The sequence below is a fragment of the Xenopus laevis genome, chromosome 4S, assembly GCF_017654675.1.
Source record: "Xenopus laevis strain J_2021 chromosome 4S, Xenopus_laevis_v10.1, whole genome shotgun sequence".
In the NCBI taxonomy this organism is placed as follows: Eukaryota; Metazoa; Chordata; class Amphibia; order Anura; family Pipidae; genus Xenopus; species Xenopus laevis.
This window is the reverse complement of record NC_054378.1, coordinates 121,733,227-122,021,584: the sequence shown is the minus strand read 5'-3', so window position 1 is coordinate 122,021,584 and position 288,358 is coordinate 121,733,227. Positions and strand designations below refer to the sequence as shown.

The following is a 288,358-nucleotide window of genomic DNA, read 5'->3' as shown; positions in this document are numbered from 1 at the left end:
GGTTCCCATACCTGTATCACTTCTGGCCGCTGGTCAGCTTTAAAATATAGATTAGTACAAGTGCTGACATTCTGTTGCCATATATGTAATGTATAACATGGGTCAGATCAAACCCGGTGATTTATTTCTCTGTTTTGCTTATGAATATTTATTTCCCATCATAATCTTATTATCTTTAACCTTGTTAATATAGAAATAACTTAACAGCATATGCAACGCTGCTCTTGGGATTTAATGGGCAGATGTGCACAGTCTATCACCATGGGAAATTATTATATGAAAATCCACGGGTAAAGCTTTATTGTAGGAAGGCATTTTGAGTTTCACCTGGCAGCAAAGTATATGTAGTGTGAATGATGCTTCTGTTAATGCCAGGGAGGGGATTTTAGAATGCATAAAAGCTCTGAATATGTCAGACTCACAGGAGATCCTGGTTTGATTGATGAAACCGCTGGATAACAGCCCTCCCTATGCCTCTCACTGGAAACTCTAATCTGAGAGTGATAATAACAGGTTGAACTCAGATGCAGAGGTGCCAGTTATGGAAAAGTTCAAAGGCTCTAAGTCACTAAAGGAATAACTTTGTGGAGCAGATATCGTATCCGTAAAACAGGCAGAGGTCAGGATGGGCAGCAATCAGGATAATAGTCAGGGTACAAGCCGAAGAATGATCAAACAGAAATAACGTCCAGTGTCTACTAGGAAAGAACAATCGCCTCACAGTCAACTGCTGGCCTCTGCGTCTATTTACGTGCTGTGCGCATGTGTCAAAACATATGCATGCTTGTCGAAAAGTGTGTGCCGATTTGCAAACCTGCACATGAGATAGCGCACATGCAGCGTGTAAGGAGCGCTCACAGGCGCTCAATATTCCTTCAGTGTCTTCGGCAAGATGGCGTGCCCAGGGGAGCCACGTGGGACAACGTGACATTTTGATGCCAATGAGTCAAAACATGCAGTGTCAATGCTCAATGTCAGCGTGTGATGCGTGACATCATCAAGCCCGTTTTTGCTGCAAAAATCTGTCTTTAAAAGGATGCCTGAGGCCTACAGACATTGTCCGATATTAGGTTCAACCTTGCGTGTTCCTAGGTGTGCTTAACTACTAATTCTACTGATTCTGATCCTGACCTTGGCCTGTTATTTCGTATTTTGAACCTTTGCTGCCTGAACTGACCCTTTTGCCTGGACTTGACTTTGTTATTCTCTTAAGCCCTTGGATACCTTGAACTGTGTTTGATGCCAACTGCTTCCATCTAATTCCAGCCTGAGCCTTCGGGCCCTGACACAGCGAGCCTTATATGAGACAGTAGACTGGAGTGATTCAGGCAGGATGATGGAATAGCTGGTATAAATATCCCTTCATAAGGATGCTTAGTGATGTCATTATTTATAATGTGTGCCTGAATTGGTCACCTGATAAACTGAATTGTTGTGTTATACAAAACAATATAAAATATGGAGATATTAAAAGTCATCTCAGTGTTCTGTTAAATCACTCAGCTTGCAGGCTGATGCCTTTATTTGTCCATGGAACTTCTCTACTTCTCCCAGCATGCATTTATTTTACAGCAGTCGGTGTCATTACTGATAAGAAGTTGATTTAAGTAAGTTCTGGTGCTTTTTAAATCCAAGACAACACAAAAATGTTCCTTTAAAGGAACATACATAAATGTTTTAATAACAGGCGCTCAGTTTAGGGTAAACTTTGTTTTAGATCGATAATACTCCCATACACAAAGCAAGATGTCTGCTGAGTTGGTGTGAAAGAACATGGCTGGACTATGCGGAGCCCTGATCTCAACACAACTAAACATAGTATAGTAAGTTAGGTTGAAAAAAGACACACATCTATCCAGTTTAACCCTTTAAGTCTATATACTGTATAACCTGCCTAACTGCTAGTTTATCCAGAGGAAGGCAAAAAAAAACAATTGAAGTCTCTCCAATTTGCCTCAGAGGTGGGAAAAATTCCAACTTGACTCCAAGATGCAATGGGACCAGTCCCTGGATCAACTTGTACTATGAGCTATCTCCCATATCCCTGTATTCCCTCACTTGCTAAACACCATCCAACCCCTTCTTATACCTATCTAATGTATCAGCCTGTACCACTGATTCAGGGAGACAATTCCACATCTTCACAGCTCTCACTTTAAAAAAACATTTTTGAATATTTAGACGGAACCTCTTTTCTTCTAATCGGAATGGGTGCCCATGTGTCAGCTGAAAAGACCAACTGGTAAATAAAGCATCAGAGAGATTATTATATGATCCCCTTATATATTTATACATAGTTATCATATCACCCCTTAAGCGCCTCTTCTCCAGCATGAACATCCCCAATTTGGCCAGTCTTTCCTCATAGCTAAGATTTTCCCTTTACCAGCTTAGTTACCCTCCTCTGTACCTTCTTTAATTCAATAATGTCCTGTTTCAGCGCTGGAGACCAAAACTGTACGGCATATTCTAGATGGGGCATTACCATTGCTCTAATCAGTGGAATAATGACCCCATCCTCCTGCAAATCTATGTCCCTTTAAATACAGCTCAAGACCTTATTTGCCCTTGATGCTGCTGACTGGCTTTGCTTGCTACAGACAAGTTTATCATCTACAAGGTCAAGCCAAGTTTATTATCTCCTTTTCCATTAGAGATATGCCTAATGCAGTCCCATAAAGCTAGGCCTAATCACACAAGACCAGTGCCCAACCTCAGTAAGGCTCTAGGTGCTGATTTGAAGCAACATATAGTGGAAAACCATCCCCAGCAAAGTAGAGGTTGAATCTCATATTTAAACACTGGACTTTCCAATGAGATGTTGGACAGGCAGGTGTCCAAATACTTTTTAATTTGACATACTTTAGCTCTTATTTTTACGCTTTGAAATGAAATCTGATTGCATTTTGTCAACACTACAACATTCCAATCAAGCTTTTGGAATATTAAAGGTTAAGGTGGAGAGATCCTTGGTAGATTTGTTTATTTGTTTGTCAGAAAGAAAAAAAAAATATTTCATGTACATATCTACAATTAAAAGATATCACAACAATGTTCCTCTATAGGAACATACATAAATGTTTTATTAGCAGGTGCTCAGTATAGAACTTCCTTGTCCATTGATTCCCCTGTTGCCCACTGTAAAGTTTGGTGGAGATGGAATATGGTCTTGTGATGATTCTTACGGTTTGGGCTAGGGTTCTTGATTCCATTTATAGTAAGCATAAGTGATACATACTTTGTGGCAACAGTATGGGGTCAACTTTGTTTCAGGGCAATAATACCCCCATACACAAAGCAAGATCTCTATTAAGTTGGTGTGGAAGAGCCTCCGTGGCCTACACAGAGCCCTGACCTCAACTAAACAACTGTGAGATGGAACCCTAAATCCAAGCCAGACCTGATCACCAAGATTGCTCAACCTCAGTAATGTCAGTAACCTCAGTTAAGGACTGATTTGAAGCAACATCTAGTGGAAAACCATCCCCCGCAAATCACAGATGGGTGGACCAAGCTCATATTTAGTCAGTGGGTTTTGCATTGAGATGTTGGACAGGTACATTAGCTCTTATTTTTCCTCTTTTTAAAAAAATCTGATTGTGTTATTTCAATATAACCATATAATTAAAAAAAGTCCAATCAAGCGTGTAGAATATTATAGGTTAAGGTGGAGAGATCCTAGGTAGATTTGTTTGTTTGTCAGAAAGAAATAAAATGATTCCATGTAAATATTTAAAATTGAGTGGTTTTATAATCGTATGCTCTGCATAATAAGAAAGATCATTTCTTTAGATAAGCAAGTAAATTAAATTACATATTGGTGCAGAAGAACGTTGGCGTGAAATGTGATTATGCGGTTCTTTTCTTCTTGTTTAATTGTGACAGTAATTCTCTATCTTTAATAGATGTATACACAGAATTAACACTGATAAATAATCCTCTAAAATAGAGATGCGTCAGTAAATAGGCATTGCTGTCTCTGTTGCATTGTACAGTCAGCTCCAAATAGATTATCTGTGCAATCAAGCAAAAGATTATTAGAGTTCTTTGGCTTACTCATGTGTGCTGTAAACTAATTTTGTACTGCCCATTGGCTTCTAAGATTGGATTGTATTAAAACAGAGAAGTAAAAAGATATAGAATAGATTTCTGATTTTTTTTTTTAGAATTTTTTTTCAAGCCATTTAGTAAGAGGACTAGTGATGGGCGAATTTATTCGCCAGGCGCGAATTCGCAGTGAATTTGCGCGATTCGACACTAGCGAATAAATTCGCAAAACGCCCGGGAAAATTCGTGTAAAAAAGTCAAAAACGGGCGCCGGCGTCAAAAACGGGCGTTTGCGAATTTCGCGTGAAATTCGCAAATTCGCCCATCACTAAAGAGGACCCTCTTACCCATAAAAGTGTTCCAAATTCACCCAAACTGGCACCCTAACTAAAATTAAGGCTTGACCATTCAGCAATATCTAGGACATGCTTTTTAAATACCAGACTTAATGATCTTCAAGGTGGGACATCCAGGAATATAAAGGATAACAAATAAACACTCCCTTCTGAAAATTACCCCAGGTGGCCTTCAAACTGTAGCCTTCAAGCTGTGGCCTTCCATCTGCAGTGATTTTGATTCTACAAAAGGTCTACAACTGGGATCCTCTTGCTCTCTCTCTCTTACTTTACATCTAACACGGATTGGCTAGAGCTTCTTCATTGGATCCATGGCCAATGCTTACTCTTTACTAGGGACTTATCTAGGGGCAGTTCACTAGGACATTCACCATGTGGGTGGCATGATTGTTACCCCCTGCAAAATGAGATCTACCAAAAAAATGGGTCTGTCCAAATTTCACCCACTATATCTGTTACAGCTGAAAAATAAATCCTGCAGGTTGCTTCTTCCCCCAACTTTCTTGCTACAGGGCACAATACTCAGCATGGATGTCTGTGTTTGCATTCATTGTATAGTTAAACACACAGTAAGATACAATTTCACTTAAAGGAACAGTAACACCAAAAAATTTAATTGTATTAAAGGGGAAGTAAAGTCTAAAATAGAATAAGACTAGAAATGCTGTATTTTGTATATTAAACATAAACATGAACTTACTGCACCACAAGCCTAATCAAATAAATGATTTATGCTTTCAAAGTTGGCCACAGGAGGTCACCATCTTGTAACTTTGTTATACATCTTTCCAAGACCAAGACTGTGCACATGCTCAGTGCGATCTGGGCTGCTTAGGGACCGTCATAAATTATCAAAACAGCACAAGTCAAATAATATTGGCCAGAAGACAATATGATTAATAATCAGAATATGCAGACTGCACTGGGTCCTGTTTTATCATGTAATCTAATGTGGATTTTATTGGTTTTATATTGTTTAATACAAAATTTCTCCAACTCTGTAGAACCAGTGGCTGCAGCAAAAAAAAAAAAGTGTATCTGTTTAAATCTGGCTCCATGATCTTTGTCCCTGCAGCTGGAGTTGGAAACAGTAAAAGGGATGTAAAGGCAAAAATAAAATCCAATACAAATCTCTACACAGTTGCCGGCTGCTCTACAGGGAAACAAACAAAGCTGCTTGAGTTCTGCATGGCTGGGAAGTAAGGCGGGGGCTCCCCCTGCTGTTCATAAGTATGATTGTTTCCCTGCAGAGTAGTTAGGGACCGTCTGACAATTCCTATCCACAGCAGTAAATGAAGGGAGAATTTCACTACATACAGGTTTCTTATAAAAATGATACACATTTTTTTAAATTAAAGTATATTGGAGATAGGTGGGATTCTTCAGAATGGATCTTTTAACTATTGTGTATCCTGTGCTTGAATGGCTGTCCCCATGGCTACACAGCAGCGTGTTTATATAAACTATAGTAGTACTTATCTGTTATCTACTGTGTATCCTGTGCTTGAATGGCTGCCCCCCCTAACACAGCAGCTTGTTTAAATAAACTATAGTAGTACTTACCTGTTATCTACTGTGTATCCTGTGCTTGAATGGCTGCCCAATGGCTACACAGCAGCTTGTTTATATAAACTATAGTAGTACATATCTGGTATCTACTGTGTATCCTGTGCTTGAATGGCTGCCCCATGGCTACACAGCAGCTTGTTTATATAAACTATAGTAGTACTTATCTCTTATCTACTGTGTATCCTGTGCTTGAATAGCTGCCCCCATGGCTACTCAGCAGCTTGTTTATATAAACTATAGTAGTACTTATCTGTTATCTACTGTGTATCCTGTGCTTGAATGGCTGCCCCCCCATGGCTACACAGCAGCTTGTTTATATAAACTATAGTAGTACTTATCTGTTATCTGCTGTGTATCCTGTGCTTGAATGGCTGCCCCCATGGCTACACAGCAGCTTGTTTATACAAACTATAGTAGTACATATCTGGTATCTACTGTGTATCCTGTGCTTGAATGGCTGCCCCATGGCTACTCAGCAGCTTGTTTATATAAACTATAGTAGTACTTATCTGTTATCTACTGTGTATCCTGTGCTTGAATGGCTGCCCCATGGCTACTCAGCAGCTTGTTTATATAAACTATAGTAGTACTTATCTGTTATCTACTGTGTATCCTGTGCTTGAATGGCTGCCCCCATGGCTACACATCAGCTTGTTTATATAAACTATAGTAGTACTTATCTGTTATCTACTGTGTATCCTGTGCTTGAATGGCTGCCCCATGGCTACTCAGCAGCTTGTTTATATAAACTATAGTAGTGTTTCTGAAGCAAACACATCCATTGTAGAAGTGCAGGGAAACATAACATTATATTGTCATTCCTTTAAGACAGTTTATTATTTTGGTGTTACTGTTAGAATGAGACTATTGGGGTAATGTAATATGTTTCGTTAGCACAAAAACGCACGCAAAGACCATTGCGAATGTTAGTGACCATGTTTGCGTCTTTTATGACTGATTACAAACCTCAACGACTTCCACGACCAAATGGCTTTTGTGAACATTCGTAGTTTATACAACACCATTTTGTAATTGCAAAGCATATTTTGCAACTAAATATTGAACAAAACTCCAGAGCAGGTGTTAACGTTAACCTTTCCTTAGCAATATAATATTCGCCAGCAAATGATTTTACATTGAGGCAGCGCTAAACACTTGCAAAAACACCATTTTAAATAATACTTACGATTTTTAATTACATTCCCCCTTATGTACTGCATATTTCCACTTTTGCAAGGTTTTGTTTCTTATTTTTTTTACATTATTTTGCATTTTTTGGTGCATATTTGGCTCAGTTCAAGGGGTATATCTAGTTTTTTCTGAGCCATTGCCCTGCACCTGCACACCCATGCTGGGAATGGAAGCACAAAGATCGCTGAGAACATTTGGAATTGTGTTACAAAGAGCCGAGTAGCTCAATATGAGGCATTAAGTAACCCCTCTGGTGCCATAAGTGCTGCCAAATGCTGGTCATTTTGGCAAAACCTGTATCAAACATCCTTTCAGCTTCAAAGCCACGGAGACCAGCAACTGTCAGATTATCTCTAGCCCACATGCACGTTTAACTCTTTCTTAGCACATAAATCACAAACTCCAATAAAAAGTCATTTGAGGGAAAATCACAGCAATGTGCACTATAAAAGCCTTATTCTCTGTACTGTTCATTTTAGCTGATGCTGCATAACAGAACGATACAGAGAGTCAATGATCCCGTCAGTATATTGCACCGATACATATTCATTTGCGGAAAGAAATTCTCATTTTGTATCAAGGAATTAACTTCTGCTGGGAACAATGGAAGCAATGGTTCGGACAAACAGCTGTGGGTGTATGTTTGACTTCACAAGAGGGTCCCTTAGCAGCCAAGAAGAATTTTGCTTTCATTAGTCTCATTGTGGTTGACCAGTGCCACCAGTTGCTGATTGTTTCTTAATGAAATTAGACTGTATCATTTATTTATGGATTTCTCTACCAATTCCTCTACAAATGCTGTTCAGTTACTGGTGGTCCTCTCCTCTGTCTCATACTGACCTACAACTGACAACAATCCGCCCCCTCTCCAAGAGTTGAATTGATGGGCTGCAGTTTGCAAGTAGTTCTTCCTATTTTGGATGTAAAGAGTGAAATTTGGGGGCTTATTACCCATACTAAATGAGTCTTAAAAATGATGGGAAAAGAAAAACATCCATAGAAATTGAAGCATTGTTAACATATAGCCTACACTGTGGGGACAGCATTATCTTAACCAGGGCAGCATCAAGGTTGTCAAGACTCCCACTTTCTGAAACCTTGCCACTTACCTTTCCCTGTCCTGAGTGGTACCCGAACCGCAACCCGCATACTTACCCACTCCGCAAGTACCTTATCCGCAACCTGATCAGCTGACCATCAAGAAACAGGAAGTGCTGTCATTGTAAACTGGAAGTGACATCATTAGAAGTAGGCCTGATCAGAAAAAAGGAGTAGAACTCGCTATTGAGAAGGTCCACGACCCGGCCCGCGACCCTCAAACCTGGAGAACCGCCAACCTGCATCTCTACCTACACCCGAAACTTCTACCTGCAACCCGCAGGGTACCGCGGGTACCCAACCCACTGCAGGACTCTACCCTGTACTCCCCAATAAATTACACACAACAGTCCAGGATGAATGTGAAATGGCCACAGCAACACTGTAAACAAGCTAAACAGGTTACATAACAATTGCAGAAACAAAATCACCACCCGGGAATGATTGCCTACTCCACTGGAGTGAATGGGCCACCCTGCTCCATTGTACTAAGGTGGGCAATCAAAGGCATATTTAGGCCTCACACTGAACTCCAACCTGCCGGGACCATTACCCAAAGAGTTTAAACCACACCAGAAACACCAGGGGGTAGATTCACTAAAGGGCAGAGTGGCTAACGCTAGAGACTTTTCGCCAGCATTGCCACCTGCAGCGACATCGGCAATTCACTAACAGGCTCAGGTGCCAATTCATTAGCGAACGGGACCGGCACTAGCGTTCATTCGCACTCTTTTGCCAAGCAACTTTTCACTCCGCAAATCCACTAAAGTGCGGATTTTACCGAACATTACCTCTCCTCTTTCGCCAGAGTTGACTTCGCCATCTCAGACCAGGCAAAGTGCTAAAAAGAAGCTAAATCTGCCTCAATCTTCTGTCACTTACATCATATCCTGTCTGCCGAAAATGCATTAAAGTTCAAAAAACACTGCAAAAGTCCTGACCTTTTTTTGGGTAAGCGTTTTTTTCTACACATTTTCTAACATATAGAACATTCATTTTACAGTAGGCTCATGTGTTGGGCATTATATTAACTCTCTTGTCTTTATTAAGGTTCCCTGGACATGTGTGATAATAAAGACGTCCATGAAACTTTAAATTTCCCACCACATGCAAACTGACCTAAGCGCAAGATCACTAGTGAATTTTCGCTAGGCACAAATGAGCGCTAGCACATCTTCGCTATAAAATACTCGCACTACCAAAGTAACACTAGTGAAAAGTTGTTAGCGTTAGATGCCCAGGACGAAACTCCACATTTTAGTGAATTAGTGTATTCGTATCGCATTTGCACCTGGCGAAAGGGGCCCCTCTGAAGATTTCTGTGCAGGGGGGCCCAGTGCATTCTAGTTACACCACTGTCTACAGGACATGATATAACCAACTTTGCTGCACAGCTCTGTTGTTGGGGCACAGGTATGGGTGAATGAAGGCCTCTGGGTGATGTGGTTGGGGAGAGAACCCTGTGATGCTCATGAATGGTTTGATTGTCCTTGAAGCTTCCAAACGTCATTGTATATGTAGGGACCCATAGGGTTAACGCTCCCCTGTGGCTTTAAATGCCTACACTTCTTTGTACTCTGGTTGCTGGGCAAAAGCCCATGTGTCTACTTTTGCTCATTAGCATAATGTATACAGCTAAAACAGCAATGCGGTAGGTTTTAGCCAACATACAATAACAGCTTGAAATCCTCAGGAGCAACAGTTTAAGTTGTGAATATCTGCTATTCTATTTGCTCAGATACATATAGTATATATATACATGTGTGATATTATAGATATTTATCCTATATAATAAAGTTGAAGTGTCTCTTCGTCCAGTCCCTGTGTCCGTGGGATTGCGCTACTGCGCATGTGCCCCACGGACCGGGGGATTGGGGGACTCAGTAATGGGTGAAGAGAACTGGGGTGTAACAGGGGTCAGAAGAAGAGAACACAGTACAAGAGGGGGTACAGGTATAAGGAGTTTTGGGGAGACACAGGGGGATATGAAGGAAACAGCAGGTTGAGGAGGGGGCGGATCAGCTGATAGAGGCGCAGGGGAAAGACTAATACACCAGTGGGATAAGGAGAAGGTGTTTGGGGAGAGCCGCTGTAGTAACGGGGTCCCGAGGTTAGTGAGGGGAGTAGGGGGTATAAGTGGGCAAAGGACAGGCTACTGAATGTATTTTAGAGGTGCAGGCGGTAACAGAAGAAATTAGAATTTACCTTTCCGAGCATTTTCTTGAGTTGAGCTTCTGAGACAGCCATGGTGCCGCCCGGCTCTCCCTCTGACAGTTTGGACTTTCCCGGAAGCTCCGCAGCTGTCACTCATTTCCTGCTTTGGCTCTGGCGTCACTTCCCTGGATACAGCAGCCCGTTCTCATGGAAACTGTTAATATTCTCTCCTGTACCCCCTATATCCTATATAATCCTATATCCTATATAATAAAGTTGAAGTGTCTCTGCGTCCAGTCCCTGTGTCCGTGGGATTGCGCTACTGCGCATGTGCCCCACGGACCGTTTCTGGCGAATTTTTTTTAGACTAGAACAATTCTGTTTTTATAAATGTTTGACTACATATGTTCTAGCGCCCGTTAATTTAACGGGCTTAATGTCTAGTTATATATAAATGTATACATAAATGCTGAGTGGGTCAAAAAGTGTTTATGGTTAGTGATGAGCGAATCTGTCTGTCGAAATTTCGCAAAACGCATTGAAGTCAATGAGTATTTTTACGTGCAACAAATTTTATCCATTAAAGTCAATGGGCGTTTTTTCTTATGGCGACTTTTTTTCTCTAAGTGCATTAAAGCCAATGGGCGTTGTATCTCTGCAAATTTTTGCCGCAGTTTCGTGAAAAAAAAACGCACATGGCGAAATTCTGAATTTCACCTCAAATCCATGGCTGTAGAATAAATTCGCTCATCGCTATTTATGGTCATAAACAATAAACTTCATTACAATATATTTCTCTATGTTTTGATTCGATTTTAAAATCCAACTGTGAGACAACCGTTCTAGGGGAGAAGAGTAGGAAAGACATGTTTTTGCAGTGAGAGAACATCTTCCGAGACAGAAGACTTGTGTATAGAATTCACTGACAAGAGAAATGAATGTTTTGACAGCGATATTACCTTGTAATGATATAATTCTTAATGTCTTGTCTCCATGTCTTGTTTGTACAGTATATGCCGGTATATCCTTTGACTAAAGGATGCATGTATAGGAATATGCAAAGTGTGAGTACCAGTTACACAGAGTACAGGTATGGGATCCATTATCCAAAAACCCATTATCCAGAAAGCTCCGAATTATAAAAAGACTGTCTCCCATAGACTACATTATAATCAAATAATCCAGATTTTTAAAATGATTTCCTTTTTCTGTGTAATAATAAAACAGTAACTTGTACTTGATCCCAACTAAGATGTAATTAATACTCATTGGAAGCAAAACCAGCCTATTGGGTTTATTAAATGTTTACATGCTTTTCTAGTAGACTTAAGGAATGAAGATCCAAATTACAGAAAGATCAGTTATCAAGAAAATGCCTGGTCTGGAGCATTCTGGATAACAGGTCCCATACCTGTATAGAAACCAGCATTAGTTTAAAAGTAGCAGTTTCCTAACCGTATACAGGTATGGGACCTTTTATTTCCCAAAAATATTTTTTGTATAAGGCACTTATTTATTGGTACTAGGGATGAGCAGATTTTGTCACTTAGGGGCACATTTACTAAGCTCGAGTGTACTTCGACCATCGAATAGGCTACTACCACCTTCGAACTAAAAATTGTTCGACTATTCGACTATTCGATAGTCGAAGTACTGTCTCTTTAAAAATAACTTTGACTACATACTTCTGCAGTTTAAACCTACCGAGGTACAATGTTAGCCTATGGGGACCTTTCCCATCACTTTTCTAAGCTTTTTTTGATCGAAGAAAAATCCTTCGTTCCATCGCTTAAAATCGTTTGAATCGAACGATTTTTACTTCGATCGATCAATCATAGGATTTGCGCTAAATCCTTCAACCCTCGATATTCGACCCTTGATAAATGTGCCCATTAGAATCACGTAGAATTTGCGGCCATCTCCCAAAGAGTCCTTTTTAAGCAAAAAATTCTGATATATTTTAATTACTCCCATTTTTTCTATAATAATAAAACAGTATGTTGTACTTTTTCCCAACTACGCTGCATGTATCCATATTGGTAACTGGTGATAAGCTATTTTTTTCCGATTCGTTGCAAAATTCCACACTTCGCCATTTGCAAATTTTTTCGTGAAACTGCGGCAAACATCCACAGTGAAAATCTTCACCATGACAAAAGAGTTGCCAAGATGAACTTGTCACAGAGAAAATGAAATTGCCATAAAAAATAAAACACCTATTGACGTTAATGTAGTTGGACAAAAAAAAGTGGCTGAGACAAAAAAGTCGCCACAAGTAAAGCGCCCATTGACTTGTTGAATTGTTGCGCGTGTAAAAAATTTGGGCGCTTATTGATTTTAATGCACAAAATTTTCCTGCAAAGCGGAATAGGACAGATGCACTCATCACCATTGGAAACAAAGCAATTCTATTTGGTTTATTTAATGTTTAAATGATTTTTGTTGTTATGGTATTGTGATCACAATTACGGAGAGATCTCTTGATTGGAAAACGACAGGTCCTGATCGTTCCGGGTAATAGATCCCATACCTTTTGTCATGCATTATGTTTTGCCAGAAAAAAATGCTCCCAGAAAAAAACAGTTTTTTTTTTTTGCTTTCAAGAAAATAACAATATATTTGATGTGAGAAAAACCACAGAGAAAATTTCAAGAATTTCTGCAGTTTTTACAAATTCTTTTCGTGGGAAGTGAAATCGGGACGTTTTGCTCATGACTAACTACTAGCAATAAGGGATTTTCAGGATATGATAGAGTTTAGAAGAATAATATGTCATTGTGATTTAATTGTTTGTCCTGATATGCATCAATATAGTATTATAATACAAAAAAGCCATGAATATCTTGTAAATAATATCCATATAAATGCTGACTAGTGATGTCATCAGTTATAAACGGTGAGTAGTGATGTCATTTTTGTCACATGACTCACTAAAACTTGTTTATTATAATAAATAAGATGCCACCTGTTGGAAAATATGAGGATATTAGAAGTAACCTCGGAGTTCCAATATATAATATCCTTATATTTTACAATAGGGGGTACTTTATTTAGTACATTATTTCTATTTGAATACAGTAGATAAAAGGCTCCCTTGCCATATCAACCAATGCCAAAAGTTCTACTGAACCTTAAATTAAAAAAAAACAGTCAAAAAAAAAAATTGATATTGTTAAAGTACACAGTGCTGCCCATGAGGTAAGAAGGGAATATTAACGGTTCATTTAGCTTGCCTTTACTCTAGAGCAGGGTATCTAAGGACACAGACGAATAATTACATTCATCTCTAATGACTTCTGTAAATTTAAAGCCTTGGGGGATAGAGAGTTTTCTGAATAAAATAACTTTTGGATCTGCGTGATGTTAAATTTAGTTAAGAATTCATCGTGATTAAGTGACTGCTTAAGATTAAGAAATATATAATTGAACATATGAGTCCTGCCCTTAAGTTATAGATCATTGTAGTTTTTAGCTTTATTCTAGAATGTGTCACTGTCCTCATACAGTAATCATTCCTTCAACTTCTTTCATATCTTTAGCTATGAGAATAAATCAATTATGGAAAATTTATTTTTATAAAAAATCCAACCAGTAGGGATAGCTTGCAAATGTATAGGGGTCCCCTTATAATGTGTTAAGTTCCCTTATAGCATGAAAATCTTTGCATGGTTGGGAATTCCTTGCTGTGGCCAGCGAAGTGTTTGCCCTAAATTGGAAATGGGAGGGAGAGTTAGTCATTTGTCCATATTGAAGTGTGCCCTGGAAGATTCCCGATTTTGGCCAGAAGGTGTCATTGATGCGCAATTTTTTTTATAAAGCGGAATTGCCATGTTCTATATCTCTTTTACATTTCACCCCAGTTGGGGTTGGATGTGGCTGGAGCAGAAAGATGCCAAATGGGTGGTGAAACTATTGGTGGACTCGGGGATACCAATAATCCCTGATAATCTTGTGGGATCTTGACTAGAATGAGACGCCTGGAGCTTGAGGCAGCAGAGAGAGTAAAGGAGCTGCCTGGTGATGGATTGGCTTGGATGTGCTCACACTCAAGTGTTGGGCCTGAAAATTGCATACTTCTTTGAGATACTATGGATGCCTGTTCCAGCTCGGTGTGAGCCCTAGGTGAGTCTGCCTGAGGAAGGGTAATGGAAATGCAATGGTAATGGAATACTCCAGAGTGTGTCCCCTGTGTGAGGACAGGTGTTGATAGTGTGTCTGCTACATGGGAGAAGCTACCTCTGTCCAACAGGAGAGGTATTTGTGGCAGGTAGTGCTACCTGGGGTAAAGAGCTCTTGGGAATGTGACTGTGTTTGTCCACTAAAGGGTAGATTTATCAAAGGTTGAGGTAAATTTTTGAATGAAAAAATTCAAATGACGAGCTATTTTTTGTGTACTTTGACTATGGAATAGTCAAAATCCGATTTGAATTTTAAAAAAAAAATCAAAAATTTTGATATTGAAATTTACCATTTACTGTCTCTTTAAAAATTTTACTTCAACCATTCACCATCTAAAACCTACCGAATTGCTGTTTTAGCCTATGGGGGACCTCCTAGAACCTGTTTGGAGTGATCTGGTGGACTTTGAAAAGCCAAAGTTTTTTTGGGGAAAAACTTTAAATCGAATGTGCTATTCCTTCAATTCGTACATTTCGAATTCGGCCGAATAAGGACCTATTCGATTTAAAGTGGACCTATTTGACCAAAAAAAACTCTGACTTCATTTTGGTTGGTCTTTTTGAATTTGAATTTTAAAGTTTTTTCAATTCAAAATTCAACCCTTGATAAATATGCCCCTAGGAGTGGAATGTGCCAAGAGATGGCAGATCACATGGGTACCCCAGAGCAGTGTTGAAATTGTAATTGCATTTTGCCCCTGTTACTGTACTTGTGTGTTTTATTATTATTGTTTCCAGTGAATATTTTTGGCCAAAACAGATTTGATACAAAATTCACAGTTGTATAAGCAGCAAAAGTTCCATGAATCTGCTCTAAAATTTCCAGTGCTCATTTGGGTTCATTTATCAACACTGGGCAGATTTGCCCATTGGCAGTTACCTATAGCAACCAATCGGTGCTTAGCTTGTTAAAGCCAGCTGCAAGTGGAACAATGAATGCAGAAATCACAGTTGAGTTGTATAAGCAGCGAAAGTTCCATGAATCTGCTCTAAAATTTCCAGTGCTCATTTGGGCTCATTTATCAACACTGGGCAGATTTGCCCATGGGCAGTTACCTATAGCAACCAATCAGTGCTTAGCTTGTTAAAGCCAGCTGCAAGTGGAACAATGAATGCAGAAATCAGATTGGTTGCCATGGGTTACTGGCCATGGGCAAGTTTGCCCAGTGTTGATAAATGACCCTCAGTGACTCCAATGCATTTGCAGAGAATACAAAGTAGAAAACGAGCTCCCATTGCCTCTAAGGCGTTTGGGTGCAAGAAAAAAACAACCATTAACTCCAAAGCATTTGGCTCACGCATTTACTATTGTTTTGGTAATGCAAAACAGGGCTCATAATTAGACAAAATTATGATGCAATTGGTCTGATTTACTATCATCCAAGAGACAAGATCAGATACAGGTATTGGATTAGTTATCCTGAAACCTGTTATCCAGAAAGCTCCGAACAACAGAAAGGCCATCTCCCATAGACTCCATTTATTATCCAAATAATTACAATTTTAAAAAAGATTTTATTTTTCTCTGTAATAATTAAACTGTAACTTGTACTTGATCCCAACTAAGATATAATTTATCCTTATTGGAGGCAAAACCAGCCTATTATGTTATTTAATATTTACAAATATTTTTCTAGTAGACGTAACGTATGAAGATCCAAATTACAGAAAGATCTATTATCTGGAAAATCCCCGGTCCTGAGCATTCTGGATAACAGGTTCATTATCCAAGGGAAAGGATCAGGTATTTGATGTAACAATTCAACATACTACTTTTTTTTTTGATGGTCTGAAGCTCTTCTGTACTGTTGTTGAAAGATTCAGGAATAAAACCTTTTTTTTAAATTCTCATTATGTGAAAAAATTCAGCCTGCTGGAGACTCACCTTTTGTAGTCAAACAAGGGGAAAAAACTGTACCTTTGAAAAGTCTACGCATAAGATGCTGTTTCACTACAATGAAAAATATTATTCCTTTCAGTTGTGAGGCCATGTATATTGTTATATTTATGTGAATATCTCTCTCAAACATTTCTAGAAAATCTGACTTATAGGAAGCCTCCAGGAAGCATCAATGAAGTCTTCTCCTCTTGTGATCTACTGGTCACCAGCTTCCCTGCCTTATATATATTTTGACTATAGAAATTATTCTATCTATGTAGTCAATGGTATAAGGGGGAAATAATGCACCCTGCACTATAAAACATGGTATAAGCAGCCTGTAGATATATACATATGAAAAAGTTTGGGAACCCCTCTTAATTCTTTGGAGTTTTGTTTATCATTGGCTGAGCTTTCAAAGTAGCAACTTCCTTTTAATATATAACATGCCTTATGGAAACAGTAGTATTTCAGCAGTGACATAAAGTTAATTGGATTAACAGAAAATATGCAATATGTATCATAACAAAATTAGACAGGTGCATAAATTTGGGCACCCCAACAGAGATATTACATCAATACTTAGTTGAGCTCCTTTTGCAAATGTAACAGCCTCTAGACGCCTCCTATAGCCTTTGATGAGTGTCTGGATGTGGCTATTTTTGACCATTGGTCCATACAAAATCTCTCCAGTTCAGTTCAATTTGATGCTGCCGAGCATGGACAGTCTGCTTCAAATCATCCCATAGATTTTCCATGATATTCAAGTCAGGGGACTGTGACGGCCATTCCAGAATATTGTACTTGTCCCTCTGCATAAATGTCTTTGTAGATTTCCAAGTGTGTTTAGGGTCATTGTCTTTGTCAGCGTAACTTCAACTTTGTGACTGATGCTTGAACATCAAGAATTTGTAGATATTGGGTTGAATTCATCCGACCCTCAACTTCAACATGGCGATTTTTTTATATTCAATTTTGAAATCTGACATGGGGCTAGACATTTTGTCAATTTCCCAGCTGCCCCTGGTCATGTGACTTGTGCCTGCACTTTAGGAGGGAAATGCTTTCTGGCAGGCTGCTGTTTTTCCTTCTCAATGTAACTGAAGGAGTCTCGGTGGGACATGGGTTTTTACTATTGAGTGTTGTTCTTAGATCTACCAGGCAGCTGTTATCTTGTGTTAAGGAGCTGCTATCTGGTTACCTTCCCATTGTTCTTTTGTTTGGCTGCTGGGGGGTGGAAAGGGAGGGGTGATATCACTCCAACTTGCAGTGCAGCAGTAAAGAGTTATTGAAGTTTATCAGAGCACAAGTCACATGACTTGGGGCAGCTGGGAAATTGACAATATGTCTAGCCCCATGTCAGATTTCAAAATTGAATATCAAAAAATCTGTTTTAACAGCTCCCATACCTTTATGTTTCAATTATTTTGTTGGTATATTTAAGGTATGAAGGTACAGAGAAGAAACTATCAGGGGTGATCCTAGCCCCTTCACCACCTGCTGCCCCCCACCGCCGAACTCACAACTTTTGGAGCCGGAGGGGGTCCTGGGGGTTTTATAAGGAAGAGCCCTGGCCAGCAAAAAAAAAAAAATCTGATGATTTATGACTTTTAAACTCATAATTATGACTTTTAATCTTATAGTTATGACTTTTAAACTCATAATTCTGAGTTAAAATTATGACTTTTAACATTATGAGTTTAAAAGTCACAATTATGACATTAAGGGGCCCATTTACTAAGGGTCGAAGTGAATTTTCGAATTCAAAAACTTCGACTTTGAAAATCGAAGTACTGTCTCTTTAAAAAACTTCGACTTCGACACTTCGCCACCTTAAACCTGCCGAATTTCTATGTTAGCTTATGGGGACCTCCTAGAACCTATAGCCAACATTTGGCTAAGTTTTTAGAAGTCGAATTCGAAGTATCAAATTCAACCCCTAGTAAATGGTCAAAACTCTCAAATTCGAATTATGAATTATCCAAACTCGATTTGAGTTTTAATTTGAATTCAAATTTCAAGATTCATCATACGCTGGCCCTTTAAGAACTCAAATTTGACTATTCGCCATCTAAAACCTGCTTAGTTCATGTATAAGTGAATGAGAGAGGTCCAGTGACCATTTTTATGCTGTTAGTAGCCTTCCTGACATTCCTGAATTTTTTTTTTGTTAGTTTGTTTTATTTTTTTGTTCCAAGACAATAATATAAAATCTTTGCCAGTAGACACAAATGCACACATTGTGCTCATAATGCAAATCAAAATGTCAAGTAATGCGGGGATCACTATATAGAAAGTAACTTCAGCTGCTAACTGGCATTTATATCTTAAATGATGCGGAACATCTCTACTATTTAATTAAGAGTTGGACATGAGGATAAAGTTTGAAAATCTTGGGGGTTATTTGTCAAGTTCTGAATTTATCTCAGTATTTTTAATATCAAACTTCGTGCAACTTCGAATTCCCGAATGGACCTTATTTATGAAGAACAAAGCCCGAAAAAATAGGAACGGGCAAAATTTCTGAGCTTTACCCCGAAAACTCTAAACTGAATTGTTTGGAGATTTCTACAAAAACGATGATTTTTTCAGGGTTTTTTGCACCGAAACCCCAAAATCATCGTATATCGGTACGGACATCAGCACAGAAACTGGGACCTTCCTCACTGACTTATAAAGGACCTTGAGAGTTTCGGATTCTGGGTTTTTAGACCATCAGACTTTAATAAATCTCAAAAAAGCTGTCTTTTTTTTTTGCTCCGACTACTACTACAAATTATTCGAGGTTCGGAAATTCAGAGCTTAATAAATAACCCCCTTAGTGTTGACTACAGTTGGGTTTGTGTTGTTAGCGCATGGAGAATTCAACAATATACACTTGAAGTCTCCACTGTTACCAGAAAATGAGAAAGTGATCAGAATTTAAGCGTTAAAGACATGAATAGAAGAGATTTCTGTAGTCTCGGCTTTAACCTTCTATACTAAACTGGCAATCAGGCTTTACCCAGGGAAATCAAACGCTAATGCTCAGAAAGATCAGTAAAGTTAGTGGCTTAGAAATGCCTCAGCCGCTAGAACAATTCCATTTATAATAAAAAGACAAATGAACCAGTAGGACGGACTACCTGGGCTGTTAGTGCAATACAGGCGCTGGGCATAAGTAATACATGTACAGGTATGGGACCTGTTATCCAGAATGCTCAGGACCTGGGGTATTCCAGATAATGGATCTTTCTGTAGTTTGGAACTTCATACATTAAATCTACTAGAAAATTGTGTTAACATTAAATAAACCCAACAGGCTGGTTTTGCTTCCAATACGGATTAATTATATCTTAGTTGGGATCAAGTACAAGCTACTGTTTTATTATTACACAGAAAAGGGAAATCATTTTTAAAAATTTGGATAAAATATAGTCTATGGAAGATGGCCTTTCCGTAATTCGGATAACAGATCCCTTACCTGTAAACACACATGTCCATTTAAAGCAACAACTTGCAGTGTGCATTTACATGGACAGAGCCTATTTTAGAAATAGTGTTCCCTTTGGATGCCGCACCAATCACCAAATCTCCCCACTCACACACCCCGGCCCAAACCAACTTCCCACTCCCCTGTGCATACTCACATTTACCACTCACCTTCTTCTCTGATGCAGATGCAGTTCAGATGCAGCCAGGGGGCACTTTGCCTCCCCAGCAATATGCCGCCCTAGTCCTGGGCCTTTGTGGCTGCCCACAAATCCAGTGCAGTCCCAGTAAGGGTAAAAGTGGATATTTTTACATCCCAGGTGCATGACTTTACATTTATAAATATTGAATCTCATTTGCCACTTAGCTGCCCAGATTGCCAGTTTGTCAAGATCATGTTGCAAGTGCCACATCCTGGATGGAATTAATTGGACTGGATAGTTTTGTGTCATCTGCAAACACTGATACATTACTTACAATACCCTCCCCTAAGTTATGAACAAGTTACTAATGGCGGGCCAAGCCGGCTGGGTGTTCTAGGCAACCCAGCCGGCTATGTCGCCCCCTCCTTTAAGTGTTGGTGCGCGGAAGAGCACAAGTCCATGCCGAGGATGCTAGGGTTGCTCAAGCGCCCGAGCACAATAGCGTGTGCGTGGAAGAGCGTAGGTACGCGCCGAAGAGGAGAAACTGCCATTTGTGGAGGATGCCAAGGTCTGATCCAGGGGAAGGTGGAAGAAGAGGTATGTGCCTGGCGCCCCTCCACCTTTGGGCCCTAACGACGTGGCTCTTCTGCCTACCCCATCATTCCAGCTCTGCTAGTTACTATGAGCTACTGTATCTTCCATAACCCTGTATTCCCTCACTTGCTAAACACCATCCAACCCCTTCTTAAATCTAATGTATCAGCCTGTACCACTGATTCAGGTAGAGAATTCCACATCTTCACAGCTCTCACTGTAACAAACCCCTTCCGAATATTTAGCCGGAACCTCCTTTCTTCTAATCGGAATGGGTGAATCCATGCCTGGCAAAAAAATTTGGGGGCACTGTGAATGCACATATGTTCACAACAGAAGGAAGGGCTATGATGGCCTTGGGGTGGTACAACAGCTTAAAGATGGTGATTTTTCCTTCCAATTTATTCTTCTTTAATGTCTAAAATGACACTGTATTGGTCCATTCATACTCAATAATTGCCATTGCCTATTTAAAAACCCCTGTTGCCTATCTGGATACATACACACTCGTTTCCAGCATATATGAGGGGTCTAGAGTGTAGCCATTGCCTTGGTGCCATAACGGGGCATTTGATGGTCAGGTTATCATTCCAAAAACATAAATTGCAGCTTCTGTTGGGATTTTAGCATGACAAATATGTAAAGTCATCAGTAAGTGCTGTATTAAAACATTGCTGTGACAAAGTGATTTAAGGTATCTCTACAGCAGAGTTATTGGCTATTGTTTAATCCAAATGATTTCTACAAAAGCGCCATTACAAAAGCAATGAATGATCTTTCGATGCAGAACATTAGACAAGGAGGGATACATTCCAGCCATTTATTTTGGTGTACATGATGTCTTTCCTACTTTTACATTTTCATTATCTTGAGAGCCCAGAAGCAGACACCATACATTCTCTTTCTGATAACATTAAAAATGAGGATCAGCGCCATTATTCACACCCTGCTTTTGCGCTTGGAAACATAAAGGTACCCAATAAATTGAGTCCTATTTTACCACCACCACCCTATATATATTTATTGAAACATTTTGATTGCCCCTTTTCTCTAATTTCCCTAGATATTAGGTGGTCTGGAAAGCTGCCAAGGAAACAATCTATGTTGGCGGATTAGTCTTTTGTCAAAGGCCACCCCTTCAGACTAGAAGAAAAGAACATTCATTTGAAGCAACGTAGGGGGTTCATCACAGTCAGGACAGTGAGGTTGGGGAATGCACTGCCGGGTGATGTTGTGATGCTGATTCAGTTAATGACTATAAGAGGGACTTGGATGATTTCTTGGACAGACATTATATCAAAGGCTATTGTGATACTAAACTCTATAGTTAGTATAGATATGGGTATATAGAATTTATGTGACAGTAGGGAGGGGTGTGTGTATGGATGCTGGGTTTTCATTTGGAGGGGTTGAACTTGATGGACTTTGTCTTTTTTCAACAGGATTTAACTATGTAACTATGTAAATACCGATCTGTTGTAGAGCAAAGGCTGATGATTTATTGGAAGCTGCTCTTTGCCTTGCATTGAATGCTTATTATCCTGCTGCCTATTGCACTAGGAATGACAAAAAAGCTCCTCCTTATATAAAACTAATATATATTTTTAAAGGGCATGTAAAGTCAAAAAAATAAAATCCCATTTTTACTTTCTTTAATGAGAAAAGAACCTATCTCCAATATACTTTAATTAAAAAATGTGTACCGTTTTTTATAAGAAACCTGACTGTATGCAATGAAATTCTCCCTTCATTTACTGCTGTGGATAGGAATTGTCAGATGGTCCCTAACTGCTGAGCAGGGAAACAATCATACTTATGAACAGCAGGGGGAGCCCCCACCTTACTTTCCAGCCATGCTGAACTCAAGCAGCTTTCCCCTATGATCCCTAAGCAGCCCAGATCACACTGAGCATGTGCACAGTCTTGGTCTTGCAAAGATGTATAACAAAGTTACAAGATGGTGACCCCCTTGTAGCCAACTTTGAAAGCATAAATAATTTGTTTGATTAGGCTTGTGGTGCAGTAAGTTCATGTTTATATTTAGTATACAAAATACAGCATTTCTAGCCTTATTCTATTTTACACTTTACATGCCCTTTAAGAGGAGCATCAAATCCAGGATTTCCCAAATCTCAGCATTTTTTTGAGGGACTTGTATTCAGTAGATAGTGCTCAGACAGAACAAAATCCGAACAGTGATGGACGAATAAATTCGCAAAATTGCCGCAAAAATTTGCCATCGAAAATTCTGACGCTGGCGACAATTCCCACGCCAGTGACAATTCTAGTCGGTGACAATTCCCACGCCAGTGACAATTCTAGTCGCCCATTGAGTTTAATGGCCGTCAGAATTGTCACCAGCGTAAAAAATATTTGGACTCCACCATCAAAATTCACCTTTTGCAAATTTTTCCCCAAAACAGTAGAAATTCGCCCATCACTAAATCCGAACCCTCACAGGCAAGTGACTTTAGATGTCCAAAGGTTACAGTTACAAATTATGGACCAACATCAGTTCGTTACTCAGACGAATATCAGAATTGGGGTGCTGGGAGGAACAGTTAAAAAGAAGCTAGAGGTCTCTGCAAGTTGAACCTCATGTTAAATAACGGGACTAGTGAGGGGCGAATTTGTCCTGTTTTGCGTCACCGCGAAACTGGTGAAAAATTTGCGAAACGCAGATTTTGACACCTGTGACAATTCGCCGGTGTCAAAATGGGAGCCATCATCAAAGTTGATGCCGGCGCCTATAAAAGTCAATGGGCGTCCGTTTATTGTCAAAATTGGAGCCGGTGTCGGAACCGTCGCCGGTGGTAAAAAACCTTTGACGCTGGTGTCGGAACCTTCGCCAGCGTCAACATTTTTTCATCATCGAATTTATGCAGCAAATTCCACAATTTTGTCGCCGGTGGCGAAACGGGCAAATTTGCCGCAAATTTGCGCCTGCCGAATAAATTCGCCCATCACTAACTGGGACAATAAAAGCCATTTTTGTGTTAATTCACAAGTTATTGCCAAGGCATTCTGGAACATAAGATAAGATAAATGGTCTCCAGCATATTTCCTAATATTTGAATATTAAAAGGCAGGGTACTCTGTCTCTATTTCAGAATTGTCCTGTAAACAAAATGCTTCCTGATTTTTATGGTATGATATAGGAAAGCCCTGGAGCTTTAAATGCAGGGGCTGCATGACAAGGGATCCAAATGACCAGTAGCCAGATTATACTGGTTTATGCATACCTCCCAACTGTTCAGTTTTCTGCAGGACAGTCCAGATTTTGACAGCTCACCCTACAGTCTCTACAGGGTTTCTTACTGAAACTAGTATTCTAGTTAGAATACTAGTTGTTCTGTATGCCTACTTTTTTCATTCTATGTTAAATAAAAGCTAACGTTTTAACTTTATTATAGAGTTTTCTGGGATATTTTTTGTGTTTCATATATGTGCCCTGTGAACTGGGGGCTATATCCCAATAACTATGGCCCTTTAGACAGGCCTCTAGACTGCAGCCGACAAGCTCTATTTTTTAGATAAAGTTTATCGGAGCACAAATCACATGGATGAGGGCACCCAGGAAACTAACAACATGTCAGATTTCAAAATAAAATATTTAAAAAATTGGTTTGCTCTTCTAAAAAAATGTATTTCAATGCAGAAAGGTTTGATGTGAAATATGTTGTTTCACTAGTGGCAAATAGGCGACATTAACCTTCCACAACTAACATCAACCAATCAGATAGGAGTATGTTTAGGAGATTTAGAGACCTGAGCACAGGTCCGGACTGAGAATTAAAATAGGCCCTGGCATTTCAGGTACACAGAGGCCCAATCAGCCCACATAGAGGCCCAAACAGCCCCCACCAGCCCACTAAATACTGACTTTCTATGGCACCTTATAGCAGCCCCTCTGGCATTTGCCAGAACCCACAGATTGCCAGTCCGGGCCTGCCTGAGCAACTGGGAGAAAGTTTATCTAGAGGGAACAATATTGGTGGAGAAGTTGGTACCATGTTTGGAAGAAAATAGCCACATGAAAGCCTTTCCGTCATGTGAAGTATATTGGTAGCACAGTGGATAGGAACTACTCTAACAATGTAATATATATCCTACTACAGAGCTAAAACACTTTAAATGCAATGTGATTCCCAATGACTCCTAGGCATGCTCTGGTATCACAGGGGGGGAAAGTTTCCTTCTCTGAGTTAGCTGTACATAGCTTATTTACCCAGTGACGGTCACTGCCTGTGCCTACAAGTGCAATCCACGTACAGTTCATTTACAGCTCTGACTATTTACCTTTTCTGATCATGGATTGTAGCAAACCCCATGGTGCCCTGTCTGCCCCTTGCACATATTTCACTACTCGTCTGTATTGTGACAAAGTCCCCTGCTGCTATCCCATAATAATATTTCCTATTAGCTTTCTATTTGCTTTGAATTGGGAGTACGATGTGACAGATGGCAAATAGCAGATGATAAAACCTGTAATTCCCAATATAAAGCATTTTGAAGTTATTCCTTAAATCACATGGAGAATATTAAAATAAAGCTTTTCGGTAAAACCATTGCACCAGCACTGTATAATCAACATTACTGATTATCAAATACATCCATAAATGTTCTTCATTAAGGGTTTCTTAAAGGAGTTGTTCACTTTAATACATGTTGTATAGAGGGGAATTCTAAAACAATTTGCAGTTGGTACTTACTTTTTAATTTGTTTGTGAAATACTGTATATACTCGAGTATAAGCCTTCCCGAGTATGAGCCGAGGTACCTAATTTTACCTCCGAAAACTGGGAAAGCTTATTGACTCGAGTATAAGCCTAGGGTGAGAAATGCAGCAGCTTCTGGTAAGTTTCAATCAAAAAATTGAGGGTTTCTGCTCCCATTGGAGGTGCCGGCGTCTCGTTTTTGGATGCCGGATGACCATTCTTGGATGCCGGTGAATATTCTTGGAGACTATTCTTGGACGCCGGCGACTATTCTTGGACGCCGGCGACTATTCTTAGGCGTCTGCGACTATTCTTAGACGCCGGCGACCGTTTTTGACCCGACTATAAGTTTTTCAGCATATTTTGGGGGCTGAAAAACTCGGCTTATACTCCTCTCTCTAGAGGAGATAAATGTTATATCACTTTGTGTTGGGGCTACAGCACTTCTAGAATGCGGTCTTTAACAAATATGGGGGATCTAATTTAGGGATCTACATAAAGGCAGAGAAGTGCATTCATTTTTGGACTGAAGCACCTGGGTCCTTCTAGAGAACCTGACAAGCCAGTGATATCATCAACGATGGCTCCACTTGTACAAAAGAATTCTTAGAGTAGTGGCTGGTTCAATCCTGCAGGAAAAACTGCAAGCAGGGTGAAGACTAGTGGTGCCCTGCTGGGCATTAGGTGGTGGTGCATCTTTTGGAAAGAGGATCCACCAGACTATCCCAGATCCTCCACGTCTAACCAATGCTTGTGCCTCAGCAAGGGAACTTGTCATTAAATAACATTATGAATGACAGTTGGACAGGGGAGTTTTGTCCTTTACAGACCGACTGCTTTGGACTGATGGGGTGGACAAATGCCCCACCATGTGCAATTAGCCTACTACGCAGATTAATTACACTCCTTACATGTATCAGTCAAAAATGATTTTGTAAAGGAAGCCTGATACTAAATAATATTTAAAGACAATGTTTGCAGCTCAACAATGTAACATCCATTCTAATCTGGTGGGTTGTTTATTTAATTGCACCTTTTAATTTCTTGCTAATCAATGACGTGTCCCTAGCACGAGTAAGCCTTGCCCTAGAGAGAGTCATAATAGCTATAATATATTCACGGCTAATCTGATCTAACATATGAACTACTTCTGTGATTACTCAGCCTTGCTTAGAGCCATGTTGATGAAAGGCACACTACTAACTTCAACAATATTTATTTACTTCATTGTGACTAAAACTTGGGATGGGATATTTTACACGTTCTTTAATGTTCTCTCTCGTGTTGTACAGCACATGAGTAAATTTAAGGGAACGATTTTATAGGGGTCAATTTAGTGGTGATCAAAATTTTTCGCCAGATTTTACCCTAGAAAAGACTCCCATAGACTCTAATGGGTGAAAAGAAAAGTCAAAAGATTGTTGCACGTAAAAAGAATTTGTCGTGCTTTGGTCTTCAATGCATTAGGCAAAGTTTTCACCCCAGTGATGAGAAAATCTGACCCGTTTTGCTTCGTTGAAAACAGGACAGATTTGCCCATCACTGGGGTCATTTATGAATCAACCACAAGTGTGGGTGCTGAAAAATGGACACAAAGGAGAGCGCTGTCAGGACTGCCAGAAGTACCCGACCCAGAAGCACCCGACGGCACTGTTTACATTCCCAGCGTTCACAGTGAAGATCCAAGATGGCGGCGCCCATGCTGAACACATGGCTGCAACGTCGCTGCATGATGATGTCATCACTGGTGCCGGGATCTCGTCATAAAAGGGCGCCCAAAACACTATGACGGCGCCCAAGAATAGGATTCAAATCACTACTGATCCTGGGTTCCTGTACTGCTTGTTTTCCAGCCTTGATTCCTGCTCCCAGCCCTGATTCCTGCTTCCAGCCTTGATTCCTGCTCCCTGTCTGTGATTCCTATAACCTGCCTGTGTTATTGAACTCTGCCTGGACTTTGGATTTTTGCATCTGATCTGCCTGCCCTCGTTAACTCCTGCCTGTGACCACTACTACTGATTCTGCTTAACCCTTCGGATACCGCGACCTTGCTCCCACTAGAGGGCTTCCTCCTTGATCCTGACTACCTCCCTGGAGGGAGCTCCCGGCTCCCTGACAAGCGCATATTGATGCAAGTTATTAAGTAACTTGAGTCCAAACACACTCCTGCACAGATGGTATCTAATGTGTCCATCCTGCCTCTCCTGAATGGTGTGCAACTGCATTGATTGACATTGGGAAGCCTTGGAGCTACTACCACCTTGGACCTGGTGGTAGATCCAGAGTTTCCAGAGCAGGTTGTATCTATAGGTGAACTAGACTTATGCCTAGTGTATCAGATGCAAATATGTGGTGAACGCAATTGCATCTGTTTATCGATTAGACCAAGCAGTATTTGTTTATCCATTTCTGATCTCAGATTCTGATATATGTACTCACTAGCAAGTAAAAAGCTCCCTGAATGAGCTGTGCTCTACTTTTTGCCCCAGATTTCTAATTTCGCACAAGGCACAGAATGTATCCTGAACCCTCCCCCGGCACAGTCAAATGCTCTGTGTATGGACCCACAGGGCATAATTTTGCACGCCTTAACCCTCTATACCAGTGGTATATGAGCCTAAAAATATAAAATGTTACCATGTTTTACCATTAATTTGCATTCATTGCCTCTTACAGGTTACTGTTAATGGTGTTAATAAAAAGTGTACATGAATCCTTAATTGGAGTGCGTCCACCAGTGTTCAACATCAGTTTGGTGTCAGGTGTAAGGCCCAAAACTGCCAAAGGCCTAAAAATGTGTCCAAACAAAACAAACCACCAATGGTACTACTGATGCAGTTCAACCAGTGACAGGTGTTTATTAGATCATAAGAATGTGGCAAAGTTTCAGCCTTTACAGGGCCCTTTGTCAAACAAGCATGTTTTGTTTTAATAAAAAGTCTACAGACAGTGTTACTAAGAGCAACAGATCTTAGTTAAAAAAGGAAAAGTTTAGATGGAACGGTAAATAACCCAGTTCCAACTAGTTCTCATCTATTACAACCCTACAGTACAAGTTCTTCAGAAATTCAATTGTTTGTCTGAAATTATCTGTCCTTCTTCAAGTCATGCTAATTAATACTAATAAATCCTGAACATTATCTTCAATCTGACTCCTTAAAAATCCCTCAAACCTCAAACTTACCCGTAACAGATACTGTCCTATAATTGCCAGGGAGAGAATGTAATTCCTTATTTTGGGAAATAAATCAGATCTGATTTAATTTTATTTGGCACCACTCATATAAATATTGTTATCTGTTCGTTCCTAGTCAGTAATAGGGATGGGCATATTTTTTCGCCTTATTTCGCCATGGAAATGACGCCCATAGACTTGTATGGCGCCAGACGTCAAAAAAAATTACAGGCGTCAAAAAAAAATTGCTGTGCGCCAAAATTTTTGTTGACGCCCATAGAATTTAATGCCCATAGGCGACATTTTGCCGGTGACGATTTTTTGGCTAAACGAAACAGGTCAAGTTCGCCCAAGCCTGGTCTGTAATATCTCTCTTATTAAAGGAGAACTAAAGCCTTACTAAAGAAGTAGCTAGAAATGTTGTACATGATGTTTTGTGCTTCTGTACCAGCCCAGGGCAACCACAGCCCTTTAGCAGTAAAGATCTGTGTCTCCAAAGATGCCCCAGTAGCTCCCCATCTTCTTTTCTGCTGATTCACTGCACATGCTCTGTGCTGCTGTCACTTACTGAGCTTAGGGACCACTCACAATATACAGTACACATAGAATAGAAATGTCACTAGATAAGGCTGATTAGTAATTAATACAGATAATTACTACATGGCAGCACAGAAACCAGTGCAATTAGCATCAGAATTTAATAATCAGCACACCTGTAGCATCAGCTTATATTACAGCCAGGGAAGCTCATTTTCTGCTGGATAATTAGTGACGAGCCCTAAGCTTAGCTTCTCAACAGCCAATCAGAGCCCACTGAGCATGTGAGTGTCACAGACACTTTCCAAGATGGTGACCCCCTGTGACAAGTTTGAAGTCCTGGATCATTGCTGCTATTGACAAGCTGAAACTTTAGCCTCGTACAATAAGTTCAGTATATTAAATATGGCATTTTTAGTCACATTAATTTTTAGGGTTTAGTTCTCCTTTAAGCGATGCCTGTTATATCACTGTTTGCTCCAGGGATGCTCTTATCAAGAATAGAGGCAAGAGGTGAAATGATAAAAGGCTTAATATAAATGGAGGGGCTAGTTCTGCCAGGCACTGCTTGAGATTGCACACATATTATTTACCCAAATCCTTTCCCAGTAAGATATCACCAGTACCTTTTGATATATGATTTGCATGCTCAATTGTGTTCCCAAAGGCACAACCTTGCATGAATCAATATTGAACCTCACCTGCTATTTAATTGCCCAGTGTCCTGCTTATGCAAATCTCACCATAAGGTGGAAATACCCCAGTAGGGATCTTATCTTGCATTAATCCTATATCAGCAAACACAGCAACAGCTCTCACTATGATATCCAAGGTAATTTATGAATGCATTATATATGAAAGGGCCCCTGTGGGTAGAAGCTTGTGGGACTCCACTTAACAGTGGTATAACTAGAACTTGCCCTATTAATTCCCACTCTGCTGAAATGATCCTCTTGTCGCATTTAAAGGGCATGTAAAGTCAAAAAAATAAAATCCCATTTTTACTTCCTTTAATGAAAAAGAACCCTATCTCCAATATACTTTAATAAAAAAATGTGTACCGTTTTTATAAGAAACCTGACTGTATGCAGTGAAATTCTCCCTTCATTTACTGCTGTGGATAGGAATTGTCAGACGGTCCTTAACTGTTCTGCAGGGAAAAAATCATACTTATGTACAGCAGGGGGAGCCCCCGCCTTACTTCCCAGCCATGCAGAACTCAAGCAGCTTTGTTTATGACGATCCCGAAGCAGCCCAGACCACACTGAGCATGTGCACAGTCTTGGTCTTGCAAAGATGTATAACAAAGTTACAAGATGGTGACCCCCTGTGGCCAACTTTGAAAGCATAAATTATTTGTTTGATTAGGCTTGTGGTGCAGTAAGTTCATGTTTATTTTTAGTATACAAAATACAGCATTTCTAGCCTTATTCTATTTTAGACTTTACATGCCCTTTAAGGACCAAAACTTACGAAACAACAGTGAGGATGATGATATATTTTTTTATTTAATGTGCTCCCTTCACAATACCAAGAGAGCTTGAACAAAGGTTAAAGGTACCAGATTTACAACTTTTTGTGAGGTTCCTGGTGACTTTCTGGAGGTAATTATGAAGGAAAACACACAAGAGCTTGAGTTTTCTCAGGCTTAAAATCCACCCTACAGGACACAGTAGAGTCATCTAGACTCATGCAAGGATGATCTATTTAGGTAGAAAAGACAAGGGCACATTTACAATTAAACCATAGTTGTGGTTGCACAATAATGGGTGCAGTTGTTTTTAATTGACACAGTTCATTTAAATTAGATCCTTGCACCTCTCTATAGGTGCACTCAGAGATAATGCAATGGTGCTTCCATCCTGCCTGTTCTGAATCACATGCATATGTGTCTATTAGCACAAAGGTACCTGGAACGACCAACACTCTCAAGCTGATGGTAATTTCATGGTTCCCTGCATCAATACTGCATGGTTTTATGTCTGAATGAGCATGCACATGCCATTTTGATCATGAGAAGGTGCCACCAGAAGTGACACCACCATGACTTAATTTTCAGTGCAATTGCACAGGTTTTGACGCATCAGGTGCATTGCGCTCCTGCTTATTGTCATAGTGATGCTGGAATTGTAGGGGAAGATGCTACATTCTGGATAAAAAAAAACATGGTGAATTTTTGGCAAAATTGCACAATGCACAAGTGTCTGTAATTGACTCTCTTTAATCTATGAATAGAAGATGGCTTGTTGCTTGCCTTGGCCAAAAGAAAAGCAATTATCAACAAAATAGACACAGATTTGCTTACAATTACAAGTGCAATTGATGCATAAGACACAATTGAGTAGCATATAACCCTTTCCCATGGCTGCAATGATGTGGAATTGTGGGAAAGAACAGTACATTCTAGGTAAATGTTGACAATGGAAAAAACAAAATCTAAAGAAGAATTTCAGAAAATGTCCAACAATAACAAAAAATTTAGGTTTTCAATAGTTGACTATCCAAAAAAGTCCTATGAAGTGTGAGATGCGTATTCTTTCCAAACTGCACAAATCTCTATTAGTAGAAAAGGTCACCCCATTGGTCCTGGGATTCAGCATGAGAGAAATGTCAATAATTAAGTGGATTTCTATTATGTCTGAGAGATATCAGCCAGCGCTGGCACGAGTTAGGAGAAATAAAAATGTGAAACACTGAACTGAAAGGACAGGGGCTCGAGAGTAAGAGGAATGGAAGATCAAAGAGAACAAAAGATAAACACTGAATTAAAGATGGAATCAGAATGAAAACCCCGCAGTGCTGTTAATCAAGCTAACGACTGGCATTGATCCAATGGCAAAAAGACACACAACCAGCATTATTCAGCTTTGTGATCAACTCGTCATTGGCTGGTATTTGTCTCTCAATTTCTTTTCTTTATGTAATGACTGTTTTAGACACTGTCGGTACAGCTAAGGAATTGCTCTAGTTTAATGTAGATCTTCATATGTGTAAGGCTCTGGGCTTCTCAGAAACAGCAATTCAGTGTTGCAGGAAACTTGCCCTACTTTCCAGTTAAAGTTGTTACTATATATATATATATATATATATATATATATATATATATATATATATATATATATATATATATATATATATAGAGGGTTATTTATCAAAATCCATTTTTTTCTGATTATTTTAAATAAATAAGTCCAACCAGACTAGAATCTACGATATGACCTTATTTATTATTTAAAAAGCACAATTTAATCAGATCGGGGTCAAACATGATAAAATCAAGCAAAAACCCAAATCAGAGGATTTTTTCCAGAAAAATGGTTTTTTTGCGGATTTTTGCCCGAAAACGGTCTAATTCCAGCACAGACCACGGAAACTTCCAAATAGGGAAGGGACCTCTCCCATTGCCTTATATACAAACTCAGCAGGTCTGAGATGCCGGATTATTGGATTCAGACTTTTCCCATCCTCAAGGTATATTAAATCTCGATAAAATTTTAGTTTTAATAAATTTTCCGAGTTTTCACCATTCATACTTTAATAAATAACCCCCATAATTGAACGTTATGGGGAACTCAACAGGACTCAAAGTGCCACAATCTGCCATTTTTTGCACTTTGCATAGTGTGCTCTTCAGTTTACAAATTGCTGCAACACCTCCTGGTTCTCCCCTTGAATGAAGTGCTTCTTGTATCAAGCACAGAGTAACAGATAATGAGCCCTGAGGTCTTGTTAACAATAGAAAAGTGCAATTCTACGCTCTGTAGACTGTTACAGGCAGAGGAAGTAAGGTGGGATCATCATTGTATATATATAAGGTATTAAATGGAGGTGCTTGCTCCTCCAGGGACATCAGCTTTATAAATACATTATGCATGTCACTCTTAATCTGCCGGTGTGTGTGCCCTTGTGTGTGTTCAAGGCAGGATGTTTTATAAATGGCTGCCAGTGATTTTTGAACTTAAAGGCTTTATTAACTGGATTCACATAAGAGTCTTTGAGAGGACTAGGGAAAAGAAATAGGATACAATCAAAAATACTCACAAAATAAATTCAAGCATACAGTGCTTTATACATCGGGGTTAATCATGTAACAGTGGATTTTCAACTTGAAAGTGGAACCACGGGCTTTCCGGCATCTAAAGTGGAACACAGGCATGACAGTTCTACTCCTACATCTGTACACGTCCTTACTGTTGGGTAACGCACCCAGGACAATAATTTCTACTAAATCTCCTTGGTGGAGCTCAGGCTGCTCACTAGCTACCCTATTCATAACTATATATCACAATGAATACCATTACACTGTTTGTCTTACTAGGCTTACTTGGCATAGGCTCCAATCTTCTCCAACCTGCCTGCCAAGGGGGGATCCAGGAAAAAAAGAGACAGTGCTGATTGTGTTTTTACTTATATAGTATATAATATAACATAATATTGTATAACAGAACAGTGACATATAATGGCCAGTTATAGAACTGCCAGCTTCCCATTTACTTAGGACCACAGTTGGGTGCCAAAACTCTACATTTATATTTATCTGGCCAAACCCTTATGGGGATGCCTGAATAATGGGTAACTAAACCAGTCCCCTAAATAGATATAGAGAAAAATATGAAAAGCAAGGCAGGAGGTGTTGTTGTCATGAGGGAATGTGGTACATCATTGCTGATTAGGTTTTCTTTTGTAGGTACGACATAACCCATTGTGGGGGCCAAAACAATCCACTTAAGGGCTGCACTGTGCCCATGGATCTGTAGTTGGACAGTCCTGTTGTGCAGAGAGAGTTGAAAATGGTTTTAATGGGAAGAGAGGCTTGAGAAAGAGCCACATAGGAATGAAATGTGGCTTCTCTGTGTCCTAGTTGTTTAGGCACTTTTATAGATTATTTTGGTATATTGTCAACTGGAACTTCTGTGTACCTATAGAATCCAGAGAACAGGCAACTGTGAATAAGATTTGGCATGTGAATGAGTCAAACTAGATACTATTTACTTTCGGTGGGATGAGTTCAGGGTGTAACAAGATAGATTTTTGGTAATTCTAGGGAGAATAAAAGGGGTCATATAAGGAGTAAAGAAAAAATAATGGTACAGGAGATAGCTTCAGGGAGCATAGTGATCATTGGGAATGTGAAGAGAAAGATATTGTTGAACACTGTGTAGTGAACTGTGAAGAGATTAAGCAATAAATGCAGTGGAAAAAACAGGATGAGTTATAGGGTGAGAAAGTTAAGAGAAATAGTAATATAACATAGTACGCTAGGTTAAAAAATGATACATGTACATCAAGTTCAACCTCTTAAGTCTATAAATAACCTGCCTAACTGCCAGTTGATCCAGAGGAAGGCAAAAAAACAATTTGAAGCCTCTCCAATTTGCCTCAGAGAGAGAAAATCTCCTTTCTGTCTCCAATATGGCAATTGGACCAGTCCCTGGATCAACTTGTACTATGAGCTATCTTCCATAACCCGGTATTCCCTCACTTGCTTGAGAATTCCACATCTTCACAGCTCTCACTGTAAATAAAACCTTGCCGAATATTAGGCAGAAACTCCTTTCTTCTAATTGGAATGGGTGACCTTGTGTCAGCTGGAAAGACCTACTGGTAAATAAATCATTAGAGAGATTATTATATGATCCCCTTATATATTTATACATAGTTATCATATCACCCCTTAAGCGCCTCTACTCCAGCGTGAACATCCCCAATTTGGCCAGTCTTTCTTCATGGCTAAGATTTCCCATACCTTTTACCAGCTTAGTTGCCCCTAGTCTGGACCTGCTCTAATACAATAAGGTCTTGCCTGAGTGATGGAGACCAAAACTGTACGGCATATTCTAGATGGGGCCTTACTAGTGTTCTATACAGTGGAAGAATGACCCCCTCCTCCCGTGACTCTCTGCCCCATTTAATACAACTCAAGACCTTATTTGCCCTTGATGCTGCTGACTGGCATTGCTTGCTACAGCCAAGTTTATCATCTACAAGGACTCCAAGCTCCTTTTCCATAATGGATTTGCCAAGTGCAGTCCCATTAAGGGTATAAGTGGCTTGGATATTTTTACATCCAAAGTGCATGACTTTACATTTATCAACATTGCATCTCATTTGCCACTTAGCTGCCCAGATTGCCAGTTTGTCAAGATCCTGTTGCAAGGATGCCACATTACTTACAATACCCTCCCCTAAGTCATATAGAGGACATCATGGAGAGAGACAGGGCTAGGCTGTATAAAGAAAGGAAGAAAGAAGGGCTGGTCCATTCCTTGTAAAAGTAACTATGACAGTATGACTGAGGACTGAGTGAGCTAAGCCAAGTTCTGGGGTTCTTCCCTCTTCCATGATCATGCCTGCAGTATTTCATAGCTCATAGGATCCAAATGAACGACAACTTTTAGGAAGTGGTTTAATGATTTTGGCCAAACTCACAGCATCATCTAGTTCAAATAGTTCCGTTCTCTAGACCAATAGGTGCACTCCTTAAAGGGATACTGTCATGGGAAAAAATTTTTTTTCAAAATGAATCAGTTACTAGTGCTGCTCCAGCAGAATTCTGCACTGAAATCCATTTCTCAAAAGAGCAAACAGATTTTTTTTTATATTCAATTTTGAAATCTGACATAGGGCTAGACATTTTGTCAATTTCCCAGCTGCCCCTGGTCATGTGACTTGTGCCTGCACTTTAGGAGAGAAATGCTTTCTGGTAGGCTGCTGTTTTTCCTTCTCAATGTAACTGAATGTGTCTCAGTGGGACCTGGATTTTACTATTGAGTGTTGTTCTTAGATCTACCAGGCAGCTGTTATCTTGTGTTAGGGAGCTGCTATCTGGTTACCTTCCCATTGTTCTTTTGTTTGGCTGCTGGGGGGGAAAGGGAGGGGGGTAATATCACTCAAACTTGCAGTACAGCAGTAAAGAGTGATTGAAGTTTATCAGAGCACAAGTCACATGACTGGGGGCAGCAGGGAAATTGACAAAATGTCTAGCCCCATGTCAGATTTCAAAATTGAATATTAAAAAAATCTGTTTGCTCTTTTGAGAAATGGATTTCAGTGCAGAATTCTGCTGGAGCAGCACTATTAACTGATTAATTTTTTGAAAAATGTTTTTCCCCATGACAGTATCCCTTTAATCATCAAAGAACCATCTTATCTAAAAGGTCCATAGTCTTTTCCGGGTGCTGATAGGGTAAATGACAGTTCTGCAACATCCTGAGAGCTGAAGGTCTCCTGTCCTTCCATTGTATTAAGGGTTTGCCCCAAGGTTGTGATTCCACCACCTGCCCGAAATGTGGTTTAACAGGATTGTTTGAAATCTGCAAGTTTATTATTTTTCTATTTTCCTATATTTTTCAAATATAAACCCATGTAAAGCGAGGGCAGAGATTATGTAGAATGTGTTCTTCAAAATAACAAAGGCAAAGTCACCTTGGAAACGCTCCTTCTATGTTTGTGGACATTCCTGTTTCCTCCTCTGTTTTAACTGTGAATATTTATTTTTAGAACTGTAATTTTATGACTGCTAATTGCCTGGCAGGATAAATACTAATTATATTTTGAAGGGAGGGGGGGGGATAATGTAGTGTTTCCTAACTAGTCATTATCTTTGTGAAAGTGCACGGCGGCATCATGTTGGCGCACACATTACCTAGATTTAACTGTAACAACAAACTGTGATTATCAGCCACACAGAGCTTCTTCCGTACTAAATATTTCATTGCGTTAGATATTAACATGTGCTGAAATTAAGTCTCATTAATATTGATGGTGAGCATATTTCTGGAGAAAGTGAGGATTTGGGGCTTTTATTTTCCAGCAGAGACAGGGTAAGCACTAAATGTGTTTTTCCTCTATAAAGGGACATTATTATCCAAATACAGGTTTATATGTGTCTGAAAACAACATGATATGGGGAATTCTTTTCTGAGTTTGGGGTTCAGTGTGGGACATTCATTGACTAAAGAGATATTATACATTTATATTTTCCTGCAGAAATGTGCTTCATACAGGCAAGTGCCTATGTTGGCATCATTTTATAGTATCTCACTTTGCAGGGGTACCTAGGCTGGAATTATGTTTTAGTATCCCTTTGTATAGTCTGTAGTGCTGCAGCCAGGGCCGCCATCAGAAATCATGAGGGCCCAGTACAACTGGGCTAAAAACTCATTGGTGGTCAGGGCCCCCTCCCTTACAAGTTTAAAAAAAATCATTGGTGTCAGTGTCCCCCGTACAAGTTAAAAAAACAATAGGATCCCCATAGAAAATTTAAAAAATATTGGTGGCAATGGTCCTATAGAAGATTGGTAGTCAGGGGTCACTTGGAATTTTTTTTTTAAAAAAAAACATTCGTGGTCAGGGGCCCCATAGAATATTTTTTTAAAAAAACAGGGATTTAAAGTGGATCTGTCACCCAGACACAAAAATCTGTATAATAAAAGTCCTTTTCAAATTAAACATGAAATCCAATTTCTATTTTTCATTAAAGCATTTATAGCTATTGTAAGCTCATTTAAACATCTCAGCTGTCAATCAAATATTGTCTGCCCCTCCTCTATGCCCTGGGCATAGAAGCGGGGCAGACAATTACTTTTACTTTCCATTCAGAACTTTCTAGAAATCGCTGCTCTCCTCACATTTCCCCATTCACTTCACAGTTTAATTGTGTAGCCAGTACATGGGGATGGACATCAGGTCCCCCATTCTAGTGCACAAACAATATTTTGAGATGATACAAGACTTGTCTTAATAACAGTGTCCACAAAATGGCTCCTGCCTGCTTGTTATATTTATGAATTCTAGACTGGAGGAAACAAGATTCAAATAATTAAAGTTCATTTTGCTTGACTGTATAGAGCACTTGTAAGGCCCCATCTAGAATATGCCGTACAGTTTTGGTCTCCATCACTCAAACAGGACATTATTGTATTAGAGAGGGTACAGAGAAGGGCAACTAAGCTGGTAAAGGGGAAATCTTAGCTATGAGGAAAGACTGGCCAAATTGGGGATGTTCATGCTGGAGAAGAGGCGCTTAAGGGGTGATATGATAACTATGTATAAATATCTAAGGGGATCATATAATAATCTCTCTAATGATTTATTTACCAGTAGGTCTTTCCAGCTGACACAAGGTCACCCATTGCGATTAGAAGAAAAGAGGTTCTGCCTAAATATTGGGAAGGGTTTTGTTACAGTGAGAGCTGTGAAGATGTGGAATTGTCTCCCTGAATCAGGGGTACAGGCTGATACATTAGATAGGTATAAGAAGGGGTTGGATGGTGTTTAGCAAGTGAGGGAATACAGGGATATGGGAGATAGCTCATAGTACAATTTGATCCAGGGACTGGTCCCATTGCCATTTTGGAATCAGGAAGGAATTTTTTCCCCCTCTGAGGCAAATTGGAGAGACTTGAAATGTTTGTTTTTTTTACCTTCCTCTGGATCAACTGACAGATTAAAAAAAAATAACTAAAAGGTTGAACTTGATGGACGTGTGTCTTTTTTCAACCTTACTTACTATTTACTATGTAAAATAGGATTATGAATATTTTTTCTGGGTGACAGGTCCCCTTTAATTAAAAAAATAAAAACGTTGGTGTTCACTGGAACTTACCTTTAAATCTTGGCTTTCGATCTTCTTCATTCTCCTTGGTAACAGCAGCTTCTTCAGCCATCCTAGGTTTTCTTTGGCGGCTTTGGCTCCTTTCAGCAGTTTCAGAAACGTCCCCAGGGGGGGCCCAACTAATCTGGGAAGTGCAGCACAGCCAGGCACCCCTTTAAACTTGAAATATACCAGGCCCAGGACAACTGTCCTCCCTGTACCCCCCTGAAAGTGGACCTGGCAGCAGTGTTATAACAACAGCCAATGAGCATGTCCTTTATGATAGGTGTAGGATGCTTTGCCTCCTTTAAGAACAATTACCTTAGGGTGCATTTTGTTGCCTAGAAATGATTTTGCAAATTTAAGGGAAAAAAAGATAATACTGGTGCTGAACCAACAGAGACATACTTATCCATACGTTTTATTAGAATACTCTGGCAAGAAGTCAAAAAGGGGGGGAGCGGCTGAATGGTCCAGAGAAGGTGGTTAACAGTGACATTCTGGGGGTAAACACTGAATGTGGGGTTTATTGTGCTCATATTTATGTTACTTTATCAAAAGCTTCCCTGTAGAAAGATCACAGCATAGTTGAGGGCCACCATGTCGGGCCATGATATGTCCATTGTTCCCAGAAGTGATCATTGGTCAGAAATATCCACATTAACCTGATCAGCCAATAGTGCACATTCTTCTTCTCTGTGATCAACGCCAGTAGCTTGCACATTGGACATTACATGACCATTAATGGCATCTTCCAACCTCGCTCCACTAAACTGCATTCTCATTCCAGGTATGGGACAAAAAAATCATAAAGAGTTTTGTTCTCCTTTAACAAATATAAACTCAATTTAAAATGGTTTCTCTAAGTACTAGCTGTTACCGTATGTTAGTAAAGAATCCCTATAATTTATCTGAGGGATTCCCTGGACATTTTGTGTGGATTAGCACACATGTAGATAACTTTTGGTACGAGGATTTTATGATGCAATTAATTATGACATCCCATTACTAATGATATAAAAATGACACCACCAGTGACATCCCATATAGCGCTATAAAAGTCATCAACCCCTAAAATTAATATTCACAAAATCTATAATGTCATAAAGCATAGAAAAGAAATGTCAGCACAGTAGTGCCATTTGACTGGTGGTCCAAAGCAATGTTGGATCTTGAACTCCTCCATTCATCATGCCTGGGACAAGACATATCATTTAGTGCATGGGAAATTGCCCATTGCTGGTGGGTCTACAGAGTGCCTAAAGTCTGTCTTTATCAAGCAAAATCTCTCTTTAAGGAAGTTAGGGAGTCCCAATTACCAATGGACCCCATTAAAATGTATGAAAGTAGGAAGTCATAGCCTGTTCAAAAATCTACGCTTAGGTATTCCCCTATACTAAGCACAGGAACAGTCTGTAAGTTTGCTTAGCCTGCACAGAGAGAAACTATAACAGCATAGATATTTCCCTGAAATAATTCAGCAGGGACAGTGATGGGAACCCTAGTCCCACAGCATATCTGTAGAGATAGCATAAATCTATAGGTTGTTAGGGCTTCCATTAGGGTAGTAAAGAGGGCACAGCAGTAAAATGTACCATGGTGTGACTGGGGTGGGTTAGGATCTTGGTTATGCATGCATGGGCAGGGCTCATGTGACCAATGAGTCAATAACTGGAGGCCCCTGGGGGAGGACCATGCTAACTTAGATGATTCCTGATGATGATGGGTATTATTGTTTAAATTCAGCAGGAGCAGTCCTCTCAGTTTACTTATAGCCTGTATATGGATATATTACAACTTCTTCCCAGTATTAGTATTCTCCGGTACTGAGCAAAGAGCTTTGGATATATGAGCCCTGCTAGAGTCTTGTGCGAGTCCAGTTGGGTAGATCTGTGCCTGACCTGCAACCCGACTGACAGCCGACCCAATATCTCCTACCTAGACCCACCATCCAGCCTACAAATGGAAGTGACATCACGCTGGAGCCTCAACAGATCAGTAAGGGGACAAATTTCACAAACACCTCAGGGGTGGTAGCAGGGCCCTATCACACCTTATCCAGGTACCCAGGCAGGTTACCTGGCATGATCAGGGAAACTATCAAAAACTAGTGATGGTCAAATTTGTCCCATTGTGCTTTAGCAAAAAATTTTTAGAATTTCCTGTAAAATTGCAAACACATGGGCATCAAAATTATTTTGACGCGTGTCAACCCCCATCCGGAGCAGAAAGGTGAGTGCCGTGGGGAGGGGGGTGGCAAAACGAAGGTCGCCTCAGGGGGCAAAATGGGCAGGATCGCCCCTGGTAAATATCATGCAGCCAGTCAGCAATTTCTACTCCAGGACCTGGGCCAGAATCTGATGTAAGAGGAAGGGTTGCTCCCTTTTCTCTCACATTTAATATACTGTATCTGAAGCAGTCTACAAACTTACACAACATGCTAATTGCTCCCCGTAGCATTATCCGACTTCAGCAGATATCTTTTGGCAGAAAAAGTAGGACAAATGGTTACCTGATGGTACCTCGCTAGCAAATGCAAATGACTGTGTGTAGTCTTCCAAGCTTTGTTTTATGTAACAGGCATACTGGAACAATTTTATAGCAATAACCAACAAAATGAATTTAGAAAAGACAAAAGCTAAATAAACACGTTGTTCCTAAATGAAGGGGAATTTTGTAACCTTTGTAGAGAGGCTAAGAGACAGATGAGAACGAGAGAGATTTTATAACTCACTGGAATAAACGAATTTACCTTTACTCGTAATATAAAGGGTCTCTCTACTCACTCCCAAACTGAATGACAGAGAAACCAAAAAGGCAGTAATAATGCAGCCCCATGATACTAAGTAAGAGGGCCCTCCTAACTAGGAGATTCAAACTATTACCCCAGTGCCTGCCACACTCCCTGTGTACTGGGCCCTGTCAACTAAAAATTGTCCTAGTTGTTAAATCACAAGCTTCATTGCCAGTAAATTTGTAATTGCCTAAATTTCTCCCTGCCCAGTTTTGCCTCCAACCTGCCTATTTAAGTACTGAATCCTACTCATTCTCCACTCCCACCACAGCTGTCCCCCTGCACCTGCTCCCAGTCTGCCCACCTCTTATCTGTCCATTATCAGCCTTATAACAACAATTTTAAGAAGTGGGTGGTATGAAACAGTGGCAAAGGAGCCAACCCTATCTGAACCACCATGGTTATACTTCCAGTGTCGGACTGGCCCACCGGGATACCAGGAAAAGTCTCAGTGGGCCAAGGTGTCAGTGGGCCCTCATGCTGCTAGACATTTGGCATATTTCATGGTTATTCCCAAATTATATGAAAACAAAGAGGCTAAATAGATGGAATAATAGATTATAGTATGTAAAGGAAAGAGACTAAGAGAATAGAGGTTGAGGGAGGAGAGGAAGAACAATACTACTAAGAGTGGCTCCCTGGTCTAAGATTAATTGGTGGGCCCCTAGTCAAAGGTTTTTGGGTGGGCCCCTGGTGTCCCAGTCCGACACTGTATACTTCATTACTGCAAAAAATCGCCTGGCTAATAAGGGGTAGATTTACTAAACGCCAACGCAGCCATCGCAACACTTTGCCAGAGGAAAGTTCACTCAAACAAGGCTAATTTACTAAGTTGTGTCCAGGGCACGTTACTTCGGTGATGCAGGCAAATCAAAGTGAAGATGCGCAACTTCGTTAGAGGTCTTCGATCAGGCCAATTAGCATACGGCGGGAAAGTTGAATGGACATATATGTTGCAGAAATATATTACATTACACATGTCAAGGGAATCTTAATAAAGAAAATAGAGTTGTTATAATGCCCTACACATGAGCCCAGTGTATAGTTTATGTTCCATATGTTAGAAAATGTAGGGGGGAAACTGGTTACCCAAAGCAGGGTCGGTCTGGCCTGGCGGGACACCGGGAAAAAACCCGGTGAGCCCCGACCCTCATGGACCCCTGCCGGGCCAGACCCCCTCTACCGATATTCATTTTCTTAAAAAAAAAAATCCTTCATGCATGCGCACTGAGCGGCACGTCACAATAGGGGCGTCCTGGACAGCAGTCCTGGTGGGCCCCAGGCCCCCCAGTCCGACCCTGACCCAAAAAAAATCTTAAGGACTTGCAGGCTATCACTAAAAAATATGATGTAAGTAACAGAAGATTGAGGAAGATCTATACACTCCAATGCACTTCTCCTGGTCCGAGCTGGCGAAGGCAAATCTGGCAAAAGAGGTAACGTTCAGTAAAACCCACATCTCAGTGAATTTGCAGAATAACGTCCATTCGCCAGAGCGAAAATTTGCCTGGTGATAGAATGTGAATCACCGCTAGCTTCTATCTCCTTCGCTAGTGAAGTGATGCCTGCGTCCATTAATAAATCGGCAAAGTCCTTGAAAACGGTAACGCTGGCGAATCCTCCCGAGAATTAGTCACTTTGCCTTTTAGTTAATCTGCCGCTAAACATCCAATGCAAGTTCCATCTTTTATGCAATTTGTAGATAGGACCACATGCCCAGACCCCTTCTCCCACATTCTTCTGACAGGACTCTCACCCATTTCCCTTCTTATGGCAGTCCTGCTGCAGAGCATACAGAACGAGGGACAGGCAGAAGCAACCCAGAAGATAAATCCCAAAAGGGACTTTTTGGAGCAAAGAGGAGTAAATGCTTCATGACTGCAAAGCGCAGCCCTCACTGCTTCCAAACTAGTGGCTCTCGAGTAACATGTTTCTCACCAACCCCTTGGATGTTGCTCAAAGTAGGTGCTTATTTTTGAATTCCAGGCTTGGAGGCAAGTTAAGGTTGCAATAAACCAGGTGTACTGCCAAACAGAGTCTCCTGTAGGCTGCCAGTCCACATAGGAGCTACCACTAAGCAATCTCATCCCATAGTTTGCACCCCAGAAGCTTTTTGCATGATTATATTGCTCTTTTTTAAATTTAAATGTGGTTCATGGAAAAATTGGGGACTTTTGCTCTGTATAAAAAAGGGACAATTAAACAGGCCGAAAAAATTACTTTGCAGCCAGGACTGGTGCATCAGTCTCAAGCTATTCCTTTAGATCCTTACGTTCTATACACTGAAATCAATATGCATTATTCCAACTCATTTCTATAGCAGCAAATGGCTCCCAGGATGTGCCAAGAGAACATTGTATAAATATTTGTGTCAAGCCTACCTAACAGCAGGTACAGAATTCTGCTCCAACGCCAGCGTCAGGAGCCCCTTGCTTCATTTGCACAAAGTTTTCTTGCCGTCAAGCTGTAAAAGTTCTACTTTGCCTTAATAAATCAGCAGCCAAATTTATTCCTAAGGCTCTTCAACTTCTGTGGACTTGCAGAAAACTGCAGCAATAGCCATTATGTGGTATAATTTTATGAAAAGAAGCTGATCATGACAGGATAGAAAGTGCCCTTTATTAGCAAGCTGAAAACTTTGGAATAAGATTTATACCTAATGTCAGTTTAATTACTGGCGGTGCCAATTCCACGGCTCAGAAAAGACTGAAGTCCAACTTCTGATTTTCCTCTAAGTCGCTTATATTAAAACCTTATAGGAACTTACCAATGCAATGGGTATAGATTTATGGCAGATCTTCCTTAATGAGCAAAGATTCTACACGCTACCATTAATATTTGAAGAGGAAATACTGTGAGCTCTAGTTATACTGCCCCCTGTATAGTGCCACCCTTGCTTACCAACTGTAGAAGATGTGAATGATTTGTTTTGTAATGAGAAAATAAATACAAAACTTGCACTTAAGTGGTTCTGGGCATCACATAGGTGGTGTGTAGGCATATACTTACACAACTCAATCCCATGGGCACATAGAATAACGTGTGCACTGTATAGCACTACCTTGCTCCTCTGTGTGCTACATGCTGTGCAGTATCATTTAATGCTGGGAGTCACCGTATCATTTAATGCTGGGAGTAACTGTAAGATTAAATGCTTTGAGTTACTCTATGTTTTATCATTTAATGCTGGGAGTCACTGTATCATTAAATGGTTTGAGTCTCTATACCATTAAATGCTGGGAATCACTGTATAATTTCATGTTGGGAGTCGTATATAATTTAATGCTGGGAGTCACTGTATCATTAAATGTTGGGAGTCACTGTATGATTTAATGCTGGAGTCACTGTATCATTAAAGGGGTTGTCCACCTTGAAACAACTAGTTGGTTTCAGATAGATCACCAGAAATAACAACTTTTTCCAATGACTTTCTATTTTCTATATGTGACGGTTTTTCTAATATTGAAGGGTAAAGTGTAATTTCTCTCCTTCTGAAGCAGCTCTGGGAGGGGGGGTCGCCGATCCTGTAAACTGTTCTAAATTGATACATTTAGTTGATACATTTCTTATCTTTGTCCCTGCTGAGCAGAATCTCTGGGTTTCATTACAGGCAGCTGTTACAATTGATACAATTGTTGCTAATACTCCAGAGATGCTGCTGAGAAATGTATCAACCCAATGTTGCAAAATAATAACAGTTTAGAGTCTGCACCTGAATTACTGAGCTGCCAGACTGAAACACCAGAGACAGGGACATTCAACTTTAAACTTAGATTTTGGAAAAAACGTAAACAATAAATAATGGAAAGTATTTGAAAAAAGTCTTATTTTCTGGGGAACAATCTAAAAACAACTGAATTGGAAAAAGTGTTTGGAAGGTGAACAACCCCTTTAAATGTTGGGAGTCTCTGTGTCATAAAATGCTGGGCGTTACTTTACCATTAAATACTGGGAGGCATTGTATAATTTAATGATGTTAGTCACTGAATCATTTAATGCTGGGAGACATTTTATCATTTAATGCTGGGAGTCACAGTATAATTTATTGCTGGGAGTCTCTGTGTCATTTAATGCTGGGAGTCACTGTGTCATTTAATGCTGGTAACCACTGTATCATTTAATGGTGGGAACCACTGTATCATTTAATGGTGGGAACCACTGTATCATTTAATGGTGGGAACCACTGTATCATTTAATGGTGGGAACCACTGTATCATTTAATGCTGGGAGTCACGGTGTCATTTAATGCTGGGAGTCACTGTGTCACTTAATGTTAGGAGTTACTGTATGATTTAATGCTGGGAGCCACTGTGGCATTTAATGCTGGGGCCACTGTTATTTAATGCTGCGTCATTTAATTGTGCCTACTCCTATTTCCAGCTCTGGTAGGGGGGTAGTATTATTGTAGTGTCGCAGCGGGAGGGGCTCCCTGGGGGGGGGGTCGGTGATAGTGGTGTCAAGTGTAGTGTGTAATAGGGTTTATGTCTGGGGCCAAAGTGATGGAAGGGGCCAGGTGAAAGGAGTTTAAGTAATGGAGGAAAGCCGTGCCTAGGATGGACAACAGGCCGGTCATTCTTTGTTAAAATTGGTTGCAGCCTTCAAGCTAATGGATGTTAGAAGAAAGTTAATTGTTAAGTATTATATAAGTGTAATTGTTTACATTGCCCTACACTTAACTGATGTTGATATATGTTGGTCGTTATTTATGTAAATTTGTTTATAAACGTTGGCCTTTTTCACCCCAAATATGTCATGTGGTCTGATATGTTATCTCAAGGAATTGGATGAGTTTGGTGTTGTTGGGAAGGGCCCATCAGCTTGAGTCTGCCCCTGTCATGAGGAATGCGCTGGGGGGAAGCTCAGAAAGAAAGAGAGAGAGAAGGCACCTTATTTAAACTATATAAAAAATCTTAGAACTGTATAGAAATTGATTGTATAACATAAATCCACTTCCTTTCAGGAGGGAAATGACCTAATGAGCCCTGTTTCCAGCTCTTATAATTGCATTACATTACCCAGTGTTATTCTGCAGCTGCAGGGACTAGTGATGGACCAATTTGGGGCGCTTCGCCGAAAAATTTGCTAATTTCATGCGAAATTCACGACACGGTGAAAAATTCACATTTTCTCGTTTTTTACGCAGGCGTCTGTTTTTGGCGAAATTGCCATTTTTTTGAAGCCATGGAATTTTCACGGCGGTTTCGCAAATTTATTCACCGGCAGCGAATTGAGGGAATTCATCGCGAATTTGCGCCTGGTGCATAAATTCACCCATCACTAGCAGGGACTCTAAAAACCCGAAATACGCTTTTCAATTCGTCTGCACCTGTTTCCTATAGATTTCACTGTCGACGTTACAATGCTTTACTTGTGGCCAATGACATTATTTTCCTGATGGAAAAGTTCAGATTGCATATACATATGTTGGGCTAATAAACAAGTACCTTTTCATTGAAGTTTGTATTTTTTGAAACCTCTTTCATTTTATTGAACGGTTCTGTTTCCGCCTGGTATCGGAAAATGAAAAATACTCTCTGGCTAGAGAGGCTATTGTGGTATCATAATTCATATCCCACTTTGCTGTCCCTCTTTTATTTTTTCTTTTACGCATTTCTTTGGTCCACGGCTCGTCCAGCGGCACAGAGACCTGATTTTACCTGGCGGAACATTGAGATTAAGAAAGTGTCCAAAGAGCTGACACACTTTGTTATTAATGATCCCCTGTAACACCTCCAGGAACGCTCTCAGCGCAAGGACTAAAAAACTAATATTCAGAATGCCAAAACTTGACGCTGGCAGGAAAAATAGCCTTCAGCCTCCGATTGTCGTCCTGCGTTGGAGAAATATATTTGTATTATTTATATTACAAGTATTTATGTCATTAGGGTCCTATTTGTAAACCTTTAAAACAGGGAAAGTATTTTTTTTCTTTTTATATCCTGATTTAATGTTTATAGTATAGTTTTATTTAAACCCCCCAAGATCAATTTGAACAAAAATAAGGAGAATGTTTAACAGTGCACAGTTTCACCCTTTATAAATATCTCTAACCAAAAACAAGGGTGATCATTTACAAATGCACCAGCAAGTGTTCCTGCTCTAAAATCATTGCAACCAAGAGAGCACATCAAAGCAATTCATAATATTTGCACCCAAACACGTTCCAGCAGGGCTCATTTACATTCACAGTTGTTGTTGCAAAAATTTACCCCATTCATTAAAGTTATATGCATCCAAAGCCATGCCTTGCACAAAAACCCCATTAGAAGCCTCTCCAATTTGCCTCAGAGGGGGGAAAAATTCCTTCCTGACTCCAAAATGGCAATGGGACCAGTCCCTGGATCAACTTGTACTATGAGCTATCTCCCATATCCCTGTATTCCCTCACTTGCTAAACACCATCCAACCCCTTCTTATACCTATCTAATGTATCAGCCTGTACCACTGATTCAGGGAGACAATTCCACATCTTCACAGCTCTCACTGTAACAAACCCCTTCCCAATATTTAGCCGGAACCTCTTTTCTTCTAATCAGAATGGGTGACCTTGTGTCAACTGGAAAGACCTACTGGTAAATAAAGCATTAGAGAGATTATTATATGATCCCCTTATATATTTATACATAGTTATCATATCACCCCTTAAGCGCCTCTTCTCCAGCGTGAACATCCCCAATTTGGCCAGTCTTTCCTCATAGCTAAGATTTCCCCTTTTACCAGCTTAGTTGCCCTTCTCTGTACCCTCTCTAATACAATAATGTCCTGTTTGAGTGATGGAGACCAAAACTGTATGGCATATTCTAGATGGGGCCTTACCAGTGCTCTATACAGTGGAAGAATGACCCCTCCTCCCGTGACTCTATGCCCCTTTTAATACAGCTCAAGAACCTTATTTGCCCTTGATGCTGCTGACTGGCATTGCTTGCTACAGCCAAGTTTATCATCTACAAGGACTCCAAGCTCCTTTTCCATAATGGATTTGCCTAGTGCAGTCCCATTAAGGGTATAAGTGGGCGTACAAGTGTGAACATTAATGCAGGGGGTCCGGGTGCTGCTGCCCCTATCAATCTGTCAGTAGCTCCAGCCAGTGTCAAAATATGCAGCAAACTTGAAACTAGTTGCAGACATCATCTCTTCACACAGACTGGCATTCAGACTGAGAATGCATACCAAAATGTAATTTTAAAACATGCCTGCATTTTGATGCATTGGCTGCAAATGCATCTGATGCAACTCCCCATGGCAGCCTCAATTACCCTGGAGTTTGTGATACAAATGTGATGTGTGTGTCTATGACTGACTAATTGATTAGCCAGAATAGAAAGGACTGGGGTCAATATAATGAAGCATAGGCAATAGAGATAATGATTAAGGCTCCTGTAGGTTACTAAAAGTCAAAAGAACAATTCATATAAACATGTTGTTGCAAGCGTGAATCATAGTTATGAGACTGATATTTGCTGCCAAATTCAATAGTTCCTGTAGGTTACTAAAAGTCAGACTCGCCTGATGTTGTTGTGCAACATCAGGCCCAATCAGTAATTGCCTTGTGGGATCAACCCCACGAATGAAGTATAAGGTTTGAGATTTTCCCATAATAGCTAGGGACTTTGCCACTGCTGACGAGCTGTGTGATGTTGTTATGGTTTGCTGCCTCCAAAATCGTGTCCCCCGGTTGGAGTGATGATATAATATCTAGGTAACGTATTAATTCATTAACCCTGTATATATTAACTCTTTTCACTGATAAGTGTAAGTAATAAAAAGTGTTGCATGACAATTGATTTCCTGTTTTAATACAGTGAGGTGTGGGTGGGGTAGGTTAAGCTACCAATCATAGCAATACAGAGTTGAATAAAGAAACATGGCATTCTGGATGAAAAAACATGGCTATTTTGTGCAAAACTGCACTTTGCATGTTGCACTTGCGGTTGTAACTGACCCCTGCAGCTGGGGTCCCCGATTTGCCCCCCTCTCTACTTCCTCCACACATGGTGTTGCACTGGAATTGGTCTCCCCTCTGGCGACACTGACCTGTATATACAGAACATATTTACTTTTGGTGGTGTGTCAAATAAAGAAGAGGATCTGGAAGATACCAAAGCTAGTGAACATGGCTCCCCTGTGCTCCGATGTGATGTTCTGCATATACAGGTCATTGTCGCCAGAGGGAAGACCCATTCCAGTGCAGCACCATACGGGGAGGAAGCAGGGAGGGGGGCCAGTGGAGGGGGAGAACAGGGGCCCCCAGCTGCAAGAGGGTTTGGTTCTCCTTGAAGGTGGCAATCCTGCCTCTTCTGATGAATGGTGCACAATTGCTCCTTTTGATGCTGGAGATACCACCACTCTGTATCCTGCAGTAGCTCCAGCATTCCCACAGTAGGCCGCATCAATTGATGCTCCAGACTTGCACCCAGTGGAGCAGGTGTTTTTGTATATGGGCTCTGAACAGGGTTGGACTGGGCCGGCGGGGCACCGGGAAAAAACCCGGTGGGCCCCCGACTTTTGTAGTACTAACCATGTGCCCCTAGTCCATCTCCGCTTGTCGTCACCCCCCCCACTCGTCGCTTTATTTGCATGTGCGTCTAACTGGTATGGCATTGGACATGGGAGCAGTGTCAGACTGGCCCACCGGGATACCAGGAAAACTCTTGGTGGTCCCAGGTTTCAGTGGTCCCTCTTACTTTTAATCATTTAGTCTATTTCATGGTCATTCTCTATTTCTTTATGACAACAAGCTTAATAATGAAAGAATATAGTAAGTAGACATAAAAGACTAGGAGAATAAAGAGGTTGAGCGAGGAGAGGAGGAATAATAGTTTGAAAAGTGGGCCCACGGTCTATGGTCTTCTGGTGGGCCACTAACATCCCAGTCCGACACTATGCTAGAGATTCGAAAATCAGTAGCCAGTCTCCAGTGCTCCAGCTGCCCCTGAAATTCTGCCCCCCTAGGACTGGGCCTTTGTGGCCTTGCCACAAATCCAGGTCTGAATGTGCAGTTGTGGTGGGCAAAACTTCCTGCCCTTTGCAATAACGGGGAGAAATGTTGCATTACAGGTAAAAAATTACAATTAACATCCAATCATGAATTTGTAACAGGATCAATCCTTTCTGGTCTATTTGTGTGGGTGAGCAGCTGTACCCCAGAATCGTATGTATCCTAACACATTTCTGTTCAGTTTTCTGTTCAGTTCTATTAATGTTCCATCACTGGAAGCATAAGGAATGTTGTGCAGTAAAGCAATTTCCGATGGAAATCCGCAGCATAGTCGCCGCACTGCCGGCACGGATTGCATAATTATATCTATTTCAACCCTGGTGTCGATCTTCTCTTCCTGATTAACTGTCATAACCGGCACCCAATACCAGAACAAGTGCCAAGTACCCTAGTCTCGGCTAGGCTTCACCAGTAGTGTGACCACCTTTGGGCTTCGGGAGGAGCCCTCAGCTTACTTGGGTGCCACCTGGACTTAACGAGAGGTACAAGGCGAGATGTTCTGGCTGGCAAAGGGGCACGGCTGTTAGCAGAGTCTTTTTGGGCCGAAGGTCACGGTACAAAAGGATTAAGCAGGAGGATGGTCAGACAGGCTGGGTCGAGGCAGGCGGATATCAGAATCGACTGGCAGGCAAGGGTCAAAACCGGGTAGTTAAACAAGGGGTTAAGCAAGAAGAGTAGTCGTAGGCAGGCAAGGGTCAGGATACAGATTGGAGAGTAGTCAGGAACAGGCTGGGTCAAACACGAAGAATCAGGATCAGAATCAGAATAACTGGAAATGGCACAAGGCACAGGAACCACAGAACAAAGTTCTATCACGGGCAAAGGGCTGTACAATGAATGGCCCTTAAATAGCGTTCAAAATTCCCACCAAAACGTGCTGGCGCAAACACGCCTTTAAGAGGCGCGCCGCGCGCGCCCTAGACCCCGCTGCACAGGTACTTTTATTACATTAACATTTCCGAATTCAAATATGTCACATAAACATCTGCCGACGTGTCAACGTTCCTCTTCCGGAAGAATTGAAAACAGGTGTAAATATTATACTTTTCCAGCCATCAGTGTTAATTACACCCATTTGCATCTTGGAAAAATAAAGTGCGAAGACAGTAAGTAGGTGTCAATCTTGACAACGCAACTTGTTAAACAGTGACAGTTCCCTTTTCCCATAAAAGCCAACTCTGAGAATGAGAGGGAATCTGTTAAATTCCATTAAATAGCACAGTTCCTTAGCAGAAATATCACTTGGGTAATGATATCTTCTCTTTAAGTGCCAAACTATGACAAGCGTGACAAGCATTATAGTAATCTGTTCCTACTGATAACTTTGTTTAAATAAAGTTAGATAGTGGGCTCTATTATATTCTGAAAAGCCTAAGGGCAGGGGCACACGGGCAGATTCGGGGAGATTTAGTCACCTAGTGACTAATCGCCTCTTTTTCGGGTCAATAATCTCCTCGAACTGCCTTCCCCCTGCCTTCCGCCTGCTATAATGAGAAAACACCAGTGCAATGGCACTAGCGGTGCTTCAATTTCCGAAGTTGCCCGAAGTTGCCTCACTAGGAAACTTCAGACGACGTCGGAAATCAAAGCATCACGAGTGCATTGCCGAAGGCGATTTTTCATTTTAGCAGGGGGAAAGCAGGGGGAAGGCAGTTCGGGGAGATTGTCACCCCGAAGAGTGGATTAGTTGCCAAGCGACTAAATCTCTCAGAATCTGCCCATTTGCCCCTGCCCTAAAGAATTGCTATCAGGGCAGAGACAGGTGAGAAGATTCAAGGAGATTTAGTCGCCCGGCGACAAATCGCCTCTTCTTCGGGCGACTAATCTCCTCCTCACTAGAAAACGACTTCGGAAAAAGAAGCCTTCTGAGTGTCATCCTGCTTCTAACTGCCAGAGAGGCAGTTCGGGGAGATTAGTCGCCCGAATGAAGGTGGGATTTGGTGATTGGAGACTAATCTCCCTGAATCTTCTTGCCTGTCTCTGCCCTAAATGTTAAAATCCCTGCATTGATATCTTTTTTTTATCAAAATTGGATTAAAGCCCTTTGCAAATTAGATTAAAGGTCTCCAAGCATTGTTTAGTATTGCCTACCATAGGCAGCTGTCATCCATTATTTTAATGGCACTCAAAATGTTTTTTGGGACAAATATGGACAACTGTGCTCTATTGGGCTACATGTAGTGGCAGGTGGTGTAACGTAAGGTATCTCAAAACCCAGAACAAACCCCCAAGATACCGGTCTCGGCTTATGCTTCTGCCTCTATCAACCTCCTTTCGCTTCGAGAGGAGCCCTCCGCTACTCGGATGCCGTAAGGACTTAAAGTGAGGGGACCAAGGGGAAAGTTCTGGGCAGGCAAGGGAACCATAACATATTCAGGAAGGAGTGTAGTCATGGAACTAGCTTGGTGAGTACCAGTCAAACCAGGAGCCAAAAGTGTAATCAGGATAAACAGGCCAGGGTCAAAACCAGTCAGTAATGGGGTACAGAGTCAGGATTCAGAAGAGTGGGCCATAACAGGCAGGGGTCAGCAATACAGCAAAGGTCAAAACAGGCATCAGGAACAGATAATCAGACACAAATCACACCCAGGAACTATCAGGAATAGATCTAGGCTGGTCAATGCAGAGTAGAGGGTTTTATAGCCAGACTAGTGGCTTATACAGATCACCTGTGCCTACTTCCAATTACAAGGATACTAATACTTAGCTAGAGCAGTGGCAATGCACAATGCACAGAAACAATGGTCCCTGGTTCAACTCCAGGCAGGTTGTTACGGATGGTTTCCATACTTGTCAATATCAGAACAAAAGGGGCATCAGAAGCTCCTCCACCAGCTGAAATATAACAGCAGATAAAAGCTATGTATGTCATTAGTCTACTTTTCCTATCTAGGGGTTTGCTCAGGTTATATAATATTGGACTATTGCAGTCAAGAGCCATTTTTTTTGTAAGAAGAGCTTTAAACCAATCAAAAGCAACCCAAGCAGATGGGGCCTAGAGCCCAGTGGTAACATATCAGCAAGCCAAAGTTAATGTTTTACAGGAACTTTCCATGGGAAAGATCAGTGGCTCCCAAAAGATAGGTGGCTATAGTTTGCCTTGTGGAGCACCACACCTGCCCATTCTTCCACCAGGGGATCAAGATCTCAGCTTTGCTGGAGGACACTATCTTGTGGCAACAAGGAACCATGTCATCATCCAAAGGCCCTTTAAATTCAAAATTGCACCTTGTATCAGTGCCCAATAACAGGCCTGCTTAGCTTTAGTACTAGCTATGTGTGCTTTATTCTGTATTACTTCCTCAGCTTCCTGATTATTCTTTATTGTCCTTACCCTGACTCCTGCCAGATATCTGGATTATGGTCTTACCCAAATCTTCTGGTACATTGAATTGGACTTCGAACTGGCTCTTTATTTTACTAATTTCTAGTACAGGTATGGGACCTGTTATCCAGAATCTTTGGGATCTGGGGTTTTCGGACAAGTCTTCTAGAAAATTATGTAAACATTAAATAAACCCAATAGGCTGGTTTTGCCTCCAATAAGGACTAATTATATCTTAGTTGGGATCAAGTACAAGCTACTGTTTTATTATTACTGAGACAATAGAAGTAAGTTTTACAAAAGATTGGATTATTTGGGTAAAATTTTATCTATAGGAGATGGCCATTCTGTAATTTGGAGCTGTCTGGGTAACAGATCCCATACCTGTCTCAGTTCCAACAGCCTTCTCAATTGCTGAGGTTGGATAACACTGCAGGTAGTCCCTTGAGCAAAATTTCTTACGGAAGGCGGTAGCTAGGAAAAATAATGGTGCTTAAAGGAAAATTAAATCCTTGAAATGAATATGTCTAATAATGGCATAGTTTATAAGCTGAACTTATTGCACCAGAGTAAAGTTTGAGCTTGTCAATAGCAGCAATGATCCAGGACTTCAACTTGTCACAGGGGGTCACCATCTTGGAAAGTGTCTGTGACACTCACATGCTCAGTGGGCTCTGATTGGCTGTTGAGAAGCTAAGCTTAGGGCTCGTCACTAATTATCCAGCAGAAAATGAGCTTCCCTGGCTGTAATATAAGCTGATGCTACAGGTTTGCTGATTATTAAATTCTGATGCTAATTACACTGGTTTCTGTGCTGCCATGTAGTAATTATGTGTATTAATTACTAATCAGCCTAATATTGTGACATTTCTATTCTATGTGGACTGTATATTGTGAGTGGGTCTCTAAGTTCAGTAAGTGACAGCAGCACTGAGCATGTGCAGTGAATCAGCAGAAAAGAAGATGGGCGAGCTACTGGGGCATCTTTGGAGACACAGATCTTTACTGCTAAAAGGCTGTGGTTGCCTTGGGCTGATACAGAAGCACAAAACATCAGGTACAACATTTCTAGCTACTTCTTTAGTTAAGCTTTAGTTCTCCTTTAATGCTGCACCAGGCACAAAACTTCTTGTGAGAAGGGAACATGGGTTTATTCCATTGGAGCATGTTCTTTATAGAGCCCGGATGTTAGTGATTAATATAATCCCATCCCCTTCTACACACATCCAACTTGCACTCACTCAGGTTTATACACAAGAAATAACGAAATGCTGCATTTTTTTCTTTTATTTAAGAAAACACGTGCAAATAAATGATAGGTTGATAATGCATTGTGAAATGCATTAAAAATTGCCGTCTGAAATAGAATATATTGGGCTAGTAATCACATTCTCTCAATGCTGTCAATTTAAAAGCAATTTTATTTCGCAGTGGAAAAAAATCGAAGACATTCCCTTGGATGGAAATAGTAAATGACTTTAAAATATCAAAGTTAGAAGTTCTAATAACATCCAAAAGGCAAATTGTCCAATAAAGAGTCACTTCCAGCAGATCTTTACATCCTCTACCTGGAAATGAAACTGATGAGAATGTCAGCTTTTCAAGATCATCAATTTATCTTCTAATTTATGGGGGAAATTATGTCAAATATCGAATATCAAAAAATGGGACTAGAACGATTGAAACAATATATATACTATTTACTAAAAATTTGATTTCAATGTTCATTCCAGCCACAGTTCTTTCCCAGAGACTATTATCCACTGTTACTATAGGCACCATCTCTCCCTACTATACCTGCTATCCCACAGTTACACTCCCTTCCCAGAGACTATTATCCACTGTTACTATAGGCACCATCTCTCCCTACTATACCTGCTATCCCACAGTCACACTCCCTTCCCAGAGACTATTATCCACTGTTACTATAGGCACCATCTCTCCCTACTATACCTGCTATCCCACAGTCACACTCCCTTCCCAGAGACTATTATCCACTGTTACTATAGGCACCATCTCTCCCTACTATACCTGCTATCCCACAGTTACACTCCCTTCCCAGAGACTATTATCCACTGTTACTATAGGCACCATCTCTTCCTAGTATACCTGCTATCCCACAGTTACACTCCCTTCCCAGAGACTATTATCCACTGTTACTATATACACCATCTCTCCCTACTATACCTGCTATCCCACAGTCACACTCCCTTCCCAGAGACTATTATCCACTGTTACTATAGACACCATCTCTCCCTACTATACCTGCTATCCCACAGTCACACTCCCTTCCCAGAGACTATTATCCACTGTTACTATAGACACAATCTCTCCCTACTATACCTGCTATCCCACAGTCACACTCCCTTCCCAGAGACTATTATCCACTGTTACTATAGACACAATCTCTCCCTACTATACCTGCTATCCCACAGTCACACTCCCTTCCCAGAGACTATTATCCACTGTTACTATAGGCACCATCTCTTTCTACTATACCTGCTATCCCACAGTCACACTCCCTTCCCAGAGACTATTATCCCACTGTTACTATAGGCACCATCTCTCCCTACTATACCTGCTATCCCACAGTCACACTCCCTTCCCAGAGACTATTATCCCACTGTTACTATAGACACCATCTCTCCCTACTATACCTGCTATCCAACAGTCACACTCCCTTCCCAGAGACTATTATCCACTGTTACTATAGGCACCATCTCTCCCTACTATACCTGCTATCCCACAGTCACATTCCCTTCCCAGAGACTATTATCCACTGTTACTATAGACACAATCTCTCCTTACTATACCTGCTATCCCACAGTCACACTCCCTTCCCAGAGACTATTATCCACTGTTACTATAGACACAATCTCTCCCTACTATACCTGCTATCCCACAGTCACACTCCCTTCCCAGAGACTATTATCCACTGTTACTATAGGCACCATCTCTTTCTACTATACCTGCTATCCCACAGTCACACTCCCTTCCCAGAGACTATTATCCACTGTTACTATAGACACCATCTCTTTCTACTATACCTGCTATCCCACAGCTACAGTCTGTTCCATGTTGGACCCAACATGCAGTAGTATTAGTGTATATTAATGTCATTGTTATGTAAGTTTGATCGACTTTAGTAATTAGTGTTGATCAGTTCAGAAAAAAGAAAAGAAAAATGTAAAATCCCTTCACATATTAATAGTTTAGAGCTGAGTTGTAGTACTAGTAAGATACACTAAGCAGCGCAGTAGGAAGTCATCTGGGCCTTAATACATGAAGCCCTTATACATGACCATGACTCTATTTATCTTTGGTTGCAAAATCTGGTGGAAATAAACATCACAACTGACAAAACTTCCATTTGAGGTCCAGGGAAGCCAGCTGGAATTTTACAGATAACTGTCAGTTCTTCCAACAATCATTATTGCAGGAGAGGCCTACATCTTTCCATGATCTCCCAGCGAATGTTGTGTTTGTTTATATCATTTGTTTGATAAACAACACAGAATGCAATAAAGCAAACATGCACCATGGAACCTCATTGGCAGCCGAGCTGAAACTCGGATCTGTTTTGATGAAATTGACTAATTTAGTGTGACACCAAATTGAGCAGAATACAGATTGGCTGTGCTTTTTCCAAGAGGGTTCTGCAGCAGCTGTGGTCCTCCTGTCTCTACAAATTCCCTGGCCAAATACTCTGGTTGGTGTTTCCATTGTATGTGGCATACACGTTTAAAACTATTAACCTCTTGTCTGCCGTTGAACGTAGAATCTATTAAGCTGGCTTTTTAAGTACCTAACTGTCAGCACCATAGAACCCCCCATTGTTCTTCAATTGTACAATGATTGAATGCTCAGTTCCCATCATGGGAAATGTTCTGTTATTCAGAGGGTTAATGCAACTGACTCCTTAAAACTCATCTCACTACAGCTTTTAAATGTTCCCAAGCCACAGGTACAAAGAGGTTAACTTCTCAAATCAGGAATGACAGCGTTGGGCGCATTCATTTTAATGTAGCCAAATCGAATTTCCCATCCAGAAACAACATATGCATGTTGCTTTTCATATAATATAGGTTACTGGCATATATGAAGATATTATGTTCCTGCCGAGTGTTTTATTTCTGAGAAACCAAACAACTTGCCGGTCCCTTGGAGACCAGCCTGTAATTATATTGTCTTGCTAAGAACAGCATTTTTAGAAAACAACTCACTTGCAACTTCTCTTTTTAAAATGCGATCGTATGAAGAAAAAAAAAAACGATCTATATGAATTATCCACGGCGCGGTGGATTGTAATGCTTGGATATGGCAAATTAAATCAAAGTTATTCAACTCTGAGGAGGCCTAATGTTGACAAAAGTCTCATATTACACAGATGGTTGAAGGTAAAACCCATTATTTTTCGGCATTCATCATACTCTCCTTTCATGGGCATTGTTCTCTCCAGTGATATGATCAAAAGTTCACAGTATCATGCGACTAGCTGCTGGGAACTGTTATAAAATTTGCTGCTACAATACACACTTGGATGAAATTACTTTTTAACAGTTATTTGCCTGGCAATAGAGGCAGTGGGGAAAATATAAGGGGATCAAGCCCCATGGAGGAATGAAGAGGTGCCCTGGTTATGTCCTTCAAATAACCCAAATTAACCCCCTGCCCGAGTGCCGCTTGGGTAAGGCACAAACTAGACTTTGCTGCAGGGCCAAGGAATACAATTTTTTATTGCATCATTGCTACCCAACATAAATCCATTCATTTCCCAGTATGTCATACAATTATTTATCCATAGCTAAAGCTGGGGACTTATTTCTACCTGTATGTTTTGGTCAAAGCAATCCAATATCAACAGGAATTGGCTCAGATATAAGAATTCAATCAATTTTTAGCCACAGTGACCTATATCTACCGGCGTGTAGGGATAAAACTAACCAATATCCAATAGGAACATGCTCAATCAATATCAGTAGGACACAATTTCCATCAAAAATGGACTCAAGCATTGATAAAAGGTACTTGAGTTCAAAGATGCTCCTTGCATTTAACGTAGGGGAACCACTGTCTAACCTTCAAGCTGGGAGTAATTCCTGGAGGAAACACAGTGTTAGGGGCACTAGCAAAATTAGCCAGTGGGAGCATATCTGCTGTCTAACCCCTGCACACTGAAATCCATTTTTCAAAAGAGCATATTTTTTACATTTATTTTTCAAATCTAATATGGAGCTAGACATGTTAGTTTCCCAGGTGACCTCAGTCATGTACTTAGAAAGTCCCAATGTAAAAACCTAAAAAAAAAAATATTGTCTCACCAGTAATAGGTGGGTGCTCATGCCCCAGACCTACAGCTCGAGGTGGATTTATCCAATCAAAGAAGAAAAATGGCAGGCACTCACAGATTGCACAAAAAGGGTTGTAAAAGAACTGAGAAATTAGTTCACAAAAATAAATAATAACATAACCTTACGCGGTTTTGTACCAGTGGGCAGCAGCCCATCAACAGAGAAATGATAATTTAACAAGATATCTCACTGAAGCAAAATAACAGCTCCCTGGTAGATCTGAGAATATTACTCAATAGTAACAATCCAAGTATCTCTGTGATTCCTCCAATTACATAGAGTAGGAGAAACAATAGCTTATCTGAAAGCAGTTTCATTGTGAAGTCCAGGCTCTTTCCGAAAGCACAGGATCAGGTACATTGATCCGAGATTGCTGCCTACAAACCAATATTATACCAGAATGATGACAGAAACAAAAATATTTAATAATAATAAAAACTTAAAAAAAGACCTCAATAAATAATGAGCGGTCAGAAATACAAGTCCAAAAACAGCCAAGGATCTTAGCAGGCACTAATCAAACAGGTCGAGAAACAGGCACTGTGTAGCCACGGGGGCAGGCATTCAAGCACAGGATACATAGTAGATAACAGATAAGTACTACTATAGTTCATATAAAAAAAGCTGCTGTGTAGCCATGGGGGCAGGCATTCAAGCACAGGATACACAGTAGATAACAGATAAGTACTACTATAGTTTATATAAACAAGCTGCTGTGTAGCCATGGGGGCAGCCATTCAAGCACAGGATACACAGTAGATAACAGATAAGTACTACTATAGTTCATATAAAAAAGCTGCTGTGTAGCCATGGGGGCAGCCATTCAAGCACAGGATACACAGTAGATAACAGATAAGCTTGTTTATTAACAAATTCAAATAAATAACAACCAACATATATCAACAAAAGTTAGAGCAATGTAAACAATTACATTACATGTCTTGCAACATCTGATATAGATGAAATAATTGTACCCAAGAGTGAGGGAACCCTCTGTTGACCCTCTTAGGTACAGCTTCTTCTGTAACTCCTGCCCCTTCCATCACTTTGGGCCCAGACATAACCCTACACTTCATCCCACTATCAGATTAACACCCTCCACCAGTTCCCTACTTCCTAGACCTGTTATTCCCAGTTCCTGGCTCACTCCACATTCTGGACTAGAGATTGGTGAATTTTTTTACACTTTTTTGCCTTAAGCACCCATAGACTCAAATGTATAGTAAAAAAAAAAGTTGCGTGGTTTGGAAAAAGTTAAAAAAAAAAACATTGACTTCAATGGGTGAGTTTTCACTAGTTGCAATTCTGCAACCCCCCCACCCAAAATCCCTTTCATTAAAGGTACATGCATTAAAGAGTTTTCTTTGGACTTCTGTATATTTGTGCTTGGCCTGCTCAGAATCAAGGACAGTTTTGCCTATTGATGCAGGACTGCCACAACACTGGAATTCTGGGGAAAAACACAGCCTCTAAATGTCAGTTTGCTCACAACAGTCGTAAATGAACCCTATTAACCCCAATAACAATAAATACTTGTCTTCTGTGATGATATTGACTCTGATTGGTTAGGTAATTACTGGCTCATTTGAAAATCAAATAGAAAGCACGGCATTTTAAAGCTCACAACCGTAGATGATCAACATTTCAGAGAAATAGAAAATTGCTCTCCTACGTAGATAGATGAGGATCTGATAAAGACATTTGCACGCTGTAAAAATGAATTACATTCTGTGCAACGAGCCAAGGAGAATTCCCACTGAAGTTGTTTTTCTCACGATTTTATACTGTTTATAAATCAAGATTAATGAGGAAACAAACAGATAACTTGCACTTGGTTGTAAATCTGCTGTTCTCGGCGTGGAACGTGGTGGGGAACTGTGATCTTGAAGGCTGGAATTCTATAACATTTCTGTTTATTTTCAGAAAGGTGGGATACTTGCAATGACCACAGCAGGTTATCACCAAGTTTACCACCAAGGATCTTACCATTGACCCTTTCCATTTGTAATGTAGATTTCCTTCTTGGGCTGGTCAAAGAATGATGAAATTCATTAATAATTCGATGTATAAGATTTCTGAATGGATGCACCCAGTCCTTTCCATAAAAGCTATATTTATTGTGCCCAAAAGAACAGGAGAAGGGAGTTGCCATAAAATAGAGGTACCCAATTATAAAATATTTTCCCAGCCGCCATCTTGGAGTTGTTGACATCATTGTATCTGCTTCGAACTTCGAGACTTGATTGTGCACTGTATTGGCAAGAATATTGGGAGGGCAATCCAAAATAAGCAGTGTCATTGAAGGTGCAAAATATAGCCAGGTGAAATCAGGCTTTCAGTTGTACCATCATGTGCCCCACACCCAAGCCTGTCTAGGAGAACAGGTACAATTTCCTAAAGTGATATGGTCAATGGTAACAAAAGAGGGCAAGTCTATGACAGATTGTGGGGGAAATGTTTGCTGGCCTGGAGGATTGAATAAATGTCAATGCCTTCTTTTCATCAGCCCTTTTAAAGTATTAAAGAGGTTGTATAAACCCATGTACAACATGATTGCAATGAAGAGGGCTTGTGCTGAAGATACTTTTTGCCTAAACGAAAAAGTTTTTGTTATTTCTTAAGCTAAAAATGGAAATTAAAGCTACTTCATATTGGGTCCTTGCGAGGTAGGAAATTAGATTACCATTATAAAACACCCTCCTTTTACTCTGTTGTAACTGTTTTATTGTCAGAAGTCCAATATGAAGGGGGATTGTGTGTGCCCTGGAAATCAAATGTTGTACCTCGCAAGGGCCAAACATGGAGTAGCTTTAATTTCATTGTTTGCCCTATTTAGCTCAAGAAATAACAAACCCATTTTGCAACTAAAACAATAGGTGAAAAGTATGCTCAGCACTAGTCCTATTTATGGTACTCATGTTGAACAAGGGGGTACCTTTAAGTTTTTCTGTGGTAGAAGGGCTATTTACCAAAGCCAGCAGGAAGACAATAGAATGGAATTCCCCATAATCTACCTTCATTATTTTATTCTTCCCAAATTATCCTACAGTCCTTCCAAACTCTTCCTCTTCTTCTGCATTAACATATGGGTATTAACAGACTGTAAACTATAAACCTTAAATCCAGTTGAAAAAAATTAAATTTCTAGTGGTGAGTTAACAAAAGAGGATTGGAGGCCTTGGGTTGAGATGGTCAAGAAGCAAGAATCGCTTCAGGATCAGACTGGCCTACTGGGACACCAGCAAAAATTTTGGTGGGCCCTTATCTTTTTGGGCCCTGCCTACAAGCCAGCTTCCCACTTTCCTCTGTGGATTGCACGGCCATCTTCAATTTTTAACAGCAAAGTAGTTCTGGGAGCAGGAGCAGCTTTGGCTGGTGGCAGTAGGGTTGTGTGGTGTGCCTTTTGGTGGCTGGGTGGTGTGCCTTGGAGTGGTGGGGCTGGGTGATGGGCCTTTCAGTGGCTGCGTGGTGGGCCTTGGAGACTGGCTCTGAATTATTTAAGCTTTGATAGCATATCGAAATTTCTTTCAAACATGGTGGGTTAGAATTTCAGATGTAGGGCCATCAGTGGAGGAACCTGATGAAATGAAAGGACACTCAACATACAGATAAAACAGTTGTCACTACTGGGGTGGTCACTATGGTGAGATCTAGTAGGGATATACCATTGCTGGTGTGTAACAGTGGCATTGAGTGTTTTTGCTAGGTGTAAAATCTCCAAGGTCACTCAGAAAGGCACAAAAATATTGTAAGCAGCACCATCAAGTGAATAGACATGCTTTATTGGAAAGGTTGCAGAAGAGAATATAAGCTTGAATGCTCAAAGTTGCAGGCTAAGAACTTTATCCGCCTAAGTTCACTTCTTCAATCGATGGGTCATGTTGTTGTTCAGAGAGCAAAACGCCTGATATCAGCATAATGGTGGCTCTGACATACTGATCAGGCCCAGATGAAAAGAAATGAAGTAACAATATTAATAGAGAGTTCAGTGGATAGTGATCCTTAACCCTGCTAAATACAATCTACCTTCCAAACACCGCCGCAACAAATCAGTCATTAAAAACCATTTGATGGCATGAAAAGAGACGAAAGAGGCTTTTCATTAGAACTTACAGAGAGAGGTGACCTAGAAACACAACAGCTTTGTGCATTTCTTTAAAGATCTTTTCTTCCTGTCATAAAAAAATATTTGCAGATTAAAACTGTTGAATGACAAGGAAGATTCTACATTTTGTCATGGGAAGCCAAATACCTAGAGAATAATGGACGGGGAGCAAGGTATGATAATGTTTTTTTCCATGAACTGGATTATATTTGCAGGTGGTGAGGAGAGGTTTGACTCTAATCCTCAGAGGTAATTTGAATGGGCAACAGGGTAGACCTGGACAGGTGGAAAGTCTCAGATGGGAACTTTGTAAGGAGGCAGCTTTATGTTGAGGCTCAGGGTTGGTCTTGGAGTCATTGGTGGCATTGTTTTACTGCTGTTTATTGTTTGTTGTTACAGCAAGTTATAGCTGGTCATGTTATTATTAAAAGTTAACTACAACCATCTCTTTGCAAATGTGACTTTTTGAGAGGGTGTTTTGATTGCAATGTAAAAAAGTTGAGGGATATACTATACTTGTATATGCAGAAAGAGCCCCACTATAATTGGGATACCAAACTAGAAAGAAAAAAATTCATTGCACACATTTCAAAAAATTTAAAACAAAGTCTGAAAAATCTTTATAAATCTTTAAACCCCACAGCCTATGGCCTTACGCGTCTCGTGCCTATGACTAAGTGCCATTTTGGAGCGAAATGCATAAGGCTTTGCATAAAAATCAATGAAATCATGCAGAAATTTGAAAAATGTTTAAATATCGCTAAAATTTCGCCAAATGTATTGGAGTCAATGCTCTTGGGGGGTTGCAATAATTAATATCTTGACGATTTTATCGTACAATCGTTTGATTTTCCTTCGAATATAAAAAACTCTGAAAATTGCTCTGGAAGGTCCCCATAGGCTAACATATCACTTTGGCAGGTTTAAGTTGGCGAAGTATTGAAGTCGAAGTTTTTTTAAAGAGACAGATTATCGAATGGTCGAATATTCTAACGTTTTTTACTTCAAATCGAAGTCGAAGTAAACTTGAAGTCGTAGTATCCTATTCGATGGTTGAAGTATTCAAAAAATTATTCGAATTTCAGTGCATATATACATAAAAAGTATATTGCAAAGAAGACATACATTAAAAAAGAATTGCAGAAACAGTAAATAAAATAAAAGGGAGTAAAAACATAAAGTAAACCCTAAGTACTTTACCAAGTTTAGAATTTCTTGTTGTGTCCTCTGAGGGAAGAGTTAGGAAACAATGGGCATACAATCCACGGGTATGAAGTCTCTTTGCATGGGCGATTCTGACCCATTTCACTTCGCCAAAAATTTTCACGGCAAAACTTGGTGAAACATTTTGTTCATCACTATGTAATGATAGCCAAAGGCTGACAACTCTGATATTTGTATTGGGCCCCAGACTGCTTTAAGTAACAAATCCCATCTTCTGTAATACAGAAAGTTCAGATTCCACCACAGTATCAGAATGATTTTATTGTCCAGGACGTCACTGCAAAACTACAGTGAAAAGAGTTCTGCTTCCGCTAATTGTAATCAAAACTCCCAGTCTCAGCCACGATATTTGTCTTACACCACTAATCTCCCCAATTCTGGGCATCGTCAGATAGTGGCACTCGTGCCAACAAGTTAATTACAAAGCCAAAATATGGCAGAAAAAAAATCAAATAATACCCGCTCATTTTGTGTAATTACTTTGCATTTAATTGAATGATGCATTGCTTTTTGGGAATTCAGTCGCTATTATGAAATAAAATAACGTTTCCTTGCCAATTCTCGCTCATGGTGTCAGAGTCAATTAGAGAGTAAATGGGAGGTTTTTTTTGTACATCCACTAACAGGTGGAGATCTGACTGTGTAAAATGTGAATATTGTAGAAAAGGGAAACATTTACGGCATTGATTGCTCCCAGATTAGGGGAAAATAATCAGAATCAGTTCTTAAAGGAAATTGAGAAAAATCATGGTACTTAGGGGCAAATTCACTAAAGGACGAAGCGCCCAACGCTAGCGTTAATTCACTAGCGTAGCGCATTTTCGTTAATTCGCTGATTCACTAACGGACACTTGCGTAAATTCGCTTGTGTTACTTCGCACCCTTACGCCTGGCGAATTTGCGCAATGGACGTAACTCCGCAAACGCGCGCATTTTCCTGAACGCTACCTTTTACGCTAGACTTCCTTCGCCACCTAAGACCAGGCGAAGTGCAATAGAGTAGATAAGGATTGCTTCAAAAAAAGTTGACATTTTTTCAAAGTCCCAAAAAACGCTGGCGTATTTTCTTTCTTTATGGGTGATAGGCTGAAAGAGAATTTTTTGGGGCTCCCCTCCTTCCCCCCTACATTTCCTAACTCATGGCACCTTAACTATACAGTGGGCACATGTGTAGGGCAAAATAAAAATTGTATTTGATGTTTTGAAGGTTTCCCAGGCATTTTTAGTGCAGCTATGTATGCTTCCATTGTAAATTCAATTTGGCGCTGTATGCAAATTAAGCATCGCTAGCGTAACTTCGCTTTGCCTGGTGAATTAACGCTAGTGCAACTTCGCAACCTTTAGTTTCCCCTGAGCGCAACTTCGGATTTTAGTGAATTTGCATAGCACTGGCGAAAATTCGGCTGGTGAAGTGCGGCGAAGCGGACGCTGGCGCAACTACGAATCTTAGTGAATTTGCCCCTTAGATTGTAAGCTCTTCAGAACATACAGCTATATTGCAGTGTAGTGGAAGTGGCGTCACATTGCAAACGTTTATTTAAACAGAAGATAGGAGACTAGAAAAAAGGACTGCTACTGCTCCCCACAGGTACTTGTCCAGGTGCTCTGTCCAGCAGTATCCGACTGCTAAGGTACAATGAATGGAGGAACAAATTGACGGCACTTCTGGAGAAGATTTATTACTGCTGTATATCCTGACGCGTTTCGGGAAATGATCCCTTAGTCATAGGTAACAGTGCATACCAAACAGCCACATTTTATACAAGAAATGACAGTGACCCCTAGTGGGTACTCAATAAAAACATATTATTTTTTTATTTAAATATCTTTAAAACGTCTTGCCTGGTAATGCTGTTAAAAAAGGTTAAAACCCAAACAAACTATGGACATAAAAATACATAATGTGTTTTGGTCTAGTTCGGTTTACGGCTGATTAGAGGTGATGAAGTGGAGGAGGTGGAAGGGAAAAGAAGGGGGGGGGGGGAAAAAAGAGGGGGGGAAGGAAAGGGGAGAAAGGAAAAGGGGGGATATGGAAAAAAGGTGTGAAATGACCGACAAGTGGAGGTTAACACCTACTCTGCTTAAGGTATTATAAGGGTAACGAGTCTAGTATAGATAACTGATGTCATGTTTAAAGTTGAGACCGTTAGGGATTCTGGTATCTAATTTAAGAATCCAGAAGGCCTCTCTAAGGTTTAATGCATGGATGACATCTCCTCCCCTATTGGGTATTTTTACTTTTTCAATTACCTTAACTTTTAGGTCCCTGATGCCACCCCAGGGAGCATGTCTTAAAGTGCCTCCCTACAGGGGTGGTTTCCTCCTTATTGATTATGCTCCTGATGTGTTCCCTGACTCTCTCTTTTAGAGTGCGGGATGTACGGCCCACATATTGCTTGTTACAATGATTGCATTCAAGGAGGTATACTACATTTTTAGTATTGCAGTTGTAGAACCCTCTATTTTTGTACACCTGTCCTGTGTTATTGGATCTGAAGTCGGGGCCTACAAAAATAACTTGGCATGTTTTACACTTATTGGCACCACACTTGTAAGTGCCTTTCACTGTTAGCCAATTGTCAGCTACATTATTTGGGTTAGACGAGACCTGACTGGGGGCTAATATTTGCCCAGGGTAGGGGCCTTTCTTGGTACATATTTGACATCAGTTTTGCCCAAAATTTCCGACAATTTGCTGTCTGCTTCTAATACGGGCAAATATTTTTTAACAATTCTGCAAATTTGAGCATACTCCTCACTGTATTCAGTGACAAAAAATAGTTTTTGTTGTTGTTGTTGGGTCCCTCCTTCCGCCCCATCCCCTACAGTCTGGGTAGCACAGATATTTTCTCTTCTCGATTTAGGTTCTGTTTTCGCTTTTTCATAGGCGGTTTTAATTAATTTGTTGGGGTACCCTCTATCCTTTAATCTCTCCCCCAACTGCCTCGACTGAAGATCAAAAGTGGCATCCTGGCTGCAGTTTCTACGAAACCTAATGAATTGGCTATAGGGTATACTGTTAAGGGTGTGTTTCGGGTGGCAACTATTATACTTTAAAATAGTGTTGCCTGCCGTTGGCTTCCGAAAAATTTCAGTGTCAATTCTATTCGTATGTGAATTCCCTTTTAGGGTGAGATCCAAAAAACAAATTTGATTCTTGTGGTGTTCAAGTGACAATTGAAGATTATAATTGTTGATATTGAGGTATCGATGAAATTCTTCTATTAGGCCAATTGGGCCATTCCAAATAAACAATAGGTCATCGATATACCTTCCATACCACACAATATGTGATCGAAAGGGGTTATCACATCCATAGACGTGGCACTGCTCCCACCGACCCATATAAAGGTTGGCGTAAGAGGGGGCAAAGGATGCCCCCATGGCAGTGCCACGTCTCTGAAGGTAGTAACCCCCGTCGAAGTGAAAAAAATTGTGAGTTAGTAAAAATTCCAAAACCAACAAATTAAAGTGAACAAAGTCATGTGTATAGGTATGTGCTTCTTGAAAGGTGTTCGCAATGGACTCTAGGCCCATGCTATGTGGGATCATGGAATATAAGGATTTTACATCCATAGAGATCCAATGATACGTGTCCCGCCATGTGATACTCGATATTTTCTCAATGAGGTGTCCCGTATCCCTTATATAGGAACCCAAGAGGGGAACCAGTGGTCTTAAATTTGAGTCAAGCCAATCCGAAAGGCCCTCGTTGGCCGATCCAATGCTAGCCACGATGGGTCTACCCTCTGGGTTTTGGATCGATTTGTGTATCTTTGGGAGATGGTGGAAGATCGGAATGGTCGGTGTACGTCTAACCAAGTAATCCCGATCCCGTCTATCCACCACTCCCAAAGAGATGCCATAAGATACCAATTCTTCAATAGCCTTAGAAAATTTCTCTTGTGGGTTAAAAGAGAGGTGGGAATAAGTTTCTATATCATTGAGCTGTCGCTTCGCTTCCGCTAAATAGTCAGTGGTGTTTAAGACCACCACACTGCCGCCTTTATCAGCCTGGCGTATGGTGATGTCGGTAGTAGCCTTCAGTGATTCAATGGCTTTCCGTTCCTCAAGGGAGATGTTCCATTTTCTACGGAGGGGAACCTTAGTGTTGAGCTTTTTAAGCTCTTGTTCCACCAAATCCTGGAACATGTCCATTGAGGGACATCTTGATTGCAAGGGATAAAACTTAGAGTTATAGCTTTTGTTCAGTTTTGATCTATTAATCAATTGCTCGTCTAAGGGGCTTTCCCTATTATTCTCATTTTCTAATGCACATAAATCAGCAAGACAGGACTGTTCCATGAACGTGTCTAGGGAAATTGGTTGGTCAATAGTCTCCTGTGCCTGCGATTGTGTGCTGTAATCTCTATGGACTGAAACTGATTCTATACCCTCGCCCCCTGGTCCAAAATGTCTCCTTAGAGTTAGTTTGCGGACAAATTTATTCACATCTAGTAATGTGTTAAAAAGACTAAAGTGGTGAGTGGGGGCAAAAGATAGACCCTTACTAAGGACTGAGACCTGTGGGGGAGACAAAACGACAGAAGATAGATTGACAACATTTAGTATGTCCTGTCTTTCCTCTTGGGGTTGGTTCTCAGTTGATAGGGTTTTTCCCTGGAATCGTTTCCCTCCTCTTCTTGTCTTTTTCCTGGTCTGTCGTTTTTCCTGTTCCAGCTTCCTTTCTCCTGTTTTTTCCGATTTGTGTATTGATTCTGTCCGTGGTAGTTTTTTGACTTCCTATTTGTCTCCACGGTTTCAACATCATCGAGGTCAGCCAGAGTTGGAATACGTCTATCTTGTCGTAAAGAAGTCATGTCATCCGTGCAAAAAGAGGTCTCTTCCCCTGAGTCACTAGAGAAAGAAACTGCTTTATTCCGGTCACGTTGGTAGTTTTTTGACCTTAGAATGGACTTTGGTTTTTTCCATAGATATACTGCATTGTTTTCGTAGTCCATTCGGTCTCTATTCAATTTTCTTTTCTTCCGTAGGCTAACCGTATGTTCTAGGCTGGAGAGGTGTTCCTTCAATTTCATATCCAGATCACTCAAATCTGGTAACTTTTCAAGATTAGATAAAAGCAGTTGCGATTCATCTATATTTTCCCTAGTTACAATCAGTTCCTGCTTTTTATGGTTAATGATTAGTGCCATTAACTCAAGGGAACATCTCGACAGGGTATCGTTCCACTTATTAATAAACATCTCGTCATCTCGGGCAAAAGTAGGAAATTTCCTCATCCTTAAACCCCTCGGAATTCTATTGGTAGCAACGTATTTCTCTAGGGTGACAATATCCCAGCAGAGTAGCAATTCTTGTGACATGTATTTTTCCAAATTATTAAAAATATCCTGGACAGTACCATCATCCTCCTCAGCGAAATTTTCATTACTTAAAACCGTTTCAAATTGACTAAACCGTGTAACCCTGTCCTCAAGTTTCTCGAGGGCATACAGTTTGTTTGGTGTTAAAAGTTCAGCAGGTCTATTGTTAGCCATTTATTCAATCAATGGAAGATTGATTGGCTATTCCCCAACCTCTTGTTTATATAAATTGTAAATCACCCCTACACTGGGGGAAAGAGGAAATGGGGAGAGAAAAGGATGTATACCCCTTTACGAGTCACGAGGTGTAAGCTGACAGCGGTGACACTAAACAGAATATAAATTATATATATTGATTATATGGTGGTCTGTTAGGTGTATAAGGTTGGGAGGGTGAATACAGTAGGGTCCCGCTGGAGGTTGGATCCTTATGCACGGTTGCCAAACACTGACATTCGGCCGAATCTAATGGTATCCGACTACTTGTATAGTGAGTCCAAAGCCAGAATCCTAGGGCCAAAAAGGGGGCCTATCATATAGGCAAACCACGTATATTCCCCTCTCAGTAGATCGGAGAGCCTCAAGTATTAATGAATACTCCCAAATGGATGAAAACTCCTTGCTTCAGGGCCTTATCTTCATGTCAGAATAGAGACCATTTCCCAACCTCATATATATTATACACCCAGACAATAATCAGTATTATATCTGTTTGCTGTATAAAAGTAAACGTCCCAACAGCCCGAAATGTAGTAGAAACTATAAAAAACCAGAACGATACCTTTGTCCAGGCCGTTTCTCGATGCGATGAGGGCTGAGGGTTTGTCACCGCTGAATCTATACTAGACTCGTTACCCTTATAATACCTTAAGCAGAGTAGGTGTTAACCTCCACTTGTCGGTCATTTCACACCTTTTTTCCATATCCCCCCTTTTCCTTTCTCCCCTTTCCTTCCCCCCCCCTCTTTTTTTCCCCCCCCCCTTCTTTTCCCCTTCCACCTCCTCCACTTCATCACCTCTAATCAGCCGTAAACCGAACTAGACCAAAACACATTATGTATTTTTATGTCCATAGTTTGTTTGGGTTTTAACCTTTTTTAACAGCATTACCAGGCAAGACGTTTTAAAGATATTTAAATAAAAAAATAATATGTTTTTATTGAGTACCCACTAGGGGTCACTGTCATTTCTTGTATAAAATGTGGCTGTTTGGTATGCACTGTTACCTATGACTAAGGGATCATTTCCCGAAACGCGTCAGGATATACAGCAGTAATAAATCTTCTCCAGAAGTGCCGTCAATTTGTTCCTCCATTCGTTTATTTAAACAGCTTTGGGTACATAATCAAAAAAGAGTCACTTAATATAAAAAAAACATTGCACAGTGACCCAGGGACTTAGCCCTGCCCTTATAATGTCAACTTCCAACAGAACATAAACAGAAGCTTTAAGCGACTTTTGGCAATAAGTTGTGATAAATGGAACATTTTCTAATTAGACTAGTGTTGTTGTTAATGACCTGAAGGTTGTTATGTTATGTGCAGTTTGTGTGAGTGTGTGGAAGGGTTAGTGTGAGTATGTGAGTGTGTGTAGGTTTGGATGCTGGGTTTCATTTCCGTTGGTTGAACTTGATGGACTTTGGTCATTTTTCAACCCAACTTAACTATTTAAATTAAGTGCCGGCAATTATAAGCTTTTTCAACTTGGTAGTGATTTCTTTCCCAGAGACCTCCACAAGTTTAATTAATTTATCCATACCAAACAAATTCTTAATTAGTGGCATTTCTCTAAGGGGCAGATTTACTAAGGGTCGAAGTGAATTCAAGGGAATTTTCTACTTTGAATTTACTTCGACTTCTATTCGAAGTAAAAATCGTTCAAATATTCGACAATTTGATAATTAAAGTACTGTCTCTTTAAAAAAAACTTTGACTTCAATACTTATCAAATTAAACCTGCCAAAGTGCTAAGTTAGCCTATGGGGACCTTCTACAACATTTTTCTAAGTCTTTACACATCGAATAAAAATCCTTCGATCGGTCGCTAAAATCGTTCGAATCGTTCAAATTTTTATTTGACCACAGGATTGCAAACTTTGATGAAAAAACTTCGAATTCGATATTTGAATTAGAAGTTTTTTAATTTGATGGTCGAATTCCGAATTTTTTTGTACTTCGATAAATCTGAAGTCATTTTTAACAGGGCGTTATCTGTGGAGCACTTTCTCTGAGTGTTTTCTGTGTCAATGATGAATGAGTGCTACAATGCTGAGATAAAATAAATCAAAATTGCCGCCCCAGAAGTGTCTACACATATATACGTAAAATTTACATACAATAGCTGTTATTTGTCTCCCGGTGGCCATTCTGTTTGGAGATTTCAATGGATTGCAGTGGCAATTCTATCTCTGTGATATCACTCAGAAAAGGAGCTTTGTGCGATTCTTGACAACATGCAATTTGAAATCGTATCATTATTGTTACAACTGGCGATTAATATTATTCCTAATTGAGAGACAAAACAAAGCCTTTTTGTCAAAACTCGCCTTAAAAAAATCATGGTGACTAACCTCCTCATCGGTCAGTACTCGTGTAACTATCCCTTTAAGATAGAGGCCCAAACCTTTGAGCATCTCCAGGTGTTCACTTGTCCTTTATTTTTATTTTTTTTGGCTTTTTCCCAGTGGCCATGAACTTTGTTTTTATTGACCAAATGTTTGGTTTCCCTCATTTCTGGAGCTAGCATTTCCAGGAGGTCTGAAGGCATCTCCCTCCCCTACTTCTTGGGTTCAAGTTACCCTTTATGATCCAACAATCGGCCAGGCCACCCAGGCAAGTAGAAGGTTACAAATTCATGAAAACAGAAAATTAAAATTTATTGACTCTGTATGCTAACGTCTTACTCCACTTCTTACACACCAGCCTCACATTTTCAGACCAAAACAGGAAAATAGAGAAGTTTTCAAATTACTGTCAGTACTCGTTGTATTTGTAGTATGCAATTGAGACACAGAAATGTTCACATTCTGGCATGTAGTGTTTTTTTTTAGAGTCTAAACACCACAGAACTCATGAGACATTTAAGCTTCACTAACATCAGTGACCTCTTGGCCTAACATGACCTAAGTAATTTATATTTGACTATAGATCTGGGAAAATCCCACCAGGTGAGGAGAATACCTGCCCATAGATGATGTCCTTCGCTTATGGGCCTAGAGCCAATTTGTTTGTCCCAGGGCAAATTTATCGGACCAATTGGTGGCTTTACCAAACAATAGGATCTACTCGTTTGCAGTAATTTTAAAACATTTAGTAGAGTAAACAGTCTGCACAAGTTCCAGAAATTCAAAACAGCCAATTAGACATTTTCTTACAACCTGCTGATGTGTTGGGTTTCTTTACCTGGTGACAACTTTGTGACTTTTATCCCATTGTGACATTCATTTTTAGGCAAAGAAATGGTTCACCAAGTAGGAACTCAGACAACTTTCTAGATTAATTCTAGGTGAAGACTTGCTATGGACTCATGGATATCTCCATCTGCTGTTCTTAAATCCAAAAGGTAAGGAGAAGTGGTTGAGTCCCAAAGATGACAAATGAATCATTTCAAGGGCCTATGTGATTCATCACTCATGTAAATAGCCAAATAAATCTGATGCAATCGAAAATGTAAAAACATGGAGGAAAAAACAGCATTTCAATCGCATGTGTGTGCACCACATACAGTCCCTATGCCTCGCCAATATGAGCAAACATTGAACCAGTATGTTGTGCTGCGGGAGCAATGAAACATATCTCATCATCTTTCACAGGCAAAAATCAATGTTAAGTAGCCTGCCCTGAGCCCGATTCTGTAACAAATCATATATTATTAACACAAGTCTTTTGTAAAAAGTTCCTGCCGACAAGGTTACTTTGTAAGTTAAAACGTTTCCACATACAGCTCTATGGCATAACAGCTGCTGGTATTTCCATGATAAAGTTGATGTATATTTTGACGGAGCATCTGTCATTGTAGCCTTTTAAGCCAGGAGGTTAGAGAAGCACTTAGTACAATCAGGTGGACCATTAGTGATGTTAACAGAACCTACTGTATGCATTGTTTATCTGCTGGAAAAAAGGATATTGATGCCTATTAATAATACCCTGTTAGTGGGCCACTTTGCCTTTGTTTGATTCCCTTTTGTATTAATCTAATTAAAACAGTAATAGGAGGATGTATAATGATCCCTCTTGTTTTATTTCCTCTAGTTTCTAGTTGAAGGTGAAACAAACCCAAAGTGCAGTTTCTGTCTTGCTTAAGCTGCCAAGGAAGGTTGGTTAGACGTCACTCAACAGTTGACCAAGTAAAATAAGTCAGCAGTAGCTTTAATGCACAACAATATGGTAGAGTGCTTCCACCCCTGATCATGTACCCTTTGTGGTACCAGGTGCTACACCGGAGGACCCACTCCTGCCATGCGGGTCATGTAGGTACATAGAAGAAATTCCACACTGAATGCTGAAAAAAGTGTTAAATTTATTCACCCAAATACATACGTTGCCCTTGTCTGTATGTACAGATGCAGCCACTTTGGTTTGTCTGTTTGACACAGAATAACTAAACACAGATATCCCATTTATCTCATTTAACACAGAAAACTGTGTCACAACAACCCATCTAATTAAAGCATTCACCATTGTGAACAATGGAGCTTTGGTATGCTAATGAAAAGGTTAAATGCATTAAATGAGTTAAGATGACTTAAGATAACACAGTTTCTTCAATTACCCCTGAGTCATGACGCATTTAACTCACAAATCCAAGTGGCTTCATCTGTATTTGGGTGAATAAATTTAACACTTTTTTCAGCATTCAGTGTGCCACTGGAATTTCTTCTAAGCAGTAGCTTTAATGGACCTAACTTTATGCCAGGATCAATGACCAATCCTATTGGTTAATACAGGAATAGAGCAAAGGAGCAACTACCATGCACAGCTTGACCAGCAGCAATAGGTGCCATTAGCTGTGGACATTGGCATCAGTTGAGTTTTAAGGTTTGAATATCACGCCTAATAGGTTTGCTTGTGTTGCATCTAGAATTCCCTGATCCCTGGAACCTAGAGGATAGAATGTCAGCCTGTCTGTACTCATGAGGCCTAGGAGGTGAGGCTTAGGTACACCACTGCATGCCCCTAAACAATGTTCAGCAGGATCTGTACGTTCATAACCTATACAAAGAAACACCATAAAGCTGTGCCAACATAGGAATCCTCTGTACAAGGCATAATTCAGCAGGAACAGTCCCTTATGTTTAATTATAACTACCATAACTTGATGCCAACTTAGATGTCCCCCTTCCAGGAAAAGCCCCCAAGTTTGCCCAAGTTAGTTTTCAGCTTAGATATTGCCCTGTAGACTTTCTGAGCCTTCACGCATGCACTCCAGGCCATCTCACATATCTGTCATCACTAACCTGGGCATTGACTATTAGAGTACAACTAATCTCAGCTAAATAGATGTTTTCTTGCATTCTTAAGGCATATATTGTTTACTGTTCTTTACCCCTAGTAGGAGGCAGGATGTGTTGGAGGTCATTTGAACACAATTATGAAGAATGAACAGAAACTTTTCTTTGCAAAAAAAAAAAAATTCAAGGTTCAGCTTCTGACAAAGCAAAAATCAAGGTAACGTGCATTTCAAACCTTGAATAAAGATAAATGTCATGGGGAAGAAAAACAAAATCAAAAAAATAGATGCTTCCATCCACATCTATACTGATGGCAATGACATTAACACAAATGTAGGTTCAAGATGATGACATTTAGTGCTCAGCCTCTAGGGGGACATTTTTATACAATGTGCTGGGGTGACTCAGATCCCCCCTAGTCAGATACCAAAAAAAAATATGTGAAATGAAATTATCCATATGCTAAGCAGTGATTCAAGACACAGAATAGATTTACTGGGTTTTCATTATTAATGTTTTCACCTATTTCTTTATGCATTGAGTCTACCGTATCCTAATATTCACCAGAATTGCAAAGTCCTCTGTACAACACACCAGCAAGGGTACCGCTGGAGAAATGCCCTTACAATGATATTTTTATGTTCACCCGCCTGCTCAAGGGGTCTGTTGACTAATGTGATACCGTCATCCAGTGTTGGACAGGGGGAGGGTCCTACTTGAAAACCAGAGACTCACCTCAGCTAAGAGGGGCCCTCTGTCACTTCAATTGACCATACCCACTTCCAGCACTTTTATTTGCACTGCCACTGATTGATCGCTGGAATCCAGACCCCAGCACTCCACCAAGGCACTTTATAGACTTTCCATTTGAGCGGACCATGGGACCAGGACCAGGTCCCACCGGATTTTCTCCCATTGGGCCAGTCCGACACTGCCATCATCTCACAATGTTTTGGCCCCTGTTAGGGGCACTGTCTCCATGAGGCGAGTTGAGAAACTCAACTCAGGTGGCAGCAGCCCTCAAGTTAGCAGGGGCAGCAAAAAAGCAGCTCCTGGTAATTTAGGAGCTGAAACTCAGATTTCTTTTCTGTGTATTTCCTTTACTTTTACAAATCAAACGTGTTTGTGTATTTCATGTGTGGCCCCAGGCAATTTTTATTTTTCCAATGTGGCCCTGCGAGCCAAAAGTTTGGACAAACCTGATATAAACAAAGGAATAAATGCTTTTACGTAGGGCTATCCCACTGAAGGCCTCCCAGCTTTATGATATTTTACATGGCCTTCAACCTGCTCAAGGGGTCCATTGGGTGAAATTAGAAATACAATGTACACAAGAGAAAGCATTTGAAGAATAAGCAAAGCACATTCTGAGAGAAAGGATGTGAAAGATGCCCCATGCATCCTCTTGGGCTCCACAATAACACTTCTTCATAATTATATGAGAACCCAACATCCATTCGTTGAGGTTAAATGTTTAGTGAATGTTTTAAGGGTTTGCAGCAAAATGTATCTAACAAAGAAGTATCCAGAACCAAAATAATTGAAATAAGAACACAAAGAAAGATTGCTTTATCCATAACAGACCTGTAAACTTACTAGATAGGTCTTAAGTCCAAAGGCTCTTTTGCTCATGATTTTATACATATGGTGCTCAATGGAAACTCCATGGTCCTGGAACTACCACCTGCCCTCATGTCATCTCTTTATATCACTGGTTCAAGTTTCATTTATTGATTACATTCCGTGCCAATGTCTCAGGGGTTATGTAGCTGAAGAATGCACCCATACTTATTGCTTCTCTACACCATAAGTGGTTTGAAGGCACTTTGCAAGCTTTCATCCTCTTGACCCATGGGATAATCCAATCCACTGTTTCTCAGAAAGGCCGCACTCTTTTACCCTTCCACCAGTCAATACCAGATGATCAGTGTAGTTATAATTGGGCCAAGCAGGCTGCAGATGGTGCTTGTTCTCTTTGAGGTGGATGTTGGTGGCAGGTGGACATAGCCTGACACATCTTTATGAGTGCAATGGTTGCATTGGCTTAAAAGTTATGGACTTCTCCGAACACGATGTGCCCAGAGGCAGAACAAGAGTTTCACAAACATATTAAAGTTGCTTCATCCTGAGGACAATCCTTACTGAAGTACTTGCTTCCATACAGAGATATCCAAGAAGCGTTTGCAGCGCTGCAAAAGAAATGCTACTGTTCATCATATCAATTGTTTCTGTAGAAAGTAAAAGAGAATCAGCCATGTAAGAAATGAAACTCAATAATGAATCTAAGTGCATCATTGTTATCCAGAGATAAAGGAAATACATGTTATGTTCACCATTAAAAGTGTAAAAGGCAAATATACACATCTGTATCCAATGCCAGTCAAATCAATATGGTTGCACTAAAAAAGTGTTTTATCGTTGGGTTTATTGAAAGGAATAGTTTACTTCTTTATTAACTTTCTTGTTATAATGTAAAGCAAGAAAGATAAAACAGTGGACAGTGGCTCAATGGGGTATATTTATCAAAGAGTGAAGTTAAAGATCTCCAAAGTCTGCTAGAGCAAAATTCCGCCAATCTCTTTTCATTGCTATGGGATTTTGAAAGGTGTATTTATCAAAGGATGAACTTTCACTTTCACCGATTGATACTCTTTTAAAAATCCCCTAGAAATTAACGGAGAGAGGCGGAATTTCACTCTAGAGGACTGTGGTGATCTCTAACGTTACTCTTTGATAAATCTTTGATAAATATACCCCTTTGTCTCTTGAAGAGGCAGTTAAACCCCTTTTCAACACTATTTCATTATTAGTTCTTCATTCTTATGAGGTAAAGTCTTCAGGTGGAAGATGTGAAGGGATTGTTTATACAAAGGGACAGCATGAGAATTTTCACCTAAACCTCACCCTAACTGACCTTTAGGTTGGGCCTTGGAGAGGAAAAACTCATTCCCCTCAATGCTCACCAATCACCATAAATGGTCTTCAGGCTGAGCCACTGTCTTAGATGGGATCACTGCCTTAGATGCATTCTGAAAAATAAAGACCCAGCCTTCTCAAAAGAAACAGAAATGTATCTAGTTAGCCAAAGGACCCAGTACACAAGGAAAAACCAGGGCTACAGTCAAAAACTGGTCAACAAGGTACAGGTATGTACCCATGGGAGACAGGGGGCACAACATTGATGCACAATTCCAACACTAATGGATGTAAAATACACCAAGAAAGTGCAAAATGTCTTGTTGGGTTGGGTTGGGTTGACAGGCTGAGCCAAAGGTGTGCATGGTTTTGACCCAGATCAACGTAAATTCAGGACCATTTGCAGGTACAGCAATCTGATAACATGGCGCATCTCCTTCCTAATCAGTGATATGGTGCATGGACAAGTAGAATGGATACAATACTTTTAGATAATATTCAACATTCTCCTCTCCATCTGTTAGAAGAGTATCTTACAACATAGCTTCACATTTGTGTCATCCTTATGACTGTTCTGTGTCATGAATGTTGTGCTTGTACGCTTTTGTTCCATCTCTTCCTTCAAATGATTCAAAATTGAATATTACAGTTAAAAGCTTTCTTACCCTCTGCACAATTTGTTATATTTGCGATTGCAGATATGTCGGGAAGTTGTGTCTGACAGAGTCGCACCTGATGTGTACAATTTTGCACAAAATGGATGCAATAGTGTTGATTTGGGATTGCATGATTTTTAATACTCTGCAACATCATTATATCTGCGACTGATACTTTAGACCAAATCTGCTGAGCGTATTAACACAACCCCTTTAGGTAGAGGTAGCTCCAGGCCCCCTGCATCAATAGGGGCACTTACACATGTTTTGGAACAGGAGGAGAGATGGACACACTGGCACCAAAGTGCAGAACTGCAAGGATCATATTTGGAGGAAAGTACCTTTAATGATGGCATCAAAGCACTTTACGACAAGTGCATTTTTGCACAGCCACAGTTATATATGACCTCATTGTTGTGCTAAGCACACACATTTGTTTGTTATGAAAATTGTGCACCTATTGATGCAGGGGAACCCTGGAACTACCCCAGCCTGAACCTGGTGGCATTTCCAGCTTTCCCTCAGCGGGCTATTCAATCGGTGCAACAGATTTGCGCCCAGATGTGATGCCATCCCCTATAGAGCACTGCAAAATAATCCCATCTATGTCAGTGCTACTTGGCACTCAAATGGTACAGACAAGAGGAGTAAATAATTATACCATGATAAAACAGGATGGAGAATCTGGCTAAAGTCCTTCAACTCATGCCATACATTTTATCCACAAGCAAGGGTCCATACGTAAATTCAGTAAAACGAAATATGCAACATACTGTAGAACAAAGTAGAACAAAGTATCAGATTCAATAGCTAAAAACATACTTTAATATATAACCAAAAAGGATTAATGTAAACGTAGCCCAGAAAGCAAGATAGTTTTCTTATTGGAAACAAGGACAACAAATTGCCATAAAGATCTGTCTGTATTCTTAAAGAAACCGCTATTTATGCAGAGTGATAGAGTAAATCAAACACAACGATAAAACTAGACAGAGATGCTTTTCTTCTACCTTTGCTTAAAAAACATTTTAAGTAACGCTGCTTTCTCTCCGCTAATGACAAACTGGTTCAGTGCAATCGTCTGAAAAAACATGAATGTGGTGGACAGAAAACAAACTCATTATTATTTTTAATTGGCCACCGTAGCAGATCGAAGTCTAAAAATTCTGCATAAGAACTATTAGAAATTAAATGGAAACGCAAGCTTTTTATTACACCATCAACAGAGAAAATACGAAGAAAAAGAAAAAAAAAAGTCTTTGCTTATTTACAGTTATTTTGGTTTTAGGCCAATGTCCGATGGTAAGTATTGCAAATAGGGAACAGAATAACGTCATTGTCCATCATGTTGCCGAGAAGGGATTGGATTTTTAAAGTCTGGTTTGTTGTTCTCTCTGTAATGTTCATGTCCATCAAATCCAAATTCCGGGACATTGGACTCAGTCTGCTTTTCCCCTTGAGAATCTTGATATTATGTCACTGAGCATTTAAATCAGGATCAGCTTATATATCCGAACAGGTCTCTTTTCAAGTTATCAGGAAACCCTGAAATATCCTCAAACAGGAAAGACAAGAGAAGATGTAGTCGTAAAGTCCAAAATCTCTTTCATCTGGCGAAAAGTAATTGAAAATAAATCCTAATATCAATGTGTTGATAATCTTCAGCAATCTGATCTTGTACCGATATAAATTTCTTATTTGCTACCGTGTTACCTGGAAAAGAACAAGTGGAAAAAATAAGTATGGAAACAGATGAATGAACTGTATAATATGTTTGACTTCAGAAACAGTTACAGTAGACTTTGCTCTGCTAGAAGTCAATAGAAAGTCTGCTCCATCAATACCATAAATATTATCAGTTAGGTCCATGAATATATCTAGGCTTGGTGTTGTTATTATACTGAGCTGTTGCATATCTTGTACCATCGCCAAAATGTCTGCCATTCTCTACTTATCTTTGCAGGCGACCTGCCGAGTAGAGTAGACACCACAACTCTACCTTCAGCTCAAGCTCTCCAAATATGAGCTGATCTTTCCATTATAATTGCCTCAAGCCCTGACAGATTAGATCATGGAAAAAGGGAACACAATTGTCTCTGCATTTCTTGTGAAAAGATTTTATAGAATTAAATGGTGCCCTAACAAAATGTGGACACTAGCAAGTAGCACACGCAGCACCAATGGCAACATAAACTTTCATTGGACCGTCAAGGTTTCTTTTTTGCTTGGGGCATTTTTGGTTGTGGTTTCCTTTGCTGCATGTCCATTCTTTCCAAATATGATAGCTGTCATCTCTGAAACTAGGTGCAAATACCCTCATTTTTCAGCACAGGAACACTATGAGATGCCAAGACTGTCAGGCAGTCTTTAAACTGAAGATTGAGGAGCAGTTGAAAGAACATCATCACTGCACAGGGAGACTGTATATTTACGTTATAGATGCAATGTCTTGTAAATAGGTCGTTAAGAACAAAGTACTTGTAAGCAATAACTGCACATATTGTAGCCTAAAGCTGGCCATAGACGAGATTTTTAAAAGATCAGATCCTGATTGTGAGACCACGATCTTCTCAGAACGATTGTACGATCGTACGAATTTACCATCAACTAAAAAGACAGGAAAACAAAGGGGAGCTGCCTGCTTGGCCCTGCAAACATAGATAGATTGCACTGGGACCGATTAAGATTTTTTAACCTGGCCGATCAATTTTCTGACAGATGTCGGCGGAAAAATCTTAAGATGTACGATCGTTCGAATACCACTAACCGCACGATAAATTTTGAAGGATTGGTCGGGCTTCCCTAAAATCGGTCGTTCGGCAAAAAGAATCATCGCGTCTATGGGGAGCTTAACCAGCAAAAGAAAATTATCCTGTAACTGCAAACGATTAAAAATTATATGTTTTTATTTATAACTATAAATATATTATAAATATATATTATAAATATATATCTAATATTGAAAAATACATACAGATACTTTGCCTTATGCCTTTCCTACCCTTCAGTACTTAGTCATAGGCATGAAGGGAGGGTATAAAATGCATAAGTTTTGTATGTATTTTTTAATATAGAGTTATAAATAAATATATAGCATTTTTAATTGTTTCAAGTTACTAAATCATTTTCTTTTGCTGGTTGAGAAAGGTGCCCTTGGAACCGAGGGTTCATTCCTTTTTACTCTGGTACTTTGTTTGACTGGCCACACACACTACCCTAAAGTAGTTTCTATAATATTTAACAAATTGTAGCCTCACAAGGTAACATTTCTGGTTGGTATTGGGGTTGGTATTGGGGTCAGTGACCCCAGCAGCAAAATAACATTTTCATTTGCAAGCTGCAGAGAGGCAGAAAAGGTAGGAAACTAAGTAATCTGGAATGTGGGCAACGTTAGCGTGCATCTCTGGTGGGAAAAATATTGTTTTGCTGATTGATGCCCTTTAAATCAATCAGAGGACTCGACTTGAACACAGTCAAGGTTGCGAGTTCGCAAGCTTTAGCAAAAATGGAAAGTTCGTTTCGCATAGATTATTATAAAAAGTTGGTTAACAATTTCTGAATTCTACTCTCAAGGGATGTTGAAAATAATGTGATTTATGGAAATGTAAGGTTACGGGTTGATGAAGATGGGCTTCTAAAATCAGTTTCAGATACATTGTGAACTTTTCCAAAACACTCATCTGGAAACTTTGCAGGAAGCGTGCGCAATGTGAAATGAACACACACCTGCTCACTTATTATGCATTAAACTATTTTATTGCGTGCATGTAGATGCGCTTGGGCCATTTCTCATAACTACGAAGTAAGGAACAGACAGCGGAGTTAAGGCTTATTTTTCTTGTCATATCAAATACGGTGCATTTTTTTTTCACGCAAAGCTAACGTCTCTGTAAATTCATGCGCATTTACAATGAAAGAGAGAAAGAAAAGGAAACACACACAGAATTTTAAAAGTTGCATTGCTGTAAGAAAAATGCTCACAGTGCAGCTTTCTGATGGTTCGATATCTTATTAAAATAGGTTTGTATTGTTGTTTCTGGGAGAGGAGGCTTTACATCATCACAAATTCATTAGATTGTTTGCGTTGTCAAATACAATTTCAATTCTGATCGGTGATCACATACATAATGCTTAAGAACGCATAATTTACGGATGCGTTTAAATTTCCCTACATGGCAAGGCATTGCAGAGCGGGAAGCCTACAGAGAAAGATATGTACAGAGGGGAACCATATTTGTATTACAAAGAAATGGAGACGTTGATGGGAAGTGAAAACCACTTGAGTTGAGTCTGCCCATTCATCTAGTTTATGAGAGGTTAAATAAACTAATATAATACACAAAAGCCATGAATATCCTGTAAATTATATCCTTATAAACGGTGAGTTCTGATGTCATCAGTTATAAACGGTGAGTTCTGATGTCATTTCTGTCACATGACTCATTGAAATTTGTGTATTATAATAAATAAAGTACCCCCAGTTGCAAAATATGAGGATATTAGAAGTTACCTTGGAGTTCCATGACCTGTATAAAAACACTCGGCCTTCGGCCTCGTGTTTTTATATGGTCATGAAACTCCTCGGTAACTTATAATATCCTTATATTTTACAAGAGGGGGTACTTTATTCACTATATATTCTGGTTTAGAACTTGATTGGCTCCATGAAATTGTTCATTAGTTTATAAGTCTCGGGGGCACATTTACTAAGCTCGAGTGAAGGATTCAAAGTAAAAAAACTTCGAATTTAGAAGTTTTTTTTGGGTACTTCGACCATCGAATAGGCTACTATGACCTTCGACTACGACTTCGATTCGAACGATTCGAACTAAAAATCGTTTGACTATTCGACCATTCGATAGTCGAAGTATTGTCTCTTTAAAAAAAACTTCGACTACCTACTTCGCCACTTTAAACCTACCGAGCTTCAATGTTAGCCTATGGGGACCTTCGATGGATTAAAATCCTTCAAATCGTTCGATTCGAAGGATTTAATCTTTCGATTGAACGATTTTTCCTTCGATCGTTCAATTATTGCTTCGATATTCGAAGTTGAAGGATTTTACTTCGAGGGTCGAATATTGAGGATTAATTAATAGTGATGGGCGAATTTGCGCCGTTTCGCTTCGCCGGAAAATTCCGAAACACCGAAAAATTCATGAAACTGCGCCGGCATCTCGTTTTTGACGCCGGCGCCCATTTTTGTTTCGATGCCGCCGAAATATTTTTTTTTGACGGAGACGAATTTTTGCAAATTTATTCCCTGGCGGCGAATCACGCAAATTTGCCGCGAATTTGCACGTGGCGGATAAATTCGCCCATCACTATTAATTAACCCTCGATGTTCGACCCTTAGTAAATGTGCCCCTCAGTGTATTCCATTGCATTCCTATGACAAATTGTCTTTCTTTAGGAAGTTTATGCTGCTCTAAACCCTCATTATTGGTTGCATCATGGCTACGTAGGACTAAAACTACCAAGTTTACTCACAAGGATGCCATTAACAACAACAGAACATTATTATATAGGTGGCACAGGAAGGACTTGCTCCCTTGAGAGACAACAGAACCATTACTGGCGAGGCAGTTAGTGTTTAGGGATGTAGCGAACTGTTCGCCGGCGAACTAGTTCGCGCGAACTTCGACTGTTCGCGTCCGCCGCAAGTTCGCGAACGTCGCGCGACGTTCGCCAATAGGCGTTCGCATCAAAATCGTTCGACCATTCGATCGTTCGAATCGAACGATTTTCGGATGTTCGAAGTTCATGAACAGTTCGCGAACTGTTTGCATTTTTTGCCGGTGTTCGCGAACGGCGTTCGCGAACACATACTCGGCGGTTCGCTACATCCCTATTAGTGTTATCATTTTTGCAGAACATTGTCATTTGCTAGTACCTGCTTATATAAAGGTATATAATCTCCCCTGTAGACCATGGTAGGACTTCTACATACCTATGGATACATGTCTACCATACAAGAGCATATCAGTTTTTCTTTTAGGGTTTTCAGTATTAATAAATACAAGCAATGGTAGTTCCAATGTCTAAGACAACTATAGCATTTAGCTCATGGCCAAAAGACACAGCAGAGCCTTAGGGTGACCAATATTTTTAGATTTTCACATTCATAACATGGAAAATAAACTCCTTACAGAGGAATCCAGGGATGCAATTACAGAAGGAAGGAGCAGCAAAAGAGATGCCAGTGTATGTGGGTCCCAAACTGGTGGGTTATCTGGCATTGCTGATCGTTGGACATGAATAAACAGACTTTCCATGATTTCTCCATCTTTCATCTTCATCAAAGCCCTAGAAACAGCACTAACCATAGACAACACTCAAGCCTCACTCCTCTACTATTTATAGCAAAAGTTATGTGTTTGCATACTTATGTTTATTATTTCATTGTGTGTGAGAACTACATGCCACACTAGATGGGGGTGCCACAGTCAGCTGCTACTCCTTTATATAGAAAAATTACATCCACCACAAAAAAATGAATGAAGAATGGTCCACTAAATAATAACGACTGCCCCAGAATAAAGTAAAATGTTTGGGGTGCCATTTTATATAGAATACAACAACTTTGCCCACTCCTATCCCACACCCTTAAATACAATTTGGAGAATAATGCCAATGTTGGTTTATGTCACAAGTCATTCTTAGTATCTTTGGTGAAAGGTGGGTGACCATAGAATACTCAGGGTCCAACTAGCAAGCTGACAGTTAAATTGCCAGCTGCTAACTGTATCTAACTGCCAACTGTCTAGTGAACAGAATTGACTGTCTAGTGATAAAAGTTGACTGACTAATGGTGCAATGTAGGTTTTACACCTCTTGCCCTTTGGGTTGCCATGGCATCTATAGGATTAGGTAGGTCTGCCAGATATTCAAGTGGGCCTAGGCCATAGTGGTCCCCAGTTGTGGAAAATTGCCCTAATTTAAAGCTTTACCACTTGGCACTGTCTGTATTTAATGAAAGTGAGCCCTAAATGTCAAGTTCTCTAGCTCTTAAAGGCTCAGTCCAACATATTTTTTTTTTCTTATACTGCTAATTCAAAACAGAAGAAACTCTCCGACCCCAAAAGATGCCTGCTAATGAAATTATGGGTCCTTCAACACTTGCCTTGGTTGTTTTGATTTTGTTTCCGCTGATGCAGGACCAACCTGAAAGATTAGGCAACACTTTGCACTCTTCTCCTTCCATACAGGGATTCATCTGACACCACCACTTCTGGATCACAATAGAAGCTGGAAAATACACAAGTTTGCATTTTAGCATTGCACCACACTTCAGGCCTATAATAAATGCAAGATGGTTACAATGAAATTACCAGTTCGGAAAAAATAATAAGAAAAAGGGTTAAACCACTGTAATTATTATATACCAGCAATAGGTCTGCCTATAGGGAAGCCATTCAGACATTGATTTGGTACAGGGGGAAATTACAAGACACATCCTATTGTTATATCAGAATAATTACTAGTTTAAAGACGCGCTCCAGCGTATGAAAATGACGGCTAAGCACCAACAATGACATACACTACTGTAATTTTAATAGAGCAGAAATAGTTCCGATTTTACATACACACGAGTATTGCACAGAAGTGGTTTCATTTATTTTTCTCCCTCTGTAAATTAGTCATATTAAATGGAATAACAGCTTCCATAGGTTTACCACTTGTTTGCTCTATCGTGTGTCATTAAGAGCCGACTGAGCATAACGTGATGCTAATATGCAATGTGCACAAGATTAAAAGTTAATTGAACGAGAGCAGATTTCGAATATACTTCATATAATGACTATTAGTGTAATGGGACAATGGCCACTTAAAGGGACACTCCAGTTTTCAAGTTTTCAAATTATTTGTTTCCCTGTTTTTGTTTTAAGGTTTTTCTCTGTTCCTTAAACTTTATCAATCCCTCCATATTTTCCATTGAGTTATAATCAATACTTTAACAATAGCTTGAATGGATTGTATCTGGCAGCCCAAGGGGAGTGGCATGGGAACATTGTGGGTGTAACTGGCCAAATGGACCTCTCTATTAGGGATGGGTGAATTTTTTCGCCTCGTTTCAGCAAAAAAATTACGCCCATAGACTTGTATGGCGGCGTGCGTCCAAAAGAAAAATGGGCGTCTGCGACATTTCGCCGGCGGTGAATTTTTGGCGAAACGAAACGAGTCATATTCGCCCATCCCCACTCTCTATAGCAGAAACTGTAAACACTTTGGCAGATTGAGATTCCCTTTCATTTTCCTTTACCTCTTCCAACCGCATACAACAATGTTGTGCTTCTAGGCAAGCTTCAGGAAAGAGATTTCCACCATCAAGATTTATCCTGCTATGAGGAGAGAACTAGGTAGAATTGATGTGCTCAGTTTGTAGAAGGCAGGGTCCAAAAATGAGTCAAGTTAATATTAGACTGATGATGATTAGAGTTCATGATGCTCATGTAAGGAATGCTTTGTACTGGAGCTATAATTCAACAGGTCAAACCGACCCCTAAGCTTTATTCAAGTCACACATACCAGACTAGGTTTAAATTGGTGTAGAGAGAAGCCAAAAAAACGACAGTATTCTGAAGCAGTCTCTATTTAGTTAATAAAGGTAAAACCAATCCTAACTCATTATCCATACCACTTTACAACACTGAAAAAGAGCCACATGTACTGATGGGCGAATTTATTCGCCAGGAGCAAATTCCCGCGATTCGCAAAGCTGCAGCGAGAATTCGGGAAAGCGAAACGTCCCAAATTCGCCCATCAATAGCCACATGTAGACACCTGTACTAGCTAAAACCCAAGATCACAAGCCTTCATTTATCTACTAATATAACACGTGCCACTGCAAATCTGATTCCTCCAGTAAAACAATTTCTGGAGACTTTTGGTTTCCATATTATTTGAATTAAGCAATAAAAGAAATAACTGAATTAAAAGCATTCCCAAAACAGAGCCTTGGGGTACACCACTTACAAGTTTGGCCAATTTAGAGCAATAGATCTGTTCCAAGTCGTTTGAATCACCGAAAACTTCCTCATACAAAGTATGAAATTGATTTCTGAAAAAAATATATAATTTTGGGGAATATCCTTAAGATTTCTGGCTGCTGAAATTCATTTTAGGTTTGTAATGAAGCCTCTGTTCTGCTTTGCCCAGAATTGAAACCTTGAGCTGATTGGCTGATGCCTTTATTTGTGTCTGATGCCTTCATGGAGGTCCTGGAAGTTCTTCCCATTTTGCTGTATTTACAACTTCCATTGCATTCCCTTAAAGCCTCATTTAGGTCAATGCACACTAGGGTTGCCAGGTCTAATTTTCAAAACCAGCCAAAGTCAGCTACGAAACCAGCCCAAAACTAGCCAAGTGGCACTTCAAAAGTAGTCCAAAAATAGCACAATAGGTGAAAAAAAGGCAAAATAATAAATGAATATACAGGTATATGAAAATATGCCTTTTTCAAGTTTTCACTGTTTCGCAAATTTTTACAAGAAGCAAAATGGGACATAAGGTCCTAATACAATTTCAATAAATATTGGTCAACCTCTAGACATTTCGGTGGCCAGCAGATTTTTGCCCCAAAATTTGCTGAAATTGAGGAAAGTCACCGAAACATGAGAGTGTGACGGGAGACTGGGGTACAGAGCTCAAAATCTGGTAACTCCCGACTTCTACACACGTCAGTCCCATTGAATGCTGGGTATTGTAGTCTTAAATTAAACTTGGCAATTGGTAAATTGTTAAACAAAAACTATATTACCCAACATGCACTGGGAGACACAGGCTTGGCACATTACGGCAAGAAAAAACTTTGGCTGGTTTCCAAAGTACAAACCAGCCAAAGGCCCAAAAAAGTAGCTCAAATCCATACCTTAACTAGTTTGTACTATCAAAACCCACCTTGGCTTTAAATTAGTAGCCTAATTTGTCTGGAAAACCACCAACCTGGCAACGCTGACGTACACCATCCTTCAATCAAAGGGATGTATAATCCTGTTTGATGAGCTTGATTATCAATAGTTTTATGTGTGATCAAGATTCATCTTGAGCACTTGCCCTTATCCTTTAACAACTTTGATGTACAGCTCCATGGACAATGGTGGAGAATAGGAATAAGCTTTGTTCCCATCACAAGACTTCATTTACGAACAAAGGTGCTAAATTGCACAAGTGCAGTTGTCAGTCTTTTGATTTCAAACCTATTGGCTGATTGTAGTATCTAGTAGTGATAAGCCTGAAGCTACTAAGACTTATCACTGCTAAATACTGATACTGATTAGTGATGGGCCAATTTATTTGCCAGGCATGGATTCGCTGTGAATTTCCGCACTTCGTCACTTGTGAAAAAAGTTGCTCCCGTAAAAACTGCTGTACGTAAAAAAAAAAAAATTGACGTTAATGCATTGGGACAAAAGAGTCGCACGTGTAAAAATGGTCGCTTGCATAAGAACAGTAGCGTATCAAAATTATTTTGATGTCCATTGACTTGGAATCCGACAAAATAGTTGCGTTACACAAGTAAAAATTGATGCACTCGTAAAAAATTGTTGCATGTGAAAATTATTTTGACGGCCATTGCCTTCATTGCTTTTCTCTAGTTTTTTGGAGCTTCACAAATTTTTCGGCAAAGCGAAACTGGACAGATTCGCTCATTACTCATACTGATACTATATCAAGATGTGGGTGAGTAAAACTCTTTATAGACATAAATACTAATTTATCACCTTTGTTTATAAATGAACCTTCACACCCAAGTTGCTTCCAAGATGGGTTTCTCAGTTTTTAACCTGCAAATAGGCTCCAATGGGCATGTGCTCAGCATGTAATGCGTGAGCTAGGGGATGCAGCAAGTTGTCTCCATGCTAAATAAAATCCAATGCAGGATGTAGAAGAAGCAGACTCTGCATAAACATTGGAAATAACATATTTTGTATACACAATTACATGTGTGGATCTAAAGTTGTGCTTCTATAGCTATCGATGAGTGTAGCCTGTCGATGGGAGAGCATGGCCTATTGGAAGGACAATGCTCACTGTGCATGTGACTGGGACACCTGGAAAAACCCAGTGGGCCCCCTGCTCTTATGGGCCTTGCCAGCCAAGGATCGCTCCCATGTTTTGACTGCCCTCTGCCACAGAAAGAAAGAATTAAAGGTGCTCGATTTGATGCATTGTATTGCATTGCGCTTGCTGGGAGGGGTTTGAACGTTGGAAGGATGGGCCCTGGTGACTACGAAGAGGATTATTGCTGTCGCAGGCCTGATGTGCTCCCAATGCTCCAGTCTGATTCTGCTTGGAGATGGAAATTGTAAAACTGGTGTAATGGGGCTTACAATGGCAGGAGTGTGGTGGGGCTCTAATACTGGGTAACTCAGTTGACATGTTAGTTGGGGTTAAGTAAGACTCCTATGAGGGGCTATTGAAACTTGGGGATGGGGGGCAACCTAAAAAAAAAGGTGTGGGCATTGTTCAGTTTTGGGCAGATTGGGCGGCTCATGAGCGGGTATCTGAAAAGACGTTCCTCTTGTATGTCCAAGAGCATAAATATTACATGGGCCTGTACCATACTGGAATATTCTCATTACTGTTCTGTGCCAATCTCCCCGCTAATTCCCTGAATTGAATTTCATGCTTCGGACAATCACCCTACTACAAAGCTTTAAAGAACCTCCAAAACCAACCCAAAGTTATTTGCATCGGTTGCAAGGAAAAGAACATCAAATGATTACATGCAGGAATGTATCAAAATGTATTCCCAGAATCCTTATTCATCAATGATTTAGAATAGGGTTAGAAAACGAACACGGGAAAGGGGGGGTGAGGAGATGAATTGCCTTGTTTTATAATGGAACAGATTGAGAAGCAACATGAAGCATCATTAATACAAACATAACACAGTGCAGTCAGGCATAAGTTACAAAATATTAATTTACTGTAGTCGATGATGTTACAGGGTTTGATGCCGGGGAATATTATGTTCGGAATAAGGTTATTTCTGTGTAACTGCTTTAAATTCGTGAAAACCAAAACACAGGTTAAAAATCAAGAGATTTACAGTTATGGGGAAGTGAAAGCAACTGGCATGAGAGGCAAGCTCGCCCCCTAGTGGTTGATGCTGCAGCACATTTTGTTTAGCAGCAGCATTATATTGTGAGCTCAAATACTAAAGTAATAAGAACAATAACAGTAACTAGGAAGGCAAAAACTGATAAATGCCACATTTCATCCATATTTTATGCCCCTGAATCCATCACTAAGAACAGATATATTCCCAAAATGCTTTGCAAGCGGAGCAAAGGATGAGGCTATAATTTATTTATACCTTATGTCTCGCTGTACCACCAGTAGGATTGACCACCTATCCTAGCACTTGGTCATCCTCTATGTCAGTGGTGCTAAACTGGGTTATTCAAGTGCCGCTCTGCTGTCAGAAGCTCTGCACAAGCTCAGCGAGCTCTGGGTTGGTATAAGTGCATACTGATTAGCACAATCCAGTCTATGTTCGGAGAAATAATCCATGGAACTATAAGGACAACTTTGCATGGGTCTTTACAAGCATAGGGACCTCATTTCAAGAGCAGGGTGCCAGAGGGAGTCCTCCTCTTGAAGAGAGATGGTTGCATTTGAAAGGACAAGTAACACAAACTTCAGGAGGATCACTTGCCTCTAACTGCAGGATTATCTATCATCCCTGGTTCTTCATCTAAACCTTCTCTAGTGTATTAAGCATTGAGTTTCATTTACAGTGAGGAATATTCTTTTCCTAAATTCACCATATTTATTTACACTTACCCTCCACACAAGATGGTCGGGCTCTAGTGGTGCCGGCAACCTGCCCCGGGAAGCAAGAACACTTCACTGTTTGTGATCGTTCTTCAATTCGGTTCTTATTACAGCATCGATGAATTGCGACAACTTCACAGGTTCCTTGCTTTACTTGATATCCTAGATATAATATGAGGAAACAATGGATTAGATGTTGAGATGCAGCGTACCAGTCCTTACAATATATATTTAGCAAGACTTTATCATCATCATCATCATCATTTATTTATATAGACTTTATGCCTTGGAATAAGTTATACTTTAATCTGAATTTGTGCAAGTCACTTATTAATTGCCAGATGGTTATCTGAAATTGTTAATGACTTGAAATATTGAAATAATCAATTGAATAAGTCATAATACATTTTTTCTAATTATTTCACTGGACTTCACCTACTGTTTAGGAAGTTTTGGGTCTGTAACCTATGTCCTGTGCAATGGATGTGTTTTATATTGGCCCAGAAGGATTTTTTTTTGGCAAACCCTTTCGCCTAGTTTATATAGGGATCATATGGCTCATACTCTTTGTACTCCACTTAGTACCAGGGGCGGATGTGCCAGAAGCCTGGAGCCTAACCTTTAAGGTAGCCATAGACGCACAGATAATCACATTTTTTTTTTTATCAAAAGATTAACAAATTTTCATACGATATTTGGTGCATGTATGGTGGGAAACGAGCCGACCAATGTCGGCAGAAGACTTGGATATCGGTCGGCTCGTCGATCAGGCTGGACAGAAGATTTTGATCGGGTGCTTTTGAAAGCACCCAAATATCGCCCGTTGTTAGTAGAATTCTATTGTTTCTACCTGTATATCTGACGATTCAGCTCTACACGTGTGTATTGAAATGAACGATCTTTCTTGGAAAGATCTTTTCCAAGAAAGATCGTAATTGTTACGTATATGGCCACTTTTAGGCTTCACTACCAAGCTTTGAGATCTAATGTGACCAACCACCTTAGAGAAGTTGGAGAGCAGGGACCCCATGAGGAAGGTAAAGGTAGTGGAAGTCATAGCACTTTCCTCAGAGACTCTGAGATAGATAGACCAGCTTAGAAGAAGCAGCTTATGCTCCACCAAGGAGAATTAAGCTCCACAATCTAGGAAGGAACTACTCAAGCTATTTTCTTCCATGAAAGGCTTTCAATTCACTTTGGTGTCTCTATCCTCTATGGGTAAGGATGCATACATCTCTGTAGGTTGCTCATACTTGCTCAACCACTACAAATATGCTTTCACAACTACTGCACTCAGGTCTAGCAAGTGATAGGCTACTCAATGTAATAGATCATTCTAAGATATTTAAGCTATTTATCTGAACAGCTAAGGCTCCACCGAGGATTGTGGAGTGCGATTATGATCCTGGTTAATAATTGCCCAGGAGTAGGGACTAAGCATTAGAGTTTGCTCCATCATTTGGGGAAAAGGCTGAAAGCTGGGTGTACCTTTATAGACGTTGTGTATTCTATCGTCACTGGGGGTACTTATACTGACCATAGGTACTTATATGCCAATCCACTGTTGTTGTATTTTCCCACTTATCTCTGATTGAGATTGGATTGTATTTTAATAAATACTTTCAATGGTTAAGTTGCAAGAACCACTGGCACCCAATTATTGTGCATTGCGTACATTTACAGTTGGTCAACATCCTGCTGCCTCACCGTTGAGAGGGCTCAACCTCTGAGAATAAAGGTCTTATCTGCAGCATAATTTGGGGTAAGGCTAATAGTGAGAGTAACGGTGGTACTCATTTTACTATAGGCTTACACTTGTAACACCTCGCTGGAACCCAGCTGAGAAAGATCCCTATTACACTCTAGAGTAAACATAATTGGGGTCACAGTGAATGATAGTCTTTATGTCATGCCTTCACAATAGGATTGCCACCCTTTTAATTGTTTGAAAATCAACTGGGACCTAATGTGGGCAGGGCGTTGGTGTCACATAGGCAGGGGGATGATTCTTTGATGACATTAGGTTATGCAATATATGGGGGAGGATTTAATTGACAAAAGTGATTCAAGGTTGCAGCATGGAGTTCTAGCATCAGAGCAGTGAAACCCGGGCGGGTGGATTTAAGTAAGACAGTTTCAATCATAAATGAGAAGGTGCCATATCTTGGTAAAATCACTACACTGAAATGGTGGTCCAGGTGCACCGACCCCAAACCCTCAGGGTTGGAAAAACAGACAGCAATACAATTAAAAGCCTCCAGACTCTCTAGAAAATCCACAAGGCTATAAGTATAAACTAAAAACTGCACTATGCGTTTTGTGCCCTATAGGCACTTAGTTATGGGCCTATAGGGCATGAAACACATAGGGCCATTAAGAGATGCTTAATTTAAATAAACAGTTTTTTTTTACTTTATACTTTATACTTGTAGCCCTGTGGATTTTCTAGCATGTCTGAAGCCCTTTAATAGTATGGCTTTGAACAGGACAGCCAATGGAAAACTAGGCTGTCGGATTCAGAACCAGACAAGTGAAAACACTAACTTGCAAACCTATCCCTCGGCCCCTGTCTCCCCTGGTGTGTCTGTGTTTTTTTTTTAATAATGTTTTAGATCTGTAAATCAGATGATTTAACTGTCTATAAAGAATATATAGCATTCACCATGGAAATTGCAAGAGAGCAGGGATGGGAAAACATTGGGTTATGAAACAGCAATCAAGAAAACATTGGGTAATAAAGTATAGGAATAAAATGTAATAAATAAATATAATAATAAAATGGAACTGAATTTGCACAATGCAAACATTATTCTCAGGGACATTTCACAATACAAGTTTTGATTGTCCAGAGTCGTCGTTAAAACCCGACAATTCAAAAAAAAAAAAAACAGGCAAAGGTAATCATCAGTAATAAGTATCTCTATTAGTAAGTCATCATCTGTGAGCCTTGCAGAATAAACAGCTCAATATGGCTTTGTAGTATTCTCCGGACTGTATAAAGACCCATCTAATGATATCCTGTGCCCCTGCTGTTCATAAGTATGATTGTTTCCCTGCAGAGCAGTTAGGGACCATCTGACAATTCCTATCCACAGCAGTAAATGAAGGGAGAATTTCACTGCATACAGTCAGGTTTCTTATAAAAACGGTACACATTTTTTAATTAAAGTATATTGGAGATAGGTTTCTTTTTCATTAAAGAAAGTAAAAATGTGATTTTATTTTTTTGACTTTACATGCCCTTTAAGCACCTAAAAATATTTACAGGGTTTTGTCCAAAATAAGTTAAACCCCTAAGGCTATTGGAGGGTGGAATTACATTACAGTTAAGATGTTTTTAGCATATCTAAAGCATATGCCCTAAGAAAAGGTTCACATGTTCCCCGTTTCTTCCAAACCAAATAGAAAGGGGAGGGCTGGGTAGAGTTTTGATCCCATTGGCTGACGTGGAAGGCATGAGGCGCTTAATAATGACATCAGGGGGTTTTTTTCAGCTTTTTCCTGGCATAAAAGATCATTGTTTCCCCCTAACAATAAAAAAAAATGTAGCAAAATTCTAGCACATATTCACAAACAATTTTGCCACAAAAAAGTTTACTTATCCCTATTATCAGCCTTTAATAGTGATGTTGATCAGAGTTACTAGCACCACATCATTAGCATCATTACCCTATGATTAAGTGCCAGCAGAGCATGAAATGCGTAGGGCCATTGCCTGCATTTTAATTTAATCTCAATAAACATTTTTTTTTACTTAATATTTGTGGCCCTGTGAATTTCCTATAGAGTGTCTGGAGGCCCCCTTTTGTTTGGATTGCTCATTTACTGGGCGCAACTATTGCATGTATTTAGTGATGGGCGAATTTGGGGCCGCAAAATTCGCGATACGGTGCCGTCGTTTTTTACACCGGTGTCTGTTTTTTGGATGCTTACGATTTTGGCGAAATTGCGCCGGTGTCCAAAAACGGACGCTGCCGTCCAAAAAACGGACACTGGCGTCCATTTTTTTTTCCGCTGGCGAATTTTTGCGGCGGCTTCGCAAATTTATTCGCCGGCTGCGAATTGTGCAAATTAGCTGCGAATTTGTGCCTGGCGAATAAATTCTCCCATCACTACATGTATTGAGTCTCTTCATTACAGATGATAGGATCTCAAGATATTCCTTGCTCTCCCCTATAGTTATGTCTTGTTCAATTCAAAAATGCCCTATTGATGCAGGGAAACCCTGGAAATACTAATTCAAGGGAAAACATGGGTAAAACAAAGTTGGCAAATTTCATCGGAACTACACTTGTGCTTTTAAATAACCCCTGCTGAGGTTTTAGCCACAGAAATATTTCTGTGGTTCACATAATTATAAATGATTAGTGATGAGTAGTGATTGGCGAATAAATGCGCCAGACACAAATTTATGGAAAATTTCTGCGTTTCCCCGGAAGCCAATTAATTTGCGAAACTGCAGCGAAAATTTGCCAAATTTGTCAAAATAGTCATGTGTATAAAAATTGTCGCTTGCATCAAAAATGTTTTGACGTCCGTTGACTTCAATGCGTATCGCACTAGTGATGAGCTAATTTTTTCACCAGGCTTGGATTAGCGGTGAAATTTTGCATTTCATCATCTGCTAATTGTTTCACTAAACTTCGCAAAACATTTGGCCACGACATAATTGTCGCAGAGACCAAAAATTTGCCATAAGAAAAAACGCCCTTTGTCTTTACTGCATTTAGCAAAAAAGTCACTGAGACAAAAAAGTCGCAGAAACAAAAAGTCGCTAAGTTTATAAAGTTGCCACAAGAAAAACACAAGAAAAATGTCCTTTGACTTTTTCGATTATCTAGAAAGCTCTAAATTATGGGAAGACCTTCTCCCATAGACTCCATTTTATCCAATAATCCAAATTTTAAAAAAATATTTCCCTTTTCTCTGTAATAATAAAACAGTAGCTTGTACTTGTTCCCAACTAAGATATAATTAATCCTTATTGGAAGCAAAACCAGCTACATAACTACATAACTTTTTATCTTTTTTTCACAAATTATTTTTGTTTCAACGTTAAAAAAAAAAAAAAAATACATTCAGATTCTAAATAAAATGTATTTTTTCTGCCATAGTTCAGCGTTTCCCCCGTCTATAGTATTCTCAACATAGAGATACATAGGTGGCAACATCAGTAGCGCAGAACAGCCGGCACCCAAATGAGCTGTACCACCAAATGAATATAAATGAGTAGACCAATGAACCCAGAAGTGAAAGGAAAAAAGAAGTTGTCGCATGTTACCAATGATTCAGTCATCAGTGATTCCCTGGGACTAAATGCGGCTTTTTTTATAGATTCCATATTGTTTCTCCCCAGTCTTTGGCTTCGGTATTGTAAAGAAGTAGCCTCAGGCAAACGCCGAGCTGGTTGTTTTATGTATGATTTATGGGCTTTCTGCTTAATATTTGGGATTATTTTCTCATAATGTATTATTACTCAAGGTTTTATTAATTATTTTACTATTCACAAATTCTTCCTGAGTAAGCAATTTTGTGCCGCCGTCTGTTGGATCCCATCCAGTGTTCTATGCGTGATTACATTTGCATTCTATTATTCTTTAGATATCCTGTGTAATATCACTCAACGTCTAACCAACCATAAATCTATTCTTTCTTTTTATTAGTATTTTAAAGATGGTTCACTATTTTATAGAGTCAAGGCCACCTTTAATAGTGATAGAGCTGCATTATCTTCAGTGTCCAACCTTTGGGCCATCAGCTGCTTTTTGAGGCTTTTGTCTTCAGTTGGCAGAAGAGAGGAAGGGGCAGTCAATCTACACACACTATACACTATTAATTACTCTTGATTGAGACCTCCAATGCAAAAGACCCCCTTGACTGTGCTCTTTACCTACTATATGTCCTCCAGCCCTCCTCCTTATTGTGAGTGAATTTACTTAGTAACTGCAAGGAGCCAGCAGCCAACCGTAACAAAACCATGCTCAAAAAATGGAATCTACAGGGATCCACACAACAATAGCAGAAAAAGTTGTACATATATTGCAAGAATACTTGCTCCTAAACAAAGTCCTTGCATTTGTATGTAATTTTACCAAGCACTATTGCATCTGCTCTGTTTGTCTGTTAATTTGAATGGAAATGCCTTTACTGATGCAGGGGAACGGTAGAGCAACCACCATCCACAAGGTGACGACAAATTCCAGATGTCTACGGTGGACTTCATCATTAGGATCAGCAGATTTGCACCTAAAGAATTACGCACAAATGTCAATTTAATAGTACCAGATACAGCACACTTGTGAGTGCAACTGATGAAAAGATGAGGAAATGATCCAAAATAGCAATCTTAGAAATGTCTGATTCCAAAACTAGAAATTATGGGCAATTTGTGGGAAAAAAAAAAATATGGAAACAAACTTGGTCACAGTTTTCCATGAGGTGGGAGTGCTTTTTAAGACTGGTGTTCAACAATCACACTTCTGGGTGCTTATCCCTTACAAGCCCATATTCCAGTAAGAAACCTTTATGGGGTTATTTATTAAAATCCAAATGTCAAAAACTCAAAAAATATATATATACTATAAAATCTGAATTTTGGTGATTTATTATACCCCAAGGCTGCTAAAAGTCTGAATCTGAAAAAAAATCCATCTCCAAGCTGTCAGGGTCCTGTAGAAGTCAATGGCAAAGGTCCTATTTCAAATTTGTAGATATCATGGTCTGCACTGAATTTTGGCCCAAAATCCGAACAACTTGGGGGTTTCAACCAATTTCACTAAAAATTAGAGAATTTTGAGCATAAAACCTTAAAAATCCTGGAGTTTTTTTTCACAACAGATTTTATTGAGTTTTTTCATTTAATAAATAAGGTCAAATCATGGATTCTAGTTTGGTCGTTCTTTTTTTACTTAATAAATCAGAAAAAATGTATTTTGATAATTAACCCCCTTAAACTAGGGGTGTAACCACAGGGAAAACTGACACTGTCCCCATTGGAGGAAACCACTGAGGAATATTAGGCCACCAACCTCTAGGTATGCAACCTATGAAATTATTTTTATAATCTTTTATCTCTCGCCTCAACTCTATTACATGCTCTAATTAGTAATGGCAGGGTATTTACTGGAAGGATCTCAGAACCTGTTATGCAAATGAAAAGTCAACATTATGAGTTATTTAGTAGCAGAATTTTCATCACTCTTGTTTTGTCCCTTCACTTTTGTTTTTGTATTTTTTCTTGGATCTGGTGCAATAGACTTGAAATCTGGTGTTGGTCTAAACCAAAGATCTAGTGGGAGGTGTGCAATGGATCAGGCTTCTACTCCCTTCACCTGGTCTTGACAAAGGTTCATTACATTTTGGGATCCTTTGAGTCTGAAGACTGCCCTACACTTGGAGGCCTTCTGTCTGGGGTTGTGACAAAGGAACCCCCCTAGTCTTACGATAAAGGCGAGCTTGAAGACCTTGCAGACCTTCTGGCAAGGTGATAGAGGGCAGAGGGACCCTCTCTAGTTTTGTGAAGAAGGCAGTTCTGAAGATCTTGCCACTGAGGGCCTTCTAGCTGGATGATCAAGATTTTTGATAATCTCTTCCTTTTTTTAGGAGAGCCTGTTTGCACTCTCATGCACATTTGTGTGAATTTGAAGCACATGGCAAGAGAAAGACAGGTGTAAATCCTTCAATTCGGGGTTTTGAAACCTCATTAATACCCCATCAAACAGAAACTTGATTATTTTTATTACTCCAGATTGATCTAGATTATTTCATTAAATTATATGGACTAAGATAAAAGGAAGACAATACCAAATGTTTTAAGCAAACAGGGTTAGAGCGTTTACAGGTAGACTGGAGTATATCAATGTTTCATGCTGTTTAATTCAGTGGGAAATGATGTTTCTATTAAGCCTGTTCTATCTGTTTAGTTATAGAATTCAATACAGTTTATCTTTCTGATCACTAAATTGGTTCCCTTATGAACATAAGCATATATATATATTTGTGCTGTAACTATAGAGGTCGAGGCACCATGCCATCCCTTTCAAGTGATGATGAGGAGGGAGACAGTGCTGTAGAGCAAGTGGCTGTTGCATATATTAAGAGAGATGAGTTACAGAACATCAGATAATCCAATGAACCTTTTAATAAGAATCCCAAGGAGTGAAATAAAACAGATACATGACCTTCTGGGAGAAAGGAGAGAGGTATCTCTGAGAAATCTTGTAATACACTCTCTCTTTTGCTCAGTGTCAGAGGTCACATCCATATGGAGATTGAAGTCTCCTGGAATAAGTAGTGCAGGTGACCTATGATCAGACCTGTGCTTCACCGGGGAACCAAGAATTAAACGTGAACGGTCAATAAATCACAACACAATGACAGCAAAAGGCACAGAAAATGAAAAAAATGGAGAGGCGTGAGATTATGAAATAAAAGATGAGAGAAGCTGTATGGTAAAGAGGAATAGGAGAAATGTCAGTGGAAATACTTATCTGTAGCCAGAGGGATCTCCCTGCTCCGGCAAAGACTGGTGCTCACAAAAGTTAATGGCATAAGGTGTTAGTGGATTATCATCAGAAACAGTAATTATAAAGAAAGGAATGCGTAGGTGCTGATGATTGTGCTGGAAACGGCTGTTAAACAACATTTAACTAAGCACTTGGCTACCAGCTAAAGGAAAATGCTCTACAAAATCCTCTGCTTTTAAAGGAACAAACTCGGACGAACCACATCCATATCTTTTGTCATTTGATCCAGTGCTGAATTTTCCACAAAGTTTTGCTGGATAGAAAATGAAATGAAACGTAAAATCTTTGTGCAAAATTACATCTAACGTACCATAGTGCTTTTATACAGGTCATGGAACTCAGAGGTTACTTCTAATAGTCTCCAATTTTCCAACAAGGGGCACTTTATTTATTATAATACACAAGATTTAGAGAGTCATGTGACAAAATGACATCACTACTCACCGTTCACAACTGATGACATCATTAGTCATGAGAAATAACTTTTTCATATATATATAGTTGGGCAATGTTGTAGTTCATCCAGCAGGTGGAGCTAACCCCTAAAGTTGGCCTGTAAAGGAATCCCCCTGCAGGAGAATATATAAGGAAGTGCAGGAGCTGGGCACTTCCTCTTTAGCCTAAGAAGATCTCGAGGCAGCACCATGACCAACATGGCCGGACCATTTTTGGGAGACTAATTCCTTCAGGCCTAGCTAGTGGATGGAAGGGTGGGTGAGGGAACAATCCTGAAAACAAATTAATATATTGGGGTACAGCCCCCAAGGCGATTGTGCACCAGGTAGGGAAATTAAGCATTTATGTGTAGGTTAGAGAAAAACCTACATTAGAAATTTGGGCATTGTATATGCAGATCACCAAAGAGAATCAGGGGTGGAGTTAACCTGGAGCTACATTAGCCTTGCCACCTTTTCACTCCGTGATATCCGGGCAGGGGGCGGGACGTGGCAGGGGTGGGACATTGATGTGGTGGGTGCATGGCCATGACATCAGGGGTGGGCTGTGACACGCCAATCGTCGATTGGCCGGTCGCCGCATCAATTATAGGAAATCCTGTCCGGTTTTCCTGATTTGGAAAACCATGCAGGCAGTTTTGACCCTGGCAGCCCTTCAAAAAATTGGGCTGTCCTGGTCAAAAACGGGCAGGTGGCAACCCTAAGCTACCTCCACCCTGGAACTGGCACTAGTTTAAGGGCCCCCGCAGTGGGTTTATTCAATAGGCACACCAGGCTTTTGCCCAGTAAATTGGATGTAAATGCTGTTTGCAGTCAGTGACACAACCACCACTCTGAAAATACTGGGTGCTACGTACACCAAAATCCCATTAAAATGCAAGTGCAATTGTGTACATATTGATGCATGAGGTGAAATTATGCTGAAATTATGGGGAAGATACAGCATTTTGTTAAAAAAAAAAAAACATGGAGAAATTGCATTTTACACACTGGGGCTCATTTATCAACACTGGGCAAATTTGCCCATGGGCAGTTACCTATAGCAACCAATCAGTGATTAGTTTTTTAAAGCCAGCTGAATGTAGAACAATGCATGCAGCAATTGGATTTTTTGCCATGGGTTACTGCCCATGGGCAAATTTGCCCAGTGTTGATAAATGACCCCCACTGTACAGTATGTGCATTTCTAAATGACCTCTGTTCTGCAGATATAACCCATCTTGCTCTCAGCCTGGGCAGTTACTCTGAGTCACTTACTCTGTGTACAGAATAACCTCCTGGGAACCAAATCTATTCGCCTCAGTAAGGTACATATTAGTCATTTGTATATCTGTCCCCAATCACTAGAGACCTTGATTTTCCATGTGCAAAATCGAGTACAGGTATGGGACCTGTTATCCAGAATGCTCAGTAACTGGGGTTTTCCGGGTAACCGATCTTTCTGTTATTTCTTCATTTATTTAGTCTACTAGAAAATCATATAAACATTAAATAAAGCCAATAGGCTGGTTCTGCCTCCAATAAGGATTAATTATATCTTAGTTGGGATCAAGTACGAGCTACTGTTTTATTATTACACAGAAAGATTGAATAATTTTTAAAGGGGAACTCCGGCTTCCAAACCAAAATTTGATACAGAGGCGACATAACACTGAAACCCCTAATATACCCATCACAGGTGCCCGTTTCTTCAAAAAGTATGAATAAATATAACTTTATGCATCTGTTTAACAGTTCTTCTCTTTCTGCATTATTTGAAATCATGGCAGGGAAGGAGGGACTAAACACTGATGTTACAAATTGTAACAACTTCTCCACAGCTTACAGACAGCATGCAGGAACTACATAACCCACAATGCATTGCACTGGGATGTTCCTTTCCTCATTGAAATCACATGTGCAGGGAATTGTGGGGTTTGGAGGAGTCAGGCTGAGGACAGATGGCTGTTGACACAAAGTAACAGTAGTCAGCCAGCTCAGCAAAGTAGTCAGCCAGATCAGCAGGAGAGCAGGGAGCTAGGCTTAGGGAACTGTCAGAAACTATTACAAATCATGAAAAGTCTGCATATTTTTTAATTGATGTATATTGCAAATTTGCTTGAAATTATGTTTACTTTTCCAAAAGGTTAAATTATGTTTTTGTGGTGTTCATCTTTAAAGATTTTGATTATTTGGATAGAATAGAGTCTATGGGAGCCATTCCATGATTCGGAGCTTTGTGGATAACGGGTTTCAGGATAACGGATTCTATTCCTGTATAAAGAAATCTAACATATCTAAGGTATATTAGAATATGTTTTTTTAAATTGCAAATTGAATATGCTGTGTGTCATGCCTTCTGTGTTATCTACCAACTCCAATATCCCCCAGTAATTTTTCTTCTTTGTAAGTAAAACGGAAGGGGTGTTGAAAATCAACACTGAAAAACTTTGAAAAAAATGGTATTTTCAAATATCAAAAAAGGGGATTCAGTTATTAGACAACTCCTGATGATACACAGTTAATTGAAAATAAAGAGAAAGGTGAAAGTGATGTAGCCTGCCAGATGTGGTTGGTATACAATAACCAAGGGCAGCAGGAAGAGGACAATTAAATAACAAGACACATAAAAAACAACTGGTAACATATAAGGGCAAACTTGGAAATACTGTATATAGGAGAAAATTAAACTTCAGAACAGAGCATTACACATAAAGGATGTGAAATAATGGCAGAAAATGTTATCTTTTCTCCAGGCGAAACTAAATCGGGTTTTCTATTAAATGCGATATGAGTTCTAGCTGTAAGCTGCTTTTGTTTGTTTGCCCTTTAAATCGTTTATTTACTTATCCCAATCCATCACTTCTGTGCTTTTTATTGCTGAGCACACACTTTGAAACATCGGGAAACATTATTTTTATTGGTTTATGACACACTGTGAACATTACATCTGCTTCTGGCACTTGGTGCAACTGTCTCTTGGAATTACGGCTCTCCCAGCTTTAACCGCACCATTTAAAAACTCTCCAGCGCAGAAGGGATTTCTTTGTGTATGAAAAAGTCTATTGGTATCACGGCAATCCTGTAAATAGTGGATCTGGCCTGGTCGTTGCCTTCTGTGATGTATGTTTAAGGCTGGCAAAGGTGAACAACAATTTGCTTGATACTCTTTTTTAATCTATTTTTACAGCCACGTAGGTTCTAAGTCACTGCTCCCATTTGTGGCTTCTTTACAGAATATCCCTTTGCCCTTGGGAGGTGACAGGCCCTTGGCTAATATGATACTTTCAAAGACCATGTTACTAACATTTTTATTTTCCTCCTGTCTATAGGAGACTTTAAAAACTGGATGTTGTAATTATTTCCCTTTTCTTTGTTTTTCGGAACTTATATGAAAGTTTCACTGGCCTAAACCTTTTACAGAAATGGGACTGTTTATCTGGAAAGGACCTGGGGTTTTCTGTATAAACAAATTTTTCCGTAATTTGGATCTTCATACCTTACTCCTTCACTCCTGTAAACAGTAAATAAACACAATAGGCTGGGTTTGATTTCAATAAGGATTAATTGTATCTTAGTTTTGGTGAAATTCAAGGTATTGATTTATTATTATAAAGAAAAAGAAATAATTTAAAAAGAAATTGGATTATTCGGATAAAATGGAGTCTATGGGAGACAGCCTTTCCGTAATTCAGAGCTTTCTGGCTAACGGGTCCCATACCAGTATATTATTCCATTCACTTTCCAGTTATAATCCTCTTGCAAGATGCCATCATGCAGGCATAGGGAAGCACAGAAAGTATAGTCTAAAACAGTGATCCCCCAACAACCAGTGGCTCATGAGCAACCAAGCCTTGGACTTTGCTCCCATTGGACTCAAAGCAGGTGATCATTTTTGAATTCCTGGTTTGGAGGCAAATTTTGGTTGCATAAAAACCAGGTGTTATGCCAGTTCACAAAAGGGTTACCAATAGCCAATCACAGCCCTTATTTGGTACCCCATGAATGTTATTGATGCTTGCATTGCTCCTCAACTCTTTCTACACTTGAATGTGGCTCATGGGTAAAAAAGGTTAAGGACCTTTTTGTAGACACATTCAGCAAAAGATAGTATAGATGGAAATATAATCATGCAGATATTGAAGATTATATACAAATGCAGCCACAAGCTAGTTCATCAAATGTTTATTCAGTTCATTAAAGGTACAGGTATGGGATCTGTTACTAGGAAAAACATTATCCAGAAAGCTCAGAATTATAGAAAGGCAGTCTCCCATAGACTCCATTATAATCAAATAATCCAAATATTTGCAAATGATTTTCTTTTTCTCTGTAACAATAAAATGTAATAATGTAATAATAAAACAGTAGCTTGTAATTGATCCCAACTAAGATATAATTAATCCTTATTGGAAGCAAAACCAGCCTATTAAGTTTATTTAATGTTTACATGATTTTCCATGGTCATGGCCAAGATCACCTGGATTTGATTTCCTTGAGGTGTCTCAGAGCCTCACAAATAAGACATAGGGGCCCATTTACAGTCAAAGTGAATTTTCGAATTAAAAACTTTGAATTTCGAAGGAATTTTTGGGTACTTCGAACATCGAATAGGCCAAATTCGACTTCGATTTGAATTGAAAATACTTCACAAATTCGACCATTCGAAAATCAGAGAACTGTCTCTTTAAAAAAACTTCGACTTGTCTCACTCAACCCCACCCCCCACCTTTTTCCCCTATCTTTTTTCCCCTTTTATAAGGAAATATTACAAATTTGTTAACACATTTATAGGTTTGTACACGTGCTATAATGAGATAGACAAGACTGTCTTTCAGTAAAGATTTTTATTGATGTATGTATAAACAGGACACAATATTGCATTCTGTCAAATTTTTGTGTTAACGTCAATAAACAGAAAGTTGAAAAAAAAAAAAAAAAACTTCGACTTCGCCATCGAAAACCTGCCGAATTGCTATGTTAGCCTATGGGGACCTCCTAGAACCTATAGCCATCATTTGGCTAAGTTTTGAGAAGTCAAGGGATTTTTTTTGTAAAATCATACGATCGAACGATTCGAAGAACGATCGTACAATCTCAAAAATCCTTCAACTTCGACTTTGAATGTCGGACTACCCTATTCGATGGTCGAATTTGAAATTTTTTTCACTTCGAAATTCGACCCTTGATAAATCTGCCCCATAGAGTAAGGCAGTATGATCATTCCAACCAAACCCTATATCTCAAAGGCATAAGGCTCCTTAATTCCTGCAGCTTGGCTATTACCTCTCAGAATTAATGGACTCAATGTTCTGCACACTATTAATAATTATTAAAGGTACATTTCCCCTTACTTTCCTTTTATAGCATGATTTATATAGGGACATTCTGATGGTAGATGAGAAGATTAATGTTTTGTTGAGAAAAGTGGAAGAAAAACTCAAGAACAAAAAAAAAAAACAGCCGTCACGACCCTTCCTCATTATAAATCATTTTAAAAATAAAAACTGGAATCATTAACAGACATTGCCACATAGTTATACAATTATGTATGCAATATTAAATTATATAAATAATGGATATTTTTGAATGTGATGGTATCTAGATATCTTTCCATATATCCCAAGGCTGCCAGGCTGTAAATAAATAATTACAGTGGCTACATACAGTTTCTATATATTTTTATAATTTTGGCTCCATTAGTGTTGGACTTCAATTGGGATCACAGCGTGGGATGGATGAAGGAGCCTAGGATGTGGTGCAAGCAAATAGAATGTAAAACGGTTTGGTTAGTGAAGGCAGGTAAGTTAGGGGTTACTGGACAGGTAGAAGGCTATAGGGCAGGTAGAAGGATGGTGAGCAGTCTCAGGAGAAGGTCAGGAGACAGGGATTTGTAGGGGCTATTAATTAATTGCTGGCTCAGTGAAGAGCAAATGGAACTTGCCATGGGGTGGAAGGCGGTTCTTTTATTTGTCAGCTTGGAGGAATTTATGCCATGGGTTGGGGGGGGCTTTGGGCTCTGCTTGATATATAATTGGGACAATAGTGGTGTATGGTCTACTTGGGCTATTATGATCACCTTCTCTCGCTTGCCCATCCTAAGCTGTTGCAGCAAGGCAAGTGGTCCATTGTGGTTATTCCAAAAAGGTTGAATGTATTGTTTATGTTTTTCACTTGATTATTATTATTTACTTGTTTTTATATATAAAATAGTTACAACACATGCTGTGGCATGTTTCATCCTTATCATTTTGGTCTCCTGGATGCGCTAAAGGGGATATAAAATGGGATTAAAGTGTAAGGTGGTAGACAGACTGACAGTTAGGAGGCTGAAGGATCTCCACTAGTTGTATTTTTATAAAGAATAAAACTAACCCAATGCTGCATTGATTGTAATAAGGCCCTTGAGAATTATCACTGTATTTGGCAGTTACAGATTCATTTGTATTTTTAAGGGCTGCCTGTCGATTCCGGCTTGTTCCATATGACGTTTTATTTTTCTCTTAATATTTCCACAGAAGGGCTTTCTTAATCACCGCCATTCAAATCTGGAGAGCTGACAAGAAATAAACACCCGGGCGAGCATGCTTTGCTGCGATAAGCAAGAGTCTGTTTAAGATTAATTTTTTTTCTCCTCTTCATTCTCAGATCAGTAACAGATCAGCAGATGGCCCGAGGTGATCATAAATATGTAGGAACTGGAAGTGGTTTCAGCTGAAACGCATCCAAGATATGCCAGCGCCGAACATGAATGCAACACGGCTTGTCTTATTATCTTATTATTATATGAGCTTTATGGCTATAGATTGAGCATTTTCTCTGTATACTGTATTGTTTGCAAAAGCTAACTACCATTCCCAAACACGACAAAACATGAAACACACACTGACAGCAACACAACACAAGGGCCTGGCCAGTAGATCTGTCCTCGTATTGCCGCAAATCTAATTTACATGTAAGGAGCTTAGTTATCATTTTAATTAGAGCAATGAGCACAATTATGGGTTAGCCTAGAAACTTGGCGCATGTGCACCCACAAAGACCGGATCTCAAAGAAAATGTAATGGTAAGATTGTTTTGGTTTCGGAATTTGTCAACAAGTCTAACATTACTGTTATTGTGTAATCTGCACTTCCAAGAAGGGATTTGCACTTTAGACAAGACACAAACAAAAGGAGAAAATAAACCATGCAATTGACTTTGTGCAGAAGCTTGTACAAATATATATGTGCAACTGCCAAATTCAGCTAAAAGCTCCAAGTTTCCTATTGTCTTTGTGCCCTAAACCTGATATCAAAACCAAAGGAAGGACGGCACTCCAATAAAGCAGAAGACTGGTTTATTGCATTGATCTGCAGTGATATGACGCCTAAACCTGATACTTAGCCCATAGGTAAGAGAGCAATGGCTAATTCAAGGTTGATTTAGAGCTTGGCTTGTACTTGAACATGTACTTTTAACTGCAACATTTGTATGTAGATTAGAAGTAAAAGAAGATGATGGAATGTTGTCTGGATGATAATAAAATGTCTAGGAAAGACCCCTTTGCTCATTCTCTGGTGTCTTCCAGGGTCTGCATTGAAAATATTTTGTGATCCTCTTGTTTTTTCAATAGGATACAAAAAAATTATGAACCTCTGAATATTCAGGATAAACTTTATTTAAGCACACATCGTGACATTGTGCCAATTATTCTGCAAAGAAGCTAACGCACTAGTGTCTTGACTAACCAACACTTCCTCAGAGCTCTGAGTCAAAACCTATCCCTTCCCTATCCCTCTATCAAGATTGTATCTAAGAATAAACAATTGATTTTTCCAGGGCTTAAATTACTTTAAAAAAGTGCAGATAAATATGGCCTTTGTTTCACATTAGCTGTGATGTTATTACAGTTTCAGGTTGCAGGGAATGGTTACCATGAAGGAAAAACAGTAGTTCAGGCCTGAGTACTCAACTATTAATAATATTCAGAAGTCTCAATCAAGTCCATATTTAGCGTGTGTGCACTTAGGACAATAGTCTGGCCTTTTTCTTTTTCTTAGGGCAATAGTCTGGCCTTTTTCTGGGCTCCAGGCTTTCTGAACCTACATGCCTTTAGCTCCAATACACCTGACAAAGAAAATAATAGGACAAGAGGCAAGAGTAGTCAAAGCACAGGAAATGGGCAGGTAGCAAGTGTTAGAAGAGAGGCACAGGGTCAAGACAGGCAACAAGTATCAGATCCATAGTCCAAAGACCAGGCAATTGTAAAAACAGGGCTCAGACAGACACCATCTTGGGCAGTACTATAAGGAAGCATGTTCATTTAAACATGTTTTGGCACCAAAAGTGCATTGGAACATGCTAGAAGTGATGTGTGGAGTGCACCCATAAATCTGGAGGGCTTCATAGGAGTGCACCCATAAATCTGGAGGGCTTCATAGGAGTGCTCCCACACATCAGGAGGGCTTCAGAGGAGTGCACCCATATATCAAGAGGGCTTCAGGGGAGTGTACCCATACATCAAGAGGACTTCAGGGGAGTGTAACCATACATCAGCAGGGCATCAAGGGAGTGTACTCATACATTAAGAGGGCTTCAAGGGAGTGCACGCATACATCAGCAGGGCATCAGGGGAGTGCACCCATACATCATGAGGGCTTCAGGGGAGTGCACCCATTCATCAGGAAGTTCTTCAAGGGAGTGCACCCATACATCAGCAGGGCATCAGGGGAGTGCACCCATACATCAGGAAGTTCTTCAAGGGAGTGCAGCCATGTATCAGGAGGGTTTCAGAGGAGCGCATCCATACATCAGGAGGGTTTGCTTGTTTATGATATATATATATATATATATATATATATATATATATATATATATATATATATATATATGTAACTAGATAGGTGCACTCAGATAGCCATGGTGATGCCTAGGTGCTGGAACAAAAATTCATATCTATAAAGCAAAAAAACTTCTGCACACATAGGTTTTGATAAGTGAAAAAAAGCTGGTAGATTTATTTCAACGTTTCGGCTTACAACTCAAGCCCTTCCTGATGACGGCTTTAGTTTGTAAGCCGAAACGTTGAAATAAATCTACCAGCTTTTTTTCACTTATCAAGACCTATGTGTGCGGAAGTTTTTTTGCTATATATAGATAGATAGACTTCAGGCTACTGTAAGCCAAGGAGGCATTCATTGTCAGAAATCATTTCTTTCTTGGACAGAAAAAATGCATTCAAGGGAATTAATTGGATTCAAGGGTATTAATATAAATCCAAATAATGACTGCCTATGAGGTAATGAGTGTTGATTGTTTTAGGAAAAGAGCAAAACCAGTGGAGCACTAAGGAGACCAGTATAAAAATATAAAAAATCGAAGTTTATTTAATATACATAAAACTCAAATTAAAGCAGCAAAGTATGGACCCTGGCTGCCCGCTTAACGCATTTTGTGGCGTCCTGCCACTTCATCAAAACATGATTGTTTTAAACTAGTTCAGATGCAACCAGGCAGTCTGTAGCATGAAATGTAAGTTATAGCCAACAACTCAAACATTCAGAACAGAACCATGCACTGGTGGACACTAATTGACCCTCCAACTGGGTTTTCAGATGTATCTAGGTAAATAGGTAGTTACCCTAGCTATAGCTTTCAGGCAGAGGCTCCCCTGCTAATGCTAACAAAACTGCCAAGGGAAACCAGACCCATTGTTTTGAAACCACTGAATTAAGGGGATCTGCCACCTCAAAATCACCTGGCAGGACATTTCATAGCCTTCCTGCCTTCATGGTGGAACACCTATTTTATTGCTTCAGTCTAAAGCAGTGGCATGCTAGTAGCATGTTACTAACCAACCTCTTTAATATTACCCCCATTGGCCTCAAAGGAGGAGCTTATTTTTTGATTCTAGACTTGGAGGCAAGTTTTGGTTGCATAAAAACCAGGTGTACTGCCAAACAGAGTCTCCTGTAGACTGCCAGTCCACATAGGGGCCACCAATAGCTAATCACAGCCCTTGTTTTGCACCCCAGGGGACTTTTTTTCATGCTTGTGTTGCTCCCCAACTTTTTTTTTTACTTTACCCAACTGGGTGGGGGAACCTGTAGTGTAAAGTCTGAAAAGCAAGTGTTTGGTCCCTTGTTCCTTTCAGGTCCCTGTACTGAGCACAACGCAGCAGGAACTGCCCTCTGAGTTTTTTTGTAGCATAAACTGAGAGATTCCACCTGTATTGAGCCTAGTTCTGCAGGAATATATGAGGATATAGTGTCTCTCTAACCAGTTTCCATAACTTTCCTAATATCCGGATGCCTGCTCAAGCAATGACAATGTTAATCTAAAGGAATTTTAGAAGAAACGTACAATGCAGTGGAAATGATAATCTGTCAGATAAACTGATTGTGTCTGAGCTTTTCTCCGAGAGGAGAACATCATATTATTTCGCCACATAAACCTTTTTTATTTTTCATCTACAAAAAGCAAATGACTTCTCGGGTTCCAGTTACAGAAATTAATACTTTTTCAAAGCTCTTGTCACTTCTAATTTTGTCTTGACTAAATTCAGTCCATTCTCTCTCTCTCTGAGCCGGTAAGCGAGGTTTAACCAAGTGAGGAACCGGCTCTGAGCTGAAGGGAAATCATAAATGATAGGGCCTGGAATATCCACCATATTGTAAAGTCTAAGCTCCCGAGTCGAGCAATCTTTTCCATGTCGTTTGAGAGGTCTACTGAGACCCAAGTTGATTAATGCATAATGCTTCATCATTGATCTTGAGTGTTATAATTCATTTCGCTATAGGATTCGTGCACAACTGTGCCGTAGCTTCTGGCTTTTCCGGAGGCATTATGCTGGGAAACATACCTTCTAATTAAAGGTCTATTCAAAGGGGGTAATGGAAACAAAAATGGTTCATCATTAAACAAATTTAGAGTAATCTATATCTGTTTTGAAATGGTGAAGACATCACTCACACAGACATGATTGTTTTGGTCTTCGCTTGCAGGGTACTTTGATATTCATGCAGAAAAAGAAGGTTTGGTTTAATCCCAACGAAAGTTACACAGAGGAAGAACATGCCTTGCAGAATTAAAGGAATACTGTCATGGGCATTTTTTTTTCAAAATGAATCAGTTAATAGTGCTGCTCCAGCAGAATTCTGCACTGAAATCCATTTCTCAAAAGAGCAAACAGATTTTTTTATATTCAATTTTGAAATCTGACATGGGGCTAGACATTTTGTCAATTTCCCAGCTGCCCCAAGTCATGTGAGAGAAATGCTTTTTGGCAGGCTGCTGTTTTTCCTTCTCAATGTAACTGAATGTGTCTCAGTGGGACATGGGTTTTTACTATTGAGTGTTGTTCTTAGATCTACCAGGCAGCTGTTATCTTGTGTTAGGGAGCTGTTATCTGGTTACCTCCCCATTGTTCTTTTGTTTGGCTGCTGGGGAAAAAGGGAGGGGGTGATATCACTCCAATTTGCAGTACAGCAGTAAAGAGTGATTGAAGTTGATCAGAGCACAAGTCACATGACTTGGGGCAGCTGGGAAATTGACAAAATGTCTAGCCCCATGTCAGATTTCAAAATTGAATATAAAAAAATCTGTTTGCTCTTTTGAGAAATGGATTTCAGTGCAGAATTCTGCTGGAGCAGCGCTATTAACTGATTCATTTTGAAAAAAAATGTTTTCCCATGACAGTATCCCTTTAATTCTGCAAGGCATGTTCTTCCTCTGTGTAACTTCCGTTGGGATTAAACCAAACCTTCTTTTTCTGCATGAATATCACAGAGAAGGTAACTCTTTAAATTGAGATACTGTATTATATCAGTAGCAAAAAATGATTTAGAAGACATATAATTGATCTAATCTCTAAAGCCACCAATGTACTTCATTTATCTTTTGGAATATATATTTAGAGATTTATAGAGAGTTGATCAATTTTAGGAATTCTAAATCATTTTATGGCACTAAACCTTTTTCTGGCTCCTCAATGAAAGGAGGGTCAGAATATAATGTCATGCTATGGTGATAGTGACATATGTCATGTGCTCTAAGCAGCTTGGAGCACAACAATCCAGTAACTCACTGCTGCATATATCTGGTATGTCATTTTCTTTTATAGCTGTTTTAATTATATTTTTAAATATCTCCAAATTTCCTCTGAGCTAAAACAGAGCCTGACCACAAAATGTAAAAAAAAAAAAAAAGTGTATGTTTCTAAAGGGTGGATGGAACTAATGTAAAAATTAACAAAGCCTTTGTTCTAGTGCATAGGAGAATATGTGACCAATAATATAGGTAAAACTTTTCTGGCACAAATCATGTTTAGATTTCAACCAGCTAAAGCAACTCATTATCTTCAAGTGTCAATTTCCAGTTGGAAATAATGCCTGTGCCTGAATCACTTGCCCAGCAAGAGTCTACATGCCACTATACATGATACCTGTTACTGGGCCTTCTCTGTGAAATGCCCTTTAGACTGTAAGTACTCACACAGCTATCAACCTTCAGGACAAAACACACATGCAACTGCCAAATGTAGAAATGATATAATTAATTTATAATTAGATTTATTAACAGGCCCTGTCATTTATATGCATCTATTACTTTTCTATTGTAACTCAATTAATTTGCAATCTGGGTTTGCCATTTAATCATGAAAGCAGGAGTGGATGCTCTGGCCCCTACAGAACAATGAGCCACTATAGAAGATAGAGATGGTGCCTATAGTAACAGTGGGATAATAGTCTCTGGGAAGTGAGTGTGACTGTGGGATAGCAGGTATAGTAGGGAGAGATGGTGCCTATAGTAACAGTGGTATAATAGTCTCTGGGAAGGGAGTGTGACTGTGGGATAGCAGGTATAGTAGGGAGAGATGGTGTCTATAGTAACAGTGGGATAATAGTCTCTGGGAAGGGAGTGTGACTGTGGGATAGCAAGTATAGTAGGGAGAGATGGTGTCTATAGTAACAGTGGGATAATAGTCTCTGGGAAGGGAGTGTGACTGTGGGATAGCAGGTATAGTAGGAAGAGATGGTGCCTATAGTAACAGTGGGATAATAGTCTCTGGGAAGGGAGTGTGACTGTGGGATAGCAGGTATAGTAGGAAGAGATGGTGCCTATAGTAACAGTGGATAATAGTCTCTGGAAAGGGAGTGTGACTGTGGGATAGAAGGTATAGTAGGGAGAGATGGTGCCTATAGTAACAGTGGATAATAGTCTCTGGGAAGGGAGTGTGACTGTGGGATAGTAGGTATAGTAGGGAGAGATGGTGCCTATAGTAACAGTGGATAATAGTCTCTGGGAAGGGAGTGTGACTGTGAGATAGCAGGTATAGTAGGGAGAGATGTTGCCTGTAGAAGAACTGAGATAATAGTCTCTGGGAAGGAACTGTGTGGGATGGCAAGTAAAGTGGCTACAAATCATCAAAATAATGTGGCTAACAAAGTCTGCTTTGACCTGGCCCCATAATATCTACAGACAAACCTGTAACAAAAACTGAAATATGCAGAATATTGTATTGATGCGGCTACTGATTGGATTTTCACAAGTGATGTGACACACAGGGAATGAGAAACCTTCAGCCCTACAAGGTTATCAATATTTGCAAATGATCATTAATGGGCAATTTTCAGGCCCATTTAGCAGCTGAATGTTGCTTAGAGCTCAGAACTCAGTAGAGATCTCTAAATGACCCGCTAAGTAGGTAATTTATTAAGAGCTGCAGGCAGATAATGTGGGCACCAAACTGATGCCGTTCAACCCTGAAAAGCTATGCCTCAATTTGGTGCTGTCATATTGTGGCACAACAGCAAAAAACATAATGTAAAATTCTTACGCATCGGGCCGACTCCTGTGTAATATGAATGAATGGGGAGAAGTGAGTGTTTTAAGTCCTTTGTGAAACAATGAGTATGAAATATTTGATCTATAAATCCATGTTTAGAAAATAATGTTCTGTGATGTTTATTCATTTTGATTTGGGGGACAATTTGTGCCTGGCGAATTTATTCGGCACGCGTGAAATCTCTGCGAATTTGCGCAATTCGCCGCCAGCGAATAAATTCGCAAAACGCCCGAGAAAATTCACCCGAAAAAATTTGACGGCATAAAAAAAAAATTTCGGCGGCGTCGAAAAAAACGCCCGCCGGCGTAAAAAAAACGCGAATTCCGTGCGAAATTCCCGTATTTTTCGGCGAAACGGTGCAAATTCGCCCATCACTAATCACACCTCGACCCTGGAAACAGTTCTCATTCGAAAAATCGTCAACGAAAACCTGCCGAGTTCATTTACAAGTCAATGGCAAAGGTACATTGAAAATTTGAACATGTTAAATGCCTTCCTGACATTCGATTCGAATTTTCAGGGTCGGCACTATTCGATCGAATATTAGACGTTTGAGTTTTTTCATAAATAACCTTCCATTCGAGTTGTGAGTACAGGTATGGGACCTGTTATACAGAATGCCCGGGACCTGGGGTTTCCAGGATAACGGGTCTTTCTGTAATTTGGATCTTCAGACCTTAAGTCTACTAGAAAATAACTTAACATTAAATAAACCCAATAGGCTAGTTTTGCTTCCAATAAGGATTAATTATATCTTAGTTGGGATCAAGTACAAGGTACTGTTTTATGATTACAGAGAAAAAGGAAAACATTTTAAAAATTTCAATTATTTGGATAAAATGGAGTAGATAGGAGATGGATTTTCCTTAATTCTGAGCTTTCCGGATAATGGGTTTCTGGATAATGGATCTCACACCTGTATTTGAGTAAAAACAAAATCACATATATTCGACCTTTGATAAATAAACCCCTCAATGTATAGTCTAAAAAAGTTCAAGTCATATTTGTGCTTACAGACTCCTCTCACTTCACAGCAGTTCGTTCATGCTTTGCGGATGAAACTTGTGACTACAAATATATAGAAGCAGACACAGGGCAAGCTGAATGGCACATACAAACTGAGTAGCCACCAATGTACACATACACTCACAGCACCTTTGGTCATTCTCAGTCCCCAGAGGGATGGGAACATGTACACAACAGCAGCTCGGAGTACAGCCAGCTTTCAGCCTTTTCCCTAAGTGGAACCTGAGGGGAATCTCTACATCCCTAGGTCTGTACACTTAGTCCCTACTTCTGGGCAAATAGTCATAATTCCACTTACAATCCTCGGAGGAGCCTCAAGCTGCTCAGCTAAATATCCTAATTATCTGTCACTCCTAGAGTGACCTCTTCAGGTGAGTAGCCTATCCTTACTAGACCTGACCTGTCTAGGTTCCACTCGAGCTCTGCCTGCCTGCTCAGGCTAGAGCCAGCACAAGATGGACCCTGAGTGCATATATACCCAGGACTTTATACTTTAGCACAATGCCATCTACTGGTCACTATTGTGAACACTAGTGATGGGCAAATTTCTCCCACGAAATTCGCAAAACTGCAAAATTTGTGAAATTGACGCAATTTTGGACGCGCGTCCGAATAGTCGCTCGAATTAATTTTGATTCTGGCGTTAAAATCAACGGGCATCCGAATAGTGTTGATGCGCGGCGATTTTGATGTGAGTGACTTGTCGGACGTGTGTCCAAAATTTTTTGACGCCAACGAATTTTAGTGGGAGTTTCACAAAATTTATTTGCCAGCGGCGACACATAGAAATTTGTCACGAATGCATACCAGGCGAATTTGTTCGCTCATTACTAGTGAACACCAAGGGGCAGAGCTTTAAGCAGGAATAGGAACAGGTCCCCCTCCTAACTGTATTTTAGGACCAAGTTAGGCATCTATAACACTAGGGAACTGCCTGCTAAATAATACTGGGAGACGAATTTACCAGTCCCCTACACTAGTAAATGTGTTGGTTGGCCCATTTTTGAGACCTGAAAAATAATTTGCAGTGGGGTCCAGCAATCTCTAGTTACACCACTGGATGGTGGTTAGCTTCTGTAAAGAAATGGCAGAATGGTTGATGGAACATGGAAAGGGTGCAACTCAATCGCATCTTGTGTGGGTGTGTGTGTATAAACAGGTAATGAGTAATAAGGATAATGGGTGGTTTATTACTTGGAAATAGCAAGGATACTAGGTGGAGCGCAGCTGTGAACGTCTTTGAAGATCAAGGTCAGTAGCTAAAATTTTATCCTGAATGGCAGTGGACACCAGTATAAGGATTGGGTGGTTGGTATGGTGGTAGAAGAACAGTCAGTGGGTGTAGGGTTGGCTCTCCAGTGAGGGTGATGGGAGTTGTACTTTATCCGCAATCACCGGTTGAAGATCCCTGCAGGGAGGCATTTGTATTCTGTACAATATGTATGGTTAGCACTGCACTAAGTCATCTTCTCGACCCTTTCTCCAAGACGTGGACCTGTCTTTAGTAGTAAATAAACGATGCTTCTATCTCAGTGCTCCATCTCTAATCATCGGAACGTGTTCCTGCTAAAAGCTTATGGAAATCTTGGCCATGAGACAAATAAGATGAACCTTTCTTTCACTCTTTCATGAGCGGCACAATATGTGAACTCATTTGGAGCCAGCCCTTTGCATGAGCAGCCTATCAAGGGGCTGTGTTATACCCAATATCTGTTACTCTAAGCAAGAAAGGAGTGTCAGTGTTTTAACAGAGTTCACACGATCTGAGATAATGCTTTTATCTGCCTTTTTCCCCTTCTGGGCATTCTTATTATTTATTATTTATAAAAAAACGTCTTTCTACATTCCGGCAATGCTAAAATCCTGTGTGATTCTTGCCCCTTGTGGGAAAGCCTATTGATTCTTTAGATAAAATCATCTCTTACATTTTATCCGGTGCCTTCGTGGAGAGAAATTCTGTATTCTGGATTCGGCGGCTGTGCCACTGGATTTAATCAGTGTGCGGGAGAATTGTCAGAACTGAAAACCAAACATAAGGAAAAAGCAAATATTCATTGAACTCCCAGAGGGTACATGAGCTCCGGATTTGGCAACTTCTTGTTTCACTCTTAGTCATTTCCAGGCCAACGCATGGGAGGCCAACAAAAGAAAAGAATTCTTATCCCCACTGCATTCTCTTTGAAGCTGTACTCTTATATATACACACACATATACAATAAATCATATTTCACAGCAGGAAACTCACACACAGACATACTTATGAGATGATTGTACTTATATTAGTTTTTTCATGTTTCATTCTACAAAAAGGAAATCTGGGGTTAAAACTCCTCAAAACCCATGGGCCCTACACTCCATAATATAGGGGTGCAGGGGTATAACCATAGTTATGGATAAATTAATTGTGTTAAAGGAACAGTAACACCAAAAAATGAAAGTATTTTATAGGAAAGACAATGTAATGTACTAGTGCCCTGCACTGGCAAAACTGGAGTATTTACATCAGAAAAACAGCTATAGCTTCTGTAGCGCTATAATAAACTGAGTGGCGCCATCTCTATTATGAGCTTACTTTCAAATATAATTGTGCCACGGATGAGACCTTTTTCTTAGGTGCAAGCCCTCGGAACGGTGTGGAGGCAGAGTGTAGTGCAACTGTAACAATGTGCTTATGCACAAGAAGTGGGCACCAGTGGTACTTTTATGCTTAAACAGGAACTGAGTTTATTTGCAGAACAATCCACATAGGAGTACAGAGAACATATAGCATAAAGGATTAGCTTATACTCACAGTACCAAAGAACAGTTTGATCCCTGCAGGCAAGGGAACAATTACAGCAGTAGTTAAGCAGCAGTAGAGAAAGTACCCCAGCTTTCAGCCTGTGCCTTAAGTGGAACCTAGGGGAAATTCTACCATCCCTAAGTCTATGCACTTAGTCCCTCTTTCTGGGATAATAGTACCTGGGATCTTAATCCCTCTGACTCTCCTCGTCGGAGCCTTGAGCTGCTCAAATATATAACCTATCTATCACTCCTAGAGTGACCTATGAAAGGGTATAGCTATCCACTTTACTAGGGCCTAAGCACCTAGGTTCCACTACCCATTCCCTTCCTGCCTGCTCAGGTAAGGACTAAAGCAAAGTGGACCCAGACAGTTTCCTAGACCTTTATACTATAGCACAGTGCCATCTAGCGTACACTGTGAGGGGCTTATATAAGCAGAGCAATGACACAAGTCCGTATTAGGACCCATTTAGGTGTCTAAAACCTTTAGGATGTGCCTGCCTATAATATGTGAGGGTATCTAAATTATCACATCCCTACACTTCTATAAACAAGCTGCTGTGTATCCATGGGGTCAGCCATTCAAGCACAGGATACATAGTAGATAACAGATAAGTACTACTATAGTTTATATAAACAAGCTGCTGTGTAGCCGTGGGGGCAGCCATTCAAGCACATGATACACAGTAGATAACAGATAAGTACAACTATAGTTTATATAAACAAGCTGCTGTGTAGCCATGGGGGCAGTCATTCAAGCACAGGATACACAGTAGATAACAGATAAGTACAACTATAGTTTATATAAACAAGCTGCTGTGTAGTCATGGGGGCAGCCATTCAAGCACAGGATACACAGTAGATAACAGATAAGTACTACTATAGTTTATATAAACAAGCTGCTGTGTAGCCATGGGGGCAACCATTCAAGCACAGGATACACAGTAGATAACAGATAAGTACTACTATAGTTTATATCAGTGATCCCCAACCAGTAGCTCACGAGCAACATGTTGCTCCCCAACCCCTTGGATGTTGCTCCCAGTGGCCTCAAAGCCGGAGCTGATTTTTGAATTCCAGGCTTGGAGGCAAGTTTTGGTTGTATAAAAACCAGCTGTACTGCCAAACAGAACCTCAAGTAGGCTGCCAGTCCACATAGGGGCTACCGATAGCCAATCACAGCCCTTATTTGGCAGTGCACCCCCAGGAACTTATGCTTGTGTTGCTCCCCAATTATTTTTACATCTGAATGTTGCTCACGGATGAAAAAGGTTGGGGATCCCTGGTTTATATAAACAAGCTGCTGTGTAGCCATGGGGGCAGCCATTCAAGCACAGGATACACAGTAGATAACAGATAAGTACTACTATAGTTTATATAAACAAGCTGCTGTGTAGCCACATGCTCCGAATTACAGTGAATGGCTGCCCCCATGGCTACACAACAGCTTGTTTATATAAACTATAGTAGTGTTTTTGAAGCAAACACACCAGTTTTATCAGTGCAACACAACAGTACATTGTATTTTCATTACTTTAGGACATTTTCATTGATCAATGCAAATCTCAGAATCGTTACCATGGGGTTTGGCAATAGGAGAAATGTACTCATTTTTGTAAATATGTATTTTTTGGGTTAGGAAGAGACTTTGAGAAACTCAAATTGTTGGGAATAATAGCACTCTGTGAGCCTCATATACTATTCCCATAGGTGCAATTACTGAAACCCTAAGGGGCACAACATTTCCCATCCATGGTGCACTTGAAGCCATTGGCTTTGCATTTTAATGGGAAGTGAAAAGCTGAGTCCACTGGACTATAGTATTGGCTTACTGCATTTATAGGTGGGTCTGGGTGCACCAGACCTTCAGCATAGGGGAGTAACCATTGGAAAACAGAAAGACAGGCACTGGTACAGAACCATCGGTGTTAAATCCATGAGCCAAAAGTTTAAAGAATACAAGTTATATTTTACAATTACAGGTATTGGACCTGTTATCCAGAATGCTCGGGAACTGAGGTTTTCCGGACAAGGGATCTATCCGTAATTTGGATCTTCATACCTTAAGTCTACTAGAAAATCATGTAAACATTAAATAAACCCAATAGGCTGGTTTTGCTGCCAATAAGGATTAATTATATCTTAGTTGGGATCAAGTACAAGCTACTGTTTTATTATCACAGAGAAAAAGGAAATCATATTTTAAAATTGGAGACAGTCTCTCCGTAATTTAGAGCTTTCTGAATAAAGGATTTCTGGATAATGGATCCCATATCTTTATAATTAAAAGACAACAGCCCTAAACTTTTCTTGTCACCAGGGGCAATGTTGCTGTGCACTTTGCAATAGATTAAAAAGGTGCGGAGTGAAATTCGACCCTTGATAAATACCTTTTTATATACATATAAGGATGACATATATATATATATATATATATATATATATATATATATATATATATATATAAAAATATATATCAACAAGCCTTCAGCAGGCAACGCTGGGACTGAGTTCTGAGCACTTTGGTCTCTTCATGGCACAGTCCTCCCCATAATTTAACAATTTTAAAGCACCACTGCACTCCTGCCAGCAATCAGTATTCCCTCAAAGTATATCGGTCCTTCCCGCTCCAGCCTTAAAACATTCGCTTCTGTTTCTTGACATAGAAAGAGTCAATTCAGAGCTACGGTGCGACTTTAAATTAACCTGGAAGCCTGGAACAAGAGCAATGCCAATCTGACGATATATAAAGTATGAAGCTGGCTTTTGGGTTAAAGGAGAAGGAAAGATACAGAGGCAGTTTATTGCTAATAGATTAGCTGCAATAGTACAGGCTATAAGACTATATTTATTCTGTAGAATGTTTTACTATACCTGAGTAAAAAGCTGTAGAAACTCTGTTTGTTTAGGATAGCAGCTGCCATATTAGCTTGGTGTGACATCACTTCCTGCCTGAGTCTCTCCCTGATCATTCATAGCTCTGGGCTTAGATTAAAGTAGGTAGGGGAGGAGGGAAAAGGAAGGAGGGGAGGAACAAACTGAGCATGCTCAAGCCCTAGCCCTGGAGGTTTAAGCTGAAAACAGGAAGTCTGATACAGAAGCCCATGAGTACACAATAGTAGGAAAGAAACGTGGCTTTTCTTTTGACAGATGATTCAGAGCAGAATTACTTTGAGGGTTTATTTAGATGGACCTTTCTGATAAGGCTTACTTAGTTTTAACCTTTTTTTTTCCTTTAAAGAAGACCTGCAATACATCAGATATACACTAAAAAGCAGAACTTGCTGTGTATAGGGAATGGTGTATCTCACTTCAGATTCATACAAGTTATCCCAGCTTTAAGAATATGTATGGAAGTGCTACGAAATCTTTTCTCCTACACCCACATGCAGTATACCCCCATTTCTATAGACTGTGTTCACTATTAGTGATGGGCGAATTTGTGGCGTTTTTGTTTGCCAAAAAATTTGCGAATTTCCCCCGAAATTCGCGAAACGGTGAAAAACTTGCGAAATGGCGCTGGCGTCTTGTTTTTGACGCCGGAATCCATTTTTTGGATGCCGGTGCAAATTCACTGGCAAAAAAAGACGGCATCCATTTTTTTTTGACGCTGGCTAATTTTCGAGAATTTATTCACCAGCAGCGAATCGCGCGAATTCGCCCCGAATTCGCCTGGTGAATAAATTCGCCCATCACTATTCACTATACATCTTGCTTATCTTTTTAAAGGGGTTGTTCGTCTTTACGTTAATTTTAGTATGTTATAGAATGACTAATTCTAAGCAGCCTTTCAATTGGCCTTCATTTTTTCACTTTTTCACAATTATTTGTCTTCTTCTTCTGACTCTTTCCAGCATTCAAATGGGGGTCACTGACCCCATCTAAAAATCCAATGCTCTTCAAGGCTACAAATGTATTGTTATTGTTACATTTTATTACTCATCTTTCTAATTAGGCCTCCTCTATTCATATTCCAGTCTCTTATTCATATCCATGCATGGTCAGTAGGGTAATTTGGACCCTATTAGCCAGATTGATAAAATTTCATAGGCCTATGTATTTCCACATTGCCCAGTAATAAAAAGCCTGTTTTTTATCGGAGTGCCGTTCATCTGTTGGTGTATACATTTGTGGCAGTGGGGACACTGCGGACTGAGTACCCGACTTCAAAGGGAAGCAGCTAAGTGGTGGTGAGTTGGAGCGGTCCTAATTGGTGTTGTTGATAAAATTTCATACTTGAGAGCTGCTGAATAAAGAGCTAAATAACTAAAAAAAATACAAATAATAAAAACCAATTGCAAATTGTCTCAGCATACCTCTATACTTTATACTAAAAGTTAATTAAAGGTGAACAACCCCTTTAATGCTTAACCCCTTCAATAAATAAATATCTGTGCTATTTATTTCATGCACTAAACAAGTCATTTAAATGACCTAAATTCTAAATGCCTGTCTTGCTTCCTCGTTTAGCCGAGTCACTGTTTGCAGAGAGGTAGGTAGCAAAGCTAAAAATCAGTCCAAAGATAAACCCTCTGCAACTCAGCTTCTCCTTAACATAAAAACCTAACAAACGTCTGCAGCTTTCTTGGGTCTTAGTTACCAGGCACTGATTTTAAAAACAGAGAGAGAGTCTGAATAGAAAGATATGGCATAAACAGTAACAATAATAATATAATTGTAAGCTCACACAGCCAATTTTCAAAAAATAATAATAAAGACCAGTTGCGAAGTTGCTAGGAATAACCTATTAAAATGAAAGGTCAACTAATTGCACACGGGTAGTTGCCAGTGAGTCGTTTACATAACAAACAAGTTCATCTTTTTTATTTTTTTTCTCTTGTGCGTCCTGCGAAGACCATCTTGGAGAAAACAAGTATTACCATTTTCATTTAAACCGGACAGTTCGGAAAGTCATTATTTCAACATGTTGGTTTGCTTTTCCTTTTTTTTTTTTTTTTCTCCTTCTTTTCCTTCGGCGATTGAGAAAACGACCTTGCTAATGCCATTTATTATTTAGCAGGGCTCTAGTCTAAGAGGTTTCTGTCACGTCGTATGATATAATATAGCGAGTGAGACCTAATGGACTGTAAATGTAAAGTACTTAGCATTCACAGCGAAAGATGCTAATAATACACCAGGAATGCTGTTTCTCCACGTGGCCTTTTGGGCAAGTTAGCTAATGGACTGGAGTTTCAGGAATAAGGGAGATTATTTAGACAGGGGATCTCAGAGATCATTTGTCAGCGGAGGATACTTAACGCAGGCAAGGAAATCAAAAATCTCCAAAGATAAATGTTGCGGTGAATCGAAGAATCATTTTTACAGCTCTTGACCCGAATGCGCTGCTATCTGATTGCTCGGCTCAGAGTTGGGTATTAGGTGTCTCCGTCTTTAGCATTTGTTAGATACAAGATAAATTTGCGGCATGTGGCTGAAATCGGAGACGGAGCAAACAAGGGCCTATTTTGGCTTCTTTAACGGAAGATGTGACATTGAAGAAAACAGCGGATTGTTGTTGAAACGACTCGAAAACCAGCAGGTTTCGACTCAGGGTTGAGGTGGGGGAGGGGGTAACGTTCTCTTTTTGCTGCTGGAAACAATTTGGCAAGTGCAAACGTTTCACAAACAAGAGCAGAAGTGGAAGCGATATCAACCAAATGGAACATAAGGGCCTAGTTAGAGAGAGAGACAGGCTGAATTCTATTTCAATGAAAGAGTTTGGGGGGAATGGAAGAGCGTAATGTATATATATATATATATATATATATATATATATATATATATATATATATATATATATATATATAGAGTCTATAGTGGTGCACTCGCAATACAGGCAACTGCCTGGGTGCTGGTTATAACATAGCTATCTAATCAAAAAATAAAACCGCACTCCAAGGTCTGGAAATAGTGAAAAAAGTGGAAAATTTTATTTCAACGTTTCGGCACACCAACTCGGGCCGTCTTCAGGAATGTTATATATATATATATATATATATATATATATATATATATATATATAACATTGAAGTGTTCTGTTCTGTCAGCAACATCTGTTGAACTGCAGATGGAGCCACTGGGATGGGTGCAGTTGGCACAAATGATGGACACGGCTGGCGATTCATTTTCAAGGAAGAGTAAAAAAAATATGAAGAAGCTGTGGTGAAGCCATGGGGGTAGCCATTCAAAAGCAAAGAGACTCAGGTTACAAAGCAGCCAAGTTCTGTAGAATATAATGGTGTTCTACAGTGCCTATCTTTTACCTTGTGCGTAGGGTTGCCACCAGTCTGGATTTGACCTGGACAATCCGGTTTTTGGGAGGGCTGTCCGGATCAAAACTGCCTGCCCGGTTTTCCTACTGACCCGCCAGTGCTACGTCACTGTCCCGCCCACAACATCATCGGCCCGTCCCTTTGATGTCATTGATCCACCCGTGCCCAGAGCTCCCGGTGGGGAAACGTGGCAACCCTACCTGTGCCGTATAGCTCTATTTTTACTTTTTTTGTGTTACTGTTCCTTTAAGGTGTGTGCCAGCTATTGACAACAACATTTAAATTACACTGAAACAGTATACAGGTATGGGAAACCCATTGTCCACAAAGCTCCTAATTACTGACAGGCCAAGTCCCTTCTCCATTCTAATCAAATTATTAAACATTTTTAAAAACTATTTCCTTTTTCTCTGTAGTGAAAAAACAATGCCTTGTACTGGAGCCTAACTAATATATAATTGATCCTTATTGGAAACAAAATAATCCTATTGGGTTTAATTAAATATTGTTGTAATAATTAAAATAATACTTACTAATATAATTTATAAAATACTTTTTAGTAGATTTAAGGATCCCAAATAATAAAATGATGTTCTACGGTGCGTATATGTTATATAATAATTAACCTGTGCCGTATAGCTCTATTTTAACTGCTGCCATTGCTAGACAGCAGTGTTTTATATACACAATAGTAGGCCGGTTTCTGAAGCAGACTTGATCAGTTTTACCAGTGCAGGGCAACCGTACATTATATTGTAATTAGTTAATAACTTGTCCATTTTTTTGTGTTACTGTTCCTTTAAGGTGTGTGCCAGCTATTGACAACAACATTTAAATGCCACTAACACAGTATACAGGTATCCATTGTCCACAAAGCTCCCAATTAATGAAAGCCCAAGCCCCTTCTCCATTCTAATCAAATAATTGGTTTTAATTATTTCCTTTTGCTCTGTAACAAAGAAACAATACCTTGTACTTGATCCCAACTATTATATAATTAGTCCTTATTGGAGACAAAACAATCCTTTTGGGTTTATTGTAATTAATAAACTAATACTGTGTTTATAAAATATTTTTTAGTAGACTTAAGGTATTAAAGGGCATGTAAAGTCTAAAATAGAATAAGGCTAGAAATGCTGTATTTTGTATACTAAATATAAACATGAACTTACTGCACCACAAGCCTAATCAAACAAATGATTTATGCTTTCAAAGTTGGCCACAGGGGTCACCATCTTGTAACTTTGTTATACATCTTTGCAAGACTAAGACTGTGCACATGCTCAGTGTGGTCTGGGCTGCTTAGGGATCGTCATAAACAAAGCTGCTCGAGTTCTGCATGGCTGGGAAGTAAGGCGGGGGCTCCCCCTGCTGTTCATAAGTATGATTGTTTCCCTGCAGAGCAGTTAGGGACCGTCTGACAATTCCTATCCACAGCAGTAAATGAAGGGAGAATTTCACTGCATAAAGTCAGGTTTCTTATAAAAACGGTACAAATTTTTTAATTAAAGAATATTGGAGATAGGTTTCTTTTTCATTAAAGAAAGTAAAAATGGGATTTTATTTTTTTGCCTTTACATGCCTTTAAGGTCCAAATTACAGAAATATGCATTATCAGGAAAATGCCAGGTTCTGGGTAATAGGTCCCATACCTGTAAGGAGCCCCCATTACTCTTTAACAGGGGTTGTCAGACTTTTTTAGTTCAAGCTCCTTGGGAGGTCCAACCTTTGGCCAGGACCTCTCTTAGCTCATAAACAAGGTTACAGATATAGTTACAGATACTGTATAGGGATACACTAGTGTACTAGACATTCAGCTATAAATCCAAAAATGTATTTTTTCACACCAAAACGCAACACCATCAAAATTCTAACTGGGCTTTCAGGTGTATCTAAATCTCATCCTAGCCGGCCTTCAGGTGAGTCTTTTTTTACAACTCACTTATAGCTCGAGTGAATAATTCGAACGAAAAAATATTCGAATTTCGAAGCATTTTTTTGGGTACTTTGACCATCGAATTGGTCAAATTCGATCTAATTCGATCGAATCGAATGATTGAAAGATTGGAAGAAAAATCGTTCGACCATTTGATAATCAAAGTACTGTCTCTTTTAAAAAAACGTTGACTTTATACTTCGCCACTTTAAACCTACTGAAGTCCAATGTTAGCCTATGGGGACCTTCCCCAGCACTTTTTTTTTGGGTTGAATAAAAATCCTTCGATCGATCGCTTAAAATCATTCGATTTGAAGGATTTTTATTCGAACGTTCGGTCGAACGTTTTGCGCTAAAATCCTTCAAATTCGATATTCGAATTTGAAGGATTTTGCTTCGAGGGTCGAATTCGATGGTTTTTTTAACCCTGGAAATTCGACCCTTGATAAATCTGCCCCTAGGCATTTCCATCAGTTTGAATAAATACGTTATAAAATATCCCCTTATAATAATGTCAAACGTGTCACATGACTTACTTCAAGTGTTCTGTAAGTTGCATTTCTGGTTATTATAAGCCACAGTGGAGTAAGAGGGTTGCAGAGTTGGTTTCACTTATTATGGCCGCTGGTCCCCTTATTAGATGAGCCCAGGGATTTTCTTCGGCCCTTGCATTTTCCTCCTCCTCTCCACTGAGCAAAAGATTAAATAATGAAGTGTACTGAACTTCTCTACCCATAATTCTTTCCACCTTGTCAGTTTTCTTAAAGATTGCAGCCATAAATGAAAACGAGAGTGAATTTTTGCTGCCATTCTCGCTGTTATATATCATTTCCCAGTTGATGAGAAGAGATTGGCCGGCTATAGCCGACGCACTACATTTCATCTCCAATTTTACCTCCTGCCTCTCTGTCACTCTTTTTATTTACTTATTTACTTTTAGAAAGGCTATTCGATAGCTGCGGCGAATGGCGACAAGGTGCTGCCCTTTGGAGTTATCTTTATGGATCATGTTTTAATTGTTTCCAAATCCTGAAGATTTATTTCGGAGACAAGGCTGTGCCAAAGGGATCCGGTCATTTCTCTGTGCCTATAAAATAAAAATACACCCTGTGCACCTTCGCGCTCTCAATTGCTGCTTGACTTAGTTTTACAAGAAAGAAATGACTTGTCCCGAACAAATAATACAGCCAGTTACAAATACGTTACTCCACCGCTGGCCTAGACAAAAATATCATTAATTATATTCCACTGATATATATAATTTTCTACATAACAGAGGGTTTTGTATACAGTGGACAGAAAAACCCGTTCCCTTCAGTGTTTTAAGGGGAAAGGAGCAGCAGATCATTCTGGACCTGCCTCCCTGCAAGAAGTTGTGATACTGTCATGAGAAAACGTTTTTTCTTTTTCAAAATGAATCAGTTAATAGTGCTGCTCCAGCTGACTTCTGCACTGAAATCCATTTTTCAAAAGAGCAAACAGATTTTTTTATGTTTAATTCTGAAATCTGACATGGGGCTAAATATATTGTCAATTTCCCATGTGCCCCCAGTCATGTGACTTGTGCTCTGATAAACTTCAGTCACTGTTTACTGCTTCACTGCAGCTCAACTACAGAACAATGAGAAGGTAACCAGATAGCAGCTCCCTAACACAAGATAACAGCTGCCTGGTAGATCTAAGAACAGCACTCAATAGTAAAATCCAGGTCCCACTGTGACACATTCAGTTACATTGAGTAGGAGAAACAACAGCCTGCCAGAAAGCAGTTCCATAATGCAGCACAGGCTCTTTCTGAAAACACATGACCAGAGATGGCTCCTACACACCAATATTAAAACTAAAAAAAAAAAGTTAATTTGTTGGGTTAAAAATTTTATTTTACATGGTAGAGTGAATTATTTGCATGTATTTGAAAATAAAACTACACCATAAAAATCATGACAGAATCCCTTTAATTAAGTGTGCCTTTGTTCATTGCAACTATGTGAGTATGTCTGCTTCCTACAATAAAGGCTGATCACAGGTTTCCACCACAGGTGGCCCTTTTACAAGTTCATGATTTTCAGGTTCATCTCCTGCCTCCCATTAATACTCCCCAAGTCTCTTACCCACACACAAGTCCTACTGTGACTCCTATAACCTTTACACTTCCTCCCTGAAGATGAGTTTCCCTTCTGAAGGGTTGGGTTCAGTTTCAGATATAAAGATACAGATGTAGAAAAGTGCTCATTAGCAGTTACACTGATTAGCAAGATTTTTTTCTTTTTGACATTTGTACATTTTGCAGGGATAAAAGGGAAAAATTCAATATTAAGGGCTGAGACAGAATCTAATTTCAGGTGTTAGCTGTTTCTAGGGACTTTATTTTGTATTTCTCCTTTAATAAAGGACAATGCTCACTCTCTACATCCTACTAAGGGTCACATTTATATAAATTTGAATGTACGTTTTTGCTTAAAAAATCAGGATTGAAATTCGAGTTTTTGAAACTTTCAAAATATATATGACGTGGAAAAAACTTGAAAACGAATAAGATAATTTGCCATCTAAAAACTTTTTCACAGTTTTGGCAAATTTTTCCAGTAAAGCATTAGACAGATTGACTAATAATCAGTGCTGGAGAGTCTGGGGTAGGAGTCTCAGGTCCCTCTAGGAGTGGCAGTTAGTAGAGCAGCCATAAGCTGCAATAAGAAGAGCAGACAGTTTAATGTGGCTAGTGGCTAGGCTCAGAGATCGAGAAATTCATTGAGTATGAACCACTGTGAGCACCCATCTACCCCTAGGCATCTACCTATACCTAGTCCTAAATCTGTTGTCCTACACCTATAACTATGGGTGTAATTCAGTGTGGTTAATCCGATCCTACAGCAAAGGCCCTCCAGAGAAAGAGAGAATCCCATGTAATGGATGATCTACCTGGAGTTGCAACTGGTCTAGTCTAAGTTGGGTAAGAACAAGTAAGGTCCTAGGTACCATAGAGTGGTCCATGATTGTTCCAAATAGCGTTACAAGTGAACAGAAATGGTTTTGTTCCCCCATTACCAACTTAATTCGGGAGCAGTAACTTGGGGGCAGATTTATAATAGATCGAACTGAGAAATTCAGCCTTTCAAGGTGTCAGTTCATCAGAACTTGTCAAGATTATGGTTTCCCTTCCTATTACAAAGAATTTATTGTCAAGGTTAGATTGTGTATTCATAAAATGACACAGTCAAGTCAAGAGACTAAAACCTCCATCTCAACTCCTTCCTGGCCAAGGTCTGAGAGGATCTTAGCACCAGGCAAGAGGTCAATCACATCAGCACGGGGAACACAGAACGATTCAGAGAATCAAATGCAAGTGACAAGAGAGAGAAAACAAGATAAAGATTGAGTTTGTGCTGCAAATACTTCAACTGATGCAGATAGCCAGGGCCTAACAAATGATCCTGCCCATGGAAAATGAACAGTCACTCAATTGGTATTAACGCTAAATTTACTTCGGTGCAGGGTCACCTTGCTGTTGTGTAGATTTCAGTCTTGCACCAAGGAGATAAATAAGGCCTGGCGGACTATTTATACGAATCAGAATGACACTCAGCAGTTCCAGAGCAACGTCTCCATTAGTACTGATGCTTTAGAAGCCAATAGAATGAGATGGAATAGGGGCCAGGGCAATTTTAGATGTAGAAGGGATGCAGAGTGATATTAACACAGTGAGAACAAGTACACAGCAACATAAGGGGCATGTGCACAATGGAGAGCATATATTGATGCTATCTACTAAGGTACATGCACCCAAATCCACTCCTAAACTTCCATAGGCCGCCAATGCCTCCATCCTGCCTCTTCGGCCTATTGTTATTGGTGAACCCTGGAGTTCCCACAGTGGGTTGTGTCAAGAGGCGCACCAGATTTGTGTCCACTGAATGGGATGCAGACGACATTTTGAAAGAAGTTTTCAGAAGTGATGCAACTTTGACCCCGATTTGACTCATTGTGCACAACTGTGGTCAGTGGCTTAACGGACAACTCCCCAAAAAACTTCAGAGAGTCCCAACCCACTGCAGCTCTTGAGGTGGACATACTCACAGAGATCCGCTCATTTGGCTGTCTCTCTCACTCTCGATATTCCCACAAATCCAGCAGGATTTTTAAACCTGCCCAATCGAAATCTGGATGATTTTCAGACAGCTATCGATTGGGGAAGCCTGTTGAAGTTCCCCATACAATGGCCAATAAACTTATATCAGCTCATGTATGGCCCACTTTACTTGGCCCTTGCTGCACCTGCCTGCCTGCTCAATTGTGCCCCCACATGGAATAGGTAAGAAAGCAGCTGGGGATTTTCTTAACCATAAAAGAAGCAAACCCTCCTGTTCAAATACAACCATGCCCCCCCCCCCTATGACTACAGGGTCTGCTTCCTCTATGGTCACTCCACTGACTGAGGTGGAAGCAATTACCCTTGGAAACTGCTGAATTGTGGGTAAAAAGGACCGTGATGTTGGTCTGAAATTGCAGTTTGTACACAACACTTGCCTTCATAAATAAAGGTTGTAGAGAAATGACACAAGCTCAGCCAAAACAAAGAAAGGTTGCACAACTACAAAGCAGAAAAGAGCAGAAATTTGCCACTTTTAAAGCAATTGCCCCATGTAAATGATCCCAGTGGCACAAGGGGTGTAGCAAAGCAAATAAAAGAAAGAGAGGATCCAATATTTTAGGAACCCCTCCCCCAGCAATTTTCCAGAATTCTAGGAACCTGTCCACCCCTGGTTCCTTGGCATTCCATAACATTATGGCAGTACGGCTAGTCCCCTGTACTAAGCACAATTCAGCAGGAACAGACCCCTAAGTTTGCACGTAGGCTGTACAGAAAAGAAACTTAAATCTATAGCGGCATAGGTATTCCCCTGTATTAAGCACAATTCAGCAGGAACATCCCCCTAAATTTGCTCAGTCTGTACAGAGAGATCCCATAAAACTATGGCAGCATAGGTATTCCCTGTACTAAGCACAATTCAGCAGGAACAGCCCCTAAGTTTGCTCATAGTCTGTACAGAGAGATCCCATAAAACTATGGCAGCATAGGTATTCCCTGTACTAAGCACAATTCAGTACTCAAGACAGTCTGAAGATACAGTGGCTTATTAATGATTGTTGGAGTTGCTGGGTTGCCCTAGTGTGTTCACAGCTAGAGAGAATAATGCAGATTTGGGGGGGGGGCACAGCCTTCCCAAAAAGAGATCAACTGTCATGAATCAGTCTTGGTTTAAACCCCTCTCATCAGAGCAGTGCCAAGTTATTAATATGTCCAACAGCTCCGCACTCGGCATCGCCACTTTATATTAAATGAAGCCCATTGTATTCAAAATCTGTGCAATTTACTTGTCCAACATGAAAATACCATTTGCTGAAAATGTCAATTTAAAGCCGAACAAAAACATTTTCAAGAATTATATCTCAACACTGCGATTGGTTTCCCCTTTGTTTCCATAGCCTACAGCCTGAGTTATCCCAGCTATTTCTATTGTCTGCTTTTGTTGTGTGCAATTCAGCGTGCTTAAACAATAAATGATACGGCGCGGGGCAAAATGCAACGGGAGCTTGAAAAATGATTGAAAATGAAAAAAAATAAATAAACTTTGAGAGCTGTCGGGCTTAATCCCAAAAGCAAAAGAAATGTTTCTGGGATTCTGCCAGGCTATCCATACATCAGCTATCGGCAGGTACCTTTATATTAAAGAACATAAGGCTGCTCCACAAGGATATCAGCTAGATGAGTTATTCAAGGTAAAGCAGTTTAGCTGATCACTTTTTGGCAGGATCTTTTATTTTATAGTTCTTTATACCAAACTGCCAGATCTTCTTTTTTGTCTTTAAGTGGAAAGCACCGTGATTAAACACTATATGAAATTAAGCATTTGCATGTACAGGGAGCTAAAAGCATCCAGCAATGAGACATATTGTGCTTCATAAAATTACAAATGACTCATAATTTTAATTAGCAAAAGCAGACTTATGACTTAAATGAGTGGACCATCTGAAATAGCTTCAGCTTGGAGATTAGTGGCCTGCTAGAGCCCTCTACTGGGAGGATATTGGGACACAAGAGAATCTGCTACGTGGAATTCAGTTTATTAGCTCTAAAGGTGCAGGAGACAACATCTGTACAGGGTTAGGGGAAGTCCCAGCAGCTAAAGGGCCACAGGCTGGACATTGATCCCATAGGTCATCCCTTTATATCCATTTTTTGCTCCAAGGTGTCCACTGTGATGTTTGGTAGGGATGTAGCGAACGGCGGAAAAAATGTTCGCGAACTTGCGACAAAACATGCGAATAGTTCGCGAACGTCGCGAACCCCATAGACTTCAATGGGAAGGCGAATTTTAAAAGCTAGAAAAGACATTTCTGGCCAGAAAAATGATTTTAAAGTTGTTTAAAGGGTGCAACGACCTGGACAGTGGCATGCCAGAGGGGGATCAAGGGCAAAAATGTATCTGAAAAATCCATTGTTGACACAGCGCTGCGTTTTGTGCTGTAAAGGGCAGAAATCACACTACGTCACTCAGGTGATGTTTCTGGACACGGAATGTGAAAAAGCTCACACAGCTAGGTGGCACTTGGTTAAAGACTGGGCAAATAATGCCTGCAAGGTCAACGTATACACTACAGCCGTTGGATACGGAATATATTATTGCTGCTTGAAAAACGTCACTCGGGTGGTGTTTCTGGAGACGGTATTATTATTGATATTTAGACAGCTAGGTGGCAGTTGTTTGAAGAACAGATGCAGATGAGAGATCAGCAGCAGGACAGACAGCTGCCCACAGCAGCTACATACAGAGCACTGCAGTAGAAGGTAGATTACTAGCCAGCAAAGCTACCTAACCTAAAATGTCCCTCAAATCCCTGCAGAGTTCTGTCCCTACAATACAGAGCAGTATCAAGTAGATTACTAGCCAGCAAAGTTACTATCAACTGTCCCTCAAATCACTAACAGCTCTCTCCCTACACTAGCTCTTCCAAGCACACACAGGCAGAATGAAAAAACGCTGCAGGGCTTCAGTTTATATATGGAAGGGGAGTGGTCCAGGGGGTGTGGGGGTGGTCCAGGAGGGAGAGCTTCCTGATTGGCTGCCATGTATCTGCTGGTCTGGGGTGAGAGGGCAAAAATAAGCGCCAGCTAAGGCGAACCCAAATTGGCGAACGTCGCGCGACGTTCGCGAACATTCGCCGAACGCGAATAGTCGATGTTCGCGCGAATTAGTTCGCGGGCGAACAGTCCGCGACATCCCTAATGTTTGGGACAACGTTCAAATGACCTTTCTTCTCCTCTACTATAAAACAGCCCATTGCCTGCATCAAAATATATTTTCATGTAGATGTATGTTCAGAATACATTTGGTTTAGACAAGAAACCTTCTTGGTTTTAAGTTGCTCTTTCAAGGTCCAACATTTCTTCAGGTCCCCTTAGTGCAGTAGTTGTCTTTTTCAGATTCACCCAAGGTCCAAACTTTGGTCAGGACCCCATTAGCTTGTGCCAAACTGGGTCGGCAGGGCATTGACATGAAACCTGGTGGGCCACCAACCCAGGAGTGCTGCCTTCATCCCTGATGGGCTGGGTCTGTGGGCCCCAAACCTCAGCTGCAGGCAACTTTGCTGGCCAGGATCTGTGACTGGGTCAATGAGTCCATCCCCGTGCTGGCTGAGAGCAACAGGCCCAGAAGGAAAGAGGAGGTTTGCGTTGAAGAGCTTGGGTGGGGGGGGGGGGTGGCGGGAGTTCAGAAAGTGGGGTGAGGGTGGTGGGCCCTTAAGATGACGGCCCCGGACAACCAGTCCGACACTGTACATATGTAGGAAAATGAACCATTCAGTCAAAGTTTCATGGATATCTAGGACAGATATTATATATACAGATACACATACTCTAATATCTAATTGATATTCAAGCTGGGCCTTCAAATATAATTACTGTAGGTGAGCAAATGCCTGTTTTCCACTATTCTCAATTCTCCTCTTGTACCATGGATACCAAATAAGCACTCACGCAAAATAATATTTGACTTCAGGCAGGGTTTCTCTTCCCCATAGTTTGAAGACATGCTTGTTTAGAGAGAGAGATGATATAGTCCAAGATGTTATGTCAGGAACTGAAACAATGTGTTGATGGCAACTCCCACAGTCATATTACATCCAGATTATGTCCCAACCGTGCCCTGTTGTGCCGCATCCACTCATTGCTCAGCCCCCTGCCAGGGTATAAATACAAGTGATTGCTGTATTGGGTTTGACATTTGTGTCCATATAAATGGCATTTAGTGAGTAGCTGCAACTGTCACTGTGCATTTGTGCCTATTAACTGAGGCCAATGGACATTGCCTTGGGCCATTCAACAGGCACTGACAGGGAGCTGTTACTGATAACTCCCTGATTCGCAGTTCCACCACCGATCAGGAATCAATCAACAATTCAATTCAACTACACTGTCATCAACAGCGCGGCTGCTTCATGAACTGTGAGGATTATTCTCGTATCAGCTACTGGGATATAATATTGTACTTTGTATTACAGCTCCTTTATTGTAAAAAATCCAACCAAAGATCCGATCACTTCTGACATGGGGCTATGTGATCCAGGGGAGTCACCTTAGGGCCCCCTGTCTATAAGAATCTAATCACTGTCCAGATCCCTCCAGCCAGTGCTCCTTCACCCAATAAAAATACAGCATCTAAGTGGACTAATAGGGTGATGTCCTACTGGGTGGCAAAGTTGCCCTTTATGACATGTGTACAAGGATATACAGTGGCTTCCATAAACCTATCCATTCCAGGCTCCGTAGGGCTATACTGAATGCATCCCCACATCACTACTAATAAGGCCTCTCTGTGCATTACGCTCTTTTGATCAGTTCATCTTGGTTCCTGTGCTGTTGCTTGGCAACCTATGAACAAAAATGAGCAGGGTGCCCCCTATATCCTCTTCTTTGCTCATCAAAATAAGGGCACTGGAAGGAATTTATAGGCACCGGAGCTTATTCTCAAGGGGGGTGCTGTAGCATTCGCTGAACCCACACGTTATGAAACAGCAATATCAGTGTAAAGCAGCCAAGTAGCATCTTAGAGATGAACTAGATTTAGCATTTAAAGGGAAAATATACCTTTTTTTTTATTTTACATTTGCTTCTATCCAATTGTATATTAGGAACTGTACTGTTTGTTTAAGGTACCAAACCAAAACATGCCATGGCAAGACTTGAGCAGAACAATCTAAAATGTATGCATACTCCAGTTTATATGGGTTCCTTTACTGACAGTTGGGCAGGAGGGCAAAGTGGCAAAATGAATACAGCTCTGCTAGTGTTCAGCCGCACTGTATTCTTGAGGGGCCCTACCTGTCCCCAAGTGAAGTGCAGGTCGAGAAAAACTCAACCCGCACCCGACCCTAACCCACTGCGCACCAGCCTGCACCCAACGCTAACCCAGCACGCTCCCCTCTTTATATACCCGCACCCACCTGTATTTACCATTTGCATCTTGTGCCATTGCTAGGGTACGATTTACCCTAGCAACCAGGCAGTGGTAATGCATGACTGTTGGATGAATAGGATAGGGCCTGAATAGAAAAATAAATCATAAAAGTAACAATAACAATAAAATTGAATCTTCATCATAGAGCAATAGTTTTTTGGCTGCCAGGGTCCGTGACCCCCCCCCCCCCTCCCATTTAAAACTGAATAGAGAGTGAAGAAGCAGTAAATAAATGTGAAAATAAAATTTTAAAAAAAACATTGAATTTTGTTAAGAATAGCCCATTCAATATCATACTAAAAAGGTGAATTTCCATATGTTTTTTTTTCACTTATTTCATTTTATTTTCCCAAATAGATTTGACTAAAGCAGAGCCCTGTATCTGTCTTGGGTGTCAGCCACGTAGCATTGAATCAAGGATAAGGGTTACATTTAATTCCAACATCATTCTTGGCACTGCCCGTTATGCCAAGTCATCTCCCGCCTGGGACGTGAGTGCAGAGCGGCTGCAGCCAAGATCATTACTACGAGGAGAGAATTTTACTAAATCATTCAATTTTCAGGGCTGATTTTACAGAAGCAACAGAATCTCCAAAAGGAAAACTATAGCAAGAGAAAGGGATACAGCAAGAATATGTGTTATATGAGGTTTTACTTTCCCTTTGGGGTATTGGATAACAGAGGGGGAGGCATGAATATAACAGAAGATGTTGAAACAAAGATCAAAGTGATAAAAAGACCATGAAATATTCTGAGCGCATAGAGGAGACACAGACCATAATGTTACCCTGGTACATTCACAAGAATCAGTAACTCATTGAACCAATATCAGCAGAGGTGGCACGGAATGAGTTTAGGGTTCCTACCTGCTTGTCCACGGGAATGGAGACTGGAGGCAGCCAACAATTTGCAGCAGACCATCAGTACGTAGGTCAGAAACAGCCAATGAGAGGGAAGTGAGACTTTTGCGTGGAATTTCATCCTACAAGGAAAAACAACAAGCCAAAGATTCGGCTATCAACAGAGCCAATAAATACACCAGACATTGGCATCAAAAGGCATACATTTAAGGAGTTGTTCACCTTTAAATGAATTTTTAATAGTATGTAGAGAGAGTATGTGGAATATGAATAGGAGAGGCCTGCATAGAAAGATAAGTAATAACAAAGAAGCAATAACAATAAATGTGCAGCCTCACCGAGCATTTTTTTATATGGGGTCAGTGGCCCCTATTTGAAAGCAGGAAAGAGTCAGAAGAAAAAGGCAAATAATTCAAAAACTATAAGAAATAAATAATGAAGACCAAGTTAAATGTTGCTAAGAATTAGCCATTTTATACAAAGTTCAGTTAACTAGACATACTAAAGTTAACTTAAAGGTGAACTGCCCCTTTAACATAAATCTTTTTTTTTCACTTTTTAATTAAAATCCGTATACCTTTGCCTTTAAATATATATATATTTAGTACTGGGCATTCAATGTGGTTAAAGGGCATGTAAAGTCAAAAAAATAAAATCCCATTTTTACTTTCTTTAATGAAAAAGAAACCTATCTCCAATTATACTTTAATTAAAAAATGTGTTCAGTTTTTAGAAGAAACCTGACTGTATGCAGTGAAATTCTCCCTTCATTTACTGCTGTGGATAGGAATTGTCAGACGGTCCCTAACTGCTCTGCAGGGAAACAATCATACTTATGAACAGCAGAGGGAGCCCTCGCCTTACTTCCCAGCCACGCAGAACTCAAGCAGCTTTGTTTAAGACGATCCCTAAGCAGCCCAAATCACACTGAGCATGTGCACAGTCTTAGTCTTGCAAAGATGTTTAACAAAGTTACAAGGTGGTGACCCCCTGTGGCGAACTTTGAAAGCATAAATTATTTGTTTGATTAGGCTTGTGGTGCAGTAGGTTCATGTTTATGTTTAGTATACAAAATACAGCATTTCTAGCCTTATTCTATTTTAGACTTTACATGCCCTTTAATGGTGTGCACCATATAACCTACAATATTTACATATCATTAGAATATGGGAACAGGCCCAGCGTTGGACTGAGGAGTTCAAGGTCAATCTGGGCTTCGGACACAGGGGGCCCCACTCCACTAGCCACAAGGGGACACAGGGGCCTCCCAGCCACAACCCCCCTCCGGTCCCCCATTGTGTATCTGTTCTCTTGATTGGGGCCAAAAAGGGGGAGAGTGACTGCGCATGCAGCAGAAAGGTGCAGGTCTGGGTCGGTGGAGTGCATAAGCACCGGGGCCCACCAGGATTTTATCCAGTGTTCCGCCAGCCCAGTCCCTGACCCTGAATATGCCAAGCCCCTTACATTGGATACAGTGGCATAACTAAAGACAAAACAGCTGAGAACAGGAGGGCCTGGGTCTTGGGTTCTACTTCCTCTATTGTTGTATAGAATACAGATTTATATAGAAATTCTCCCCAGCCAACCAACCCAGAGGTGCTAGATCTTGTGTGTCAGCGGCACTTCATATGCTCAGTGGGCTCTGGGCTGCTGTTGAGAAGCTAAGCTTAGGGGTCATGGGACATGATCAAGCAAAACATGAGTTTTGTCTCTAATAAGAGCTGATTCGGCAGGGTTTATTATTAATCAAATCTGATGCAAACTGCACTAGTTTCTAAGCTGTAATGTGAATTCATTACTAATCAGCTTCAAATCTTTATATTGTATATTTACAGTATATTGTGAGTCGTCCCTAAACTCAGCCCAGAGCGTGTGCTGGGCAGAAAAGAAGATGGGAGCTACAGGGGCAAATTCAAAGGCACAGATCAGGGTGGCCTAGGGCTGGTACATATGTACAAAACATTCTGTACAGTGTTTATAGCATGTGTGTTTGATAGGCTTTAGTTTTCCTTTGTTAGGAGTTTTTGACTGCCCCATCTTAAGGCACGGACTTCAGTTAATTTCAGAAATGCCCCTATTGACAGGTGGACACACTAGAAACATCAATACCAATCTGGCCACTCGCTCAGGCCAAGTGTGACATCCCAATGCCCAATAAACATGGTGCACGTTGCCTTTACCTTGGGGACTTGTCAATGATTTTGCTCCAGTCGGACACAGTGATTTTTGTATCTACTTCAACGTTGCTCCAAATTCCCATTTGCAAGTGCAAGCAATCGGTTCTGCATCTCATGAAATCTCTTCCCTGGCAGGGACCTGCACACAAAGCAGAAGAGACAGCAATTAGGTGACTCCGGCGTTGTGTTCGTATCCACTCTAATTGTCTTCCCCCCCCCCATCTGCACTCGTTTAAAGGCAATGGATTTGCTAAAGGTCATGAGAGCAGATACCCAGTGAATATACAGTGTGACAATCAAGGGAAAGTTGTGCTCACCACTCATTTTTAAAACCATTAAGCGGGGGTGCAATGAGGTTGTGACCACAAAATTCACATAAACAAATACAAGAGTCCTCTGCACTCAACCCATGATGAATATATTAAGGACATTGAGACATGTTGTGCCTTGAGCTACTAAGAATGCCTCACCCTTTAAACAAAACAGGGATTGTTTGTCCATATATTGCAATATATTTAAGCCAACTACGTCAAAGTCAATCCCTGTTTTGTTTAAAGGGTAAGGCATAAGTAATTAAGGCACAAAATGTTTTAATGTCCTGAATATATTGATAATGGGTTGAGTGCAGAGAACCCCCATTGCACCCCGGCTTAATGTTTTTAAAAATAAATGGTGAGCACAACTTTCCCTTGTTTGTTCTAGTTATACAGGAGCAGTGACCAGCTCCATGTTGTAGCTCCCACCCTTCCCAGCTATAGTCAGGTGATCCCACTGGTGTCTAATAAAAGGGCAGCCAAGTTTGGGAGTTTTACTTTGAAAGCAGCTAGTAAGTTGCAGGTAAAACTTAGTCCCTTTGTAAAATGTATAATTAAGCAATAGAATTCTTAATGAATCAGATGAAAATTGAGTATAGGACTGGCCAGATATGGGATGACTTTGACGTAGTTGTTCAGCTAAAATATATTGCAATATATGGACAAACAATCCCTGTTTTGTTTAAAGGGTAAGGCATTTTTTAGTAGCAGAAGCACAAAATGTCTCTGTCTTAAATATATTGATAATGGGTTGAGTGCAGAGGACTCTTGTATTTGTCTTTATGAATACTTAATGCATCTAATGGGGTTTTTTCCCTTTTCTAAAGCATTGTATGCCAAAGTATTCACATCACAGACCCAACAGAATCTGTAGTGCCTCCAACCCTAAAATTATATTCCCAAAGACCTGGAGCTGAAAGTCATACATTATTGGAGGGGATAATGGGGAGCCCCATAAACAGCAAGTGGAACCATTATGGGTTGTGACCATGTACCTGTTTTAAAGTGAGGCCAAATGATCAGTATCATAAGGTCATCTGTAGTTCCAATGGATCACTTGTGAAAGGATTAATAGTATAACTATAGCTATAAGTAATAGTTTCAGGGGTTGTCGAGGTGGGTGGGCAGCAGAGGAGTTAGGCCTGGGTGGGGTGCAAAAAAGGTAAATCTGACCCTGGGCGCAAACATTCTTTAACTGTAGTCTCTTCCAAGCAAAGCCCATGGTGTATTGAACTGCTTGAGATGATTCATATTTATGAATTGGAACAAAAAGCCATTTAACAACGCAGACATAGGAGAGTGCCGGTGTATTTGTAACAATGTTGACTTGCAGAGGTGGCAGATAAAGAGGAAAGTTTCCTTATGGACATCACATTCACTCAGGGTTTAAAATCCCCCCCGATTTAGGGTCCTTGTCCCCAATATCCAAAAACTGCTTCCCCCACTGAACCACTTTTTTTTGTTTTAAACCAACCAAGCAGCATTAATCCCCTGTTCCTTTCTGCAGTCAGACACAACGATAATAATTATTTGCACTACGGCCCCATTGCTATTCACAGCCACTTGGCAATTAAAGTGCTTCCTAAGGACACGCTAAGTGCTTTCTGCTGGATAGTCACCTCCAATAAGGGGAAAGTGAGATTAGCTTGAGCGCTGATCGGACCTCGCACTTAATAAAGTGTAATTAGTATGCATTATTATAGGCACTTGAGTAAAGTTGACTTATAGACCCTGTGTGTTACTCAATAAGGGATTTCATTCCATCAGTCAGAGATGAATAATAAAGATACAGGAAAGGAAAGTCAGAGGAGCTTGTGGGAGCTCAGTCTGGCCCTGATACAGCATGGGGGCAGGTAGTAACGCTAAGAACGGTTTCACGTTGTATAATGCCTTAAAAATGGGATCTGAACTCCAGTGTCTTTCCCACAGCAAGTCCAGAAAAGGGCATCAGTGGTTCCATGTTGGTAGGAAATGAAAAAGATACATTGGGGCTCATTTGTCAACACTGGGCAAATTTGCCCATGGGCAGTTGCCTATAGCAACCGATCAGTGATTGTGATTTTTGAAGCCAGCTGCAAGTAGGACAATGAATGCAGCAATCTGATTGGTTGCTATGGGATACTGCCCATGGGCAAATTTGCCCAGTGTTGATAAATGGCCCCCAGTATGTACAGGAAGGTAACATGGTGACAGCTGGGCAAGATCAGGGCAGTCCTCAGATAGCAGTCGTATGACAGAGGTGTCCTGGACAGGTAATATGGGAGCAAATCATTGGCTGGTTTGGAGGGGTAGATAGCTAAGGTTTAGGTGCATTGGGGGAGAAATCAGGCATGTTGTAACTGGATAAGCCTTTCTTTTGAATTGGGGTCCAACACTTAGTTATCAGTTTATCCCCATAGGGGTCTTGGGTGGGCAGTGGTATAATAACCTGGGGAGGACCATTCCAGATAAGTAGTATAGTGCTCCATGATTTCCAATGGTGGCCCTGGACAAGACAGAGACACTAACAATGTGTATCAGTGTAACCAGTGTGTGGCCCCTTAAATGTTACAGGCATGGGACCAGTTATCCAGAATGCTCTGGACCAGATAACGGATCTTTCCGTAATTTGGATCTTCATACCTTAAGTCTACTAGAAAATCATATCTACATGAATTAAACCCAATAGGCTGGTTTTGCTTCCAATAAGGATTAATTATATCTTCGTCGGGATCAAGTACAAGCTACTGTTTTATTTTTACAGAGAAAAAGGAAATCATTTTTCAAAATTTGGATTATTGGACAAAATGGAGTCTATGGGAGAGAGCCTTTCTGTCATTTGGAGCTTTATGGATGACGGGTTTCCGGATAACGGGTCCCATACCTGTATTAAAGTACAACTCAAAGCATCCATCAAAGGATGTTGGGGTGAGGGGTACTTTAACAACAGCTCTGGCTCTTGAGAGCGAATAAAATTATGTGTCTGCCCCTGACTTGGATAGATTCTGTTCTCCAGCTCGCCTTGGTCACTAGTACCCTGGCCTTGAGGGTAGAGTCCACTGTTTGGCTATATGAGCAGTCTTTTGTATTTCTGTGCTGTGGAGCAATATCTCAATGCTTTCCCACCAGTAACTCTCTTTTACTCCTGTGCTCTATAAAGCTCTGTAATTCTTTTGTTTGGGGTTCTTTGTGAGTTCATAATCCATGAAGCTCATGTCAAATAAACATTGGTTTTTTTCTCAAGTGATCGCCAGTTCCTGAATTTCCATGACACTCTCATATCTACAGATATTCTATGGCAGGGTCAAATTGGGCCAGAAGGACACAGGGAAAATCACATTGGCCCTGAGGACCCTGCTGACCCAGGTCTGTGTGAGGTGGTGGTGCTCCTGGTTATGGTGCGGACCCCCAGGCAGGGGGCCCAGACACCCCAGTTCTCCAGTCTTTGGGCAGTTAAGAGAGGGCCCTCCTTCATGCTCCCTACTAGAATATACAGCCGAGAGCTTTGGGCAGACAGAGGCATTGACTTTCATATTCATCAGGAAAAGCTCTAACGACTGTCCAAGTCCGATGTAAAATCATTTTTTAGCTGAGAAAGACACAATTATATTTCATCAGGTCAGTGGCTCCAACTCATGACAACCTAGAAATTATTAAATTGCTTTAAAAAAAATCAAGAGACTATAAATCATAAAAAAAAAACTCCCTACCCCCAAGTAACAACTCCACGGGACTAACTGGCCATCTTGTTATTCAGAAATACAGTAGAGATAAAGCACCACTGGGCCTGTATTTAAAGCCAACAAATAAACCCTAAAAACGTTGAAATATCCATTTAAATATGACCAACTGCAGCCACATAAATAATCGTCACCCAGAACTTCTGCCCAATGGAGCTTTTAATGGTACAGTTTGCAGGCATGATTGTCACTAAAGGGTTAAACACACGCTCGTAGGCTTTGCGATTGGTTTATTGACTTGGCCCGGGCAGGTGTTTGCTGACTCAAGTAAGAGCCTGTGCATCGTTGCATAAAAGAAAATTAGGGGGAAATAAACTCTAATGGTTCTTTGGCTGCAACTCTCTGAAGGGCCAATTAACATTATTGGTCCATTTAGCGCTAATTAGGCCAATGCCTAATTGGACTCTCACTTTCATACTTTTTATTTTAGCAGAGCATCAAAATCACAATAATTAGGTTATGTTTGGCACCTCGCGGAGTGACTGTGGGTCATTCCTGTCTCCAGGGCTGGTTTTAGGGCCTTCACAGACACAGGGGGCCCTGTGATAATGTATTGATTAAAGCACAATTGTTTAGTATGTTTGTTTTCATTCATAAGGGATAGCTCACCCGCCAGCTGCTGTAATTAAACACAGCGATTGGTTGTGCCAGATAAGAGCTTAAAGGAGAACTAAAGCTTAACTAAAGAAGTAGCTAGAAATGTTGTACATGATGTTTTGTGCTTCTGTACCAGCCCAAGGCAACCACAGCCCTTTAGCAGTAAAGATCTGTGTCTCCAAAGATGCCCCAGTAGCTCCCCATCTTCTTTTCTGCTGATTCACTGCACATGCTCTGTGCTGCTGTCACTTAATGAGCTTAGGGAGCCACTCACAATATACAGTACACATAGAATAGAAATGTCCCAATATAAGGCTGATTAGTAATTAATACAGATAATTACTACATGGCAGCACAGAAACCAGTGCAATTAGCATCAGAATTTAATAATCAGCAAACCTGTAGCATCAGCTTATATTACAGGGGAAACTCATTTTCTGCTGGATAATTAGTGGCGAGCCCTAAGCTTAGCTTCTCAACAGCCAATCAGAGCCCACTGAGCATGTGAGTGTCACAGACACTTTCCAAGATGGTGACCCCCTGTGACAAGTTTGAAGTCCTGGATCATTGCTGCTATTGACAAGCTCAAACTTTAGTCTGGTGCAATAAGTTCACTATATAAAATATGGCATTTTTAGCCATATTTATTTATAGGGTTTAGTTCTCCTTTAATATATAGAAACAGAGACAAGAGGAAAGTGTTGGAAGGGTTACTGCCTTCTCTGCTCTCATTTCCTACAGAAATATGGATTACGCACCTAATATAAAGGGACAGAGATTAATGAATGTGTTTTCAATGTATTTATACACATAGTGAACACCAAAGCTGAATGCACTGGATGTATTTCTGGTGTGATGTAGTGTGTTGTGCAGACTTTATAAGCAAAACAGCACAGGATCAAACAGAAAGAAATCAACAATCTGATTATACAACTCTAAACAAACTATTGTTCTACAAAGACTTGAATAGGAAAGAACAAAGAGAGGAGAGAAGTGTCTGAAGCTGATGAGATCCGATATACAACCTACAGAACCTATGGGATCTACATATCAAACATCTTAATACACAGCATGATACTGACGCTCATCCATAGTCTTTCTTTAATTGCATATGAGTATATGTAGAACCAGGTAATAATGGACCCCCTCCTGTAAATGATAAGGATATTAGAATTCACTGAGGGGTTGTTCTGTGACCATATAAAGGCACAAGGCTGCAGGCTGAGTTATACAGGGAACTTTGAGTATCACTCATGTATTATAAGGGATAATGTACCCCCTACTGTAAATGATAAGGATATTAGAAGTCACTGAGAGGTTCTGTGACCATATAAAGGCACAAGGCTGCAGGCTGAGTTATACAGGGAACTCTGAGTATCACTCATGTATTATAAGGGATAATGTACCCCCACTGTAAATGATAAGGATATTAGAAGTCACTGAGAGGTTCTGTGACCATATAAAGACACAAGGCTGCAGGCTGAGTTATACAGGGAACTCTGAGTATCACTCATGTATTATAAGGTATAATGTACCCCCTACTGTAAATGATAAGGATATTAGAAGTCACTGAGGGGTTGTTCTGTGACCATATAAAGGCACAAGGCTGCAGGCTGAGTTATACAGGGAACTCTGAGTATCACTCATGTATTATAAGGGATAATGTACCCCCTACTGTAAATGATAAGGATATTAGAAGTCACTGAGGGGTTATGTGACCATATAAAGGCACAAGGCTGCAGGCTGATTTATACAGTTACAGGGAACTCTTAGCTCATAAGCCCAACAATCCACCACATAGCATAGTACCGTGCTAGTAACCCATAGCAGATCTAGTAAATGCTATTTGCTGATTGGTTGAGGTGAACTTCTAGCCATATGAAAATATTTTGCCATATTTATTACATTTCTATGTTTGATCCTATTAAGGCATGTTGGAGTAGCATCAGTATAGCAGTCTCTTGCTCCATCTGCCTTGAAGAATACAAGGCCCATCCAAGGTATTAGGGGTCTTAGTGTTGGAAGGGGAGGGGGTTGTTTTACAGGCTCCACTACAGGCTACCACAGGTAGAGCCCCCTGCTGGCAGTAATTTAAATTAAAAAGCTGCAGCTATAAACAGTCTGACCCAGAACACAATTGTGCCGCCCCCTTAGTGCTCGTAGTGTTGCTCAACAAAACGCCAACAGAACTAAAATCCTTATTATTTAACTCATTTTAATTCCCAGTGGCTTCCCCTGTAATCTCCTTCCTTGGAACAAAGAGCAGCAGCGGTGTCATTTATGGTGGAAAAGGCCATTAGCCCCTCGGGTTTGTCTCATTACAAATGGGAGGAATAGAGAATGTATTTACGTGTGGATGGTCGGCAGGTGCCATAAATACAGATGAGGAAAGTTGTGTATTTGCTGTGCAGCAGGGGAAGCTGATCTGTAAAGCAATGGAATCTCCAGACTCAATTGTTTGGCTTTGCTGCCTACCTGTGGCCAAGAGCATGAGCCGACCTGAAAAATAAAATGATAATATCAGAGTGTACTAATCTAATGTAGGGAAATAATGCCTCTGTGAATATGAACCATGTGCATAATGCAGCCTTAAATAGGCTTAGCATCCCCATATATACAGGATCCGTTATCTGGAAACCCGTTATCCAGAAAGCTCCGAATTACAGAAAGGCCATCTCCCATAGATTCCCTTTTATACAAATAAACCAATTTTTTTTAAAAATGATTTCCTTTTTCTCTGTAATAATAAAACAGTAGCTTGTACTTGATCCCAACTAAGATATAATTAATCCTTATTGGAAGCAAAACCAGCCTATTGGGTTTATTTAATGTTTACCCGATATTCTAGCAGATTTACTGTGTAAAGATTCAAATTATGGAATCTAAATCTGATGCAAAACTGTTTCCCTTGTCAATAAAAGCAGAATAATAGATGGTCTGTACAAGGAGGAATTCCTTATTTTCAGCGTGCCAAGTTTGCCACCTTGTGGCGGCTGCAGGTAATGCTCTGCTGTACACACATTTTATTTTTGAGAATCAAATCGGTGGTTTGAAAAAAATTCCATTAACATTGTTATTGACCATTTGCTTTAATCTAAAGACAGAAAGAAGATATGTATTTATTGCATTTATTATAAAGACGGAATTTGTCATCTGCAGAGAATTTGAGGAGATCTTTACTGAGAGTGCCCATTATAACACTGCTTCTTTGTGTTGTTTCTGGGCAATGGGATGTGACTTATAGGGTGATGCCTGTTCTGCTGTCAGTGTGTCCTTTGCTGAACAGTTTTCTGCTGCATAAGAGTTTTTTCACACTTCAAAAAAAAAAAAACTGCTGACCACAACCAGCTTACTTTTCTGCTTGAGCAGCATTGCAAATACCATGCTGGTAAAATGGCCTTGTCAGCATATTTTTATTTCACGTGTGATAGTAATACTGCTAATCATGGCATTAGTCATTGTATCCATTCATGGCATAATGATACCATACCTCAAAAGTGCCTCCTATGTGTAGCAGGTATAGTAGGGAGAGATGGTGTCTATAGTAACAGTGGATAATAGTCTCTGGGAAGGGAGTGTGACTGTGGGATAGCAGGTATAGTAGGGAGAGATGGTGTCTATAGTAACAGTGGGATAATAGTCTCTGGGAAGGGACTGTGACTGTGGGATAGCAGGTATAGTAGGGAGAGATGGTGCCTATAGTAACAGTGGGATAATAGTCTCTGGGAAGGGAGTGTGACTGTGGGATAGCAGGTATAGTAGGGAGAGATGGTGTCTATAGTAACAGTGGATAATAGTCTCTGGGAAGGGAGTGTGACTGTGGGATAGCAGGTATAGTAGGGAGAGATGGTGTCTATAGTAACAGTGGATAATAGTCTCTGGGAAGGGAGTGTGACTGTGGGATAGCAGGTATAGTAGGGAGAGATGGTGTCTATAGTAACAGTGGATAATAGTCTCTGGGAAGGGAGTGTGACTGTGGGATAGCAGGTATAGTAGGGAGAGATGGTGTCTATAGTAACAGTGGATAATAGTCTCTGGGAAGGGAGTGTGACTGTGGGATAGCAGGTATAGTAGGAGAGATGATGCCTATAGTAACAGTGGATAATAGTCTCTGGGAAGGGAGTGTGACTGTGGGATAGCAGGTATAGTAGGGAGAGATCATGCCTATAGTAACAGTGGGATAATAGTCTCTGGGAAGGGAGTGTGACTGTGGGATAGCAGGTATAGTAGGGAGAGATGGTGTCTATAGTAACAGTGGATAATAGTCTCTGGGAAGGGAGTGTGACTGTGGGATAGCAGGTATAGTAGGAGAGATGATGCCTATAGTAGCAGTGGGAATAGTAGCCTGTTTAAATATCATTAATGAATTTTATTAATCTTGTGTGCATAGATGCAATAGCAACAGTGCTCCAAGTGGCCATAATAAGCGTTGCTTTAGGAATGCCCCAGCCTATATGGCAGCTCTTACCCATGAATAAGGGCAGATTTAGAGTGAGTTGAAGGGCGCAGCCCCAGTGCTTTACTCTAAGTATAAGGAGAGAATAGAGAATAGAGAGAGTATTGGCCCTTTCGGGTGAACAAAACAAAGGAGTCATGGCACATCTGTGGGGCCGGGACGTGGTGCTCAGGAGTGTCCCGCTGCCTCACAAGCCGTATATAGTTTTAGAATATTTACACTTCAGAAGTGAATCTGAGCTGCCACTTGGGAGCCGCTCTCTTTGTTCTGGCAATACACGGAATAGAGTAAACTGTGCCTCTCCTTCAGCAAACGGAGAATTTCCACTCATCTCCCGCCTTGGATTTGTATTATTATTTCACTCATTTCCTCAGGGTGACCTTAACACTGCGACTGGCGAGGAAACAGAAAAATGGCCGCCCTTCGCTTCTTATTTGGATGCGCAAAACAAACGGGAGAAGAGTTTATTTCCCCTTGGGATGGTTTCTCTACAAGGACATTAAATATTAAGATGGGGGATTAAAGGGCAATTTTACAGATATTTATGTTATTTAGAATGCTCAGGACCTGGGGTTTTCCAGATAACGGACCTTTCCGCAATTTGGATTTTCATACCTTAAGTCTACTAGAAAATCATGTAAATATTAAATAAAGCCAATAGGCTGGTTTTGCTTCCAATAAGGATTAATTATATCTTAGTTGGGATCAAGTACAATGTACTGTTTTATTATTACACAGAAAAAGGAAATAAGCTTTCAAAACCAGAATTATCTGCTTATAATGGAATCTATGGGAGACAGCCTTCCCTTAATTCAGAGATTTCTGGATAACAGGTTTCCAGACAACAGATCCAATACCTGTACTCTGCCTAAATCGGGAATGAGGGTTCCAGCAGTAGCCAACCCCACCGATGCTAGATGCAGCCGTTATGTTCTCCGCCGTAGAAATCGTGACTTTTTTTCTCCAGTTTTTACAATGTCACCTCTTTCACAGGATTAGGGCAATCTCCTATATCAGAAAAAAGGGGGTTTTATATGGGGACACCCCCTCTTGTAAAGTTGAATGTTCCCTATGCAAATGGTCACGCCAAGGGCTCTCATTATGGGGGAAGCCGGAGCAACAAACATGCAGAATGGAGCCTTGAGGGACACCTCGCCGTCTCCGGGGCCTCATTATAGAACAAATCACTTTGTTGTTTACTGGACATTTAGCAATACAAACTGCCTGTTTATTATACAGCCATCGGGTTGTGTCAGAAATGATTCCTGGTTCCCCTGGGCAACAACCCATCGTTGAGTTTAGGAAGGGAAAATCCTTCTTGAATGGGAATCGGTAATGATGCTTATTAGACCTGGGATCACTAAAACCCCTGTGCTCCCTCAGCCTAACATGTGTGACTCAAGCACGCCGCCCATAGAGCTTGCAATCTATGTTTTATAGCAAGAAATATAATTGACTGAGCTAAGATACGTAGTACCATGGACAGTTCCTGCCTAAGACTAAAGCTGCCCATAGAGGAAAGATTTATATATTCGTATGAATCAAAGTTTCTCAAGATTTTTGTATTAATCATTTGGTCGATGGGACAGGTTTATTAACGTAAGGACAGAGTTGTATGCTATTTTGCATGTTCCCTTGCCATTCACCAATAGCAACCTCACCATTAGGTTTTGTCACCATTGGTCACACCAGGTGGATTCTCCTGAAATCCTGGAAACACCCCGTTGTTGCTCCCATAGACCTTTATACACAAGGCCTGCCCAAGTCTTCCATCCGTTCCAAGTTCCATAAAGACCCCGGCACCAGCAGCAACAGGCAGTTACCATAATAGTCTACAGGAGGCAATTTTACCCTCCTAAATATTCCACCAACAGGGAGTTGGGGGTTAAATAAAAACACCTCATGGGGCAAATAACTGCCGCAAGGATTATATGGATCATCCAACTCAGCTCAGTGTATGAGACTCTGCTGAGCTCTGTGGAACCCTCAGCCAATAGCAAATAATATCACACCAGATTAATTAAAATTAATTACTCAAACAGTAGAGAGAGGAGAGACCAAAGCGCTGGTCCTGCCTGCAGAGAGGTGACTGTCTTACAGGAGCCGCTGCGTTTCGCTTCTGAAATTCACTATCTTTCATAGATATCCTGAGAGATATGGAAATCGTGACTTTTTTGTTGCGTTACATTTCCTTTTCATGTAACTCCTTGTGATCTCTGTCACTAACCCGGATACATTCCATGCTCACAATTAACTCATTGTTTCCCCCAGTACACTGCCAATACACACTATAGCACACTGTATATAGATACATACACACCCAGATACATCTTATCACTTATACTGAAGTCACTGAGGGGTTGTTCTGTGACCATATAAAGACACAAGGCTGCAGGCTGAGTTATACAGGGAACTCTGAGTATCACTCATGTATTATAAGGGATAATGTACCCCCTAATGTAAATGATAAGGATATTAGAAGTCACTGAGGGGTTGTTCTGTGACCATATAAAGGCACAAGGCTGCAGGCTGAGTTATACAGGGAACTCTGAGTATCACTCGTGTATTATAAGGGATAATGTACCCCCTAATGTAAATGATAAGGATATTAGAAGTCATTGAGGGGTTGTTCTGTGACCATATAAAGGCACAAGGCTGCAGGCTGAGTTATACAGGGAACTCTGAGTATCACTCATGTATTATAAGAGATAATGTACCCCCTACTGTAAATGATAAGGATATTAGAAGTCACTGAGGGGTTGTTCTGTGACCATATAAAGGCACAAGGCTGCAGGCTGAGTTATACAGGGAACTCTGAGTATCACTCGTGTATTATAAGAGATAATGTACCCCCTACTGTAAATGATAAGGATATTAGAAGTCACTGAGGGGTTGTTCTGTGACCATATAAAGGCACAACGCTGCAGGCTGAGTTATACAGGGAACTCTGAGTATCACTTGTGTATTATAAGAGATAATGTACCCCCTACTGTAAATGATAAGGATATTAGAAGTCACTGAGGGGTTGTTCTGTGACCATATAAAGGCACAAGGCTGCAGGCTGAGTTATACAGGGAACTCTGAGTATCACTCATGTATTATAAGGGATAATGTACCCCCACTGTAAATGATAAGGATATTAGAGGTCACTGAGGGGTTGTTCTGTGACCATATAAAGGCACAAGGCTGCAGGCTGAGTTATACAGGGAACTCTGAGTATCACTCATGTATTATAAGGGATAATGTACCCCCTACTGTAAATGATAAGGATATTAGAAGTCACTGAGGGGTTGTTCTGTGACCATATAAAGGCACAAGGCTGCAGGCTGAGTTATACTGGGAACTCTGAGTATCACTCATTTATTTTAAGGAATAATACACCCTCAACTGTAAATTTATAGGGATATGATCATTTCTACATATGTGTTTACAGACAGGTAAAAGAGTATATATATATATATATATATATATATATATATATATATATATATATATATATATATATATATATATATATATATATATATATACATATATATATATATATATATACTGTTTAATGTTCCAGCTGTATACAAAAGGTTACTAATTTTAACAGCTTTTATGTTTACCATTTTGTACCAACAACAGTACACCCAACAAATTCCTGCACTGAAAGTCTTTGGGATTTTGAATGCTTCTGGAAATGCAAGTGGTAGGAAGTTGTCTACACCACAGAATGCTAAGTGTATAATGTACAGAGAGTGCACGTGATGTGCTGCTGGGGGGGGGGTAGGTGAAAGTGCTTTAATACACCTTCGATTTCAGACTCACTGGGGACAAGGAAGGGGAGAATGTTTTTGTATGATGCCTTGCACAAACAGTTATATACTATCCAGATCCTGCTTGTCAGTAGCTTGATGGCTCTGTGCCAGGTGTTGTGCTGCTTTGGGGCAAATATGATCATTGTGTGGCTGGCAAATAAAACTCTCACAAGGCTATAACAGCCCTTGAATATAGTATAACCTATACACAAAAACCAAGAGCCACAAATGGAGTAAAAAATTATACTAGTGATCTCCTAAGATGTCATAGATGAACAGCAGCACTTTTGGAGATCTCTGGTCTTGCCCCAAGAGCCTGTTTGACCGTGAGTGGCCTCACATCTAGTGTTCACTGAATATTCCCTTACTGGTGGCTTAAAATTAAAACCTGCTCCAAATGTTACCTATTTTGCTGCCTGCCCTGACTCTTGGCCAGAACATAGATTACACGTTTGCCTTCACTGTTACTTTCATCCGGTGTCCAAAGAATGCCCTGAAATGGAATAGGTGAACACCAGTAGCCTTGAACCTGTGCAGGCTTGTCCTTAGAGCCACATTAACAAACTGATATTCTCAACTCTTGGTCTAAACTTCACCAGAGCATTACCTTACCTGAACCTTAGACCTAAATCCTGCTGCCTGCCCCAAATTCTGGCATTTCCCACCTACTTTGTCCCTTGGCCTTAAATTACATACCGGTAATTACATAGTTGAACAACTTTTTTTTGAAAAATGACAAAGTCCATCAAGTTCAACCCCTCCAAATGAAAACCCAGCCCCATACACACACCCCTCCCTACTCTCACTTAAATTCTATATACCCATATCTATACTAACTATAGAGCTTAGTATCACAATAGCCTTTGATATTATGTCTGTCCAAGAAATCATCCAAGTCCCTCTTATAGTCATTAACTGAATCAGCATCACAACATCAACTGGCAGTGCATTCCCCAACCTCACTGTCCTGACTGTGAAGAACCTCCTACGTTGCTTCAAATGAAAGTTCTTTTCCTCTAGTCTGAAGGGGAGGCCTCTGGTACGGTGATCCACTTTATGGGTAAAAAGGTCCCCTGCTATTTGTCTATAATGTCCTCTAATGTACTTGTAAAGTCTAATCATGTCCCCTCACAAGCGCCTTTTTTCCAGAGAAAACCCCAACCTTGTCAGTCTTCCCTCATAATGTAAGTCTTCCCTCCCTCTAACCCACTGCTGGAATTGGGGTGGGATGCCATCCCGCCACTTCTTTTTTTTTGACCAAATACCAAGATAGTGCATACTGGAGCTTTAATGCGCCCGAATATGGAAAGCATTTTAACTTGTAGAGAACACACCCTCCTGTGTGAGCTCTCGCTCTGACCTCAGCTATCAAGCCAGGCTGATGGCTGAGGAGGGACGGCTGAGGACGGAGCACTTCAACACTGAGACGTGTCCGTCCTATTTAAACCTCCCTCCTCCCCTCTCTGTACTTGTGATTTAATGCTCCTCTGCAAAGCACATATTTTACTTCTGTGCTCAGTGCTCCAACCTCCCCCTTTTCCTTCTTCTCCCTCCGACTTCATTCGCCCTTAGTTAATACTATATTTCACTGCTCATTTTCCATGTCATTTTAACAAATCGCATTTTAGCAGGTATTTCCAATTTTTAAAAAAGCAACTTCATTAAGTTTTTTTTATTGCATCCAATGATTAATAAATGGGAAGTACTAAGATTATGCAGACCAGAAATATTTAAGCACAAAACTTCACCAATGGAATAACCAAAGTAGATCGGTGTCCCAGGTGCTCCTGCCCCAGGCCCTGAGCTCAAGGGAGCGGACAATATGCAGACAAACAAATGTTGGTGCAAGGCATTCTGGTAGGCCACAGATAGATCAGACTGATAGTAGTTAAATAAAAATAGAAAACCTTTATTTATATAAACATCTCTTGCCTAACGCGTTTCATGTCACTGGGACACTTAGGGGGTTATTTATCAAAGTCAGAATTTATCTCAATATTTTCTTAAAAAACTCTGACCAAATCCGCACAGGTTTTTTGAGCTTATTTATTTATACACTTTCCCAAAAATTTTGTTTGCGGGAAAAAATTGTGAAAAATCAGATTTTCATGATTTTTTCGGATCTTTCATCCGATTTTCCTGATTTTGTCGGATTTTTCACCTGAATACTCCTAATTTTGCCCAAAAACTCTAAAAACTTCGAGGTATTGCCAAAAACCCAGCGCACATCAAAAAATCATTGGGACTTCTCCCATTAACTTATATGCAACCTCGACAGGTCTGAGATTCCAGATTCTGACTTTTCCATCCTCTGGGTTTAATAAATTGTGAAAAATGTGTGATTTTTTTGAAAGTCCTATTTTATAAAAAAAAATCATTCGGAGTTTAGTAAATAAACCCTTTAGTCATGGGATTACGATTTTTTTTTTAATTGCAGCCAATTTTTAATAAATGGGAAGTACTAAGATTAGCAATGCATACATAAAATTTAATAGGAACATAAGCAATTTAATGAACTTTTAAATCCAAATGTGAGACAGTATGGGCTTTGCCTGCCTGCTTGGCTTCAAAAAGATTGGAAATGCCCACTTAAAAGAGATTGGTTACAATTAAATAATTAAAAGGCTATTGGTTTGAAGTTCGCAGTATGATGTAAAAAATAATGGGCGGGAACTTAAAATGGGTACCACATGGAAAATGATCAGCGAAATATAGTATTAAATAAGGCTTAAATCTGAGGGATGAGAAGGAAAAAGGAGCTGAGATTGTAACTTGATTTGTAGCCAGGACAGAGACATGATGGGGGGAGATCAAAGCATGATATATAGCAGGACGGAGGAGTGACTACAGCTTTTTACCATGTGTGAGTATAATTCCTTATAGGTTTTCATTTATACATGAAATTGCCTCTGTCCCACCCTGCTATGGGTTCTGGGGTTATTTATACATGAAATTGTCATCCTGGTTTAGTTGGGGGTGTGGCCTCCAGAAAAATTTCCAGGACCTAGTACAGAGCCCTGTGGTACTCCACTAACAACATTGGTCCAATTAGAAAATGTTCCATTTACCGCCACTTTTCGTAGTCTATCTTTTCTCCAGTTCTCTATCCAGGTACAAATACTAAGTTCCAGGCCAACATTCCTTAATTTAACCAGTAACCTTCTGTGTGACACTGTATCAAATGCTTTAGCAAAGTCTAAGTAAATCACATCCACTGCCATCCCAGAGTCAAGGTCCCTGCTCACCTTCTCATAAAAAGAAATTAAGTTAGTCTGGCAAGATCTATTACACATAAAACCATACTGGCACAAACTCATAGTATTATGATTTGCTATGAAGTCCAGTATCTTATCCTTTATTAACCCTTTAAAAAGCTTTCCTACCAAGAACATCAGACTAACTGGCCTATAGTTTAGAGACTGAGAACAGGATCCCTTTTTGAATAGAGGCACCACATAAGCAATTTGCCAGTCTCTCAGCACTATGCCAGACCTCAATGAATCCTGAATAATTAAGTAAAGAGGTTTGGCAATCACAGAGCTAAACTCGCTAAGTACCCTGGGATGAATACCATCTGGCCCTGGACCTTTGTTTATATTAACATTTTCTAGTCTCTGTTGAATTTCCTCATGTGTGAACCATGCATTACACATTTGCTTTCATTGTTATGTTCAATTGGTGGCCCGAATGGAGTTGACTCTCTTTTGGTGTCACTGAATAAAGCTCCAAACTGGTATAGGTAAACACTAGGAGCTTTGGATCATTACAGCCTTGTCATATAAGATAGAATAGCTAGTGGAGCCCAAAGATGACCAGTGAATTAGGGCAATCTAGCAGTGTGAGCTCTCCAACCAGTAACCCTAGATTCTTTGTATTGGAGGAATCTACTTTCCTAATTCCAGTTTTGGATAGAAGGCCAACTGGCCAAATAGTTCTCTTTGTATAAGGATCCATTGCACATCATTCATGAAGCAAAAGGATGGATAGCATGAAAACCCCTCTATTTCTTAAGCAGATGTAAAAAAAAAACAAGAAAGTAAGATAACCATGTCGTCCAAATTCTTAGAACAGGCATAGATAAAGTGTAATTACATCAATTACAACCGAATGTAAAAACTCCTTTTAATCTCGAGGCTAGGAGATTATGGAAGAAAAACAATAAAGTACAAATGTGGTGGAAATTCGTCCACCTCCCTTAGAAATATTTATTTACGGATAAAGAGATCTGTATAATAAACAGAAGGGTCATTTAATGTGTGTGTGAAAGACAAATTAAACATTTGAATAACTTAACATCTTGATTATCTTACACTTTACCATTACTGGTGGCTTTGTACGGTGTAATCACAGTAATGAATAAACATTGCACGTTCCGCCCTAACAAAGCTGATCAATTGCTAATTCCAGAATGTAATGAAGACGTGAATTTACTATTAATCTCCGAATCAACCCCTAGCACGTTGTTTCAGTTACAAAGAGAAAAATCACTAATCAGTATTATACAATGAGAAGCCTTAAATCCAGACCAGTCATGACGTTCAACATGAACAAGTCTGAGCTTCTAATTGGGGAACTGGATGTCAGACCCATAACGGAGAAGCACTTCATTCTCATCATTTTGATGGCCCATAAATGTGGTAAATTTAAAAGTATTGGATGATTGGCTTGAACTGATTTAGAGAATGTTCCAACATCAAGAGGGTTGGATCCAAAAAATTGCCTTCACACATGTAACAGAAGGTCATTGCTTCAACCTCATCACGGATGTTGTTGAAGCAGAGAAATATATTTTGTCATGAGTTATTGATGGGTTTTCTAATTGTAGATGAGCAGCATTACTCTCCCTTTAACATGAGTTAGTAATGGATTCCCTACCTGAAACTCAACACCATCTCTCTCCTCATGTCAGTCATGATTTAGTCATGAACTCTCTAACTGTAGTTGTAAAACCTCTTTATCCTTTCATTCTAAATTGGGGCTGCAGTTCCATAGCATAGCTGTCCCCTTTCTCAGAAATTAGGAATGTATTCCAAACTGTGGGGATGACACCCTGAAGGTGAATGGGGGTGAGATTTGGGTCAGTGGATGTTCAAAATATTCACTGTGTTGACATTTGGGGTTATTTGTGGGTACCCCTGGAACTATAGCAGGGTGACTGTTACCCCAATGTTTCTATATATCTGTAACTTTGTTATGAGCTAAGGGGGCCCAGTCTGAAGGCCAGTTAGGGAGAGATTTGGGGTGAGTGCTTATTTGTATCCTGGGTACCCCTGGAACTATAGCAGGGTGACTGTTACCCCAATGTTTCTATATATCTGTAACCTTGTTATGAGCTAAGGGGGCCCAGTCTGAAGGTCAGTTAGGGGGAGATTTGGGGTGAGTGCTTATTTGTACCCTGGGTACCCCTGGAACTATAGCAGGGTGACTGTAACCCCAGTGTTTCTATATATCTGTAACCTTGTTATGAGCTAAGGGGGGCCAGCCTGAAGGCTAGTTAGAGGGAGATTTGGGTGAGTGCTTATTTGTGCCCTGGGTACCCCTGGAACTATAGCAGGGTGACTGTAACCCCAGTGTTTCTATATATCTGAAACCTTGTTATGAGCTAAGGGGGCCCAGCCTGAAGGCTAGTTAGAGGGAGATTTGGGTGAGTACTTATCTGTGCCCTGGGTACCCCTGGAACTGTAGCAGGGTGACTGTTACCCCAATGTTTCTACAGTATATATCTATAACCTATGAGCTAAGGGGGACCAGCCTGAAGGCCAGTTAGGGGAAGATTTGGGGTGAGTGCTTATTTATGCCCTGGGCACCCCTGGAACTATAGCAGGGTGACTGTTACCCCAATGTTTCTATATATCTGTAACCTTGTTATGAACTAAGGGGGGGGCAGCCTGATGGTCAGTTAGGGGGAGAGTCCTCCTTTAGATGAAGAAGAATGTGATTTAGATGTGGACCGTAAAATGTAATTGAACATATCTCTTTCTATTCATCCTGGTTTAGTTACAAACTGTCCCAACTTGCTTCTCTGAATTCTTATCATGTGTGCCCATCAGTATTATTCTATAGTACAGTGAAACTATGTTACTACATACAGTTCGTATTTATAAGTAAATGCATCTATGATACTCTCCCTCCATTAGTATTTGACATGCTACCGGGTGCCAAAGAAAGGCAACCCAATGATCCAAAGGATGAGCATCCTTATCATTATTATTCCTTTTCATCAGGTCACTACTAATGATGTTAAATTCTGTCTTTGAATCTGCTGCTTGATTGAGACCCTGGCAAATAGATTGTGGTTTAAATGCCAGACTGTAAAGCTTCACTTTGACTGATTAAAATGTTGCAACAGATGAACCTATATATATCATATTGTCATGGGAGTCATTAAAGAATAGGAATCATCTGACAATGCTGGAGGCATCTGCCTCTTGAGGAGGCATATACAGTATAATGTCCAAAGAGGGACCCTCAAACAGCCATACCCTAAACCTGGTCCTGCATATTCTACCTACTAAAATTTCATAATAAGGTGCACGTCTCCTCTAGGAAATATAAGTATTCCCAATAATTTTCTTTCAAATGTTCTGAAAAAAAAAGAAATTGTTCTAATAAGTAAACAGCCAGGCAAATCAAAAAGGTTTGCTTTGAATTTTGAATGGTCCATTAGTAGAGAGAGCCTTATGGCTAAATTAGTCTTATACCTGGGAGCTAATGATACATTGCCTTTTAAATATGCCTGGGCAGGTTATATAAACCAATATGGCACAAATAGGTTTTCTCTCTTCAAAAGAACAGCCCTGTCTCCCTTTGATATAAAATAATGGCTGCTTTTGTTCCGTTCATCCTTAGGAATATCATTAGATTTGCTATTATTTCACTGAAGGGAACACTGTCCTGACATTTAAAAACATACAGTCATTAGTAAGATGGTTCTTGCTTGCCTGAAGCTCGCCAATTAAATACAATGTTCAATTTCAAAGCCAATTTAAAGCGTAATATTGTTTTACATTGCGGTGTCGTAGGATCTCACATTAGCAGGAAAGGGGAAACTGTCGACTGTTATAATTCTAGATATGTCAGAGAGAGAAATGGCCCTCGTGAACTTATGGGCAGCTTATTGAAATATAACATGGAATCAAATAGCATGGAATGACCCTGATACTGTATATTAAGCAACGGCACTCTAACTTCATGCTCATTAATGCTAAAAATATAGAACAGGATTTCCAGTTTAGAATGGGAATTGGGCACTAAAGTCATTAGAGCAGGCAATAAGTACAGGACTCTGTTGCAGCATGCCCATGTCAGCAATCAGGGGTGTAACTTTGAGGCCCAGGCTCCCCCAAAAAAATCTGCACCCTCCTGCATAAAATGGCAAGGTTACTAGCAACCTATGCCATAAGGACTGGCACTGAGCATTAATGGAATAAAAACACATGTTAAAAATAATAATGATAATAATTCCCAATGACCTATGTTATAGTTACGGATATTCAGAATCCTGGATTTGGTTTGGTCAATTTCAAGCTTTTCTTGGCAGGATTCAGACAAATCCAAGTGCCTACCCAAAGCCGAATCCAGAACCTTTAAAATGATGTGACGTTTGGTCAAGAATTTAAAGAAACTGCTCACTTTTATTGGAGTGCAATACTTTAATATGCTATTAGGATTCGGATTCAGTTCAAGATTCAGGCTGAATCCTTTGTGAAACATTCAGTATTTGGACAAATCTGCAAAAAGTGGATCCCAAGTATTGAACAGAATTCAAGTAAGACCCAAAGTAGGGACATTTAAACTAAACAAGTTCGTTACCCTGCCTTATTTACCTGCTATACACACATTTAACACCCACTATTCCAATTGGGTTGAGTCCTCTAGTATTATTCAGCCACTAAGATTTAGGCACAAGGTCAGCATTTCTTCTAGGCTTAGGCATAACTGTATGGTCCACCTTTTATGGAAATACCATAGGGTTGCCTGGAAACAGGCCAGAACTTTAGGGAATGCAACTGTCAATTGAATGCAAAAAACAGGGGTAGAGCACACCCAGGAATATACACAAAACAGACCTGTAGTATTGTGATGAGCTCTAGCAGAAGACTAAGCTAAAGCTCTGTTACCATTCATTAGACCCAAGGTAATTTACAAGTTGCACCATCACCCACAGAGGTAAAGTGCTCATCAGCACCTAAAAGTCGAAAGGTTCTAAGTAGGATATACAGACCAGTACAGAATAGAAATAAGTGGCACTACAATAGAGAGCCATGTCAGCTACACAGAAAACCCTTGATCTCTCTGTTGACATCACAATCAAGATTCTGCCACATAGAGTTCATATCACATGAGATAAGGCAATCTATGAGCCACATTCAAAAATAAAAATAGTTGGGGAGCAACACTGGATGCATTAAGTTATTGGGGTGCCAAATAAGGGCTGTGATTGGCTATTTGGTGGCCCCTATGTGGACTGGCAGACTACAGAAGGCTCTATATAGCAGAACATTTGGTTTTTATGCAACCAAAACTTGCTTCCAAGCCAGGAATTCAAAAATAAGCACCGGCTTTGCGGCCACTGGGAGCAACATTCAAGTGGTTGGAGAGCAACATGTTTCTCATGAGCTACTGGTTGGGGATCACTGCTATAGGCCAAAAACAAAGGGCAGACAATTATGGAATTGTTTTGGGACCTTGTGGAAAAAGGATCTACAATTGCTGGGAGTGCGGAGAGGGAGACACCCACACTGAGTAGATAGGAGTAGTGGAGCCGGCAAGGCTCTTCCTGAGCTGTAGATCCACTGGAAAGCAAGGAGTGGGTGAGAGTACCAAAACAGAATTGGGCTTTTGCTACCAAAACGTGATATCTTCATGTCACAACTACAACATCTTGGTGTAGTTACATAATGCCTGAATTGTTGAATTGTATGCTTTCACTGCCACTTTGATGTAAAGGAGGCACCAGTTAAGCTTTCATCATCTCTATACCTCTATTTACTATTAAACACTTGCCGAGAACTGGTTGAGACTGAAACTCTATAGAGCATTCCTACAGTTGTTTTTTTTTTTTTGCTTTCTGTGTAGGTAACTGAATTCCTATTGAAACTATTCATATGCATGGACCCAGAGGCAGATAAGCGTGAATGGGTTTCATTCTGAATGTCTGCTTCTGATTGTGGGCTTGTGCCCAGGAGCTACTGGTAACACTAGGAAAACTGCAGAACTCATAGTGCAATCCCAGCTCTGGTGGACTCTGATCAATGGGCCAGAGCACAATGGAATATTTACTTGTAATTACAAACACACAAAAGAGATTTATGAGTTCGATATAAATTATCAATAATATTGAGTGGACGGATGCCGCAGCCTGGGTGTGACATGAGCCTCGCCAGTTTGCAAATATTGCAAGTTTACGTAATGTAGGTGATTTATCAATAATAACAAAAATAATCCTTTCTCATTCGGCATGAAAACAACATATATAGATGCTCACAGTCTTCTGTCTTTTGAACTACAATTCCCAGCATTCCTAGACACTCAATGACTGGACATCCCTGTTCCAATGGGAGCACTGAGAAAGATTGTGTTACACTACACACTGGGAAGGGACTAGCCCATTGTACCCCCATGGCACCCAATGAGACCCCCACCCCATCAAACTTTTGCAGTGGGTGTGATCCCACTGGGATTTTAGATTTAAAAACTCTGCATTGTTGGTAAATAAAAACATAATGATATTGGGTTGATTTTTCCACTTTTCATACCTGCATTCCATTATTAATATAGCAGTAGTGATAGACGAACTCATTCACCAGGCAGTGAATCTCTGCATTCCGCTGGCCACGAACGTTTTCAAGCAACAAAATTCACCAAAATTGTTGTGTGAGCGTCAAAATTATTGGGATGCCCATTGACTTCAATGCATTTGGACAAAATAGTCGGGAGTATAAAAATTGTCACTCATGTAAAAATTGTCGCACATCATAATTTTGATGACCATCGACTTCAATGCGTTTCACCTATTTGATCATTTTTTCGATGTTTCGAACATTTTTCAGCGAGGTGAAACGGGACAGATGCGTCTATCACTATATGACAGGCTTTCTTATTCCAACATGTTAACATATTGTTAGGATTTACATCAGGAATAACCAACATGGAGCCTTCCAGCATGCCATGGTCAGCAGAAAGGCATATCTTGGCACCCCATAGCATGGACTGTCACTGCATTCACTGGGGGGCAAAAATGTATGTAGAGTCCTGAGATTTAGGTATGGTTTACTCAGGCAGTCTTCCCTGTATATGACCACCTAAAGTGGTCCTGGTGGTTCTTTAATTCACCCAGGCAGCTATGTTCCTTTTTCCTGGGTCCATCATAGTTTAAGGTTTGCCTACTAGGTGGCAGTATTTAAAAGTATAAAGGGCTATAGCCCTATATGCTCAAGGTCTTTGCTGGGACCCCACTTCTCTGGGAGTTTGATAGATGCCCAGGGTCCAGTTATTAAAGTTTGGTTTAGGCCAGTAAGTGATTTGTTCGGTCTAGGAGCAAAAGGAAGACTCAGGGAAGTAAGTGAGCAGCTTCCACTCCAACGAGGATAAATAGTGGGGTTCAGACCCCATGGTGTATGAACCACTAGAACAGGGACATCAGCGGGTGAGTTGAGGACCAGATAGGGTTCCAAGAGACAAGACCCCAGGCTGAGGATCCCTGTGTGAAGGTACGTATGATCTAAGAGAGGAATTATGCAGAAGTGTGGTAATTCACTAAACTGTTTACTCAACCCCTGAGAGGGATTGACAATATCAGCCTTTGAATTTTCTTCTAACAAAGTGTCTGTAAATATTTCTACCACCTTGTTGCATGTTAAAAGGGGATTACGATCTCAGCCTGGCAATTATAGGCCAGTAAGTTTGACATCTGTGGTGGGCAAATTATTTGAAGACTTGTTAAGGGATCACATTCAAAATTTTGTCCTAGTGAATGGCATTATGAGCAGCAAACAGCATGGCTTTATGAAGGATAGGTCATGTCAGACGAATTTGATTGCTTTTTATGATGTGGTAAGTAAGATGCTGGACAGTGGGGGGGGGCAGTAGATGTGATCTATTTGGATTTTGCCAAAGTGTTTGATACTGTGCCCCACAAACGACTGCTTTCTAAACTAAGGTCTGTTGGGCTTAATGAAGTCGTTTGCACATGGATAGGAAACTGGCTACAGGATCAGGTACAGAGGGTGGTTGTTAATGGGACATTCTCTACTTGGAGTAAGGTTCTTAGTGGGGTCCTTGTTTATTAATGACTATGGCGAGGGTATTGTAAGTAATGTATCAGTGTTTGCAGATGACACAAAACTATCCAGCCCAATGAATTCAATCCAGGATGTGGCACTTGCAACAGGAGCTTGACAAACTGGCAATCTGGGCAGCTAAGTGGCAAATGAGATTCAATGTTGAGAAATGTAAAGTCATGCACCTGGGATGTAACAATATCCACTTATACCCTTAATGGGACTGCACTAGACAAATCCATTATGGAAAAGGACCTTGGAGTCCTTGTAGATGATAAACTTGGCTGTATCAAGCAATGCCAGTCGGCAGCATCAAGGGCAAATAAGGTCTTGAGTTGTATTAAAAGGGGCATAGAGTCAAGGGAGGAGGGAGTCATTCTTCCACTGTATAGAGCACTGGTAAGGCCCCATCTAGAATTTTCCCGTACAGTTTTGGTCTCCATCACTCAAACAGGACATTATTGTATTAGAGAGGGTACAGAGAAGGGAAACTAAGCTGGTAAAGGGAAAATCTTAGCTATGAGGAAAGACTGGCCAAATTGGGGATGTTCACACTGGAGAAGAGGCGCTTAAGGGGTGATATGATGACTATGTATAAATATATAAGGGGATCATAATAATCTCTCTAATGCTTTATTTACCAGTAGGTCTTTCCAGCTGACACGAGGTCACCCATTCCGATTAGAAGAAAAGAGGTTCCGTCTAAATATTGGGAAGGGGTTTGTTACAGTGAGAGCTGTGAAGATGTGGAATTGTCTCCCTGAATCAGTGGTACAGGCTGATACATTAGATAGGTATAAGAAGGGGTTGGATGGTGTTTAGCAAGTGAGGGAATACAGGGATATGGGAGATAGCTCATAGTACAAGTTGATACAGGGACTGGTCCCATTGCCATTTTGGAGTCAGGAAGACATTTTTCCCCCTCTGAGGCAAATTGTAGAGGCTTCAGATGGGTTTTTTTGCCCAACTAGCAGTTAAAAAAAAAACTAATAGTTTGAACTTGATGGACGTGTGCCTTTTTTCAACCTTACTTACTATGTTACTATGTTACTATGTTAATGAACAAGTTATGGATCCTTTGCTCCACAGAAGAACACAAGGTTTCAGCACATGTTTAATAATCTTTTTCAACTTGGAGGAAACCCATAAAACCATTGTTATTGCTTATTGTAGTGTCGGCAGTGTGGCTAATACAGATCGTTTCAGCAATCAGAAGACATATTGGGACATATTTGGTCATACAGTGTCGCTTGATGCTGCAATCTGCCATGCATAAGCTTTAGGAACCTCATTTAACCAATCATATGTACTACATGTGCCTGATCATTCCAGAATAAAGGCACCATTGGAGGAATGACATTTGCAACCTGGAGCATGTTGGGTATTTCCTTAGATTAGACCAGTTACTAGGAAGCAATGGAATCAATCAGCTTTATAATAAAGGCTTTTTCAGATTTAAAAATGAGGCAACTCCACTTCTCATGGAGCCTTTTTATACTTTTGGGGCTGAACTGGATACTCCTCCATTTAAATCAAGGTTATGTGAACTGAACACACCAGAAGGCTGATGACCACTGAACTTGGATGTATTTAAATTGCAGCAGGAACTTTGGTCATTCTGTTGAGTTCCTTTACCTCCAGCTGTAACGAGCAGGGGTGGCAGTTATTTTTAAGGGCAGCATTTTAACTGGGGTCCTAAACAAACCCCTTGACCTTCAATTATATTTGATAAAACAATATATTATAAAGTGTAAAGCAAAATGCAATTTTTTGCAGGAGTGGATCTGATCTCCAGTGCTCTAATAGAGATGTCAAGAAACCTCATATTATTAAGGAGATAATGATCTTTTCTGGGATTTCTGAGACCTTATTTCATGTTACCATTTAAATTTAAAGGGAATTTGGATTTTTTTCTTGTTTTTTTTTTTTTTTAATCCAGGATTAGATCCTTATCTCCGTTATGACAGAGGCTTAGCTGACGCCTCTGCTCCAGAATCTGGCAGCCGCACATTGGACATTCTTTTGTTTTTTTGTTTGGGAACGGGACCAGGAAATACTGTATACTGGGCAGCCCTGGCTAATGGCCATAGATACACCCATAGCATGGAATGATGGGAAAGACAAAGCAGCTCACTGATAAGGGAAGGCAGGATGAGGAATCTCAGCCTGACAGCCATGCAGTTAAATGCCAACAGAATAAATGCTAAATCCAAATCAGCCTGTTAGCCCAGTGCCTTTAATCTCCCTAATGCTGCTACATATCCTAATCATGCCGCCAGCATGTCAGGGATCGATAAGGTTCATGGCATCTATGGGATTTATTCAATGAAAACCAGGGCTGCATCATATGCATATTACACTCCTACAAGAAAAGCTACTGACTGGGCTCCAGTTACCTGCCGGAGCTGAAGGACCTAGTATATAAATAGAATGGGGGTAATTAGGCATTTAAATGTGGGAAGCTCATGTTAGGAAATATGTACCCTACAGACAGCATAGTTATTCAGCTGTTAATGTTCCACAACTCCCAGTCGCACCTCCTGCTGCAAAATAAATGGTGGCAGGCTGGACAACTCGGATATCTCCATTATTGCTGTTTCTAATACTGTGACCCATAACTTCCAGCTGTAAGGGTTGCACCAATTTCAGCCTGATGACATCATTGCACCAGCGCTTGATTGGTACCCAAAGTTGTCCCATTGTGACATCATAACATGCAAATTGTGGCTCTTTTGGAGCTAAATTCAAATATTAAGGGTCGTATGGATAACAGTTCAATGACAGGCGTGTGCTGTTATTGTGTCTCTGGCTTATTGACCTGTTTCCTAACTTGTTTGCAGCCTGCACACTCCCCGTACCTCACTGACGTCTGCAACCCCCAGTACCCCACTTCCTTCTTAGTCCCCTCATCCTGGTCACTGCCACTAATATACTTATCCTCCTCACCCCTTTGTCTCACAGGCTGACTTTAATATATAATTTATAATAATAATATAACTGAATAAGAGTTGGCAGTGTACAGTAAAAAAAAATGCCATGTTTTAAATTTGCCCTTTAACCAGAACAGAGATCAACATTGCCTCTCAATTTAGCAAAATTAATTTTTCCTCCCTATTTCCTCTTATAATGCAGAAAAGCAATTGCTGAATAAAATGAGATTTGAAATATTGATGGGTGACGATTGTTTGTTTTGCACGGAGAATTATTTGATACGGGACCGTTTCCTTGGCCCAAGAAGGACTTATCAGTGTCGTCTCCAGATGAAGTTTGATTTCTGTGTTTGAACAAATTGCTTTTTGGATGGGAAGAGAAAGATGACTTCCAGTGATATCACTTGCCTAAGATTTATTGCCTGTCACTGTGTGAGCTGCAGCAGAAACAGACTGAAGGGTAAATGTTCCTTCTAACCTGCTTTGACTGGTACAATAAAATATATATATATATATTTTACAGCTTCCAAAGCATAAAACAACTGTTTCTGGTAATCATCAGATGCAGAGAGACTGTCCTGGATCCTGAACATAAGTAGGAAGAGTGCAGGTCAATAAGATGGCACCAGTAGGACAGGATAGTGACAGTAGGAGACAGGGGCATTGAGTGTGTTTGTTAGTGTTGGGGTTTAGATGTCAGCGTTGGAGGTAAGAGTTGGGGTTGGGGCTAGGGTTGGAAAAAGATGGGATTGAGAAGCTAGAGGGTTGCTCAGGTTTTGCAGGGTTGTGAGTGTACAGGGATATAGGTAAGGGCAAAAACTTTGGTACCAAAGAGAGGAGCAAGTGTGGGTTGGTGGCTATAGGGGTAAATTTATCAAAGAGTAAAGTTCCGCCACTAGAGTGAAATTCCGCCACTCTCAATTCATTTCTATGGGATTTTGAAAGGTGTATGTATCAATGGGTGAAAGTGAAAGTTCACCCTTTGATAAATACGCCTATAAAAATCCCATAGAAATGAATGGAGAGTGGCGGAATTTCACTCTAGTGGCGGAACTTCACTATTAACTTCACTCTTTGATAAATATACCCCTAAGTGTTTTTATTAGGGTTGGGGTTAGGGTTATTAGGGTTATGTTTAGGGTTGTAGTTATTAGGGTTAGGGTTGAGTTTGGGGTTATGTTTAGGGTTGGGGATATTAGGGTTAGGGTTGAGGTGGGGGTTATTGGGGTTATGTTTAGGGTTGGGGTTATTAGAGTTAGGGTTGGTGTTGGGGTTATGTTTAGGGTTGGTGTCATTAGGGTTAGGGTTGGAGTTAGGGTTAAGGTGACATTTGCTTTTGCCCCAGGTACAAAGGCATTATTCCTATACACTTACCTGCAGCACCAGCAGCAATGACTTATGCAATCTGCATCCAGACCTAATGCCTGGGGATGCTTTGTGCCCTTTTCTTTGCACTTTGCACTACACTCTTTATGAATGAGAACCACTGCTTAATTTTGCAGCTGGATCACTAATTAATTAATTCTGTCTGCATTTGCATATGAGCTGTATTTGCATATAACCAAGCACCCATAGCCAATAAAATGAGCAGGATAGACCCTCAGGCAGCGAGCAGGGCTATGCTGTAACATGCAGCCCCTTACAAACTGCTGCCACTGCTCCAAGATGGAAGGCGACAAGTTTATTTTTATTTTCTAGGAATAACTGTGTCTCTTTAATAAGATAGTATCCCTTCAGCCTGTGGCATCCCAGCTGCTGCCAGACTACAACTCCAATTACCCCCTATTGGGAGATATCCAGTTGGAACTTGCCAACAGCCACATGGACAAAGTGCTGAAGTCTGCTGTAACAAGCACATTCATTATAAGGGATAACTTCCCCTTTAATGGATTTGCAGTGTAAAAAACTAATTCTAGGGGTGGATTTATAAAATACCTTTTATTTCAACCAACTCCATAAAATTCCATCCCTTAAACATGTGAAGGGCCTACATAGGGGAAGCAATAAATTCATGTAACGGCAAATAAAGGAAGAGATTACAGGAGAGACGGTTAATTTAGAAAAAAAAAAGGAACGTGATGAATTGAGACCGGAGCAGATGTGGATCCTGGTAAAATGTAATTAGTGTACGTAATAAGGGGAAACAATCAAGGAATGTCATTCAGCGTTAATGTATGGAGCTCTGCACTTGTATCTGCAGCGAGTGACCTTGGCTTCAAGGATTAAAAAGAAAAAAACTTTCAGAGAAAGTAAGGAAATTTAGAAAAAGTCTAATTATCATTAATATTATTACTGTTTCTGTATAACTGTTTCTTTATCAAGGTCTTTATATGTCTTCTCAATGCAGGGGACAACTCTATGAATGAACACTGGCCTAGTAACCCATGGCAACCAGGTAGAATGCTTGGTTACCATTGGTTACTAGACCCCAGTAAAACTTCTGTTTTGAAATGAGCACGTGCATTGTGGGGGTAATGTATTAAAAAATAGTGATGTGCAGCCCCTGACCCGGACTCAATCCCTCCCAACCCAAACCCTACCCAACCCAGCTCTTGTGTCTGACCTGCCCATCTCTGATGTCACAAAAGGGGACGGGGCATGTGTGCTGCCATGAATAGAAGCCGACAGTGTAATGTCGTGAGCAGGGACAGCGGAAGTCAAAGGTCAACCGGAGCGGAAGTCTACCCGAACCTGTCTGACCCGTGGGGGTCAGGGCAGCCCACACATCGATTTTAACAGGCACAAGGTTTGTTTTAAGCCTACTAGAATATAACCTGAAGTTGACAGTAATGAGGTTCCCTTATAATGTACAGTCTAGAGCAGTGATCCCCAACCAGTAGCTCGTGAGCAACATGTTGCTCCCCAAACCCTTGGATGTTGCTCTCAGTGGCCTCAAAGCAGGTGCTTATTATTGAATTCCTGGCTTGGAGGCAAGTTTTGGTTGCATAAAAGCCAGATGTACTGTCAAACAGAGGCTCCTGTAGGCTGCCAGTCCACATAGGGGCTACCAATAGCCAATCACAGCCCTTATTTGGCTCCATCCAGGAACATTTTCCATGCTTGTGTTGCTCCACAACTCCTTTTAAATCTGAATGTTGCTCACGGATGAAAAAGGTTGGGGATCGCTGGTCTAGAGAGAAGAGAGTCTAGAGATAGGCAATATGGTAGCTCCCATACATACAGTATGAGCAGAGAATAGACAGGGACAGACAGACAAATAACTTGAAAACCCCAGTGTAACGAATGTATACTGCAAAGTTGCTTAGAATTTAAGTTTACTAAAGATTTCAGGTTAACGGATGCAAAATCATCAGAAACTCCAAAAACCATACCGACATTAAGGGGCAGATTTATCAAAGGTCGAAGAGAAAATCCGAATTAAAAAATGTTGAATTTTGAACTAATTTTTGTGTCCTTCGATTAGGGAATAGTCCAAATTTGATTCGAATTTGAAAAAAATCCAAAAATCCGAATTTAAAATTTATCATGTACTGTCTATTTAAAAATTCGACTTCGACCATTCACCACCTAAAACCTGCCGAATTTCTGTTTTAGCCAATGGGGGACCTCCTAGAACCTATTTGGAGTAAATTGGTGGACCTTTTTTTTACTATTCGAATGCCATATTACTTTGACCTATCAGATTGAAAACTGACCTATTCAGCCAAAAAAAAACAAACTTTGAATTCATTTTTTTTAATTTGAATTTCGAAGTTTTTCAAATTCGAAATTGGACCCTTGATCAATCTGCCCCTTATTCTCGCTCTCTGTTGAGATGAAAGAGAAGGTCCTATAAATGCATTTTAGTTCTCTGGCACCTGAGCGCCATATCCATTGAATGACACTTGTATCTGCGTTGCTGTCCCAGAGCGAGGACACGTTACATGGCAGTGACAGTCAGAGCAAGTGTCATCACATGGATCATGCTAACTTGCCTGTGTGATGCTGACTTGGCTGTGTATTAACTTTTAAAGGTGCCTTGTATTCAACTCCAGGTTCATGCCTATAAAAGCTGTTACTATTAGTGATGGGCGAATTCGTCCCGTATTGATTCGCCAGAAAAATTGTGAATTTCCAGCGAATTTCACGAAACTGAGAAAATTATGATGCTTGCGTCAATTTTGAAGCCGTTAATGTCAATGGGCGTCCGAATAATGTTGACGCGCGACAATTTTGATGTGAGCGACTTTTCAGATGCGTGCCCAAAATTTTTTGACAATGCCGAATTTTCGCAAATTTATCTGCCGGTGGCAAACCGCAAAAGTTCGCCACAAATTCGCCAAATGTATTCACCCATCACTAGTTACTATTAGAATGCACAGCACGACTTAAGAATAGTAGCCGCATGTTGAACTAGTAAAGCTGAACCTGCAGATCTTTACTTACTGTATAACTACAACTCCCAGCACCTGCGGACAGCTGAGGTTCGTAGCTACTCACGGGTATCAACTATCTAAAGGGGTGGGTCACGTTATTTTTTAGTATGTAATAGAATAACTCATTCTAAGCTCATTTCAATTGGCCTTAATTTTTTTCTTTTATTTTATAGTTTTTTTTAATGATTTGCCTTCTTCTTCTTCTTTGCAGGGGTCACTGACCCCATCTAAAAAAAAATGCTCTGAAAGGCTACAAATGTATGGTTATTGCTTATTTGTAAAACTTATCTTTCTATTCAGCCCCTCTCCTATTCATATTCCAGTCTCTCATTCAAATCAATGCATGGTTGTTAGGGGGAATTTGGACCCTCGCAACCAGATTGCTGAAATTGCAAATTGGGGAGCTACTGAATAAAAAGCTAACTAACTCAAAAACTACAAATAAATTATGATAACCAATTGCAAATTTTCTCCGAATTAGGGATGTACCGAATCCATTATTTTGGATTCGGCCGAACCACTGAATCCTTCACGAAAGATTCGGCCAAATACTGAACCAAATCCAAATCCTAATTTGCATATGCAAGGTGGGAAGAGGAAAACATTTTTTACTTCCTTGTCTTGTGACAAAAAGTTATGTGATTTCCCTCCCACCCCTAATTTGCATATGCAAATTAGGATTCGGATTTGGTTCGGCCGGGCAGAAGAATTCAGCAGAATCCTGCTGAAAAAAGGCCGAATCCCGAACTGAATCCTGGATTCGCTGCATCGCTATCACTCTCTGCATCATACTAAAAGTTAATTGCACAACTCATGACAAGTAGTTGATGGTTCACACAATTTACAGATATTTAAGGAAAACTGTCGTGGGAAAACTGTTTTTTTTTTTAAACACATCAGTTAATAGTGCTGCTCCAGCAGAATTCTGCACTAAAATCCATCACTCAAAAGAGCAAACAGATTTTTTCATATTTAATTTTGAAATCTGACATAGGGTTACACATATTATCAGTTTCCCAGCTGCCCCCAGTCATGTGACTTGTGCTCTGATAAACTTCAGTCACTCTTTACTGCAAATTGGAGTGATATTACCCCCTCCCTTTCCCTCCAGCAGCCTAACAACAAAACAAATGGAAGGTAACCAGATAACAGCTCCCTAACACAAGATAACAGCTGCCTGGTAGATCTAAGAACAAGACTCAATAGTAAAATCCAGGTCCCACTGAGACACATTCAGTTACATTGAGTAGGAGAAACATATATATATATATATATATATATATATATATATATATATATATATATATATATATATATATACACACACATGTAAAAAGAGTGGGTGCTGAAAGGTTTTGCACTTGATTGTTCTTGAGCGTTTTTCATGAGGGTGAAGTGGAATATTTCAAAGGACCCAGATGTTCTCTGATGTATCCCTTGAATAAACTGCCCATTCTTTGAACTAGGGGGCTGGAATAAAGGGTTTTTCATTGCCAGAGCAGTAAACGGATGTCTTTTCTGATAGGGAAGGTTGCCACGGCAAAACCTCTCAATAGAATAAAACAAGGCTTAGGCTAAGGGCAAGGGCATGAGAGGAGTTCTAAGCTTAAATATGTTTTGGCCTGTATTTCGGGACAGAGAATTCTACTAAATTCCATCATTGGCTCAAAGCTTATTTCAAGCTCAAGGGTTTCTTTTTTGTTGAAGTGGCTCCCAACGCAAGTTTCTTTTCAACCGTAATCCTTTGATTGGATGCAAAATATGATGGGGCTTGGTCATTGTCCAATCACTATAAATTCTAAGAACTTTGAAATGTGCACTTACTGAAATAGAGCTGTTGAGAGGCTAGCATATTCAGAGCCGATAAAGCAAATTAAGCAGTACTTTACAGCCTGAGTGCTCCCCGTCTTATTGATTGCTCCTAATGGGTTTCTTTCAACCTGATTAACTATGTGACTAGAGACCCCCACCCCAACATTCCTGGTTGATAAATTAAGACATGTTGGCTACACCAGTGCTATCCAACTATTTCCATATCATGGTCCATTTATTCACAGGTATGGGATGCGTTATCCGGAAACCCGTTGTCCAGAAAGCTCCAAATTACAGAATAGACTCCATTTTATCCAGATAATCTAAAATGTTAAAAATAATTTTTCTTTTTCTCTGTAATAATAAAACAGTAACTTGTACTTGATCCCAACTAAGATATAATTAATCCTTATTGGAAGCAAAACCAGCCCATTGGGTTTATTTATTATTCAGATGATTTTGTAGCAGACTTAAGCTCCCCATAGACGCGACGATTCTTCTTGCCGAACGACCGATTTTAGGGAAGCCCGACCAATCCTTCGAAATTATCATGCGGTTAGTGGTATTCGAACGATCGTACATCTTACGATTTTTCGGCCGACATCTGTCGGGAAATTGATCGGCCAGGTCAAAAAATCTTTGTCGGTCCCAGTGCAATCTCTCTATGTTTGCAGGGCCATGCAGGCAGCTCCCCTTTGTTTTCCTGGTAAATTGGTCTTTTTAGTTGATGGTAGATTCGTACGATCGTTCTGAGAAGATCGTGGTCTCACGATCAGGATCTAATCTTTTAAAAATCTCAACATCTATGGCCAGCTTTAGGTTATGAAGATCTAAATTACGGGTAGATCCATTATCTAGAAAACCCCAGGTCCCAAGCATTCTGGATAACTGGTCCCATATCAATACTACATATTCGAGGTCCAGGTTAGTTTTGTGTTTATCAAGAGAAAAGTCTAGGGGGGGGGCATTACAAATGATCTTTTATGGCCATGGGCCTTCAGTTGGATTTCTCTGGGTAACACAAATCAATGCCCCCAACCAAGCCCAGTCATTTCCAGCCACTCCCTTTTTCACCTTCTAAAATGGCATGGTTTCAGCTGAAACACTCACCGATGAGTTTCAAACTCCACCCCCTTGAAACAAAACTATCACAAAAACTATCGATAGGGAACATGGGGATTTTTTATTGGACACTGGAGAATAAAACAACCGAACATCAACAAGTGTAATGCCAAGTGTAGGCTAAAGGGTGTAAAGGGCACCCTCTAGCCTATGCTTGTGATAAATGCCATTTCACCATCTGACAGTCAGACGGAAAACAAAAGATGTGAGTCTTCCCAAACAGTATAAACAGCAAAAGTTAAAAATCCAAAAACATTTATTAGGACATGAAAGACAAGCCCAGCGTGTTTTGTGTCTACTGGGGAACTTCATCTCATTCTTCAGGAATAAGTGTCCCAGCAGGCACGAAATGCATTAGGCTTGTCTTTTATGTACTAAGAAATGTTTATACTTTTTGGGAAAACTGACATCTTTTGTTTTGCTTCAAATATTTGCACCAATTGACTGGGGTTACCTGCGAGTCTTATCTCCCACACCCTTATTTACTTTTTTGATTTTGGATCATTTGCCCCTATCTGTATTGAATCCAGCACCATTCCTGTAATTTTGTGTCAGACGGAAGGGTCTGGGTATGGTAAATACCAGGAGAACATTGCCTCTCTGAATGGTTAATGGTGACAATAGAGTTTGGTGGAGGAGGAATAATGATTTTGTGCTGTTTCCATGGTTTAGGCTAGGGCTTCTGGTTCAAATGAAAATAAGCCTCATGGTACAGTTATATTGATGACAATTCTGTGCTTTTCAGAAATAGTTTGGGGAAGTATCTCAGAAAATAAGGAAAATCATTAATATTGTTATTACTGTTTCTTTTTTATATGTCTTCTCAGTGCTGGGAATAGTGTTGGACTGGGACACCATGGGCCCACCAGAAAACCTTAGACCAGGGGCCCACCAAGAAAATTTTGGCACAGGGGCCCACTCTCAGTACTATTGTTCTTCCTCTCCTCACTCAACCTCTATCCTCCTAGTCTCTTTAGTTATACATCCTATAACCAATTATTCCATCTATTTAGCCTCTTTGTTCTCATAGAAATAGGGAATGGCCATGAAATAGGCCAAATATTTAGCAGCATGAGGGCCCACTGACACCTGGGCCCACCGGGACTTTTCCTGGTATCCCGGTGGGCCAGTCCGACACTGGCTGGGGACAACTGTTTCCTGGTTCAGCACAATACAATAATTTTCTCATGCACAAAGCCAGGTCTGTACAGAATGGGTTTGCTGTGGTGAGAGTGGAAGAACTTGGCTGGTCTATATAGACCCAGCATATGTTGGACCCCGACACATCAGTGCCCAACCTCACTAATGCTCTTTTGGCTACATGGAATCAACTCACAGCAACAAAATTCTAACATCTAGTAGGAACCATCCCAAAAGAGGATTGGGCCGTTATAGAAGAAAAGGGAGAACTAACTTTATACCAATACCGTTGGTTTTAGGAATGAGATGTTGGACAGGTGTCTGGAAACTTGTAGATATAAGATATATAAATGGCACAAAGATACAGAGAAGGAACATTCTGTGCACACAATAAGCACAATTCTTGGACACCAATATCACATTAAGTGACAATACTGTATATTCTAGATAAGCTTCAGTGACGAGTGAATCTATCCCGTTGCGCTTCTTCGAAAAATTACGAAACTGCAAAAAAATTCACGAAATGGCAAAAGTTTCATGAAACGGCAAAAAATTCACGAAACACGTTGAAGTAAATGGGATTTTTTACGTGCGCAAAATTTTTTCTTGCTCGAAATGCATTACAGTCAATGGGAGTTTTTCTTGTGGAGACAATTTTGTCTGAGAAACTTTTTTGTCCACATTTATTAGGTCAATGGGCTGATTTTTGCCACAGTTTTGTGAAAAACATTTGCATATGGCGAAATGCTAAATTTTACCACAAATCCATGCCTGGCGAATAAATTCACTCATCACTAATAAACTTGTTTTCCTTCAACCTATTGCAGTTATTCCAAGACAGGGAGGCTGCCACCCCTAGGGAAACACAATGCCTTGACTGGAGCGCTGAAGGCCCCTATTATTTGCTACCCTAGAAATAGCCAGAAGCCCAGTTTAAAGATGAGTACGATTTTTGGGTAAATAGCTTTTTGCTCTCTTCGATATTTCTGGAATTGTGGCTGAATGGCTGATACTTTAAATACTTACAGGTCTGTACCCTTATTGTAAGCTAAAAGGGGGCTTGAGGCAAATTTTGGACCACAAACGGGGCTGAAATTCAAAGAATTTTTTTTAAATACTAGAATAATGTAACACTTTGCTATTTCCTAGCAGCAATTTAATATTAATCATTGTCATAATAAAACCACTCTAAAGGTAAGTTATTAACAGGGAAACACTATATATTTAAATTTTTCATACTAATATTGTTATTAACAGTATTTATAAAGGTTCACATTACAAAAGGGTACTTTCACATGTAGCGTTCCAGTAGAATCAGGTTCTGTATTTATTTTGCAGTTGGAAAAATATACCTCTGCATACATAAGATCCATAATTCCCTGAGCCAGAGCACCTGCAGTGGTGGGAACGTCACTGACTAAGTGATTCTCACTTGACACTTGATATCTCACGAGATGGTTCAGCTCGCAGCAGTTCTAACCTCAAGACATCCTACCTGTCTTCTTTAGTTTAGACACTTTCTAAATAAATCATGCTCTGTATTAACTCTTCCATCAGCCCCACAGAGTGAAATGGGGAGCATTGTGGCACTATGGAGATAACAATGGAGCCCAATTCATCTTCCCAAATCCAGATATAGAATTAATATTTCCATGAGACAATTGCAGAGCAGAAGTAAAAAAACTGAAGGTATAGTTACAAAGTTCCAATTAGTTTGAGGAGGGGAACAGGCAGGCTCCTCTCATGGCTGTGTGTGGAAAATGACTATAAAAGACACCGTCGAGGGGACTGTGAAGGTCACAAGAAGCGCTGGTGATCTACGATTGAGTGAGCAGGAGTCCAGCAGAGTACATCTTCCTACAAACGCCTCCTGAAAGGTTGAATGGATTCATGAACTACCTTGTTCTGCTGCAACTGCAACATGGTCACAATTCCCATGACCTCCCATATACTTCTTAAATGGATGCCATCATCAATCCTGTTGTGCTTTATGGCTGGGGTTGAAGCTATCTCTAGAAGAGCGTTAAGTCACAAAAGTGTCAAGGGAAGGTCAAGAATCTTCTGGTTGGAAAGGTTTAAGGGCCACCACTTAGCACAGTGGAATATCAGTCCTGGCAGGACTTATATCTTTTATAATTTTTGTGAAATCTTAATTTCTTCTTAAGCCTGGCTAAATGTGAAGGCAGCAAGCCATTGTAGCCATGTCACATACCGAATAGGCTGCTGTGCTCCATGATCCGAGATGCAACATTTATAGGTGTCCTCTGTGATCCGTGTGACAGTTGTGCACTTATACTAATGGAAAGTCACAGACGAGTGAAGATGTTCTCGAAAATGGGAATGTTGGAACGTGGCTGTTTCTATAGGAAGATCTCAGTTAGATAGGCCCGCCAAGCTGCCATTGATTGCACCGGCAATCAGACACTCATGGAATACTTGAGCCTGAACCAAGCTGTGCAATCCATTTTAATGCAAACCACCTGTCATTAGCAACCTTTAGTGAAAACTGTTGAGAGATCTCCATACTTACCATTTAGTTGTAGTAGTTATTAAAGGGCACCTATCGAATGAAAAACAGAGGTGCAGGCAAACAGATTTAGGGTTGGACTGGGCTTGCAGTTGTAAGAAATTGCCATCTTGATTTTGTTATTTCATATGAAAGCTGTTGTTCAGGGAACTTACCTGAAGCCCTGATTATCATAACAAAGGTTTTCCTGTGATTACTAAGACCTATATCTGCTGTGGGACCATAAAACTGGTTGTGTATGCGAGAAAACTTGCTCAACAGGATGTAGGCAAGTTGGGGGTTTATCACAGCATCTTGGCAGTTGGGAGGGTTTCTGTGGGGGCAGGTGAGAACCCAGGATAAAAGAACATGAGCAGGGATGTGAAGGAGCTGGGCAGCAGAGAGGGAGCTGGGCAGCTGAGAGGAGGCAGCTAGAGAGCTGGAGAAGCCAGAGGAGCCTGGGACAAGACATGTGAGGAATGAAGACCAGAGGGGAAGGCAGAGATGAAGCCGAACTCTATTCCCCTGCCTTTTTGGTAACAACTATGTAGACTTGTGTAATGTGTAACTGTAAATATTGTAATTTTTGTTTAGTCTAAGTGTAATCATTTATGTAGAACAGTCAATTGATTTATTTTACAATACATCACTTTACTGTACGCTCATTGGTGTGGATTCATTGTCTGCTTGCTCAAAAGAACCAGAAACCCTAGTAAGTGGGTTGAGGTATATTGATATTATTATTAATGATATAATATACATAGAAACTTATAAATGGCGATCCAGTGTAGGAGTTCAATGCATGGCATTTAATCCATATTTATGAGTGTGTAATATTGTGTAGTAAATTAATTGATTGTTTTGTGTTGTTTTAATTGTTGTTAAAATAATCATGGAGGTTTTAGCTAAAAAGATGGCCATGGTCAAATGCTCAGGACAGATTATTAAATGTATGCAGGGATCTCCAGATCCATGGGCTAAGGCTCAAGATTATGTGGCCAAGGCAATTCATGACAAAACTCTGTCTAAATCAAAGGGTAAAGGTGCACTGGTTTATGCTGCCTGTTGGATAGCAGAACAGTATAAAATTGTATCTGTGCAAAAAGGGAATCTTGAAGAAAAGGTTCATTGTTTAAATTTGTTAGTAGATTCTCTAACATTTTCTGTAGAAAATGCTGCTGCTATTACAGTTAGCAACCAGCAAACAACTGCAGAGTACAAGCAGGTTTGCATAGAGAATGAGCGGCTCAAACAAAGGCTGAGGGATGCAGAAAGTTTGGTTGTAACCTTCAGAAAAGCAGGGGCTGATCATTCAAATTGCAAATCTGAGCTTAAACAGTTAAATGCTCAGTTGGGAGCAAGAGATTGTGTAGTTTCTGCAGTTAAAGTAGAGAAAACTGCTAAAAATTATAGAAATGTAACTGATGTGAAATGCATAAAAGACAGCAATATGAATTGTGAATTAGCAGTCAAAAGTAAAATGCTAAATGAGGATTGTTGTAGACAGGCCAAGCCTCCTATAGAGACATTGAAATGTACAGAAAATAGGACTGTGGGACAAAAGCAGGATGTTCCTAAAGTACAGTTTTACAAACCTATTCAACCCAGGAAGCAGCCTGGCAGTGAAAGGGTGTTTGCCATAAAGGCTACTCACCCTGAGAAACAAAGTGTGTACAGTACAGATAGAAAATGTACACAAAAGAAAGTGTTCAGATGCTATGCATGTTCCAGAGTTGGGCACATAGCAAGAAATTGTACCATGCAGTTTTACAACACAAACAATCATAAAAATGTGTACAATGCAAATGAAAGTTGGAAGTCCTCTAGGTGGGGATTCCAAAATAAAAGCAAGAGCTGGAATACATGGATTCCCTACCATGTTCTTAAAACTCAGAATGAAAGGCTGAGTAAAGAAAACTATACACTGAAAAATGCATGGGGAAAGTTTAAAACTGAGATTGAAAGTCTCAAATCTGAGTTTTATACATTAAAGAGATCAAATGTCAGTCAAACCAGAAGTTTAGTGGGAGGTAATTGTTCCCAACATTTAAATCGGTGCTAATGTCTTCTATGAGATTGTTTTCCAGGTAACAGGATGGCAGATCACAAAAAAGAAGAATTTCCAAAAAATTCCCTTCCCCCTTTTATCTCATTCAAAAAAAAGAGTTATAGAGGACCTTACCTATTTGTTTTTTTCTGTTACTTTTTGTACTTAAGGAAAAGCCTCTAAATTGATATGGTACAGTCAGGTTTAACAAATTCTAAAATATTTTTGTTTTTAATAGTTAGAATTGCCTGCACTGTGGAGTTTTGAAATGGTTGCTGCTTTAGTCTACAGAAGAGTAAATAGCACTGAGGCATATTTTGAATTTTATTTTTGGTGTATTTTTGCCTGAGTGACATTTTTGTTTTACTCTTGTTTCAGCAGCAACATATTTAGAACATTTTTACATAGACTGCATGCTGCTTGATAACATCAGTATGTGTTTCTTAATCAAAGCAGTATTCACTCTATATTTTTTTCTTTTTACTTTTGTCTGTCGTTGTTTGTATTTATAGTTTGTAATTATTTGCAGTTCTCAAGGTGGGGTGTTTTTGAAAAAAAAAAAAAACCACTCCAATATACAGTCTACATGTTAAAAGTTACTAGAGCCTTCAGCAAATGTACAAGTGTCTTACATTGATATGGATGGGGTTATTAACATAACAGATCTGCGAGAGACAGCAGTTAACTTCTTGTGTTGTTCTTTTGTTGTTAAATAACTCTTGTGGGTGTTCTGTCCCAAATCATCTCTCTTCTGATAATAATGCTAATTTCTGTTTTGTTGGGTTGTGATAATCTGGTATGAAACTGATATAGAGATACTGAGACAAAGGCGAGAAACATCTCACTAGTGATTTGGCCAAGATAGTGCTGCACACTTTAGTGTAGTGTATCTTTTGAATTTCCTGAGGCCAGTATTGATATTACATTCACACCTATCACTGAATTGAGGTGCTCTTTCCAGCTATGCTGATTAATAAAATGTGCCACAGACATTTACACCCTACCCTAAAATAATAAAATGTTTTTCCTGTGTGGTCTCTTTAATATGAAAACTGTGGTAAGCAGGCATGTGATGGGTGTTGCAAACACCAAAGTGCAAAGACCATGGTTTGCTAAAAGTAGAGGCCTAAAATGGGATCCAGCCCAGACCTGGGTGGAGCAGGGTCAGGTGGTAAGTGGGGCACAGACAAAGCAGCGCAATAAGCTGGATATTAAACCTCTAAAAGTTGGTGTGGGCTCATAACTGGCTGAAGGGTTATAGATTATGAATATGAACAACTGTGTTTGTGTAATTAGTTTAAAATTCAACTCACAGTATCCCAAATTTAAAATATTTGTGAGTGTTACATCATTTGGGTCTCAGTAATCCTATCACTTTCAGCTCCAATACATACAGTAACAGTGTATTAATGGGTGTCCCTGCATTGGCAATGTTATGCTTTTTGTTAATTTAGAGGGCTCTTTCCTTGTGAAGTCCTTCGCCCTCTAGGTGGGGATTTGTAAGAAATTGCCATCTTGATTTTGTTATTTCATATGAAAGCTGTTGTTCAGGGAACTTACCTGAAGCCCTGATTATCATAACAAAGGTTTTCCTGTGATTACTAAGACCTATATCTGCTGTGGGACCATAAAACTGGTTGTGTATGCGAGAAAACTTGCTCAACAGGATGTAGGCAAGTTGGGGGTTTATCACAGCATCTTGGCAGTTGGGAGGGTTTCTGTGGGGGCAGGTGAGAACCCAGGATAAAAGAACATGAGCAGGGATGTGAAGGAGCTGGGCAGCAGAGAGGGAGCTGGGCAGCTGAGAGGAGGCAGCTAGAGAGCTGGAGAAGCCAGAGGAGCCTGGGACAAGACATGTGAGGAATGAAGACCAGAGGGGAAGGCAGAGATGAAGCCGAACTCTATTCCCCTGCCTTTTTGGTAACAACTATGTAGACTTGTGTAATGTGTAACTGTAAATATTGTAATTTTTGTTTAGTCTAAGTGTAATCATTTATGTAGAACAATCAATTGATTTATTTTACAATACATCACTTTACTGTACGCTCATTGGTGTGGATTCATTGTCTGCTTGCTCAAAAGAACCAGAAACCCTAGTAAGTGGGTTGAGGTATATTGATATTATTATTAATGATATAATATACATAGAAACTTATACAGTTGGTCTTGCCCTTATGAGACCCCCTGACACAGACCTGCTCCTTGGGTACTGCACCATTACCTTTCCCCAGACAGAAGGAGGCAGAGGGAGATTGTGGTTGGTGCGGGCCCAGAAGCTGAGTGGGGTTTGCAGCTGGGGCCCAGTCTGATGCTGAACAGATTCCACTCTCCAGTTGGAGGAAATAATAGTATTTTTTTCCAAGAACAAACCCCCCATACAAACACTCTCCCCTTACAGCAGGAGGGTGCTCCAGGTCATGTTGGGGCACAAGCTGCACAAAGTGAGTGAATGCTTCAGCTCACTTATGTGACATATAATTGTGGAATGTGTCAACTAATCCTATATCACACGTATGTGCATACTGAGCAAGCTGGGACATACACAGAATGAGGGCTACAGTGTCCCAGCTTACCATGTAACAAGACATTAGCATGTGCATAATGATATGGAGTTTCCTCCAGTAGCACCCATGAAGAGGGTTTCTTGAAAAAATTATGTTGTTTCCCCAAAAAGAGTGTTGGCTCTGTTGACCTGCACCTGCAGTAGAGGAAAAAGTTTTGATGGTTCCCTCCAGTGGTGCCCTTTAAGTTCCTTGTACCATAGTGCCTTACTGTTATGATGTTACTGGCCCTTTAAGAGATATAAAGGAACATTCGTTTCAAGAAAGGGTTGGTTGGCTTTTCAGCTAGTGGCAAGTTTTCTTATAATAAAACATATGGTGCCATGTGAGTCCAGGGACTGTACGGGTTCATTTGCTGTTTTGGAGTCAGAAAAGAAAGTTTCCTTTTCTGTAGCAAACTGAAGGCAACATCACATCCTGATATATTCTCCTTACTATTTGTTTAGAGAATGGCCAGGAATCTGAGTGGAGCAAAGGGTTGCATTTGATGGATATGTGTCCCTTTTTCAGCCTTATCTATTATGAATGTTACTGTACTTTACATCTCAACTGCTAAAGCCAAAGTACTTGCTGAACCAGATCCTTGCTGAGCTGCTTCCTGAAAGCTCTCTAACAAGAGCAGATGCCGGTAACTTACTGTAGCTGCAGGTAAGTGACATGTGAAATGAAAACAGGACCAAAGAAAAACTACAAACAAATGCAAATGAGCTTCGGGTAGTGATGGCTGTTTTACCACTTTCAGCCAAATATATGTTTGGAATCACGTTCACTGGCTTTACAATCTTATTCACCCAGTGGACCAGCTTTAGGATTGCCACCAGGCCAGTATTCAACAACCTAGCCAGTAAAATAGAAGCTCTAGCGCACTGGCTGGTAAATAAAGGCATGTCCATTGTTCCACCCAAGCCCACCCAGTTATGCCCCAATTCACCCAGTCACTCCCTTGCTTGACCTGTCCAATTATTCCAGTGAAAAGCCAAATCTCTGTTCCTACCACAACCAGCTTCAACTGCCCCCTTATTTCACCACCACACCCCCTTTGCATCACCTTACAGCTTGCATATACCTTAATTTAAAGGGGAAGCCAAAGCTCTGAGAGCTTGTGTGTGCACTCACACACCTGCCAACATATAAGAATAGAATATTTTAGGACACGACTGCAATCCGCTCTAGTCAACCAAGTTGTTGTTTTTGGAAGTATATTAAGTAAAATTGCCACCCTGCTATGTGTTCAAGGGTGTTTTATTTCCAATTGGCACTGTATTTATCCTGCCATGTATTCTGGGGTATTAGATTTCTTATTGGTACTGTATTTATCCTGCCATGTATTTTGGGGTATTACATTTCCAAATGGTACTGCATTTATCTTGAACTGGAACAAAGTAAAGCTGAGCACACTCCCTCCTTTCTTCAGATGGCCTGGTGCACAATGCAAGAGGGTACGGCAACCCCCAAAAGGACAATTGTATAGGAATACACTGGCACTCAAGGCGATTAAAGTGCAGGGTTACCCCTTGCTGTTTATTTCGTGCGAACGTGTAACGTTTCGGGGCAAGCCCCTTTATCAAGCATACTGAGTGCCAGTGTATTCCTATACAACTGCATTTATCTTTCCATGTATTCTAGGGTTTTAGATTTTCAATTGCCACTGCCTTTATCCTGCCATGTAGTCTGGGGTATTAGATTTCCAATTAACATTATATTTATCCTGCCATGTATTCTGGGGTATTAGATTTCCAATTAACATTACATTTATCCTGCCATGTATTCTGGGGTATTAGATTTCCAATTAACACTACATTTATCCTGCCATGTATTCTGGGGTATTAGATTTCCAATTAACACTACATTTATCCTGCCATGTGTTCTGGGGTATTAGATTTCTAATTGGTACTGTATTTATCCTGCCATGTATTTTGGGGTATTACATTTACAAATGGTACTGCATTTACAGTATCTTGCCATGTATTCTAGGGTTTTAGATTTTCAATTGCCACTGCCTTTATCCTGCCATGTAGTCTGGCGTATTAGATTTCCAATTAACACTATATTTATCCCGTCATGTATTCTGGGGTATTAGATTTCCAATTAACACTATATTTATCCTGCCATGTATTCTGGGGTATTAGATTTCCAATCAGGGCTGGATTTACATAGTGGGTGCCCCTAGGCCCACTGCCATTTGTAACCCATGTCCCCTCCCCTTTATTCGTGCATATTTTCATCATTTGGACCGGCGCAATGAGGATTGGCGCATGGGAAATTTAAAAAATGATTGTATCTCCATCGTATCACCTGTGTTTTTGAACAAACGTGGGTGTGGATGGGCAGCATGCCGCCCCCCTAAAATCCTGCCGCCCTAGGCCCGGGCCTTGGTGGCCTTTCCACAAATCCAGTCCTGTTTCCAATCCGCGCTGCATTTATCCTACCATGTGGTCAGTGGTATTATATTTCCATTTGGCACTGCATTTATCTTTCCATGTGTTGTGGGGTATTCGATTTCCAGCTGGCACTACCTTTATCCTACCCAGTATTCTGGGATATTAGATTTCCAATGGGCACTGCATTTATCCTGCCCTGTGTTCTCGAGTATTAGATTTCCAATTGGCACTGCATTTATCCTGCCATGTGTTCCAGGGTATTAGGTTTCTAATTGGCACTGTATTTATCCTGCCATGTATGCGGGGGTATTAGGTTTCCAAATAACACTGCATTTATACTGCCATGTATTTTGGGGTATTAGATTTCAAATTGGCACTGCATTTATCCTGCCCTGTGTTCTCGAGTTTTAGATTTCCAATTGTCACTGCATTTATCCTACCATGTGGTCAAGGGTATTTTATTTCCATTTGGCACTGCATTTATCTTTCCATGTGTTCTGGGGTATTATACATAGAAATGGCCCTAGAATGCTAGAAGTCTGTATAGAAAAAAATTTGGGAATCCTGTCGAAGCCTCACTATGACCAGCAATGGAAATGCCTCTGTGTTTATAAATAAGTGATAAATAGACGTGCAAACACCCCTACTCTGGCCCAAAATATGCAGAAGAAATTAATTGCAAAGGAATAATGTTCATTCTCTAAAATCATTTCCCTTATTATTCCGAAAACATGCATTTTTTCCATTAGCCACCAAATGAATATGTATATTTCCTTTTGTACTGGCGAGATTAATATGACTGGGAACAACTGAGGTATCGGCCTTTTACAGAATGTGTTTGAAAATACATTTTCATTCCTGATTAGGGAAATGTGCAAATGGAATCAAACTCTGCCACCTTTCATCTTTATACCGAAAATTGATTTCCTAGGATGTTTAATTTGCAAATAATGAAAACCGCAGCCTGATCAAACACACACACACAAAGACAAATTGCCAGGGATTTCTCTCGTTATGCTAGAAGGTTCTAATTCCTAATAAGATTAGAACAAGTAGGTTATTAAAAAAAAAAGTCTATATTAAGGCAAATCATTCTTATTTACCTAATTCCGAGGTTTTCGAAAAGTATTAAAAATAATGGTCGCAGAGGAGCTCTTTGTTTTGGGGAGATTTTCACCTAACGAATTCCTTTCGCGCACGTGACGTCAAATGGTTTGTTGCTGAATGCATTGCCCAGTAATTGAGACTAATTATCAAAGTATCTAGTGATTTTTTTTTTCAAGGCACAGAATCGCAGTTTCTGCTCAAAGAATTAATTCTCTCCTACTTGATCTTCCCCTTTCCTTTAAGCCAACTTGTGTGTTCATCTTTGTCTGTTAGTAGTTACTAGGGCCAGTTAAGAGTAATTGTCCAATGTAAAAAGTGTAGACGCACCAGTTGACATGTTGGGTTTGGGTGTCAGAGGTAGTGGATCCCACCATATTAAGCACTCAAAAAATCCAACATTGGCAGTTCAATTAACATTAAAGGACATGTAAACCCCCACACACACAAAAATGTAATCCGTGAATGGCCTCTTTGAAGGCTGCAGCATCCCCTTAATCACTTAGTATTCTTTCTTCTCCTCTAACCCACTTTGGCCCTATCCCTCAGGAATTTACTTTGGCTGGTGGCTAATGAGCATGCTTAGTTCTTCTCAACTCTAAACATGGCCTCCAGTCTAGCAGCCCATAGACATTCTTGGGTTTTGAGCTTGGCTTAACCATTACAGTGCTCAACCCAAGCAGGACTTTCTATCAAAGTAAATTCTGCCTTTGTAAGGCCGCATTCTTTATTGCATTAACTTTACAGCGCATGTTTGCTGTTCACAGATGTAAATGTCACTGGCCGCCAGTCAAAAGCTTCTATTTATTTTAGGAAAATGTGATGGCTCTAGCAAATGGAGGGGATAAATGCAGCACAAATTATGCCATGTGGGTGGGGGAGATGGATCAAACTTATATACATGGTTGGAAAATGTAGCCTTTACATGTTAGTTATATTTTTATTAAAGTTTACGTTCCAAAAATGTTGGATGATTTTTTGGACAGACATAATATCAAAGGCTATTGTGATACTAAGCTCTATAGTTAGTATCGATATGGGGATATAGAATTTATGTAAAATTAGGGAGGGGTGTGTGTACAGACAATTTTTTTCAACTCAATTTAACTATGTAACTATATAACTATATAAAAGCCTTAAGTGTTTCGTGCTGCAAAGTACTTAATTATAAGCTCACTAGGTTCACTAAGTTTTGGTTTCACCATAAGATCTGACAATCTGGAATGCCAGAACAACCCCAATGATAGGGGAGCCTTAACCGTGCCCTATACATGTTCTAGGACCCAATGAAGTTTCTAGATTGTAGGGCTTCTCCTTTCTTGAATCTTTTGCATCAGAGAAATAACCTTTGGATGACAATTTCTTGAATCAATCCTGCAATAGAAATCAAGGGAATAAACCTTATCTAAAAGCTAATTTTATTCATGATCAAGCTAATGCTGAAAGATTTAATGTAAGTTAATTCAATTTTTTTTTTTTGCTGAAGGCAAAATACCCAACTAGAGGCCACTCTTTGGGTCAGAGACCCCCTTGTTAAATGCCAAAGTTACAGACAGAGGGAAACATTGGTGTATCAGTCATTTCATCAAGAATATCAAGGATAGCAAGTTTCCACCTCAAATTGACTTTCATGCTAGATATTATGGGTATCTCATAGAGCAAAAGTACTTTTTCCCCAAGTCTCACCTTAAAGGGCATGTAAAGTCTAAAATAGAATAAGGCTAGAAATGCTGTATTTTGTATACTAAATATAAACATGAACTTACTGCACCACAAGCCTCATCAAACAAATGATGCTTTCAAAGTTGGCCACAGGGGGTCACCATCTTGTAACTTTGTTATAGATCTTTGCAAGACCAAGACTGTGCACATGCTCAGTGTGATCTGGGCTGCTTAGGGATCGTCATAAACAAAGCTGCTTGAGTTCTGCATGGCTGGGAAGTAAGGCGGGGGCTCCCCCTGCTGTTCATAAGTATGATTGTTTCCCTGCAGAGCAGTTAGGGACTGTCTGACAATTCCTATCCACAGCAGTAAATGAAGGGAGAATTTCACTGCATACAGTCAGGTTTCTTATAAAAATGGTACACATTTTTTAATTAAAGTATATTGGAGATAGGTTTCTTTTTCATTAAAGAAAGTAAAAATGTGATTTTATTCTTTTGACTTTACATGCCCTTTAACTGCAAATCATTCTGAACCCCCCACCACTTTTCCAGGATGGTAGGTTGAGAAATGCTGCTTTGTTTCCCAGGCTGATTTCAGATTTGAGGAATCAACAACGTTCTCTGTAATTCCAAGCTTGATAAAATCATTTACTTGACTTCTACCGGCGAGTGACATCACTACAGGAGATGCCGTGGTCTAGAAATGGCAATAAATCCTGAGCCGGGGGCCTACAGGCATCTACTTATACCACAGCTTGGCAAGCCACTTCATCTTCCTGTACTTAAGAAGCTATTTACGTGACAGGAATATTATAAAACTAAATAATAGGGGATTACAAGCTACAAAACGCCCCGGCAGTTCCATTCTTCCTAATAAAACCTGCTGTTCCTCGCAGATGTTTGATCCCATTACACATCAAAGTCAGACTCACAGTTTCCCTTGATGGGTGTCACAAAGACAAAGTCATATGCAATCAATAAGGTTTTATATCGGTGAGTAACGGTTACGGCGGCCTCTTTAAGGGGCCACACACAGCAGCCCCAAAGAGCAAAGCTCCATCAATAATACCGATACCTGATTTAGCCCCATCAGCATTTTATCTCTGTTCAATTAAAACTAGCCTTGAATGTGGGCCTTCACTTCATTATTCCTGTCAATAATACAATAAAGTCACAGTATGTAAATATGCAGAAATTGCTAATGAATCTGCACATTAATTAACCCACTGGGGGGTGCCAGAATATTCTAGCACCGTTCTATACCTCGCTGTGGGCATGCGGTATTTATTTCAAGTAGACAGATGCGTGATCGCTCCTAGGTGATTTTATTTCGGGAACTTTCTAATTATTGCATTTCTGTTGAAATTTAATATAAAGGTGCCAAAACACCGCAGCGTGGTGTGCATGTATGTATATAAATATAGATAGATAAAGACAGATATTGATAAAAATTTGATGAAACTGTTAAAAGTACTACACTCATAGGGGAAAATTCACTAAAGGGCGAAGTGACTAACGTTAGCCAAAATTCACCAGCGTGACGTCATTTCGGTACTTCGCCGATTTACTAACAGGCGCTGGCCGTAACTTCACTAGCGAAGGAGATAGACTCTAGCGCTACTTCGAACTCTTACTCCAGGGGAAGTTTCGCTTTGGCGAAAGAGCGTTACTTCGCAAATTCACTAAGATGCGCATTTTACTGAACGTTACCTGTTCCGCCAGACTTGCCTTCGCCAGCTCAGACCAGCAAAGTGCAATGGAATATATAGGGCTTCTTCAATTTTTAGTTGAAAAATGTTCCCAAAAAGTCCCAAAAAACGATGGCGTCTTTTAGTTTTTTCAGGGTGATAGGCTGCAAAGTCCAGACATTTTTTTGGTACCCGGCTTCCCCCCTACATTTCCTAACATATGGCACATAAACTATACAGTGGGCTCATGTGTAGGGCAATATAACAACTTTATATTCTTTTATTAAGGTTTCCCGGACTTGTGTAGTGTAATGTATTTGCTGCAACATATACGTCCATTCAAATTTAACTTCCCGCCGTATGCAAATTAGCCAACGCTAGTGGCAACTTCACTTCGATTGGTGCCGTAACGCTAGTGCAACTTCGCCGGAGTTCGGCGCCCTGGACGCAACTTCAGGTTTTAGTGAATTAACGTTGTCCTGGCGAATCTACGCCTGGCGAAGTGTTGCGATGTGAGTGAAGCCGTCACTGGCGAATTTACAGAGGTTAGTGAATTTGCCCCACAATGAGAAAGGTGTATTAAGGAGAGTAAGAGAAATTGGAATAGTATATTGGAAATAAAGGAAAAATAAGAAAGAGAAATTGGGTATTAAAAGATAAAGTAACACACGCCTCCATTATATATTAGAATATTTTAACATAAAGGTTTTTTAAAGAAATCCAGTGTAAAATTAACAAGTGTGTGTACGGTATAACTTTAAATGTACTCGAGATGGTTTATATTGCCGTCTATAAAGTTTGCCTTTGATGTAATAAGAAACTATGCTCTGAGGAAGTGGCGTTTGAGGTCACGAAACGCGTCAGCAGCTTGACTATCTGAACTGCACCCGTTTGCCATAATATAATGGTCTTTTAATGGATGGAAATAAAGATGGAATGATTTAACTATAACTGTGGTTGATCCATGGCTGTGAGTATAGTATACGTATTGATAAAATACAGTCAAAGTTGGACCGGGGGGTCCAGGGGAAACCATCGGGGGTGCTGCATCCCTTGACCCCCAGCCCCAGCTGCCTTCAGCTTTGTTCTTTAACATGGTCATGGAACATCTCTAATGATATAGAGAGTTATAATAACCTTATGTTTTACAGTAATGGTACATTATTCACTTTATAATTGGTACGTTTATAACTTAAATCAACATTAGAACTGACATGCACCTTCTTACTGTGTAAAGATATGGCAGCACCAGCAGCAGGCACGGCCATGGGTGCACAGTGAGAGCAGCCCTAACAGGTCCTATTTGCACTGCGATAGGTGTTGCATTAACAACGTGCCCATAATAGAATCTGTTAGCAACGCTCTTACAGGAGTGGTGACAGACTGCAAGAAGCAGAGTTCTGGGCAAGTGCAGCACTGTGGGCACAAGGCAGTCCTTAACCCAACATCTGCAGTGGGTATGTTCTCCTGCATTTTGTTCTGATGGCACTCCCAGGGGCGATCCTAGGCCCTCTGCCACCATGAGGCGGCTTGCTGCTACCACCCCCCCTACACTCACCTTTTTAGCACCAGAGGAGGTCCAAGTGGGTCCAGAATTCCAGCACAGAAAAGCAAATTTGCAGCATTTTTGCCATCCCTGGTAATCAGTAGAGCAATGCCGCCCAAGGGGAGTTTCTCAACTTGCTTCATTGGCACAGCATCACTGGATGCTCCCTAATTTGTGTGCAAGCTATAGGATGCCCACGTGCTGCCCTCTGTCCACCCCTTATAAATAAGGAAGGTACAACTCCTTACTTTCCAGTCTATCCTGGATGTGCAAAGAATTGTGCATTCAGGAGCAAACTTCATGGCACCAGTGAAACTTTATGGTGGTCTTAAAGGAGAACTAAAGCCTAATTAAAGAAGTAGCTAGAAATGCTGTACATTATGTTTTATGCTTCTGTACCAGCCCAAGGCAACCACAGCCCTTTAGCAGTAAAGATCTGTGTCTCCAAAGATGCCCCAGTAGCTCCCCATCTTCTTTTCTGCTGATTCACTGCACATGCTCTGTGCTGCTGTCACTTACTGAGCTTAGGGACCCACTCACAATATACAGTACACATAGAATAGAAATGTCACAATATAAGGCTGATTAGTAATTAATACAGATAATTACTACATGGCAGCACAGAAACCAGTGCAATTAGCATCAGAATTTAATAATCAGCAAACCTGTAGCATCAGCTTATATTACAGCCAGGGAAGCTCATTTTCTGCTGGATAATTAGTGACGAGCCCTAAGCTTAGCTTTTCAACAGCCAATCAGAGCCCACTGAGCATGTGAGTGTCACAGACACTTCCCAAGATGGTGACCCCCTGTGACAAGTTTGAAGTCCTGGATCATTGCTGCTATTGACAAGTTGAAACTTTAGCCTCATGCAATAAGTTCACTATATAAAACATGGCATTTTTAGCCACATTCATTTTTAGGGTTTCCTTTAAGGGAAGAATCAATGTGTCTTCATGGACTAAAACACTCAAGCAGCAACCAGGACATCAGGAAACCCTTACGGAAAGTAGTGACGGGCGCATTCGCAATGAACTTTTGCGTTTTGCCGCTGGAGAATAAATTCAAGAAACTGGAGTGAAAATTCTCCGGTGAAAATTCACAGACATCAAAATAATTTTGGATGCATGTCGGAAAAGTTTCTCGTGTCAAAACCACCAAGCGTCAACATTATTCAGACGCCCATTGACTTTAACGCCAGCGTCAAAATTGAAGCAAGCATCAGAATTGATGCCGGCGTCAAAATTGATGCAGGCTTGAAAACTCGCGTTTTGCTACTTAATTGCCGTTTTGCGAATTTTGCGGGAAATTTGCTAATTTTCTGGTGAAACGCCCTTCATTATTCACAAGGAGAAGGGGCAGGGAGTAGTTAACTGTCAGTTAAAGTGTCAGTTAAACCCGTGCTGTTTACCAGACTAGAACACTCTTATGGCAGCTCCCATGTTTAGGGACATGCAATAAAAGACGTAAACGTAATAAAAAAAAATCAATAATAAGAATAAAACTGTGCTTTTTGCCGAGTAATCAGGTTCATTAGAGAGTTTATTGCACCGCAAACATTATCTCCTTTGCTTGTAAAATCTCTCTCTGAATGTTACTGTTCCATAACTGCACAGAACCTGCCTGTGTAACTACCTCTGCTTAAATATTCATTGCCTGAGAAGTGTGATCAGCACCAGAAGCCGATGTAATTGTTTTATATTTAGCTTATCAGAACTAAATCCATCAGGGCTGCATTTCCTAAATCGGAGGTTTTTCCAGGACCCTAAAGCGATGCCCCTCTGAAGAATATCCTCATGCCGGCACAGATGGCTCTGTCATTAGCTCTGGTGGATCTGTCAACATGACTGATCCGCTAACGGACCCTCTCGTGCTCACGTGAGGATGCCTTTAAATGCTGCGCTGCTGAGGGGGTCCTGAGGACTGGCTTTGACAGCCTGTGATTTAAAAGCTCCAGGCTTTCTCAGAAGATGCAAATGCCTGAAACAGTAAATAGCAGTGAGGTTGAAATAGACGTCTCCTCTGTGGCCCAGTGCTTTCAGTGCAGTGTTAGATGCCCGGCAGTGCTATGGATTCTCCTGCTACAGACGAAACAACACTTTCCACTTATTATGCTCAATAGCTGAAGCTCATCTTAAAATAAACTTTTATTATGTTGGTTTGATAGAGACTATGGGATATTCCTGATTCAGTCGAGTGGATGAGGTTGCTCAGTACAGAGGCCATTAAAGGAGAAGGAAAGTCGTTTACTACTTGAGGGTGCCAAATGTTAGGGACCCCAAGTGATTGTATTGACTTACCTGAAAGCCCAGGCTGGTGCTCCTATCAGCAGAAAACTACACCGGCCTGGAGTTATACCAGTGAGCACCACGGAACTATCCTCTTCCATCTTTCTCCTTCTTCATGCAACTGTGCATGCACAGTAGAACGAAAAGCTTAACTTTAACTAAAAAGTCGACTTTTTCATTATACTGCACATGCGTTTGCCCCGTGAAATTTGAAGAAAGAAGAAGATGGAAGAGGATCACTCCGTGGTGCTTGCTCTAATAACCCCGGGCCGGTGCAGTTTTCTGCTGATAGGAGCACCGGCCTGGGGTTATACCAGTGAGCACCACAGAGCAATTCTCTTCCGGCTTCTTCTTGCTTCAAATTTCCCAGGGCCAATTCGAAGCAACTTTTTGATTGGTTTTCATTATTTATTTTTTATGCTCTTATAGTTATTTGCCTTTTTCTTTAGACTCTTTGTAGCTTTTAAACGAGTGTCGCTGACCCCTTCTAAAAAAACAAATGCTCTGTAAGGCTACAAATCTATTGTTATTGTTAGTTTTTATTACTCATCTTTCTATTCAGGCCTCTCCTAATCATATTCCAGTCTCTTATTCAAATCAATGCGTGGTTGCTAGGGTCATTTGGACCCCAATTACTAGACTGCTTAAATGCAAATTAAAGAACTGCTGAATAAAAAGCTAAATAACTCAAAAACCTTTAATAATAAAAAATGAAAACCAATTGCAAATTGTCTCAGAATATCAATTTCTACATCATACTAAAAGTATACATTTCTAAAACAGCCATCAAGAAACTGCAGATTCCCCTTCATAGGAAACCATACATTGAATTATTAAAAGGTACAGCGTACAATAATATTGTGTTTATTACAGAACATCATGAGCTGGAGAGAAAATGCAGCAATGTTCCTGCTAATTATATAGAAAGCAATGTATTCCTTAACTGTGCATTATATAGTGAATAAAGTACCCCCTCTTGTAAAATATAAGGATATTATTAGTTACTGAGGAGTTTCATGACCATATAAAAACACGAGGCCGAAGGCCGAGTGTTTTTATACAGGTCATGGAACTCCGAGGTAACTTCTAATATCCTCATATTTTACAACTGGGGGTACTTTATTTATTATAATACACAAATTTTAGTGAGTCATGTGACAGAAATGACATCACTACTCACCGTTTATAACTGATGACATCACTACTCACCGTTTATAAGGATATAATTTACAGGATATTCATGGCTTTTGTGTATTATATAAGGATACTGGAAATTAAGGCACAAGGCTGCTGGTCGTAGTTATACATTTGTAAATGGTAAGTTATTCAATAAAATGTGAGATTCATACAGTCAATTCTTACAGTCTAAGTGGATGGGAGGATAACATACAGGTACAAATTGGAGATGGAAAAGTGCACAAGGTAAGACATAGTGAGTAGGGTCAGGACTAGGCTAATGTTCTAGTGCTCCAAAAGGTAGACTCTTAGTTTTTTCTTGAAGAGATTAAGAGAGGATTCCTTAAGGAGGAATTCAGGGATGGAATTCCAGAGGGAAAGAGCAGCAAGATAGAGGGTTTGAGATGAGAGGTGGCTGTGGATGTTGTGAAGAGAAGGTGACTCTGAGAAGATCAGAGAAGACGACCAGGAACATATAGCTAGACAAGAGAAGAAATGTAGTGAGGAGCAGAGGAGTGAGGTATATGAATGTCAGTAAAAGGGTTTTATATGTTATCCTTTGCTTAACAGGCAGCCATGCTAAGGATTTTAGTTGGGGTTGAGCAGGTTCCCTTTTAGGAGAGAGGAGAAGGATCCTGGTAGCAGAGTTTAAGATTGATTGGAGGGGAGATAGATGGGAATCAGGAAGACCAGTTAGGAGGAGATTGTAATAGTCTAAATGGGATAAGATAAGGGCATGGATTAGTGTTTTGGCTGTTGTTTGTGAAAGAAACTGACATATCTTTGATATATTGCGAAGAAAGAAACGAAAGGGTTTTAGCAGTATTATTAATATGGTTAGAGAAGGAGAGGGACTGGTCAAAGATGACCCCTAAGCAGCGTGCCATCAATAGTAATGATGAAAGGAAGAGAAGGACTCGGTTTGGGTGGAAAGACCATGAGCTCAGTCTTGGCCAAGTTGAGCTTGAGGTGGCGTTGGTTCATCCAGGAAGAGATAGCTACTAAAGCAGTCTGATATCTGGGCGTCAGAGGTTAGTGAGGGAGTGTCTAAATTTATGTGAATGTCATCGGCATACAGGTGATATTTAAGGCCTAATGGAGATATAAGGTCTCCTAAAGAGAGAGTGTACAAGGAGAACAACAGAGGACCAAGTACAGAACTCTTAAGTCTACTAGAAAATCATGTAAACATTAAATAAACCCAATAGGCTGGTTTTGCTTCCAATAAGGATTAATTATATCTTAGTTGGGATCAAGTACAAACTACTGTTTTATTATTACAGAGAAAAACTAAATCATTTTTAAAAATTTGGATTATTTGGATAAAATTGAGTCTGTGGGAGAAGGCCTTTCTGTAATTCAGAGCTGTCTGGATAATGGGTTTCTGGATAACGGATCCTATACCTGTACTATGAAAGAAAATGCAATTTGGAGGAAATTCCAAATATACATTTGTAGCACACCCTTGAGTGTACTTTTGCTGTGTATTAAGGCTGTGTGTGACCAGGCTAACACTGCTTGTAGTGTGCCCCAGACCCCCAGTGTACTCCCTGCAACTCCCGGTACCTGGAGTAGATTAATGCAGCAGGATATTCAGCCAGACAGTTTCTTTGCAGTAAACTATAACTTGTGTATTAACAGAGAACAGTGGCAAAGTCGTAGTTCACAAGCACTTTGATGTTCACAGCAATCATAGAGTAGCTTCAAACAGCAATATTCCCTCTAGGGGGGTACAAGGTACATCAGACTGGCTAATATTCAATAGATCTCAAAGTCGCAGCAACAATAGACTTGGGGAATAGTTACCACTCTCACTGGGCACTATCCCTCTGGTGAAGCACTAAGGCATGGGTTTCTCAGCCTGAGGTCTTGTATCTTGGCACCGGACTTGATCCTCACCTCACCCACTGTATTCAGCCTGGGGTCTTGGGTCTTGGTATCCTATCTGGTCCTCAACTCACCCACTGTAGTCCCTGCTCTAGTGGTTCAAATACCACGGGGTCCTAACCCCACTATTTCTCCTCGTTGGAGCCACATCTGCTCACTAGCTACCCTGTGCTTACTCTCACTCCTAGAGTGACTATTACTGTATTCACTATCACTAACTTACACTTAACTAACTTCACCAGCAGACCTGAACCTGTAGTACCTCTCAGTGAGGCAAAGTCCCAGGACAGACCCAGACCGCATGGTGCTAAACCCCTTTATATTGACAAACAGTGCCATCTAGTGGACAATCTCCATGAACTAATGTGGACCCAGCAAGGGACATAGCTGCCTGAGTTAACTAAAGGACCCTTAGGTGCCCAAATACTACAGGGGAACTGCCTGAGTAATTTAACCCAAATCTCAGGGTCCCTACACATTTATTACACATTGCCACTGGTTTTAAAGCTGTTTGCAAATCTAATTGTTGCTGAAAGTGGTGTTTGTTTATCCCTTTCTGGTCTCTGGTTCTGTCGCTTGAAACAATGATGCAAAATATCAGTTCTTGTACAGGTCTATTAATCCACTGGCCTCTGCTACATTGTTTCACAGGATATAATATATATTTATATAATAATTATTTATGCAATATAAATACAGGCAGATCCTGCTTTCAACGGCAAATAATATTATAACTATAACAAATATTGAATTAGTGTAACACATTGGGGGTTATTTATCAAAGTCTGAATTTATCTCAACATTTTCTGCTGCAAACTCCAGTCAAATTCTTTCGGTTTTTGAAGCTTATTTGTTATTACATTTTCCCGAAAAATTAGCTTTATGAGAAAAAAATCATATTTTTACGATTTTTTTCATTCGAATTTCAAATTTTTTTTGGAGTTTTCACCCATAAACCCAGAATTCTTATGTTTTTTTTGCATGAAAACTCAGAAAACTTTTTTTTTTGCACAAAACCCAGCGCACATCAAAAAATCAATGGGACTCCCATTGACTTATATGCAACCTCAACTTCTTTGAGATGCCGGATTTTCCGATTCTGACTTTTGAATGAGAAAAAAAATCGTGATTTTTTTAAAAGTAGCATTTTATTACAAAAAATCATGAATTTTTCGGGATTTTTGCATTCAGATTTTAGTAAATAACCCCCTAGGTATACCAGAGATTTGCTTAGAATGAAATATTCTTTCATTAGGCCAAAAAAACGCTTTTCGGTTGAGTTCCCCTTTAAGCGTAAGAAGTTTGTGATTCATGCAGATGAACCTTGTTGCTTTGCAGAACCAGTGGTGTTAATGGTCTGTTTAAAATCCTGCTGAACCTTCATAGAAGGTGGAAGTTTATTTTTCCGCTTGCAAAAGAGAGCAAAGAGCTGCAAAGGTTAATGTGATTATCATAAGGCCGGGGCATACATCTGCATGCATAATACGCCCGTGTTATCCAATTATCGGAGGCACCCAAGCTTTTCATATTTTCAGGGAAAAAAAGTAGAAGTTTAGTGTGGTTGGTTTTACTAATGCGGCTCTGCATTTAATCACTGCCTAAAAAGAATCAAACTCAATGGCTAATCATTGTTTCTTTATATAGTGCCATCAAGCTTCACGGATTATGATAACAGGAGATCCTTAACAAGCAAGGATCATCAAATGAAACAGATAAATTGCCTACGCTTCATACTGATGGGAAAGAACATGAAATTTGTACAGGTATAGGATCTGTTATCCAGAATGCTCACGACCTGGGTTTTTTGGATAAGGAGTCTTTCTGTAATTTAGATTTGTCTTCTAAAAAATCATGTAAACATTAAATAAACCCAATAGGCTGGTTTTGCCTCCAATAAGGATTAATTATATCTTAGTTGGGATCAAGTACAAGCTACTGTTTTATTATTACACAGATAAAAGAAATAATAAAAAAAATTGGATTATTTGATTATAATGCAGTCTATGGGTTTCCGGATAACAGATCCCATACCAGTTTAATCAATTTAGTAATACACTCATGTTCCCATACCCAAAGAACCCTACACTCAATTACTCCTTTGAAACAAAAAAAATCATGTGCCACCAATTTCCATAAAAATTTTAATTTTTCATGAAAACTAGCAGAAGGTAAGGTTTTATTTCCAAATAATTAATCAGCTAAGGGATCTTAGACCTGGGAGCATTAATGGTAAAAAAAAAATATATTTTTAATCTGGTTACATTTTTTTCCTTTAAATATTGAGTATCACAAACAAAAAATGAAATATTATTGGAATTCAGTTCAGATCTACAAAACATAGGGGACAATTAATTAACATTCAGTCATTTTTTTTTGTGGATTGATATTAATTGGTTTATTTTTCACATCGGAACAATTTAAGCGCACTTGTGGTTTGTATTGATCAATGTTTTTGAATGGGTGTTAAAGCTCTGAGATTTAACACTCCGTAACCAAAATATTAAAGGTATAACAGAATCATAAAAATGTAAAAGGTTTATTGATATCAGATACAAGCTATAAACATGGGCCCAGTGTGTTTCAATTCAGTAAGGGAAGGAAAATATTTTTAAAAGGTAATTTGCATGTACAATTAATGTTTCTGAGGGGTGTTAGAGCTGAAATCTCTAACACAAGCAAAAAGTTTATTTGTATCAGACACAAGCCATAAACATAACCATAATGTGTTTTGACCCAATAAGGGTCTTCACCAGGAGAAGTAAGGTTAAACCATTAAAAAGGCAGTTTGCATGGAGGAGTCATGTTCCTGAGGGGTGTTAGAGCTCCGAGCTCTAACATAAGCAAACAGTTTATTTATTATAAACTTTTATAGTGAAAGCCATGAAAACAGGTCCAATACATTTCCACCTAATAAGGGTCTACATCAGTGGAATAAAAATACAAAAAAGGCAATATTCATGAAGGATTGACATTTCTGGGGGGTGTTGGAGCTTTGATCATAACACCCTATAGCCAAAATATGATAGTTGTAAAAATGCAAAAATTTATTTACACCTGACACAAGCCATAAATACAATGCATTTCAACCCAATAAAAAATAGCAGAAAAATAAAACAAAAAAGGCGGTTGGTATGGGGAAGTAACATTTCTTAGGAATGTCAGATTTCTGGTCTCTAACACCAAAGCTAAAATATTAAAGCAGTGACACAAACATAACAAATGCAAATGACTTAATGAAATCAGACAGAATTAAAAAATATAATCCCGGCACATTTCAACCAAATATAGGTTTTCACCAGAAAAACAAGTCTATTTGCACGGGGATTAACATATATGAGCCACAATATTGAAGAATAGCAAATCTTAAAAATGATGAATAGTTTGTGCCAGACAAAATCCATAAATATAACCCCAACCCGTTTCGACCCATAAAATGCAAAATTAAACCAGAAGGGAAAAAGAGAAAACAGAAGGCAAAAGAGGGTTAGAGATTCATGGAAGAACCACCCAAAAGATATGGGAAGTATTACATTTTATTGGGGAACTGTCATTAAAATACAAAACATCCTCAAAAATCGAATGTTTAAAAAATATGTTTAATGAATAGCCTGTCCCCAACCTCTAACACTTAGGGGCCGATTCATGAAGCTCGAGTGAAGGATTCGAATGAAAAAAATTCGAATTTCGAAGTATTTTTTTGGTACTTCGACCATCGAATTGGTTAAATTCATTCGAATTCGAACGAAATCGAATGAATCGAACGAAAAATCGTTCGACTATTCGACCATTCGATAGTCGAAGTACTTCCCCTTTAAAAAAAACTTCGACCCTCTACTTCGGCAGGTAAAACCTACCGAAGTCAATGTTAGCCTATGGGGAAGGTCCCCATAGGCTTGCCTGTGATTTTTTGATCGAAGGATTTTCCTTCGATCGTTGGATTAAAATCCTTCAAATCGTTCGATTCGAAGGATTTAATCGTTCGATCGAACGAAAAATCCTTCGATCGATCGATCGCAGGATTAGCGCTAAATCCTTCGACTTCGATATTCGAAGTCGAAGGATTTCAATTCGAGGGTCGAATTTCGAAGTATTTTTAACTTCGAAATTCGACCCTTAATGAATCTGCCCCCAAGGGGCAGATTTATCAAGGGTCGCATTTTGAGGGTTAAAAAACCCTCAAATTCGACCCTCAAAGTAAAATCCTTTAAATTCGAATATTGAATTCGAAGGATTTAGCACAAAAGCTTCGATCAGAGGATCGAATAAAAATCGATAAAATTGTTTGAGATGAACGATTCGAATGATTTTTAACGATCGATCGAAGGATTTTTATTCGATCAAAAAAAACTTAGAAAAGTGCTGGGGAAAGTCCCCATAGGCTAACATTGGACTTCGGTATCTTTAATCTGGCAAAGCATGAAGTCAACGTTTTTTTTACTTCGATTATCGAATGGTCGAACGATTTTTACTTCGAATCGTTCAAATCATTAGATTCGATCGAATTCGATCGAATTTGAACAAATCAATGGTCGAAGTCCCCAAAAAAAATACTTCAAAATTCGAATATTTTTTTATTCTAACTATTCACTCGAGCTTAGTAAATCTGCCCCTAACTGTAATTTTCCCTGATGTTCTGTCATTGAATATAGATATAACATTTGCTTCAGTTCCCCTTTAAAAATGTTTGTTTGTCTCCAAGAAAAGGACACGTGTGAGAAAACATGATGAAAGTGTATAAATACATACAAGGTCAGTATAAGGATCTCTTGAGTGGATTCTTTTCAGAACTGAGCCATCCACTGCAAGGAGAAGAGAGGCGTTTTAAGCATCAAGAAAGAAAAGGGGTTCTTTATAATAAGGTCACTACATTCTTTATCTGTGTTGGTTGTAATAGGCAATTACATGCATCCATTTAAATTCTATATCTTTTAATATTTAACGCTGCAGAAGGTATCCAAGGTTATCTATCTTTGTGAAAAAAAGATGATGGAAATAAAGAAAGTTTCCCTTTCTTGTAAGGTTGACGGTGATGGGCAACATTATGTAAACGCCTTATTGAAAAGCTAAGTTATATTTAGTTATAAAAATACTATATCCATGGACATGTGTAGGCGGGAGAACTTAAACCTTAAAAGTTTATGGCTAGAAATGCTGCTTGAGGAAAGGCTAATGTAAGCCGGAAACGTTGCTGTATTCTGTCTAAATAATAAATTCTAATAAATGCTTTTTAAGAAAAATTCCATTTGCTTGGTGCTGTCTAATTAATCGTGTTCTTGAAATGCTCTACTTTATATACTTATTGTCCCAGCAAAGAGCCTCAGCAGACCTATAACAGTCAGCAGATCTGTGCTGTTTCGCAAAATTTGCGTAATGCAGTGGTCAATGGGCGTCAAAATTATTTTTACGTTCGTCAATTTTGACCGAGCAACAATGTTTATACGTTGCGACTATTTGGTCCAAATGCATTGAAGTCAATGCCGTCCGAATAATTTTGACGCGCGCCAAATTTTTTTGACGCAGCAGATTTATCGCTGGCGAATGGTCACCACAGTTTGATGAATTATTTTGCTTGAAGCGAAACATGGAAATTCGCTGCTCTCGACCCCCCACCCCATTTACAACCTCCATCTGCTCCCCCCGCTCACATATCTTTTTTATATTTTTGGCTGGGCTGGAGGCAAATGTGCAGTCCCCAGGGCGAAAAACAGATCTGGGTAAGTGGGGCCCACCGGGTTTTCCCAGTGTCCTGCCAGCCCAGTCTGACCCCAATAACAGTAATGATCCAGGGCTTATAAGGGGTGTCAAAGAACCTGATACTAAAGATCTGCTTGCACATCAATTCTGGTGCTGACATATATATATATATATATATATATATATATATATATATATATATATATATATATATATATATATATATATATATATATATATATATATATATATATATATATATATATATAGTGATCGGCGAATTCACGAAGTTCGGCGAAAAATTCACGAACTTCGCGCGAAACAGCGAAAAATTTGCGAAATGGCGCCGGCGTCTCGTTTTTGACGCCGGCGCCCTTTTTTTTACGCCGGTGCCCGTTTTTGACGCCGGCGTACGTTTTTTCGGAAAAAACAATTTTGACGCTGGCGAATTTTTGCCGCGAATTTTCACGGGCGTTTCGCGAATTTATTTCCTGGCGGTGAATCGCACAAATTTGCCGCAAATTCGCACCTGGCGAATAAATTTCCCATCACTATATATATATACACACACTAAATGAAAGCAATCCACTCACGGCAAAAGTCCAGTTCAGGCAAAAATTCTTTACTGCATCATAGCAAAATCGAGCATCACCATGTTTCGATCTTAGGGTCAGTCCCTAAGCTCAGGTAAGTTACAGCCACCCAGAACATGTGCTGGAAATCGGCAGAAAATAACATGGGGAGCTACAGGGGCATCTTCGAAGGCACATGTCTTCCCTGGGCTGCGGTGGCCTTGGGCTGGTACAGAAGACTCAAGGTCTAGTACTTCTAGTCTAATTCTTTTCTGAGCTTTGGTTCTCCTTTAAATTCTTAGAAAGGTATTGGGAGGAAAAGGTTATGGGCCTTCTGCTCATTGGGATTTTTACTATAGATTATTACACAGTGATGTATCTGTTGCTGCAGTGCTTCAGGCAGGAACGATGACAAGTAGGTTGGAGTAGGTTGAAGAGACGCTGTTAAGGGAATGGCCAATATATGATGTTTCAACTCGGCTCTCACTCCTTGTTACCAGATGCTTTTGGGCATCACATGTGCTCGGCTATATTTAGAGCACAGTATAGAACTGATCCATTTATCTGGGCCTTCCATACTCTGTTAGGGTTCCGCAAAGGAGAGATCAATTAGTCCTGCATTCTGCAGCATTATAAATAAATACTTCAACTATTAGGTTTCCTTTTAGGGAAATGCAATTGGCGTGGCAGCAGAGAAATCAGTGCAGGCTGCGGCATGCATCTGAAAGAATCTGTAACTGGTAATTAAAGGGGATGGGAGAGGCCTCTCCTTGGCTCGGCTCTCACTGCGCCCACGTTGTGTGTTTCCAATAAACTAGAAATAGTGGAAATGAGTAATAATTTCCAGTAGAAATTAACTGCTGTGTTGCCTATAATCCAGCTCTGCTGTGAATCAGGCTTTCCATAGGGATTCTTTGCCAGGGGTGGGCCTTAAAGGGTTAAACGTATGAAAAAGGAAAGGGGTGAAGTAGGTCAAGTACATGGGATTGTCTGTGTAGAGGATTGGAATGAGTAACGCGTGTGTATTGGAATAAACGGGGTCCTCGTTGTCTCCCTGTGCAATCGGCTTAGGTCCTTCTGTGCTGCCGATTCACATAAAACTCCCACCTTCAATGAATGTGCTCATTGTTTAGGTGTGCTGTTTTGTCTTATCCGGGAGAAATGTGACAGTAGATTGATCCCCTGATGCCGTCTTTCCTTCCGCCAACTACAGCCCCTCCTCCAGCACCTCCTTGCCTTACTATACACACTGCCCTACAATTACTATCCCTCCTGATACAAATCCCACAGTATACATACTATCTCACATCTACACTCATATATATCTTCATTTCCTGACACCATTTAATATATACACTACATTACCAGCCTCTTATCCTGATACATCTTGCCCAACTCTACACACTATTCCACAGTATAAATGACAACATCTTGCCTTATTAGACATTTTATGTTACAGTTACAGCTAATACCATGACACACACCCTTGCCTTACTATACACACTTGCTCACAATTACAGCCCCATCCCTTGGCACTATTTTGCTTTACTATACACATTCTCACAGTTGCAGCCCCTCCAGTCTCCTAATCCTAAACTATACACACTATGCCCAGTACAAGTGATCTCATATCTGATGCCATCTTGCCTTACTATACACACTATCTTACAGTTACAATCCTAAACTCTGATTAAAAACCTCCCACTGTTACAGTTAGTGATGGGCACATTTCTCCCGTTTTGTGAAAAATTCGCAGAAAAATCATGAAATCAGAAAGTTGCGTGAAAAAATAGTGAAATTCAGACATTTTCACAAAAAAATAGTGGAAAATGGAAATTGATGCACTGGCGTTAAAGTCAATGGGTGTCCGGATAGTATTGATGATCGCTGATTTTGACACAAGCGAATTTTCAGAAATTCACAGCAAATTAGTACAAGACGAATTTTTTCGCCCATCACTAGTTACAGTCCCTTCTATGGCACTGTCTTGCTTTGCTATACACACTTATATCACAATTACACATTCTACATATTACACCACAGTTGCAGCCCTTCTCTCCTGTTACCATCTTGCTACATGTTTCACTCTATTCCAAAGTATACTTATTATTTCACATCAACAGACTTATACCTTGAAACCATCTTGCCTTACTACACACACTATCACACAGTTGCAGCCCCATTCCTTAATACATCTAGCTTTACTTTACCCCACCATCCCAAAAAAATAACAATATTTACTTACTATAATCAAAATTCCACTTTTCAAGCTCTACGCCTGATCCCATCTTTCCTAACAAGTACCCGTTGTCTCACAGTTACAGCCCCTTGTCCTGACCCCTTTTCTTCACTTCCAGAAAGCTTTTTTGGAGGCAGGTAAGTCCATTAACCCAAGTTGTCCCAGCGATAGTGATGCAGAGTCAGTTCACAGAGTCGTAACAAGTTCATTTCAGCACTGGACAGCGACTGCTCCTCCAGCATTGTAAGGCCTATGGCACATGCATTGTTTTCTCCAGTGCTGAAAACCCCTAAATGTTCCCGTGTGGCCTGTCATTTAGTTAAATGGAATTTGTAGTGATAGGCAGATTCTATTTAACTGAAGGACAGGCTGCACAGGTGCTTTTTAATCAGAAAATCCGCCCTTTAAAGGGGATATAAACCCAAAATAACAACAGCATAAACAAAACACAATACAATTCTTAGCAAGTTCCCAATATACATTCATTACACATTTGACTGTCTTTAAAGTTATTTATAAATCGAATTGCTTTTGGAAGCCATGTCTGTCCATCCATTTCTAGTCTCCACCCTGACAGGCTCCATATGGGGTTGTTTTGATATTTTAATATGATGTAATAAAAATATTTTTCAACTAAAGAGCATGCATATAGAATTTTTTTCTGAGCATTATCCACCCTGCCAGATTCTGCCATATAAAACAATGTAGCAGAAGCAGCTGATAAGCAGACCCATGGCCCTGATTTCTGCTACATTGTTTCAATAGACAGACCGTGGCCCATTGTTTAAATAATCAGCCAGGGATAAAACAGCCGCTGCTTCCAACAGCCATCCCAGTTACAAATTATTTTCAAACCATTAAAAATCTTTAGTGAATGTATATTGGAAAATTTCAGTGAATGCCATTTTAATTTAGTAAGCAGAATTTGGGGGGTTGCACCTGTTTTAGTGAATATACAACAAAATTACACATGAGCGAATCAGCAGGAAGAAAAACATTTGGAGTCGGGTGTTTACTGCAAATATTGGGTCAATGACGAGCTTATCAAGGACACCGGCTTCTCTTCTTCACGGGCAGTTCCATTCAAACAGTTGAACTACATCAATCAGACTGGCAGCATTCCCCCCACCCCCTTCTAGAGCAAAACAGAAAACATTTAGAGAGAGAATAGAATTCTAAATATAAATTGGCCCACATCTGCAAAATAAATGTGTTACTAAAGCAAGCGTTGGCATATAGGAAAATGATTCTAGGCTGACCTTTCCAATGGCATTCCTCCCATTGCTCCTCAACAGTAATGCAGCACTCTCACTGCTGAAAGACACATTTGGAACAAACAAGTATTTGTGGCTATTTGAGTGCATGTTTATTTCTAGATAGATATATGGGAAGATAGGCAGACAGACAGACATGTAGATAGATGATAGATAGATAGATAGACAGACAGACAGACAGACAGACAGACAGACAGACAGACAGATAGATAGATAGATAGATAGATAGATGATAGACAGACAAACAGATAGATAGAGAGAGAGAGAGAGAGAGAGAGAGAGAGAGAGAGAGAGAGAGAGAGAAATAGAGAGATAGAGAGATAGAGAGATAGAGAGATAGATAGATAGATAGATAGATAGATAGATAGATAGATAGATAGATAGATAGATAGATAGATAATAGAGAGATACATAGATGGATAGATAGATAGATAGATAGATAGATAGATAGATAGATAGATAGATAGATAGATAGATAGATAGATAGAGGATAGATAGATAGATAGATAGATAGATAGATAATAGATAGATAGATAGATAGATAGATAGATAGATAGATGATAGATAGATAGATAGATAGATAGATAGATAGATAATCGATGATAGATAGATAGATAGATAGATAGATAGATAGATAGATAGATAGATGATAGATAGATAGATAGATAGATAGATAGATAGATAGATAATGGATAGATAGATAGATAGATAGATAGATAGAACTAGATAGATATAAATAGATAGATACTGTAGATAGATAGATAGATAGATAGATAGATAGATAGATAGATAGATAGATAGATAGATAGATAGATAATAGATAGATAAATAGATAGATATAAATAGATATAAATAGATAGATATAAATAGATAGATAGGTGTAAGCATGCAAGTACTTGTGTGTGTATTTGATGTATGTGTGTGTGTGCGTGCCTGTTTATTGTATGGATCTATGATCCAATAACCTATTTGCATTCTGAGCTCTTGCATAATTACATTAAAACAAATTACACGGCGTAATTATTCATTATAAAAGTCCATAACATATTTATTCCGTGCCTTTAACAGAAACCCGCTCCTCTCCCAGAGAGAGAGGCATTTTTCGTCAGGGTGCAAGAGTTCACCCAATGAGTTGCCCATCCCAGGAAGATACGAGCCAGTGTTACAAATTATGTGTAATCAGCCCACTAATTGCACTCATAAATCTATGATTCCACTGATCTCACTGAGTTATTAATTCTCGCCGGCCAAACTGTACGACTATCAAACAATTTGTCACCATCCGTGTTGGTACCTGAGTGAATGCGTGTGCATGTGATGCCCTGCTACACGCCATGAAAGGAATAGGAAACATATAATTGGGTTGCTATGATACTAATTGCTTTTATGTTGGAAAACATTGGACTTTAATTGGGAGATGTGCATGGCGAGGCATTCTGTGGCGCCTGCCAATTAAGGGCGATGTCGTTATCAGTTATTTCATTGGGACAAATTGACATTGTTTTTCCTGTTTATTCACCTGATCCTCATGTGTATTGAAATTCATATCAATCATATTTACTGCACATGGGCACATCCTTAATATCCAGCTTCAACCTATTACACGAGGAAGCTGAATCTTACAGGCCACATTTCCTCTTTCCTTCATCAGTTTTTAACCCTCTTGATTACAAGTGTGTCTCATATTCTTGGATAGTTAAAACTGGGGTGGGAATTGTAGTTGGGAAGGGTTTCTAGAAATACAAGAGTTCAATAAGAGTTGAAGGCTACAGGCTGAATAACCCTGATATAAAGTGCGATTAAAGACACCTTTACTGATTTTACACAACTGTAACCCTCTTACTTTACACCCTCTTACTTTACTACATACTGTCCCACAGCTTTACTCTAGTTACACTGCACTCCATACTTGTTTTCACACACACAATACATAGTTATGCCAAGTCACTACAGAGAATAAGGCACAGGTTCATTTCAGCACTGGACAGCGACCAAGTTCCCTGTATAACAAATAAGTACAATAATCATCTATAGATTCTTCAGCAGTAGAGTCAACATGAAAGGCTTAGAAATGTACCATCCAGTGACTGCTCTGGGCTTCAGGTGTCCTTCTAAAAAGCACAGACCCCACACACACACTCACACACTCGCACAATGTAAGGGACGTTCTTTCATCCAAAGGGCATAACAAAGTCTATCCCTTATTAATCTTCCTCACTAGAGAAGCCGCCTTGATTGCACCTTACAGAACTGACAAAGATACTGATGATCCATAAAGGAATAATGAGAGAGATTCTGCAGGTATTTGGGTGCTGGGGAGGGAAGCTTGCAAGGGGTGGGGGGGAAAGGAGGTCATCGTTCCCCAGGTCGGCTCATCCATTTCCAATGGCTGCAGAAAACAGCAGCTGCTCCCAAGCTCAGGGGACTAGAGAGTGCTCCCTATTCCTCATCCACTAGACTCCAGCAAACCTCATAGGGGAAAGCCATTTAAACACACCTTTCAGTGTGTGTCTGTATTACATCTATTATATATATATATATATATATATATATATATATATATATATATATATATATATATATATATATATATATATATATATATATATATATATATATATATATATATAAATATACATATATACATACAGATATTTCTTTCTACAAATGCATTTTCTTTATAAAGCATAATGAATATTGCTTTATTCAGTGATACCCTACTGAACTATTAGTATAACTTACAGATTTGGGAGTAACTAAACTTGCGATACAGGTTAGTTTAACTAATAGATTTCGATGGCCAAAACAGACAATGAATAGATAGATAGATAGATAGATAGATAGATAGATAGATGGATGGATGGATGGATGGATGGATGATAGATAGATAGATAGATAGATAGATAGATAATAGATAGAGAGAGAGAGAGAGAGAGAGAGAGAGAGAGAGAGAGAGAGAGAGAGAGAGAGAGATGATAGATAATAGATAGATAGATAGATAGATGGATAGATAGATATACAGTAGATAGACAGAAGTGCATGTAGTAGAGGAAGAAGGAACATACATTACTCAGTTACAACTTGAATATATATCACCAGTGAGAAAGCACTTAGATGTTATTACAACGGCACTTGAGAAGCAGCTTCAGACAGAAAACCATGAGGTGCAAATTCCTTGTGTGTCCCCACTCAGCAATGAGAATGTTATAGAGATCGCAGAGAATAACCTGACTAGCGGAGACACTGCTCTGCTCTCTTGTACTGATACTGAGCTGCCGCCTCTGCCCACTGCCAGCTGAATAAGATCCACTCCCCACTGTCAGTTATCACTGATAGATTTTTAAGGTAAGGAATCTATTATTCCTGTTAGCTCTACAGTGCAGGAATGCCATTTCCTATAGAGTCCTATCTCATCAAACAGTTGGTGATTTTGACTGATTTGTTCTCTGACAGAATAATCACTTATCCGGAAAACCCCAGCTCCCTAGCTTTCTAGATAATCGATCGAATACTTGTATAAAGCCAGACAGCTAAATGTGGGGATAATCAAACTAAAGACATTATAGCAGGATGATCAGCAGTGAGCGGGCTACATCAGCAGCATTCTTTATTATACGGTACTGACATATTACTGAGCACTTTTTCAGTAAATGTTTAATTACTGACATCAGTCCCTGCCACACAGAAGCTTACAATCTAATTTTCCCATCACAGACCCATACACACTAGGGTCCATTTATCTAGAGCCTAGCAGCACTTTATGGAGTGTGGGATGTAATTGAAGTACCTGAAACAAACCCATGGGGAGAACATAAAAACTCTGCTTTGCTCAGAATCAAACCCCAGTGCTGCAAAGTGGCAAATCCAAGTGGAGAAATGCATAGATAACAGAGAAAGGAAGATCCATAGGTAGGTGATATCAAGGTAGATAATAGACAGAGCTTAGAAAGATAAATTAATAAACTTACAGACAGACAGACAGACAGACAGACAGACAGACAGATAGATAGATAGATAGATAGATAGATAGATAGATAGATAGATAGATAGATATCATAGTATGGACATAGAATAACATGGAGAGTCATATATAGATAGATACCATAGATAAATTGCCATTTCTAGCAACCTATTTTGCATAAAAGTTTCCCAACTTACACCCAACCCTCCCAGCCCCCTGCATGCATCAGTGATCCATTCCCAGGACACAGTTTGGGCCGTAGTTTTGGAATCAGTGAGTAATTAGTGAAGCCGGGTACTCACAGATGAAGCTGATCAGTGATTCCTCTTGCTCAGGAGGGAAGGGCAGGCTCTGCGAGGCTGTGCCATAGTAGGGGATTAGCATCTGATCCTTAAACCAGGGGAAGATAATGACTTTGTAGCAGGGCGAGTTACCTGTAGAAGAACTGGGAGATGTTGGCAGCCAGACTGGGGCACCCAGATATGAGGAAACATAAGTTACATGCAATGATCCCAGAAAAGTCTGCACCCAGCTCCAGCTGAGTTAATGTAAAGTCACCAGAGTCCAAGGCTGATAACACAGAGCAGAAAGCAATCAGGCATTGGGTTCCTGCAGGAGATGGTGGCTGAAGATTGAATGGGTGATTAGTAATTTAGAGTCTGAAGCGGGGTGGGAGTTGTGCTGGAGGGGTCTTCTGTTTGGGAGGCTTCTTGTCTGGCAGCTCCTGCTATGCATGTCCCCTTCTCCTGCACCAGGGGCCGGTATCAGCTCAGACATACACAGATAGATGCTCTGAGACCAGAGTCACACTAACAAGAGCTCCAGTCCACATGAAATGGATTGGAGGAGACACAAATGTACTGCTCCCTCCCTGTTCCATCCCCTACCCGCCCCTAATACTCTCAATCCACAGCATCTCCCCTGCTCTTTAGTTCAGCCTCATAAAACAGCAGCTACCGCTCCAGCTCTGTAATTGTGTCTCACATTATACACCAGCAACTGTCCGTCCTGCTCTCTAGTTCAGCCCCAAACATCAGCTCCTGTGGATCCTGCTCTTAGTTTAGCTTCAGACACCAGCAACTGCCAGTCCTGCTTATGAGTTCAGCCCCAAACATCATCCCCATGTGGATCCTGCGCTCAGCTCAGCTACAGACACCAGCAACTGTCAATCCTGCTCTCTAGTTCAGCCACTGTCGGTCCTGCTCTCAGTTCAGCTTCAGCCACCAGCAACTGCCAGTCCTGTTCTCCAAATCAGCCCTTGTGGGTCTTGCTCTCAATTCAGCTTCAGGCACCAGCAGCTGCCAGTTCTGCTGTCAGTTCTGCTCTGTAGCTCATATTGATGCTTCAGTAGATGCTGGTCCTTTTTTGTGGTCCAATCTCTTATCCAAGAGCTGCTGGTCCTGTTCCATAGTTCAGACTCATGAGCAGCAGTTGCAGGTGCCAGTCCTGCTCTTCAGCTCAGCTGATTCATGGACGAACAGCTGTCGCTTCCTCCCTATAAGAACTGCAGATCCAGCCCTATAGATCAGAACTTCAGATCCATGAGACAGCTACCCTCTACCTTGCCCACCTGCCATATAACATATTTTGTTGAGTACTATCATCTCACTTTCTGTGTTGCAATTGGTCATCCAGCTTTTGGCCAGCCATGATAAATGATATAAAGGTAGAGGTGTCCCTGTAGGCATCCTTGTCATTATCTTGCGTCATCCATATACCCATCAATGTGTACATGAAAGGAAACACCCCCCACTATGTTCTTAATGGGATGTATGGGTGCCACCATCCCAGGGAGAACACTGTTCAAAAAGTAAATAACTGCTGAAAAAACCCCACAAAAATGTAAAACATGAAAAGCCACAAGCTATTCACCTTGAGCACCACTGGCTACATCATAGCACAATAATGAGAAGGTCAATATCTCTGTAAGAACTGTTACTGCTACAGCAATGTCAGGAAATTCCCACATCATCAGCCCTTTAACCTCTCTACCAGGCGAGTCCCATGAAACCAATGTCCGTCCTGTAAACTTCCCACCAATAAAGTATCAGACTAACTCCATCAGTGCTTTAACTTCCTTTCTTTTATGGTGCCAGAAACTTCCATCAGTAATACACCTTCTCCCTTTTGTTGTACCTGCACTGGTAAAAGCCCCCAGCACATGAGCTACAGATTAGACTGACCAACAGTTGCCTTGTGTGTGGTTAAATCTATAACAATTCAATCTTACAGTTGACTCCCAGGTTATCCAAGCACCTTTCATTTTATAGAGTTTGCCTGCCAGCTATCCCATTAGCATCCTTATGTGAGAATTCTGGATATCAGATATTGCTCCTTCCAATGAGCTCTGTCTCTCTCTCTCTCTCTCTCTCCAAGTCCAACATCTTTATAAATCAACCTGGATGTTTTAATTGTTCATTAAATATTAAGGAGCCTCTACCATTTACATTTACCTCATTATTTTAAGATGAATCCCCCTATCAGGGCTGTGGCATAATGATCTCCAAGCAACGTGACAAACAGGGTCCAGGGTGCTATGATAAATGGATGCTGATCATTGATTGGAGGGCTTCAGCAGCGAGGGGGGAAAGGTATCCGTTATTATAGGAATAGCCATGGCTCATCTTTCTTGTCAGTATCTAAAAGCTTTCTGCGGGTGGAATGAACACAAAGGGGAAGATGTCACGGTCATTTGTTTTCTGCAGGGTAATTCTGATGAAAATGTGTAGCGGGGCTTTGTTGCTGAAAAGAGAAATTGGCCCTTCTGGTCCTCGGCTGAGCGACAAGGGGAATTCATTAGAGCGATAATGACACTTTGTTTCAATGATGGAGATGGTATAAGTTACAGTACTTGCTCTAATACCTGGACAACCTCTTTCTGAAGATCGGTGCCCATTAGTCATACTGGGAAGGAGTGGTGCAGCCAACCATTTGAGTGACATCCAGGAGTCCAAAGCAAAACCATTTCAGGGGTGCTTTTTTGGAATAAGACATATCAAAAACATGTATTAGCAGTTCTACCACTTGGTCCTATATATTTCTGGAAGCCTCCAGCAGGGGGGCCCTAAATATCTCCTGGAGTCTCCAGCAGGGGGACTTATATATACATAGTAACATAGTAAGTTAGGTTGAAAAAAGACACATGTCCATCAAGTTCAACCTTAAGTCTATATATAACCTGCCTAACTGCCAGTTGATCCAGAGGAAGGCAAAAACCCATCTGAAGCCTCTCCAATTTGCCTCAGAGGGGGAAAAATTCCTTCCTGACTCCAAAATGGCAATGGGACCAGTCCCTGGATCAACTTGTACTATGAGCTATCTCCCATATCCCTGTATTCCCTCACTTGCTAAACACCATCCAACCCCTTCTTATACCTATCTAATGTATCAGCCTGTACCACTGATTCAGGGAGACAATTCCACATCTTCACAGCTCTCACTGTAAAAAACCCTTTCTTATACTTAGACGGAACCTTCTTTCCTCTAATCGGAATGGGTGACCTTGTGTCAGCTGGAAAGACCTACTGGTAAATAAAGCATTAGAGAGATTATTATATGATCCCCTTATATATTTATACATAGGAACTTCCTAGAACCAACAGCAGGGGTTATATATCTCCTGGAGCCAGGGTCGGACTGGGCTGGTGGGACACCGGGATAAAACCCGGTAGGCCTCTGCCGACACAGATCCGCGTTCTTCAGATGGCTTCCTGCAGCGATCGCACATGCTCAGTGGTGCAGCGCTGGCAGGGGGTGGTGCTCACATGCTTGGCGGCGCGGTGGCGCACCAGAGGAGTTCAGAGGGGGTCCCTGGAAAGAAGTCCCGGTGGCCCCCGGGTCCCCCAGTCCGACCCTGCCTGGAGCCTCCTGTAGGGGGGCCCTCTATATCTCCTGGACCCTCCAGTACTCCTGGGCCTTTACAGGTTCTGTTTTCCCTATAGTTACACCCCTGCCAGGTTGTAAGAACCTCAGTGTATCCCTGGACTAAGGGTTAGACAAGGAGGGTAATGGAATCTTTTATCCAGGTGCCAGCACATTCTGTATAATGGGGTCCACATTTCCCTAAGCTTGGCTAACATTGGGCATTGGTCAAGTCAAGTGTAGTCAGCTGCCTTCTGCTGCCAGTGAAGGGAGTTGACGTATTAAGCTACATTTCTAGTCAAAGTAATTCCTCTCGATTTATTTAAAACAAAGGGAACATGGCGGCTGGATGCAAGGTGTTCCTGTGCAGGGATAAAGTGAAAAGCCGGCATGCCCGAGTGCTCACACATCATTCATCCAACTTCGGCCCCAGGTAACATCCATGCAGCAGTCTCCTTCCCTCAGCCTGGGGCCAGCTGTTCTTTAATGTTGGGAAAATGATGAAAAGGCAGCCGTCTGTAGAAGGTATAAGTAATGTAAGTAATAAGGAAGTATAAGTAATGTATAAGCTGCTCCTCTATGGCTGGGGGTTGCATTATCCCTCTATGCGTGTCATTATATTTGAAATTCAAATGACATTTTGGCCTCATTAGATGTACAGGATCTGCCTGCATCCTCCCAATGGCTGGGGAGCTACTTGCATATTAAACACTTGCACAATTAAATACTTGCATAATGAAATACACATTCTACAGAGACAATTTGTTTATATGAATTCTACAGGCTGCACTGGCCGATACAGAGCCAAGCAATGCAGCTTTGCACCCATCAAACCCACCAAATACGCTTCTTCCTATAAATAAATGAACCCCTACAGAACCTAAGCTAACAACCAATCACATGCTTCCCCATCAGTTATATTCCCCTATAAGTTCAATCATCAACAATACACAGCAATGTTTATTTGTTTAATTTGAATTCATTATCATCTCTTTAATTGAACAGATATATTCCCCAAATTCCAGTGTAATTGCGTGGGGCTGCTACACTAATTCCCAAATACAGCAGCTTTACTAAACTAAAGTCCCCGCTTTCTTGCCGTCAATAAAAATCATTATTACATTTATGCGACTGCATTCATTCTACTGCAATGCCTGCCCCAAAGAGCTCGCAATTGAATTTTTGTTCTTAGAATCGCAAAGGGATTAGGTGACTTGCTCAAGGTTAAAAGGAATAGTCATTGCTATGTAACCCAGTTAGTGGCATAATTATAAGGCTGCTCTCCCTGCATTTAGACTGTACATATTGAGAAAATAAAAGTAGGTTGAGGTATATTAAACAAATCTAAAATAGCTTTTTATTCACAGCAAAAATAAATTATTTTCTAAAAAAAAGGTGACAGTGTCTCCGATTAACATATTACATTCGGAGAAATGCCAAGGACGCTAGAATAAGGCAACGGCAGCTTTGTGACTTATATACAGCCAAAGGGCCAATATACACAAGTCTCTCCCACAATTCCAGAACTGAGAGAGGCTGTGCTGTGTGTATAGACAGAATGACAATGTACTGGGGACTGAGAAGTATTTTGTATTTATTGTACAATGAGGGGCTTTGTTATTCCAGCTGGTGGGGCTGCATTAATTGCACCTAGATTATATGTGCCCCTGATCACTCAGCAGCTCCAGATAATTTCGGCCATGGGACACTTTAGGGGACACTGGTACAGAGCTGAAGCACACAGGACTCTTTTATTTCACGTCTGCCCTTAAAGGAGAACTAAACCCTAAAGTTAAAAAACCCTACCCCCTACCTACATAGATCCCTCTCTCTCCTTCCCCCCAGCCTCTTTGCTACACCGTGAAAATGCTCCTAACTCTTTACTTACCCTTGGTGCAGATTCTGTCCAGCGGAGTTAACGGGCGCCATCTTCTTCTCTTCAGTAATGTTCGAAATGAGACCGGCGCATGCGCAGTTGGAGCAATTTTCTGCTTGCGACAACTGCGCATGCACCTAAACTTACGAGAATTGCAGAAGCGCCGGGCTCATTCCGAAGATTTCGGAAGCAGCTGAACTCCGCTGCACGGAGGGGTAAGTAAAGACTTAGGGGCATTTGCACGGGGTAGCAGCTAGGCTGGGGGGGAGGAGGGAGGGGGTCTATGTAGGATAGGGGGTGGGGGGTTTTCAACTTTATGGTTTAGTTCTCCTTTAAAGGATAAGTAAACCTTTAAAATAAGTCAATGTAACATTGATGAGGGTGATATTCTAAGCACTTTTGTGATTTACATTCACTATTTATTTTATTAAGGCAGGGATCCCCAATCAAACTTCATATTTGTTGAGGGATACAGTTCCTCAAATACAGTGGAGGATTTTGAAAAAAAAACCTTTTCAAAGAAAAATCTTGAAAGAGAACCTTTTGAGGAAAATTTCTTGAAAACTTTTAGGCAGGACAGGAGGACCTGTATTCCGACATAGATATTAGTATATTTTAGGATATATTGTTATTCAAACCTGAAAACGCTTTTTCTTCTTTTTTTGAGGACAAATTTCCTCAAATATAAGAGAATATATATCATATTCTAAACTCATTCCTGTAGGCTGTCTTGTTTCCAAATAAAAAATCCATTTCGCTTCCTATTTGAGAAGCCAGTCTATAATATCACCACCTCTCATAGGTAATGACATTTTTTCTATCCCAATAACTGAGAAATAGCTCAAAGACCTATTCACACAACTAGCAAAATGTCGAGCCACAGTAGTATTACTATTTTCATTCTTTATGTTCAAAATATGCTCCCTTATCCTTTCTTTAAGGGTCCGACTAGTTTGACCTGCATATTGTTGAAAACACTTTTTACAGGTAATTAAGTACACAACATTTTTTGAATTACAATTAATATATTGTCTTATGATGTATGTTTTTTTAGAAACTGATGAAGAAAAAGTGGTTGTTTTATTAACATAATCACATGTAAGGCACCTGGAAGCCCCACATTTGAACATACCCATTTTGGAAAGCCAAGTGTTTAAAGTGGATCTTTTATCTTCTACAAGACTGTGGTTTCTAAGAAAGCTCTTAGTGTATCCGGTTACAGCAGACTAGAAATAATCAGGAGGGGAAGTTACACCAAGTGCAGGAGCCCAGGCTGTTTGTGTCATTTAACATGATATACAGTATCCGGTGATAATAGATAGATAGATAGATGATAGATAGATAGATAGATAGATAGATAGATAGATAGATAGATAGATAGATAGATGATAGATAGATAGATAGATAGATAGATAGATAGATAGATGATAGATAGATAGATAGATAGATAGATAGATAGATAGATAGATAGATAGATAGATAGATAGATGAGATAGATAGATAGATAGATGATAGATAGATAGATAGATAGATAGATAGATAGATAGATAGATAGATAGATAGATGACAGACAGACAGGCAGACAGATGATAGATAGATCGATAGGGGCAAATTCATGATGACGTGATGGGCATTTTTCGTTACTTCGCAAATTCACTAACGAACGCTGGCGTAGATTCGCTAGTGTTACTTCGCACCCTTACGCCTGGCGAATTTCCGATACGGACGTAACTATGCAAATTCACTAACGCGCGCAGTGTACTGAACGCTACCTTTTACGCTAGACTTCCTTCGCCACCTCAGACCAGGTGAAGCGCAATAGAGTAGATAGGGATTGCTTCCAAAAAAGTTAAAAAATTTTCTAAGTCCCAAAAAACGCTGGCGTGTTTTCTATATCATGGGTGATAGGCTGAAAAAGATCGAGAATTTTTTTGGGGCTCCCCTCCTTCCCCCCTACATTTCCTGACTCATGGCAACTTAACTAGACAGTGGGCACATGTGTAGGGCAAAAAAAAAAATTTTATTTGATGTTTTGAAGGTTTCCCAGGCATTTGTAGTGATTCTACGTATTCCTCCATTGAAATTTGAATTTGGCGCCGGATGCAAATTAACCTTCGCTAGCGTAACTTCGCTTCACTTAGCGAATCAACGCTAGCGCAACTTCGCAACCTTACGCTACCCCTGTGCGCAACTTCGGATTTTAGTGAATTTGCGGAGCGCTGGCGAAACTATGCCTGGCGAAGTGCAGCGAAGCGCGGCGAAGTTGCGCCTGGCACAACTACGAATCTTAGTGAATTTGCCCCATAGATAGATAGATAGATAATTAGATATAGATAGATAGATAGATAGATAGATAGATAGATGATATGGTGGCAAGTGCCATACAGTTTCTCTCAGACAGTACAATATTAATGTGAATAATAATAATAATAATAATATATAGTCACATTTATACGTAGGAGTGCGCAGGTGTGTAACAATAGGGGAAGCAGGGACTAAATATTCTGCTACACAGTAAGCTCTGCCCTAATACTTTGTTCACTATTTAAAGGGAGATTATCCCTACTTACAAAAACATCACATTTCCCCTCAAAAGCCAGTGTTTAGCAGCTGGGGGCTTTATTCCACTGACCTCTACGCAGAACATGTAACCTCTCCTGTTCATTGTAAATGATTCCTATAATTCAGCAGCCCAGTGGGGTGTTAAATCCAGTTTGTTAGATTTGGCTACTTGGCCCCGGCTCTGGCTGTTCTGTTACTACCTGCAAAAGCTGAGAGCGTTGGTTGGTGGACGAGTGTGGGGGGGGAGACGAGTTTGGGGGGGGGGACATGGAAATCAGGGATATGACTGCACACAGCATGGGTGTGAGGGGAGAGGAGGACAGTAAGATTTCATTTACCTAAGAAAGAATATGAGACATATGCAGAGGAACACATTGCCTGCAGCTATGAGCTTCTGCATTTCCAGCCGCTGATGAGTCTGGGATGCTGCTGTGATCTGATTTATATCCCCAAATAAGTACCCTTACTCTTATCCGGAGTGACTGTGTAGGTGACTTTGCTCCTGGAACACAGAACTTTTGGGTTTTTTGCTGTGCCAGCAAACTCTCTAGACACATGGGGTCTCATTGACTAATGGGAGAGAAGTACAAAGCACACACACACACAATTTAGCCCGATTCTCCACTGGAGTGTATTTTTATACCCAAGAATTCCAACATCTGGCCCACCACTAGGAGACAAAACATACAAAAAGCTTGTTGGCTTTGTTTCTATGTACTGGGTACCGCTGGGGTATAATGTGCTGCAAAGGCAACAGAGCTGTCCAACAAGCAGACACCTAAGGCACAGTTTGGGCTTTGCATTGCAATAAAGGGACACTAGAGAACTGCAGAAAATTGTGTGGGCTTTGAAGTGCACTACAGGAACAATCAAGGGTATTACAATTAAACGTAGGAGCTTTGGGGACAGTGCAGTGTGCAGCAGGGGTACTAAACTTCAAGGGTAATCTGTTGCTCTGAACTAGTTGTTGTGCAATGCACTTTAAGGACACTCTCAGTTGTGTAATGTGCTTTATGGGCACTAGAGGAGGCTGCAAATCTTTCCATTATACTCCAGGGACATGAAGAAGCTTTACTTTGTGCTGCTACGCTATAGAGAAGGGTTGGATTGCAGATGTGAATTGACCAAGAGGAGCACCCATTTAAATAACAAAACACTTTAAATATGGCCGCAGCCGCCATGTTTCCGATTAGAAAACTCATCCTCCAAAAAAATGAGAGCATTAAACCCCCGGCCAGGAATGATATTAAGGGATGCAGATTGTCTCTGAATCACCAAATATAGCAGAGCCAATTGATTCCAACGTTATGATTCACAAAGCTTCCTAGGAAATTAAGTCTGAGACTATTAACTCCTCTCCAAACACTTCTATCTTCTTTGGCTCCACGCAGTATAAGCGTGTCCTCTCCAGCCGAGTGGGGAATAATCAAGATCCATCTGTTTCCTCTTCATTTCTTTCTGCATTAACAAAGGATTAGGAAAGTCGCAGATCCCACTCGGCAAGAATTCATTTTCTGTGCTAAACCGGACTGTCTGGCATGGAGGAACGTTGCCTTTCCTTCCAGGGATTAGAGACATGCCCGTCCGCAGATCTGAATTGAGTATGTCTCTAGGAACTGAGAGAATTCTTAGTACTGGAAAAAAGTGCTAACTGCAAATTCACGATAGTATTCCATCTGAATGTAGGGCCGACTTATACTAAGATCTTATTGGTCAGTGGGGTTTCATTTTTGGTTCAGCTGATGATCTGGTGTGGTCTGGGTCCTCACAGTGTTTAAGAAGCAGGTTGACCAAAGAGATGGAGGATTATATTGGTCCCAAATCCAGTCATTCATCAGTTGCATTGAATAACTATCTCTGGTTTGTTCATCAATTAAAAATGGTGACTTTGCAGTCAGCTTTTACGCTGAAAGTTGGCCATGGGAAGCTGAAGGTCTATAGATCCATGGCAGCTGATTATGACCTGCCACATATGCCAATAGATTATTGGCCAGCAGAGTTTTATTCTGTTTGGACTATCAATGGTAGTTTGGTTACAGCAGGCCTTCAGCTTAAAGTGTCCACGTGTCCCTACTGCTCAAAGACCTATGGGAACCAATGGTATATTAGAGTTTCAGTTTTAGAGTACTTGGAAAAGGATATGTCTTGAAAAAAAAGTGTGAGCTCTAGGAGCCAATGGACTCAACATTGCCTCAACAATTCTCATCATAGCTCTGCAAATCATTAGCAATCCCATATACCAGTAAAAGTATCAATGTAGTTGGGCCATGAGCTGGGAATGAACTTAAAAAGGCAATAACATGAAATTGTAGACAACAATTGCCATGGGTTTTTTTTTTACCCAGAAAATCATGTTTTTTTGTCCCACGATTCAGCATAATTGTGGCCACGCGGGGAGATTGGGTTTTCTGCAATTGTGCCCAACACATCAAAACAAACACAAGTGCCTGTGTATGGGAGCAAATCGGATGCATTTTCAGAGCTGTAATTGTATCAGTACTGGGGCTCAGCAGCACAATGTAGGAACCCATATAATACAGGCACATTCAGGGTGGGTTGCTTCTGGGTTCCCCTGTGTCAACATACTTAGATAATAAATTAGGTTGATATAAGACACACGTCCATCAAGTTTAACCTCAAGTCTATATAACCTGCCTCACTAACAAAAAAACCCATCTGAAGCCTCTCCAATTTGCCTCAGAGGGGTAAAATTCCTTCTTGACTCCAAAATGGCAATGGGACCAGTCCCTGGATCAACTTGTACTATGAGCTATCTCCCATATCCCTGTATTCCCTCACTTGCTAAACACCATCCAACCCCTTCTTATACCTATCTAATGTATCAGCCTGTACCACTGATTCAGGGAGACAATTCCACATCTTCACAGCTCTCACTGTAACAAACCCCTTCCCAATATTTAGGCGGAACCTCTTTTCCTCTAATCGGAATGGGTGACCTTGTGTCAGCTGGAAAGACCTACTGGTAAATAAAGCATTAGAGAGATTATTATATGATCCCCTTATATATTTATACATAGTTATGATATCGCCTTTTCTCCAGTGTGAACAACCCAAACTTGGCCAGTCTTTCCCCATAGCTAAGTGTTGGACGGATGCAACAGCGAAAATACACGAATGTGCAAGGAGCATGTTTTGGACACAAGTTCCTTTAATGAATGTCATCAATATGCACAGTAATTGCATTCATTTCAGCTCCAACGCACTTGTAACCTCATATTCTCGCATTATTTATAATCCAACACAGCTACAGCTCCGAATCCTTCTTGCTGTCAAGGTATGCTGGGAGTAGTTGTTACACCTCCAGAGTTCTGTCTGTTGAATGGTTTTGAAATCCGACATTTGCAGTCCCATCCTGGACCTTTAAGGAGTTTGCATGACCTTGGGGTAGTCTCCCCTCTTAACCCTCTCCATAAATACAGCTTTGTTACATAGTTTTATACATGTACATCTGCATATTAAGAGGGGACACCTGTGCAGCAGCAGATGGGTTAATAACCTGCAAGCAGTCAGTAGGGCATGAACAGATGAACAGGGACTCGCTGCAGTGTCTTTCACTTGGCTCAGCGTAAAGCTGCTCTTGCACCAGCCTTCTCTGCAGTTGCCAGAGGGATGCTGGGAGTTGCAGTACAACAAGGTTTGAGCTAGGAACTCTACCCACCATAGCGTTACCCATGAGATAGAAATATGTGATTCCAGCTCAGTGAAAGTTCAAACTTAGAAGCTTTTCATGTGAGTAAATGCACAGAAACCTTTTGTGCTGAATATTTAATATGACTGTCTAATAACATTTATCATTCCCAGGGGTTAGAAGGGGAGGGGGGGCTAAAAATCAATGTCTATAAACTGTGCCCATTAATGTGCACTTTCAGCTGCAGACCCTGAGAAAAGGATTTATCTGGAAAAGATGCAACCTTTGCTCTTGTCCCCAGCTCTGAGTTCTGTAGTGAAAAGAGTTGTCTGCCTTTAAAATTAACTTTTAGTATAATCATTTGCAGTTGGTTTTCATTTTTGATTATTTGTGTTTTTTGAGTTATTTTGCTTTTTCTTCAGCAGCTCTCCGGTGTGCAATTTCAGCAGTCATGTTGCTAGGGTCCAAATTACCCTAGCAACCATGCACTGGTTTAAATAACAGTCAGAAATATGAATAGGAGAGGCCTATAAAGTAGGAATAACAATACATTTGTAACTATACAGAACATTTGTTTTTAGATGGGAATCCACTTAATCCACTTCTTTTCTATCAATAAACGCAAATTCACTGGCACCTTTCTCTTTTTATTTCTGGAGATTGAACATGGAGACAAGTGAATAGGGATGTAGCGAACGTCGGAAAAAAAGTTCGCGAACTTGCGTCAAAAATGCGAATGGTTCGCGAACGTCGCGAACCCCATAGACTTCAATGGGAAGGCGAATTTTAAAAGCTAGAAAAGACATTTCTGGCCAGAAAAATGATTTTAAAGTTGTTTAAAGGGTGCAACGACCTGGACAGTGGCATGCCAGAGGGGGATCAAGGGCAAAAATGTATCGGAAAAATACATTGTTGACACAGCGCTGCGTTTTGTGCTGTAAAGGGCAGAAATCACACTACGTCACTCAGGTGGTGTTTCTGGACACGGAATGTGAAAAAGCTCACACAGCTAGGTGGCACTTGGTTAAAGACTGGGCAAACAATACCTGCAAGGTCAACGTATACAGTAGTGGATACGGAATATATTATTGCTGCTTGAAAAACGTCACTCAGGTGGTGTTTCTGGAGACGGTATTATTATTGATATTTAGACAGAATGTGAAAAAGCTCACACAGCTAGATGGCCGTTGTTTGAAGAACACACTGGGCAAATAATGCCTGCAGGTGCACTACTATTGGTGCACTACTATGAAGAACAGCAAACAGCACTGTACACGTTAAAGAACAGTAAGATAAGTAAAATAAAAAAAAAATTATATGTATATTAAAAAAAAAAAAATTCTTGGGTTGGTGCTGCTGAACTACTAGGAGCAGCACAGTAGCACACCAGTCCCACTCCCCAACACTGCTAGACTAATAGCACTGGGCTCTTATAGTAGCAACTAGCAAAGTAAAAAAACAAAAAGAAAATAAAGCAGTCCTTACAAGGACTATTGGGTTATTACAGCAGTCAGCAGATGAGATCAGAAGAGATCAGTGCCCACAGCAGGCAGCTACATACAGAGCACTGCAGTAGAAGGTAGATTACTAGCCAGCAAAGCTAACTAACCTAAAATTTCCCTCAAATCCCTGCAGACTTCTGTCCCTCCAATACAGAGCAGTATCAAGTAGATTACTAGCCAGCAAAGTTACTATCAACTGTCCCTCAAATCACTAACAGCTCTCTCCCTACACTAGCTCTTCCAAGCACACACAGGCAGAATGAAAAAACGCTGCAGGGCTTCAGTTTATATATGGAAGGGGAGTGGTCCAGGGGGTGTGGGGGTGGTCCAGGAGGGAGAGCTTCCTGATTGGCTGCCATGTATCTGCTGGTCTGGGGTGAGAGGTAAAAAAAAAGCGCCAGCTAAGGCGAACCCAAAATGGCGAACATTTGGCGAACATTCGGCGAGCGCGAACAGTCGATGTTCGCGCGAACAAGTTCGCCGGCGAACAGTCCGCGACATCCCTACAAGTGAATAAAGCCAAGGAGTGACACAGATAACAAAGGGCAAGTTGACAAGAAAACCACAACCATTGTACCCCTACTGTAAATGATAAAGATATTAGAAGTCACTGAGGGGTTGTTCTGTGACCATATAAAGGCACAAGGCTGCAGGCTGAGTTATACAGGGAACTCTGAGTATCACTCATGTATTATAAGGGATAATGTGCCACCTACTCTAAATGATAAGGATATTAGAAGTCACTGAGGGGTTGTTCTGTGACCATATAAAGGCACAAGGCTGCAGGCTGAGTTATACAGGGAACTCTGAGTATCACTCATGTATTATAAGGGATAATGTGCCCCCTACTCTAAATGATAAGGATATTAGAAGTCACTGAGGGGTTGTTCTGTGACCATATAAAGACACAAGGCTGCAGGCTGAGTTATACAGGGAACTCTGAGTATCACTCATGTATTATAAGGGATAATGTACCCCCTACTGTAAATGATAAGGATATTAGAAGTCACTGAGGGGTTGTTCTGTGACCATATAAAGGCACAAGGCTGCAGGCTGAGTTATACAGGGAACTCTGAGTATCACTCATGTATTAAAAGGAATAATGTACCCCCTACTGTAAATGATAAGGATATTAGAAGTCACTGAGGGGTTGTTCTGTGACCATATAAAGACACAAGGCTGCAGGCTGAGTTATACAGGTAACTCTGAGTATCACTCATGTATTAAAAGGGATAATGTACCCCCTACTGTAAATGATCAGGATATTAGAAGTCACTGAGGGGTTGTTCTGTGACCATATAAAGGCACAAGGCTGCAAGATGAGTTATACAGGGAACTCTGAGTATCACTCATGTATTAAAAGGGATAATGTACCCCCTACTGTAAATGATCAGGATATTAGAAGTCACTGAGGGGTTGTTCTGTGACCATATAAAGGCACAAGGCTGCAGGCTGAGTTATACAGGGAACTCTGAGTATCACTCATGTATTAAAAGGAATAATGTACCCCCTACTGTAAATGATAAGGATATTAGAAGTCACTGAGGGGTTGTTCTGTGACCATATAAAGACACAAGGCTGCAGGCTGAGTTATACAGGGAACTCTGAGTATCAGTCATGTATTATAAGGGATAATGTACCCCCTACTGTAAATGATAAGGATATTAGAAGTCACTGAGGGGTTGTTCTGTGACCATATAAAGGCACAAGGCTGAAGGCTGAGTTATACAGGGAACTCTGAGTATCACTCATGTATTTTAAGGGATAATGTACCCCCTACTGTAAATGATAAGGATATTAGAAGTCACTGAGGGGTTGTTCTGTGACCATATAAAGGCACAAGGCTGAAGGCTGAGTTATACAGGGAACTCTGGGTATCACTCATGTATTTTAAGGGATAATGTACCCCCTACTGTAAATGGTTAATTGCATTAGCAGCTTGCATTTATTAGACAAGTAGAAGTGTTATTTTTCCCACAGCATTATACATAAGATGTGTATTATTATATGGCCCCTGTATATTCCATAGGGTTGAACCCTGCTGCCTTCACGTCCCTGCACTGAGCACATAATACAGTGGAATAAGACATCTTCATCATCGACGGACTCCCCAGTCTTATTGACACTGTACTGTACATTGAAAGATGCATCCGAGCCTCATGGACAGCTCCCAATTTGTCAAACGGCCTTATTAACAAGGCATTTAGTCTAATTAAAATGCACTGCATCCATTATTGTCACAAGGAAATATGATGGAACATAAAGGTCATTTGTTGACAGAAACTTATAAATGAGACGTGGGGGAGAGGGAAGTGGGATGTGCTCTATTGATAGCCAGATTTCAGGCGGGTTGCGAGCTCTGCGCCACAGCAGGGAATCTGGGAAGAAAAACATTCAGAGGTAGAAGTGGTAATTGCAGAATTCTATTCAATGTGACCTTTTACTGAGAATTGTAATTAACAACAGCACCCTACCTTCTCCCTTCTTGTTCTCCTCTGTTCTTCGTTTCCCTGGAACATTTACACCTTGGGCAGCCTCAGCTCCGGCCTCGTAGGGCATTATCTATTTTACGTCAGGCCTTCACTATATGGCACTTGATTTGTCCAAACCCAGGGATATATGGTCCCACACCTATAATCAATACCTCCGGAATATTTAGCATTTTGGCACAATCCGTACTGATTCTACACGGCCAGTTTAATAGAATAGTCTGAAGCACAGTATTGGGTATTGTGCAAATTGTTTCTGTTAAAAAAAATAGTTTTTTAAGATCATAACTGACATTGAGTAGAAGCAATTTGTAAACTGTGCTAAATGTTTATGTTCATGTTTTTCACGAGCAACACACCCAAGTTTGCACCCTTCGATTTGGTGAATGGCAGTGCAGGTATGGGATCCATTATCCGGAAACCCCATTATCCAGAAAGTCAGTGGCATAACAAGCTGTTACTGGGCCCCACAGCAAATTCAATATAGGGCCCCCAAAACATTGGAAAGACCTATTCTACGAACAATGAAATTGATATTGAAATTGCTCATTAATTAGGGTCTTACTGGGGGCCCTACAGTCCTGCCCCTCCTGCAATCACAGGGTCTGCTTCTTCTACAATTCCACCCCTGCTGAAAGCTCCAAATTATGGGAAGGTCATCTCCCGTGGACTCCATTTTATCAACTTTTTTTTTAATGATTTCCACTGTAATAATAAAAAAGTAGCTTGTACTTGAGCCCAACTAAGATATAATTAATCCTTATCGGAAGCAAAACCAGCCTATTGGGTTATTTTTAATGTTAACATTATTATTATTTTCTAGTAGTTAAGGTATGAAGATCCAAATTACAGAAAGATTAGTTATCAGGAAAACCCCAGGTCCAGAGCTGAGAGTAGATGGCTTCATGAGGACATACCATAGCTAGAACACCTCTAGTTCAGATGGGCCAGCTAGGGAGTTTTGAGGGTCTCAAGGTTCAAGGGAGCCCTGTACTTACCACCTGCTTATGACAATGCTCCTAGAATAATACCTGGGAGGCAACTGGGACACCCATCGCCTCCTCTCCTGGTGACGCGTGCTGCAAGTACATTTCTACATTGAGTCTTGCACAACTCCGCCATAATGACATTTGTATACTCTGAAGCGGACATCGCTAGAATTACTGGAAACGTTGCTGTGATGCCCAGAGATCTGCAATAAAGGCATTTATATCTGGAAAAGATTGAGTGGTGCTGTTCTATTCTACTGCAGATGCATATGACATTATTGCACTTGGCCTGAAAATTCATATACTTAAGGGGACCACGGTCAATTGTTCCTTGCCCAACATAGGTCTATTTCCTCATAGTTCCTGGGTGCTCTTGTTGTTCTGATCTCTGTTCTTTGACCTTAGCCTGTTCCTGACATCTCCTGTCCAGGGCCCCCATCCGGACCCACTACTGCACCGCAGTATTGGTTTTTTTGTAGGGCCAGGAGAGAGGGTCTGGCCCAGCGGGGGCCCATGAGGGTTTTTTTCCGGTGTCCCGCCAGTCGGACCTTGCCTCTGCCTGGTAACTGACCATTCTTCAGCTCCTGATTTTGTACTGTGCTGCTGTTAGTTCTCACCCGGCCTATGACCACAACTACTTCTATGATACTTTATTTTTTTTACTGCACTACCCAATTTCGACTAGGTTCTTTGTTCCCTGTCCTTCTTGTACATGTTCCGTTCCCAGAACTCTTCCCCTTGGTCCTCTCACTTTAAGATCTGGTGCCATCCAGTGTCGGACTGGGACACCAGGGACCCATCCAAAAACCTTAGACCAGGGGCCCACTCTCAGTGCTATTATTCTTTCTCTCCCCAATCAACCTCTATTCTCACAGTATCTTTTCTTTATATACTATAATCTATTATTCCATCTATTTAGCCTCTTTGTTCTCATAGAAATAGGGAATGGCAGTGAAATAGGTCAAATGGTTAGAAGCAAAAGGGCCACTGACACCTGGACCCACCGGGAGTTTTCCTGGGATCCCGGTGGGTTCAGTCCGACACTGGTGCTATCAGAGTAGTGGAGGGCTCCTCCTGAAACCAAAAGAAGCATGAGCCGTGACTGGGGCCTTGGGGTTTGTTCTGGGTTTTGGGATACCCTAGGTTACAGCTCCCCTTTGTCCGACATTAAGGTATGCTGCATCTTACACTGGAAGATACTGAGCAACTTTATATCATGCATGGTTCCTAAGGGTTGCAAATTTACACCCGTTAGTACTCTTGCACTTACACAATGATGAACGAGGGCTTTGCAGTGTAGCCTCTAGTGTCTAGTTTAGCAGAGGCAGTTCTCCATGGTAATGAAGTACTAGATCATCCCAACCTACATTCCCCAAATATTAAATACCTTAACAATCAATTAGATTTGCCTTTCCTTGTCCTTATCTTCATTAGTTAGTCCCTCTGCCCCAGCCATCAATGGACTGCACATACACTGCATGAGATCCATGTTATCCATGGGATTAACTGTATTCTGCTAATTGACAATGGCACATGTCGGAGGATGGAGCTGCCACATTGTTTTCCATCCTATAGGTTTTAGCCAATTAGATTTACAGCAGTAAAGAATGCTTAGTGGAGGCGCTAAATATTTCAAAACCCTTTAAAACCCTGACACATTTTATATGAGGGACCGAAACGTCGGATAAAAATGCAAAAATAAAAGCATTCATTCACCATTGAAAAAAGGAATGTGCTGATCCCTTATTCTTATATGATTCACCAATTGATCGAGCACCTCCAACTATTAAATGTCAGAAGTGCGGGCGCTCCAAGCGATTTATATATATATATATATATATATATATATATATATATATTATATATATATATATATATATATTATATATATATATATATATATATATATATATATATATACTTTTAAAGGGGTAGAGGGTCAATGGCAGTGACAGTATCTGCTCCTATGTAGAAAGGCAACATTCTATACTTGCCATTATAATGGAGGAATAAGCCCAAGGCTGCAACAATACACACTGTGGTGCCAAACAGGTCAGCTATTAAACTGAATGGTAATTATAATAATAATAATGCTCTACACCACCTCTAATTTCCCTATTTGTATTTATTACGCCCCCCCCCCCTGCAGAACAATAATAAAGAACGTTTTGTCTTTGTAAATAATGAAATCATCCTACGGGGAGGCCACGCAAGTGAATGGCACGGGGCTCTGTTCATTCTCATTCGGGTTTGATAGATTGGCAGTATATGGGCAATTATACTCAGTGCTGATTTTTCATTACTAAATGCAAAATCCCTTCCCTGCTCAGCCTTAAGCAGTTTTAAAGAGCACGGCATTATTAAAATGCCTAACCTTTGTTCCTGCTGTCTTAATCAAAGCATTTGTTTCTCCTGATCAGCTTAAAGAGATGGGATTCCTTGCAGATGAGCATATGGCACGGCAAGATTGCAGACGGCCTTTCCTCCAGGGGCCCCGGACGCGTCGGCCTGCGTCTATTGGGATTGGTTATCGGAGGAGGCACGACCCAAAACAGAGGATTCACGTTGGTGTTTGTTTAAAGGGCATGTAAAGTCTAAAATAGAATAAGGCTAGAAATGCTGTATTTTGTATACTAAATATAAACATGAACTTACTGCACCACAAGCCTAATCAAACAAATAATTTATACTTTCAAAGTTGGCCACAGGGGGTCACCATCTTGTAACTTTGTTATACATCTTTGCAAGACTAAGACTGTGCACATGCTCAGTGTGGTCTGGGCTGCTTAGGGATCATCATAAACAAAGCTGCTTGAGTTCTGCATGGCTGGGAAGTAAGGCGGGGGCTCCCCCTGCTGTTCATAAGTATGATTGTTTCCCTGCTCAGCAGTTAGGGACCGTCTGACAATTCCTATCCACAGCAGTAAATGAAGGGAGAATTTCACTGCACACAGTCAGGTTTCTTATAAAAACGGTACACATTTTTTAATTGTATTAAAAAGTATGTTGGAGATAGGTTTCTTTTTCATTAAAGAAAGTAAAAATGGGATTTTATTTTTTGGACTTTACATGCCCTTTAAGAGACAAATATGAATCCATTGTGAAAGATAATAATATCATTATATTTCCAGATGACATTATTCTTTTGATGCATTGTCTCCTTTGTTTCTATAAAGCAGTTAATAATTGTGCCTTCAGTTTCTGCCTTGCACAAGGTTCAATGTTCTACCCCATCTTGCCACAACCATCCCTACAGTAAAGTAAACATCGTATTTGCCCTAACTCTCCAGCACTAGGAAATGTAGTGAAATGCATAAAGGGTATGAGGTGTGATTTACAAAGTGCAGGAAAGTGTTCAAAGTGCACAAAATAGGTGAAAACCACCATGGTTTTTTGTTTTCTCACTTGAGCCCTGCCCTGCACTTTTCTGAATTTCCACAGATCTCTGTGCCCCATAAAGAAGTGAAAATTGTTCAGCAACAGTGAATGCATGAGGCTGCCCCATGGCTACACAGCAGCTTGTTTATATAAACTATAGTAGTACTTATCTGTTATCTACTGTGTATCCTGTGCTTGAATGGCTGCCCCATGGCTACACAGCAGCTTGTTTATATAAACTATAGTAGTACTTATCTGTTATCTACTGTGTATCCTGTGCTTGAATGGCTGCCCCCATGGCTACACAGCAGCTTGTTTATATAAACTATAGTAGTACTTATCTGTTATCTACTGTGTATCCTGTGCTTGAATGGCTGCCCCCATGGCTACACAGCAGCTTGTTTATATAAACTATAGTAGTACTTATCTGTTATCTACTGTGTATCCTGTGCTTGAATGGCTGCCCCCATGGCTACACAGCAGCTTGTTTATATAAACTATAGTAGTACTTATCTGTTATCTACTGTGTATCCTGTGCTTGAATGGCTGCCCCCATGGCTACACAGCATCTTGTTTATATAAACTATAGTAGTACTTATCTGTTATCTACTGTGTATCCTGTGCTTGAATGGCTGCCCCCATGGCTACACAGCAGCTTGTTTATATAAACTATAGTAGTACTTATCTGTTATCTACTGTGTATCCTGTGCTTGAATGGCTGCCCCCATGGCTACACAGCAGCTTGTTTATATAAACTATAGTAGAGTTTCTGAAGCAAACACACCAGTTTTACCAGTGCAGGGCAACACTACATTATAATTGTATTAATTTAAAACACTTATTATTTTTTTGATGTTACTGTTTATTTAAAGGGCAATTCACTTTCATTAGCAAAAGTGTTATAACACATAAAACATGGCACTAACACTCCCAGAAATGTGTCCAAACTTACATAACCTCTTAAATTTTGTAACATGGGCATGTTAATTAGGTGGTGTGGTCATAAAATGCGCATGGTCAAAAAATTGGCTCACTGTGCGCAGCACAAGTCTTTGACGCCTTTTCATTTTTTCAATGGTACATGGTGCTCTTCCGTGACTTATATAGGGAAAACTTTTTTCTGAAAACCACTCCGACCAAATCGGCACTGACTTTTCCCCCTATTTATACATTTTCACTAATTTTTCTTGTGCGGAAAAAGTCACAATAAAATCGTGAAAAAAAATCTGAATCGACAGGTTTTTATGGATTTTGTTCATGAAACCTACGATTTTTTTATTAATAATTAGTGATGGGCGAATTTATTCGCCAGGCGCGAATTCGCGGCGAATTCGCGCGTTTCGCCGCGAGCGAATAAATTTGCGAAACGCCCGCGAAAATTCGCGGCAAAAATTCGCCGGCGTCAAAAAAAATTTTTTCGGAAAAACGGACGCCGGCGCCAAAAACGGGCGCCGGCGTCGGAAAAACGGGCGCCGGCGTCAAAAACGGGCGCCGGCGTCAAAAACGGGCGCCGGCGTCAAAAACGAGACGCCGGCGCCGTTTCGCAAATTTTTCGCCGTTTCGCGAATTTCGCCCGAAATTCGCGAATTTTTCGGCGAAGCGAAACGGCGCAAATTCGCCCATCACTATTAATAATTTAATTAATCGCCCGAAAGCTATGATTTTCTCGGAAACTCAGCGCAACTCAGAATATCTTTCTATTGTTAACGGGACATCTGCCATTGACTTTTACATGTTCTCAGAAGGTTGGAGTTGGAGTACTTTTTCATTGGAGGGGTTTTTTGTCCTCTGAAAAAATTGTATTTTCCCCTTTAAAAGTCCGACCAGAAAAATTTGTATCTTAATAAATATCCCCCATAATATCCTTATATTTTATAATAGGGGGTGCATTATTAACTATATCTCCATATTGCCCCACAGTCACCGCCTTGATCTACCTACCGCCCATAGCTATTGTATCACTCTCTTCCTACCCTTTGGTAGATGCCTTTATTTGATAGACAACCCTGGTCTCTATATTCTCTTTGTAGGAGGAAACCATGTTTGGACATTTGTTTAAAAAAAAAAATACTCATTATATCACAACTAGCCCATGCAATAAAAGCCTGCTTCAATTAAATAAAAAATGACATGTACACTGCACACATTTCATTGTTAATGCCACTTGTCCTTTAAAAAGCTTCCTCATTATTCTGAAAACATAAGCGAATGAACCCTGAGCCTGTTTGTGCGATGGGGATGGAGAATCTGTGACAATTAGTTCGTTTTGGCGACTATTTCTCAAGCCGTGTTGCCCAGGAAACCGTGTAAACAACAGCTTTGATTTTCTGCAGGATAAGGGTTTTCGCTTCACGTCTTACCACTCGGTAATGAAGGGCACTGAGCCTGAAATATTGCCGGGAGTCAAGGTTACTTAAGCTATACCTCTTAAGAAAGCTATGGGATTTCTATAGGCTTATTAAATAAACTGCGTTATTATGGAACTGTGTATATACTGTATATCCTTATAAACAAGCGTCGGGGATAGCCTGAGATATCACAATGGGAGAACCCTGAGTACAGGCTCATATCTGCTGCCCTTTAAATCTCTGTTTTTGCAAAGCAGAGGCACCACCCAAGCCTCCTAGGATCAAAACTTCCACTTATTGATGTTATTATTATTGTTATATATACAAATAGACTTATTAAGGCACAGACCTATCCCGTAGAACGTACACTCAAACTCTGGTGTATGATGCACAGAGAGAATAAATAAGAACTAAAGCTCAACCAAGATTAAGGATAGAGATGCTACACTTTTTGGGATCAGGTATTAACACTGGGGAAAATCTCACCTGGGCAGTAACCCATAGCAACCAATCAAATATTTGCTTTGATTGTTCCACCTGCAGATGGCTAAAACAAGCAAATCTCTTATTGGTAACTATGGGTTACTGCCCAGGTGCAAATTTTTCCAGTGTTGATAAATGAGCCCCCTTATGTCTTGTGCTTCTGTACCAGCCCAAGGCAACCATAGCCCTTTAGCAGTAAAGATCTGTGTCTCCAAAGATGCCCCAGTAGCTCCCCATCTTCTTTTCTGCTGATTCACTGCACATGCTCTGTGCTGCTGTCACTTACTGAGCTTAGGGACCCACTCACAATATACAGTACACATAGAATAGAAATGTCACAATATAAGGCTGATTAGTCATTAGATTACATAGCAGCAAATAAACCAGTGCAACAGAATTTATTAAATAATGAGTCCTGTAGCATGGGCTTCTATGACAGGCAGAATCTCATATTCTGCTAATGTTTTGGTCATTTTCCAGAAGCCCTAAGCTGGATGGTCTGAGAAGGTCCAAGATGAGAAGCTTCTGTAGACACATTTGAAGGCCTAGATCATTACTGTTCTGGGGCTCTGGATTAGTACTGTAACTAAAACAGCATTTCTAGCCAGATACATTGTAAGGCTTTAGAACAATTAAAGCAAAAGTAATGATTGGTTGCTATGGGTAACTGTCCAGGCGTAAATTTGCCCAGTGTTAATACATGATTCCCAAGGTGTAGCATCTCTATCCTTAATCTTTGTTGAACTTTAGTTCGTAATTATTCTCTCTGTTTGTCATAAACCAGAGTTAGATAATAAGCTATACATGGTAGGCACTGTCTATGCCATAATATATTGCATTATTGTATACTAATAATAACTTCAATAAGTGGAAGGTGGAAGTTTTGATCCCAGGAGGCTTGGGTGGTGCCTCTGCTCTTCAGTTTTGGGGATTTATAGGTCATGAGCCTGTGAAGAGAATCTATCATATGATTATGTACAGCTATACTCAGGGTTCGCCCATTGTTTTTAACGTAGGGTACATAGAAAATAAAGTGCCTCAAAGGAGAACTAAACCCTGTTTTATACTGAACTTATTGCACCAGCCTAAAGTTTCTGAGCAGCTGTTGAGAAGCTAAGCTTAGGGGTCGTCACTATCCAGCAGAAAATGAGCTTCCCTGGCTGTAATATAAGCTGATGCTACAGGTTTGCTGATTATTAAATTCTGATGCTAATTGCACTGGTTTCTGTGCTGCCATGTAGTAATTATCTGTATTAATTACTAATCAGCCTTATATTGTGACATTTCTATTCTATGTGTACTGTATATTGTGAGTGGGTCCCTAAGCTCAGTAAGTGACAGCAGCACAGAGCATGTGCAGTGAATCAGCAGAAAAGAAGATGGGGAACTACTGGGGCATCTTTGGAGACACAGATCTTTACTGCTAAAGGGCTGTGGTTGTCTTGGGCTGGAACAGAAGCACAAAACATAATGTACAATATCTCTGCCCTACTTCTTTAGTTAGGCTTTAGTTCTCCTTTAAACCATAAAGGGTTTGTTATGGAATGAAGCCAGCCAGCAAGTGAAGCCATGTCATGGGGTGGGAAATTGATAGAGCATTGGCACAACATGTCTATAATACCTCCATTTATTCCCCTGCAGCAAGAAATGGGGCCGACTGCTGCTTCTCCAAACAAGCCAAGAAAGCATAAGAGCGCCACTTGAATGAATACTGTTTTCCATTCACTCTGTTTAGAAAACATGTCAGATTGACCTGAATATGTACAAGTGCAATGTACTTACTGGCGGATTACAACATATTCCAGGATTCCAAGAAGTCGAAACCATCACTCGTTCCAAGCCTTGAACCCTAAATAATAATAATGTATTATACTTATCATCTAAAATGCATGTCGTAAGGTACTCGGTTTCCTGAAAACCTAATTTATTTATGCAGCACCCAAATTAATTTGCCTTTCAACGTTCGTTTTGTTCATTCAGCCGGAGCCATTACATGATCAGCATCAAAGAGGTGAGTAGTTTCAAAACAATTAGGACGGCAGAATTGTTAAAGTTATTTATTGATCAGAGCCGACGGTGAGTCATTCACATTAGAGCGCAGCGCCGTTTTTATTGTTATGTAAGATCAAAAGAAGACTTTCGAGAATCCAGCTCCAAAAAAAAGTCCCAGGTGGACAATTCCATGCATTTATTTTCTCCAAGTCAACAGTTGTTCTTCTGCTATGGTTTCTGATTTCAGGAACAAAGTCATATCTACAATCAGTTGACTAATCTTTAATTTCCTCGGATCTGACTGTATCTTCAATGGGTTCAAGTTCGGTCAAAAAATGATGCAGGAATGTTTGCATGAAGTCTCCACCCAGTTGAGGAGTCCAACGGAACATTTGAGTTTCCAAGAAAATAAAATATCAATTTCCTAAAATTGTAATGTTCGGTTCTTTTAGGGTTTTTAGTGGCATCTCTGTAGATCGAAGCTGGAGTCTCATAAATCTCAACAGGATCATGAACACTTGACTTGCACAACATCGACTGGCAAATCATTGATGAATTCATGTCATTAAACATGAATCTCCGACCTCAGCCTTTGAGAAATTTGCCCCTGGTCATTAGTTCTAACTGAAATTTCCATTAAAGGATTGTGTGAAAAACATTAACCTGCCAGTGCAATATACTCTTTTATATAGAGAAGTTGATTTATTGAAAATTTCTTCAAAAACCCTCTAGTCCCGAACATCTGTGCCACTACCTTCTATTCCAGGTTGTGCAGAGGAGCCTGTGGCACTAGAACAGGAACCAACCAGCAGCTAGGCTTACCTGATAGGGAACTGAAGTCTGTCTTTGCTTGTGTGACTGCAGGGCTGCAATTGGTTATCCCCCTTCTACTGACAGGGACCATTAGGACACACCCACCCCTCATTTGAAACAGCGACGCAGATCTATGGGGAGGTTCAATAAAGGGGACATTTTTAAAGATATTTATCTTAAAGGGATACTGTCATGAGAAAACATGTTTTTTTCAAAACGCATCAGATAATAGTGCTGCTCCATGACTTGGGGCAGCTGGGAAATTGACAATATGTCTAGCCCCATGTCAGATTTCAAAATTGAATATAAAAAAATCTGTTTGCTCTTTTGAGAAATGGATTTCAGTGCAGAATTCTACTGTTAACTGATTCATTTTGGAAAAAAAATTTTTTCCCATGACAGTAAAACCAGCACCATACAGCACCGGGTCAAGCTGGCCAGGTGCCCTAGGTAACCTGGCCAGTTTGCTACCCACTCCCACATGCGTGACTACTTTGTGCACAGCCGGCAGGACAGGGGACAGAGGTGGGAGAGCGATTATGGGGAGGTGAGAGTGACGGAGGTGAGGGGGGAGTGACGGAGGGGGGGAAAACGATGGAGTGGAGGCAAAAACCAAAAAGGGCTGCAAAAGCGAAATAGGGGTAGGCAGAAGACAATTTAAGAGGTACCTGCCTAGTTCTACCCCTATCGTTGGGCCCTAGGCAGGTGCCTCTTCTGTCTACCCCTAGTTCTGACCCTGGCACCAAATATTACTCATTATTGTCTACAATGTTGGGGGGGTGGGGACTTATTTTATATCTGTCTCCTTTAAGAAAACATGAAACTTTTGCCCCTGCTGACTTTTTTACCCATCAAACTTGTTTTCTACCTGTTTTCTACAGGTGACATGGATTATTCATCATTGCACTGTGAAATAATAGTGGTCTTTTACAACAACCGGTCTGGCTGCAGTCTCTGGCGCTTCCATCTCACTGGATAAAAGATCTGCATCCAATCTGGCAACGACTAGAGCGCAAAACTGGGCAATAGCCCATCAAGTCAATCAGTGGGATCTGCCCAGGCTTTAGGTTCTCCTCCTAGAAAACTGGCAAAGTTAGAAGAAAGGAAGTGACTTTGTCTAATATAGCTAAAAACTATTGTATTTAACGTGCGAGGCATCAGACTGTCCAATTGAATCAAAGGAGGTACAGGTATGGGACCTATTATCCAGAATGCTCGGGACTTGGGACTTTCTGAATAACGTGTCTTTCTGTAATTTGGATCTTCATACCTTAAATCATTTTAACATAAATAAACCCAATAGGTTGGTTTTGCTTCCAATAAGGATTAATTATATCTTAGTTGGGATCAAGTACAAGCTACTGTTTTATTATCACAGAGGAAAAAGGAAATTGTTTTTAAAAATTTGGATTATTTGATTATAATGGAGTCTTTCTGTAATTTGGAACTTTCTGGATAGCGGGTTTCCGGATAATGGATCCCATACCTTTACCTGTAAGGAGCATGAGGTTCTAAATATGGTTGGATGGATCTTCCTATTTTCATCTATCTTCAAGTACTCTCCGACTGGCTTGTGGGGCCAAAGTTTATGACCACAATTAGTTCCTTGTTTTCAATAAGTAAATCCCAAAGTGTCACATGACTCCCGTGTTGTCTCCCCCCCACTCCTGCAATCCTTCAACCCCAACAAAGAGGGGCAAGACATAATCCGGGTTTCTATTATATTTTAGCTTCCTTATTGTCAAGGCCGGTCAGGTCACTCAAGTGCAGTTTAATTGGTTTCTTGTAAAATAGAAAATTGAGATTTTTCTATTTAAGCCTATTTAGAACAGAATAATGGAATAGGCAATTAAGGGAAATCAGCTGTCTCGGCTAATTGCTCCCAGTTTACAGAGACGTATATATTTTAGGTTTCTCGAAATCATGTTTGATTAGCTTGTTCTCTTTCTTTATCTAAATGGAGAAATAGAAAGGCATCTGGTGTCTCTGGTTTGTGGGAAAGAATGTTTTGTACAGAATGTATTAAATATTTAAATGATGCAGCAAAGAAGAGAGGAACTAAATCCCCACTCCAACAAATATAACTTATTATATTACACAAGCAATATTTATACTCTTTGCATCGGGTTACCAGATTGCTTGGAGGAAAAAAAGGTACGCATCTAAGAAAAGCATGTTGACCAGCTGCACTGATTACATATTGTCCTTCTATAGACCTGTTTCCAATCTGATAACCTTATCTTGGTATGTTCTGGTTAGGATGTCACAGCTTGATCATGACTAATGATGTTAACTGTTAGATTTGACTCCGATAGATATAACTATACTCCTGAAAACTCAATGAAGACTAGCCACTACCTGCAGAATGATACCTAACCAACCAGAAGAAGGGGATCATGAATCCTACTTGTTGTGTTCTCTCATCGGCTTCTCCAATTCTTGACCAAACTTTGATGTGTTCTTCAGCAGATCCTCTACAAGTACCCAATACTCTACAGGTACTTATCTGGGTGATCTGCCTCCTGCACCTAATAGAGCCCTATAGCTACTTAGCTTCACCCTTTAAGTCCCATTTAGTTCCAGAAGCAAAGCCATTAACATCAGAGGGGTTGATGACTACTTTGGAGACCAAAGGAACGTTTGTCAGAGAAGACTGGAGATGTTCTATCACCATGCATTTAGGGATTCATTTCTTCAGCCCCATACTCAATATCCTTTAAACACATTAAAGTAATTGTAATGTTATCACCAGTGGAGACTAGCTCAGTTTAAGAAACAAGATTTTGAAAGAAGGTGCCATTATAGTACTGTGGTCTACTAGGGGACCAACTCTTCTTCTTCAGATGATTGGCGGGCATAACTGAAAACAGTTGGCTAAATATAAGATGGTGCCGTATTGGAAGTTGGGCAATTATTTTCTTAGAAGGGTATCTTTCCCCTACCAATTGGACAACAAAACAATATGTCGGTCTATTGATTTCATAATAATTCATTAATGTCAACCAAACCTGTTTAATATGTTTTCCTAATTCCATGTTAATGTTCATGTCTGAGATGAACTATTGCCCATGTTCTACTAATTATGAAGCACGGTTTCAAAACATAACGATGCTTTATTTTTCTCTGCCACCGGGCCAATAAATCCAGAAATACTCTGTTATTGGAAGATGTATTTTTATACATTAAAAGCTTCAGTGGTGGATATATTGAGCAGAGAATTTCTCTGCTAGGGTTTTGGAAGCAAGCACTGTCCATTTTCACACATTAAATCCCACAAAAAAAAATTCTGTTTATACCATTAAATCATCCCAGAGCTCTTCCACCAGCCTTCCAGCTATTAAAATATTCATCATGTTTGCTGGGATGCTCTTGCCAGATATTTCAGTGGATTGCTTCTTTTTAAAGCAGACTTTTGAATGCCAGCATCTGATTTTGATGAAGGAAGAGAATCGCAATCCACTGTTAAAATACAAGTGGGAGCAAACGGGAGATTTACATTGAAGGAGAAGAAATCAGAACAGGTGTAATAAAGAGCATTACAAATGGAAGGCAAAAAGGGAGCTGGAAGTCAATGAAGAAGAAAGTCTTTCATGGAAAGAAATTGTGTTAAGTCAACATCATGGCACAAACCTTTCTGCAAGATCTAAATAGGTCAATTTATTTCTGATATATGAGAAAAGACTGGCTAAGACTACACTTATTGTGAGTTAGAATATGAAACAATAAACAGCACCAGTTGTATGTAGGATATGTGTGGTAAGGAATAGCATGATACTGCTTTTTCACCTCTTAAAGGGCATGTAAATTCTAAAATAGAATAAGGCTAGAAATGCTGTATTTTGTATACTAAACATAAACATGAACTTACTGCACCACAAGCCTAATCAAACAAATAATTTATGCTTTCAAAGTTGGCTACAGGGGGTCTCCATCTTGTAACTTAGTTATACATCTTTGCAAGACTAAGACTGTGCACATGCTCAGTGTAATCTGGGCTGCTTAGGGATCATCATAAACAAAGCTGCTCGAGTTCTGCATGGCTGGGAAGTAAGACGGGGGCTCCCCCTGCTGTTCATAAGTATGATTGTTTCCCTGCAGAGCAGTTAGGGACCGTCTGACAATTCCTATCCACAGCAGTAAATGAAGGGAGAATTTCACTAAATACAGTCAGGTTTCCTATAAAAACGGTACACATTTTTTAATTAAAGTATATTGGAGATAGGTTTCTTTTTCATTAAAGAAAGTAAAAATGGGATTTTATTTTTTTGACTTTACATGCCCTTTAATTGTGAAGCCAGCCCAGCAGTGCCTATAGTAGGGTGTGATTATGCCTATAGCAGTTTAGCTAAAAGTCTCTAAATTGTAGGATAGGTGGTACCTATAGTAGCAGTGGGATGATAGTCTCTGGGAAGGGAGTGTGACTGTGGGATAGCAGGTATAGTAGGGAGAGATGGTGTCTATAGTAACAGTGGATAATAGTCTCTGGGAAGGGAGTGTGACTGTGGGATAGCAGGTATAGTAGGGAGAGATGGTGCCTATAGTAACAGTGGATAATAGTCTCTGGGAAGGGAGTGTGACTGTGGGATAGCAGGTATAGTAGGGAGAAATGGTGCCTATAGTAACAGTGGGATAATAGTCTCTGGGAAGGGAGTGTGACTTTGGGATAGCATGTATAGTAGGGAGAGATGGTGCCTATAGTAATAGTGGGATAATAGTCTCTGGGAAGGGAGTGTGACTGTGGGATAGCATGTATAGTAGGGAGAGATGGTGCCTATAGTAATAGTGGGATAATAGTCTCTGGGAAGGGAGTGTGACTGTGGGATAGCAGGTATAGTAGGGAGAGATGGTGCCTATAGTAACAGTGGGATAATAGTCTCTGGGAAGGGAGTGTGACTGTGGGATAGCAGGTATAGTAGGGAGAGATGATGCCTATAGTAACAGTGGGATAATAGTCTCTGGGAAGGGAGTGTGACTGTGGGATAGCAGGTATAGTAGGGAGAGATGGTGCCTATAGTAACAGTGGGATAATAGTCTCTGGGAAGGGAGTGTGACTGTGGGATAGCAGGTATAGTAGGGAGAGATGGTGTCTATAGTAACAGTGGATAATAGTCTCTGGGAAGGGAGTGTGACTGTGGGATAGCAGGTATAGTAGGGAGAGATGGTGCCTATAGTAACAGTGGGATAATAGTCTCTGGGAAGGGAGTGTGACTGTGGGATAGCAGGTATAGTAGGGAGAGATGGTGCCTATAGTAACAGTGGGATAATAGTCTCTGGGAAGGGAGTGTGACTGTGGGATAGCAGGTATAGTAGGGAGAGATGGTGCCTATAGTAACAGTGGGATAATAGTCTCTGGGAAGGACTGTGAATGTGAGGCAGATTGCCAGGTAGGTTGTTTTACCCTAGAGTTGCTAAGACTGTTTATCATAACTATGAGCATGTCACGTATTACTGAATTGATGGAATGCAAGCTCTGTGGGCCATTAGTCAATCACTCACAAGCTATGCGAGTCATTCCCTGCAGGCTGCACACTGTGTGAGAGGAAATATATATTTATTTCGCTAGCGCTGTGGGTCAATTTTTCTTGTCAGTCACTGGCTCTGTAATTTAGTTGTTCCACAGATTCAGCTCTAGAGGTCAATTCTGATTGCCGGCTCCTTTCTGTGTAATTATACAGCGAGTGAGTCATTGTTACAGAGGTGGGGAATTTTATAGCCTTGAGTTGGAAGGATCAGTAGCCCTCTGTGTCTCCAGATCTTCTCAAACAATAAGATATTTGCAAATAGTACTGTAAAGGGAAAGTTAACTTTAGAATGAATGATTAAATTGATGCAGAAGCAGAAGTATTTATTTTTGTTATTTCAGTATATTCTTTTATATTCTGCACTTGTGTAAATGACCCTTTTGGCCTGGTTTTGGAGAACCGGACAATGTGCAAAATGCCAAAAAAAAGTGCACAAAGCACCCCTGTTCTTCCCAATTGTGTATAGCCCTACAGCTCATGTCTGTAGCCTCCCAGCGTGGCGCGCACCTCACTCCATATTCACCCACATTATGTGGCATTGCAGCCAGACGAGATGGCCAGTGGGCAGCTGGAAAGTGTCTACAATGGAAAAGCGGCCTCATAATATTTACAGTATTTCTCTTTCTCTTTTTATCCTTCCTTGTGAAACTTCATCAGCAGCTGAGAAAGTCAAATCACTTGCACATGTCCACCTTTTGTGGTTCTTCTTCAGGCTCCTGGCAGGAGAGGAAGGCACATGAACCACATAAAAGTGATTTAGAAATGATTTGGGTTTCAGTTGATTTCAGCCATACAGTTACCCATGCAGTGTCCGACTAGGATGCCAGGGGCCCACCAGAAAACCTGAGACCATGGGCCACTTACCAAACTATTATTCCTCACGCATTTTTTCTCATAAAGAAATAGGGAATGGCCATGAAATAGACTAAATGGTTAGAAGCAAGAAGGTGCATTGACACCTCGGCCCATCGGGAGTTTTCCTGGTATCCCGGTGGGCCAGTCCGACACTGAACCCATGATTAGTCACCTTATAATAAGACTCTGCATGAGTTTATTATTTGAAACCCAAATCTGAACCAGACCACAACCCGCTGACCTCCATCAAACCAGAAGTGCTGTTAGTGCTAACCACAAGTGACATCATCAAACAGCAAAATCATTTTTTAAAGGTTAAAACTTGCTCATATTAAGACCAGAAACCCATCAAATGGCACCTATACCCACCAGGGGCAATCCTAAGGCTGCTGCTGCCTGAGGCCGCCACTCCCTCTCCATGCTAAAAGGAGAAGGAAAGCTACTGAAGCAGTTTATTGCCAATAGATTAGCCACAATAGTGCAAGCTATAACACTATATTTATTCTGCAGAATACTTTACCATACCTGAGTAACCAGCTCTAGAACCTCTCTCTATTTGTTTAGGATAGCAGCTGCCATATTAGCTTGGTGGAACTTTGAGGGTTTACTGGTGTATAAATATAGTCCTTTCTGATAAAGCTTACTTAGTTTTAGCCTTTCCTTCTCCTTTAAAGGGGTTGTTCACCTTTAAGGTAACTTTTAGTATGTTATATATAATTAAATGACTGCACTATTAATCTGTATTGAGCTACGCCTGAACAAAATGTTGTTTTCAGGCTTCCTTGTCCTTTAGAGGGGAAATTCCCCCCAAACTTTCTTTTTCTAAGAAAAAGACCAAGAAGTCATGAAAACAGCCGAAACTGAAGTCCTGAAGCGGCGAAATGACCCGAAATCACAAAAACACCCGAAATTGAAGCCCTGAAGTGACGAATTGGGCCAAAATCACATAAACAATGAAATTTAAGCCCTGAAGTGGCAAAATGACCGAAGTTCAAAAAAACAGCGAAATTGAAGTCCTGAAGTGGCGAAATGACCCGAAGTCATGAAAACAGCCAAAATCGAAGTCATGAAGTGGCGAAATGACCCGAAGTCACGAAAACAGCGGAAATTGAAGTCATGAAGCGGCGAAATGACCCAAAGTCACAAAAACAGCTGAAATCGAAATACTGAATCAGCGAAAAGATTTGAAGTCACGAAAACAGCAGAAATTTAAGTCCTGAAGCAGCGAAATGACCCAAAGTGACGAAAACCCCCAAAAATTTAAGTCCTGAAGCAGCGAAATGACACAAAGTCACGAAAACAGCCAAAATTGAAGTCATGAAGTGGTGAAATGACCCAAAGTGACAAACACAGCTGAAATTCAAGTCCTGAATCAGCAAAAAGACTTGAAGTCACAAAAACACCCCAAATTAAAGTCCTGAAGGGGCGAAATGACCCGAAATCATGAAAACAGCTGAAATTGAAGTCCTGAATCTGCGAAAAGACCCAAAGTCACAAAAACAGACGTAATTGAAGTCCTCAATTTTTTAACTTATAAGGGGGCTGTTTTTTTTAAACTTATAAGGTTCCTGACCCAGGGGGCCCTGTGATTTCTAATGGTGGCCCTGCCCCCAGGACACTGCACATCTGTCCTGGATGTAAGTTTTTCCTGTAAATACGTCTTCAATATCTCATAAAACTGTGATTCCCGACCCAAGGCTCCAGCTTTCCATCATTCCCTATTCATAAAGTGCAAAATTAGCTCTTTCATTTTTACGCGCGACATCAAGACATAATGATCTTTTAAGTGACACGGAGCACGTCTCAGCGTATTGAGCGCTCTGTTTAAGTTTAAGCATTAATCCAACGCGCCCGTATCAGCAGTTATAGCTCTAATCTCCGCCGTCATCCCCCTCCCCCCGGCTGATTTACGAGGGCACTTTAGAAATATTGCTGCATTTGTTTGTTTTTACGTATACGAGCTCGAAACAATCAATATTTGTGATTTTAATAAAAGCTATTATTATGTTTGTGTGTGGTGGGGGGATGTTTTCAGTGACACACAGGAAACTGCGGTTTTCATTTTTTATTATTTGTGGTTTTTGAGTTATTTAGCTTTTTATTCAGCAGCTCTCCAGTTTGCAATTCCAGCAATCTGGTTGCTAGGGTCCAAATAACCCTAGCAACCATGCACTGATTTGAATAAGAGACTGGAATACGAATAGGAGAGGCCTGAATAGAAAGACAAATAATAAAAAGTAGCAATAACAATACATTTGAAGACTTAAAGAGCATTTATGTTTTTAAGATGGGGGTCAGTAACCCCCCCCCCCCCCCATTTGAAAGCTGGAAAGAAGAAGAAGGCAAATAAGTCAAAAAACTATACAAAAAATAAATAATGAAGAGCAATTGATAGGTTGCTTAGAACAGACCATTCTATACTATACTCAGGGGCTTAATTATAGAGGAAGCAGACCCTGCGGCTGCAGGGGGGCCCAGGAGGTATAGGGGCCCACGAGGCTCTAATTCATATACAGTTTCAATAAATATTGGAGAAACAAGTCAACCTCTAAACATTTTGGGGGCCTGAAAAATAATTTGCTGCAGGGCCCAGTAATATCTAGTTACTCCACTGACCATACTAAAAGTTAACTTAAAGGTGAACATCCCCTTTAAGGTTAAATGTTAAATCTATGATGTACTTCTTTTTTTTATACCTATAAATATCTAATTAAAGTATTTTGGAAAAAATAAATTAAGGATTTAGCATTTGTGCCTCTGTGTTTTATTCATGGCTAATACATACTGGTGCCACCATGAAAGGTCTTTTATAATAAGACAAGGCTTCCTGCACAGAGATGCACAGCAAAGTAGAAGCGCTTGGAGGCTACTGGACAGTCAGGAAGGCTGTAGGCGTTGCTCCAACTAATTGCAGCTTGTCTTCTACACAGGGACGGACTGGGCCAGCGGGTCACCGGGAAAATACAGGGTGGGTCCCGGCTCTTGTGGGCCTCGCCGGGCCAGACCCGCTCCCTGAATCCTGTTAACATACGCGCTGCAAATAAAAGAAACCGTGGAGAATACGCACACGAGCGTCAAAAAAAGAAAAGAAAAACAGCACTGATGCGCAGTCTGACCCTGCTTCTACAGATAGGGACTCATTGGAGAGAATCAGGGGCTCCATGCCAGTAGGGGGCCCAGGCAGATATGATGGTCCAACTGGCAGATCAAAAAATAGTTGGGTGTGACGGATTGGGTGTGGTTTGGGTGGTTTTTGGCATTTTTTCATATTTCTTTCAAAATTGGGGTCCACTGTCCAGGACCCAAGGTGGATGTTGTGCTAGTCTTAACTAATTAGTATTCCATCAATGATTTTCATCAATTGTTGAGTCCCGTACTACTAAAGTAGCTGAGCCCTCTCATTATAAGCCCCCTGGCCTTGGTTAGTGGGTCATGCCAACAAGTAGAATGGGGTCCCAATGAAAAAAACTCTTTGAGCATACATGGACATTCTTCTCGTCCACCCTGACCACCACCCATTTCGCCAAAATGGGGCCTGTGATCTGCCCAAATCTTGCCAATTCCTGTGCAATCCCCACCAACACAACCCCATCCGATTGTGTCTCATGGCATCCCCTCCTAAACTAGTCAACTAAGTGGCAGTAAGTCCGCAGAGCCAATGGGTAAGAGAATGGATGTAGGGGGTCAATTCTAATCGGGATGAGTTGATTGTTCTGCTGAGTACAAATCACTATGAGTAGGAACTGACCTATACAGCCGGCTAAGTTGGGGAACAAAGCATCCTCTGTTGGTAGCTTCTTCATCTGTGGTCCTGTTTATACCCATGACCTGGTCTTCTGTACAAATGACCATGGATGAAATCCTTTAGAGACAATATCAGCCGCACACTGTGCTCATGTACAGCAGCTGCTAAAGAAAGCCTCTTCAAATGAATGCTGTCAGAGGATCCTCAGGGAGAAGTTTGTCTGTGGTTTTCACTGGAGTGAATCCAGATATCCCATTACAGGTCCTCTGTGGGTATCTTCATGGCTTCTCTTATGATGAAATGAAAATCAGTTAACTGTTTAAATGCACGGCATCAAGGCAACATGTTATGCTACGAGGCACATTGGACTGGCCTATAAATTGTGGGCGAGATCTTCAGCCCCACCACTAACTCACAATACACACTGGTTGTTGAGAGATTTTAGTTCTTCACTAAAGGTCACAATTTTTCCTTTCTTATAAAGATCTGCTGTTTCATGCAAAGTTCAGGAATGAAGGATTTCATTTTATTTCAATGTTGTATTTAAATAGGCATTTCTTCTGAGAGGCGCTAAGTGTGTATACTACTGCCAGATTCTGTAACTCCTATGTTTATTGCCTGAAGAAGCGGGTCTGAGCCCGTGAAACGCGTTGCACTGATTGGAGTTTGTTAATAAATTTTGACTGCTTAATTACAGTCGTTTTGTGTCTGCTTGGAGGAGGTAAGTCCACTACTGCCTCCTCTGATTACCAAGTTTTGGTTTTTAAACTCGTTTATATCCTTTTATTCTTTTGGCGCCTCTGTTCTTTTTAAACAATTTCTTCTTTTGCGTTCAATTTAAATTTTGAAAAAATGCAGGCCTTTCCTATATTATTTAAAAATTGTAATATTAAACAAATACTGTATCCATTGCTGACAACCCTATTCCTGCAGGATAATGAAAGTGGAGCAGGTAGTAACCCATCCAACACTCCCCCCTTTACGCTATCTATCTATATAGCTATCTATATTGGGTACATTTGTTGTGCTACCAATACCTATTTCAATAGCAGAGCAGACAGAAACTCTTCCCCTTGTTTCTACCCCTATATATTAGGTACCTATCTAGTGCTACCAATCCCTATTTCTGTAGGGAAATGAGAGCAGAGCAGACAGTAACACTTCCAGAAATGGTTACCCTTGTGTCTATCCCTATATATTAGGCACCTATCTAATGCTACCAATCTCTATTTCTGCAAGGGAATAGTGAACAGAGCATTAAGTAACCCTTCCAACACTTTCCCCTTGTCTTTATCCCTATATATAAGGCACCTATCTAGTGCTACCAATCCCTATTTCTGTATAGAAATGAGAACAGAGCAGGTAGTAAGCCTTCCAACACTTTCCCTTTGTCTTTATCTCTATCCCTATATTATCTCATGTTTTCATTTATTATAATTATTTCTGTTTCTCCCCTTGTATATCACACCTTTGGTCTCCGTCCTTTCATGGCTGTTTTCAAGAGCACATCTCTATATTTATTTTTCCCCCCTCTGTTTATATATAAACCACAGAAATAATACTAATATTTCCAAAACAATATCTATACATCAAAAGACACATTGTCTGGCTTGGTGCTGACTCAGTGGAATTAGAGCAGGACTTCAATAATATCATAAGTGCTTTCTTTAACATATCAGGAATTCTTAAATCTAATATTTTCCCAAAAGAAAATGCTTTTTAATAGATGTCTCTCTCTCGCCCTATGATGCTGTCTCCAAACATAGGGCCCTGTGCAATCAATACAGCCTTTTGCGTGTATAGACACTGGTCCATTTGTTTCTCTTATATTCTTATATGGAATTCCTTCCCCTTATTGAGTACTCAGGGTAGTTATTGCTAAGGTTATCGTGTGTTAGCAAGAAAGTATATCCTATAGCTGCCCCTAAACCCCTCTAGAGTCAAGAAACTGCATGGGATGCCAGTCCAGTATGTTGGACATTTGCTTATGTTGCATTCTTTGCTTTCAGTCTACCTTTTATAAGCTTATTCTTCTTGCAGTTGCTATGGCTAGTAGAGCCATAATCAATGAGAAAATGGTTATTCACATATGATCCATACTGTACATTTCAGGGTAAGGTCTTCCAGCACAAAACAGCTTTTTAGCCAACATTTATCTGGGCTTACTCATCAGTTCCAAGTTCTGCAGAGTCTTTCCTTCCACTGAAGAGTTGCGCTTTGTTGTTTACAACTTTAATAGACCACATCAGTGGGTATTTCAGGAAGTTTGTACTCCACGTATTTTCAGAAGTGCATTGCAGGGGCTGCATACATAAAAATGCTGATAAAGGCACAATGGTTATTTTGGGTTTATGGTTAATATCAGGGGCCTATATTGAGATTGCCATGTAACAACATCTTAAAGGTTGCTGGTGAGTATTTTCAACATGCTGCCAAATTCCTATAAATGCTAAGGTCCCCCGTATATCTAATTCCAAGAGAAAATAATATGTCAGTTTTTTTGTGTGGCAATGATTGTATTCTACTGAGGGAAGCCACGGTAGGAAGGAAAGAAGGAAGAGAAAGAAGAGAGAGAAAAAATGTAAGGATGGAATAAATCAAAGAGGAATGGGATGATTGACCAAAAAAACGGAAAAGAAGTTAGGAAGGACAAGAGGTGAGATAAAATAGGAAAGGATGTAATACTGTAAATCAAACAGTAATGGCACGATTGGTCGAACAAAGTAGAATAATTTTTAAAAGAAAGAAGGGAAGGGAAGGGAAGGAGGGTTGGAAGGAAGTAGAATAGGTGAGAGAAAAAAGAAAATAATTGAAGAAATCAAAGAAGAATGGGATGATTGATTGAAAAAAGTAGAAATTTTAAAAGAAAGAAGGGAGGAGGAAGGAAGGAAGAATAATAGGTGAGAGAAAAAAGGAAACGATGGAAGAAATCAAAGAAGAATGGTATTATTGATTTAAAAAAGGAGAATTTTTAAAAGAAAGAAGGGAAGGGGAAGTGAAAGGAAGGAAGGAAGGAAGGAAGGAAGGAAGGAAGGAGAATAGTTGAGAAAATTGGAAAGGATGGAAGAAATCAAAGAGGAATTGGATGATTGATTTAAAAAAGAAGAAGCATTTTTAAAAGAAAGAAGGGAAGGGGAAGTGGAAGGAAGGAGAATGGGTGAGAACATTGGAAAGGATGGAAGAAATCAAAGAGGAATGGGACAATTGATCAAAAAAAGAAGGATAAATTATAAATTATAAACAAAACAAGGGAAGGGAGGAAGGAGAATAGGTGAGAAAAAATAGAAAAGTATGCAAGCAATCAAAGAGGAATAGGATGATTGACAGGCAAAATCATAAAAGAAAGAAGGCAGGACACTTGAAAAGGAAAGTCATAAAATGGAAAAGGAGGGTAAGAAAGATAGAAAAAGTTACACAAAAAAGACAAAAAGAATGCAAATGGAAAGTAAGTGAAAGAATGAAAAGGAAAGGTAATTGAGGAAAGGAGTGAAATGGATGAAAAATGGAAAGAATAAGTGTATTCAAACAAAGAAGAAATCAAGAAAAGGATTTATGGATTGATTGAAGGAAGGCAACAGTGAAAGATGGATGCAGAGAAAGAAAGGGAGTTCACATGTGAAGGAAGATAGGAAAAAAATTAAAGATGCAGTAAAGGAAGGCAAGAAGGGAGTCTTCGTCTTGTGACTTATTTGGAGTCAGAGTAGAGTCATTTTTCTGAGTCTGGATGCTGAGCTGAGCATGAATGACTAATGCTTCCCTGTGAAGCCGTCCCTGTTGGAGTCCTGACAATAAGGCGGGGAGTGTTGTGCCGGTATTTTGGGGAACCTCTGGAAGCAATGAATGCTTGAAGAGCCACTTCCCTCACAGAATAGCATTACTCTTTAAAAATCATGACAATATTATTCTGTCTGATCATTCTGCCGTGATGCCCAACAGAATGGCTTGTTCCAAGAAACATAAAATCACAAGGATTGGATTCAATGTTTTTATTTATGATGTACCTGAGCAGAGTCGGCGAGGCTCTCATTTTATTTTTAAATGTGTCCATGAAAGGAACAGTAGGTGGGAAGTGAATTCAGAAGCACAAAGATCCACAATGGGCACACGCACACAATGCAAGATACACAATTGCACACCGCCCTGCTATCAGATAGAAGGGATAATGCTATGTATAGGGAAAATAGCAATAATGATGTTTTTTTCAATAATAAATTATTTTTCTTAACACCCATTGGCTAATGTGCATGTCATCTTGTTGCTATAATAATAAGTGTACTTCTAGCAAAAAATTCAAATTTTTCAGTATTCGTAAGCTGGTTGGTAGTGCTCCTTACACCCTAATTTTCCAATCTTTCTCTTTAACAAGATCTATATATTCCAATTAATGTTGTGTTTCATGCAGTGCATTATTGCTGAAGCCAAGCCATGTTGTGCCATGAATAGTTAAAAAATGGGTGTGATCCTATTGGTGTGAGACATACTTTCCTGAAACTTCTCCACACTATGTTCTCTCTGCCTCCTTCCCCAGTCTCCATACCTTCTCCACCAGTCATGCCTCAGTCATCCAACAGCTTCCCCAAACTCCATACGCTAACACTCTCCTTCCCAGATCTTCCCAAATAACTGGGCACTCTCCATCATCTCCAGTCCTCACTCTGTGCATTTCTGGCCCTTCCAGCAGTTTCTCTAACCTATTGTGCTTTTCTGCATTCATTTTAATTTACTTGAAAACTCTTCCCAACAGTCGCCCCCACACTCATACCTACTCTTTCCTGCCCAGACCTTCCACATTTTTGGTTCACTCCCAGCAATTTTGGTATCATAAAATGCTGTGCCCTCTTCCCATTCTCCCTACACTTCCATTAACTCTAACCCTCCTCTCAACTGCTCCCCCAATCTCTCCCTTTCCTCCAGGTCCTTCGCTAATCTTTGTGTTCTCTCACTCTCCTTCCCAGATCTTCCTCAATCCTTGTGAATTCCCTGTCCTTCCACCAGTTTCTCCAATCTCTTTGCACTCCCTTTGCACATGGTCCCACCCTTTGTGCACTCTTAGACAATTTCTATAACATTTCTCCACACATTTCCATAAATTTTGACGCTCCGGCCAACAGTTTCCCCAAACTCATCGTCCACTCCTTTTGCTCCTTTCCCAATATATGCCATACTCCTTGCCTCTCCTCCTGCTTCTTCCCCAATCTCCATATACTCTGCCTCTCTTCCTTCTCCTTTCCCAATCTCCATATACTCTTTCACTCATTTTGCTTCTTCTACAATCTCCATACACTCTGCCTCTCTTCCTTCTCCTTTACCAATCCCCCAACCATCTTTTTCTCCTTCTGCTTCTCCCCAATCTCCATTCACTCTACCTCTCATACTTCTCCATTACCAATCCCCCTACAATTTTTTTCTCCTCCTGCTTCTCCCCAATCTCCATACACTCTGCCTCTCATACTTCTCCATTACCAATCCCCCTATAATCTTTTTCTCCTCCTGCTTCTTCCCCGATCTCCAAACTATCATATGTATGAGGCAGCACACAGAGAGGTTTTTCTTGGCTTGTAAACAGAGGGAAGATTTGATGTAAATCTGGGATATTAGATCCCCTAGCTGTTCTGAATTGCATGGGTCTAATACAGTAGACATGGAGTTTGCACCTGAGTACATAACCTTCATATTCAGCCATTTGTAACCAGCACACACCCATTTAACCTGCTGCTTGTTTTAAACCATTTCTTTCTTGCAAATATGTAGAAGTCTGCCTGACAGTGCTCTATAGCTGTACCATGGTTAACAGGGGTTTCCAGTGCTCTTGCTCTTGTTGCACTTGCTGTGCTGTAACTCACACAATGATGAACATGCTGGGAATGTTAACGGCACATTGAGACACAAACATGAGCAGAATGTTCTGTTCTTAAAGGGACCCTATCATCCACATATATAACCATGTTTCTTAAAAACAAAATATTTTCCTTTGTCTTGTTGAGCTTTCTTATCACAATGAATCAGTGAAGAGAGTTTTTCTTTAAATGAGTGGTGGCTCTCTGTATCTGCTGGACAACCAGCTGAAAATATCTCAGGCATAAGTGGTTAAGTGAATGGAATGTCTCTTTCTCTCTCTCTCTCTCTGAATATCAGCCTATTTGCTCACACAACAGAATTTGCTTTTTTGTCAGCCTACATTAATGCACTGAAATCCCCAGACACCCGGATCCCTTGGCACTGCCTTTGTTTGCTTAACGTTGTCTTTATAGGCAAAGTAGAGTGGGTAAAGAGGCGCTCACGGGAAAACTGATGGAGACAGAATGATTGCAAGACTGTAAAATTCATTATTCTATCGTGTTTTGGCCCAGCAAGACGGCCTGGGAAACATTAGAAGCATAAACATTTCTTTTATTGACCAATGCCGGGGCTGCTCACCAATCAAATGCCATATCATATTCTGTTTCCATGTAAGGTCAGGGCGAGACTAATGACATTGTGAGAGGCAACAGTATTATTATTAATGTCACTGCATGTGTCCCTGCCCGATGCCTGCGAGATCCATCTTCATTTAATCCCAGTCTACCTACATCTCTACACCTATTTTTCTCTGTCCCTTTGTCTATTCAGATATCTTTATATTCATCTATTTGTATCTCTGCATCTCTCTCTCTATATCTATCAAATATCTATCTATCTCTCTATAATCTCTCTATAATCTGTCTATCATCTATATGATCTACCATCTATCATATCTCTATCTGTATCAATCCATCTATCTATCTATCTATCTATCATCTATCTATCTATCATCTATCTATCTATCTATCTATCCATCTATCTGTGAGTATCTATCTGTCTATTATCTATCTATTATCTATTTGTCTATCTATCTATCTATCTATCCATCAATCTATCTATAATCCACCAATCTATCTATCTCTCTATCTATAATCTCTCTATCTATAATCTATCTATCTATCTATCTATCGATTTATCTATTAATTATCTATCTATCATCCACTTGTATTAATCCATACATCTATCATCTATCTATCTATCCTTGAGTATCTATCATCTATATAATCTACCATCTATCTATCTGTCTATCCATCCATCTGTCTGTGTATTGTTTATCTATCTATCTATCTATCTATCTATCTATCTATCTATCATCTGTCTGTTCTTTCCCTCTCACACCCTTTTATTAGTTGCCCAATCTCCTTTTATTCCTTTCTCTTGTATTCCTGATTATGACTCTATCAGCTTAGGTAGGTGTCTATGATATATGTACTTCCCCATAGGTATCTATAATGAAGGAGCATTATCCTCCCATCACCCAGCCCACAGCCCAGCGCAGACAATGATGTATGTCTGTCCCACTGTGAGAGAGTAAGGGCCGTTGGCTGGATTGTGACTGTTAGGAAAGCTGCGCCTTTATGTCCATTGGGTTATTGATCCCCTATGATGAACGCCAGGCTAATGAGCTAGTTATTACGATAAGTACGATTTTTTTTAGACTTTTCACAAACACCAAATCCATTTCCCATCCTCCTCCGATACTCAGACGGCAGGGCCTTTGTGGGTACCCAGGCAAGTGTCCTACATACTGACAAGTCTCTTAATCAGATTTCTTGCATTCTGAGCTTTCCAGACACACGGCAGAGTTTTGCAGGTTCCTGTGTAAGATCAGCGACAATAAAACATTCTGGCTTGATCCGAGCTACAAAGCAGAATTTCTATGGACTTGACATGAAGGAACCAGCGAGGAAGAGAAGCCGGGAAGTTCTTTGTCTTTAAACCACGAGGCAGCACAAAGCAAAGAGTGGCAGGAAATTGTCTCTAATTGACAGGAAACATTGGTTTCACATATTTTAGAAATCTATAATCTATGTTACATGGGCTTCTGCTTTAATTTATTGATTAGTATAAAGTATTGTGGTCTTGCTTGTCTTTCCCTTTATCATTACTGAGTTCAGTATTACTTGTCATCAGGGATAGTTCTGCCAGTATTCAGGTTTATAAATGTGTTCTTGATTCTGGGAGCTCAAAGTAAATCACTGCGCAATGGGTTATTCCCTGATATATGAAGCTTTGCTGACTCTCCTTGTTCTCCCTAATCGGAGACAGAGAATATAGAATAAGGGAGATTGGAAAGTGAATATTTACATTTATATCCGGTCTCTTTTCAGCATAAGATTGAACAGGTTTCTGGTGGCCAGGGTCAGTGATCCCAACAAAAAACACAGGTTGCAATGTTTTTATGTCTAACGTTCTAATCATGTTGCAGTTGATTATAAAACCCTTAACGTAATCGGACTGGGGTGTCTGATTCAGCCCCAGTCATCACCTCCACCAGAGGCCGTACCGTAGATACCCTCTACCCGCCTTGAATAACTTTGACTTGTCTTGTGCTTCAGGGGAGTTCAGAGGGAGCACACAGAGTTGCTGTCAAGGAGTCAGGCTGGGCTGGTGGGGCCCACAAGGGCTGGGGCTCACCGGGTTCTTTCTTGGTGCCCCCTGCAGCCCAGTCCGACCCTGACCCATACTCTGGTAGATAGAGAAGTTTAAAGTCCAACACAAAGAGCTTCAGGATGACACAAATGATGATATCAGTGAGTAATAAGTTCCTTGGTAGGGATGAATTTGACTCTTAAAGTGTAGTAACAGGTTGAGTCTGGGAGGAACCCTGACTGAGAAGAAGCCTGGACTTGGCACCTACATTTAGAGTAGACACAACAATACCATCTTGGTCATCCAAGACCCAGTAAGGATGTGCCTCACAGAGTTTGACAAGTAAGTGTGGCCTGAAAGTCCAACTCAACAGGCTGCCCAACTAGATGTGTAATGTCCAGAAGGAAACCCAATACCACTCCAAAGAAAAGTCATATCTCCAAGACTTGATGTAGGCTTCATTGACCTCTGCAAGGAGAGAATATATTGTAAGTAAACCCCTTATTAAATAAAAACCCTACCCCCTACCCTACATAGAACCCCCTCCCTCCTCACCCCAGCCTAGCTGCTACCCTGGGCAAATGCCCCTAACTTTTTACTTACCCCTCTTGCAGATTCACGGCATTGGAGTTCATGGCAGCCATCTTCTTCTCTTCGGTCTTCATCGGAAAGTAAGTTCCATATTGGCGCATGTGCAGTTGGAGCAGTCTTCAGGCTCTTGTCAACTGCATTAGGGGAATTTGCTCAGGGTAGCAGCTAGGCTGGGGGGGGGGAGGAGGGAGCGGGGTCTATGTAGGGTAGGGGGGTAGGGGATTTTTTAATAAGGAATTTACTTCTCCTTTAAGGTAAGAGTACTCCGGGCACATGGGGCTTTACAAGGCTAACCTAACCTCATTGAGCTCCTTGGTACATATGCAGCCACTGGGCAGGTCCTAGCAGATGTACAGGTTTATTGCTGCTTCAATAGTGGTGCCATATTTTTGTATTATCTTGCTTTACAACTGGTTGGGTCAGCTGCTGTTCCAAAGGGAAAGTACATTCTGGATTGGTAGAACTACCAGTTCAGAACTGGGTTCACAATATAAGCCTCATTTATGAGCATGCAAGGCTAATTATGCAGCATGCAAAACTTAAAGGGGAGGTTCAAAAACTGCAAATAATAAAAATTGAAAACCAATTGCAAATTGTCTCAGGATATCACTCTATGCATCATACTAAAAGTTTACATAAAGGTGAACAACCCATTTAAAGGTCCAATGTTTTACCGATAATGTTACGTGTAACAAAAGATACACATCACAATTTCAAGTTTCTCACTGCTCCCTCCCTTCTAATTAAACGCCCAAAGGCATAAAATGCATCAGAAGAGAATGGCTACAATGTATTCTGATATAGGGTTTTTGCTTCGATCGTTTGTAATTTTCAACATCTTTTAAAGGGCATGTAAGGTCAAAAAAAAAAAAATCCCATGTTTACTTTCTTTACTGAAAAAGAAACCTCCAATATACTTTAATTAAAAAATGTGTACTGTTTTTATAAGAAACCTGACTGTATGCAGTGAAATTCTCCCTTCATTTACTGCTGTGGATAGGAATTGTCAGACGGTCCCTAACTGCTCTGCAGGGAAACAATCATACTTATGAACAGCAGGGGGAGCCCCCGCCTTACTTCCCAGCCATGCAGAACTCAAGCAGCTTTGTTTATGACGATCCCTAAGCAGCCCAGATCACACTGAGCATGTGCACAGTCTTAGTCTTACAAAGATGTATAACAAAGTCACTTTGAAAAGCATAAATGATTTGTTTGATTAGGCTTGTGGTGCAGTAAGTTTATGTTTATGTTTAGTATACAAAATACAGCATTTCTAGCCTTATTCAATTTTAGACTTTACATGCCCTTTAAATAGTGACTTATAGATCCCATGCCAATCACATGATCAATGTAAACTCTATTAGGTGCCCTTTTCTTTCCCTATATAAATCATTTTATCCCTACAGTGCTCATAAGAGGACATAATTACTAAACAAAGGCTCCTGGGTGCTACATGAACCTCAGTAGAAGTGTGAATGGCCAGTTTTTTACCTGGATCTTCATAGGTATCTCAGTAAAGACTACTCTTGCTTGTCCCGTGGTTCCGACCTTCAGAGCATACAATCTGTGTATTGATTCTGTGTTTGCTACAAAGTAATTCTCTCTTTTACTTCTCTTTCTTTCAGTCATCTGAGGATCACATATGATCCGGTAACAGAAGAGGAGGTGAATGAGGAGATAAGATTGTGCCAGGTGGCCTACTCAAGTCCCATGTGTCTGTTGTACTCTTACCTTAAAATATTATACAGTAGTGTCTCATTGAAGAGGTCAAGAATGAAGCTGGTATTGAGCCTTCTCAAATGGATCTGGGAATGATTATCATATCTATGTTCAAGGAAAAAACCCAAAGGAGAACATAACCACTGTAACTGTCAGTATTCTATGGGGCAAAGAATGAAGTGCCCAAATGGAAGAATAACTAGCCACGCAAGTTATCCTAGTTGTGTCTGTATAAACCTGTACTTGGTGGAGTTCAAAACAGGAGCATTGGGCAGGACAGAGCACCGAGGTGGAACAACATCAATAATCAATAATCTAGATTTAATCCCTTATACCCTGGTGTCCCATGATACAAGCTCTTTGTGCAGACAATATATCTGCTATTATATGGATACATCCCTGTCTTTAGAGCTAACAGGACTTGTGCAAATATGAGTCTCATTAGCCATATAAAGTAAGGCATCGGCCCAGCCTCAGGCTCTTTAGCTGCTATTAGAGTGTACTACTACAACAGAAGGGCAATTGGCAATAATTTAAAAATGTCTATATATCTCTTCCTACTATACCTGCTCTGCTCTCCTACAGCCACAGTCCATTCCCAGAGACTGTTATCCCACTGTTACTATAGACACCATCTCTCCCTACTATACCTGCTATCCCACAGTCACACTCCCTTCCCAGAGACTATTATCCACTGTTACTATAGACACCATCTCTCCCTACTATACCTGCTATCCCACAGTCACACTCCCTTCCCAGAGACTATTATCCCACTGTTACTATAGACACCATCTCTCCCTACTATACCTGCTATCCCACAGTCACACTCCCTTCCCAGAGACTATTATCCCACTGTTACTATAGGCACCATCTCTCCCTACTATACCTGCTATCCCACAGTCACACTCCCTTCCCAGAGACTATTATCCACTGTTACTATAGGCACCATCTCTCCCTACTATACCTGCTATCCCACAGTCACACTCCCTTCCCAGAGACTATTATCCACTGTTACTATAGACACCATCTCTCCCTACTATACCTGCTATCCCACAGTCACACTCCCTTCCCAGAGACTATCATCCCACTGTTACTATAGGCACCATCTCTCCCTACTATACCTGCTATCCCACAGTCACACTCCCTTCCCAGAGACTATTATCCACTGTTACTATAGACACCATCTCTCCCTACTATACCTGCTATCTCACAGTCACACTCCCTTCCCACAGACTAGTATCCCACTGATACTGTTCCAGGTAACATGACTGAGCCAAACTTTCATCTTTTATAGGAAGATAAGAAGTAGAATATAGAAGTTCAGGAATATTTCCCCTGGACAAGAGACTGGTGCATCACAAGGCAGCACAGTAAATAAGTAAGATTGATATAGAAACGCATATTGACTTTGCTGATACCTTCCCGGAAAGGTTAGAGTTGGTATTTTTTCTCTGTGTGAGCGCACTTGTAATTCCTGAAACACTAATATCTCACTGGAAAGTCGACGGGGAGCTGCTTTGGTCTGTGAGCTTTAAACATTGTGTTATTTTCGGCACGTAATGAGGTACACGACCCAATCTCTTTTCTCCCATCAGAAAGAATTTACCGTAAAATTGACTATATAAGCGGATGTATTCCCTTCTGCTAATACACTGGTTTCTGTGGGTAGCGGGGAGTTTACTTGCAATGTGCAGCCAGGAACAAGAAATCTGGAGTTGGGGGAGACAAGCGGGGGGGGGTATGTCTATCATTTTAGATTCCTTGACTCTCTTCTGTTTATTTATGGGGTGCGTCCTGTAAATACAAACTGCCAATTCCTATTCTGCCTGCCGTCACCTGAGCGAGATGACTGCGCATTACAAAAAGCTTCCCCACCTCTGCCCAAATCATCTTCTAGTTTTAAAATTCATAGATTCCTAAATTGTACCATTAGGGAGAATCAGTGGGAAATAATGGGAAAGGGGGAGGGGGCAATCAATGGCTGAATGTGCAGAATCGAGACGGGCACTTACTTTGTTTAGATAAATGAATGGAAATCTTGCTCCCTTTCTACAGACGGGGTGGGGGGGAGGATTAAAGGGAATAGATATCCTATTCTGAATTAGGGTTGTGAGCTATATATTTCATTTATAGTAGGGATGCACTGAATCCACTGTTTTGGATTCGGCCGAACCCCCCAAATCCTTCGCAAAAGATTAGGCCGAATACCGAATCCATACGCAAATTAGGGGTGGGAAGCGGAAAACAATATTTACTTCCTTGTTCTGTGACAAAAAGTCACACAATTTCCCTCCCCGCCCCTAATTTTCAAATTCGGATTCAGTTGGCCGTGCAGAAGGATTCGGCCGAATCCTGCTGGAAAAGGCCGAATCCCGAACCGAATTCTGAATTCAGTGCTTCCCTAATTTAGAGAGACAGTACCGTTTGAGAATGCACCAGCTGTGCGCAGATTGTTTTGGTTTTAACAGATTTCATATGGGATCGGTTATCCAGAAAGCTCAGAATTACGGGAAAGCCGTCTCCCATAGACTTAATTTTAATCAAATAATTAACATTTTGAACAATTCTTTCCTTTTTCTCTGTAATAATAAAACAGTCGCTTGTACTTGATCCCAACTAAGATATAATTAATCCTTATTGGAAGCAAAACCAGCCTATTGGGTTTATTTAATGTTTACATGATTTTCTAGTAGACTTAAGGTATGAAGATCCAAATTATCCTCTTATCCGGAAAACCCCAGGTCCCAAAATGTGTCCCTGACACGGGGGCGGCATCTCATCCAACATCTAATGGGATCTACTAACACTCATCCCAGCACGTTTAAAAAGGGGGATGGGTTGCATACGGACATTGGGGCATGTGTGCAGCAGTGAAATAATTAATCAAACTTAGGTATCCGAAAACCCATTATCCAGAAAGCTCCGAATTGCGTAAAGGCCGTCTCCCATAGACTCCATTTAATACAAATAATCCAAATTTTTAAAAATGATTTACCTTTTCTGTGTAATAATAAAACAGTAGCTTGTACTTGATCCCAACTAAGATATAATTAATCCTTATCGGGAGCAAAACCAGCCTATTGGGTTTATTTAATGATTTCCTAGTAGAAATAAGTTGTATATGAAGATCCAAATTACAGAAAGATCCGTTATCCAGAAATCCCCATGTCCCAAGCATTCTGGATAGCAGGTCCCCATACCTGTATATGGAATTTGTCGTTCGAGTATTGTTATAAGACAGTTGGCTGCCAAACCTGCCATCCATGAATATGGCACCCCCTATTTAAGCGCCAGTCCATCCATCAGTAGGGTAAGAAGGTACCATCATCTAGGGGGCTGATATACTACTTGCAGATCCATGAGCACCAAGTGTGGTGCAAAATTGCAATTTGCTCTCAGGCACTGAACTGCATTTGGGAGACTCGGCTAGTTGCACTGGCGCAGTTCAGCAGTAGTGATGGGCAAATAAATTCACCTGGCACGAATTTGTGGCGAATTTTCGCCTTTCGCAGCCATCGCCTGCAAAAATAAGTCGGCGAATTATTTCACGAAAAAGTTCAAATTTCACTATTTTTTCATGAAAACTTTCGAATTTCACTATTTTTTTGTGAACTTTCAGATTTCACGATATTTTGAAAAATGTTGCCGTTTCGCAAATTTTGCGGGAAATTCGCCCATCACTATTCAGCAGCTTATCAACCTGGTTCCTGCTCCCTCCCCCAGGGCTGTATTTAAATTGCGGGAACCCCTTGGCCCGCTGCCATTTGTTGCCCCCATCCACTCCCCTTCAGTTGTAAACATGAGCAGATTTCATCATTCGCCCTGAAGCACTGGGGATTGGCACATAGGAAATTTTGAAAAACCGTTGCATCTTCTCACATATTCAGTGCTTCTGAACTAATGCAGATGTGGCTGCAAACCAATCCCAAAAAACCCAAGGCCAGGACCTTTCCACCAATCCAGACCTGCCCATCCCCCCAGCATTTGGTTGTGAAGCCATGAGCTCAACACAATGGGGAAGCACCTGCCTAATATACTGTACTGAGGAATTGAGCCTCATCAACTTGTAAAGGGCACCAGTCCCATCTCATACGAGTTAATATTTCATTCAGACTCCTCTCCTAACCACATGCCATAAGAAATGGCTGGTAGGATAAAACATGTGCAGGGAAGAGAGATCAATATGGAACTAAAGCGTAAGCACAAAGCCCTATAGCATTTGCTTAGTTAGATTAGTTCGGATCAGTCAATGAAGTGCAGCCAAAATGCCGGCGCTGGGATTGGGCCAGGATTTGTCCATCACAGTCCAGTCATTGGGGCTCATGTTCATCAGTGAGATTCCAGGAGATTCCAACAGGGTCTTTTCCAAACTTGAGGGATGTTAAATAAAGAGCAAGTAAGAGCCAAAAACTGAGGTTTGGTAACAAGTCATTCATACCTCCAAACAATTTTGAAATAGAAAGAAGGACAAAAAGATTTGGCTCCCGGAATGCGGCAGCGTGTTTTTGACCACGCCCATTTGTGTGGCCACACCCCCTAATTACCAATGTTCATTTTATAAAATTTGGCAGGTTATGAAAGTTTGACCACATTTCTGTGGTTTTTATGTGTTATTACAGTTTTGATTTAAGCTGCAAGTCAATTTCCCCAAGAGAGATGCTTATTAGTGATGTGCGGGACACCTGCGCGTCTATTGGGTTCGGGCCGACCTCGCACCCCCTTTTGCGGGCGGCGGGTGGTCCAGGTCGAGCTCTTCTTCCTGCTCTCCCCGCCATCTTACACTGCCGACTTCCAGTTTTATAGCCGCGTCTGCAAGCCCCACCCCTTTTGTGATGTCATTGGTGGGGCAGGGGTCTATAAAAGGAACCCCGAAGTCAGGCTTGGGCAGGCGCTGGTGGTGGGAGGTCGGATATCAGGCGGGTGTGGGTTGGGAAAAACCCTATCCGCACATCGCTACTGCTTATCTTAAATTATTACAAAAGTATCTAAGTATCTATTCTGGGCTCTCTGCCAAAAGCCAAGTAAGTTTTAGAAATATTGTATCTTTTCTGACTGTTCAGTGCAGGAGATCAAATAACAATCAGAATTTCAATAACAACCCCGGGACTGAGAGTTAAGATGTCCAAATTGGGACAGTCCCATGAAAAATGGGACAGTTGGGAAGTATAGTCATTGGTCATTTTATACAGTTCCTTACCTAACTCTGCCAATGTATCTGACCTGTTCCTCCAGTGCAGCATGTGTGGGTACCTATTATCATTAGAATCAAGCACCCCAAATCCCAGAGCAATGCATACGGCCTATTGCCAACAGAACAGAAGAGGCAGCGTTGCAACAGAACTCGAAGGTAAGAGTTGGGGTTGCATGGGGACTATGTATATATAATAACCAGGGGCCCAGTCCTACATCAATGCCCATTGAGTCTTTCTTCCCCATAGTCCTTTGCTGATCTGTCTTGACCAAACCATCTGCATATACAGAATGAGCTGTGACTCCTCCAATAGGGACACATTTACACTTATTGATGTTGCACCTATTGGAGATGAAAGCAGCTGTGTCTACTGTAAACATTAAATAGTTTTTTTCCTGTATGTCTATTATAAACATTATCCAGTTCTGAACAGCTATGGGTTACTCTCGCCCTCTAATCAAAGTCAGTTCTATCTCTTTCAACTTAACATCAAGCTCAGCCATAAAGCAGGGTGGAACTGCTGCTTGGAGGTGAGTTTGGCAATTTGATTTACAGTTCCCGACCACAAATCATTTTTTCGGGGCTACTCGGCCATAAGCAGCATTATCGCTTTCAGACGCAAATGCAATATTTATGCCTCTTTAAAGGGTTTGTTTTATATCAGATTTGGTCAAAATCTCATTGATCTGTCCAGCCACCCCTGTGTGTCGGTTATTCATCATTTGTGGTGCTCTGGTGCCACCTGCTGCCACAATACAAGAGCCACCGTCTTCTCCATCATAGAATTCCTTTATCTATTCCACCGCCAAATAAAGGCAAATTTCATTAAAAAAAACAAACAGATTTTTAAGAATTTAGAGACGCAGTTTAGTAATCGTCTTACCCATTTGCTGTTATCATTATAATAATTGCTTTAAGTGGTTTATAGCAAATACATTAGAGAAAACCATTTAGATTTATCTCAGTGTATTCATCCATCAGCGGGAGAGCAAGTGACACCTAATTTCATTTTCATTACACATTGCTGGGAGCTAAGGTGTTACCAGTTGCAGCACCCAAGGAGGCTCCAAGTACATTGTGTGATGTAGCAGTTAAAGTCACTAAGGAGTTAATTACGGCAAATTTGAGAAACCAAAGCAGAAATGGTCTCTGCAAACATGAGGGTAGATGCACTGAATCCACTATTTGTGATTCGGCCGAATGCCTGAATCCTTAGGGAATAATTCAGTCGAGTACTGAACCAAATCCTAATTTGCATATGCAAATTGGGGAGGGGAAGGAAAAGGTGGAAACTTTATTTACTTCATTGTTTTGTGATGAAAAATCATGTGCTTTCCCTCCCCGCCCCTAATTTACATATGCAAATTAGGATTTGGTTCAGCCAGGCACAAGGATTCAGCCAAATCAGAATCCTGCAGAAAAAGGCAGAGTCCTGGCTAGTGATTAGTGATGGGCGAATTTGCGCCGTTTCGCTTCGCTGAAAAATTTGCTCGTTGTTTCGTTTTTGACGCCGGCGCCCGTTTTTTTTATTTGTTGGTGGCGAATCGCGCAAACTACTAGTGATGGGTGAATTTCTCCCATTTCGATTCGCGAAAAATTAGTGAAACACAAAAATTGACCCCCGCATCAATTTTGGACGCGCGGCTAAGAAGTCGCAAAAGTGAAAGGGTGTCCAAATAGTGTTGGAGATTTTGGACACGCCTCCAATTTATTAACCCATCACTAGTCCTGCCCGAATTCCGAACCGAATCCTGGATTCAGTGCATCCCAATAGTATTGTCTATATATATATATATATATATATATATATATATATATATATATATATATATATATATATATATATATATTATATATATACATATAGACAAATACAAGATTCCTCTGCACTCAACCCATTATCAATATATTTAAGACAGAGACATTTTGTGCTACTGCTACTGAAAAATGCCTTATCCTTTAAACAAAACAGGGATTGTTTGTCCATATATTGCAATATATTTAAGCTGAACAACTACGTCAAAGTCATCCCATATCTGGCCAGTCCTATGCTCAATTTTCATCTGATTCATTAAGAATTCTATGGTTTCATTATACATTTTATAAAAGGGACGAATACGTTTTACCTGCAACTTACTAGCTGCTTTCAAAGTAAAACTCCCAAACTTGGCTGCCCTTTTATTAGACACCAGTGGGATCACCTGACTATAGTTGGAGGGGGTGGGAGCTACAACATAGAGCTGGTCACTGCTCTTGTAGAACTATAACAAACAAGGGAAAGTTGTGCTCACCACTAGTTTTTAAAAACATTAGGCGGGGGTGCAATATATATATATATATATATATATATATATATATATATATATATATATATATAAAACTATAATACACAAAAGCCATGAATATCCTGTAAATTATATCCGAATAAACGGTGAGTTCTGATGTCATCAGTTATAAACGGTGAGTTCTGTCACATGACTCACTAAAACTTGTGTATTATAATAAATAAAGTACCCCCAGTTGCAAAATATAAGGATATTAGAAGTTACCTCGGAGTTCCATGATTATATGGTCATGAAACTCCTCTGTGACTTATAATACCTTTATATTTTACTTTATTCAATATATATATATAAAATACACAGGACAGCACCACTTTCCATTAAGCTATCTTGTAGCTGCCGGCGTGCACGGAAAATCAACATATATATCAAAAACCAGCACCAAGGGTCTCGCGTACAACCCCCAGGTGTGTGTGTGTGTATATATATATATATATATATATATATATATATATATATATATATATATATATATATATATATATATATATAGATATAGATATAGATATAGATATAGATATAGATATAGATATAGATATAGATATAGATATAGATATATATATTCTGTATACAGCTGTGCTCAGAATAATAGCAGTGAATAAAGCTCAAAATCCTTAGAATAGCTTTTATTTCCAAACACAATTGAATTAGGAACACTGCACAGTCTATTCCAAAAAAAAATAATCACATTTGTGTTGTTGCTTTAAAGAAAATGAAGAAAATGGTATATGAGGCTGTTCCAAAAAATAGCAATGACTGCATTCTTCTCTGCTTTGCTTGAATGACTGAACTAATATTGATTCGTATTATCAGTGTTTCTGCACATCTGTGTTACATGGAGTTCACCAACTTCCAACAACCTGTTCCACAATTCTTCTGCATTTCTTGCTTTTGCCTCACAAACACCATTTTTAATGTCACCCCACAAGATTTCTATTGGATTAAGGTCCTGCGATTGGGCTCCTCCATAACGTCAGTCTTGTTGGTGAGTTACTGGTTACTGGTGAGTTTGGGCTCGTTGACTTGTTTCAAGGGAATGTCCTCTTGGGCATAAGGCAACATGAGCTCTTCAAGTATTTTGATGTATTGAAATTGACCCATGATCCCTGGTATGAGATAAATAGTCCCAACACCACAGTATGAGAAACATCCCCATATCATGATGTTTGTGCTTCACTCTGAACTGTGACTTGAATTCAGTGTTTGGGGCTTGTCTGACAAACTGTCTGTGGCCCCTAGACCCAAAAAGAACATCTTGTTTTCATCAGTCCACAAAATGTTGTCATTTCTCTTTAGGCCAGTCAGTGTGTTCTTTGGCAAACTGTTTTTTTCTTTTTTTCAACAATGGGACTTTCCGGGGGCTTCTGGCCAATAGTTTGGCTTCATATAGTCACTTCTAATTGTAACAGTATCACAGGGAACTTGACTCCTTCTTTCATCTTCCTGGAACTGATCATTGGCTGAGTCTTTGCCATTTTGGCTATTCTTCTATCCATTCTAATGGTCATTTTCCCTTTGTTTCCCCACGTCTCTCAGGTTTTGGTGCCATTTTAAACCATTTGAGATCATTTTAGCCGAGCAGCCTTTAATTTTCTGCACTCCTTTATATGTTTTCCCCTCTCCAATTAACGCTTGAATCAAAGTCCGCTGTTCTTCTGAACAATGTCTGGAACGAGCCATTTGAGTCTGATTTTCAAAGAGAACTGCGCTATCACCAGCAGCACAACATTCATTACATAAGGGCCAGAATTGACTCCTGTTTATTCCCAAAATGAATGAGCTCCCTAATTGAACCCCATACTGCTATTATTTGGAACAAGCCTCAATGAAGGATTCAATGACACAGAATCAGCAGTATTTCATGACTGTTGTGTCTGTTGGGTTTCTATTACTCTACTACACCTACTGGTAAATTATTTGCCATGTAGAAATGTAATTTTGACCAAAAAAAGTGGTTGATCAGGTTAGTGATGTCGGACTGTCATTATTATGAACACGACTGTGTATATATAGACATATACAGAAGAATAATGTTCTGGGAACACAATACACTACAACCTATACTGTACTGCCTATGGGGAAACAGCATGGCAGCTCCTACATCTATATATCAGCACCAATATAGAGAATACTATGATATTCACAACTGGTATTCATAGTATTTGGTACCAAGAAGGAGGGAGGCTGGGAAACAACTTGCTTTGGGGCTCTGAATAAATAAGTACACCAAAGAAATACTATTATTTATTATCACTGCACATACAGGGGAAGCAATGGAAACCTTTAGGCTTATTTGATAACTTGAAGTAAGATTTTTAATCCATTGGTTCCCCGGGGGATGGGGAAACCATCACAGCAGAATCGGCACAAGGTTGCACGAGGGTTAATTGAGGAGTAATGAGAACTATAGCCTCACTGTGAGGAAGTCATGTGTAAAGGGTGCAGCCATACTGGTTACTCGGACGAAGAACAATAAGGTCCCATCTGTAGACACTAATAAAAACATTCTTCTTGCGGCCAAATATTCATGAACATTCATAGAAAATGTTACTGATCAATAAGTAATCCTGTTGTACTCAGCATTGCACCCCATGCACCATATTGTATCTCAGCTCCATTATTATATGTCCCTTTTAATTCTGTCAGGGAATTGTTGGGGGAATATGGATCTACAGGGGCTGTTCCTGCTGAATTGTGCTTAGTACAAGGGAATACCTATGCTGCCATAGTTTTATGGGATCTCTCTGTACAGGCTATGAGCAAACTTAGGGGACTGTTCCTGCTGAATTGTGCTTAGTACAGGGGAATACCTATGCTGCCATAGTTTTATGGGATCTCTCTGTTCTTATTAATGCTGTGCATGGTGTTTCCCATTACAAGGCTCCTTTTCCTGGCACATCTGATAGTTTTAGCTGAAACCCCCTGCTGTATTTTTTATGTAGGACAGTAACACAGTAGGGTGGTTATGAGAAGTGATGAGTAAGGTTACTGCCAGCCAGCATGAGAACAACGGAGACTAATACTTTAAGGATACGTAAACCTTTAAAATAAGTAAATGTAAAATTGATGAGGGTACTTTTGCAATGTACATTCATTATTTATTTATTTTTAATTCCAAGATATTAAGGGATACATGTCCTGTTAATAATAATGAATTTTGTTCCAACAGCGCCACCAGCTGGTCATTTTCTGATCAGTCTGACCACCAAGTAGTCAAGGAAGTTGTCAGGGGAAAGAAAGAGGCTGCTCTGATGTTCTTCTGCTTAGGAAAGATGTGAGAAAGGTTTCTAAAAAATCTTCCTAAGCAGAAAAACATCTTTCAGCCTTCGGCCTCGTGCTTTTATATGGTCATGGAACTCCTCGGTGACTTATAATATCCTTATAATACACAAAAGCCATGACTATCTTGTAAATTATACCCTTATAAACAGTGAGTTCTGATGTCATCAGTTATAAACGGTGAGTTCTGATGTCATCAGTTATAAACAGTGAGTTCTGATGTCATTTGTCACATGACTCACTGAAACTTGTGTATTATAATAAATAAAATACCCCCAGTTGCAAAATAAGAGGATATTAGAAGTTACCTCGGAGTTCCATGTTTATATGGTCATGAAACTCCTCAGTAACTTATAATATCCTTATAATTTACAAGAGGGGGTACTTTATTCACTATATCTTTTATAATAGGGGGTACTTTATTCACTGTGTAATCTACAGGATATTCATGGCTCTTGTGTATTATAAATGTATATACACACACACACACATGGGGAGTAACAATATATGACAGTGTGTATAATAAATATTTGCGCTGCTCGTTGCTGTGCAACGATCACATCATCGGAGCTGCCGTCGCCCCAACTTCCCAGCGGGAATTGCTTCCTTAATGGCCTTAAAGCTAATGAAAGTTTCTAAACTGATCCGGGCGCACGGAGACGTCTGGCGGAAAGAGGTCAGATTGGCGCCGTTCCCATTTACACCTCGTTGGAAACATTTTGATTACCTGCCAGAAACAATTTGTGCACTTCCAGCCTCCGAGAATATTTTCCTATCTTTTTAGTCGCATTAAAGCGAATGTGATGGAATCAGATTTCATAAGAGGGAGCAAATGCTATTTCTGCTCTCATTCCCGCCACCGCCGCCCACTATTGGCCAAATAAATAAGTGTGACAGTACAATTGTGATCGGCTAAAACATTGGAATGCAAATCATTGGCTTGGGGTTTTTTTTAGTTTTTTTCTATGCACAGGGAGAGAGAGCGGAGACGTGCGCTGCTGAGAATTGAAAACCCTCTAAATATGAATATCATAGACAGGCGGGACGCGTGGGAACGAGCAGCGAGCCCAGGGCTGAATGTAAAATATTTTTCAAATCGGTGGTTTATCCTTGAGTTAAATCTTTGGGAATGTATCAAAATCCGAAGCAAAAAGAATCCGACCAAACCAGAATCCACGATTTGACCTTCTTTATCATTGAAAAAAACTCTATAAAATCGGTTTGGGGAAAAAAACATTTTTCGGGTTTTATGTCTGAAACACTGGAATTTTTCATGAAATTGATCGAGACCCAGGAATTTTTTCAGATATTTGTCCGAAACTCAGTGCAGACCTTTGAAACCTTTGAAATTTGAAATGGGACCTTTACCATCGACTTCTATAAGTATTTTCAGATTCAGGCTTTTAGCAGCCCCGGGGTTTAATAAATCGTGAAAAATTTTAGGTTTTTTTTCCACTAAAAATTTGGATTCTATATTAAAAAAAATTAAAATTTTTTGAGTTTTTGGCATTTAGACTTAAAATAACCCCCTTAGTATGTTATAGAATGTCCAATTCCTAGTAACTTTGCAAGTGGTCTTTATTATTTCCTTTTTTATCGTTTTTAAATTATTAGCCTCTCTCTTCTATATATTTCCAACTTTCCAATGAGGGGGTGGGGGTGGTGGTCACTGACCCCGGCAGTCAAAAAACTATTGCTTTGTGATCTTACAATTTTATTATAATTGTAAAGTTTTATTCTTTATCTTTCTATTCAGGTGCTCTCCTATTCATATTCCGATTTTTTTTTTTAAAGGGGTTGTTTGCCCTTAAATTAACTTTAAGGGGCAAATTCATCATGGGTCGAATATCGAGGGTTAATTAACCCTCGATATCCGACTGAGATTTTAGCGCAAATAGTTCGATCGAACGATCGATCGAAGGAATAATCGTTCAATCGAACGATTAAATCCTTCGAATCGAACGATTCGAATGATTTTAATCCAACGATCGAAGGATTATCCTTCGACCAATAAAACGTAGGAAAGCCTATGGGGACCTTCCCCATAGGCTAACATTGAGTTCGGTAGGTTTTAGATGGCGAACTAGGGGGTCGAAGTTTTTTCTTAAAGAGACAGTACTTTGACTATCGAATAGTCGAACAATTTTTAGTTTGAATCCTTCGATTCAAAGTCGAAGTCGAAGGTTGAAGTAGCCCATTCGATGGTCAAAGTCCTTCACTCAAGCTTGGTGAATTGGCCCCCTAAGTATGATCGATATTTGTCAGAATTGTAGAGGAAACCAGCGCTCGTAGCACGAAGTTTTGGACAAGGGGAGAATGACAAAAATAGTAATATAGTGTAGTACTTCTTATGGTATGACACACCGCTTAGTGCATAGGCAAAACTGAAATCTTATATAGGTGCCTTTAACCCTCTACTCATCCACACTGTGCACTTTCTGCAACGCCACTTCCCAGCATGCGGTGTGTGAAGAATCAATGGTGGGGTACTTACAAACGTTTAAACGGAATAATTGCGTTATAATAATACTTCAATGGGTCGATGGTCTAACCTTTCCAGGTCCTATGGTTCTATAAAGAGGTACTCGACATAGTGTAAAACCGTAAAGAAAATTTATTTGGTCACAGAACTATTAAAATTGCACTCACAATGTTCTTAGTAAAATACGCATAAATAGTTAAAAGTCACCGTCTCTCTGGTTCCCTGGGTCTCACATGCGGTTTGTAAGGATGATATTTAGCCGGCGTCTTCCCGCCTCGTGTTCCCTGGGCTCCTACTGATGACGTATCTGCCCGACGCGTTTCGTCTTATACGACTTTCTCAAGGGCTTCCAAAGATCTTATTGCATATGCTCCTCTTATGCCGATGTTCCTCCTGGTGGGTTGACCTCATATCCGCTTCCTATTTCCTTTGTTTGTGCGTCTCCATGGTGAATTGACCTCATATCCACTTCCTGTTTCTCTTTGTTTGTGCGTCTCCATAGTGACGCCTCGACAGCTTGTTAGAGGTTAGCTTCCTGTGTTTGTTCCCATGACAACCCGTTCTTAGAAATGCATTTATCCTATCAATTTTACAGATATTTGGGGGTATTGTGTGGAGCAATTCATCAAATAAACATACATATATAATTAAATCTAACATATATACATTCAAATAAGGATATAAAAAAAGGGGATAAAAAATAAGGATAAATATAAAAAAATAAGGATAAATATAAAAAAATAATAAATAATAAATAACAAAGGTAAAAAATTTTTTCAAATTGTGCAAAACATGTATATATATATATACAAACTATATTCTAATATACAGTCCAAATATAACTTGTAACGAGTAATCTTATAAAAATGCCCTTAGATTGATATCCACATTCAATCCTTTCGGTATAAAGGTTTCTAACTTATAGATCCATCTACTCTCACACTGTAGGGTCATCTTTTCAAGATCTCCTCCTCTCCATCTGTTTCTAACCTCTTCTATACCCCAAAATGTTAATCCTGCAGGGTTCATATTATGAACATCTTTAAAATGTTTGGACACATTATGTTTTTCATTTCCTTTTTTTATATTGTTAACATGCTCTCTGATCCTTTCCTTTAGTGTCCTGTTCGTTTTTCCTATATATTGCAGATTACAATGGCATTGTAGACAATATATAACATTTTTTATAGTACATCTAATAGTCTGTTTAATTTCAAATTCCCTTTTATTCACCTCCGAAATAAATCTCTTTCTCTTTTTACCATATTTACACGCTAAACATAGACAACATGGAAAGAAACCTGCCCATATATTTTCTTTTGTAGATATTGATTTACCCTTTAAATCTCTATGATTATTTGTCAGCATTTGCTTTAAATTACTCGCTTTTTTGAAAACAACTTTTGGTTTATCTGGAATGATTTTTTGGAGCTCTGTGTCACATAGTAATACTCCCCAGTGTTTCTTAATAATTTTGTTTATGTTCCCTGCCTGAGGGTTATACACAGTGGAAAAAACTATTTCTTCTTTACGTTCTCCTATGGTGTCATTGCACTTTTTAACAAGCAGTTTTTTTCTCTCTATTTTATCAACTTTTTCTCTTGATGCTATCAATATTTTCTCTTTATATCCTCTTTCTCGGAATCTGTTACTCATCTGATCTAGTTGTGTTTTAGCTATGTTTTCTTCACTGCAATTCTTTTTTATTCTACACATTTGACTGAAAGGGATGCTTTGTACCCATTGTGGGTGATGGTTGCTACTTGGTGTTACGTAATTATTTGCATCTACATCTTTAAAATAAGTTTTAAAGTGCAGTTGGTTCCCTTTTGGATAAATAACCAGATCCAAAAAGTTAATTTTCTCTTTACTGTAGGTTAATGAAAATTCTAGATTTAAATCATTTTTGTTTATTAAATTAAAAAAGGGGGGCGGACCTTGTCCTATGGCGGCGCTACATCGATGACATTATTGTCATCTGGAAAGGAACAGAGAGTTCATTATCAGACTACGTCACCTCCCTAAACAAAAATGATTTAAATCTAGAATTTTCATTAACCTACAGTAAAGAGAAAATTAACTTTTTGGATCTGGTTATTTATCCAAAAGGGAACCAACTGCACTTTAAAACTTATTTTAAAGATGTAGATGCAAATAATTACGTAACACCAAGTAGCAACCATCACCCACAATGGATACAAAGCATCCCTTTCAGTCAAATGTGTAGAATAAAAAAGAATTGCAGTGAAGAAAACATAGCTAAAACACAACTAGATCAGATGAGTAACAGATTCCGAGAAAGAGGATATAAAGAGAAAATATTGATAGCATCAAGAGAAAAAGTTGATAAAATAGAGAGAAAAAAACTGCTTGTTAAAAAGTGCAATGACACCATAGGAGAACGTAAAGAAGAAATAGTTTTTTCCACTGTGTATAACCCTCAGGCAGGGAACATAAATAAAATTATTAAGAAACACTGGGGAGTATTACTATGTGACACAGAGCTCCAAAAAATCATTCCAGATAAACCAAAAGTTGTTTTCAAAAAAGCGAGTAATTTAAAGCAAATGCTGACAAATAATCATAGAGATTTAAAGGGTAAATCAATATCTACAAAAGAAAATATATGGGCAGGTTTCTTTCCATGTTGTCTATGTTTAGCGTGTAAATATGGTAAAAAGAGAAAGAGATTTATTTCGGAGGTGAATAAAAGGGAATTTGAAATTAAACAGACTATTAGATGTACTACAAAAAATGTTATATATTGTCTACAATGCCCGTGTAATCTGCAATATATAGGAAAAACGAACAGGACACTAAAGGAAAGGATCAGAGAGCATGTTAACAATATAAAAAAAGGAAATGAAAAACATAATGTGTCCAAACATTTTAAAGATGTTCATAATATGAACCCTGCAGGATTAACATTTTGGGGTATAGAAGAGGTTAGAAACAGATGGAGAGGAGGAGATCTAGAAAAGATGACCCTACAGTGTGAGAGTAGATGGATCTATAAGTTAGAAACCTTTATACCGAAAGGATTGAATGTGGATATCAATCTAAGGGCATTTTTATAAGATTACTCGTTACAAGTTATATTTGGACTGTATATTAGAATATAGTTTGTATATATATATATACATGTTTTGCACAATTTGAAAAAATTTTTTACCTTTGTTATTTATTATTTATTATTTTTTTATATTTATCCTTATTTTTTTATAATTATCCTTATTTTTTATCCCCTTTTTTTATATCCTTATTTGAATGTATATATGTTAGATTTAATTATATATGTATGTTTATTTGATGAATTGCTCCACACAATACCCCCAAATATCTGTAAAATTGATAGGATAAATGCATTTCTAAGAACGGGTTGTCATGGGAACAAACACAGGAAGCTAACCTCTAACAAGCTGTCGAGGCGTCACTATGGAGACGCACAAACAAAGAGAAACAGGAAGTGGATATGAGGTCAATTCACCATGGAGACGCACAAACAAAGGAAATAGGAAGCGGATATGAGGTCAACCCACCAGGAGGAACATCGGCATAAGAGGAGCATATGCAGTAAGATCTTTGGAAGCCCTTGAGAAAGTCGTATAAGACGAAACGCGTCGGGCAGATACGTCATCAGTAGGAGCCCAGGGAACACGAGGCGGGAAGACGCCGGCTAAATATCATCCTTACAAACCGCATGTGAGACCCAGGGAACCAGAGAGACGGTGACTTTTAACTATTTATGCGTATTTTACTAAGAACATTGTGAGTGCAATTTTAATAGTTCTGTGACCAAATAAATTTTCTTTACGGTTTTACACTATGTCGAGTACCTCTTTATAGAACCATAGGACCTGGAAAGGTTAGACCATCGACCCATTGAAGTATTATTATAACGCAATTATTCCGTTTAAACGTTTGTAAGTACCCCACCATTGATTCTTCACACACCGCATGCTGGGAAGTGGCGTTGCAGAAAGTGCACAGTGTGGATGAGTAGAGGGTTAAAGGCACCTATATAAGATTTCAGTTTTGCCTATGCACTAAGCGGTGTGTCATACCATAAGAAGTACTACACTATATTACTATTTTTGTCATTCTCCCCTTGTCCAAAACTTCGTGCTACGAGCGCTGGTTTCCTCTACAATTCTGACAAATATCGATTGCAAGTCTGAAGGAGAACAGACATTTCTGAAACCGGCAGAAGAAGCAGACTATTCAAGACCTTAATATATCCTTTTGTGCCCCTAAGTATGATGTAGAGACAATTTGCAATTGGCTTTTATAATTCATTATTTTTGGTGTTTGAGTTATTTAGCTTTTTATTCAGAAGCTCTTCAGTTTGCAGTTTCAGCAATGTGGTTGTTAGGGTCCAAATGACCCTAGCAACCATTCATTGAATCAGAGACTGGAATATGAATATGGAAAGGCCTGAATGAAAAGATGAGTAATAAAAAGTAGCAATAACAATACATTTGTAGCCTTACAGAAGATTGTTGTTTTTTTAGATGGAGTCAGTGACCCCCATTGGAAAGCTTAAAAGACTCAAAAAAAAGCTATAAAAAAATAAACCAATGGAAAAGCTGCTTAGAACTGGTGATTCGATAACATACTAAAAGCTAACTTATAGGTGAACCACCCCTTTAAACCACTGCCTGGTTGCTAAAGGAAACAAGAGCCTAGCAACCATATTGTCGCGGCGAATCTTTTGCTGGCGAATTTTTGCCGCAGTTTCACGAAAAAATGAGTGGGCGGCAAATCGCAGAAATTCACCGCAAATCCATGCCTGGCAAATAAATTCGTTCATCACTAATGATAACCTACATCAACCCCAGGCATGTCAATAAAATCACTACAAAAACGTATTCAGAGCATTGCATTATCTCCAGATGTGCGAGTAAGATCACAGCAAAAAATAGATACAGAGCATTTCATTACCCCTAAATTTGGTAGTAAGTTCGTAGCAGAATATAGATTCAGAGCATTGCATTCACCCCGAATATGATAGTGAGATCACAGCAAAATAATTCTGAGGCATGAACTCTGAATATGCCAATACAATCAAAGTGAAAATGGACAAAGAGCATTGTATTACCCTGAATATGCCAGCAGAACATGAATTTAGAGCATTGCATTAACAGTAGATATACAAGTAAGATTTAGAGCATTGCATTAACCCTGAATATGCCAATAAGATCAAGGTGAAAATAGATTTAGAGCATTGCATTAACACTAGATATACAAATAAGATCACTGCAGAAAATAGACACAGAGCATTGTATTACCCTGAATATACATGTAACGCTTTCTTGGCCTAATCTGCCAATTAGAAGTTAAGGGTGACCAGCTAGGTAGTGAGCATGGGTTACATTGCGAATCTTCACCCAGGGCAGAGCCTTCGCCAAATGGAAGCTTCCCCTTTAAACTGTAGTTGAACTACAACTCACAGGCATATAAGTACAAATAGAAAAATGGACGCCAGGAGGTTCTTTAAAAGGGTACAGCAGGAGCAGATTTATTATGCCAGAGGCAAATGACCACAGGTTTACTTACAATCAGGGGCGCTCCGCCAATGAGGCGAGCTGAGCCGCTCGCCTCAGACGGTAGCGCCAGAGAGGATTCCAGGGGCGGCAAAAAGCCGCTCCTGCACCTTTAAGAGCCGAATTTCCGGTTTTTAAACCGGAAATTCGGCTGCGCTATTGCGAGAGAGCTCAATTGCGCTCTCCGCAATTGTGTTCCTGCCTCCCCTCCCGACAGGTAAGTCGGTGCGGGGGGCGGCATTGCAGGAGCCGCCTCAGGCGGCTCCTTCCCCAGAAATGGCGCTGCTTACAATAGTTCTGAGGACACAGCAGATGGAATCACTTTGGACAGTAAAGGTTCACAGTCAAACAGGTGCGACTCCCAAAAGATATTGCAGATAGGTGTACATCAATTCCCAGTTCAACCGACGTTGCACAGTGAGGGGATCGGGATCTATCAGGTAGGGTTCAGGTAGTCCTTTGCTCACCTACAGCCCTATCAACTGAGGTCCCTGCTCTAAAGGCAAACAGGCCTTGTGGGAAGCTACTTCCTACTACAATCCTCGTTGGAGCGACAGCTGCTCTTTCTGCTACACCTCTCTGTCTTTCTCTCCTAGAGAGAACTATAACAGTATCTTACTATTTTAGCTGGTCCTCGTTCACGGGGTTACCTGGTCCCCGACTTAGCACTAAAGGTGTCAGGTCCCTTTAGGGTAAAAGCTTACTGGGGCCTATGGTGATCCCAGGCTCAGTGGAGATTCACCTAGCAGCAGCACCAGGAGCCAAAGAGGAAGAGGACACTCCCTGCACAGCACTATATAGCAGTGTGGCAGGGGAGTGTCATTACACTCTTTGTCCAATAGGTGTGGTTGTTACACTTTACCAGTTACAAGGGCTTGGCCCAATAACAAGGGAAAAGAGAACTACATACAAAAGGTAGGGGATTAACTCTATAGGGATAGGATATCCTATAGGTCCCTACATACAGTACCAGGAAGATCGCAGCAGAACATTAATTATATAACATTGCATTAACCCTGAATATGTTGAAAAGATCAAAGAGAAAATGGCTTTAGAGCATTGCATTACCACTAGATACAAGTAAGATCACTGCAGAAAATGGATTCAGAATCACCTTCAAAAAACTAAAGGAAAAACCAAAAGGCAAATACATTGGGAATCAGCTATTAACACTAAGCAAATCCATGGGGAAATAATCACTGAGGGCCTTGAAGTAACATTCTGTACAGGGCGAGTTCATCTGCCAAGTGCTCCCCTGCCTGTCACATACACATGAACCACTTATTCTGTGCCCTCATGCACTCACCAACTGAGCTACCTGTAAGCTCTGCAGTCTACAGGAACCTACTGACAATATCTGGCAGCTCTTTTTACATTGAATAGTTCTCCAATATGTGTTAGTTTGTGGAGTTCTGTTACTATGTTACTATGAAACTGGGGACAGGAGTAGAAAAAGCTAGTGGGTGGTAGGGAAAAGCTAGTGAGTAGTAGGGGAAGGCTAGTGAGTAGTAGGGAAAAGCTAGTGAGTAGTAGGGAAAGGCTAGTGAGTAGTAGGGAAAAGCTAGTGAGTAGTAGGGAAAGGCTAGTGAGTAGTAGGGAAAGGCTAGTGAGTAGCAGGGAAAGGATAGTTAGTATTAGGGAAAGGCTATTGAGTAGCAGGGAAAGGTTAGTGAGAAGTAGGGAAAGGTTAAGGAGTAATAGGGAAAGGCTAGTGAGTAGCTGAGAAAAGGTAGTGTGTAAAAGGGAAAAGCTAGTAGGTAGAAGAGAAAGGCTAGTAAGTAGTAGGGGAAGGTTAGTGAATAGTAGGGAAAGGCTAGTGAGTAGCAGGAAAAGGCCAGTGAGTAGTAGGGAAAGGCTAGTGAGTAGCAGGAAAAGGCTAGTGAGTAGTATGGAAAGGTAAGTGAAAATTAGGGAAAGTCAATTGAGTAGCAGGGAAAAACTAGTAAATAGCAGAAAAAGGTTAGTAAGCAATACGGGAAGTCTAATAAATAGCAAGGAAAGGCTAAAAATAGCAAGGAAAGGCTAGTGAGTAGTAGGGAAAAGATAGTGAGTAGAAGGGAAAAGATAGTGAGTCATAGGGAAAGGCTAGTGAGTAGTAGAAAATGGCTAGTTAAAAAAAGAGGAAGGCTGGTCCAGTAGTTTGTAGGGTATCAGTAGTAGAGAAAATAAAATGTAACAAGTACCTAGAACACTATATAGGGGCCGACAGAGGATTCGAAGTAAAAAAACTTTGAATTTCGAAGTGTTTTTTGGGCTACTTCGACCATCGAATGGGCTACTTCGACCTTCGACTATGACTTCGAATCGAAGGATTCGAACTAAAAATCGTTCGACTATTCGACCATTCGATAGTCAAAGTACTGTCTCTTTAAGAAAATACTTCGACCCCCTAGTTCGCCATCTAAAAGCTACCGAACTCAATGTTAGCCTATGGGGAAGGTCCCCATAGGCTTTCCTAAGTTTTTTTGATCGAAGGATACGACAGAATGAACTTGCCTGTTTGTCACTGCTCCAGTTGTTATTTGATGGAAAGGGGGTGCTCTGTGCTCATCAGTCAGGGTGCTTTCCAGTTGCCGTTTGGCACATTTACAGAACAGCCTCCCTGTGTTGCTCCACTCCCTTTGTTTTCTAAGACCCTGAACTGAGGCAAACGGCAAAGAAATAAAGGCTAAATTCATTTCACCCAACATTTAAATATTAAAAAAAGACTGTTATGCCTATTCAAGATCAGACACACTCCATCTGCCCAAAACTCTGGCCACTTTCTGGGAATCCCTTTTGGGATTCATCATTAGGGATGTCGTGGACTGTTCGCCCGCGAACTAATTCGCGCGAACATCGGCTGTTCGCGTCCGCCGAATGTTCGCGAACGTTGCGCGACGTTCGCCAATTTGGGTTCGCCTTAGCTGGCGCTTATTTTTGCCCTCTCACCCCAGAGCAGCAGATACATGGCAGCCAATCAGGAAGCTCTCCCTCCTGGACCACCCCCACACCCCCTGGACCACTCCCCTTCCATATATAAACTGAAGCCCTGCAGCGTTTTTTCATTCTGCCTGTGTGTGCTTGGAAGAGCTAGTGTAGGGAGAGAGCTGTTAGTGATTTGAGGGACAGTTGATAGTAACTTTGCTGGCTAGTAATCTACTTGATACTGCTCTGTATTGGAGGGACAGAAGTCTGCAGGGATTTGAGGGACATTTTAGGTTAGGTAGCTTTGCTGGCTAGTAATCTACCTTCTACTGCAGTGCTCTGTATGTAGCTGCTGTGGGCACTGCTTCTGATCTCATCTGCTGACTGCTGCCTGTAACCCAATAGTCCTTGTAAGGACTGCTTTTATTTTCTTTTTTGTTTTTTTACTTTGCTACTATAAGAGCCCAGTGCTATTAGTCTAGCTGTGTTGGGGAGTGGGACTGGTGTGCTGCTCCTCCTAGTAGTTCACCACTACCAGCGCCAACCAGAGTCAAAATTGTTACAAAGTATCTTATTTGCACCTGTTAGCTGTTCTGAGCTCTCTGCCAAAAGCTAATTAAGTTAGAAACTGGTTTTTTTTCTGCCTGTTCAGTTCAGAGAAAAGAGGGACTGGTGTGCTGCTCCTCCTAGTAGTTCACCACTACCAGCACCAACCAGAGTCAAAATTGTTACAAAGTATCTTATTTGCACCTGTTAGCTGTTCTGAGCTCTCTGCCAAAAGCTAATTAAGTTAGAAACTGTTTTTATTTCTGGCTGTTCAGTGCAGAGAAAAGAGGGACTGGTGTGCTGCTCCTCCTAGTAGTTCACCACTACCAGCACCAACCAGAGTCAAAATTGTTACAAAGTATCTTATTTGCACCTGTTAGCTGTTCTGAGCTCTCTGCCAAAAGCTAATTAAGTTAGAAACTGTTTTTTTTCTGGCTGTTCAGTTCAGAGAAAAGAGGGACTGGTGTGCTGCTCCTCCTAGTAGTTCACCACTACCAGCACCAACTAGAGTCAAAATTGTTACAAAGTATCTTATTTGCACCTGTTAGCTGTTCTGAGCTCTCTGCCAAAAGCCAATTAAGTTAGAAACTGTTTTTTTTCTGGCTGTTCAGTGCAGAGAAAAGAGGGACTTTCCAGTACAAAAGAGGGACAGGGGGTTGAGTGGTCAAAAGAGGGACAGTTGGGAGGTATGCAAGTGCCACCTAGCTGTGTGAGCTTTTTCACATTCTGTCTAAATAACAATAATAATTCCGTGTCCGTAAACATCACCTGAGTGATGTTTTTACAGCAGCAATAATATATTCCGTATCCACTACTGTATACGTTGCCCTTGCAGGCATTGTTTGCCCAGTCTTTAACCAAGTGCCACCTAGCTGTGTGAGCTTTTTCACATTCCGTGTCCAGAAACATCACCTGAGTGACGTAGTGTGATTTCTGCCCTTTACAGCACAAAACGCAGCGCTGTGTCAACAATGTATTTTTCAGAAACATTTTTGCCCTTGATCCCCCTCTGGCATGCCACTGTCCAGGTCGTTGCACCCTTTAAACAACTTTAAAATCATTTTTCTGGCCAGAAATGTCTTTTCTAGCTTAAAATTCGCCTTCCCATTGAAGTCTATGGGGTTCGCGACGTTCGCATTTTTGGGCGCAAGTTCGCGAATATGTTCGCGAACATTTTTTCCGCCGTTCGCTACATCCCTATTCATCATTCTGCACTGAGGAATTGCTGGGGTTCACGGGGATGTAACTGCATCAGTTCTGATGTCTGCAGGCAATCCATGCAGTTCAGGGCAGGCCAGGACTGGGATTCAAAACAGCCCCCCAAAATAGAGACTGTCTACACTGTCTGGTTTAGGGAATGGTGGCCCATTGCAAACACATTGTGGGAAGAAGAGAAAGACAATGGCAGTTCAGTGCAAGGCAGAGTGTGCAGTGAGAAGCAGAAACACATTTAAATGCACTAACAAAGCACAAATAAGGTGGCTGTGTTCCCTACTGTATCCAATGAGCAGGGACAAGGTAGAGTGGTCCTTCAGTAAATATTATCATTTGGCCCCAGAGCAGCAGATTCCGCTAGTTCAGCTAAATGGTTTGTTTATGTGACTCTCATCCTCCCCCAGCGGGCAGGCGCTCAAGGCTTTAGGCATCCCTTGTGGAGGAGAACAGGCTCACAAGACCCCACGGCTGACAGATATTAACACAGATACAGATTATTCCACACTGACCTCCTTTCCAAGCCCAGAGCAAGTGCTGCAAGTAACTTATTTACGTGTCCCCCTCCATCGCCGGATGAAAAATGAAGCCAGGCTTAATAAGCCTCCGAGTGGAATAATGGAGTGAGACTTGCTAAAAATACCTGAGAATAAAGTAGCAGGCGGCAAAATAAACCTCATCCGTCATGACCCACCAAGGACTTGTGGGAAAAGCAAGGGGAAGTCTGTAACGTTTACACTTCTGCCGTTCCCAGTGTAGTTAAATCGATTTACAAAGAGGACCAATGGCAGGAACGTCTTATTATTATTTGTTTTATGGAGGAAAGGCTTGTCCTAGGCTAAAACATGAGATTTGTTTCTCCATTGTATGGTGACTAGATCCCAAGGACAATAATGTCAACCCAATTCCGACTCTGTTACTGTATGACCCCAGTCACCTCTGATACAGCAAGGCTGGTGGCAAAAACACATTTTGTTTGTCCAGTAGTTCTATTACAAAGGTAGCTAGAATCTCAGCCATAAAGCAGGACAGGACTGCTGCTTCCATTGGGGATCAGATAAGATCTGTGCAGCCACTGGGACAGAATGCTCTGTTATACAGATAGCTAGAATCTCAGCTGCCATAAAGCAGGACAGGACTGCTGCTTACAATGGGGATCAGATAGGATCTGTGCAGCCACTGGGACAGAATGTTCTGTTATACAGATAGCTAGAATCTCAGCTGCCATAAAGCAGGACAGGACTGCTGCTTACAATGGGGATCAGATATGATCTGTGCAGCCACTGGGACAGAATGTTCTGTAATACAGATAGTTAGAATCACTGCCATAAAGCAGGGCAGGACTGCTGCATTGTGATAGTAATAAATGAAGCGTCACCATTTGGATACAGTTACCAATGCAGTAAATTAAATGTTACCAACCGTTTTTTGGGCAAATAAAAACTGCTGGGTTTAAGACATATGACATATCCACAGGGATAAGTAATTTACAGTTACTAATCAGAGAGCTCCGTGTGATTTTTAGGGTAACATCATGTTTCCTCGCTGTTTCCTAAAGCAGATCAGTAAAGTGTAATATTCTGTTACAGGAATCCCTGCCAAAAAAAAATGAAACATTTTATTTATGCACATAAAACCATAATGTGCGGAGCATCGTAAAGATTTATGGCGGCGGCGATTCCTGGGAAATCTATATTTTACGGGGCTGCCTTCGTGCACTATAAACACATTAAATAAGTAAAAATCACTTCCTAAAACTTGATGATATGATTTTAGTCCCCAGCAATGGCAGCCTGGTTCCTTCACTGGAGATGCAGCCCCTATTTATAGTCTCAGTATTGTAATAGACATTAAAAAATTGGTCTTCATTAATTATTTGTTATAGGTTTTTAATTATTGGCCTTCTTCTGACTCTTTCCAGCTTTCAAATGGGGGTCGCTGACCCCATCTAAAAAACAAATGCTCTGTAAGGCTACACATGTATTGTTATTGCTACCTTTTATTACTGATCTTTCTATTAAGGCCTCTCCTATTCATATTCCAGTCAAATCAATGCTGCATGGTTGCTAGGGTATTTAGGATCCTAGCAACCTGATTGCAGACACTGCAAAATCGAAGGCCACTGAATAAAAAGCAAAATAACTCAAAAACCACAACTAATAAAAAATTAAAACCAATTGCAAATGATCTCAGAATTTCGCTTTCTATATCAAATTAAAAGTTAACTCAAAGGTGAACACCCCCTTTAAACCCCAAAATAAAATTCTTCCAATTGAAAGGAAATGTAATTCTAAGCAACTTCCCAATACACCGTTGCAATAGCTTTAAAGGGTAAATGTACTTGCTATTGAAAGCAATGTGTCGGTCTGTTACTTTCTGCACTGCTGGTTCTGACTCTTGTAACAATGTAGCAGAGATCAGCCACGCATTGTTTTTCACAGGTGTGTTAGGATCAGGGCTGCCATCAGGGGGATACAGGGGGTACTGAAGTCCAAAACTAGGCCAAGTAGTATTTGCGGATCAGGATAAGGGGGACTCGTGGGGAACAGGCGGGTTTTGGGTGTATTGTAGGTGGGGGTTCAGTATGATGGGAGCACGGCCATACATGCATGGTCCATACTTTTTTATTGGGGTCCCATTCTGCTTGTTTGCAGGGTCCTTCACCAAGGGCTTAAGATAATGAGATGATTTGTTTCCTGGGTGATTTCTAACTCTCAGACATGTGGCAAAATACCTTTGGAATTGACAGCTTTATTTATGGCACTGACCCTATAGAGGTGGCACCTGCTCATTCCTGAGTGATAATCGCCTCCCCCGAGATGCAACATGGCAGCTTCCTCTCCTTTATATAAATGAAAATATACAGAGGATTAATGTTCCATATACTGATATAATAACATGCAGTGACCTTGCTATGAGTCCAGCAACTCGACAACATCTGCATGTACCATTACTGTTAAAGAGGGTGTGCACCTTTAAATTCATTTAGTATGATGTAGAGAGGGATATTCTGAGACAATTGGCAAATGGTTTTTATTTTTTATTATTTGGGGGTTTTGGGTTATTTAGCTTTTTATTCAGCTGCAGCGGCTCTCCAGTTTCCAGTTTCTGCAATCTGGTTGCTAGGGTCCAAATAACCCCAGCAACCATGCATTAATTTGAATAAGAGACTGGAATATGAATAGGAGAGGCCATAGACTCCATTGCAATCAAATAATCAAGATTTGTTAAATTGATTTCCTTTTTCTCTGTAATAATAAAACAGTCGCTTGTACTTGATCCCAACTGAGATATAATTAATCCTTATTGGAAGCAAAAGCAGCCTATTGGGTTAATTTGATGTTTACATGAATATCCAAATTACGCAAAGATCCATTATCCGGAAAACCCCAGGTCCTGAGCATTCTGGATAACAGGTCCCATACCTGTAATAAAAAGTAGCAATAACAATACATTTGTAGCCTTACAGAGCATTTGTGTTTAGATGGGGTCAGTGACCCCCATTTGAAAGCTGGAAAGAGTCAGAAGACGAAGGCAAATAAATAATGAAGACCAATTGAAAATAATGCTGCTTTGAATTGGCCATTCTATAACTTACTAAAAGTTAACTCAAGGCGAACCACCCCTTCAACTGAACAAATCATAAATCACATAAAACAACGTTTTCTGTTAAAATGTTTTAATGTTTTTAAAAGATGACAAATTGTATCACAAATCTGTAAAGTCATGAAGAATAAACTGGATAAAAACTGTACAAATAGCGGCGGTATAAAAAGAAGGAACCTGCATATTCAGACATTAGGGTTGAAATGAGAGGACGGATCAGAACCTACATAGCTGCCGTATGTCTATATAGGGGCCCCGGGGTCCTATGTGTGTCCAACTTGACTTGTGGGTCCCGTGTTGTCTAACCTTATCTCGACTCACTCTTCCTATTACTGGGCGCTGGCAATAGTGGTCTGAAGAGCAGTATAGATTTTTCTTTTACTTTCCCTTTATTTTATCCATTTGTCTTGTAGCCCCTTCCAATTTCACTTCTGCTTCTCTCTCCCCTTCATCTATTGTCCTGTCAATTCTTCTCTCGCTTCTCTGCTGGAAACCACAGGGAGGATTCCCCTTCTCTGGAGCCTTTCAGACTGTGTTCCTAAGCAGTAACCCTTAATATTTCTGGAACCCACAACACTACCTGTCAAAATGTGGTTGGATGTTGGGAGTTATATTTCAGCAACACCAGAAGAGCCATTGCACCTCCACCACCACTAAAAAATGAAACCCTGTAGGAGAGGTGACCTAGTGAAGTGAAGCATCACGGGGAGCGAAATATTAACTCGTACTTAAAGGGGTTGTACACCTTTAAATTAATTCTTAGTATGATGTAGAGACTGATATAACGAGACAATTTGCAATTGGTTTTCATTTTTTATGATTTGCGGTTTTTGAGTTATTTAGCTTTTTATTCAGCAGCTCTCCAGTTTGCAGTATAAGCAGTCTGGTTGCTAGGGTCCAAATTATCCTAGCAACCATGCACTGAATAGAAAAAGAGACTGAAATATGAATAGGAGAGGCCTGAATAGAAAGACGAGTAATAAAAAGAAGCAATAACAATACATCTGTAGCCATACAGAGCGTTTTTTTTTTTTACATGGGGTCAGTGAACCCAATTTGAAAGCTGAAAAGTGTCAGAAGAGGAAGGCAAATAATAAAAAAAACTGTAAGAAATAAATAATGAAGGCCAATTGAAAAGTTGCTAAGAATTGGCCATTCGGTAACATACTCGGAATAACGAGAGACGTGCGTCGCCCCCTGCTGGATGAGACTCACATATTCTTCTACGTCAAAGGTGTAATTGGTGAATTTTGGGTGCTCTAACAATATAGGATGGTGTCCCTTAATTAAAAATAACAAAAAGCAGTGTGAGGCTTTGAGAAACAAGTTAATTAAGTCTTTCACCAGCAACAGACAAGTCTCATCTAACTGTCCCCAGGATCTATTGATTTATTTCTGCCCAGGACACAGGCACTGAGTTATTGGCAGCTTTAACTAATGGTCAATTAATTTCATTTTACTTCCCTACAGCCATCAATGAATGAGCAGCAGATGCAGTTCTACTGTTTATAGGATGGAGCGTTGCCATGGTATTAAAAAAGGGAGAACATTTACATTATTACAATATCTATTATAATGTAAATATTCATTATGGAAAACAGTTTCTGAAACTGGGTTTCAGCAGCAGAAATACCTTACAAACTGGCATTTCTCCAGCAGTAAAAGGTTCAAGAAGAGGCAGCAGATTGGAAGTAAAACCTCAGCAGGAATCCAGAATGAACAGGTGTAGTAGGGAGAGATGGTGCCTATAGTAACAGTGGATAATAGTCTCTGGGAAGGGAGTGTGACTGTGGGATAGCAGGTATAGTAGGGAGAGATGGTGCCTATAGTAACAGTGGATAATAGTCTCTGGGAAGGGAGTGTGACTGTGGGATAGCAGGTATAGTAGGGAGAGATGGTGCCTATAGTAACAGTGGATAATAGTCTCTGGGAAGGGAGTGTGACTGTGGGATAGCAGGTATAGTAGGGAGAGATGGTGTCTATAGTAACAGTGGATAATAGTCTCTGGGAAGGGAGTGTGGCTATGGGATAGCAGGTATAGTAGGGAGAGATGGTGCCTATAGTAACAGTGGGATAATAGTCTCTGGGAAGGGAGTGTGACTGTGGGATAGCAGGTATAGTAGGGAGAGATGGTGCCTATAGTAACAGTGGATAATAGTCTCTGGGAAGGGAGTGTGACTGTGGGATAGCAGGTATAGTAGGGAGAGATGGTGTCTATAGTAACAGTGGATAATAGTCTCTGGGAAGGGAGTGTGACTGTGGGATAGCAGGTATAGTAGGGAGAGATGGTGCCTATAGTAACAGTGGATAATAGTCTCTGGGAAGGGAGTGTGACTGTGGGATAGCAGGTATAGTAGGGAGAGATGGTGTCTATAGTAACAGTGGATAATAGTCTCTGGGAAGGGAGTGTGGCTATGGGATAGCAGGTATAGTAGGGAGAGATGGTGCCTATAGTAACAGTGGGATAATAGTCTCTGGGAAGGGAGTGTGACTGTGGGATATCAGGTATCGTAGGGAGAGATGGTGCCTATAGTAACAGTGGGATAATAGTCTCTGGGAAGGGAGTGTGACTGTGGGATAGCAGGTATAGTAGGGAGAGATGGTGCCTATAGTAACAGTGGGATAATAGTCTCTGGGAAGGGAGTGTGACTGTGGGATAGCAGGTATAGTAGGGAGAGATGGTGTCTATAGTAACAGTGGATAATAGTCTCTGGGAAGGGAGTGTGACTGTGGGATAGCAGGTATAGTAGGGAGAGATGGTGCCTATAGTAACAGTGGGATAATAGTCTCTGGGAAGGGAGTGTGACTGTGGGATAGCAGGTATAGTAGGGAGAGATGGTGTCTATAGTAACAGTGGGATAATAGTCTCTGGGAAGGGAGTGTGACTGTGGGATAGCAGGTATAGTAGGGAGAGATGGTGCCTATAGTAACAGTGGATAATAGTCTCTGGGAAGGGAGTGTGACTGTGGGATAGCAGGTATAGTAGGGAGAGATGGTGTCTATAGTAACAGTGGATAATAGTCTCTGGGAAGGGAGTGTGACTGTGGGATAGCAGGTATAGTAGGGAGAGATGGTGCCTATAGTAACAGTGGATAATAGTCTCTGGGAAGGGAGTGTGACTGTGGGATAGCAGATATAGTAGGGAGAGATGGTGCCTATAGTAACAGTGGATAATAGTCTCTGGGAAGGGAGTGTGACTGTGGGATAGCAGGTATAGTAGGGAGAGATGGTGTCTATAGTAACAGTGGATAATAGTCTCTGGGAAGGGAGTGTGCCTGTTGGATAGCAGGTATAGTAGGGAGAGATGGTGTCTATAGTAACAGTGGATAATAGTCTCTGGGAAGGGAGTGTGACTGTGGGATAGCAGGTATAGTAGGGAGAGATGGTGCCTATAGTAACAGTGGATAATAGTCTCTGGGAAGGGAGTGTGACTGTGGGATAGCAGGTATAGTAGGGAGAGATGGTGTCTATAGTAACAGTGGGATAATAGTCTCTGGGAAGGGAGTGTGACTGTGGGATAGCAGGTATAGTAGGGAGAGATGGTGCCTATAGTAACAGTGGATAATAGTCTCTGGGAAGGGAGTGTGACTGTGGGATAGCAGGTATAGTAGGGAGAGATGGTACCTATAGTAACAGTGGATAATAGTCTCTGGGAAGGGAGTGTGGCTATGGGATAGCAGGTATAGTAGGGAGAGATGGTGCCTATAGTAACAGTGGATAATAGTCTCTGGGAAGGGAATGTGACTGTGGGATAGCAGGTATAGTAAGGAGAGATGGTGCCTATAGTAACTCATTGCTATCACTTAGTAACCCCCAGTCTCCTAGGTTCCCTACTGTGTTATACTCCCTTACAGCCTCCTACGTTTGCTCATAGTTTGTACAAATTTATACCATAAAACTATGGCAGAATAGGTACCTTACCACCCCCTTCCCTCGTACTTAGCACAATTCAGCAGGAACAGTCCCCTAAGTTTGCTCATAGTCTGTACAGAGAGATCCCATAAAACTATGGCAGCATAGGTATTCCCCTGTACTAAGCACAATTCAGCAGTAGAGGATCACCACACAGATTCTCTAGACCCTCTCAAGTCACATAAGACACAGTAGATTACTGGCTGCAAGACAAAAGAATATCTTTGCGGCATGGGAACCAAAATCTTCTTGTTTTTATAGCAAATTCGGTTCTAACAATGTCTAGAAGTGTATGGAAGTGTACTGGAACAGAGCATTTTAAGGCTTCAGACCTGAGCTAAAACAGGAATGCTGGGTAAGTACATCACATTCCCAGGCCGGAGTCACTGGGGGAAAATAACTTTGTGTCTAATGTAATTCTGGGGCAGTGGGAGTCTCACATTCTGCAGCTCCATATACTTCTAATTGTACTGCACTAACTAATATTCTCTATAACATGTCGCTCATCCCAGTACATAAACCTTCTATTTAACCCTAAAGTAAAGAACTATGTCGTTCCTGTCCCAGGGCCCCCAGTTTGCTGTCAATATTTTAATAATGAGACTATTTGCTCAGTCACCTGGAAGTGTGAGCCACTTTGCACCTCTATAGCGATATAAAAAGGATAAGTAAACCATTAAAATAAGTACATGTGAAATTGATGAGGGGGCTATTCTGCAATGTACATTCATTATTTTATTTTTTTTTAGATTCCAAGATATTAAAGGTGAACTAAAGCCTAACTAAAGAAGTAGGTAGAAATGTTGTACATGATGTTTTGTGCTTCTGTATCAGCCCAAGGCAACCACAGCCCTTTAGCAGTAAAGATCTGTGTCTCCAAAGATGCCCCAGTAGCTCCCCATCTTCTTTTCTGCTGATTCACTGCACATGCTCTGTGCTGCTGTCACTTACTGAGCTTAGGGACCCACTCACAATATACAGTACACATAGAATAGAAATGTCACAATATAAGGCTGATTAGTAATTAATACAGATAATTACTACATGGCAGCACAGAAACCAGTGCAATTAGCATCAGAATTTAATAATCAGCAAACCTGTAGCATCAGCTTATATTACAGCCAGGGAAGCTCATTTTCTGCTGGATAATTAGTGACGAGCCCTAAGCTTAGCTTCTCAACAGCCAATCAGAGCCCACTGAGCATGTGAGTGTCACAGACACTTTCCAAGATGGTGACCCCCTGTGACAAGTTTGAAGTCCTGGATCATTGCTGCTATTGACAAGCTGAAACTTTAGCCTCGTGCAATAAGTTCTCTATATAAAACATGGCATTTTTAGCCATATTCATTTTTAGGCTTTACTTCTCTTTTAAACTGAGGAGTCAAAGTATTCATGTCCCGAC

At 40.3% G+C, this 288,358-nt stretch overlaps 1 protein-coding gene and 1 long non-coding RNA gene across 2 annotated transcripts; one reads left to right on the top strand and one right to left on the bottom strand.

Moving 5' to 3' along the window:
• The first annotated feature begins 72,343 nt into the window (after window positions 1–72,343).
• Window positions 72,344–76,522, top strand: LOC121393377. Its single transcript, XR_005961035.1, has 2 exons — window positions 72,344–73,389; window positions 75,379–76,522. It is a non-coding gene; the product is annotated as an uncharacterized LOC121393377 (long non-coding RNA).
• Window positions 76,523–79,639: 3,117 nt separating this feature from the next.
• On the bottom strand, window positions 79,640–210,341 carry LOC121393376 (chemokine-like protein TAFA-4). Its single transcript, XM_041561771.1, has 6 exons — window positions 209,431–210,341; window positions 138,993–139,128; window positions 136,819–136,934; window positions 91,642–91,794; window positions 85,973–86,097; window positions 79,640–80,562 (listed from the first exon to the last, which is right to left on the bottom strand). The coding sequence occupies exons 1-6, from the start codon at window positions 209,510–209,512 to the stop codon at window positions 80,551–80,553; spliced, it is 624 nt and encodes a 207-aa protein (XP_041417705.1). The 5' UTR covers window positions 209,513–210,341; the 3' UTR covers window positions 79,640–80,550.
• Window positions 210,342–288,358: the final 78,017 nt, after the last annotated feature.

Bases quoted from the DNA above. Each gene is read 5' to 3' on its own strand.
- LOC121393376 (XM_041561771.1), bottom strand. From the start codon at position 209,512: ATGCTAATCCCCTACTATGGCACAGCCTCGCAGAGCCTGCCCTTCCCT. The intron at 139,129-209,430 runs GTGAGTACCCGG...CTTTGTGTGCAG, and splicing joins ATCACTGATCAGCTTCATCT to GTCCCTGCCAGGGAAGAGAT. The intron at 91,795-136,818 runs GTAGGAACCCTA...TATTATATCTAG, and splicing joins CCATTCCCGTGGACAAGCAG to GATATCAAGTAAAGCAAGGA.